This window comes from Eumetopias jubatus, unplaced genomic scaffold (genome assembly GCF_037043125.1).
Source record: "Eumetopias jubatus isolate StellerSeaLion01/CBP00866 unplaced genomic scaffold, mEumJub1_p1.0 scaffold_7, whole genome shotgun sequence".
NCBI classification, from domain to species: Eukaryota; Metazoa; Chordata; class Mammalia; order Carnivora; family Otariidae; genus Eumetopias; species Eumetopias jubatus.
In genome coordinates this window covers 133506315-133794672 of record NW_028274813.1, presented here as the reverse complement: position 1 = coordinate 133794672, position 288358 = coordinate 133506315, and positions in this window count along the sequence as shown.

Sequence of the window (288358 nt, the reverse complement as noted above, 5' to 3'; positions counted from 1 at the left end):
CCGTGACAGAAGGACGAACCAGATAAGAATGTTATACTTGTTACCTGTTGTCAAATTCAAACCCATACATAGTTAGGATTCACGGTGGGTAGGGGGGGTTAAAATATTATTTTTAAAGTTGCTTCTTTGCAATCTGCAAGCATTCCTAAACAGGCAGGCTTCTGCAAACAGCTGTCTCAAAATGTTGTGTGTGTGTGTGTGTGTGCGTGTGCATGTATGTGTGTGTCCATTAATTCAGAATTACTCCAATTACAAGCTTTTGATGCTCTGAAACCCTCTCTCTAACCCAAAAGAGATGGAGAGCCCTCGGACCGTCCAATCAGATCATTTTCCCTGCCGCCTGCAGCAGATGTAAGCAATTTACTTTTTTATTTCTGCATATTCAGTGTGAGCGGAGCTGTTGGGGACCTTTCACCCCAGAGCCTGCAGGATTCTAACCCTATCAAATTAAAGCATTTTGCTCACTTATTCCCAAACGCTTTGCTGGTGCTAAGCAGACATCCCGCTGCATAGCAATGGCGGGTGTTCGTGTCCACTCATAGCCCCAGCCTAATCAGAGATTATTAAGGAAAATATACAGTGCTTTAATTTGATGAGATTGGTTATAGGTAGTGCAGTTAAAGGTCACACTCCTGCGTGTATCTCCCTCAGTCTCTGTAATATTTTCTTCTCGCTCCACAATCCTGAGCTGCAAACAATAGGCCAAGGCGACACATTTATTTGTGACATGCTGTGATGGGCTCAATAGAGATAAAGAGGAATTATTTAAAGATTGCATAAACAAACATCCTGGGCCAGGTTTTGGTGACATCTTTCCCTTTGTGCTCTGTGGATGCTGCGGCCTTAAAAGAACATGTTCAAGAAATGTGCCTCCTTTGGCCAGGGGCAGATTTAGATGGAGGGCCCGGATAGACTGCCGCCAGATGGCTGGGTCGGCTGCCTCGCTCCTGGTGCTGGCTGGGCCGGGAGGGCCCTGGCTCCCAGCTCCCCAGGCCAAGGTGTCTCTGAAGAACCGATTTGCTCTTCTGACCCTGGAAGATTCTCCGCCTGCTATGAGCTAATTGAGCCAGCCTGACCGCACCAATGGTAGTGGTGGGGCCTCTGAAGGCCATAGGGCCTGTTTGCTTGCATCTGGTGCGTCTTCGGGAAGAAGTCAGGGTATGGAGGCGGCCTAGTCGTTCCCCGGCAGGGCAAGAGAATTACCTGACTCCTTCTGCTCATTTGAAGGTTGATTTTCATATCAGGTTTTCTTTCTTTCCCAGAGAGGCTCTTTCTGATCGCGTTGCATCCAAGCCTCAGGGACGTACGGGGCAAAGATGAGCGTCTTGCTCTTGTGGGACTCCTGTGTGCGCAGCTGAGGCACGTTTTCCATCCCTGCTTTTCTAATTCAGACACCGTCAGAGGCGCTGGTGGGGGGGAGGCATCCCAAGAAACAAGGGCAACTTCTAATCTTCTGTCAAACTTAATGGTTTCTGTGTATGTGTCCATGTAATAGACCAACGGCAGGCTGATTTACCTAGAAATTTACATGAAAATTGCTTTATGCAGCTGTATGTAAAAATTCAAGGCGCACAGAGTGACTGTACCATGCAGGTCAAAGCGGAGCCCTGTGGTATTGTAGCCGAAAACAATTTGTTTTCATTCATGGGACCAGAAGGAGGGTGGCAGCAAGGGACACTGAGAGGAGAGGCCTCTTCAGGACAGCACCGTGCTGAAGGGAACGGAGCGGCAGGGGCGGAGGGATGCCGGCCTTCTCCTCCTTTTCCTGGGTGCTCCTGACTCATGTCTGTAGTGCCTTTTTCTCCTCCTTGAACCTTTCACATTTTAAAGGAAAATTGTGCCTGATTTGTTGTCCGGGTCCCCAGCTGTATGACCTAATGCTCATACCAAATTATTTGAAAGACTTCAGTACGTCCACTGGAAGAAAGAAGAGAGAAAGCTCCTTGAGAGATTGTTGCTATGTGCTCCTTCATCTGTGTTTTTATACGCTGTTTTATTTATAATTTTCAGACTTCTGAAATGTGAGAATTTGGAGAGAACCAGTGATGATGATGACGGTGATGATGCAGAGCACTTTGGACCAATTTCTCATTGGGAGTTTAGGTGGGGTGTGTGTGGGTGGCCTCCTGGGTCTGGCTGAGTCCTTGAAGATGCTACCCCCCTGCCTTCCCAAGGAAAAAGCCGGAGTACACCAGAGAGTTCTGCTTTCCTTCCTTTAATGCAGCCTTTAATGCATTTAAATTTGGGTGTGTGGCATGCTTCCCACTGCCCACACTGGGCCTGGCGAAGCTGCTCTTGATCCATGAACTAGAGACCCTGCCACACCCCATTGAGGTGGCCTGGGTGGGAAGAGGGCCTGTCTTCTCTCTAATTCCCAGGCCCACAGCCTGGAAGTGACCTCCTCCTCAGGTTTCTAAGGAGGAACGCTACGAGCTAACAATGTCAGTAGCAGCTTCTTAGTTTTAGTTAATGCTTTATTAATTTGTATATGTGTGTTTATCTGCATCCATCAAAAATTTTATCACCCTTTGATGCCATGAAATGCTCCCATAAAACAATTAATGTGATGGCTCTCATTTTCTGTAGTTACATGGCTAAGTGAATATCTTTATTTAGAACATTTTGTTTTAGCTGGGATCTGGGTGGTTTTGAGAACAACTTGGAATTGGGTGTTGTGGGTGGCTGGGCGAGGGTAGCCTCCCCCATGGGACCCACTCTATCCATGTCTCTCCTTGATGCGCCATTTCAGGCCTTTCCCCCTTATTTCTGTTGCTCCCTGTTGCTTCCCATTGAGAACCTGATCCTTCGGGCCTGTGTCTTGTCTCATTTTTGTCTTAGCTCCACACTAAATTTCCCCCATTACAGGAAAAAAAACAAAACAAAAACCTAAAGAAAACACAACAAAACCAAACAAGGACAACAAAGAATATTTAAAGCCCGCTACCCTTTTTGGCATAACATTCAAAACAATTTAAAAAATTGTTTGTGTTTCAATCTTTTCATTTCAAGACCATAATTCTGCCATGGGTGATACCTCAAATTCCTACCTTTATTCAGATAGTAAACATATAATCGGGGCAGGTTATTCTGCTTCTTTTGAGGAAAATACTGAAGGCAGGCCACAGGTCAGATGAGAATTTGCTCTTTTGGTGAATAAGTAAAGCTTTAACTTGGAAGGCCCCCCCCCCCTTTTCTTATATTGGAGAGCCTTGCAATGCAACCCTGGTTATTTTGGAATCATAGGAGAGATTGAAATATTGGATGATTTTATTCCTATAAGCATTATGGCATCACGAATGGTGTTTTTAGTTGAAAAGTTAGCAGTTATTGGTAGTGAGATGTTAGGAGGCCAAGGGAAAGGATAAAACTGGATTTGTATGTTGTTGAGCTGATTATACAGATTAGGAATAAATGCTTGAGCTACTTCTTCGATTACGCCTCTGTTCTAATTGCATCCAAAACCCTTTCTAAAAAGCAAAAAAATTTTTATTTTCAAATTGTCCTCGGACTGATGTCATCATAGTATCACTATCAGTTTTGCACATGGGATTTTTTATTATTTTTGTCATCGCTCTCGCACAGTTATAAAGACTGCCATTCCTTTTCATGATTTTCCACATAAGATCCACGTAATGAAGCCACGTCAGCTGTCATATGCATTGCTGAATGTGTCATGTTATCAAACATAACCTGGTGATCGGGAAACACCGGACAGAGAAGTTTGCTGAAAATTAGATGAATAATCTAAAAACAAAAACAAAAGAGGTTATTTTGAGAATTTCGAATGCACATATTTGCATTTCTCCTGGGTGTTTTGTTGTCTATGTAAAATATATGGCACATCTAGTCTCAAGTAGATGATTTTACCTCCCTCAGCCCCGTAGGGAAAAACAAGCAAACAATAAAACAAACCGTGTTCTGGAATTTAAATGTTAGAGGGTACTTCAGTCTAATGTAATGTGACAGGCTTAAGTAACTACTGTCCTATTGTAGTGAGATATTTTCCTGATATGTTATTGTGATTCTTTCCATTTAGGAATCAGGTTACATTTGAAATAGTGGAACCTACAAACGTTGATTTTCGTGGAGCACTTCTGCTTGTAATTATGAGAATGGCCACTGGGTGGGAGTGGTGCTTATGAGGGTAGTTGAGGTCGCTTGTGTATTTACGGGACCTCTAGAGATTAGGGGACTTCCACCTGTGATTATGGCTTCCCACAAAATAGAGATGTGTATGAATGCTACAACACAAATATCCTGCTAACCACTACTAACAGTATTTGTATCTGAAACTAAAGAGAAATACAATTTGAGAGGGAGAAAGAGAAATAAAGCCATCATGGTATGCCAAATGCCCAGCCAAACCACTTAGTTGCTAATCATTTAGCCCTGTTAGGCTTACTACAGTACCATTAGGTATAACTGAAAAGCTACTCAATTTCAAATGTTATTACCCTGCTAATAAAAAATATACTTCCTTTTCAGGCCTCTATTGAGAAATTAAAGAGGAGAAAAGAATTATATTCTAAGCCATAAAAAAAAAGAACCCCGTCCCCCAAATTAAAAAAAAAAAAATTACATGGGTGAAAAAAAATTAAATCAACCTATTTAGAAAATTCACTTACTATTTTAAATATCTATCAGGTCAGGAAAGAAATGATAAATACCATTATCTTAAAAACAAAAAAAAATAGACTACTACTCATAACAGTCATTGGATGCTTCCAAAACTGTAGTAAAAAGCAAATTCGTAGCATTATTAAATAAGACAAAATGGAAAGTGAGTTAATAATTTAACTCAAATGAGTAAATAAAACTGTAATTACAAAGATGCAATATTTGTAAAGAGTAGAATCTATAAATAAATGGATGAGTAAATACAAGAGACTATTTTTATGAGGAAAACAATTTCAGACATACCTCTAGAATCCTCCCCAAGATAATGAAATAACGAGTACAAATAAAATTAGAGTTGAGTAATGGTTTAATAGCAAAAGTGGAGATGCGAATTATAAGGTCTCTCTGTATAAATGTATGCTAAACATATCGAAGAGCTCAGTACCACAAATGATTTCCTTTATCAGAAACTATAAAATTCTGGTAGTAACTCCACATGAATAAATAATCTGAGTGTGCTAAGTCATAAAAAAAAGTAGTAATGAATACATGCACATTAACTAAAAAAGCTAGAAGATAAACGAATGGAATCAAATAATTAAAAGAATACAAGGTGGGGATTATCACAGGAGTGCAAAAGAAATAAAATAAATTCCAAATACAATTGTTTTATAAAACTGGAACTACACATTTTAAATGACTAAGATGCATATTCTTGTCAACAACACATCCCACACATTCACAGGACAATCAGAAACAGTACATGGTTATTAATGATGTCCTATATATGACACGGAATGTGTTAAAAAGGAAACAATAAAAAGAAAAGTAAGTCACAAGAAATACAGTTTTAATTTTTGTAGATAATACTTTTTAACCTACAGAACCTGAAGTAATTATTTAGAAAGAATACTAACATTATTTATTTATTTATTTTGATTTTATCTTTTGAGAGAGAGAAAATGAGTCGGGGGAGGGGCAGAGGGAGAAACAGACTCCTTGTGGAGCAGGGAGCCCGACCTGGGGCTCGATCCCAGAACCCTGGGATCATGACCTGAGCTGAAGGCAGCCACTTTACGGACTGAGCCACCCAGGCACCCAGAATACTAACATTAACAAGGGAGTTCTTTTAGGTAACTGAATACCAAAGAAACAATGTGAAACCCCCATACATTTCTTACATATAAGCAGTAAACATTTGGAAATGTAATGGAAACCTCTAATTCAGAAGAAAGAATTATCTGAGGGGCATACCAAGCCCTGAGTAAATGAGGAGCCAATTTCAAAAGGGAGACATGGCTATTGGGGTTCCATGCTGATTTACTTACAGTTTTAGCAAAGTCATCAAAATCCCAGTGGTATTGTTTTGGCACTTCTTTATGTGATTAAGTAGTTCACTGGATGAATGAAGAGCTAGAATAACCCAACATAGTGAGAAAAGGATAATTAAGGAGAACTTGCCATAGCAAATATTATTATGTCTTTTAAACTGGCAGTGATTTAGAAAGGTGCATTGACACAAGAATTAACAGACTAGATCTGTTAATGGCAAAGAAGTGAGCACCTTAACATGGATTCAATACAGATATATTCATTTAGCAAATGTTTAAGGTGGCATCACAAATTAAGACAGAAAAGTTACTTTACAAAAGCTGGAGTTGAGAGAATTGGTGTTGAAAAAGATTACATCAACATAGCATTATCAACAGCCCCAGGGGACGGAGGGTCCTCCTGAAGAAGCATCAAGGCAAGGACACAGAAATTCATGGCCATTGATGTACTCCCCACTGGTGACTGTCTCAGATTTGCCAGAAGTCCAGGCTCCCTGGCCACTGTTACCCTCTGCATTCCCATCCCCCCACACCGTTTTTGTGTCTTCCCTAAATGGAGTCCACCATTCTTCTCCCTTTCTCCCTCCAAATTTTTTTCTCATCGTGCCCTTTTGAGTTCCATATCTGTGATCAGCAAGAACTCCCCAACACCTTCATCCTCTTGTGGAACATTCCCTAGGATTTGACTCTCCAAGAGGAAGCCTGGCTATTACCTGAGGACTCCTCTAACACAGCAGGTCTTCAGTGAAGGCTATTTTTGCTTATAATCTCATATTTCAGGGTCTGGAGATGGAGTATTTTCATTACGCATCACCTAGCTTTCCCTCTTGTTCTTGCTTAAAAATGATAGCCTTTAAAAGCGGTGACAACCTGCTTATTATTCTCATGTTTTAGAAACTCATTTGCTGCAGACTGTAGTTGGTTCATAGTTGTTTGTTTTGTTTTGTTGTTTTTATAGAAGTATAGTTGACTAGTTGACACATTATGTTATGTTAGTTTCAGCTCATAGTTTTACTTTCCATCTTTGATTCTGTTACCGTTTCTGGTGATATCACCATCTTTATGGATGATTTGCCCAGCAAGTGGCCACTTTTTTTCTTGATGTCCTTATGACAGGCAGGTGAATTTTACTTTGGCTCTGCTGCAGCCACCCACTCCTAGGTTAACCCCGTGGACCTGCACCACCTCTGAAATCTTAATCGTTTTTGTACAGTACTCTGACCACACCTCATTTTCTTAGCTCACTTAACTTGGAGCTGCGATTGCCATAATTCCTGATCATATTGAGAAGTATTTTCTCTCTCTCCTTCAGCCCCTCTTATAACTTTTCTTCATTCATTTGCTTTGAAATAGGCCATTATAATTGTGAGATGGCAAACAGACCACATTGCAAACACCCCTCTATTGTGCTCCTCTGGCAAAAATGCAGCCTTGTGTGAACTATTACTCCATCTAATGGTCCACAGCCAATGGTTGAAAATTGCCAGAGAGGGGCACCTGGCTGGCTCAGTGGGTTGAGTAGCCGACTCTTGATTTTGGCTCAGGTCATCATCTCAGGGTCCCGGGATAGAGGCCTGCACTGGGCTCTGTGCTCAGGGGGGAATCTGCTTGAGGATTCTCTCTCTCCCTCTCCTCTGCCCCTCCCCCTGCACGTTCTTTGTCTCTTTCTCTCTCTCTCTCTCTCTCAAATAAAGAAATAAATCTTAAAAAAAAAATTGCCAGGGAAAAATAGCACAGACTAAGCTGATTTCTTTTTAAATTGATTACCTCAAAAGAGCAGTCAGAACTTTCTGGAAATCCTCCTGGTAAGTTCATGTGTCCTATTGGAGAGGACTTTTCCATACCATTTCCCTCCTCTTGCTCAAACCTTCCTCTTGTACCTTCATTCTCATCTGATGGCCTTGCCTCATGATCCCTATCACATCTACAATTCTAGCTGCTTCTTCATCCCTCCTCTTTCTCCGTTCCTCTGATTGGAAAGAAGAAAAACCAACCCTTTGTGCTTTGGATGCCATCTCCTCTTGCCTTCTCAAGGATCATACCTGTTAGCATGCAAATGTGTTGAAATTGCTATCATTAAGGAGAAGTAAAACTTCAACCTCCCTAGCCTCAGACACCTTTCTAGATAGCATCTCATTCCTTCACACCCACTTCCAGCCCAAATTCTCTACAGATTGCTCTACACTCACTGCTTGGCTCTTCTCCCCGACCCACACTTCTGCCTTAAAAAGAGGGTGGGATCTGTCCCCACTGCCTCATTGAAGTGATTTTTGGAGACCCAAATGAGCCCCAAGCTGCCAAATTCTGCAGACGTCTCTGTTTTTACTTTAGAATGTAAACATCACTTGGAATGTTCTCTTCTCTTTTTGTCCTGATATTTCTTCTTTCTTTCTCATTAGCGATTCCTAATTAGCTTCTCTGCCCCCACAGCTTCTCCTCTCCTACACCAGGGCTCAATCTTTTACTTTGTTCTCTGCTCTATCTTTACTTTCTCCTTGTTTCATAGCCAGTTCCATGACTTTAAGTACTGATGGGGTTCAAGACACACTACCCCCAAATATGGCACCTTAGAAAATTGAATATTTTTAAGCTGGAGGACTTTGAGAAATGACACATGTTGGAAGGAGTCCCTGAAGCAAGTCGTAAGGCCTTCAGGTCAGAGGTGGCCTTTCTGTACCCAGAGCAAAGGAACATCTGTATCGTCAAGAAAGGAGGGGCTTGGAGAGGAATGGGAAGGACCAGGCCGTCCTTCTAAGTCTCTGCCAGTTTACCGCACTTAGCTCATATCCTTGTCTTGTCACATTTCCTACAATTTTCTACTCTTCATCACACTGCACGTAAAAACACTTAGGTTTAACCTCTTCTCCTGGCTTCTTTCCTTTGTGAAAGTTCTCATGTCACACAAAACTTATATTAAATCACTTTGTACGCTTTTTATCTTATTAATCAGTCTTTGGTTACAGAGAGCCAGCCAAGAACCTAGAAAGGTCAAAGAAAAAAGATTTTTTTCCTCCCCTGCAGCACTTGCTCGGGGCTGTTGACTCACCAGTCCACACCTCCAGCCCTGACCACTCCCCTGAGCTCCAAACCAAGGTATTCAACTACCTACTTGGCACCGCCAGGAGGATTCTGATAGAGTCTCTGCCACAGCATGACTAGATGGATCTTGTAATCCTCTCTATACTCAATGCAGCCCTCCTCCCCATGTTTCTTCTACACAATCCAACCCATCTCAGTAAGAAGCCGGCATCTACCCTTTACCCACATGGAAAGCCTAGCAGTTGTCCCGAGTTCTTCTTTTCCTGTCATCAGTCCACTTCTCCATTGACACTTTCACCCTCCCCCCAGGTGAGGCCAGCATCATTGTTGCCCAGATGAATTAACTTAACCAGGCTTTCATCTCCCCTCATCTTCCTACCAACCATGCCCACCCAGAGTGAGCAGTTCAAAATCATACACCATACTGGTCCATTATTCCAGTTAAAAACTTCTTCAGAGCTTTCTATAATTCTTGCAATAAAATCAAACCTCTTTATTATGATCCTCAAGCCCCATGATAGAGCTCTCCCCTTCTTCCCCTCAATGCTGAAAACCTTGGAAACATTTTCCTGCTCCAGGTCCTTTGCACATGGTATCCCTTCTGCCCAAAAAGAAGGCTGTTCTCTTGAACTTTTGCATGCCCTGCTCCTTCTCATCATTTAAGTTTCCTGGTCCAGCTGCCTTTTTCAGAGAAGGCTTCCTTCTCTGACCTTTCTATCTAAAGTACACTGTCAAACCCTGTTCTCACCCCACCCCTATGCTCTATTATATTTCCCCATACCATCTGACTCTGATCATAACACTCTTCTGAAATACTCTTCATTTCTTTTTCTGGGAATAGATACTATAGGAATAATCAGAGTGTGGGAGAAGATTTATGTGCAAGGTTGCTTACCTCAGTGTTATTTTATAACAGCAAAAAATTAGAATGAACCAAACATTTGAAAATAAGTATAAAGCTCAGTAAATTATAGTACATCCTGAGGACAAAGCATTTGTACAAAGACATTACAATTGTGTTGTCCAAGATTGCTTATTGACTTTTTCATTGTTTTCGGTTCTCTGCGCCCACATGCAATACTACAACAAGCATTTGTATCTATCTTTTCATATCTGTCTGTCTATCTATATATCTGTCTACCTCCCTGACTACTTACCCAACTCGAGATATATGGATACAATGACTGGTGTGTTTATTTTGTAGGATGGATTCACAAAAGTAGAATTATTATACTACCAATAATAGGGCCTTTAAAATTTTGATGGTTATTATCAGAATAGTTTCTCAAAATATTTTAAATTAAAAATTAAAAAAGTATTTTAACATTTCCTACTGCCTAGTTCTCCATAGTGTTGTCAGCACTGATTGCTTTCAGGTTTTTAATTTTTTTCCAATCTCTTATGCTACAAATGGACTTTTGTTTTTTAATGTGTATTTCCATGACTATTAGTGAATGTCAATGACTTAAAAAAAAAAATCTCTAAAATCCCTTCTTGTTTTTTTTATTTTTTTTAAATTTTTTTCCTGTATCCAGTGGTAAGGTTGGGAAGGAAGAGCAGAGAGGCTTTTAAATTGGACCAATGACAACCTTGCTAACTGAAGTTATTTACTCATCATTATTTTCATAATAGCTAAAATCTGCATGACAATTTTCTGTATATAAAATACTTTAAAATACATCATCAAACTTAATATGAGTTACAAACCATGTGCAAAATGGTCTGTAAAGCACAGAAGTAGCTCATTATGCATAAATATAAAGTGCCATTTACTTCAGTGAAGATTGTCAAGAGAGAACATGTTCTTATTTGCTTTCCTTTGTACTGATTTGGGAGGACCCCATGAGTTGTAAACATCAATTTTTGTATTTGTGGTCCTGTTCCATCCTCAATCTTTCCAAACCTCAAAGAAAGGTGTCATTCTTGATGCAAGTGTGATTTGGGGATGCATTTAAATTCTCTATGTCCCAAAGTTTGCAAAAAGCATAATGTCGCAATGTGGCAATTTCATGCCCACTTCAAGGCTCTGCCTTAACATGTTGCCACCCTGAGGCTGTGGAGAGGGAAGGGCAGCAGCCCAAGCTAAGGATCAGGAGAGCTTTATGCAGCTGGGCTCTCGCTTACTATGGCATGGCCAATGATATCTCATGGAAAAATCGCCATGTGCCCGTCATTCCCACCAAGTTACCAGGGCATAGTTTGGCATGGCAAGAGGCATACACAAGGTCAAATTAAGAGAGGATCACCTCTCAGGGGCTAGCATGAGGAGAAAAGAGCCTTCTGCAGACAAAAGGTGCCTCTGAAAAGCCTCAGCGGGACACCACATCTGAAGGTATTTGCTACCGTCTTGATATTGAAAATCAAATAGCTCTCATTCAGGAGCAGAGCCCATCTTCCCTTTTTAAGTCTTCAGTGCTTATTGACAAAAACAAAGTTGAGAATGGTAGAGAGGAATTGTATTGCTGTGACTTTCATACAGAGGAGGGGCTGGCTGTGCAGACGGGGGGTAATGCTTCTCCCCTCTGGGAAGGGATTGTGGACAGAGCAATAGAACACAGACGCTGAGAGGAGCAAGAAAAATGTCTTTCTCACTCTCACGTCCTCTTTTCCTGTGGGCACTCAGAAGCTATTGAGTTATGGGGATGCTGCCATGAGTTGGAGCCAAGACAAAATATGGCGGCTTCTCCTTCCCCTGCCTGCCCTATCATCTTATATCTTAAGCAGGGGTAACTGTATAAAGGATAGGAAGGACAAGTGGTCTAGAGAGCCACCTGTTCACCAAGTCCAGGAGGTGCTATTTACACAGGACAGAATGCAAGTGAACCCCTGGAATTGTGTAACACCCTACGGCCCTGAGTTCCCAACTGACCTTTTTTTGCATCATATAATGTTAGTCAAAATCATATTGATTATCCTCTTCTACTCCAAAAGCATCCATCAACTCTGGTAAGGATATGCAGAATTCCCCCCATGGTAGGGATGGCACCTGTCTTCCAGAAAAACCAACACATGATGAAAGAGAGACTCTTCATTTCAAACCATTCCACATTTAATTCAGGCTTTATCAGCAATGAGAATTTAATTAGGGAAATTAGATCTCCATAATCTCATCTTGGAATACAAAAAAGCATGAGGATGCTCATAGCACTTTGATGAATTTTGGAATATACAATGGCAGACTTTGGTGTGTCACATGGAAATATTTTACATTTGCATGCCTGCACATTTTATCTTGTGAACTTTATCTTGTCTGCTAAATAAGTTGTTCACTTACTTTAAATAAGTACTGAATTAAAAAAATCTATAAGGTCACCCTGGGTTCAGGCAGTCATTTGCATTGAGGCCACAGAGAGGGGCCATGCTAGGATGAACTAGTTATGAACTAAACTCACAGAGGCTCCCCTAGTAAGAGGATGAGTCAGCCTTATTGTCCTTCGTCCTTGCAAAGTGGAGGTGATTCTGGCTGGTCTGATCTTTTAAAAGATGCTTTTAATGCCTTAGTTTCAATTATCCAAATTGATTAAAAAATTATAGTCATTTTAACTAGGTGGATCTTTCTCATTTATTATTCTTGTTTCAAGATCCATTTCTGATTCTTAAAACTAATAAAATCCCATTCGGATTGTGTTGGGGTCAGGCCAACCTGATTCAGGATGCTAAGTCTGATGTATAACGAGAGTGTAGAACTACAGAGTACTTAATGTCTTTGAACCACATCTGCCACCCCACAAATGTGGGATTGAGGAACTTAACTGAAGGGGTTGCAATTTTGAGATTAAATGTACCATTCCATAGGAGAATACCTACACACCCCCTGGTTCACTGTAGGTGCTCCCTGGGGAGTAATTAAACTTGAGTCTGGCTAATGACTAAAGAAGCAGGAGGAAGACAGTATCTGGTGAGTGCAAAGAGCCTGGAGTCAGGTCCAGTGAATTATTCCATCTTTCGGTTATCTTCAGTGTCCTGCAACCAATGCACCCAACCTCACTCTTCTGGTTAAAATGAGGTCAACCCATTTTAGCTATTAATCTTTTTTCTTCAAGGCTTTCTTTCCATAAATATTTATTAAATACCTACCATGTTCTAGGTGCTCTCACAAGGCAGTTGAAGGTGATAGAGAAAATTTAGAGGTGGATTAGAAATGGACTACGTCCTGAAGAACTCCTGTGAAACGGGCTACATCTGAATGAAAATGTCGTACGTGGTTATAGCACTTATGTCGCTGATGGGGATGACAAAAGAGGGAGAAGAGAGTCTCACTTCCCTCAGGCCACACCCTTCCAGGGAGGAAGCCAAGGTTTTCTTACTCATTTTGTCATTGCTAGCCCCTGGTAGAGAGGTCTACAAATGCGAGCTGAATGCATGCAGTGAATGAATAAAACTCCACCAGGAAATGCCGGGTTTTCCCACAGTGTCGAATTAGCACACTCAAAAATATCTCATTTGAATCAGTTTGAAGAGCTATTTGTTTCCATTCTGTGCTGTAAAGAGGTTCTTTTACAAATGAAAAGCACTACAAAGCAAAAATCGCAATGCAACACATGCTAAAGTGTGACTCATGGCAAAGATCTCAAATCCAACAACTGTGAGAGAAAAGCAAGAGAGGCGATTGAGAAAAGTAGTCAGGAGGCACAGAGAGGCCTCAGGACGGAGCTTTGACACAGCTTTCTGGGCCAGGGGACCCCTTCCAAGAAGTAACAGTCAGACCTACTTCACCTACACTGAAGGAAGCATTCTGAGCTCCACCCAACTCTGAGGATGAGATGGATGTTTTTAACAACATGGTGAAAAATTCTTTCTCACTGCTTCAGTCTCTGATGGCATGCAGGAAGGTTGCTCACTGTCCCTGTCATCCAGCGCCACTGCCAAGAAACACAGTTGAATTTGAATTCCTATCCTGGGAGTGTGGCACCCCAATGTGCTTTTGGGTGAGCATCGTGAGAGAGGGGTAACCCCTGGAAGTCATCAGGATTGTCACCGTGGCCTTTGAACTCCTTACCCCTGAGGACTGTTGCCTCTCTGAGATAGGAAAGAAGACATTCCTGATCAATGACTTCAATTTCACCCAACATACCTCAGATACTGAGTTGTCCATCTCTCACTTAGCAAGCCCTAACTAATTTAGGATCTGCTCCCCACTGCCCTGGGCCTCAGGATGGTCATTGGAGCTCTCCTAAATTTGGAATGCCCCCTGTTTTTGATCATCTGAGACCAGTGAATGATGCTAGCCCCCCGCACCACCGACTACCTTTTCAAGTGTTTTGCTGTTTACATTGTGCTTTCATGGGCATGATTTTACTTGAGTTTCAGTGACATTTTGAGGCAGGGAGGGAGGGAAGATTATGTGTATTTTATTGTTGAAGAAACAGTGGCTCAGAGAGGTCATTCAGTTCATGCAACCAGAATCCCATGTCTAACAGGAATGGAGTTGGGGCAAATCTGACAATGATTTCCATTTGAGCAGTCTCCATTACATGCCAAGTCAGTCCTTGTCCTCCAGGGACTCTGAGCTGGAAGAATTAACCAACATGGAAAATATGAATCTTGAATAGAACATTTTCCAATTATCAACACCAGTGACTGAATACTGATTGGTTTTCCAGCATCTCTCTGTAAAAGTTACCCAGGTATTTACTGACCCTTATTTCCAAAAATACCCCACAGCAAACAGATTAGCCAACCATCATGTTGTTCCATACTGTTAATTATGTTCTCCTGGGGAACATTAAGAAACTAAGCTAGGACGAAGCATTGAGAAGTGGGGGGCTGACCCCCTGCTCTCCTTGGGGCTGCGTGCAGGTTAATGCTTACCATTGGCAGATGGAACAGGGCTCTCGGGGCCCCACAGAGCCTTCTAGCCACATTGGCCTTTGCTCTGTGAACTCAGCCCTCTTGTTTACAATAGGACATTTCTAAAACAAAACCAACATTTATGAAAGGTCAGCCGCCAAGATGAGCAGAGAGTATCAGTGAAAATGACGGGAAGAAGATAAACAAACTGGAAAACATCTCTCTCAAATATTTACCCAGTCTGGCCATTTTGGGATAATGGCCCAAGGGGCAAATAGCTAAGACACTGGAGGGCAAAGCCCCTGCTCTTTCCTCCCTACCCTTAGACATGAAGGGGACTCATAGAGGCTGACTTGCTTACTGACTGTTCTTTTTATGGTTCTGATTATTTATATATATGTTGCTGTCTAGTTTCAACACTTACAAAGGACCATGCTTGGGAAACATATTGAGCAGCTTGTGAATTCTAGTAATAATTCAAGGTGTCACACTGGGGGCAGTGTGAGGGGTCGGGCGGGCAGGGAGAAGAGGGTAGAAAGGAAGCATTGCTTTTCTGAACTGATGGTGTTAGGTTAGTTAGGTTTTTCATTGTCTTTTTATTATTAATTAATTAATTTAATTTAATTTAATTTAATTTAATTATTTAATTTTTAGAGCTGGTCATTCTTGTACCAACAGGAACAGTGTTTCTGGAAAGAACGGCAGCCAGACTGTTTTGAGCTACCAAAGCCCACTCGTTCCATGACCCTGCATGGGTGTCTTCCAATGCAGTTTTGTCTTATTGCAAACATCCTGGCCTTGGGGCAGAGCCCTTCTGAAAGCCATCAAAATGGCCCTGAAAGCACAAATCTCACAAGCCAGAGTTAGATTATCACTCAATCCATCAGTGACAGTTCCAGAGAGCACGGGAACCAGTAGCGTTTTAGGTGGGCCGTTTAGAGGAAATGTGTCCAGGATGCATGAATGCCCAGAGATCCCTGCAGAGGATGTATGTACTTACTGAACCCATCTTGAGCTCCAGTGGAGATGATGATTTACTTGGATATATTAGGTGAATCTTATGGCAGCATCTATCATGAGAGACAAACTTCCTCTAGATTTACCATAAGGTTCTGGACTTCGTCTTTGAAATCAATATCATAAGATATTAATGTTTCTATATAGGTCAATGCCAAAGATTTGTGGTGTAGCACTACTAAAATGTATTAATTTATAATAGCAGTAAGGATAATTCCTGGAAATTTTCGCTCTTGCAAGAATAGCTGAAGGCCCTCCCCTTGTTAAAAAACGTGGCTTATTATAATAGTGATCTGCATATCCTGGGGGCTAAATCATTTTCCTTGAAATGAAGCAACTCTAACAATTAAATCCTGATGAAAAGTTGCCTATAACACTGGTAAGGATTCTGTCTCCTGCACCAACTTAGACAATAAATTATACTTAATAAATGAATTTCTTAGGGTTTTGTGAAAGACCTTAATAATATCATCTGTTATTTCCCTTTGTTTTATATTTTTAACATCTTCTTTCTATGTATTTATACATTTATCCATAAATGAAAATGTAGGTATAAACATGTATCATTTATACACGCACACACACATACACACACCCCTCTCTCTTTCACACCCACACACACAGAGCCTTTCCTCATACAGACTTTTCTTTTTTCTGTCAAATTTTTCTCCTACACTAGCTGAACATTGAGGGGGTCTTAGCATTGATTTCTATCTGTACTTCTCTTACCAATACAATAGGATGTGGTAGAACATGTGTGTTATTATGAAAGTTGTAGAGCTAATAGTTAAGAACATTTGGTTTGGGGTCAGACTAACCTGGTTCAAAACCTGGTTTTGCCACCTATAGGGGCCATGACTTTAAGTACATCATTGAACTTCCCTGAGCCTCTGTTTGCTCATCACTAAATTTGGTGCCATAATACCTACTCTATAGATGTTTTGCACCTGTGTGTATGTGCAAGACTCAGGTGCTCAGAGCCACACCTGGGTCAAAGTGCTCAGGAACAATGGCTATTGTTATTAGCATTATAATTATAACCATAATGGATAAATCATGTTAATGTTTTCTACTTATAATAACTTACCACTAATAATAATTGTTACCAGGAAGGCAAGATAGCATGATGGAGAGGACATGGATCTATGGTTTGAAAATCTGGATTTGTTTTTCTCAAGGAAATGTTTTTATCTTCCAAACAATGGAAAGGGGATTACAGTACTATAATATCCCAAGTTCTCCTTCTTGTCCTGAATCTTCACAATGCTGGGGTGAAGATAATTAGTCAAAGAAATAATACAGGTAAAGGTTCTTTGTGAATTGTAAAATGATCTCCAAATGTTGGTTATTAATCTTGGCTGCATGTCATTATCACTGACATATAAGATACAGCAGATTTACTTTGGATTCTACCAAATGAGTTATCAAACGTGCATATATATATATATATCCAATAGATATATACATTTAGATGGAGTATTTAAAGATCCTCACTATATGCTAGAAGATAATTTTATGGTAATAGTGCCTTAGAGCAATGTTATGATAAAATTTCAGGGTGAACACTTTTGTATTCCACAACAATGAATGTTTTCTGTTGACTGGATGAATTAAGAAAAGTCACGTACATCAGTATCTACTACAGGTAATATCTTTAAAAGGTTCTTTTTGGGGGAGAGGTTGTGGAATTCTCATCAGATGGCTTACATAGTTTGGGCTCTACTTCTTGCTAGCTGATGATCCAAAGCAAACTACCTTACTTTCAAAGTCTTCTGTTCTTCCACTTAAGGGAGTAGGGATGGTGGAGAACACATTAAGTGACCCTTTTTCTAACATCTCTTGCGGTTCTAAAGCCAAATCATTTTGTGAAGACAGAAGTGAGTATGCTTACATACAAGGAAGGTGTGAAGGTGAACATTTTTACCTACTCATTCATATACATACCCAGCAGCTAGAAGGAAGCCTCTCATTTTGAAAGTGGAATTGGAAAAAAAAAAACATGTGAAATACTTTTGAAAAATTAAAATTAAGGTTAGATTATGCCAATTTTCTAGGAAAAAAAAATAACCCTTTGGCTAACATCACCATATCCAGATCTGATTCTTAAAATGCAAAGAGTTGGCTTTAAATCATGGTTCTCTTAATTAGGGTCATTGCTACAAATGAAAGCTGATTTGGGTGCTCATCTAATAAGAAAGTGCCGGTTACGGTATATTATCAACCCCGACTTGCCAGGCATTGAATTTCCTGATATGGTCTGCTGGGAACCTTAAATGAACAAGAGCAATTATAAACCTAAAGTCTGCAGCCATTTGTTGGCATTATCTCAGGATAATTTCCCTGAAACATTCATGATGAAATGCAAAGGTAGATAATTTAAAAATCCATTTAAAATAGCTGTGGTATAATTTAAGCTAAGATCTTTCTCTATAGTGGACATTACAGCAAGGCCATGCATTTTGAAATGAATCCCTTACAAATGATCTTTTGTTAGATATCATTGCCCTGGGAAGCACTTTAAACAAGTTGAAACAATTTTCTTTGGTAGTATGAGTAAAACAAAAACATCAGTACTGTTTGGTTTTTGTTTAAACGAAGAGAAGCATAAAAGTTCATCTGAACAGGAGTCTGCCAAAGGCTCATTGTCACCCTGAGGAGAGAAAACAATCGTGAAAAATTTTACAAGAACATTACTACCTTTTTTCTTTCACGGCTTTCATATGATGCTAAACCTCATGTTCCTTTTAAATTTATGTATCTTTTTGTTGGAGTCTCATTGACATGAAACCCCATATTCTTTAGTTGACTCGAGGAGCAAATTAAAAGGGGGAAGACATGGTTATTTTGTGGACATGTAGGTATGGCATCTGGGTAGAGGGAAAACTGATCTGACTTTACCGTTAATTCCCCTCTCTCAAGTAATAATCCCTCTACCAAATAAGCCCCATGATAAATGGAAGCATAATGAAACAAGTGCGCCTTATAATCAAAACATGGCTGAAATAAATTCATAAATGCAGGCATTATGGTGCCTGCCCATGGGCTTGCTTTCCATTTCTCTCTTTCTCCTCTCTTTAATTTCTCCTCTTACATTCTTGGGCAGGGACTGCATATCAAGATTAAGGTTCCATACTAGCCCAATTTTATTGTTGATCTCTCAACCCAGAAAATATGGCTTTATAATGGAAGCCCTGACACAGGCTGTGCTCTAATAAACTACGAGATGGACCAATAAACTACAGCAAGAACCTATTACAAAGAACCATTACGACTCAGGGAACAGAGCAAAATTTATCATGTTCTGAATCTTGAAGCGATCTCTAGCCTAACACAGGTGACTTTGGGCTTGGCTCCATGTTGAAGAGAAGCCAGCCCATGCTTAGCCCAGAGGGAAGCCCTGGGCTCCTAAAGGAAGGGACCCTTCCCGTAATATCCCACATGTGTCACATCAAAGTGGGAAGTGACTCATTTCTGAAGGACACTGACCTTGGGATACTACAGAAAAGGTCTATGGGTCATACCGACTATTGGTTTTAAAGGGACCCCTTGAGAGATGGCTAACATATTGTTTTGCAGCTTCAGTGGTGCCATGGTGTTCTGTGACCTTTTCTTCATCCTGGAGGCTACTTGGATGGATTCCTTTAGAAGTGGTACACTGGTCACTCCTTCTCTGTCCCTTCTTATTTCTTCAAATTCCACAGTACACGTCATCCATAGTATTCCAATCACTTAGCAATGGCAACTTGTTGAGGATGGTCATTTGATGTTACCCACAGTAGAATGATGACTCAGACTTGAACCTGCTGACCCCCAGACCCCCAGACCCTCGTTGTAACACTTGAACTTGTTCTTCTTCCAAATATCAGGTATTGGTTGAACATAGAGCCATTGCTATTTCCAGTATAAGGCTCATCCTTTCTGGTGCTGAACTCCGGGTCTTGCATTTCTAAGATGGGCTTTCAGCAAGATTAGAGGCAAACAATTTCAGGTTTAAGGACACAATGCCTGGGTGACTACTTCCATCACTGTGAATCGCCCGCCTTCATCAGACAGTAGTGGCTTTGACTCTGATTCATCCTAGGGATTTTGCCTCTTGGTTTTGCCCCAATGAGGATTTAATTTTTCATTTGCTTTCCCAGAATCAGATACTGATCATTTTGTCTGAATCATTCCCTGCCATATGGTTTAGTCTTGGCATCCAAATGCCTACCTGCTCTTGGTTTTACATTAACCTTTTTATTTCTGAACAGCCCTTCCCCTGCCCCCAACAAATGCAAGTCACACCAGCTCCACCTTGGCAAATGGTAGCATTTGGGATGAAGTGGAACTCTGTTTACCAAACTATGTATCTATATTAAAAGCAAACTCACAGACCAAAAGTCTAACACCATCATAAAATAAAACTCAGGTGACTGTTTTATGTGTGCTTGCAAATTATACACCAGAAAAGAACAAACAAACAAACAAAAAAAATCGAGGAGTAGGAAGGCAAGAGTGGTGAGTCAATACATGCTGTACAAAGATCTTTCTTTATGACTTTGTCATCTTTCAGCTTGTTGGTTGTTACAGTGAATAATTAGAGGCAGAGTAATTCTGAGCCATTTTATGTGAACATTGTTAAAGGGAATAAAGGTGAAGGCAGACAAACATAAAAACTACTAAGAAACCATGAACAGAAATGGCTAATTATAGAGCTTCTATTAAAATGCATTTCCCCTTTTTTGAAACAGAAGTTTTGTTTGATAATTAACAGACCTACAGGGCCCATTACATTCTCAGACTCTGAAGGTATTGATCTCTCTGTCTCTTGCTGCCACATTTGTTCTTTCTGGGTCTTCTTCCCTTGAGAGTTTTGCTGATTTTATAATTGAGGGGTGGAGTGAAGACTGGGGTAGTCACCAAAGATGACCCGCTGGGGCTGTAAGAAGGGGGCTCCTTGGTTGCCCATGCAATTTCCCTGTTTTTATTTTATTATTTTATTTTATTTTATTTTAATTTTAGTGATTTTCATAACACTAAGATTCCATATCAGGGTATGGCTTAAAAAACAAAAAGCACTCAGATGCAAAACATGCATAGTTAACCCAAACACGTACTCTATCGCTAGAGATATATTTATCTTTTAAAACAAATGGTTCTATTTAACCCAGGTCCTTTTTCTGTCTTGTCAACTGAAAGACATGGAGAGCAAACAATTTCTACAACCATGAGTCCAATTCATCGCTCAGGAATTCTCGGGTTGGACAATGAGACCTCTCACTCCGTTTCCTAAGGAGGTTTGGCTTTGAGGAGGCTTCACTATAAAGACATCTTCTTGCCTTAACCTTAGGGACCCAGGAAAGAGCCGAGTGGACCCTCAGGACTTTTTTCTAAGCTGTGAATGGCGGCTTAGTGGAGAGGCAGGCTTAGCTTTGAAGGCATCTTAGAAGAAAGCTATGTGTCAATCCATCTCAAAGGAGAAGGGATCTTGTCTAAATGACATTCTGACTGGCAGCAGACTGTTTATTTAGCTCCTGACAACATCCAGTGTTGTTCCCTGGCAAACAGCTCCCCTGAATACTCTGACCAGTGTGCAAACCATGTCATCTCAGACAACCCACACTTACGCAAACCCAAAATCAAGGAAGAGATGTGACAGGAAAAATATAGAACTTGTCTTATTTATTCTAAGAACATCAGAGTTCTTTTTTTAAGATCTTATTTTAATATTAGGAGACTCATTTTAGTAATGAAGGACAGTTCCAGACTGAATATAGAGTGAAATGATTTTTCCTTTCAACTTCTGAAGTGTAGATTTCTTTAATATGGATCTTGTTCATAGTAGGGCTTCAGCAGATTCTTGCTTCAGGATTTTTTTTTTTAAACACACTCTGGGAGTGAAAATAAGAAAAGAAAAAAGAGAAAGGATTCAGTGTTCAATTCCCCTGCCTCATTCCACCGTCCCAAACCTACTGGAGTTGAGACTATGGGTTGGAAAATTAAGGAGGAAGACAGACCCTCATTCCTTCATGTGGTGGGATTAACAAAACAAAACAGGTGGTTGAGGAAGGAGGAAACAAGTGTCTCTTATGGGAGAACAAGGTCCAAACTGTCCCGACAGACTAGCAATGAATAGCATGTTAATCCAGGCAGAGCCATGGAAATGCCATAATCTAATTGAAGGTAGTCCTTGAATGCCAAGACTTCAAACTGGACCTAAGTTCCTGTGTGGGACTCCCCCTTCAGAGATGTCCCTGACCATACTGGTCCATGGAGGGCAGAGTGGACTTCCATGTGGCCTTCTCATGTGCTGCCTGCCAGTGTCACAACTGGAACCTTAACCACTAAGGCGGGAGATTTATTCCTGACATCTGGCACAAGTCATCCAAACAATCTCGCCCAAGGCTAGAAGGCAACAAGTGTGCCCAAAGCTGTTGCTCAGGAGCTGTCTGTGGGCTGGTTCCCTGCACCCTTGACTAGCCAGCCTTCTTAGAATATAATCTCAATGTCCGTATCTATTTGGCCCTTCTTTCTTTCTTCCTCTCTCTCCCTCCCTTCCTTTCTTTTTTTCCTTTCCCCTTTCTTTTTTCCTTCCTTCCTTCCTTCCTTCCTTCCTTCCTTCCTTCCTTCCTTCCTTCCTTCCTTCCTTTTCTTTCTTTCTTCCCCCCAAATCCTGAACAATAATTTGATTCTTTATGTCAGGGAGTGTTGTTTTAATTCCTGAGGTTTAGCTGATTCATAACCTCTGTAATCACAAGACTTGGCATTTTTCTTCCTGAAGAATCTAAGTGAACGGGCAGGAATCCATCTGCATTATGGGCTCCAGTTACCTCTCCTTTCATCCCGCTCTGTCCCACACATACCCTCATTGCTCTGCTACTCACCCACCAAGGCAGGCAGCAAGAGGTCGACATCAAAGCAGGCTCGCAGCCCGCGGCTTGCCTCTAATGCTGGCATTATAGAGGGAAAGGGAGTGTGTGAGAGAGGGGCCAAGAGAGAAAGAGAGTGAGGGAGAAGTACCCGATTGCTTGAATGGCCTCTCACACAGAAAGAGCATGAAGAATAGAACAAAACCTTCAATTCTCCCACTCTTTGTAATAAGCCTGGGCAGAATGGGCATGTGTGGTGCATAGCTGAGTTTGAACTGCATTAGCACTCTTTCAGTTTACAAACAAGAGGCCTAATTTAGAAGAAAAATCTCCTATCTGATTATTTCTTTGTGTTCATCCATGTGGAAAAAATGTCTGTTCAGGGAAGGGGGTGGGGTATTGAAGGTGGCTTATTAACTCTTCAAGCTGAATCATGATTGTGAAGGGCAACTGGGAGATCGTTATTCATCCTTAATTTCCAGACTAAAAAATAAATTGATTAAGGATTGCTAGTTTTGAGCACTATATAAAAATATTAAGCAGATCTTATTGTCACTCTGCCTAACCAGCTTCTTCACAAGCAATGCAGAAATACATGTAGTATTTGATTAAATGCCTCCTTTCTCTTAATTATGTTTTATGGCAATACAAGAGGATGCAATTAGGGTCACTGATAGACAGAAAGCACCAGAGAATTTCTTGAAACCTCTCTGGGTTAACAAAACCATCACAGGTGCTGATTCCCTGGGTCCTAACTGGCTACAGGTTTTCCAGAGGTCATTAGCTCAAATGGGTTGGGAGAACACAATTGGGAGCTCCATGGAAAGGACAGATGATGGTTAAGTTTTAGTGTCCACTAATGCCAAAAATCTCTACTGGGAAGAATTGATTTCTCAATGGTGAAGGAGGAGAAGTGTTAAGACAAAAAAGATTGATTGCATGGTAGACAAAGAATTGTTTTCTCTTAAGATAATATCTGAGTCTGAGTTGTGGTCTGGGGTTGGGTTCCTCACTGGAGTGCATGGGAGTTTTGTGACATAAATATATGAAAAAGTCACCTTTAAATATTAGCCAAAAACAAAATCACTCACTCTGAGGGAGGTCAGCTGTCACATTGTGAGGAGTGGCCCATGTGGTGAGGAATTGAAGCCCCCTGCCAACAGCCATGTGAGTGGGTTTAGAAGTGCATCCTCTAGCCCCCAGTCAAGTCTACAGATGACTGCTGCACAGCTCAAAGGCCCAAAACCAACAGCTAAGCTGCTCTCGGATTCCTGATCTGCAGAAACTGTGCGAGGAGATCAAAGAAAAGAATAGCAACAACTCTCTGAACAGAAGTGACCACTTTCTGGAAGGTAGGACATGTGGAGAAGTGAATCCAGGCGATATTCGGGAGGATAGACAGCGGGGGAGGGGGACTCTGTTGGCTGCTTCTGGCAAGTGCTAGAGCCGCGGAGCACAAAATCAGAACTTTTAGAAGTCGGCTCCTCTGAGGGACGTCGCTCCAGTGGCTAAGCGGGGGGTGGAAACCTCACGGGACAGTGTGGTCTCAGGACCCTCGGGGTCACAGAAAGACCAGGGGTGCCTGAGTGCGCCAGAGCTCCCAGGTATCGGAGCGGGGAAACCAGAGGCAGAGACAGAGCTGAGGAGTGCGCTTTCAGCTCGGGGTTGCCATAAACTGTGATCCATGGCACAGCTGGGCCACTGCTCCTCCAGCAGGGACCCAACGAGCGGCAGATCTGGGGAGACTCCCCTTCCTCCCGCGGGAGGAGTGGTGCAGGAGCGCACCGCAGGGATCTGCTGGGTTAGGAGACTCCACACTGAGTCGGGTGCCAGAGATAGAAAGGCTGGGTCACAGGGCAGGGGAGCACGGAGTGCAGCCGGAGACCAGGGAGACAGGAGTGATTGACTGCTTTTCTCTGGGGTCGCACTGAGGAGCGGGGCCCCGAGTTCTCAGCTCCTCCAGGTGGAGATTGGGAGGCCGCCATTTTCACTCTCGTCCTCCAAAGTGGTACCGATAGCTTGCAGGGAACAAAAGCTCCTGAGAGCAAACCCGAGCAGATTACTTAGCCCGGACCAACAAGGGCGGGGCAATTCCACCTCTGGCAAAGACATTTGGGAACCACAGCAACAGGCCCCTCCCCCAGAAGATCTGCAAGAACAGCCAGCCAAGACCAAGTTTACCCATCAAGGAGAAAAGGAGAACTCCAGCGCTAGGGGAATACTGCACATAAAATTCATGGCTTTTTTTTTTTTTTTTACCATGATTCTTTAGTCTTTCAAAGTTAATTTTTTAAATTTTCTTTTTTTCTTCTGAATTTTTCTTTTTCTGTTTTTCAACCAACATCTTCTCAATCCCTTTGTAAAAAATCTTTTTCATTTTTCATTTTTAGAGTTATAGTCTATCTCTTCATTGTACTTAACCTTATTTTTGGTATATATATAAGTTGTTCTCTCTTTAAAATTTTGGGATACAGTTTCTTCTAACAGACCAAAATATATGCTAAATCTCTAGTGTATGGTTTTGTTCTAGTCTCCTGCCTGATCACATCTCTCCCCTTTTTTTTTTAAATTTCTCTTTCTTTTTTCAACCAACTTCTTATATTATCAATTCCTTTATAAAATCTTTTATAATTTTCATCTTTACAGTGACATTCCATCCCTTCATCATATTTATTTATTTATTTATTTTTTAAGATTTTATTTTATTATTTATTTGAGAGAGAGAGAGAGAATGAGAGATAGAGAGCACGAGAGGGAAGAGGGTCAGAGGGAGAAGCAGACTCCCCGCTGAGCAGGGAGCCCGATGTGGGACTCCATCCCGGGACTTCAGGATCATGACCTGAGCCGAAGGCAGTTGCTTAACCAACTGAGCCACCCAGGTGCCCTCCTTCATCATATTTAAACTTATTTTTGTACATATATAAGTTTTTCTTTCTTTAAAATTTTGGGAGACAGTTTCTTCTAACAGACCAAAATACTCCCCAAATCTAGTGTGTGGCACTGATCAATGCACCAGCCTGATCATATTTGATCATATTCTTTTTTTTTTCTTTCTTTCCTTTTCTTTTCCCCTGATTTTGGGTGTCTTCTGATTTGTTTACTGTATATTTTTCTGGGGTTGTTGTTACCCTGTTAACATTTTGTTCTCTCATTCATCTTTTTTCCTGGGACAAAATGACAAGATGGAAAAATTCACCACAAAAAAAAAAAAAAAAGGACAAGAGGCAGTACTGACTGCCAGGTACCTAATCAATATGGACATTAGTAAAATGTCCGAAATAGAGTTCAGAATGACGATTATAAAGATACTATCTGGGCTTGAAAAAAGCATGGAAGATACTAGAGAAACCCTTTATGGAGAAATAAAAGAAATAAAATCTAACCACGTTGAAATCAAAAAGGTTATTAATCAGGTGCAATAAAAAATGGAGTCTCTAATTGTCAGGATAAATAAGGCAGAAGAGAGAATTAGAGATATAGAAGACCAAATGATGGAAAATAAAGAAGCTGAGAAAAAGAGAGATAAACAACTACTGGATCACAGGGACAGAATTTGAGAGATAAGTGATACAGTAAAATGAAACAACATTAGAATAATTGGGATCCCAGAAGAAGAAGAAAGAGAGAGAGGGGCAGAAGGTATATTGGAGCAAATTATAACAGAGAACTTCCCTAATCTGGAGAAGGAAACAGGCATCAAAATCCAGGAGGCACAGAGAACACCCCCAAAATCAATAAAAATAGGTCAACACCCCAACATCTAATAGTAAAACTTAGAAGTCTCAGAGACACAGAGAAAATCCTGAAAGCAGCTCGGGACTAGAGGTCTGTAACCTACAATTGTAGAAACATTAGATTGGCAACAGACCTATCCACAGAGACTTGGCAGGCCAGAAAGGATTGGCATGATATATTCAGAGCACTAAGTGAGAAAAATATGTAGACAAGAATACTATATCCAGCTAGGCTGTCATTGAAAATAGAAGGAGAGATGAAAAGCTTCCAGGTCAAACAAAAATTAAAAGAATTTGCAAACACGAACCAGCTCTACAAGAATATTGAAAGGGGTCCTCTAAGCAAAGAGAAAGCCTACAAGTAACAAACACCAGAAAGGAACAGAGACAATAATCAGTAACAGTCACCATACAGGCAATACAATGGCACTAAATTCATATCTTTCAATAGTTACTCTAAATGTAAATGAGCTAAATGCCCCATTCAAAAGACCCAGGCTATCAGATTGGATAAAAAATAACACCCATTGATATGCTGTCTGCAAGAGACTAATTTTAGACCCAAAGTGAGGGCATGGAAAAACATTTACCATGCTAATGGACATTAAAAGAAAGCTGGGGTGGCAATCCTTATATCAGAAAAATTAGATTTTAAACAAAAGTCTATAATAAGAGATGAGGAAGGACACTATATCCTACTTAAAGTGTCTATCGAACAAGGAGATCTAACAATATCTATATAAATATCTATAACCCTAACATGGGAGCAGCTAATTATATAAGCCAATTAAAAACAAAATCAAAGAAACACATCGACAACAATACAATAATAGTAGGGGACTTTAACACTCCACTTACAGAAATGGACAGATCATCTAAGCAAAAGATCAACAAGGAAATAAAGACTTTAAATGACACACTGGACCAAATGGACTTCACAGATATATTCAGAACATTCCATCCCAAAGCAACAGAAGACACATTCTTCTCTAGTGCCCATGGAACATTCTCCAGAATAGATCACATCCTAGGTCACAAATCAGGTCTCCACCAGTACCAAAAGCCTGGGATCATTCCCTGCATATTTTCAGACCAAAATGCTTTGAAACTAGAGCTCAGTCATATAAGGAAAGTCAGAAAGAACTCAAATACATGGAGGCTAAAGAGCATCCTACCAAAGAATGAATGGATCAACCAGGAAATTAAAGAAGGATTAAAAAATTTCATGGAAACCAATGAAAATGAAAACACAACTGTTCAAAATATTTGGGATGCAGCAAAGGTGGTCCTAAGAGGAAAGAATATAGCAATACAAGCCTTTCTCAAGAAACAAGAAGGGTCTCAAATATACAACCTAACCCTACACCTAAAGGAGCTGAAGCATGAACAGCAAATAAAGCCTAAACCCAGCAGGAGAAGAGAAATACTAAAGATTAGAGCAGAAATCAATGAAATAGATACCAAAAGAACAGTAGAACAGATCAACGAAACTAGGAGCTGGTCCTTTGAAAGAATCAATAAGATTGCTAAACCCCAGGCCAGACTTATCAAAAAGAAAAGAGAAATGACCCAAATAAATAAAATCATGAATGAAAGAGAGATCACAACCAACACCAAAGAAATACAAACAATTATAAGAACATATTATGAACTATTATATGCCAGGAAATTAGATAATTTGGAAGAAATGGATGCATTCCTATAGATGTATCAACTACCAAAACTGAACCAGGAAGAAATAGAGAACCTGAACAGACCCATAACCACTAAGGAAATTGAAGCAGTCATCAAAAATCTCCCAAGAAACAAGAGCCCAGGGCCAGATGGCTTCCCAGGGGAATTCTACCAAACATTTAAAGAAGAATTAATACCTATTCTTCTGAAACTATTCCAAAAAATAGAAATGGAAGAACTTCCAAACTCATTTTATGAGGCCACCATTACCTTGATCCCAAAACCAGACAAGGACCCCATCAAAAAGGAGAATTACAGACCAATATCCTTGATGAACATGGATGCAAAATTCTCACCAAAATACTAGCCAATAGGATCCAACAGTACATTAAAAGGATTATTCACCACGACCAAGTGGGATTTATTTCTGGGCTGCAAGTTTGGTCCAACATCTGCAAATCAATCAATGTGATAAAATACATTAATAAAAGAAAGAATAAGAACCATATGAGCCTCTCAATAGATGAAGAAAAAGCATTTGACAAAGTACAGCATCCTTTCTTGATTAAAATATTTCAGAATGTAGGGATAGAGGGTACATACCTCAATGTCATAAAAGCCATCTACGATAAACCTACAGCGAATATCATTCTCAATGGGGAAAAACTGAGAGCTTTCCCCCTAAGGTCAGGAACACGGCAGGGATGTCCAGTATCACCACTGCTATTCAGCATAGTATTAGAAGTCCTAGCCACAGCAATCAGACAACAAAAAGAAATATAAGGCATCTGGATCAGCAAAGAAGTCAAATATGATACTTTATGTGGAAATTCCAAAAGACTCCACCCCGAAACTGCTAGAACTAATACAGGAATTCAGTTAAGTGGCAGGATATAAAATCAGTGCACAGAAATCAGTGGCATTCCTAAACACCAACAACAATACAGAAGAAATAGAAATTAAGGAGTCAATCCCATTTACAATTACACCCTAAACTATAAGATACCTAGGAATAAACCTAACCAAAGAGGGGCGCCTGGGTGGCTCAGTTGGTTAAGCGACTGCCTTCGGCTCAGGTCATGATCCTGGAGTCCCAGGATCGAGTCCCACATCGGGCTCCTTGCTCGGCAGGGAGTCTGCTTCTCCCTCTGACCCTCTTCCCTCTTGTGCTCTCTATCTCTCTCATTCTCTCTCTGTCAAATAAATAAATAAAATCTTAAAAAAAAGATTAAAAAAACGTTTAAAAAATAAAAACAAAACAAACAAAAAAAGAAAACCTAACCAAAGAGGCAAAGGATCTGTACTCAGAAACTATAAAACACTCATGAAAGAAATTGAGGAAGACACAAAGAAATGGAAAAACATTCCATGCTCATTGATTGGAAGAACAAATATTGTGAAGATGTCAGTGCTACCTAGAGCAACCTACACATTCAATGCAATCTCTATCAAAATACCATCCACTTTTTCCAAAGAAATGGAACAAATGATACAAAAATTTGTATGGAATCAGAAAAGATCCCCAATAGCCAGAGGAATGTTGAAAAAGAAAAGCAATGTTGGTAGCATCACAATTCCGGACTTCCAGCTCTATTACAAAGCTGTCATCATCAAGACAGTATGGTACTGACACAAAAACAGACACATAGATCAGTGGAGCAGAATAGAGAGCCAGAAATTGATCCTCAACTCTATGGTCAACTAATCTTCGATAAAGCAGGAAAGAAAGTCCAATGGAAAAAAGACAGTCTCTTCAACAATTGGTGCTGGAAAAATTGGACAGCCACATGAAGAATGAAACTCAACCAGTTTCTTCCACCACACACAGAAATAGACTCCAAATGGTTGAAAGACCGAAACGTGAGACAGGAGTCCATCAAAATCCTAAAGGAGAACACAGGCAGCAACCTCTTCGACCTCAGTCTCAGCAACTTCTTCCTAGAAACATCGCCAAAGGCAACGGAAGCAAGGGCAAAAATGAACTATTGGGATTTCATCAAGATAAAAAGCTTTTGCACAGCAAAAGAAACAGTCCATAAAACCAAAAGACAACCGACAGAATGGGAGAAAATATTTGCAAATGACATATCAGATAAAGGGCTAGTATCCAAAATCTATAAAGAACTTATCCAACTCAACACCCAAAGAACAAATAATCCAATCAAGAAATGGGCAGACGACATGAACAGACATTTTTCCAAAGAAGACATCCAAATGGCCAACAGACACATGAAAAAGTGCTCAACATCGCTCGGCATCAGGGAAATCCAAATCCAAACCTCAATGACATACCACATCATACCAGTCAGAATGGCTAAAATTAACAAGTCAGGAAATGACAGATGTTGGCGGGAATGCGGAGAAAGGGGAACCCTCCTACACTGTTGGTGGGAATGCAAGCTGGTGCAACCCCTCTGGAAAATAGTATGGTGGTTCCTCAAACAGTTGAAAATAGAGCTACCATATGATCCAGCCATTACACTACTGGGTATTTACCACAAAGATACAAATGTAGGGATCCGAAGGGGTACGTTCACCCCAGTGTTTATAGCAGCAATGTCCGCAATAGCCAAACTGTGGAAAGAGCCAAGATGTCCATCGACAGATGAATGGATAAAGAGGAGGTGGTATATATACATAATGGAATATTATGCAGCCATCAAAAGGAATGAGATCTTGCCATTTGCAACGACATGGATGGAACTGGAGGGTGTTATGCTGAGTGAAATAAGTCAATCAGAGAAAGACATGTATCATATGACCTCACTGATATGAGGAATTCTTAATCTCAGGAAACTAACTGAGGGTTGCTGGAGTGGTGGGGGGTGGGAGGGATGGGTTGGCTGGATAATAGACATTGGGGAGGGTATGTGCTATGGTGAGCACTGCGAATTGTGCAAGACTGTTGAATCACAGATCTGTACTTCTGAAACAAATAATGCCATATATGTTAAGAAAAAAAAAAGAAGAAGATAGCAGGAGGGGAAGAATGAAGGGGAGTAAGTCAGAGGGGGAGATGAACCAGAAGAGATGATGGATTCTGAAAAACAAACTGGAGGTTCTAGAGCGGAGGGGGTGGGCAAATCGGCCAGCCTGGTGATGGGTATTAAAGAGGGCACATTCTGCGTGGAGCACTGGGTGTTATGCACAAACAATGAATCATGGAACACTACATCAAAAACTAATGATGTAATGTATGGTGATTAACATAACAATAAAAATTCTATAAAAAAAAAGAAATACCTAAATGTGAGACAGGAGTCCATCAAAATCCTAGAGGAGAACATAGGCAGCAACCTCTTCGACCTCAGCTGCAGCTACTTCTTCCTAGAAACATCACCAAAAGCAAGGGAAGCACGGGCAAAAATGAAAAATTGGGACTTCATTAAGATAAAAAGCTTTTGCACAGCAAAGGAAACAGTCCATAAAACCAAAAGACAACTGACAGAATGGGAGAAAATATTTGCAAATGACATATCAGATAAAGGGTTAGTATCCAAAATCTATAAAGAACTTATCCAACTCAACACCCAAAGAACAAATAATCCAATCAAGAAATGGGCAGACAACATGAACAGCCATTTTTCCAAAGAAAACATCCAAATGGCCAACAGACACATGAAAAAGTGCTCAACATCGCTCGGCATCAGGGAAATCCAAATCAAAGCCTCAATGAGATAGCATCTCACACCAGTCAGAATGGCTAAAATTAACAATCAGGTAACTGCAGATATTGGCGAGGATGCGGAGAAAGGGGAACCCTCCTACATTCTTGGTAGGAATGCAAGCTGGTGCAACCACTCTGGAAAACAGTATGGAGGTTCCTCAAAAAGTTGAAAATAGAGCTAACATATTACCCAGCAATTGCCCTACTGGGTATTTACCCCAAAGATACAAATGTAGTGATCCGAAGGGGTACCTGCACCCCAATGTTTATACCAGCAATGTCCACAATAGCCAAACTATGGAAAGAGCCAAGATGTCCATCAACAGATGAATGGATAAAGAAGACCTGGTATATATATACAATGGGATATTACGCAGCCATCAAAAGGAATGAAATCTTGCCATTTGCACTGACATCGATGGAACTAGAGGGTATGATGCTAGGCGAAATAAGTTAATCAGAGAAAGACATGTATCATATTATCTCACTGATTTGAGGAATTCTTAATCTCAGGAAACAAACTAAGTGTTGCTGGAGTGATGGCAATGTGGGAGGGACGGGGTGACTGGGTGACAGGCATTGGGGAGGTTATCTGCTATGATGAGGACTGTGAATTGTGTAAGAGTGATGAATCACAGACCTGTACCTCTGAAACAAATAATACATTATATGTTAAAAAAAAAGAAGAAGAAGACAGTAGGAAGGGAAAAATGAAGGGGGGGAAATTGGAACAGGAGATGAACCATGAGAGACTATGGAGTCTGAGAAACAAACTGAGGGTTCTAGACGGTAGGGGGTTGGGGGGATGGGTTAGACTGGAGATAGGTATTAAACAGGGCATGTATTGAATGGAACACTGGGTGTTATACAAAACAATGAATCATGGAACACTACATCAAAAACTAATGATGTAATGTATGGTGTTAAACATAACAGTATAAAATGAAATTTATAAAAACATAAAAAAAATCTGAGTCTTTCCTAAGTTAAGTGATGTAGAACTATATTATGGCAGAACATCCCTTCTTGCATTTTGAACATTAAATATGTTTTAGGAAAAGATAAAATGAACCCCAGGTACTCATTTTAGAGTGTGCCTGGTCTTTCCCTTTAGACTCTTGTTTGGATCATTTTCATACTGTCATCTTTTCCCTAAATTCTTAGAAGCTTTTCTGAAGTTGAGTACCCTGGGGTCTTACGAATGTGGTTGAAACACTGCACAAAGCCACAACCTTAGGAAGACAACAGGAGGATTTAGCCATTTATAGCTGGAGGCAGCCTCTTGTCTATAGGTAAGAATGAAAACTTGAATAGGGATGCCAAGTTAGGAGAGTATCTTCACTGAAGATCTAAATCTAGGGGCAGTATCGTTGGTCCTCAACAGTTCAGATGTGTTCTCTCTCCAAGGCAGTAGGAATGCAAAGGTATTTCACTTCACATGTGACCACTGTGTGATTGATATTGGTTATTTTTTTTCTTGCATTATTCAAATGGCTAGATCACCCATATAATGTCGAATATAGATTTTGAGAGTAGACATTCTTGTTTTACTCCTGCCCTTAGGAGAATAACATTTAGTCCTTCATACTTAAGTATGTTTTTGTAGATGCCCATTACATCTACATCTACTTGAGGAAGTTTGTTTCTATTCCTAGTTTGCTGAAAATTTTTAATCAGAAATGCATTCTGCTAAATGCTTATTTTTACACGTATTGCAATGATCCTATAGTTAATCATTTTTGGTTAGTTAATATAGTGGATTGCACTGATCGATCTTACATTGTAAAACTGGCCTTGCTTTCCTTTAATAAACCCCACTTGGTCATGATGTATTATCATTTGTATATATTGTTGGGTTTAATCTGCTAAAATGTCTAGAATTTTTGTTTCTTTATCCATGAAGTCTATTTTTATTTATTTTCCCTTCTTGCAATTTGTTTGTCACAATCTGATCGTAGGTAATGCTGACCTCATAAAATACATTGGGAAATATTATTTCCTCTTCAATATTCTAGAACAGCCTGTGAATAATTGGTATTATCTCTTCCTTAAATTTTTGGTAATATTTACTCATGCAGTCATCTAGGTCTTTGCAGAAAACTTTTAAGACTATATTTAATTTTTTCAACAAATACAGGGTCATTCTGATTACCCATGTCTTCTTAAATGAACTTAAATATTTTGTTTTTTTTTCTTTTCCTTCTCTTTTCTTTTCCTTCCCTTTTCTTCCTTTTCTTTTCTCCCTTTCCTTTCCTTTTTTTTTTTTTTTAAATATATTTCCAGGGATGCCGGTGTGGCTTAGTTGGTTAGGTATCCAACTCTTGATGTTGGCTGAGGTCGTGATCTTAGGGCTGTGAGATGAAGCCCTGCATCAGGCTCTGTACTGGGCATGGAGCCTGCTTGAGATTCTCTCTCTCCCTTCCCCCTCCCTCTGCCCCTCCCTCTCCCTGCTTATCTCTCAAAAAATTAATTCCATTGTAGTTAACATACAGTGTTATATTAGTTTCAGTTGTGCAATATAGCGATTCAACAAGTCCATATGTTATTAAAGTGCTCATCAAGGTAAGTGTACTCTTAATCCCCTTCAACTATTTCACCCATGCACCTCCCCTCTGTTAACCATCTGTTCTCTATAGTTAAGTCTATTTTTTGGTTTTTCTCTCTCTCTGACTCTCTTTCTCTCTCTTTCCTCCTTTGTTGGTTTGTTTTGTTTCTTAAATTCCACATAAGTGAAATCATGGTATTTGTCTTTCTCTGACTTATTTTGCTTAGCATTATACCTTCTAGCACCATCCGTGTTGTTGCAAATGGCAAGATTTTATTCTCTTTTATGACTGAATAATATTTCATTGTATATATATACCACTTCTTTTTCCATTCATCTATTGATGGACGCTTGGGCTGCTTCCATAATCTGACTATTGTAAATAATGCTGCAGTACACATAAGAGTGCATGCATCCCTTTGAATTAAGGTTTTCATATCCTTTGGGTAAATACCCAGTAGTGTGATTATGGGATCTTAAAGTAGTTCTATTTTCAATTTTTTGAGGAACATCCATACTGTCTTCCACAGTGGTTGCACCAGTTTGCATTCCCACCAACAGTGCACAAGGGTGCCTTTTTCCCACATCCTTGCCAACACTTGTTGTTTCTTGAGTTTTTTTTATTTTAGCCATTCTAACAGGTGTGAAGTGATATCTCATTGTGGTTTTGATTTGTATTTCCCTGGTGATAATGATGTTGAGCATCTTTTCATGTGTCTTATCTTTCAAGGAATTGACCAATTCCAATTATTGTGTTGAATTTATTGACATAATGTTGTTCATAATATTTCCATATTATCCCTGTAATATCTGTAGAATCTGAAATGATGTCACCCCTCACATTGCTGATATTTATAATTTGTGTCTTCTCTCTTTTTCTTTACTGATAAGCCTAGATAGAAATTTTTTGATTTTATTGATCTTTTCAAATAACGCAGTTTGGTTTCATTGATTTTTCTCCTGTTTTATATTATCTATTTTATTGATTTCCATTCTGATTTTCATTATTTTCTTTCTTCTTCCTATAGTTGTTGTAATTTGCTCTTATTTTCCTACTTTGTGTAAAAGGTGGAAACTGAGATCATTAATTTGATACATTTGTTCTTATTGTAATGTAAGATGTTAATTATTATAAATTTCTCTGTAATTATTGCTTTAGAAGCATCGAACAGATTTTGATATATTGTGTTTTTGTTTTAACCCAATTCAAAATACTTCCTACTTTTCCTTTTGATGGGTTATTTTTATGTATGTTATTCTGTTAATAAATCTTTGGGGATTATGCAAATATCTTTTTGTTAGTGATTTTTTTTTTAATTTCCTTTGTTGTCAGAGAATTTATATGTTTTGGTCTTTAAAATTTCATCCACACTTTTATCCACACATTTTCCTTTTTCATGGCCCAGAATATAGTATATCTTACTAAACATTATGTGTGTACTTGAAATAAATGTTGTTGGGTAGAGTTTTTATAAGTGTCAATTAGATCAAGTGTTTTGACAGTGTTGTCCATCTTCTATATTCTCATTGATTTTCTAATTGTTTTATCACTTGTTAAGGAAGGTTGAATAAATCTCCAGCAATTACTGGAGTTTTGAATATTTCTCCTTGCAGTTCTGTCAGTTTTTGATATTTGTATTTTGAAGCTCTGTTACTGGATACATAAACTCTTAGGATTTTTATGTTCTGTTTAGGAATTAACCCATTTATAATCAGGAAATGTCTCCCTCTATCTGTAGTAATATGTTTTAATGAAGTCTACTTTTTCTAATGAGAAATTAGTCACTCCAGCTTCCTTTTGACTACTTTTAGCAGAGTGTATCTTTCCCAATTCTTTTTCTTTTAGTCTATTTTGTGTCTTTTTATTTCCTGTTGGATCTTGCTATTTTATCCAAAATTATAATTTCTGGTTTTTCATTGGTTCTTAGACTATTTATACTGAACAATTATTAATCTAATTGGATTTACATATACCAGACTTTTGTATTTCTTTATATGTTCCATTTATTTTTTTTGTTCTTGTTCCCTGTTTTCTGCATTCTTTGGGATTAATTTTTTACTTTTAAAATTTTTGTCTTTTGGGGGGATTTTTTTAATGATTTTCTCCATCATCAGTTTATTAGCTATTACTTTTTGAATTGTTTGTTAGTAGTTGCTTTAGGGTTTATCATAGTCTATCTTTAAATAATGTCATACCAGTCAATATGAATCACATTAACCTTACTATGTTATACTCCCACTTCTTCTTTTCCTTTCTGTTATTGTATATTTTGCTTCTACATATGTTACACCTTCCCACAGTATTATTTTTTAAGCCATTATCTTCTTTCTATGTATAAGATTTGATAGTACAATCAAGCTTTTTTTTAAATAAAAGAGAAAAAATTATTTTATATTTCCCCATGTAGTTGTTATTTCTGGTACTTTTTTTTTAAGATTTTATTTATTTATTTGAGAGAGAGAGAGAATGAGAGATAAGAGAGCACGAGAGGGAAGAGGGTCAGAGGGAGAAGCAGACTCCCCGCTGAGCAGGGAGCCCGATGCGGGACTGGATCCTGGGACTCCAGGATCATGACCTGAGCTGAAGGCAGTCGCTTAAGCAACTGAGCCACCCAGGCGCCCTATTTCTGGTACTTTTAATTATTTTGTGTAAGTTCATATTTTGCTATGATATCATTGTTCTTCTTCCCGAATAACTTTTAACATTTATTGTAGCACAAATCTGCTGTTGCTGATTTTGCAGCTTCTGTGTGTCTGAAAACATCATTTCTTTTGCTTTCATTTATGAAAAATATTTTTGCTGGATATATATAATTCTAGTTTGAATTTATTCGCCCTTCAACACAAAGATATTTCTTCACCGTACTCTGGCTTGCATTGTTTTTGACAAATCTTTGCGTCTCTGTAAGTAACATGTCTTTTAGCCTCTAGCTTCTCTTAAGATTTTTTTTTTTAGCGTTTCATAAAGAAATTTCACCATAATGTATTATGGTATGATTTTTGTCTTATTTCTTGTGCCTGGATTTCTTTGAACTTGGATCTGTGGGTTTATCATTTTTATCAAATTTGGAAAATTTTCAGCCATCATTGCTTTAAGTAACTTTTCTGTCCCATCTTTCTTCCATTCTCTCAAGGATTGCAATTACATGGATATTGAATCAAAACTGTTTAGGGGCGCCTGGGTGGCTCAGTTGGTTAAGCGACTGTCTTCGGCTCAGGTCATGATCCTGGAGTCCCAGGATCGAGTGCCGCATCGGGCTCCCTGCTCAGCAGGGACTCTACTTCTCCCCCTGACCCTCCCCCCTCTCATGTGCTCTCTCTCTCTCTCATTCTCCCTCTCTCAAATAAATAAATAAATAAATAAATAAATAAATAAATAAAATCTTTAAAAAAAACTGTTTAGTTTTCCTATACCTCAGTGAAGTTGTGTACTGTATTCAGCCTTTTATTTTTGTGTTTCATCTTGGACTATTTTATGATTTCAAATTCCCTTACCTTTTCTCTTTTGGTATCTAATCTGCTGTTAGCCAAATCCATTGTACTTTTCATCTTCATACAGTGTTTTTCATTTTTAGAAGTCCAAGCGTTCTATTTCTTTTTTATATTTCCATGTCTCTTTTTATCATGATCATTCTTTCCTTTAACTTCTTGAATATATGTAGTACAGTTATAATAACTTTTAATCTATCCTTGCCTACTGATTCTATAGTCTCTGTCATTTCTAGGTCTATTTTTATTGACTTAATTTTCTCCTTATATGGGCCGTATTTTCCTGCTTCTTTGTTACCTGCTAATTTTTCTGAATGTCAGATTCTGTGAATTTTCCTTATTCAGTTCTAGATATTTTTGTATTTCTATTAATATTTTTTTAATTTTGCAGGGCAAACAACTCATTTAATTTACTTAGAACTGTCTCAGTTTTTGAATTAAACATTCTACATCCCAGGAACCTTTCCATTTAGGGAAAACTGGGATCATTAGTGAGGCTAGTCTAGATGAAAAACTAGAGGAACTTTCATGCTTTTGTGGCTTGCTTTTAAGACTTCTTAGGTGGGTACAGAGTACCATTATCGTAGGGCCAAGTTGCCCCACTACTGAGGAAATACCCTTCTGAGTCGTCTGCCTGATTCCCTTTGGATTATGAGTTTTCCATACTGCCAGTGAGGGAAAGAATTGTGTCAGCTCTAGGGGTTGTTCCTTTTGCTGATTTCAGGTGGTTCTTTTCCTTCTTTTTCTTTCCTCACACATGTGTGCTCAGAAGTACCTTGTTGAAGACTTGATCAAGGGTGACCCTTTGCTGATCTCTGGAGCTTACTCTATGTAGCTCTTCCTTTTCTGGTACTCTGCCCTGTGAATTCTCGCTGCCTTGGTCTCCCTAGAATTCTGGTGTCATCTGCTTATCTTAGGGAGACCTAGGCTCACTTTCTCTGACTTGCAGCCTGGAAGGTTTCTCCAGATTGTAAACTGGGGAAATCAAATGACTCATTTCATTGGTTTCTTCTCTCTCAGAGATCAGTTACTCAAAGAACACCAAATATACACATACTAAATCTCACTTGCACAGGTGGGTGATTTACAGATTGCCTAGCATGGCGTTTTTGGAAGAAAATGGGTGTTAGTGTCAGAATACCTGGGTTGAAATCTCACCTTCACTTCATATGACCTGAGACACTTAACTAATGCATTAAGACCCTGAGCTTCTGATTTCTCATCTGTAGAATGAAGATAGTAAGAAAGCCTGAGGAAAACTCTGTATTTTTAAATTCTTCATCAGGTGTAAACTTTATGCAAATATAAATTGGCTCATTGATTATTTAGAGTCTTTCAATAAAAATAAAATTACAGAAGCCTTTTATTCCCATGTGAAAGGAAACATACTAGTATACAGCTTCAGCTTTACCATTTGCAAGATATTTATTTTGTCAGAAATTTCATTTGACCACTGTAGTAATCTATGGTGTAGTCCGTGACACCAAAGTTGGTACATTTAGGAGTTTAAATGATTTTTTTCCATGATTACACAGTTGGTATTTGGCAGTAATATAATTCTCCACTGTAATATACAAGCTTACTTAATACTTTACAGTAATGACTGACAAAACATATAAGGAGAAAATTTGGACATATAACGACTAATTTAATACATCTAATAACATCTAATGATATTCTTTTCCACATACATCTGTAGAGATAATTCTGTAAATGCATAAAGAATGAGGAAATCCAAGGGGCCATGTTTATTTTATTGCAGCTTCTAAATCTGTAAATCACCCACCTGTGCAAGTGAGATTTAGTATGTGTATATTTGGTGTTCTTTGAGTAACTGCATTTTTCAAATGACCATTTTAGGTAGACATCATGGATTGCTTATTCAGCAGCCATCCCACCTTTCCCTTGGTGGCAGATCTATATCTATCTATCTATATATGTCTATATATATAGACATAGATATAGATCTGTTTCTTTTTTATATTTCTTTATACATATATATTATATATAAATAGATATATTTATATTTCTTTTTATATTTCCTTCTATATACATATATATAAAAATAAATATATATATATATTTGGTGGCAAAGCTTTTGTTTAGCTACTCACCTATCTTCCCTTCCCCCAGCTCAGTTGTAGATCCTGATTAAAGTAAATCAGTGATGACCATATATTTATAAAATTAATCCCTGTTGAGGCATGTAGCTATAAATCAATTTTTTCCACCATTGATGTAAGCATTTTACTGTGTGCATATATTAAAATGCTTCAATCTATTTACTTGTAAATGTTAAGTGGTTGTTATTATGATTTTAATATTATTGCTTTAATGGTTATATGTTAATGGTTGTTATTATTATTGCTGTTATGACACTAATGTCATGAACATTCTTATACATGTCCCTTGGAATTATAATTTCTTTCTTTCTTTCTTTCTTTCTTTCTTTCTTTCTTTCTTTCTTTCTTTCTTTCTTTCTTTCTTTCTTTCTTTCTTTCTTCTTCTTTCTCTTTCATTTTTTCTTTCTTTAAATAAAGAATTTTTGGCTTGTTTATCCTCCCTGATATATTTTAATTTTCTCTTTTGTTATTTTTTCTATTTCTATTTTTTCCTACTTTTGAATAAAGGTTTGTCCTGTTTATCTAAAATGTGATTTGTTTTAAGCAGAATCAGACCTATAAATACAGAGAACAAACTAATGGTTGTTGGGTCTGGGGTGGGGGGATGGGCAAAATGGGTAAGGGGAATGGGACATACAGGCTTCCAGTTATGGAATCAATAAGTCATGGGACTAAAAAGCACAGCATAAGAATATAATTAATAATACTGTATAGTGATGTATTGGGACAGATGGTAGCTACACTTGTGATGAACATAACATAATGCATAAACTTGTTGAATCACTATGTTGTACACCTGAAACTAATGTAATATTGTATGTCCACTACCCTCAAAAAATTGATTTTTTTTTTTTAGAGAGCATGAGTGGGGTGGGGGAGGGGCAGCAGGAGAGGGAGAGAGAGAATAGGCTCCATACTCAACACAGAGCCCAAGGCGAGACTCAATCTCACAAATCTAAGATCATGACCTGAGCCAAAGTCAAGAGTCAGATATTTAACCACCTGAGCCACCCAGGTGCCCCCAAAGAATTGATTTGTTTTAAATATTCACATGTTTTCTTGCTAATATGAATTGGACTTTCATGAACGTTTGGCAGTTTCAGCACTTAACTGGCACCTATAAATGCTGTTTCTTTTCTTATTTTTCACTGAGGTATAATTGACATATAGCATATATTAGTTTCAGGTGTACAACATAAAGATTTGATATTTGCATATGTTGTAGAATGACCAAAATAAGTCTCGTTAACACCCATCCCCAACCATAATTACAAAATTTCTTTTTCTTGTGATGAGGACCTTTAAGATCTAATCTTTTAGTGATGTCCAAATATGCACTACAGTATTATTATCTATAGTCACCATGCTGCACATTATATCCCCATGACTAATTTTATAACTGGAAGCGTGTACATTTTGGACCCCTTCACCCATTTTGCCTATTCCCACACTCTGCCTCTGATAACCATCAGTTTGTTCTTTGAGCTCATTTAAAAAATCAAAAATAAAGACATTTATTTATTTATTTTTAGGGGAATTGAGAGAGAGAGAGCGAGAGAGCAGGCGGAAGGGCAGAGGGAGAAGGAGAGAAATAATCTCAAGCAGACTCCATGCTGAGCATGGAGCCCATGTTTTGTTTTGCTTTAGATTACACATATAAGTGGAATCATACACTGTTTGTCTTTCTCAGTCTGACTTATTTCACTTAGCATAATGCCCTTCATGTTCTCACAAATTGCAAGGTTTCTTTCTTTATGGCAGAATAGTATTCCATTGTATATATATGCCACATGTTCTGAATCCATTCATCCCCTGAGGAATACCTGTTTCTATACCTTGGTTACATCTTGGTTATTGTGAATAATGCTGCAATGTACATGGGGGTACAGATACCTTTTCAACTTAGTGTTTTTGTTTCTCACTATTTCTATTCAAGAAAGAGCTGAAGAGGTCATCCAAGGCAATAAAAAATATAAAAGAAGAAAAAATAGGTATTTTTGCAGTGACCATTTTAATTTTATCTTTATATATGTCAGTTATTTTACAAATAACTTATAGAATCAAGTAAAAAAGGATAGTGACAAACAAGGATATTAGAAATTTTAGTAAGAATTAAAAAATGGCAAACTGAAAACATTATTCCAGATTTTCCTGGTTTCCTTGTTTATATGAATAAAGATAAATATGTCTCAAAGAAGAAATGTTTTCAAATGCAACTAACTATTCATCCCTGTAAATACTCATCCAGCTTGAAAATATTGATTTATTTATTATTACTTCAGTTTTTTCTTGTATGTGCCTTCTCAAAATCAATGCTTTTGAAAAATTGGAAGGCTCATCATTTTGTTAAAGAGGATTGCCTATGTTCTTTGCTCCATAATTGCAAAACATTTTTTTTTCAGAATTACAAACACTAATTAAGATAATCAATTCAATAAGCTTTAAAAAACATTTCTATATCATTTATTTACTTCTAATCATCTCTACACCTGCCTTCAGCATGTCTCCATGTGAAAATTATATTTTGGAGGCAAAAACTAGAGATATTTGCTACAAGGATCACTGGAAAAAATGGGAGTGTCAGGCAAACAGCATATATTTGAGAAGGGAGCAGAGAGAGGGCATAATAATAAAAGAGGATATCTCAGACATTTCCTTTCTAATTTATATTTTAAATGTTTTATGACAAGTCCACCATGCTTCATAAAAAAGATGAAATTTTTTAAAATTTAAACTTATTTTCTGATCAAGATAGAGCGAATTTTAGTCCTATGGAAATTAATATTTATCATTCTTTCATTGGGTATATTTAGGTACTTATTTGGTCATCTCAATTATTACTTAAGATTTGACTTTGCACAAGTCAATAAACTTTGTAAGGAAGAAATACTATCTCATCCTGTTTTCATTTAAGGTGATTTTGATGCAAACATGATTCACTAAAGGAGAAGTTTATGACAAGGGATGATGATGGAATCTAGAACTAGTTATAAAAGCATAACAGAGCCAAGCCTCTACCTTTTTCAGCTATCACTGTGATAGTGCTGTGTAACAAAGAGTCCCAGGCTGTGTGGCTTAAAACTACAAGATCTTATTTCTCACTCACAGGCCTGTTGGGCAACTGTCACTGTGCTGGGTGAGTCTAGGCTCCAAGCAACTAGAAGATTCAGGTATTTTCCCCTCACGGATCTCCTTCTCAGGTCTCAGGGTGATCACTACAGCATAAGTGTTCAAGGAGTTAACATAAACATGTCTGTGGCTTCTGCTACCATATGTCTGCTAATATACCACTGGCCAAAGTGATTCCCAAAGGCCACTATCAGAGGGGTGGGAAAGTAGATTCCATCCAAAGTGGGAGGACACTGAAAGTTACATGGCAAAGCATGTGACTATATATTTTTATTATTCTTCACATTACTGGGACACGTAATCCAATCTACCATGGCTTTCATGGAGGGTAATGTGGGATTCAAGGCTATTCTGAGGTCCTTTGTGAAGGATTTTGTAGCCTTAATTTCAGAGAATTACTTAATTCATTTAATCTATATTCTCTCCTCTTCATTATCCCCTTGACAACCAGGATCATTGAGACTCTGGGCAGTGACATGATCCTGTTTCTCATCTATTGTTTGAAAACTCCAAGGAATCCCAAATGGCCATGTGGCAATATCAGCTTTCAATTTAGAGAAATTATTATTTTCTATCATGATGGAAGCATCTCACGCTTAGATTTAAAACTTTTAGATGTTCACAGCTAGAGTCTTTTATCAGAAGAGCCAATAATTTTAGTGTGAGTCATGTGCTGTAATTGTGTATGGTGGCATCTTTGCTCCCATGTTCTTTTATTTTGACTATAAGGGAATCATTCCTACCTATTGGTTATTTACTTGAATCATATGCTATATCATTAGGACAATCTTACAGGATTCATTCATTCATTTTAGATTTGTCTTGGATCAATAGCCAAGTATCAACAAAGCATTCTGATAATTTAATAGATCAACTGCTTATCATAAGTACATGATGTGATCAGTAAATGCCATTTCAATTTTAATTGGTGGCTACAATAAGAGTGAGAATATTTTTAACATGCCTAAAAAACGCTTAGTTTCCTTCAATAATGCCCTTGACATTTCCAAATTAGGTGATTCACTGGAATCTGTTTGGGGCCCAGCCCAGGTATTAGTTGTGTGGATTGATGTCACTTAATTTCTCAATGGAATTCTATTCCCTTATTTGCAAAATGGAAACAAAGAAGTCTAGTTGGCTTTTGTAGATCACACACACATTCATCTGCCAAAATCCAATTAAAAGTCCAGAAAGAAGTTTTCTAAAAAGTAAAACAAGAGAATGGAAGAGAAGAGATCAACTGGGAAATCAAGAAATTTTGTTGCTTTTAATTAAAAATTTTTTAACAAAATTACATATTAGGTGTCCTACATGATGTTTTTATATACATGTATAGAGTTAAATAATTACTGCAGTCAAGCTAATTAATATATCCATTTCCTCACATAATCACCTTTTTTTGGGTTTTTAATTTTTTACTTGTTTTTTCTTTTTTTGTGATGAGGTCACCTGAAATCTACTCTCTTAGAAACTTAAGATGGAAAAGGAGTCAATGAGCAGAAACTGCTCCATAAAATTGGTGAGAAATGAAAGCCAAAAGCAAACCCTTTGAGTTTTAGAAGGCCAGAAAGTCTCTGAAACTAAAGGATCCCAAAACTTTAAAGGATGAGATGGATGAGTCGATGAGAAATAAGAGGAATGGTTGAAAGTCTGTGTGAGGAGTAGCTCTCTCTGTGACCACTTCTCCCTGCTCCTGATCTTCCTTCTTGACTGAGGTGTATGGACAAAACTATCAACCTATGCCCATAGTGTTCCAGCCTGCTTGTGATCTTCCCTTCGCTACAAACTTTGAACTAACTTAGCCAGCCCTAACAGTTGTGTAAGCCAGTTACTTAGATGATTCTCTTTATATATGCATATATGGATGGTTATGTCTATATTTGTCTATATTCCTATCTTCATATCTCCTATTGGCTCTGCTTCTCTGGTTGAACTATGACTTATACAGATCATCAGTATGTTTCTAACTTGGCTTCCAGAATGCCAACTGGAATAACTGGTACTGCCACTTGGGTGAAAGGTTGGGTGTCCCCAACATTCATTCATTCATTCATTCATTCACTTTCCCAAAAACTAAGAATGTGGAAAAGCAGAAGATGTTCAGGATGTCCAGCCAGCTGCCATTTCTCATCCTAACATGGCCTGTCACCAATGGCTCTGTGGCTCACATGGGTTTACTCCTCTCGTCTGTATCAGCCAGGAAAATAAGGGCATAAATATTTAACCTTCAAAAAAGGGACTCATTTACTGGAACTCTGAATGTATGAATGAGGGTTATAAATCTTTCTGAGGTATTTCAATATGCATAAGAGAATGAAACCACATGAATGACGCAGCTAACTTTAACCTTTGATTGCTTAAAAGCATGGTCTTTTCCCCCCTCTCTCTTAAAAAAGGGGCCCTCTGAACATACCCTCTATTGTCAGACATACATGATGAAATTTATCTTTTAAAGTGGCCCCTGTTTCTTTTCTTTCCCCCTGTACACTGAAATTTATATCAAGTCTGTCAAGAAGCTGAAAGGAAATTATATTTCACAGCTGCCTATAGGTTTTGTTATGCTGGAAGAGAATCATTTCACTTCGCTCACAATAGACAGAAAGGCAAATTCTTGTTCTTTGGCAGTCTGTCAATAAGAGAGGACAGAGGGGGGTCTTCAGGACAAAGATAGGCAACAAAATCCTGTAGACCAAGGTCCAGTGTGCTACTTATGTGTTCTTTTGAAGGGTTTATATTTAATTAAAAGAATCTGTTAATCAGCAAATAGGAATTGAATTTCTTCTCTACATACAGTGCCGCCTTAAATGCTAAGACAAAATTTAATCTAAGTAGATGTAGAGATTGTGCAAAAATGCTTATAAGACTCAAACTTGGGAGCGAACGATAGAGCTGAAGCAACAGGATGGGTTCAAGGACTGGAGGGTCTCTCCTGTGTAGTTGGCTTTATGTGATATTTTATTTAACTGTTATGATCTTGTTACAGTCCTTATTCCACACAGGAGAATATTGAAATGTTTTTAAATTCCCCAAAGTCACTCATTTGGGAAGTGGAAAGAACCTTATGAGGCCGGACGTAGGTTTTTTCCACCTCTTGGTTTTTGTTTGGATTTATTTCCATAGATTTTTTTTTTAAGATTTTATTTATTTATTTGACAGAGAGAGAGAGATAGAGAGCACAAGCAAGGGGAGTGGCAGGCAGAGGAAGAGGGAGAAGCAGGTTCCCCGCAGAGCAGGGTGAGCCTGATGTGGGACTCGATCCCAGGACTCTGGGATCATGACCTGAGCCGAAGGCAGTCGTTTAACCAACTGAGCCACCCAGGCACCCTATTTCCATAGATCTTTACTGAACAACTAGTATAGATTAGCCGCTATGACTGACATCAGGATATTTAGAGCATTTTTATTAAAAAAGCTATTTTTATTATCATCTTATCAAATACCTAATTTACAGTACAGGCATATTTCATTTTATTGGCCTTTGCTTTATTGCAGTTGGCAGACATTGTATTATTATTTTTTAAAGATTTATTTATTTATTTGAGAAAAAGAGAGAGAGGGCATGAGCAGGAGGGGTAGAGGGAGAGGGAGAGAGAATCTCAAGCCAACTTTGTAGTGAGTAGGGAGCCCGATGCGGGTGGGGCTTGATCTCATGACCCTGAGATCATGACCTGAGCCAAAACCAAAGGTCAGATGCTTAAATGACTGTGCCACCCAGGCCCCCCAACACTGCATTTTTTTTTTTTTTTTTTTTTTTTTTACACATTGTAGGTTTGTGGCAACTGTGTGTGGAACAAATCCATCAGTGTCACTTTGCTACTAACACTCACTTGATGTCTCTGTGCCACGTTTTGATAATTCTCACAATATTGCAAAACTTTTCATTATCATTATATTGGTTATGGTGATCTGCAATCAGTGATCTTTGATGTTATTCTTGTAATTGTTTTGGGGTGCCATTAACCACTCCCACATGGGGCAACCTTAACTGATAAATGTGTGTGTGTTCTCACTGCTCCACCAACCGGCTGTCCCCGATCTCCCTCCCTCACCTCAGGCCTCCTCACTCCCTGAGACACAACAATATTGAAATTAGGCCAGTTGATAACCCTACAATGGCCTCTAAATCTTCAAGTGAATGGAAGAGCCATGTGTCTTTCACTTTAAATCACTTTTAAAAAAGCTGAAAATGATTGAGCTAGGCCTCTGGTGACAAACAGCCAAGCTGTGAACGCAAAAGAAAAGTTCTCGAAGGAAATTAAAAATGCTTCTCCAGTGAACGCACGAATGATCAGAAAGCGAAACAGCCTTATTGCTGATACGGAGAATGTTTCAGAGGTCTGGATAGAAGACCACACCAGCCACAATATTCCCTTAAGCCAAAGTCTAGTCCAGAGCCAGGCCCTAACTCTCTTCTCTTCTGTCAAGGCTGAGGGAGGTGGGGAAGCTGCAGAAGGAAAATTCGAAGCCAGCAGAGGTGGGTTCATGAGGTTTAAGGAAAGAGGCCGTCTCCGTAACATCAACATGCAAGGTGAAGCAGCAGGTGCTGATGGAAAAGCCGTATAGCAACACGGAGGCAAGACCCTCCACCAGTGAAAAGATTATGACTTGCTGAAAGCTCAGATGGTGGTTGGCAGATTTTAGCAATAAAATACTTTTTATGAGATTTTATTTATTTATTTGAGAGAGAGTGAGCATGAGCGGGGGGAGGGGCAGAGGGAGAAGCAAACTGCCTACTGAGCATGGAGCGAGATGCGGGGCTGGATTCCCAGGACCCTGAAACCAGGACCTGAGCTGAAGGCAGATGCTTAAGTGACTGAGCCACCCAGGTGCTCCAGCAATAAAGTATTTTCAATTAAGTTATGCATATTGTTTTTTAGGCCTAATGCTATTATATGCTTAATAGACTACAGTATAGTATAACCATAACTTTTATATGCACTGGGAAACAAAACACTTATTTGCCTTGTTTTATTGTTACATTCGGCATTCACTTTATTGCCATGGTCTGGAAGCGAACCTGTAACATCTCTGAGGTTTGCTTGTATTATATTTATTGATGGCTAGAATTAACTTCATATTAAATCTGTATAAGCCCCGATTTGAAAGACAGTTTCCATCGGGGAAACACATTTATTTGTTGTTAAAATATTAGGTTTGACTTATTCTCCTTCACCTCCTCTTTCCTTGATATTTCCCATTGGAACACACGATGCCCTTTGCACCCTGATGCTCTAAACAACACTTCAGGTGACATCCCCGAGTCCTCCCTTTCCCTAAACACGATGCCTTCCCAAATTTTATCTGCACTGACAGTACCTTTCAGCCTCTTGCCACTTCCTCTTTGCTTCTGCTGCCTTCTTACTCCTAGATTCTCTGGTGGTACGCTGGCTGCCTCCACTTTTACCCTAACCAATCCATTTTCCTCTTAGAACCTCTGAGAATTTTTTTTTTTTCAAACATAAATGATCCCTGCTCTGAGCTCTTCCGGGTTTCTCATTTTTCTTGGAATAATCTCCAAACCCTGCCACGGGCACCAGGTCTTCATGATCTGGCCCTTTCTGATCTCCGCCCACACCTTGTGTCCCTTGCCCCTTGCCCCTCCCTGAGAAGCTCTATCTGTGCTGCTCTGTCCTGTTCCAGGAGGATGCCAGAGCCTTTCCTGCATCCAGACCTTTACACCTGATGGGTGTGCCCTTCCCTCCTCAGCTCTGCTGAATGACTGGCTTCTTCCTAATCTGCAAGTCCTCATCCAAATGCCACCTTCTCAAGGAGACCTTCATCTCCTGCTTACTGACCACCCCCCACTACTCTATGCCCCACCTTGTCTTGGCAGCACTATGGCACCTGTAATTGACTCCATCACTTAGTTATCATGAAAAGGCCCCGTCTGTTTGTTTTCTGCTATAGGTCCAACATGAGGCATAGTGCTTCACACCAAGGAGTTACAGAATAAATATCTACTACATGGATAGAGTAGGGTACTGAGTAGGTTGCTCTGAATGTTGAAATTGAGGAAGTTAAAGAATCCATGAGCTCTAGGAACCTGAACCTTTTTTTGCCAGTTATTCCTGGGCAGGCTTTGGACCAGCAGGGTTGAGACTAGCTTCTGCTCAAACAGAAAACACAACAATCTTCACAGTGTTCTATCTCAAAGGCAGCGTGTGTCCTTAAGCCCCTGAGTTGGTGCTTGGTGCCTGGTCTGGGAAGAGAGCCTGGGACACAGGCATGAAGGATAGTCTTCCTTTAGGGGAGCATAATAATTAAGGGGGTGAACATGGGGACCAGGGTGCCTGGAGGAAAATAAGAGTACCTACCTCACAGTGTTGTTTGGAAGACTTAATGAGTTTGTATTTGTAACTTTGTATCACCTGGTGTGAAGTACCTGCCAAATAAATGGCAAAAACATAAAAATAAAAAGAAATAAAAATTCTCCCTTCCTTCCAGAAGCTGATAGGTTTTTCGATTGCTTATCCCTGCCTTGGTTTTAAGTTTCATCAAAAACCCTCTTGGCTAAATTCCTGCTCACTTTTCTTGCCCAGTGCCTGGAAGGTCTGTGGCCACTGCGTCTTAAACTGGCTTGGCTTCTGGTTTGCTGATGGTCCTCTCCATTTTTCCTTTTATTTTTTCTCTCTTTTTTTAAATTTATCTATCAGCCTAACAAAGTGTGTATCTTTTCAGAGCAGAAACTGAAATGTTTTGTCCCATGTCTTTGACACATGGCATGGTGCCTCATTCATGATGGATGTGTAGTGAATGAACGAATAAATAATAGTTGAATCTCTGGAAGCTCAATCTGACCCCTGGGCTCTGAACCCGCTGCCTATCCAGACCTTGCTTCCTTAAGTGTCCTTTAATCTTTTAAGACTTTCCTTAGCACTTCTAGCCTCTGTTCCATCTCACCATTGTTTCCACTGAATACAGTATATATATATATTTGGAGGGGGAAAATGGAGGTAAGGGAGGGTAAGGAGAGGCTATAATTCTCTTATTATAAGTTAAACATCTTCCAATATAAAATGGCTTTATTTATTTATTTAAAGGAGGGAGAGGGTCAGAGTGAGAAGGAGAGAGAGAATCTTAAGCAGGCTCCATGCCCAGTGCAGAGCCCCAGGCAGGGCTCGATTCCAGGACCCTGAGATCATGACCTGAGCTGAAATCAGGAGTCAGTCACTTAACCAAGTGAGCCACCCAGGTGCCCCCATACAGTTCTTTTTTTTTTTTTTTAACATCCTTACAGTTCTTCCTTAAAGCTTATTTAGCTAAACTGTTGTTTGAATTTATTTTTCCTTGTGACAAGGAAACTTCTAGCAGCTGAAAAGGTACCATTTGACTCCAACTTTCTTCTGGAATTCGTTGTGGTCCCTCAGTGAACTTAATTGTCATTTTGGTTCCTGAAAGCAGAAACAATATTTGAAAAGTCTCACTTTTTAATCAGTGGAGTTAACATGAACGTTTGACCTCTAAACCAAACCTTGAAACACTCAACTTGGCAATTTATTACTTCTGTAGTTATTGCTATTAGACCAGCCCTAAGAACAAGGAACTCATCTAAAACACATTGTTCGTCTGCTGTTGCTATTAAGACAGGAGCAAAGCTACATGGCATCAAGCAAGTGGTCATTTGGGCAGACAGCAAAATGGGGCGACCTGGAGTCACCATCGACACTCCACAGTGTGACCTCATTGTCCCTTATCAAACTAGCCATAAAAATCACTCTTTTAGTGAAACACATATCTTTTCTTGGAGATGGGAATGGTTATGCACATGAATTCTACCTCTGATTTCTGAGGTAAACTAAACTCATCATTCAATTTGAAGAATCAAAAACAGCCCAAACACTTCAGTAGAAGATCAAATGGAAGAAAAACTTAATTCAAAAAAATGTGCTTTTTTGTTGTTGTTGTTCCATTTATGGGTATATGAGTACTACTTGATTTCTGATTAAACAGACAAAACTGTTTCCTTTTTGGAAATGCACTTAACTAAGCCATAATACTGGTGTGGCTATTCCAGTTCTAAGTGGGACTTCAAAGTTTAACTTAAATGTTGTAAAAGTCTCCATGCCTGAAAGTCCTGATGAGATTCAAATGGTGTAAGCTGCTGACTGTTTCATCTTCATTATTTTTTTGAGTGCATGGAACTGTTAGACTTTTCTCAGAGTGAATGAGGGGCTATAGTTCTCTTATTATAAGCTAAACATCTTCCAATATAAAATGCATTTATTGATTGATTGATTTATCTACTTTTTGAGAGAGAGAGAGAGAAAGTGTGAGCAGGGGGAGGGGCAGAGGGAAAAGGAGAGAGAATCCTCAAGCAGACTCCCAGCTGAGCACGGGGCGGGATGTGGGATTCAATCCCAGGACCCTAAGATCATGACCTGAGCCGAAATCAAGAGTTGGAGGCTTAACCGCCTGAGCCACCCATGCTCAGGAACTGAAATGCCTTTAAAAGAGAAATTTGTACTGGTAGGAACTTGGTGGAGGGAATAGGGGAATAAAAAGTAGAAATGCTTGGACTGTTCTCATTGCAAAGGTTTTCCTGAAATCCTCACAATTCTTTTAATACACAACAAGCTTATCTCCCTGGTTTTGTAATTCACAACATAGTAACAATAAAAATAGAAGTTTGGGGTTACTCCAGGTAGGTAAACCAGCAGCCACATGGATTGTCCACCCATAGCCTGGCAAGAAGAGAGAATTAAGAAAAGAAACAGCAACAACATTTTTACAAAGTAGTAATTAGAGAAAAGGAATTCTTTAGGGCCATTTAGTACAGGGGTAAACTGTCTTCTGAGGACACTCCTATTGCAGCTGAATGCTAAATTTGATATTCATTATAATGATTCCTAGAGGCAATTGCAATTATTTCAATATGTGTTAATAATGGATTTCAGTTAGCAGGGTTCCATTCCAAAATGTTCAAAAATGGGTATGTTTGGCTGCTCAAAGTGTTAAGCTTTAATCACCAGAAAATTTCCTCATTAGAAATATGTTATCCTCCAGTAATGCTATATAAGCATGTCAAAGAAATAATAATTAATAAAAAAATAATTAATAATCAACTTAACCTTGAGAGCTTACTCCCTTCCAGGCTCTGTCTGGAAGACTTTACAGGATTGTCTCGTCTAATTCTTAAAGTAATCCATGAAGTACTACTGTTTTCTTCATGAGCACACTGGAGAACAGAGAGGGTAATAAGCATCTTGCCTCACTGCATCACACAGTAGAGGAGGAATTCAATGCTCATGTTTTAAACTCTAATACCCCATCATCTTTGAGGTTACAGAATGGTCCAGTTCCAAGTTCCAGTCTGAAGGGCTCATACAGAGTTCCAAGGGGGAAAAACATCATTGATATAAAAATATTGGTAATCTGTAATTTTTTAAAGATTTAATTTATTTATTTGAGAGAGAGAGAGAGAGAGGAGGAGCAGGGGGTGGGGGTTGGGACAGAGGGAGAGGGAGAAGCAGGCTCCCTGCTAAGCGGGGAGCCCTACGTGGGGCTCAATCCCAGGACCCTGAGATTATGACCCAAGCCCAAGGCAGACACTTACCTGACTGAGCCACCCAGGCACTCCTGTAATTTTTTTAAAATTAAAAGTCTGAAAATAAGTATATTGCATGGAATTTTAGTGTCAACATGCACTTTATGATATTGTACAGTACCTAATCATATATAACTTTGACATCACACTCAGCTGTCATCAGTGAATACATGATTCCATGAAACAGAATTTTAGGAACTCTAAGTGAATCGAATATTTTATGTAAGAAAAGGAAACGGGAAGCCAAACACTAGGAATCCTGTGGGTACACATTTTACTTCTTCAAAGAGTTAATTTCAAGAAACTACAGTTCAGTACTTTTTGGAACCTACTACAGAGAATGGAAAATTCACTTGTGAGTACTAAGGACTGAAAAGTTTAAGCAATATAAGCTCATGAGGGACATAAAAATGCCCTTGATAATTTATTCATTACAGAACAAAGAATGGAGACTTGTGTAATATGCAAGATTTTCTTCCCCAAAGCATATGTTGAGTAAAGGGAAAGGAGTGCAGACCTTATTCCTATTTCTATTCTTATCAAGTGCAAATTCTCTATCCCGGCCCCCGAGTGCTGTTTGATCTGGCCATATTCACCCTCTCTCTTCCTTTTCCCACCCCGGCTTTCCTTCCTGAAATGCACTGGGCACTTCCTCCCCTCCAGGCCCCTGGGCCCTCCTTCCCTCTGTCCAGGACCCTGTCTAATATACAAACTTCAATTTCAAGTTTCAGATGCTATTTCCCCTGGAAAACCTGCCTTGGGGAAGTTGCCACTGTGTGATCCTTCGGGATAGCGTCGAACAGCACTTGGGGGCCACGGTAGAGAATTTGCACTTGACTGTCACTGCTTGATGGAGCATGCCTCTGGTCCTTCTCTCCTTAGGCTGTAAGCTCTGTGTGCACTGGGATCGTATCTGTCAAGTTTGTCATTGTAGCCCCGGATCATAACATATGAGAGGCAATGAATGTCTTTTGTTTGAACTCATAAACACATGTATAATTTAATTATAACCTCACAGTATTCTACAGAGGGTTCCATTGATGAAGTTTGCTCACCTGTTTACCATCGCAGCAACACCGTGTCCTCTAAGATGGCAGCCAGGTGCCTGGGATTGCCACCCTGTCTTCATCACACGTGACCCAACAGGGTGGGTTTCCCCCTCCCCTGGTTTCTAGGTTCATTAATCTGAGAAGTTTCCTAGGGAAATTTAAAATAAAATTATGTTCAATCAAACATTTGATTAACAACTTTTAATAGAGAGAATAACAGTCTATGGGCTGTGTCTGGAGACCCTGGGAACTATGGCCCCATAGGGACAAAGCTCTCATGTATCAGCAAAGGCAGTGTCTCCCCATCCCCAGGCACCAGCACTAGAAAAGGTTCTACTGTCATTTGAATCCTTTTAACTGACAATCTTCCTTTATGACCTGGTTTTCTGGAAGTTTGACAGATTATTTTGTTGTTGTTGAATTGTATTCCTAAGCTTGGAGTGTGGGTTTCCCTTATTTATCATTCTGTCCTTGGTGTAAGTTTCTCTTCAAGGCCACTTTCGCTTTCCCAACAGTAAGGCTCAAGTATATCTAAATCAAGAAATGCAGACATTAGCGAAGACTATTTATCTCTACTAATTTAAAGGTAAATATCGGTTCTAACAGGTGGGCTCTGGGAATGACTTTGGAACAACAGTTAAAACAGGGGGCACTTCACAATTCAGCACAGTTCTTTTGCATTTTTTCCAGAGATGCAAAAGAAATAAGGACCCAGCTCCTCACCATCGCATTCGAGATCTTTCACCTCTGGTCCCATATCCTTTGGAAGTTTTATCTCTTAGTCCTGTGCACACACAAATACATGTGGGCCAGGCAGATTCCTTTGTCTGCAACTTTGCTCACTTCCTCATTTGCTCACATTCCCCCACCCCTAACAATCTACCTGTTGAAATTACATTAATTCTTTTTTTTTTTTTTTTTTTTTTTGAGAGAGAGAGAAAAGTCCTCACATCAAATTGAGCTTTGGCAAATAGTTCAGAGGCCCTCAGGCCATGACAATATAGAATAATTGTGGTCAGGTAAATGGCAGCTTTTTGTCAATTTGGAGAGTAACAGGCTCTCTCTTTGTTCAGGTCCAGAAGAGCTATTGGAGATCTGAATTCGCGTTGGAGATCTGACTTGTTTTTTACTAGGAGGCTGGCAGCCTTTTGGGCAGTCCCAAATTATTATAATTATTATTATAGTTTGAGAACAAACCCCACTTAGTTTCCCGAGGGCCTCTGTGTCTGGGAAAAACCATGTCACTGATCTCTTTCCCAGCCTCACATAGAACAACAGAATATGCCTTTGTCTTAACAATGTTGTGTGTCCTATATACTTTTGAAGACAGCTGGGAAGGAGAGGCAAACGTACGGGGGATAAGGAACCTTCTGGAAGACAGGAATACATGTTCAGACAGCTTTTCCTTTTGAAGATCAACATCAATAGAGCATCTCTGATGACAGTGTTACCCTATCTGAAATGCCACAGGGACCCCCTTCTCCCAGGAGAAAGTCGAAAATGGGTAACCAAAGTCCAAATACCAAAAACTAAACTGTTTGGGGAGATGGTACTTCTGGACACAGAAGCCACTGGGACTGTACTTTGAGAATTATGGTTACGCATGAAGAATAGAAGACAGAATTTTGCTACAGTTCATTCAGGCTTATGTTGCACTGAACTGAGCCTAACACGAGAAGGGCCTCTATTCTATCCATCTCCACCTGGCGAAGTTCTTGCTGGAGAGAGACTCATGGAGCGGCATAACAATGATACGCAGAGACCTGAGGAAAGAGTGTTCTCAGGTGGGGGAAATAGAACACACTAATACTCTATTACTATGAGGAGGTGAGTTGGATCACAGGAGGACAATAGGGAAGTCATTGGCCCAGGTATTTTCAATATATTTTTGAAGCACGTGATGGCTGACACACAGCCAGTACTCATATTCTGATGGCTTTTTAAATGTGTTATTCTGAAAAAAAATGCAGATTCACATGCAGTCTTAAGAAATAATATAAAGAGATCACAAGTACTCTTCACCCAGTTTTCTCCATGGATAACATCTTGCATTACTACAGGGTAATATCACACCCAGGATGTTGGCAGGGATACAATTCACCACAGATTTCCTTAGTTTTATAAGCACTCTTCTGTGCATCTGTGCACATGTGTGTAGTTCAGTGCAATTTTATTACCTGTGTTGATTAGTGTGACCACCACCTCTATCAAGATTCAGAATAGTTGCATCACACGGATCCCTCCATCTTCCTTTTTACAGCCACCATCACCTTCATGTCACTACCTCCAACCCTGGCAACACGAATCTGTTCTCCAACTCCCTTCAATTTTTTCATTTCAAGAATGTTATATAAATGGAATTATCCACGATGTAACTTCTAGGGATTGCCTGTTTTCACTCAGCATAATTCTCTTGTGATTCATCCACATTTTTGTCCGTACCAATAGTTTGTTTGTTTCTTTCTTTATTTTTTGGCTGCATAGTGTTCCATTGAATGGGTGTACCAAAGTTTGTTTTACCTTTCACTCATTAAAGGATATTTGTTTCTAGTTTTTGGCATTTATGAATAAAATTCATGCATGAGTAGACATCTATGGACAACTATTTGTATAATGTAAGTTTTTATTTCTTTGGCTCAATTGCTAGATTGTATGGTAGGTATGTGTTTAGTTTTGTAGGAAACTACCAAACTCCTATCCAGCGTGACACTGCCATTTTACATTTCCATCAGCAATATGATGTTATTAGTTTTTTTAAATTTTATTTTATCCATTCTGGTAGATGTGTAGTGGTATCTCAGGTTTTAATTTGCACTTCCCTAATGGATAATGATATTAAACATCTTATCATGTGCTTGCTTGCCCTCTGTATATCTTCTTCAGTGAAATGTCCATCCATGTCCTTGGCCTAGTTTCTAATTGGATTGTTTGGTTCTTTTGCTATTGAGTTTCAAGAGTTCTTCATATAGTCTCAGTACAAGTCCTTTGCTGGATATGTGGTTTGCAAATATGTTCTCCTACTCAGTAGCTTATCTTTTCATCCTCTTAGCAGGGTTTTCCATTGAGCAGAAGTTTTTATTTTTAATGAAGTTCAAGTTATCAAATTTTCTTTTCATAGATTGTGTTTTTGGGGTCAAGTCTAATAACTCTTCTATTTTTCTAAATATTTTATGTTTTACCTTTAAGTCTGTGATGCATTTTAAGTTAGCTTTTGTATAGTGGGTGAGATTTAGGTTGATATTTATTTTTTTGCCTGTGGATATCATTTGTTCCTGCCCCATTTGTTGAAAAGCTAACCTTCCTTCATTAAATTGCAATACATTTTAAAAATCTACACACTATCTTACATGATTTATCACATATAAATGTCACTTGGAAACCTGTCACTCTTTCTACTCCCCTCCCTTTATTCCCACTCCTTTGTCTCTTTGCAAAATGTTACATAGACTTGCTGTTCCAGCATAATGTATTTAAGCAAACTTGTGTAAATGTAACCCTGAAAGAATGGTCATATTGTGTTGGTGTTATTAGAGGTTCTACCACTAAGTAGTCCTTTTCTTATCTTCACAGTAAGATCACTGAAGGGCAGTTCTATATGGGTTTCAGGCTAGAAGATATGTGTTCAGAATGCCCGAGACTGAGTCAGTTTTGGAAGGGTGCTCCATTAGTTGCTTTGAGCAACCAACACGTAGAACAAATGCATAGATACCTAGCTACCTAGACACTTAGCCACCAGACAAAGGGCTGGAGGTTAGAGCTAGAATAACTATATGGCTAGTTCAGAAAGAATAAACTCGTTTGGAAGAGGACAACCTTAGAAATACTGTACCTTTGCTTGTTCTTTAAAATAAAACCCACGTGCACACACAGTTTTTCCCTCTGACTGTAATATATAGGAATTAGGTAGCCAACCAGTAGTGATTGTAAATGAGGTCAAATGGACTATGCTAGGACTGTGGAATACTAAGGTATCATACTGGAATGGTAGTACCGATATTGATATATTATAATGAAAGTGTGATGTGGTTGCCATCATATCCTAGACTCCCAATGAAGAGACAACCAAGATCAGAGGCCAAGGTCCCCTGTGCTTCCTGCTGGAATTCCACTGGGAAGGATCACAGAGGAAGAAGGCTGGAGGTCAAATAAAATATACTAGGGAAGAGCATAACAGGCTCCAAAAGAATAGATCTTGTACTGGATGAAGAATGAGTAGGGAAAGGGCATGTGGTAAGGTTCCACTGGAAGGGTTATGAATTGTGCCAGGCACACTCTCTCACCACGTTCAAAGCCATTGACCTCTGAATCCATGACCATACTCTCTTGTTTTCCTTAGCTTCTTCTACTTCTCATCCTCCAGAAATCTGGAGTAGATGGAGGCCTAACTCATTCTCTGGGAAATGCTTTTCGTTAACGTATATTACAAAAGATGCTTAATCTTATTAATAATCTGGATAATGGGAATTTAAATGAAAAATAGAATGCCTTGGAAGAAGTAATCTTGAACTTCTTCCACAGAAGGATGTGGCAGATTTGTTTCTAAATAATGCACCTTTGTTCTTTTTCATATTGTAAGGTAGATTATAATTCTCTGGGCACAGCAGAGATACAAATTATAACTTGGTATTTTTGATACTTAAAAATAGCACTGTACAATGGAGTTTCATTTACTAGAATTCCCTGAGCTGACTGCATGTGGATGGGGGATGCATATGGGTATGCCGTGTCACCTGGATTTGAAAGTGTCACGTCTGGCTTTGGAGATGGAATGCCCTCCACTCCCTGGTGATAGAAACACAAACATTCCAAGGTGTGAGGCATTGACAGTGCCCTCTAAGCTAACCTCTAAATGACTCGCAAATTCTTTACATTTTCTCTGGGAAAGAAAAGCCAAGATTGCTTGAAAAAAATCTTTGGAGAAATTTACTCAGTTCTCTCCGGTTCATTTATGCTTTCATTCTGTTTTTTATTTTTTTTTTCTTTCATTGAAGTAAAACTCACTGCCTTGTAACTTCTTGACAGAAGCTCTATGCTCCAGAGTACACAGAAAAAGTTGAAATCTACGTGCATATGACAGGCTTTTAAAAATGTGAAGGCAGTTCTCCCTAAGTTTTTTCTTTTCTAGATGAAATAACTGCTTCTATTTAGTGAATCTGAGCTGTGCAAGGCTCATGTTTGATGTGTTACCCAAATTGTCTTCTGAATGTTGTCAAGAGCACTGCCTGGTAGAGATCATTATTGACACTTTCAGATGAAGAGATTGAGGTTTTGAGAAGCAATGGCCTCAGGTACCCTCGCTGTGTTAAGCCTGAAACCAGAACCCCAAACTACTCTGCAGAGTTGATGCTTCCCTCACGCAGCTGGACCCCGATGACTAAGTACTCTCGATTCCTTTAAGCTTGCCCTCATATCCCAGATTCTATATTATCCTTCTTCTCCCTGACATCTCCTCCAGTGGACACCTCTTGTTCATTCGGTCCTTCCTCTTGCTTCCATGGCAATGACTGGTCCCTACTTTTCAACCAAAGGGTTACTTAGGAGCTAGCATTTCCATGTGTGACTCCATGACCTTCACCACGTTAGACACAGACAGCAGTGGGATCCTAACCCAAGCCAAATATAGTCTTCCCTGGGATTGTTTTTTGTTTGTTTGTTTTTACTGGAACTCTGAAGAAGAGTGATCCTCTGATGGGAGGAATTGTAAAACATAAAGAGTGGGAACTTCTGGAAGCCACTTTATGGAGAAAGTTTGTCTACAGAGGTAAGAAAAATGGTGATATGTCAGAGGAGAGAGGTGTGTGTGTGTGTTTTGAGGGGAGGGACAGCAAAAGTAATACCACCTGTGTCTCTTCCCATTTGTTCCTAAAATGAAGCTGTGTCCTACTGTTGGTATAGTCAATGTTTGATTTTCATGAGCCAATCTCCCTCATATGGCTATCGTTTTTTTTTTTTTTATTGATAAAAACCGATTCCTGTCTAAGAATGTGACAGACCCTAACATGTGGAAGCAGCTAAGTTCAGGTGGGGTGTGATGCAGTAAGACTCCTTCTGTTTCATGCTGGGAAGTTAGCTTTGTCTTCATTATGCCATAGCTAAGCAGTTGGTTCAACTATTGCCTGCAGTCCCTTGGGACTCAGACCATATGCCCACAAAGTCTGTAGCTTTAGGCAACTTGGTATAAAAATGCGGAGATACTGAGTATGCCAGCTATCCCTGGCCTTTAATAAAGGGCTGCAACGTAGTTGCAGTGAAACTGGCTTATATGAAAGAAAATAGGAAAGAGCAAGAACGGTGTAAGCAGTAAAAGAGCATAATTTTGGAGATTTAAAAACACATAATTTTAATTCAAAGACGCTATGATCATGTATCTAGGTTCTCTCCTTTCAGAGAAACATAAGAAAATGATGCATATATACTTAGTGAAAGGAAAACAAATTCTGGACATAATATCGCTAAGGTAGGTAAACAATGGTGGATATCTGCACAGGAATTATGCTATAATCTTTAGGGTCATCTTTCACTGAACAGAAAGCATTTCATAACTATAAGAGAGAAACTATTTTCATTACTATTGAGCAATCATTTGCATTGCAATTGGACAAAAAAGCACTTATAGTCTATCAGTTTTCTACAAATGAACACTGGTTTTTAAAAGGTGGCAAAATATCTGGGCCCTAAGAAATAGCAAATGGCCCGATGATCCTCATTGAAGCTTGTTACAAAATGACCTAACTTGATAATGAAGATCACTCTATCCCTTTTATTTGTTTGCTTTCTTTGCAAGTATCAGACTTTTTTGTTATCAAAACAGTATTTGCATGAAGTAAAGCCCTTTCTGTGTGTAGTTCGGGTCTTTGTAGAAGATCAGCAAATTTTTGCCTTACCCTAATGCTAGAGCACTGATTTAGAATCCTAGAATCTTTCATTTTGAATAGGGATATTCTGGAAGAACCCGAAGAATCACAAAAAATAAGATTCACAGTGTCTCATACAAGTGCCTAGTCCCATTAACCCCTTGCCTCACAGGAACTCCCGAGGACTCTCATCAGCCTGGATCAGCTCTCTTGGGGTGGTCTGGAGTATTTTTTTCAGTTATAACCCAAAGCAGAGTCTCTCAGTCTGGGACCAAGAAAATAAAATAAAAATGTAAAAATTCAGATTTAAAGGGCATAGCTGAGCCATATATATGTATATACACTGTTGATTATTGGTGAGCTTAGAAAGATCATCATTTTCAAATTGATACACAAATGACTAAGGTTTAATCAGAAGAACTTTACTTGATTAATCCTGATAGTAGTAACACTCAAATTTTACTGCATGTCAGGGATCATGTTAAAAGTCTAATTGTTAAACCCCATAACTAAACATTTGGTTGGTCTGGGATAAGGCCCAATAATCAATTTTTATAATTTTTAACCTTCATGGGTGTAGATGCTGATGATGGTCTGGGGATACCATCTGGCACCATTCCTTAAATCTATCCTAGACATGTGTACTTACTCCAACTGTAAATGCTAAGAGAGCACACTCCTTGAAGGAAGAGTCTTTCCATTCTCCTTTTGGTGTCTGCCTGTGCAAGAATCTAATGAGGATAGTATGACACTGGCCAAAGGATGAGAATACCAGTTCAGCTGAGGAGGGAATTCATTTCATGATTAAGAAAGTGAATCAACTAATGGATACCCATAGGCTTTTTTGAACATATCTTGTCGCTTTACATTCCTGATTGGAAGGAAATGACATACAGTATAACAATGAACACAACTTTCTGTTTCTACTTTTCTCTTTTGCTAAATGAGAGCTTTACTGAAGTTATGTCTGTTTTTCCTTTGCCATTGTATATCAAATGTTCTGGGCTTATGAATTTAAAATATAAGATCATACATTTCAGATGCATAAGAGGCTCTATGTAGATTGACTAAGATTAAACTGTACAAGGAATAGAAATACCTCTGAGAGGAAAGATTGGGCCTATGAAATAGCCTGTGGACAGACTAGCTATTTTGCATTTAGATCATTCCTATTTGGAAGTGCTGGAGATAAATGCATTTGTGGTAGTACATGATATTAAGAAAAATTATCCAATATTTGAAAAAAGGGGGAAATACTCCTGCATATCATGTTGAAGGCAGGCCAGAGCAGCCCACGACATTGTAAAAAATGTCATGTATATGAGAAGAAGAATATGTGTCTAGTGGGGAACCCAAGTGCTGGACTGTACTAGAAACTTTTAACTTAATTTAATTAACTGATTAATTAGTGGATTTATTGATGGTCTCATCTTCCTTGGGTATATTATTCCTTTCCTTCTGGGGACTGCGTGTCCCCCAGTTCTAATGATGTGGTTCTTGGTGTAGATATAAGGGACAGTGCTCTTGGCTACAGTCAACTGAGCCACGGAAAAGCACTCAATTAAAACTGCACAAATAGGTCAGTAAACAGAGTCTTCTTTACGATTTTTTAAAAATAAAATTTGAAAGGAAATGAGGCAGTCTCTTGTAGAGTTGGAAGTTGTCAGATGTTAAACACAGGATATGTTAGTTTTCCAGTATTCATTTGTGACAGAAAAAAAAATTATTAGAGAGACAGATCGTATTCCATTACTTACTCTTTGAAATTGAGACTATGCTTTATTGAGAAAATGACTACTAAAATGCAGTTTAATTATTTGATTCTAAAGTAAGTTAAAAGAGGGAATGTGTGTCATGATAACAAGGTCAGGTTTGGGTCAGAAGAACTGGGTGTGTACCATGCATCATGACCTACTATTTAAGAGAACATGGACAGATCCCTCAGGGCCCTGCCTCAGTGTCCTCATCTATATAATAAGGAAAATCACTTTACTTAGGGTTTGCTCTGAGGTTCAAATAGTGGAAGAGCTTCATGAAATGAAATGCATGCTATAAATATGATGAATGAGAATATGAAATGAATAGAGCAAGGGAAGATATTCTTTGGCATGTTCTGTCCCAGAATAATTCTTTATGACACAGTTATCATTGAATCAGAGCATGTAATGTGACAGGCACCCAACCATCCTTATGTATAATATTCATTTCATTTAATGTCACTCTCACCCTGTACCCCGAATCCTGTTATCCAAAATCTAAAGATAAAAATCGGTGTGTCTGGTATAATTAGCCCCAAATATTTTCAAATAATGCATCAGGGGGAGGTGATGGAGCCAAGTATCCTAAACAGGGAATGGAGGGTCAGGCCACTGGCTCACTGTGTGGCCAGGGTGTATCTCTGGACTCCTCAGAGGCTCAGTTAATTCACCTGTAAAAAGGGAAGATAACAGCTCAGTGTTTCCCAAAGTGATTTCCAGCAAATTTTAGTTCTTTAGAATATTAGTGGGTATTTTTTTTTTTCACTAATAGTGATAAGTTGTCAGATTCGGGCAGCACTGCCTTTAAATAACCCAAACAGGACTTCTCAGAGCCTTTGGTATGCTGGACATTGTGAATCTCTAAGAAGTGAAACATAGTATACATGTACTTATTCATCTGATTGACATTACTGAGCAGGGAGCTTATACCAGGCATTATTCTAGGTACTGGGGACATACTAGTGATGTGAGTTCCTCCATCAAATGTTTTCATTCTAGAGAGGAAACACACATAGACCTTAAAAAAAAAAAAAAAAATTGAAGCCTAAAGAATTTGAGTAATCTGATCAAAGCCACCTCCTAAAATTTGCACCTAGCATTGATACCAAAAGCATGATCCATAACAGATGCTGATAAAATTGGACGCATTGACATTAAAAATTTCTGCTCTATGAAAAGCCCTCTGAAAAGGCTGAAAAGATAAGCTACAGACTGGGAGGAAATACTTTCAAATCACATATGCAACAAAAGACTTACATTGAGATACATGAAAACAGCCTCAAAACTCATCAACAAAGCAATCCAATTAGAAAAATGCACAAAACCAAAAACAAACAAACAAAAACAAAAAATAACCAAACAAACAAAAAGAAAAATGCACAAAAGACGGGAACAGAGAATTCATTGAAGGGGAGATGCAGATGGCAAATAAGCCCAGCAAAGCTACTGAACATCATTAACCATTAGGGAAATGCAAAGTCAAACCACAGTGAGATGATATGATGCACCTATTGGAAAGACTAAAATAAAAAAAAAATAATAACACTAAATGCTGGTGAAAATGTGGACAAATTGCATCCTTCATACACTGCTGGTGGGACTGTAAAATGTTACAGCCATTCTGGAAAAGGGCTTGTCAGTTTCTGAAAAAAGGAAGCGTGTGTTCACCATATGACTCAGCAATTGCACTTTGGGCATTGACCCCAGAGAAGTGAAAATTTATGCCACGTAAAAACCTGTGTGTGAATATTCATAGCAGCTTTCTTCATAATAGCCCAAACCTAGAAACAACTCAAATGTTCTTCAACAGTGAATGGTTAAACAAACTGGCACATCCAGACCGCAGAATGATAAAAATGAACAAATTATTGATACAGGCACCAACATGAGTGAATCACAAGGGAATTATGGAGTGAAAACAGCCAGTCCCAAAAGGTTACTTACTGCATAATTCTGTTTATATAACATTTTTGAAATGAAAAACTTTAGAGATATGAAGAAGAGATTAATGGTTGCTGTTGTCAGGGTTTAGACAACAGGGAGGGAAAACGAGGGGACTCCCTATAAAAGGCAGCATAGACGATGTTGGTGATCGAACGGTTCTCTGTCTTGATTGTGGTCTTATGGTATCCACACATTAGCTAATGTTGCATCAAACTAACACAACAAATGAGTATATGTAAAGCTGGTGCAATCTGAATATCAGTTGGTTTTATTGGTATGTATTTGTTGTATCCGTGTCTTGGCTATGCTATTTTACCATAATGTGTAAGACCTTACCAGTGGGGGAAACTGGGTGGAAGGTACATAGGATCTCTATTATTTCTTCATAACTGCATGCCAAGATCCAAATCTCTGAAAAGGAAAAGTTTTAAAAAATGAGTTTACACTGTGTCCAAATCTGGGATCCCGGTCATTTGGTGAGTGACAGTGGGCATTTTACCTAACCATTCATGACAACAGTTTTGCCATTTGGAAAATGGGAGTAACTCCAGTATGTTGCCCATAGAGTTGTTGATTCAGTAGTGACAATATATGCAAAGCACTGAGTATAGTGCCTAGCATAGAGTCAGCAATCGATAAATGTTATCTATTGTGTGTAATTATTATTAATAATAAAGCACATTCTGAAATTTAAACAGACTTAAATAATACAAAATTTTATTTTATTAAAGTTCAAATGATGGACAAACTGATTATTCTTTCCTCCAATTTCCTTTAAAGAACTCTTAAACAGGGACGCCTGGGTGGCTCAGTTGGTTAAGCATCTGCCTTTGGCTCCGGTCATGATCCCAGGGTCCTGGGATCGAGTCCAGCATCAGGCTCCTTACTCAGTAGGGAGCCTGCTTCTCCCTCTGCCTGCCACTCCCACTGCTTGTGCTCTCTTTCTCTCTCTCTCTGACAAATTAAATAAATAAAACCTTTTAAAAAAAGAGCTCTTAAACATTATCAATATTGAGTGTCTCCCCCCCTCCGAGAGATTCTAATTTAATTGGCCTGGGATGGGACCCCAGAAATAGGCTTTTTTTTTTTTTTAAGTGCTTCCCAGTGATTCTAATGTTCAGCCTTGGATAAGTGGTTAAACACCACTACTGTCCTCATTGGTTACCTTTTGATGCTGTCTGTTTAAAAGTTTCAAGTTGAATTAGTCCAGAGCTTGATGACATTATTTGTCTTGCTATCCCTGCTGTGGCAAGAGGCATTGTTTCTCAGAAGAGTGCTCACCTAAATGATTGCAGCCCCCCTGAAAGCATGCAGCTTTGATGCACGTGGGGTCATTCCTAATCTATTGCTTACCCCACAATCAGATGGAAGTGACATTTTCCCAGGAGAGTGTGGACATGCCTCAAGGAGGAATCAGCCACCAGAGCACTGATAGGGACATGCAGCTCTGCTAACTGAGCAGACAGGAATTGAGAACATTGAGAGGAGAATTTCCTCCTCTAGTCACCTGTGAATGACAATTGCTCTCTTCTAGAGCAAATTATGCTTTTCAATTCAGACCATTCACAGGCAGACAAAAGACATGGGGAATATTCTAATCAATACTGCTTGGCAGTTTTCAGCAGAGAGATTTAAAAAGAAGAAAATCTCTTTTTCAGTTTTTCAATACTTTATGTGTTCTAACAAAATGGGATAATACTATAAATTCAAAGAGGTTTTTTTTTGGTTTGTTTTGCTTTCTTTTTGTAAAAAATTGCCTGAAATTAATATAAGGACAAGCTAACTTATTTACTTATTTCAAATAGGATATCTTCCTTCCCACCTGTAGCGCACCCTCAAGCTGAAGGGGCTTCTGAGCAGCCACCACAATCCACCCCGCACCTCCCCCCGCCCTGTCACCCAACCCCGAGCACCCTCTCTGTAGCTGTAAGCCATAAGCCATCCTTCCCTGAAGAGCTGGAGAGTGTCCTTCTCACGCCTTGAACCTGGACTGGCCCTCAGACTTGCTGTGACCACACGGCTGGTGACAGCCCCTGGCCTAGCACCTGAGGAGTTTAGAAAGATTCTGACTTTGCTGGTCTTGAAATTCAGTTGTCCACAAGGATTGCTGGAGAGAGGCCATGTGGAGAGGACCTAAAGTTGAGGTAACACTTAGAGGGAGAGGCCATACGTGGAGAACCCGGTCTGGCTGATGGTCAGTGCCAAGGCCCAGGTGTGTGCTAGAGGCCTGTTTGGAGACCTTATAGCTCAACCCAGCACCAGCTGAATGCCCCCCCTTCTTTTTTTTTGATTATTTATTTATTTATTTGAGAAAGAGAGAGAGCACATGAGCCGAGGTGGGGAGGGGCAGAGGGAGAGGGAGAAGCAGACTCCTGAGCAGGGAGCCCGCCTTGGGGCTCGATCCCAGGAACCCGAGATCATGACCTGAGCCAAAAGCCGACACTTAACCGACTGAGCCACTCAGGTGCCCCTGAATGCCACCTTCTGAGGGGTCCTTCTGAACAGTGTGGGGAGCAGAACAGTCCAGGAGAATCACAGAAGCATGAGAAATAAGTAGTCATTCTGGGTTTACTGCACCAGGGTTTGAGGTGGTTTGTTATGCGGAAACAGCTAGGTGAAAAACAGGCCATCTTCCTGATTTTAGGAAGAGCTGATATAATTTGGCTGGCACCCACGATCACACATATTTTAGTAGTGCTCATTTGTCGTCAGTCTCCAAGAGTTCTGTTGATTTTTCGCTTAAGAAACATCGTTCTTGATGATTATCAATTTAAACACATAGAAATAAACACCACCACCACTACGAACAATAACAGAAGTCATCTGTTGTGACTTGTTTTGAGCGTCCAGCCTGAGAAAGGATCAGTCATTGTGTTAGAGAATCAAAGGGACAAAGTTCACAGATATGACTTGTGCAGAGAGGCCAGTGTTTAAATTATTTTTTAAACTCCAGTTTGCTGTGCTTGAGATAAGCAGTTCCCAGTCTCTGTGCCCCAGCTAGTCCAGACCAGTTCCGAAACCCAGATTACAGATCTCTTCCTTCAATACAGTTTTTGCTAAATTGTGTTAATGTGTACTTATCAGGAGATCAATTTGAAAAATGCTGAGCTCTATTAATTATGCTGAAGACCTATGGTAAAAAGGTGTTTTTGGAGAGAAGCAGTGTGAAGAAAGGGACCGAACCGTTTCCTTATACAGATTAGATGCCACATAATATAAAGCAGAGAGGAAGCAAATTTATCTTGAGCTCCAAAATGGTTGGGATGTTAACAGTGAAGTTAATACTCCTGTTTCCAATGCCGGCGCTCAAACTGAGCCCGGTGGATTATTCTAGGCCATTAATAACCACAAACTGCTTGGAATAACCATGGCAACAACCAGTAGCTAAGTACAGTACAATCACCCTGATTACCATAGAATTAGCACAAAACAAATGTTTATTCTTTTCCTAAATAGATGTATTATTATGATGATCAGCTTTCTATTTATCCCACGTTTTCTCAGCAACCACTCCTGCTCCAAACAATGGGAAGACACATCTTGCCTGACATTTGTTTCTGATTTCTTTTCCCAAGAACCAAGGAGAGTGTAGGGGGAATGGGTGGTAGTTGACCTTTCCTTTCCCTTCCCTCAATCTGATACACCAGAAAACAGAACACACGCATTGATTCATTGATCACTCTCTGGGTGCCAGGAGGGGGATGCTAACCTTTAAAACTGTGCTTTGAAGCTTCAGATTTAAATGACCAACCTGAATTGCTTATTAATTGAAATCCCGTAGTTTTGATTTCTTTGGTGTCCACGGAGCAGAGTCCCGCATGCCATTTGCTTCTGGCATATATGGTCTCTGAGGAGGGAGACGCACCAAAGCCCAGGACGTGTTACCTGCCTCTCTGCTCTGGCGTGGTATGCACCTGCCAAAGACATGGTCACCCAGCCTGGGTGCAGTGTGGGCCAGCCAGTGGAGACTGAAGTCTAGTTGCAGCCACCCCGGCTTGCTAGCCTTGTGAGCCCTGAGACAGCTAACACTCAGCTGTCCCCCAGCCCCCTTCCCTAGTACCCAGCACCACGCGTCCACAGCGATTGAAGCAATTAGCTGCCGTGTGGCTGATGTACCCCGCAGAGGACTGGTGGCTCATCTGACACATCTGGGCACTGAAAGTAATTGAAACAGCTGCTTCCGCCCATATGGCAGCAAAAGCTGGTCTTGCAGAGTCTGCTGCCTGGGCTGCACCAACCTCGGGCAAATTAGCCGTCATTAATGCCCAGATCTGACCAGCATACTCAGAGCCACTAATCAAGACAGCTGGGTGGGGAGGGGGTAGTGCTGAGGAGGAGAGATTCCCTTTAAGATTTCTAAATGGCATCCCAGGTTTAAAAAAAAAAAAAAATCGAAGGCACGAACTCAAATTACAGTCTTCCTCTTCCCGAGCCCTTTCACGAACCCCCCCCAGCCCCCCACCAGACGTGGACTGTCTGTCTGTTGGTGCTCTCCGTCAGGATATTGCTAAAATAGCTGTGCGACTTTCCGGAAGTGTCACTCTGCTCTATGCAAGCCGGCATCCTGCAGCTATAAATAGCTGGACGCGTGGAGAGCAGGAATGCGGGTATTGTGCAGTCTTGGTGCTCAGGCTCTGAGACAGAGAGAACCAAGGGTGAGCAAGGCCCTGCTCCCAGAAGGTGAGCTGCCCCGATCTAGAAGGAAGAGCCCAGGCAGCCTCCCTTCCCCCATGGAAGGCGCAATGCCGGTTTTTGGGAGGGATCAGGTTTTGTATCTGGACCTCCAAGGGATGGGTCTTCCCCGATATAGAATTTTTAGGTTAGGAGTTAGTTGTTGCAGATGAGCCTCCGTGACAGGTGAGAGGTCAGGTGCCACCTGACAGGTAAAGGGGAGCTCATCCCTGAAGCGGAGATTTATGACAGCAACCGTCTGCGGCTTCAAAGGAGTGTGTTGACTCAACTTCCACAATGTGGGAGAGGGGCAGGCAGCTGTCTCATTTACACCCTACAACTGATGTCATTATTCAGATGGCTTGTCATTATGCCTGACAACACCCCCGCGCGTTAAATAGGTGGTGCGCAGTGCATCTGGGGGCGGAGGGGGGTGGTGGTGAGCCCAGCCGAGCGGATGTGTAATCCCAGAGGTCTAAGAGCAGTATGGGTGTCTGCGTGGGGTGTGTCCCGAACCCCTGAGGCCAGAGAGAACAGTGCAGACGCGGCGATTTCAATTCTATGAGAAGTGGAAATTTCTGTAATGAATAAGGAAACAAAGCGGCTGTTAGATTCATCCTCAGGTACCCTGGTTCCCGATTTCATCTCCAGTTCTGTAGGGAAATACCTTCCCGGTGACAGCCGACTCTAGTCTCTGCTGTACAGATACAGGTCACCCATTTGCCTTCCTGGTGTCAGAATCACCGCCACTCGCTTCATTACAGAACGTTTGCACTTTCTCCCCATTGTTCACCTGTGCTAAACTGGCCTAGGTGATGACTGGCATGAAACAAAGACAAAATGACCCCTGCAATGTGGGGGCGGTGACTTAGTTCATTGCGGAAATGGCCCAAAGGAGTTGACAGAATTATTTTTTGCCCATCTGGATGTCACTGTGATGACCACTGTCTTCTGGGATTTTTTATTTACAGACTAAAGGAGGGAGTAAAATCACCTCTTGTAATGCAGCAAAATAGTTTGTCAGAATAGCTACTTTTAAAAAAGCATGGTTAAAATAACACTAGGAAAACGTTCTCTGATATAGCGTGGAAACTGTCCCAACGTAGTAACTTGCGTGGGGCTAATAGTGTCTTAATGCAGAGATCAATTGTGCAAGGAATAGTCTTCTTCAGCAATGTTTCCTCCCTCAGACGTTCCTTTCAGTGGATTCAGGAGCACAAGGGGTCTGTCCTGTTAGTCCATGTTTTTAGTTTTTGCCCTCACTTCAAATTTATTCCATTCTGACTGAATCACTTTATTGGCCAGTTGAGGAACTTACTACTATTTCACAATAATATTTATAGAAAAATAACTGGTTTTTTGTTATTGACATTGATTAACTTATTTATCTGACAAACACTTATTAAAGGTCTACTATGTGTCAGGCACTCTTGTGCAGCACAGAGCATATTGTCGTGCACAAAACCTGGGCCTCACGGAGCCTGCAATCCGGTGAAGGGAGATAGATGAGCAGTAAAGAAGTAAAATCCACAGTGGGTCCACTGGTGGTGCGTGTTAGGGAGAAAAAGAACAAAGCAAGAAGAAGAAAAAGCAGTTCTGGGCATGTCAGGCAGGGCTCCTTCCGAGGTAGCCATCTTAGCAAAGAGCTGAGGGAACAGAGGGCGGAAGTCATGTGACTGGCGAGGACGCGCCTTCCGGTGGGAAGAGCAGGTACAAAGGCGTGTGCTTAGTAGGTTGGAGATTATTAGCAGGGTGCCCAGGGTGCATGGAGGGCAGCGGATGTCAAAGAAAGTCAGACACTAGCTAAAGTGGTAAGGACAGATTTTAATCAGTGAGATAGTATGGTGATAGGGAAGAAAGTCCACCATGAACTGAACTCAACTTCATTTTGTACTGAGGTCATGGGTGTTTTAAAGGGAGAATAGGGACTAGAAGGGGGTGCGTGGGGCCTCAGATCAGGGAAGTAAAAAATTACAAAAAGCAAGAAGTGAGGTTGGTCCATGTGAAACCTACCTGGGGTTTATTAAACAGGCGCTTATCAAATTTAGGCACCCCCCCCCACCCCCAAGAGGTGCTGAAAGACAGGTGTGCCCTATCCTTGGGTGCTGGCTGGAACACACAGTTCTTTCCCCTGGCAGTCTTGATTTTTCTCAGGTAGGTATGTTAAGGGGACTAGGGCCATCCTCGGAATGAGGCCTTGAGCTGGTAGAAGCTGTTAGCATTTGTTCAAATCTTTATAATAGACCAAGGTTGAGGCCAAGGTGAGGGCTCCCAGGAAGTTGGCTAGGGTTTGGTCAATGATAGAATCTTGCTGAGGGGGGCAGGGTTGGTTGGTGGGGAGAGTTGTAAGAATTGAAACCAGCAGGAAAGGGGTGATGATTGTGGGGGTGTCCTTCATGTCTTTGTAGATGGAAAACCACTGGAGTTTTGAGCAGGAGTGATATGTTCTAGTACTTTAATGGAATGTGGTGATTGCTTTCAGAATTGTCTGAAAGGGACAGGGAAAATGCAGGAGACCAGATAGGAGGTTGTTGCGATGATCCAGGCAAAGGGCGTGCGTCTTGGACCAGGTGGTCATGGTGCAGATGTGAGAAGCTGGATCTGTGTACATCTTGAAAATAGAGCCAAGGTATCAACTGAGGATTCTGAGGTAGGATGTGAAGAGAAGAGTCAGGAATCATTCAAAGATGTTTTGGCCGCATTTTACTGAATCCTTGTTCCTGTGCCAGACTCCATGTGAAGCACTTTGCATGCATTACCTCACTCATGGAATCATCAAACAGTAGCCTGCATTAGGTGTAAAGATCTTTCCTTTGACAGCATTGAAGTAACTTGCCGAGGTCATGTCAGAGAATCAGCCAAGGTGGGAACCTGGGACTGGGTGACTTGAGGGCCTAAGAACTTCATCCCTGCTCTGCTTTGAAGAGCCAAGGAGAGTACAGAACTGAGAACTAATTCTCAGTCTGGCATGACTCCTCAGTCCTTATCTGCCCTTAGCCACCACCTTCCGGGTTTCAATAGCAGCTTCCTGATGAGTGAGAATAGGGATGGGACGATCTTGATGCTACACTTTAGTCTGCAGACCTTTTATTGCAGTGATGTTTCTAAAACAACAGAACATACTTGCTTCAGTGGTTCTTTTTTTTTTTAACAATTTTATTTATTTCGTTGAGAAAGAGAAAGAGACAGAGCACAAGCAGGGGGGAGGGGCAGAGGGAGAAGGATTAGCAGACTCTCCTCTGAGCAGGGAGTCTGACTCAGGGCTTGATCTCCGGACCGCGAGATCATGACGTGAGCCAAAGGCAGATGCTTAACCTACTGAGCCACCCAGGCGCCCCTCAGTGGTTCTTGATTTCTTCATAACAGTGATATCCCAATCCCCCAGTATGTTCTTAAATTCTCTCCATGTCCCCCATTGATTATACCATACTCTTCCATTTCCTTAAATTTTCTTCTTCATGGGATAAAATTCCTGACCTAATCATGATGGCATGTCTTCATCATGGAACAGATGTTTCCCCACATTATCTGGCTAGGCACTGGGAGGACTCAGCTCTCTGAAATTCATTTTCTAGTATATCCCCACGGATCTTAGGTGGTATAGTTTGGAGTTACATTCTAAAATTTCTCAGATGCTTTTAAATGGAGAATTTATCTCCTCAGGTAGTTACCTCATTGCACACTAGTTAAGAGCCCAAGTTCTGGAGTTAAATTGCTTGCAGTTGAATCCTTGCTCGGCACTTCTTGGCTGTGTGCTCTTGGCTAAGTTACTTCACCTCTCTGCTTATGTCTCCTCTTTTATGAAGTGGTGATAAATAATATCAATGTTAGGGAGTCGTTATGAATACTAAATGAATTAACATGGGGAAGGTTTGTAGAACTAGACATTGGTAAATGCTTAATAGATATTAGGCACTTAAAAAATAAATATTAGCCACTTTAAAATAATAATTTATTATACTATAATAATTATAACTATTATCATTATCACCATTGTCATCATATAACACAGTCCTGGCCAGAAAGCCCCTCACCAAGTTGGGGTTGAGTTGAAGACACTCAACTGGAGATCAGTAATATTGAGGTCCTCTGCCTCAATAGTTTAGATGTGCTTTCCATCCAGAAACAGGTAGGACATTTGCATCTATATCTTAGACAATTACTTAAGGAATATGCTTTTCAATTATGGACTTACAAATAATTCAGAGACCATGACTTATTGTGAGTTAATTATTGTCGGTTCTAACCAAGAATTATGAAGCACAGTTCACTCCTAACATTTAATGGGCTTTGGGAAGGAGCACAAGCTGGAGACACACATACCATATATTTAAATATTTAAAGGATATCACACCCTGCACTGTGTAGCCCATCTCAGAGAATGGACACTGCCTCCCGGACTCTGGGTGGCCTATAGGATCCCTGGAATTGCGATTTAAATTTTCTTTCTGCTCTTGCAAGCTAATAGTCTATTTGCCTTCTGTCCCTGAAACCTTGGATGGTGGGTCCATAGAATATGTACCTCATGGAAGGAAAGAAACAGGGTAATGGTTTCAGACAGCTCTTCTGGTAGAAGCCTTTGTATTAACAGGTCCACAAAGCCCAACATCTTATCCTGAGACACAGATCTTGAAAAAGAGAGAGTATGCACACCCCAGAAGAGTCTTATCTATTTGACCTTTCTAGAAATGCACTGCAAATGGTGTTTGGGAAAAATAGCAGAGGGCTCTCATCAAACCACCCACTGGGCCTTATCCTCCCTTTATCTCTAATATTAGGCTCCTGGTATGGCTCTGTTTAAGAACGAGGGCCAGAAAGACATAAAGAGAGGAACACATCATAGTCGGGGAGAAAGACAGACCTGAAAACTCCCCCTCACCCTTCAGAGGTCTGCTGCTTCCTCTGCTCTTCTGCCTACCTCCATCTAAATGATGGGCAACATTCTAACTAAACAATGTGCTTGGGGCGCCTGGGTGGCTCGGTCAGTTAAGCGTCTGCCTTCGGCTCAGGTCATGATCCCAGGGTCTTGGGATAGATCAGGCTCCCTGCTCAATGGGGAGCCTTCTCCCTCTCCTCCCTGCTCCTGCTCTCTCTCCCTATCTCTGTCTCTCTCTCAAATGAATCTTTACACCTAATGCAGGCTACTGTTATGAAATAAAATCCTTTAAAAAATAAAACAAAACAAAACAATGCATTTCCTTGTTCCATCTCCAAGGTAGACTTTTGTTTTCCTCCCATCGCAATTGTTGATTCAGAGTTTTAATTAAGTTATCTTTACAACAGAGGCAGGCACTAACTGTCCCTTCACACAGAACACACTGTAGTGTCCAAGAGCGAAGAAGGACCTAATATTGTATGTGAGAAAGTGACTTGCAATCAGTTACCAAACCCACTGGCAAAGAGCAGCTTCAGTTCACCTGCTCCTTTAAGGTCTTTGTGGATAAAACCTCTTTGCCAGCCAAATTTGGCGGCAGAGAATCACCCTGCGGTGCAACATAATTTTCTGTGTGTGTGTGTGTGTGTGTGTGTGTGTGTGTTGTGTAATGATGGAGCTTCTCTTTCATGACCTTTTCTGGTGGGGTGGAATATGGGGGTGGAGTGAGTTACAAACAATGATATTCTCTCCTTTTTAGTTTAATACTTGAGAAAAATGAATAAGCACCTCAACATTGCTAAAGAGGCCGACAAATTAGTTTTTCTCTCTGTTTTTCTGCTCCTATCTCTGCCTCCTAGTCTTTCATGGCATTGTGATAAGTAGGAGGAGGAAATCAATTCATAGGGTAAAAAGACATAGTCCAGTCATTTCCTCTTCAGTTATATGCCTCTCTCCCTTCTATTGTGGTCCCTATGAAAGTTGCTCTTTCTGGGCACTTAGAAGGGGAGAGTCAGCATCCCAATCACAAAGAACCTGATGTGCAGCCATGAATTCAGTATTATTTTGCAAATCTGCAGCTCTATGAAAGCTGATAAGTAAGCAGTAGAGTTGGAAAAAGAAATCCTCTCTCCTCTTCAGTTGCAAGCTTTGTCTCAGTCGCTGACAAAACATAAGCAGTCTTTTAATTATTCAGAGAGGAAATGCTAATAAAGATCATATGTTTTGGTAAACTTCTTCACTTATTTCCTGGTATATTTTTATAGCCTAACAGGATGAGAGCTTGCAGATATTTTTACTTAACAGAAAATACTAATTTTTTCATTGACTGAAAGATTTTAAACCCACATATAGGAAACAGTGTTAAAAAAAATGCAATGAATAAACCCTGGACTAGAATTCTCTGAAATATGACGTGTACTTCCGTCCTCTGTTTTCTCAGGTGTCAGGTCAGAACTGTACTGCTTCTGTCCAAAGGCTGGTGTGAGACATACAGGGCCGAAGCTAGATCCACTGTCATCTTTTTCTGTTTATATTTTTAGTGACCTATAAATTAATATCATACATATCAGAAATGACTAAATTATTTTTCTGAGTTAATTAAGAGATTATAATTTAGACTGACTATATAAGAGTAATCATTAGACCTTAAAATGTTGTCTGTATTAATTTTTCTTTTCTTTGCTCTCTCTCTCTTTTTATTTTTTTTGAAGTGATCAGTGCTACCTACCCCCAGAGCAGATAGTATATAACTTAGTACGTTTCTTGAGTGAATTCGGACTAGACTAATGCTTCCCTGAGTAATATTATTGGATGTGAGGGAAAGAGACTAATGCAATGCCAGTCATTTGCATATGTCTCTCTGCTTCAACCCTGCCTTCTGTGATATTGAGAGGGAGACTAAAACCACATTTCTGCTTTGCCAGCGCTCACGCTACAGGCTCTGCCAATAGGGGGCGATAGAGAGACATGGCCGGGCTGGAGGAGAAAGGATGGGCAGATTTTGCCTGTTTGCCTCTTGTCCCTTTCAGTGTTGCTCCAGCAATGCAGTTGTTTCTTAGTTTCACGTGCCACAGACAGAATCAGCCTCGTTATGTCCAGTTAAAGGATTGAGCCCCTCAAGCAGTGTTCTCTCAGTCGAGGAGCTCCTCCTCTCGCTCCCAGGTTCTGATATCCACAACCACTTCCTTTTCCTCCCAGTTATTATCTTTAGGTTATTTATTTATTTATTTATTTATTTATTTATTTATTTTTAAGGGTTTTATTTATTTATTTGAGAGAGAGAGAATGAGAGATAGAGAGCACGAGAGGGAGGAGGGTCAGAGGGAGAAGCAGACTCCCCGCTGAGCAGAGAGCCCGATGTGGGGCTTGATCCCAGGACATCTGGATCATTACCTGAGCCAAAGGTAGACGCTTAACCAACTGAGCCACCCAGGTGCCCTATCTTTGGGTTATTTAACCCGCGTTGTCTTTTTGTTCTTTAAGTACCCAGAACCCATATAGCCAACTCCTTATGTGAAATTCTGGACCCTGGAATATAATAAGATTACATATATCTGACAGTGCAGAGGTACTACACGGAAATGCAAAGGGGTTATAATGCTCTCTGAAAAAAGTTCTTCTTGAGAGATTGTATATATACATAGAGTCAATTCTCATTATTGTATTTATTATATATAATAACTATTATTATTAACATTATATATAGTCAATTATATATTATTTATACACACACACACATACTTATGGTTAATTCTCATAGTTCGTGGTAGTTATGTGCTGAATGCAGAACCCTTGTTTCTAGGGGAAATACAGGGTTAGTTTCCTACAAGTCTCTGGTCACAACATTTTTGTGATCCTTACATAACCTCTTTTATGTGTGTCTCTGTTTTAAAAATCTTATTTAATATATATTGTTTATTAGATAACATTGCACTCATGACCAACAGTTATCGTGCCTGAGTGAAGCTTCTCTAGCATACATATTTTCTCCACGAAGCACATCACAGCCTTCTTGCACTTAGGAACACTGCTCAGAACCTCAGCACTATGCTTGAGGGCATTTTAAGCAATGAAACCACCAGCAGAAGGCACATAAATGCAAAAACTAGTGAGATCTATGGTGACAAGGGCACTTGTTAACAGTATGAGAGCTGAAGCTGGAAGACAGAGTATCATTGGTCTACCGTCAGGTCAGGCATCAGGTGACTCAGTTTTTGCCACTTTGCCCCAAATACAAATGACTGCCAAAGCCCCACAAGTATTTATTGTGGGGTTCCAAATCAATTTTAACAAGTAGGAGAGTTGGCAATTAATTGCACAATCTGCAAATAATGAAGATTTGCTATCTATTCACCTATGTATCATCGGTCTATTTGTGTATCTACCTAAGGTCTCCCAATTGATCTCTTGCTTTTGAAGCAAATGTAGATTAATAAGCTTATGTTTTCTGCTCTTGCCCCAATCTGTCCCTGAGGACTTCGGTTGTCTTGCAATGTCACCACATCCCAATCCCCTTATTCGGGGGAGTGACAAAATGGTCTTCTAGGGTACTAATGAAATAGTTTCCTCTACCGTTTATGTTGTAGTCTATGCTTGCAGCATGGTTTGAGGGGGCCATGCCAACTTCATTGAAGGCAGGAGTCACTTTGAGCAAGACAACAGCCATACCCCCTGGTCCTCCCAAACTAATCATATCCTGGATGGGTGCGGGGTTCTCTGCAGAAGAGAAGAAAGGACCACTCTACAAGCCTGCGCCGTTACATATTTAATCATGCGGAAAATACAACCTAAGGAAATTGAAGAACTCAGGAAATTGTTTTTCTACAGACCTGTCTGTGCCAGTCTGGCTGCCTCAAATTTACCAGGAGATCTCTAAAAAATGCAGGTTGTTATGGACATTTTTGGTCACCAATCCAACTGATACTTCCCCACGGCACCTTTTGGTAATAAGGCAGCCAGATATGTCAGATGAGACTGGATCCTGCCCAAATCCAGGATAGAGAGTCTTAATTGGTTACAAATTATGTTAATTCTATTTCTATAACCAGGGGTTATTTAGGAATTGAGTTGTGATGGGATTCTGGCCAAAGGGGAGTCAGAGTAAATCAAATGGGGAAAATAAGGAGCAAGAAACACGGCCTGGTTGTGGTCATGTAATGTAAAGATAGGAGCTGCAGTAACCATTGTGCAACAGGGGAAGGGAGGGGGAGACAGCCTGAGGTAGTGAGGAAAGTGCTGGGGTCTTTTACAATGTTGCTGAACTGCTTTGTTAGTCGATACTGAACTGCTCTCCTGAGTTCCTTGTGTGAGATAATAACCTGTCTTAGTTAAACCGTTTAATTTTGATTTTATTTATTTTTAAAGATTTTTGTTTATTTATTTGAGAGAGAGAGAGGGAGTGCACGTGCCCGAGCACAGGTCGGGGGAGTGGCAGGGGAGGGAGAAGCAGACTCCCTGCTGAGCAGGGAGCCCAGTGACTCAGGGCTCCATCCCAGGACCAGAGATCATGACCTGAACTGAAGGCAGATATACCGACTGAGCCACCCATGCACCCCTTATTTAAACCATTTTAAGATGGGTCGTCTTTCACTTTAATTAATAGTCCCCTAACTGATTCACAGATTTCTTTGTGGAAATCCAGATTCAATAGGTGTGGGGTTTATTGTGGTCTCAGGAACTTGTGGTTTTGGAAAGTTTCTCTGGGTTTCTCCTGGCCAGTTGGGTGCAGTCCCCATGATTAAGTTTTGTTAATTTGGGTGAAATCAAGGCAGAGTGACTTTTGTACCCTTGGCTTGAGGAATCACACTTGAATCACAGATTGAAAAAGGTTCCCTTCTCTTCTGTACCCTAAATCGGTCCCTGGCATTATGGTTAAATTCATGACAGTGTCAGATGTGGGCAGTTTACAAGGGGCTCCAAACAGCCTTAGTCCAACCAAGCGCATGCATAGAGGGTGTCCTTTGTTCTGCTTGTCTCATTCCACCCTACTTCTCTGGGCCTCTTACCAGGTTCTACTTCAGCATTTTGAAGGTTGGACCCTTGAGGACCATGCCCCGTAATCAGAAACTAGGCCTATCTCCTTTTTTGAAATTTGTATATCTTCCTAACAATGCAACTCATTCTTACACAAATACAGATACCCTTATATAAATGGTGCTCTTGAGAACTTAAAAGCAGACTGTACATCCTGATTGAACAGATATAATTATACCATGGATCTCATGGCCTGAGATTCATCCGGGTCACGATTTGTAAATGGGCCTCAACTGCCCATATAAGTCTTTGGTAGAATTATGTAAAAAGTCAGCCATTCTTGAACTGGGCCACCTCCCATGGCATCCTCTTTAATCTGCCTCTCTGCCCTGTTAGTTCCTATTCCTCAAACCTCTGTTCGGCTCCATGTCTTTGTTCTATGTCTATCTCATCAAGTACCTTTGCTTTGGACATCCTACTTCAGCCACTCTGGAATTCTTGTCCCTGATTCTGATATTCAGCAATTGACTTCAGCAGCATATGCCTATCTTTTTTATTGTCGTGTGGAAATTAGGTGATGTTATATATTATTTTTTCTCAGAGGATATATTTAGATGGAGGACAAATTGCAAGAGTTGAAACTCTGTCCTAGAGCTTGGGACAATTCCAAACACATACTGCTTTTAGAATGTTGCATGAGTCCAACAATTCTTAGATAGGTGTTTTTACCTCCTGGATCATTGATAAAAATGTGGGTTATATTTTGAGTTTTTGAGCATTTTTAGGGCAGTTTCAAATTTCACTTTTAGAGAGAGATGGGACATTGCTAACAGCCAGTGGTATTTTTCCCCATTCATCAAAGCATAAGCAGGGTATCAGAGATGGCCTGAGAGTCATCCAAGGTCATACAGCTTGATGAGGGCAGAGTAAGCATGAGAGTTCAAGCATTCTCCTGCAATTCCTCCTGTTACCAGCTCACTTCCGGGGATCGCCAGCATCTAGAAGGCCATACTGAGGCTCCATAGACCACTCATGTGGTACTGAGACACCCCTGAGCAAATCAGGCCAAACAAATGTCAAGTTTCCAAATCTAGTTTGCCTGACAGTTATTTTGGGCATAGCTGCTTTAGGTGGGAGGAAGTGAGATGCAAGTTAGAAGAGAGACAAGAATAATTCAAACTTGAAGAAACTATGCTTAGATTTAATAGTCAAGTGAATCTTAATGCACTTGGGTAGTGTCTTAAGTAAGTTTTCATTTGTAGGTTCATTTTACAGTTTAGCAATTTTCAAAAAATTAATGTAAATTATTCTTTGATACGAATAACATGTTGTCCCCCTTTCTGGTCCCTTGTTAATTTGTTTGCTCAGACCTCACATTTCCCCTTCACTCAATAATTTTGCTTTGTTTTTCTGGCTGTATATTTTGGATCTGATAGTAGACATGCAACTATATCTTGATAGGCCAAATACTGATGTAAATACTATTTTAACATCTTTTTTTTTCCTAAGCTAATATTTTATGTAAAAAACTGTGTAACAACATTCCATAACAAAGGAGGGGGGCTTGCCTATTGAAGTAACTTGTAAACATATTTAACACACATCCTAATAGCCAATTGAGACCAATGCTGTTTTTTTGAATCCATCCATCCATCCATCTCATGCAGGTTTTTTTTTTTGTTTGTTTTTAAGAGAGCTGGGGTTGGGCGCCTGGGTGGCTCAGTCGTTAAGCGTCTGCCTTCAGCTCAGGTTATGATCCCAGAGTCCTGGGATCGAGTCCCACATAGGGCTCCCTGCTCAGCGGGAAGCCTGCTTCTCCCTCTCCCACTCCCCCTGCTAGTGTTCCTGCTCTCGCTGTGTCTCTCTCTGTCAAATAAATAAATAAAATCTTTAAAAAAAAAATAAGAGAGCTGGGGTTTGGGGGGGGCTGGTCGGGAGGGGCAGAGGGAGAAGGAGAGAGAGAATCTTAAACAGGCTCCATGCCCAGCATAGAGCTGGACCCAGTGCTCGATCTCACAACCCTGAGATCATGACCTGAGCCAAAATCAAGAGTTGGAGGCTGACTGAGCCCCCCCAGGTGCCCCCTCACACAGCTCTTTTAAGCCTTTTTTGTCTTTCTGCTCTGCCATTCTTGTCAAGTTGGCTTCCATCTCAGGGTTTACAGCCCAGTGGTTGCAGGAATATTGCTACAACTCTAGGTATTATGTCTGCATTCCAGACATAATAAGATTAAGGCTTTTCCCTCTCCTGCTATCTTCTTCTTTTTCTTTTTTCTTAACATATGTTGCGTTATTTGTTTCAGAAGTACAGATCTGTGATTCAACAGTCTTACACAATTCACAGCGCTCACCGTAGCACATATCTTCTCCAATGTCCATCACCCAGCCACCCCATCCCTCCCACCCCCGACCACTCCAGCAACACTCAGTTTGTTCCTGAGATTAAGAATTCCTCATATCGGTGAGGTCATATGATACATGTCTTTCTCCGATTGACTTATTTCATTCAGCATAACACCCTCCAGTTCCATCCACATCGTTGCAAATGGCAAGATCTCATTCCTTTTGATGGCTGCATAATATTCCATTGTGTATATATACCACATCTTCTTTATCCATTCATCTGTCGATGGACATCTTGGCTCTTTCCACAGTTTGGCTATTGTGGACATTGCTGCTATAAACATTGGGGTGCACGTATAAGTCAGAGGGGGAGACGAACCAGGAGAGATGATGGACTCTGAAAAACAAACCGAGATTTCTGGAGGGGAGGAGGGTGGGGGGATGGGTTAGCCTGGTGATGGGTATTGAGGAGGGCACGTTCTGCATGGAGCACTGGGTGTTATGAACAAACAATGAATCATGGAACAGTACACCAAAACAAATTATGTAATATATGGTGATTAACATAACAATAAAAAATTAAAAAAAAAAGATTAAGGCTTTTCCTTAAGCTTCACTTATGACACTTTACTTGTATCTCATTGATCAGATGTAGGCCCCATGGCTACCACTAGATTCACCGCTGGCCAATGGGAAAGAGATTCTAGTCTAGAATCTAGTCGAGATCACAGTAGGCATTGAATAAGAGATCTACTGTCCTTGACATCAAGAAGTTTCCATGACTAGATGAACAAAATAATTCTCTTCATTTCTTTCTTTCTTTCTTTTCTTTCTTTCTTTCTTTCTTTCTTTCTTTCTTTCTTTCTTTCTTTCTTTCTTTCTTTCTCTCTCTCTCTCTCTCTCTCTCTCTTTCTTTCTTTCTTTCTTTTTCTTTTTCTTTCTTTCTTTTTACAAAGAAGTGGAGGAATAAGTATGGGTTGTGCAAAGGAGTTTAGCCAACTGCAAAGTTACAGGGACCATTCTACACAAAACCACCCTTACTTCTGATCCCAATTACAAGTCTGGGGGCTTCCCCAAACCACTCTCAATTTCACTAATTCACTAAAAAAAGCCATAAAACTTACCAGGAACTGTTATACTCATGGTTATGATTGATTATAAAGGAAAAATACAGATTGAAATTAGCCAAGGAAAGAAGCATATAAGTCAGAGTCCAGGGAAGTACCAGATGTGTAGCTTCCATTGTCTTCTGTCTATGGAGACAGGACATGGGATTGGTGTCTCCTGGGACTGATGTGTGTCAACATGCACAAGTACTGTCAACCAGGGAATCTCACCTGAATCCCGGAGTCCAGAGTTTTTATTGGGAACTACATGATATAGGCATGAATGACTGCCTATGTAGATGATTTCAGTGCCCAGACTCCAGTCCATCTGGGGGTGACCCAAAGCCTCCACTTTAAATCACATTGTTTTGTCTTTCTAGTGCAGTCAGCCCCACCGTAAGTCATATTGTTAGACTATCCTGTATGAAGCAAGGCCCCTAAGAAAACAACTCCCAACAGGCATGACATTCCAGGGGCATAGAGATGACATCTCAGTAGCCAAGGGCAAAAGCCAGACCTTTCTTTGGGCAAGGCTAAATTCTTTACGACACAAGTAGACAAAAGTCAGTATTGGTCACAAACTCTATTTTGGCTAAAACATACAGGAACTCTGGGGGAAATGATGAAACTAAATGAGGAATTTTTTTTCAAAGACATCTGGGTTTTGAAGATTTAGGGATTTAAGGATCATGGGGTTATGTCCATTTTCTGGGCAGAAATTTTTAAAACACTGTCTTACAGAATATACCTTGCTAGGGGTAAAGAGATATAATTTGAAAGAAAATTTAGGGTCAGACATGTTTGGAAAACACTGGGTTCTAACAAAGTTAACGAAGTTTTTATATCACTGGACCCTTCATAGTCTTTAATATGCTAATATAATAGTTCTAAAATGTTTGGTCTTAGGACACCCTACACTCTTAAAAATTATTGACAACTTCAAAGGACTTTCCTTTAAAAGGAAAATTTAAAAAAATTTAAAAAAATTAAACAAGAACAGTCATATTGCTTTACACTTAAAAACTTAGTGTTTGGCCTTAAAAAAGTCGGCCAGATTCTCAGTACTACTTCTGCATTTAATTAGTTGTGATATATGGGTTTCAGTTGAAATATATAAAGAAAATCTGGCCCTATAGCTTTTTGTAGTTAGAAAAGAGTAGACTATTTTAATAGACTTTACACATAATTTTGGATATGGTACTTTGATAATATATGAATGAAATTTTCAAATTCTGCTACATTAACATCCAGTATTCTATCTTGTACTTCAAATGGTTCTTCTACCCATGTGTGATTTTGTAACATCATGCATTGATTATTTGGAAAACACTGGATCACTAAGTTATGCAGATCACCCCAATATTAACACATTTCAGTATACCAATATCAAAAGTTTGTATTTTTTAATATCAACACCAATTTCATTGGAAGTCTTTAAATATTTGGAAGCTGTCAAGATCAAGATACAAGTCTTTCAAACTTCTCAGTTTTTCTAGAAAACCTACATTTTATCACAAGCATTGAAATTTGAAAGAGCACAATAGTAGTATGTAGTCAATAATTATACATTATTGATAGTGATTATCACTGTGGAAGATCAATGGTATTTGTATTAGCAGGTGTAAGTTGTTTCTTTATGAATTGAAGTAGAAGAAATTATTCAGTATTACTTCTTTATGGCTTTTGGGTTTCCCATCAGCAGTGTCCTCAAAGTCCATAATTCTAGACATAGCATGACCAAGGCATTTTAAGCTTTTATGAACCCTCTCCTCAAACCTCACTTTGTGGTTCTCAAACCTATTCCTTATTTTAAGTTTTTCATTATAATAGCATTCCACTTTCACAAACCAAAATCTGTATTGTTTACTTATTGCTGTGTAATAAATCAGATCAAAATTTAGTGTTTAGAACAACAAACATTTCCTCTCTCTTACAGTTTCTGTAAATTGAGGCACAGCTTTGTGAGATCCTGATTCAAGTTCTCTCCTGAAACTTTAGTCAAACTGGTAGGACTGCAGTTAACATCAACCTCTGGGGAGTGGGGAGGATTTACTTCCAAACGCACTCATGTGGTTGTCGGCAGGATTCAGTTGTTAGAAGTCTCTCTCAGTTTCTTGCCATGTGGGGCACATGGAAGGAGAACTCACAGCATGGCACCTGGCTTCCTTCAGAGTGAGTGAGCAAGAGAGAGGGAGTGCCCAAGACAGAAGGCAGGCAGTCTGATTGTAACCTAACCTTAGAAGAGCTATTCCATCATTTTTCCATAATATATTTATTAGAAGGGGATTCCAGAAGAGGAGTTCTAGAAGCCATGCTCACAGGGAGGAGACTACAGAAAGGCATGAATACCAGAAGGTGGGGTCATTGAAGGCCATCTTCAAATTTGCCCATCATAAACATGAATGTAAAATATAAAGCACACTTCTTCTTCTTCTTTTTTTTTTTTTAAAGATTTTATTTATTTGACAGAGAGAGACACAGCGAGAGAGGGAACACTAGCAGGGGGAGTGGGAGAGGGAGAAGCCGGCTTCCCGCCCAGCAGGGAGCCCAATGTGGGCTCGATCCCAGGACCCTGAAATCATGACCTGAGCCGAAGGCAGACACTTAACGACTGAGCCACCCAGGTGCCCCTAAAGCACACTTCTTAATAACACACGAGTTGCAGGAGAAATTGTAATGAAAATCACTGAAGTATTTAGAAATAAGAAACAAGAATAGTTTTATATAACAAAACCTGTAAATGTAGCTATAGGAGTATTCTAGAGTGAAATTTAAATGTAAAATGCTTATTTTAGGAGACAAAAAAGGCTAAAAATGAATGAGCCAACACAAGTCAAGAGTTTCTAACATCAAGAATAGACTTTTTGAAAAAATGGGAGGAGAAAATTAAAACTAATATTAAAAAAATACGATGAAATAAAAAACAAAGAAATAAAAGAATCACTGAAGGCATCAGGCTCAGATGGTTTTATGGGTAAGTTTACCAAAGCTTCAAGGAAAAACAAATTTACAAATCTTTATCTTTGTAATAATTCAGAAACTAAGAAGGAAAGCTGTTTCTGTTCAACCCATTTTAAGAAGCCAACATAATTTTACTATTAAATATAGACAAGGGTAGCATAATTCACTAATAGGTATAGAAGTACAAGTACTATATAAAATATTAACACAACAATTAATTGTTAATTAATATTAATTAATTATATATTAAAAATAATATATCACAAAGCAGTTGAAAGGGTGTTGTGATAGTGGAATATTTATTAATGTGATTACTAAATTGCCAGATTAAGGAAAAACATATTAAAATCTCAATAGATAAAAAATATTAGATAAAATTCAACATCATTTACGATAAAAAAAACTTTTAGTCCACTATACATGTTAAGGCACTTCTTTACTTGGTTAAATGGTTTCTACTGAGCTGAAAGGGGTCAAGATGGTGGTATAGAAAGTTCCTGAACTTACCTCCTCCCACAGACACATCAAATCTACAGCTATGTATGAGTAATTCCCCTCTGAAAAAGGTCTGAGGACTAGATGAACTTCTCTGCACAACAAAGGATAAAAGAAACACATTGAGATGGGCAGGAGAGGCAGAGTCATAGTTTTGAGAAAATCCCCATCTCTAGCGTGGCAACACACAATAGGGAGGGATCTCGGTAAATAGGCACTGCTCCTATGGGAGCACGGGGCTGGTGCCCCACATTCAACACCCTAGGATCTGGACCAGAGAGATGAGCTCCCAGAATGTCTGGCTTGGAAAACACAAGGGGGCTGACATCTGGGGGTCCCAGAGTGTTATAGGACACTGAGATTTCCTGCTTGGAGGACTCACATGTGGTCTTCCTCAGGCCAAAACCCAGTGGAAAAAACAACAACTAGGCTGTATCAGTCGTTGGTGTGGGGGAATTGGCCAGAGGCATGGGGGACAGTTGAGACAATCCCGAGATGGAGGTGCTGGAAGACCCCATGTTGCTCTCTCTGCATAACCTGCTCACACAGACCAGCAAGCTTGGACCAGGCACCCTCCTGCCACCTTGCTGAGATGGGTGGCAACCAGTGGTCATGGCACTTGCTGAGGCCAGTAAGCTGCTGCATTCCCAAGGTCTCTGGCTGGGGCCAGCAAGCATGAGCAATGGCAGACTTCTCCCACTCCCTAGCTAAAGTCTATGAGCACATTCCACCCAGGGGCCACCTCCCTTGATCACTTTGTTCTGGTGGCCAGGAAGGCTAGTTTCCCGAGCTTCATGACAATAACAATCAGAAAGATAGTTCTTGGCAGGCTACCATCCCCAGGGCACTGCAGAGACAAGCAGACTGAAACACAACCTTGCTATTCCTGGAAAAAAGGCCTATTTACTTAGTCTGGACCTTCAGCCTCTGGGAAAGGCTTCAGGTTTTCCACACATCTAAAAGCTAAGGAGGTGCTCCCAGGAAAGAAGCATGATGTTTGTGCATCCCCTTGGCCTTGTGACAGCTCAGCAAGACTTCCCAGAAAGTGGCTTATACACTCCTTTGGAGCCTTGAGTTTTCCAGTTGTCACTCCCAGGGGACACCTCCCATTCTCCTAGTCTGGAGGGTCACACGGGATTATGACTGTGGCCCCACAATCTATATATATTTGCATACTTTGAAAGCTCCTGCCTGAGGATCTGGCTTTCAATCAGCCTGAAATTAGGTGCTAAATGAAATTCCTCCCCTTGGATCACCTTATGCCTGGCAGAATGGCTACTATCAAAAAGACAGGGAATAATAAGTGTCAAAGAGGATGTGGAGAAAAGGGAACTCTTGTGCCCTCTTGGTGGGAATGTAAGCTGGTGCAGCCAGTGTGGAAAACAGCAGGTGATTCCTGAAAAAATTAAAAATAGAGCTACCCTATGATCCAGCAATTCTGTTACTAGGTAACTATTTGAAGAAAAGAAATGTGAATTTGAAATTTGAAAAGATATATGCATCCCCATGTTTATTGTTGAATTACTTACAATAGTCAAGACATGGAAACAACTTAAGTCTCCATCAGTGAATGAGTGGATAAAGAAGTAGTGATGTGTGTGTGTGTGTGTGTGTGTGTGTGTGTGTGTGTGTGTGTGTGATGGAATATTACTCAGCCATAAAAAAGAATGAAATCTTGCCACTTGCAACAATGTGGATGGACCTTAAGGGTATTACGCTAAGATTATGCTAAATGAAATAAGTTAGAGAAGGATAAATGTCACATGATTTCACTTATATGTGGAATCTAATAAACAAAACAAACAAAGCAAAACAACACCCAGACTCATAGACACCAAGAAGAGATCGGTGGTTGCCTGAGGGGAGGAGGGTTAAAATGGGGGGAGGGAGTGAGATAGGTGAAGGGTATTAAGGAGTACAAAATTCTAGCTATAAAATAAATGTCATGGGGCTACATCCCTATGTACAGCATAGGGAATGTAATCAGCAATATTATATTAGTTTTGTAAGATGACAGGATATATTATATAACTGGACTTATTGTCATTACCATTTTCAGCATGTATGCAAATGACAAATTACTATGTTGTACACCTGAAGCTAATATTGTATATCAATTATACCTCAATTTAAAAGAAAAGGATTCCAATAAAAAATAGTTTCTGTTAATACTACAAAATAAGTAAAATATTTAAGACTCATCTAGTTAAGGTCAAGAACAAGACAAGGATATCTGCCATTCATGCTACTATTCAACATATGTTGGGGCTTCTAGATAATACAATAATACCAGAGGACATAAATTTTAATATTAGAAAGGAAGAATCAACATTCATAGACAATACAATTTTTCTTTTTAAAAAAGTTTTTTGAAGATCTTATTTATTTGAGAGAGAGAGAGAGCATGAATGGGGGAAAGGCAGAGAGATGGAGAAGCAGACTCCCCACTGAGCAGGGAGCCCAATGAGCGGTGGGATCCCAGGACCCTGGGATCATGACCTGAGCTGAAGGCAGCTGCTTAACCAACTGAGCCACCCAGGCGCCCTGACAATAAAATTTTCTGTATAAAAATACAAAACAATCTACATAAGCTATTGGTATGAATGAGGAAGTTCAACAAGTTTGTTAGCTGTAAAATCATCATAAAAATAATAACACAAAGCCAAATGTGTGCTATATCCCTAGAAAAACTAGGGATTTACTTAGCACCACATATCTAACAAAAGATAATTCCAAATTAAGAGAAATTATTATGTTCCTCTATGGGATGTATACATATTTGAATTCTATTGAACTAGATATATAGAGTAAATTAGATATTAGCTAAAATCCCCCAATGATATTTTTTGTTGTTAAATTGGACAGATTCTAAAATATTGGAATAAATATACTAACAATAGGTATCCCAGCAGCAGACCCATGAATATATGTGATGAACACGATCTATGACAGAAGTAGCATTGCAAATTAGTGCCAAAATGATGGGCTATGTCATAGATAGCCCTAGGACCACTGGATGTCCACGTGGGAACAGTAACTAGACTTTCAAATGGATTACAGATATAAATTTGAAAAATAAAACTCCCGAGTCTTCAGAAAATATAGAATAATCTGTTCATGGGGCACCTGGGTCGGTTAAGTGTCTGACTCTTGGTTTCCACTCAGGTTGTGATACCAGGATGGTGCGATTGAGCCCCATGTCAGGCTCTGTTTTCAGTGCAGAGTCTGCTTAAGATTCTCTTTCCCTTCTCTCTCTGCCCCTACCCCTCACCCCCGCTCTCTTTGGCTCTAAAATAAATAAATAAAAAATAAAAAAAGAATAATCTGTTCATAGTCTTTGTATAGAAAACATTTTCTTAATTAAGATAAAAAAATTACAAATAATAAGAATTAGGGTATCTAACTCACTGAAATTAAAACTTCAGTATAACAAAAACTAATAAAAGTTGAAAGACAAGCTTCAAGTTGGCCAAAAAACGTTTGCAACATAAAACACTAGTCAATGATTAGTGGTCAGGTTCTATGTGAAATATCTAATATTAAGCAGGAATAAGAACAATAAAAAATAACTAAAGAATATGAACAGATTGATCACAGAAAAAGGAATCTGATTGGCCAATGATGATATGATAAAATGCTCAAACTCCGTGGAAAACAGAGTTGAAAGCTGCATATGCTTCAGGAGTAATACTGCCCATGGCACATGGATAGGATACAAAAATGTCCACAGAGCAGTGTTTATGGTTCTGGAAAATTGTAAGCAACTTGAACATCTCTCTTAATGGATGGAATAATTCATAGCAATCAAAACAAATAAACCATGCATATATGTATGAACATCAGCTTCTTAAAAAAAAACACACACATACAAAATAATACATTAACACCTTAAATGAAACAGTGCGGAAATGTCAAGATGTAGAAGGAAACATACAATGAAGTAAATTTATTTAAATTAAAATACAAAACCAATATTTTTTGTGGACTCAGATGTATTAAGTATGAAAAAATACATGGCCATGATAAATGCCATGTTATCTGGCAGGTAGGGAAGGAGGACTGGGCAGGGGCCTCTGCTGTGTTTTGACTTTGATGGAGGTGATAATGGTGTGGAGCTTGTTGGAATGTCAGTTGGTGTCGGTGGTTGAGCCGGGCATAACTCTGCCCATTGTTCAGTCATCTATCTCAGAGGAGAGAGGGTAGGGAGTCCTAAGTCATCAGCTTCCATGGGAGCACTCCGATGCTGCTGCTGACTTGTTTACTGCCCCCTCCCTGGGACCTTCATCTAGACGTCTCAGTGGGAGTCTTATCTTGAAACAGCTCTTTCTACCCTTGAATACATCATGAATCTAGGGTGAAACAACTCTTGAATTCTCTGAGCCTCCATGGTGAGTCCCTCATTTCTTCTGGATCCTCCGTGACCAGACTTCTTCCCACACCAGTTTTCTATTGCCAAGCTATTGATTGGTGTTTTAAGATTGTTTCCATGGTCAAAAAATATATTTTAAAAGTATTCTTTTAGGGATTTTTTTCTACACCATGCTATTGTTAGCCTTAACAGGAGATTCCAGAAAACCTTTTCTGAGAGATCATCTATATGTTAGAACATGTTTATATCTAGATAAAAATTTAACTTCCACTTAGGTCTGATGGAGACATGAAGATTGAATGGGTGGGTAAGTGGGTTGGAGAGAATTGTTGGCATGCTCTGTCCTTGAGTGTCATTAAGGTGCTGATAGAACAAAACCCCAAGGCTAGCTGGTATAGGGGTTGCCTCCCCATAAGACACTTTTCTGTATCAATAATGTACATGATAAAGAGATATGGCCAACCCCATAAGACTTAGTTTTTCTGTTAGGCTCCTGGTATGCCTCTTCCATTCCAAGGAGAATGTTCAAGATTTAGTGTTAATAGAGGAGAGCATGAGAAGGTGACGGTGTAGGTCAGGCATGGGAAAATTACTTCTTTGCAGGGCCAGATAGTAAATATTTTAGATTTGTGGGCATGCTGTCCCACTTCCAACTAATTTCTGCCATTATTGCATTATTCAGACAGAGACTAGTGAGAAGATGCATCTAAAATCTTATTTCCTTGAGTCCTGAGTTTGGGCCTTCTAATGAAATATAGAAGATGGGAAGAAATGAAGTCAAGCAAGGAACTTCAGGAAGGCAAATTTTTTTGAGTTAGAGAATGTAAAGAGCAAAGGTAGGAATTAGCTTTAATTTAAAAAAAAGAAAAAGAATATTTAAAAAAAAAGAGCCCATCCCCAGCTGGCTCAGGAAGAAAATTTTCTGACAATTTCATTTGGGTACTGTAGAGCAAATGGTTTCTAGAAAGTCTCACTGAACTTTTGCAGGAAGAGAACCATATAGAAATCAATCCTAAATTGTAAATGGAGTGGAGTAAAAGACAAAAATATACTTTTTGGTTATGCAGTGTGGTTGCATCTGAAATGAAGCTCCAAGTCATTCCTTTTCCCACTCAGACCAGGTTCTATTTTCTCATTGTGATCTCTTCAGAGACCAAAATCAATAATATGTCTGTCTCAAAACCTCCGGCTGTGATATGTTCAAGGCCTATCTTGACTTTTAGGAAAACAGCAATAGACGTCCAGATAAATGAGCAGTTCTAAATAAAATGTGAGTATTCTCTTACACTGGCCGAGGGCAATTTCCAAAATGGTAAATTACTTCCGTGGATCAGAGAAGCCATGACTAGTGTCTACTCCAAGATTTGGGTTGCCAAAAAACAACTTGAGCAGAAGAGCCAATTAGTTTTGAAGCACAATTAAAATAAGAATTGCAATGTGCTGGGTTTCGTCTTGTATGTGAATAAGTTCAGCCAATATAGCATTTTAGTCCCAGGGTGATTTCAGAATTGTGAACTATGTAATAATCCCTAAAGGTATTGTGGGAACTTTCTTATGGCTATGTGTAGCAATATGATCCAGAATAAGGCCAAACGGAGGCAAGAAGAAGCAAGCAGAAGGAAAGGTTTTGGGGGGAGGGGGAGAGCGAGGGAGAGAGACGGAGGGAGAAGGAGGGAGAGAGCAGATGACCCTGTCTGAGCTCTGGGATTCAGACATTCTTGAAACCAATTAATCTCTTGGAATTCTAGTTAGATAAACTAATAAAAATTATTGGAGTATAGTTTACATTGCAATATAAAAGAGAGATATTAAGAGTACAGTTTGATACATTTTAGCAAATGTATATATCCTTGTAACCCACTACCCCTTTCAAGATGTAAAACATTTCCATCACCCTATAAAGTTCTTCCGTGACCTCTTCATGTCAGTTCCCATGCTTTACACTAGAAGCAGCCATTGTTCTGATTTCTATCTCTATAGATTAGTTTTGACTGTTCTTGAACTTTGTATAATAGAATCACTGAATGGTTACTCTTTTGTGTTTCTCTTCTTTCATTCAACATGGTTTTGAGGTACATCTATGTCGTTGCACGTAATAGGAGCTCTTTATATTGCTGAGTTTCAGTTTATTGCATGAATATGCTGCAAATTGTTTATCCATTCACTTGTTGATTGACATTGGATTTTAGCTATAGTAAACAAAGCTGATGTGAACATTCTAACATATGCGTACAAATTTTTTTAGTGGACATGTATTTAACATGGGGGGAAGGTAGTATAATCACTAGTAGAATAATTATTGTTTCCTGGGGTAAGTATAGAGTTAGATTTATTAGAAACTAAGTTTTCAAAGGGGTTGTACCATTTTATACTCCTACTAGCAATGCATTTGTGTCCCTATGATCTAAATGCTTGCTAACATTTGGTTTTCCATTTTAATCTTAGCCATTCTGTCTACAAAAGCCCTTTGCACTCCTCCCTCAATTTTGGTATTGTAGTAAAATGCACTGAACATAAAAGTTATCATCTTAACCATTTTTTTTTTAAAGATTTTATTTATTTATTTGAGAGAGAGAATGAGAGAGAGAGAGCACGAGACGGAAGAGGGTCAGAGGGAGAAGCAGACTCCCTGCTGAGCAGGGAGCCCGATGTGGGACTCGATCCCGGGACTCCAGGATCATGACCCGAGCCGAAGGCAGTCGTTTAACCAACTGAGCCACCCAGGCGCCCTCATCTTAACCATTTTAAAGCGTCCACTTCAGAGATATTCATAATATTGTGCAACTATCACCACCATCCATTTCCATAACTCTTTCATCTGGTAAAACTGAAATTCTATACCCATTAAATAGCTACTCCACATTCTCCCCTCCCCCCAGCCCTTGGCAACCACTACCGTGCTTTCTATCTCTATCAATTTTACTATCCTAAGTATCTCATATAAGTGGAATCATACAGTATTTATCATTTTGTGATTTATTTTACTTAAGATAATGCCCTCAGAATTTATCCATGTTGTAGCATATTGCAGAATTTCTTTTCTTTTTAAGCCTAGATAATATTCTGATCAATGTATAAAGCACATTTAGCTTATCCATTCATCTGACAGTAGACATTGTTTTGCTTCCACGTTTTAGCTACTGCAGATAATGCCACTATGAACATGTGTGAAATGCCTTTTCGAGGCTCTGCTTTCAGTTGGGGTATATACCCAGAAGTAGAGTTGCTGGATGGGCTGGTAATTCTATTTTTAATTTTTTGACGTACTGTCGTACTGTTTTCCACAGTGGCTGCACCATTTTGAATTCCCACCAACAATGCACAAGGGTTCCAATTTCTCCACATTCTTGCAATACTTATTACTTTCTGTTTTGTTTGTTTGTTTGTTTGTTTTTATAGTAGCCATCTTAATGGGTATGAGGTGGTATCTCACTGTAGTTTTGATCTGCATTTCCCTAAAGATCACTGATGTTGAACATCTTTTCATGTACTTATTGACCATTTGTATATCTTGTTGGAACAAGTATCTATTAAAGTACTTTGCCCAGTTTTCAATTGGTTGTATGTTTTTTTGTTGTTGTTGTTGAGTTTATTTATTTATTTTTTTTAAGATTTATTTATTTGACAGAGAGACACAGCAAGAGAGGGAACAGAAGCAGGGGGAGTGGGAGAGGGAGAAGCAGGCTTCCCGCCGAGCAGGGAGCCCAATGTGGGCTCGATCCCAGAACCCTGGGATCATGACCTGAGCCGAAGACAAATGCTTAACGACTGAGCCACCCAGGCACCCCAAGTTTACGGGTTTTCTATATATTCTAGATATTAACCCTTTATCAGATATACAATTTGCAAATATTTTCTCCCATTCTCTGGGTTGCCTTTTTGTTCTGTTGATATTGTATTCTGATAAACAAAATTCTTTAATTTTTATGGAGTCTAATTTATCTGTTTTTTATTTTGTTGCCTCTGCCTTTGGTGTCAAATCCAAAAAATCATTGACAAATTCCATGTTGTAAAGCTCATGCCTTATTTATTTCTAAGAGTTTTAGGTTTTACAGTTAAGTCTTTGATTAATTTTGATTTAATTTTGTATACGGTGTTGGGTAAAGATCCCAACTCATTTTTTTTTTTTTTTGTATGTGGATATCTGGTTTTCTCAACATCCTTTGTTGAAAAAACTGTTTTTCTCCTCTCAAAGTTCTTGGCACCCTTGTCAAAAATCATTTGACAATATACGCAAGGGTTTATTTTTGCGATCTCTATTCTATACCATTGATCTATACATCTGTCTTTATGCCAGTACCACACTGTTTTGATTACAGTAGCTTTAAAGTAAGTTTTCAAATGAGGAAGTGTGAGCAAGTGTGAGTCCTCTAGCTTTGCTCTTTTTCAAGATTGTTTTGATTGTCTGGGTTTTTTTGAGATCCCATATGAATTTAGGGTGGGTTTTTCTATATTTGCAAAAATATCATTGGGATTTTGGTAGGGGTTGCATTGAATTTGTAGGTTGCTTTGGTTAGTATTGGCATTTTAACAATATTGAGTCTTTCAATCTATGAATATGGGCTGTGTTCCTATTTATTTATGTATTCTTCCATTTCTTTCAGCAATGGAAGTTGCGGAAGTTTCAGTTTTGTTGTACAAGTTTTTTTGTTGTACAAGTCTTTCACCTCCTTGGTTAAGTTAATTCCTAAGTATTTTATTCTTTCTGTGCTATTGTAAGTTGAATTATTTTTTTAATTTCCTTTTTAGATTGTTCACTGTTAGTGTATCGAAATGCAGCTGATTTTTATGTGTCGACTTTGTATTTCACTACTTTGCTGAAGTCATTTATTAATTATAACAGCTTTTGTGTTGAATCATTAGGGTTTTCTGCATATAAGATCTTTGCCCGTTTTTAAAACTTGGATTGTTTGGGTTTGCAGAAATTCTTTATCTATTCTTGATATGAGCCTTTTGTGAGGCACAAGAGTTGTAAATACTTTCTTCCAATATGTGACTTGACTAATCATTTTTAAAATAACAGCTTTTGATCATTGGAACTTTTTAACTTTGATGATGTCCAATGGTAATAGACCCATTCCCACCTATTATAAATGTTGGCTGCAAAAGTCTTATAAGGAGAGCCTTCTCAGAAGAATTGTCAGCTAGTGGGAGTCATTTTACCTAGAAATAACTGGAGTACCATGCTTTTCTCTGAAATGGCTTATACAAATGATTGGTTGGTATGGTGGTACAAAATGCTTATACCCTGACCTCCATATGGGATTGAACTGAAGTGTCATTTGTGTCCATGTCTCCATGTGGGATCAGGCAGAGCCTGGACTCCAGCTGACCCTGCTTCTTTGCTATGCTTCCTCTTCTGTCCTATCCTGCTTCCCTTACTTTCTTACAGGTGTTTCTTACAGGCATTCACTCAATAAATGACTCACACAAGAGCTCATCTCAGGATCTGCCTTTAGGGAACTCAATCCAAGACACCAATTTATCAATTTTTCTTTTCTGTTTAGTTACTCCTTTGTATCCTAAGAATAAGTTTATGCAAGGAGAAAATAATTCTTGTATCTCTGCCTACCTCATGTGGTGCAAATATTCTTCTATTTTTGTCTTTAGGTGCTTTATAGTTTTAGCATTTGCAATTAGGTGTGTGATCTATTTCATATTGGTTATTGTGAATAATATAATATAGGGGTTGATTTTTGTTTTATTTTTCACAAAAATACCCAGACATTCCAGCACTTTATTCTTGTCCAAATGAGTTGTATTTGCATTATTATAAAAAAATCAATTGACCATATGTTTGCACAACATTTATTTTTAGTTTTGCTTTAAGTAGTTTGTCATGGTTTTCTTTCACCATATATACACAAACTCAAAATGGATTAAAGAACTAAATGTGAGACCTAAAGCCATAAAGATCCTTGAAGAGAACACAGGTTTCTCTCTCTGACATTGGCTGTAGCAACATTTTTTCGAGATATTATCTTTTGAGACAAGGAAAATAAAAGCAAAAATAAACTATTGGGACTACATCAAAACAAAAAGTTTCTGCACAGCAAAGGACACAGTCATCAAAACTAAAACTCAGCGTACTGAATGGGAGAAGGTATTTGCAAATGATATATCTGATAAAGGGCTAGTATTCAAAATATACAAAGAATTGATACAACTCAGTATCCCAAAACCAAATAATTCAATTAAAAAAATGGGCAGAAGATGTGAACAGACATTTCTTGAAAGATGTCCAGATGGTCAACAGATACATGAAAAGATGCTCAACATCACTCACCATTAGGGAAATGCAAATCAAAACTACAATATCACCTCACACCTGTCAGAATGGCTAAAATAAAAAACACAAGAAATGACAAATGTTAGTGAGGATATGGAGAAAAAGGAACCCTCTTGCACTATTGGTGGAAATGCCATTTGGTGCAACCATCATGGAAAACACTCTGGAATTTCCTCAAAAAATTAAAAATAGCACTACGCTATGGTCCTGTAATCACACTACTGGGTATTTATCCCCAAAATACAAAAACACTAATTCAAAGGGATACATGCACCCCTATATTTATTGTATTATTTACGATAGCTGAACAGTGGAAGCAGCCCAACTGTCTCTCGACAGATGAATGGATAAAGAAGTAGTACATATATACAATGGAATGTTATTCAGCCATAAGAAATAATGAAATCTTGCTATTTGCAACAACATGAATACAGTTAGAGGGTCTAATGCTAAGCGAAATAAGTCAGTCAAATACCATAGATCAAATACCATAGATCAAATATCAAGAAAGACAAATACCATATGATATCACTTATATGTGGAATTTAAGAAACAAAACAAATGAGCAAAAAAAAAAAAAAAAAAAGGAAACAGATAGGAAACAGACTCTCAACTACAGAGAACAAACTGATAGTTACCAGAAGTAGGTAGGTGGGGGGGTGGGAGAAATAGGGGATGGAGATTAGAGAGTACGTTATCATGATGAAAAAAAGTAAAATAAAATGACAAAAAATAGAGATGGTTAAAGTGGTGAAAAAGGAAAGAATGTGAGCCTTAGGTAAAAAATCAATTGACCATATATTTGCACATTTATTTTTATTTTTGCTTTAAGTAGTTTGTCATCTTTTTCTACTTCTTAGAACTGAATGATCCTAGCTAATTTAGGGTCTCCCTTTTAGGTGGCCTTCCACCGAGTGTTGCCAGACTTAGCAAATAAAAAATAAAGGATTCAAGTTAAATTTAAATTTCAGATACAGAAGAAATAATTTTTTTAATATAAATATATCCCATGCAATTTTGGGAACCTACATATGTTGAAAAATTTACTAATGTATATCTGAATTTAGAAATTGAATGTCCTGTATTTTATCTGATAACCCTATTTCCACCTGACACCTTGGATTCTGATGCTGTGTATCCCATCACCACCTGTCTGGCCTTCTCCCACCTACCTGCAAGGTGAGGCTTTATGAACCTCCGACTCGGTTGCACTCCATTCTTCCCATCTGGGAGGCTGGAATGGACAGTTCACACTCTTACCACATTCTTCAACTCTCTTGGCTGTCAGCTACGGAAGCAACTTGATTATTTTCTAAATAGTGTTCCACTTCTGAGGTGCAAATTCAATGTTATTGACCTGTCAGAACAGACAGAAAGGTGTTGTGACTTCCTAACTCTTACCACATTGTAGGTATAGGCCAATCAACTCCTATCTTCATACCTGAAACATCATGACTGGGCCTATAGCTGCCACCAGTGCCAAACTGGCTGGATTTGGGGACACCTCATCTGTGATATTAGCAGCATGAGAATCACATTGTGAGGCTGGGGACACACCTTCCCTGCTCTGCAATGGTATAACCATGGAGTGGAAAGGCTGAAGACTTCTCTCCACAGGGACTGTGACAGATACAAAGTGAGGTGGGCAGGCTGGAGTGAAGAATCACGGCCCACAGCCCGTTCCCCAGTAACTTTTTTCCTCACTGGGAGACTGGAATTTCAAAGGTGCAGATGTTGTCTTTCTCATGGAACATTGCCTTGGCATATAAGATGGGCTGAACCAAATGGGGAGCCGTAAAAGGTAACCAGCCAAAGACTTGTAATGGCTTCTCAGTTCCAGAGACAGATTTCCTGCAAGGCTGATGAAGAAAGCTTAAGCTTCGGGGACTCTATGACCAGGTCCCTGTGAGTGCTGGGAGGTGCCAGGAGTGAAGGCCTTTCTGGTGAAGAACAAGCCAACTTGCCATTGGAACTATTGTTCTATAAGAATTTCTAGCAAATTGCCTTAAGCTACCACAGAAAAATGGACCTGAATTTCCAAGTCTCAAAAATGTTGTGATTTCTTTTCTTATTCTAACTAAATATTTCCATTCATAACTAATGTATTTGTAATTTCTTTTTTTGTTGTTTTTTTAAGAGGGTCTCTCAAAATGTATGGGCTTCAAATTCTACAAAGTCTGAACTGTACCTTCTCGTGATTGGGACAAAGACAGGAGATGTGTAGGTTCGGGTTCATGGCTCCAGGACATGGTGGAAAATCTTTCTCACCTGGTTCATCTGTCTGTCCCGCAACCATCAGACCCCCCGTCTAGTAATCCATCTGGGACAACAGCTCCAAGACAGAGATTTATTTAGAATCTTCTTCTATCTCTCTCTGAAGAGATCATTCCAAAAACACCTCTTCCTGCCCCACTATGCACCTTTCATACCCTCTGCCTTACTGACACATTTTTTAACCATCCCAACCACAGTGATTTAATTCGCATGCATGTGACCCAAAATTGCTTTGTTTCTGTAAGGAACATCCAGACATAAGGCGGCATTGGACTAGAGTCTTGTATAAAAAATAGGCAAAATGAAGATTTTTGTCTACTCCCTTTAAATACTTATTGTAAAGGCTAGAATACTCTGAGCCTTTATTAGATAGAGAACAGAGCACCAATCTTTGATATGCAAAAATATGTAAAGTTATATCCTACTTTATGAATATTTAACATATATTCTATACAAACTGTTATGTAAAATCTAAACTAAAAATTCTCTTAAGAAATAAATTATTCTTATTCCAGAATAGTATTTATCAGTCTCTAAATTGAGTTCCCTTAGTTCTTTAAAAAATTTATTTTGATTTATCATAAATCTATTTCTGATCAATTTTTAGTTTTTTTTTTTAAAGATTTTAGTTATTTATTTGACAGAGAGATAGAGAGCACAAGTAGGCAGAACAGCAGGTAGAGGGAGAGGGAGAAGCAGGCTCTCCACTGAGCTGGGAGCCCAACGTGCGCCTCGATCCCAGGAACCTGGGATCATGACCTGAGCCAAAGGCAGCTGCTTAACCGACTGAGCTACCTAAGCGTCCCATTTTTTTTTTTTAAGATTTTATTTAAGAGAACACAAGTGGGCCAAGGGGCAAAGGGAGAGGGAGAAAGAGACTCCCCGCTGACAGGGAGCCAGGCGTGTGGTTCGATCCCAAGACCCTGGGATCATGACCTGAGCTGCAGGCAGACACTTAACTGACTGAGCCACGCAGGTGCCCCTCTGATCAATTTTTAGTAACAATTTTTGAATAAATCATGATATATTTACATTTCATCTCTTCTAAAAAGATTGGTTTATCATCACCAGGATTAGAGAATCATAATTTTTAACTTGTTCTGTCTAGAATTATTAGCTAGTTACAGAAATTTAGCAGCTTAGTTGCAGGAATTTTGCTGAATGTTTTTCTGTGATCCCACTTGTTTCAATTGGGATCAATTGAAAAATCATTCAGTTAATCTTATTATTAAAAATAATGATAATTATTTTAAACTGTGTTTATTACTTAGGAAACAAAATTAAAACATTATGGACTATCATAATTTTCTCCTATGATTCATTTATTTATCTTTATTAATATGGATCCTTTTTATTCTACATTATAAAAATGCACTTACATATGTTTAAGTGCATTTTATAAAATATATTTTTATATTATACACACATTTATATATAAATTATTTATATATGCATATACTATATTTAAATACATTATATTATTTAATTGTCACAACAATATCATGATATAAATAGAGCAGGCAAACTTTTTTTCATACTAGAGGTTAAGTAACTTAAAAGCAGATGAGACAGAATTGATACTTAGATTTCCAAATTCCAGCTTAGAAGTTTTTCTACTGACTTTGGATGTGTCACCTCTTTTCTTTTATTCTTCTCTTCATCCTTCTGACCTCTTGGTATGTAAATATGTAGTATGTACTCAAAATTGTGCTAGAAATGTAATATAGGCATTGCTTTCAATGAACTTGTAGTCTTGTTGGTAGGCAGAATACATGCAAATATATGCTAATACACCCATATACACATACATACACACACAACATTAAAGAATCACACAAACTGGCATTTCAAGAGCTGTCTCAAGTTCTGATTTATATATGAATTTTGAAAAATTACTTGGTGCTAGGCACTGTGTAAGGACCAAATGAAACCAACTGGTAAGAATTCTTGCTGAAATTTAGAAGAGGTGGGGGCATTTGGGCTGGTGAAAGAAAAAAAACCGCACACATTTCATGAATTGGATTTGTAAGCAGAGTGGAACTAAAATAGGCAGAGAAAACTGACAGGTACTCAAGAGGGAGAAGTTTAGAGGCAGAAAAAAACATGTGTGCCTTTGAAAACAGTAAAGCTCTTTGTCTGGAGTGGAGGGATTTGGTAAAACATTATGGATTTGGAAACAGAAATGCGACAGTGTATGAGGATATCATCTTCTAGGCTAACTCCATTTTCTTAAATATTGTTAAAGCTCAGAGTTCCACACTTGATTCTTTTATTTTTTATGCAGGCAGTTCTTTGAGGTTTTTGAGCTCTTTGAGAACTTGTTATATAATGAATTGCCTCCTATTTATGCACATATGAGAATGCATAATTGCACAAGAATTTTAGAGAGCTCAGAGGTCCCTGAAGTCCATCTGAGGACCTCTAGGGTTAAGGACTCTCCTTGGACAATCTAGCTAGAACTTAAAACTCTTTCCTGAACTCCAGATCTACATATTCAATTGCCTAGCGGACACCTACACTTTGATGATAATCTCAACATGCCCCAAATAAGACTCATAGAGCATCCTCAATGACCTCTTTCCTTGGTATTTCAGTAGATGGTAGAATCATTCAGTAAACCTAACATAGTAAATGGTAGATAGCTAGATCATTCATGTGACCATCCAAGCCAGAAATCTGAGACACTCAAGGCACTCATCTCCTCTTTTCTTTCTACTTCCAGTTAATCACTCAGACCATGCTTTCTTGCATCCCAAAGACTCCTTCCCTAGTTAAGTGTCTTATCACTTCTCACATGGTTTCCCACAGCAACCTTCCAACTGGGTTCTCCGCTTCCAACCTGGCTTGCCTGTTCCAATTTGTTCTTTATGTTGCTGGAAGAGTAACTAGTAACACTAATAACAAATCTGATCCCATTAACCAGCTGAGAAGTCATCTATGGTTCTTCCATTGTTTTAAAGAATAAAACTCATTCCTTAGCATGATATGGTTTGGCTCTGTCTTCTTTGCTGCCTTGGTACCATTTACATGCTCCTTGTTAGCCCCACATTTGCCTGTTCTTTTCTCCTCTGTCTGAAATGTCCTAAGACTATGTCTCTATCTGTCCAATATGAAGGCATCCTCAGAGTTCTAGTTCCTGCATCATGCCCTTGGGACTACTTACCTCTGGAATCCCATTTAGATGTTCATCCTCTGCATTCTCATAATGTTTTGATCTGAACTCTAGTAGAGCATTTTTCACATCAGGATATCCTGTTTTCTTGTCTGTTTCTCCCTAAGGTTGTGACTCCCTTAAGGTTGGAGTTTCCTTAGTTTCCAGTGTGAAATCCCAGAGAATGTGCACTGGGTAAATACGTGGATCTAAGAATGAATACGTTCTGTAGGCCAGTGGTTTTCTATCTGTCCCCAGATGCCCCTGAGGACACCTCAATGATGCCATAAAGAATGAAATATCTTCTTTTAAACAATAAGAATGTAAAACACCCAAAGAAACCATTTATTTCCTTTTGTTAATTCCCTTTCTAGGTGGTAATCCCTGTAAGATTTTATTTGCCAAAATGTTACACCCTAAAAAATGTTTTTGTAGACAATTAAGTTGTACTTTTGAACTCAGGACCAAAAAAAAATGATAATACTATTTTTGCAAGAGTCCACTGGTATAGTGAGAAATATGCACTGGAAAAACAAAGATATGATCTGTTCAGAAAGAAAGATGAATACAAGGTGTGTGTGTGTGTGTGTTTTAAGTCCAATACCACATTAAGTTTACCTTTTTAACATTTCGCTTAGGGCTTTGGAATAAGAGGTTTTAATTTCAACAGCAAGCACTGTGTTTGGCTCCCTATCTGGGCAAAGTTCAACATTCTAGAAGTCGACAATGCCACAAATTCAATATTTTCAAATTCACTATAGGATCTGGGAGAAATGAGAAAACCTCTTTTGAATGTGTTCTAAAAATGTAATTTTTCCCTTTAAGAAACCGAACATTCATTGTCTTACCCAATAAATTCTTCAAAAAAGTAGGATGGACTGAGTTTTGAATGAAATGCCATGGACATTTCACAGTCCTTCCTTCTGGAAGTATGCAAAAGCGGAGTGGTCTTCCCCAGAAGGGAGGCTCTCTCTTACATTTCTGTGTTAAAAAATAAACAAAAATTCCCCATTGGATAATCATCTGAAAAGTCCCAGTCTATAGAAAATATATACTCTGACTTTTAAATGTCGACCAGCCTTGGAAATCTATATGACATAAACTTTTGCCAAAAAATCAATCTTGAGTTATGATTTGATTAGCAGAAAATTGCTATCACATTTGTTTCTACATTTGTCTACCTCATGTCCTTTTCATTCATAGGCTGACTGATTCAAACCTTCTTTAAAAACTCCCCAAGAAAGTCTGTGACATTAAAATGTCCTTTGATGCTCTTTCACTAAGCAGTGAATATTAACAGTTATGGTGACCCTGTTCCCTAATGTGTCTCAGCAGGATCAATAGCAGTTAAGTGCCACTGTTTTACAATTAAAAAGGGGATCATTTTAAATTTAAAAGCTCATAGCTAATTTTCTTCTTGGCACTTAATGGTGTAATTCATTTTTGAAAAACCTCATTGGGAGAATGTAGGCTTTTTTTTTTTTTCCTTTTCTTTTTTTTGGTGGCAGCATATGAAGGGGCTAGTTTTAGGACCTCTTGTTGACTCTGAGATGATTTGTGGCAGTCCAAGACATCCATAAAATTTCCTTCAAAATAAGGGACCCTGATGCAGAGCATAGGCAATCATTGCAATTCTCCCTCAAAACTATTCAAGGGCCACTTTCTTTGGAACTTTCTTCCTGAGTACTGCTGTTTTCAGCCCACCTTGCTTTTACATTCACATTTTTCTCCCTGATTTTTGCTTTTCATTTTGGTGACCTCTTCCTGTTCCCTATTACAAATCCTAGGCACATGACAGGTGGATTGGAGCAGGGCATACATTTTTCCAACATCTAATTGGCTAACATTATGCTGGAAATGTCATTCTGATCCTACCTCATTGACATTGCAGAGAGTCTTGGCTCTCTTTCTACACAACGATGGCTTTCTTGGTTCCCAATTACAACAGTAACAGACGCATCGAGTTACATATACAGTATATCCTGGGGGATAAGCACTCTCGATACAGATCCACTCTGGGGTAAGTCTCATGTCTGCTTACAGAATTTACATTATCTTGAGGCAAAGGAGAGATATTGTCTGTCATTTATATTTGCTGCTTGAAGCTTAGAAGAATGTATTTATACATTTGGTACTTTGGGGTTTTTTCTTTTTTTGAATATGCCTAATTAAAAAGTAAAAGCTATCCACCAGTTTCCTCCTAAAAACTCACACTACCTCTAATTTAAAGAGCAAACAACTGAATATTGATTGTACGCAAGGCACTGTGCTCAGCTCTTTGTACATCTTTTCTCTGATCCTCAGCACACTTTACAAGATAGACATTACTTTTCATAATTCACAAGTGAAGTCCTTGAATCTCAGAGAGGTTAAGTTACATGCTCATAGTCACACAGCTTGTAAGTTATTGCAAATGGGACTGCAGATTTGAACTGTCTCACTCTCAAATCCCCTCATCCTTGAATGATATGGTTTTACCATATCCACTGAAAGTGCTTTGGATTTAAATATGTATCTTAGACTTAAATCCCAAAATAAACTCGCTAGAATTTATAGGCTTTTCAAAAACATTTCCAAGATACTAGTTATTAGAAAGCTGAGACCAGCCAATATATATTATGTCAGTTCTCCACGTAAGATTTGATCTTTTAAAAAATTCTTTTGACTTTTGCTAGTTTATTAAAGTATGTCTGTCACAGGTGATGAGCTAATACTAATTAAAGACTACATAAAATATCTCATTTCATTCACTTTCCTTGTGAATCTGATCATTTTTTTCTGTAAATATAAATTTTGGACTGAACACTAATGTTCCAGTAAAGAACCCTGAATAAACAGGGGCACATACATATTAGATTAGGGTTTGGAATAAATGGAATATTAGGTCATCGAGGACTAATGTTCCCTGAAAATATGATTGAATTCTACTAGGAAAGTTTGTCTTTATTTCCCTTGCCCCTGTGTAAAAATAGTAACCATGGAAGAGAGACATTTATGGATATTACCACCTCTTGCAGGAAACTGGCTCTAATTAAAAAATAAAAACTATGGGCACCTGGGTGGCTAAGTGGTTAAACAACTGCCTTCAGCTCAGGTCATGATCCCAGGGTCGTGGAATCGAGCCCCACATCAGGCTCCTTGCTCAGTGGGAAACCCGCTTCTCCCTCTCCCACTCCCCCTGCTTGTGTTCCCTCTCTCACTGTGTCTCTGTCAAATAAATAAATAAAATCTTAAAAAAAAAAAAACAAAAAATTTTCTTGTATACAAAAATCATTCTCTTTTTCTCATTTGTTTTCTTCCTTCACACCCTCCCTTTGTAAAGTTTTATTTAAGTAATCCCTGCACCCCGTGTGGGGCTCGAACCCAGGACCCTCAGATCAAGAGTTGCAGGCTCTTCAGACTGAGGTCCCCAGGTCCTCCTCCCCCTTTTTTTGTCTTTTTCCCTTTTCATCCCTTCCTTCCTCTTCCCTCCCTCCCTCCTCTCCCTCCTTTCTTCTTCTTTTGCTTTTTCCCCCCAGACGTACTAAAATCCAATATACTTCTTGAATTCAAGTTTCCTCTTTTAACCAAGTATCTCAAGTATGTATAATACATTCTTCTAAGCTTCAAGTGTCAGTGGCAGAAAAGGACTCCTGTCCCAGCCCCGCAAAGGTAAGATACAAGCGTGTCATCTGTGCCTGCGTTGATTTAAATGAAACGTGAGACCTCGGAGACGCTGCCGCGGGACAGGTGGGTGCGTCCTGTAATCCAAGCCCAGAGTCCAGGGACCAGGCGCCTGCGAGGCAAGAGAGCCGCTCGGTTCGCACGCAAGCGCGCGGGGTATAACGTGCCACCGAGCAACACAATTAGCCGCGGACACCAGGTGCTGCCTGCTTCCTGCCACGTTACACTTCTAACATTTCATGTAATGGCGTTTGTGAAGTGCTCCCCCTTTTCAATTAGCCAGCCTTGCTCCCTCCGCTCCCCCCATTCATCTGTGCGGCTCCAGGGGACTCGGGGAGCCTGCGGAAGGGCTCGCAAACGGGACGCCACCGAGCGCAGCGTCCGCGCCCGGGAGTGGCAAAGCGGCTTCAAGCCTGTCATTAGGCATAATTTATTCCATATGCTGTTGACCAAGCCAAGCAAGGCTGCGATTTCTCTTTTGTTTATGTTTAAAAAAGAGGGAAAGCCTCTATAAATAAGCTCCAGCAACTTCATCGCTGCGTGTGCCCATTGGCTGCTGGTGCATCCTGGGCACGGGGGGATTTTGGAGTGGCTGAGCCTCGGCTTTTCTGCTTTGAAGTAGCTGCACGCGGCCGCTGGCCTGCTTTGTGCATTCAAAACCCCACTCGTCCTCATCCCTGCGATCAACAATACCTGCTCCATTTTTCCCCCCTGCAGTAATTATCCTTTTATATTTACATAAAGGGGCTGCCCTCCGAGTGGGCATAAATGCTGAGGAAGGTAGAGTTTCTGTGTGCCTGCCTGGATTGCATTAGCTGCTAATTACTGCGGAGTGCCCCCAATGCCTCCGGTCTCAACTAAAGCACGCTGCGTAATTTAAATTTACATTGTGTTATACTACATGGGGGTTATGACACAGCCAAATGTATTTTGACATTATGTTTCAATTATATCCCCCCCCTCCCCAATGGTGTTTACAGGAAGAAGGGTAGCAGTAAGGTGTGGCAAGACCCCTAGGATGTGGATTCGGGTCCTACCAGTCTTATTCTTGATGATGCTGTACACCTTGTTTGTCTCCCTGAGTAATTAGCAGCCCCCTTCTCATCCACCGCGGTAAATGTCGGTTTGTGGTGAGAGTTAACTCGTGCTTGTTCAATGCTAGTTGGGTGATTTAAATTCATTTCTACAGCAACCCTATGAGCTGGTCATGTTATTCTCATTTCACCAAAGGGAAAAGTGGTACGTGGCTTTGTGAAGCAAAACCGCTCAAGATCATCACCTTAAGAGAGTGGGTGTGAGGCCTGAAGGTGAGTCCCTTACACATTTGCGCCCACCTCCCCACCCTAGGATTTGGGAATGCGTTTGCAAAGCAAAGGGTCAATTTGGTGTAGGGTTGCTGGGGGGGGGGGGCGGTTATTCACAAAGCGGTGCAGATGGATCTTCACTAATATCATTTGAATTAACTGATCCTCACAAATATCTCACACAGTGGGTGAGAAACATTCCCACTCTGTCCTAGAGGGTCATTCGGTGGGTTCAGGCAGAGCAGGCCATCTGGACTAGAAACTCCCAACTGGTCTTTTGTCTAAGAAAATGAGTCCGATTTTCAAACGTGTTGTTATTCCGCGAAATTGATTATCCAAGAGCAGTGGTTTGAGCTGGCTATTTTATTGGTCACTCCTGCGTCCTGTGGAACTACGGGACAAGTTCTCAGAGAGGGATGTTCACCGGGATCAAGAGGGTATAGTGCCTTTCCTATGCTCATTGCCTGTTCAGGGGGTAACTTCTGCTCAAAAGCAGAGCTGGGTGTCTGCTGCCCCAAGCAGTCAACCACAGTCAGAAAGCATTTGACAATCATCAGAGCAAAATTTCAGGTTGATTCTCTGAAGTTAACGTGGTCCAATAAAAAGGATGGACTTTTTCATTGTTTTTCTGGATGTTCTGACGAGAAGCTGCCTATCATGAGAAAAACTCATGAGCAGAGGGTTGTAGATGGACAGGCCTGATTTGAAAGCCATCTGCTCTTCACTAGCTCCAGGGGTAAAGGCCAGTTACTCATTTCAGTGAGGTTTAGTTTCCTCTTCTAGAGAGTGGAGATAATAAAAATCTACCTTTTGGAAATGTGAGGACAAAATAAACTAGGCATCTGATCATCTCTGGTACGTGATAGTAACTCAAGGCAGCAGATCAGTCTCTTTTTCTTCTTTTTCATTATCTTTTTCCTTTCTTACCTGTTTTTTTTATCTTAGGTTTTACCACCACATTCCAAAGAAAATAGAAACTCTCTGATTTTCTCCCTTGCTTGCATCCCTGACATTTCACTGGGCACCAACTTCTGTCTAATCTGCCTTTTTAGTGTCACCGATGCCCATGAAGTTGTGTCCATCCCCAGGGCCGACAACATTTCTCATCTCTGTGTCCAGTCTCTTGACCTTCCAGCCGTCTGTCCTAATGCTGCCAGAGTCACCCTTCTGAAATTCAGCCATGCCATGCCAATCCATGTTACATCTTCAATGCTAAGGTAGTTAAATCTTCAAAAAAGTAAGAAGTCTATTTTTTTAAAGATTTTATTTATTTATTTGAGAGAGAGAGAATGAGAGAGCACATGAGGGGGGGAGGGGCAGAGGGAGAAGCAGACTCCCTGCCGAGCAGGGAGCCCGATGTGGGACTCGATCCCGGGACTCCAGGATCATGACCTGAGCCAAAGGCAGTCACTCAACCAACTGAGCCACCCAGGTGCCCCAAGAAGCCTATTTTTAATTGAAGTATAGCTTATTCACAATGTTATATTGGTTTCAGGTATACAGTGCAGTTATTGGACAAATCTATACATCATGGTATGCTCACCACAAGAAGCCAGGTTTGTTTGTTTGTTTGTTTTTAATTTGTTTTTACTAACTGATGCTCAAGTATACTTGACCATGGAACAGCTATGAACATTTCATGGGACACTGTAGTTACAAGTGCAGAAATTTGGGACTCACTCTTTAAAAAGTTCTATAAAGCTTCTCTTGGCTCTGTAGAAGTATTTTTCCATGTTCCATCATTACTTCATTGGTGACAGTAAAGAGAAGCAGATGCCCAGATCATTGTCCACAGGTTCAATCTTAGGCTAACTTTCAGTGAGTTATTCCATGCCAGGCACTATGTTAAACGTTTTGCAGGCACTAACTTACTGAATCCTTCCCAAACCCTACTAGGAAATAATGATTATTTTCTAGGGTGGAAAAGAAATTAGATAGTTCTCCTGAGTTATTTCATTAAAATAGTGGAGCTGGGGTATACACAGAATTTGCGTTGATGCCATTTTTAAGCAGGCAGACCTATTTCGGTGTTTTGTATTTTATTTTTTAAAAATATTTTATTTTTTTATTTACTTGAGAGAGAGAGAGAGAGAGTGCAAGCACAAATGGGGGAGCAGTAGAGGGGGAGGGGAGAAGCAGGCTCCCCGCTGAGCAGGGAGCCTGACATGGGGCTCGATCCCAGGACCCTGAGATCATGACCTGAGCCCAAGGCAGACGGTTAACCGACTGAGCCACCCAGGTGCCCCGGTGTTTTATATTTTAAAAGCTGGGCCCACACCATGGGATTTGCCAATCCAAGTGCCTTCCAAGGTGCACCTGCCCTGCTATCACCAGGGAAGGGCCTCTGACACTCATCATCCAGAATATTTGGGAAACATTTAAGTGAAACACTAAAAGAGATCAATATTTGTCCTCCTAACTCTGTCTTGTTCCATACCTGCTTGTACCTCCAGCCACCCTGTAAATGAAAACAGGTCTTTTTCCTGCTGTCCGAGATCCAGGGCAGAGCTAACATTTTTACCCCTTTTTTCTTAACGAGAGATTTCTGGTCAAAAACAATTGATCTCCTTTAGTTTAATGACAGGGAGCTGGGGGGCGCAGTTCTGAGTTTGCTAAGAAGGGAAATGAAACCACGTGGCCTGCAGGTTGTAGGAGAAGGCCAAATACTCCTACTGGTGTGTGAGGAAAGGTTGTTCAGGACAGTGCGGGGCTCCACGCATCCTGCTGCCTAGTGTTCTGGTTGTCGCATCACTCGGCGTACCCTGAGGGCCTGGCTCCCAGGCACAGAAGTGCTCAACATGAGAATTCTCCTGTTTCTCCCTGCCCAAGCTGAAAGAAGTGAGTTCTGCGATCTCAGACAAGTCACTTTCTTCTAGATCCAGGCCATGGGCTGCTCCAGTGACCCTGGCTTCCTCACTCTAGCCCTGGATCCTCGCTTTCTGCTGCCCCTTCTCTCCTGCTCTAGCCTCTGAACAGCACCGCCGCCCCTTTCTGGGACACAGTTCAAGTGTGGTCTTCCCTGTGAGGCCGCGCCTACCCCAACCAGGCTAATACCACACCCTGCCTTCCTGCCCCCTGACTACCACCACAATGCTCTGCCTCTCATTCCCCACTTCACCCTGTGTTCATTCCAAAGCACTTATTGTTTAGCTTCATTTACTTAAAACACATTATTTTTAAAGCATTTTTTAAGATAAAATCATGCAGTCAATAGAGTTCCCTTATAGCTCCTTTCCCTCCCTCGCTTTCCTTATTAGTAACATCTTGCATTAGTGTGGTATATTTGTTATAATTGATGAGTCAATATTGGTACATTATTATTAACTAATGTTAACCAGTTTACATTAGGGTTGACTGTGTGACAAATGTTTTGACATTTGTTTTGACAAATGTTATGTATGGGTTTTGACAAATGTTACGTATCATAACATGTATCTACCATTGCAGTATCATACAGAAGAGCCTCACTGCCCTAAAAATCCCCTTTGCTCTACTTTTTCCTCTATCCCTCCCTTATGTCAAACTCCTAGCAACTATTGATCTTATTACTGTCTTTTCCCAGAATGCCATATAGCTGGAATTTGTACAGTATGTAGCCTTTTCCGATTGGATTCTTTCACTTAGCAATATGCATTTAAGGTTCCTCCATGTCTTTCCGTGACTTGATAGCTCATTTCTTTTTATCACTGAATAAGATTCCATTGTCTGGATGTATGACTGTTTGTTTATCCCTATACCTACTGAATTATAACTTAATTGCTTCCAAGTTTTGGCAATTATGAATAAGTTTCCATAAACATTCATGGGCAGATTTTCTAATGGACATGAGTTTTCAACTCATTTGAGAAAATACCTAGGAGCATAGGGTGCCTGGGTGACTCAGTCGGTTGAGCATCCGAGTCTTGGTTTTGGCTCAGGTCATGATCTCAGGGTCATGGTCTCAGGGTCGTGAGATTGAGCCCCACATTGGGCTCCACGCTCAGCGGGGAGTCTGCTTGAGGATCCTCTCCCTCTCCTTCTGACCCTCTCCCTGCTCACATATGCTCACTTGCTCTCTCTCAAATAAATAAATCTTTTAAAAAAATTACCTAGGAGCATGATTGCTGAATTGTATGGTAAGCCTATGTATAGCTTTGTAAGAAACGGCCAAACTGTCTTCCAAAAACGACTGTACTAACTTACTTTTTTGACTTATAGAAATGCGTGTTTTGTACAGCCTCCTTAATAAAGCAGGTTGCCAAACTAGGATTTTTGCCAGTCTAATAGGTGAGAAATTATATTTCAGGGTAGTTTTAATTTATATTTCTTATTTTAGGAGTGAGGTTGTATATGTTTTTATATATTTAAGAGTCACTCAGTTTTCTATTTCCGTGAACTGGCAATTCATATCTCAGGCCCATATTTCATTCAGGTTCTTGGTCTTTTTCTTTGGTCTCTATTTCAGTAGGGTTATATATACTAAGGATGTAAATCTTTCATCAATGGTATAAATTGCAAATATTTCCCCAAGTATGATATTTATCTTTTTTACTTTACTCTTGGTGTTTTTCTTTTATTATGTTAAATTTTCTTTATTAGAGTCAATTTGACAGTTCTTTCCCTTATTATGTACTGATTTTGAGTCATAGTTAGAAAAGTTTCCCCTTCTGAGAATATAGAAGAATTCATCCACTTCTTTTTAAAATCTCTGATCCATTTGGAATGTATCATGCTGTAAAGTGTGAAAACAGATCAAATTTTATCATATTCCATATGGTGATCCATGATCCTAACGTCATTTATTAAAAAGTACTTTTTCCCACTGAGTTTTTAGATGTCACTTTTATATATGCCAAATTTCCATTTGGACTCTTTCTGCATTGTATATATTATTCTATTCATCTGTTAATTTATGCATGCACCAAAAACACTGTTTCCTTTACAGATAATTTATAATATTTCAATATGTGGGAAAACATGTTCCCCTTGCAGAAGAATTTTTTTTTCAATTTTTAAGATACAATTTATGTGCAAGAAAATTCATCCGTTTAAACTGACAATGCGCTGCATTTTGACAAAAATATCAAACTGTGAAAACCACTGCTATAATCACGATGCCAATAATTTCCAACACAAGCAGTTTCCTGTTGCACCTTTGCAGTCAATTCCTTCCTCTGTTCCTGGGAGACCAGTGATCTGCTTTTTTGTCAATGTAGATAGTTTGCATTTTTTATAATTTTATGTAAATGGAAACATGCTGTATTTACTCTTTTACATCTCATTTCTTCTACTCAGCATAATCATTTTAAGATGCATAATGTGTGTCAGTGGTTTGTTCTTTTTTATTGTAAGTCAAATTTTATATTATGCATAAGCTGTATTTTCTTTATCCATTCTACCTGTTGATGGATATTTGTGTTACTTCCAGTCTCCTTCGCTCTTCAAAATAAAACTGCTATGGATGTTTCTATGCAAATGTTTGTGTAGACATATGCTTTCATTCTTATTAGATAAATACTTGGGAGTAGAAGTATTTTCTTAGATTAATACTTAGAAATTGGTGTGTGTTGAATTTTTTAAGAAACTGTAAAGAATATTCCAAAATAACTGTACCATTTTACATTCTGCCAGAGTCCCGCTGTTCCATATCTTCATCAGCACTTGGTGTTGGCAGTCTTTTAAATTTGGACTTTTATAATGGATATATATTGCTATTTTTTGGTGATGTATCTACTTTTGTGAAGAGTCTGTTCAAATTTTTTCCTTTTTTAAAAATTGTGTCTTTTAAAAATATTATTGAAACAAATAAGTTCTTTGTATATTTTGGGTACAAGTTCTTCATCAGATATATATATTACAAACATTTTTCTATCATTCTGTGTCTTGTTTATTTCTTCTTTTTTTTTTAAGATTTTTAAAATTTATTTGCCAGAGAGAGGGGGAAGGAAAGAGAGAGAGAGAGATTGAGAGTGCACAAGCAGGGGGAGCGGCAAGCAGAGGGAGAAGCAGTTTCCCCACTGAGCAGGGAGCCCAACGTGGGACATGATCCCAGGACCCCAGGATCATGACCTGAGCCGAAGGCAGCCATTTAACTGACTGAGCCCCCGAGGTGTCCCTTTTTTTAAATTTTATTAAAGAAGCACAAATACTTTTTATTTCAAAATAGCCATATTTATCATTTTTAATGGGTTTTCTATTAAGAGATCTTTGCCTATCCCAAAGTTGCAAAGATTCCCCTCCCTTTTATTCTTTTAGCTTTGACAGTATATCTATGGTCCATTTTTAGTAAATGCAGTGTTGTGTGATGTAAGGGTTAAAGGTCACTTTCTTTCCCCCCATAGAGATGTCCAGTTGTTTCTGTGTGATTTATTGTAAAGAATTCTCATTCCTCATTGTCAGGTATCAATTGTGTGAGCCTTTTTCTAAATTATTTATTCTATTTATCTGATTGTTTTTTCACAAATACCACACAGTCATGAAATGCAGTAGTGTAAATTTTACATCTTGATTCTTCTTTTTAAAATATAACTCTTTTAGTTGGTTTGAGCTTCCATATAAATTTTAGAACCAGCACATCAAAGTTTGAACTTTTTTTCAGAGAAAGGAAAATTTGGTAGAATTGATTAGGATTAGATTGAATATTTAGACCACTTTGGAGGAAAAATTTTTTTTTTAATTAAGGAAAATAATATATCTCTGCATTCATTTAGGTCCTTTTTAATATGCCTCAGCAATATTTTAGTTTTCAGTGTAAATGACCCACAGATCCTTTTAAAATTTTTATAATTATTTATTTTTTTAAGTTCAATTTATTTACACTAAAAAACTCCCCAAAAAACAGTTCACCAATTTATTTCACCCTACTCCCCACCCCTGGTAACCATCAATTTGTTTTCTGTATCTATGAACTTAGGTTTTATATTCCACATATAAGAGAGATCATATGTTAGTTGTCTTTCTCTGTCTGACTTATTTCACTTAGCATACAGCCCTTGAGATTTATACATGTTGTCACAAATGGCAAGATTTAATTCCTTTTTATACCTGTATAATATTCCATTGTGTGGCCCTTCATGAAGATGACCCCAAAAGTAAAGAAGGAAGCCCTTGTCCCTTCCAAAACTGAAGTCAAAACAAAGGCTTTGAAGGCCAAGAAAAAGTGGTGCTGAAAGGCGTCCACAACCACACACAAAATAGATCTGCACATCACCTACCTTCCCATGGCCCAAGACACTGCATCTCCAAAGGCAGCCCAAATATTCTCAAAAGAGCATGCCCCTAGTAGAAACAAGCTTGACCACTGTGCCATCATCAAGGTCTCCCTGACAACTAAGCCATGAAGAAGACAGAAAACAACAACACACTTGTGTTCACTGTGGATGTCAAGGCCAACAAGTATCAAATGGAACAGGCTGTGAAGAAGCTCTATGACATTGATATAGCCAAGGTCAACAACCTGATCAGTCCCGATGGATTGAAGAAGACATATATTTGACTGACTCCTGATGATGATGCTTTGGATGTTGCACAAAATTGGGATCATCAAAACTGAGTCCAGCTGGCTAAATCTAAATATAAAATTTTCACCATAAAAAGTTCCATTGTGTGTATATGTGTATGTTTCTATGTGTATAAATTATACAGGATATACATGTATAAATACCTACATTTATATACACACAAATACACAAGTATATAGACACACACACACACATATAAATGCACACCCACACATACACAAATACAAATACATAAATACACAAATATATATACCACATTTTCTTTATTCATCCAACAGTGGACACTTAGGTTGTGTCCATATCTTGGCTATTGTAAATAATGCTGCAATGGACACAGGAGGACAGATATCTTTTCAAATTAGCGTTTTCATTTTCATTAGATAAATACCCTGTAGTGGAATTGCTGGATCAGATAGTAGTTCTATTTTTAGTTTTTTCTGAGGGAACTCCATGCTGTTTTCCAGAATGGGTGCACCAATTTATATTCCCAGAAGCAGTGCATGAGGTTCCTTTTTCTCCACATCCTTGGCAACACTTGTCATATCTAGTCTTTTTGATAATAGCCATTCTAACAGATGTGAGGTGATAACTCATTGTAAATTTGATTTGCATTTCCATGATTATTAATGAAGTAGAGCATCTTTTCATGTGTCTATTGGCCATCTGTATGCCTTCATTAGAAAAATGTCCATTCAGTTCTTCTGCCCATTTTTTTCATTGGATTTTTTTGCTGTTCAATTGTATGAGGTTTTTATATATTTTGGATATTAGCCCCTTATCAGATATATGATTTGCTAATATTTTCTCTTAATCAGTAGGTTGCCTTTTCATTTTGTTGGTGGTTTTCTTTGTGGTGTCCATAAACTTTTTAGTTTGATGTAGTCTTGTTTTTGGTTTTCTTGCTTTTGTTTTTGCTGTCAGATTAAAAAATCATCAAGACTTATGTCCGTGAATCTAATGCCTATGTGTTCGTCTAGGAGTTTTATGGTTTCAGGTGTTACATTCAAGCCTTTAATCTATTTTGAGTTAATTTTTGTGTATGATATAATATAATGACCCAGTTTCATTTTTTTGCATGCCATTGTCCATTTTTCCGAACACCATTCATTGAAGAGAATGTCATTTCCCCATTTTATATTCTTAGATCCTTTGTCATAAATTAATTGAGCATATATGTGTGGGTGTATTTCTGGGCTTCCTATTATGTTCCATTAATGTATGTGTCTGTTTTTATGCCAATATCATTCTGTTTTAATTACTGTAGCTTTTAATAGAATTTGAAATCAAAGATCATGATGACTTCTGCTTTGTTCTTCTTTCTGAAGAATGTTTTGGTTGTTTCCACACACATTTTAGGATTTTTGTTCAAAATTGCCATTGGAATTTTGACAAGGATTGCATGAAATCTGGATATTGCTTTGGGTAGTATGAACATCTTAACAGTATTAATTCTTCCAATCTATGAACATGGAATATTTTTCCATTTTTGGTGTCTTTTTCAGTTTCTCTCCTTAAAGTCTTATAGTTCTCAATATATGGGTCTGCGTCTTCTCCTTGGTTAAATTAATTCCTAAGTATTTTATTTAATTTTTTGATGCACTGGAAAGGGGATTGTTTTCTTAATTACTCTCTCTGATAATTCATTCTTAGTGTATAGAAATGCAGCAGATTTTTGTGCTTGATTTTGTATCCTACAAGTTTACTAAATTTGTTTATTAGTTCTAACAGTTTTTTTTGATGGGATTTTTAGGGTTTTCTATATATATATAATACAATGTAATCTGCAAATAGTGAGTTTTGCTTCTTCCTTTTTTTAATTTGGATGCCTTTTCTTTTTCTTGCCTAATTGCTGTGGCTAGGTCTTTCAATACTATGTTGAATAAAAGTAGTGAGAGTGGATATCCTTGTCTTTTTCTGATATTAGAGGAAAAGCTTTCAGCTTCTCACCATTATGATGTTAGCTGTCGGCTTTTTATCTATGACTTTTATTATGTTGAGATATGTCCCTTCTATATCCACTTTGTTGAGAGTTCTTATAAATGGATGTTGAATTATTTTCAAATGCTTTTCTGCATCTATTGATACAATCATATGATTTTTATCCTTCATTTTGTTAATGTGGTATATCATGTTAACTGATTTGTGGATGTTGAACCATCCCTGCATTCCTGGAATAAATTTGACTTGATCATGATATATGATTCTTTTTTTTTTTAAGATTTTATTTATTTAGTTGAGAGAGAGAACACACGAGAGCGAGAGCACAAGCAGGGAGGAGGGGCAGAGGGAGATGGAGAAGCAGACTCCCCCCTGAGCAGGGAGTCCAAAGCGGGGCTCAATCCCAGGGCCCTGGGATCATGACCAGAGCTGAAGACAGATGCTTAACCGACTGAGTGACTCAGGCACCCTGAAATTCGACTTTATTTTTTTATAGAGTTTTAGGTTCACAGCAAAACTGAGCAGGTTATACAGTTTCCAAATACCCCTCGCCCCCATGTATATAATGTCTTCCCCTTCAACATCCTGCATTAGGGAGGTACATTTGTTACAATCGTTGTACTTGTCCTTATCAGCCAAAGTCCATCAGTCTCCATTTCATTTTTTTCCTGCTTTAATCTTTGTTATTCTCTTCCTTCTACTAGTTTTATACTTCACTTGTTCTTCTTTTCTTAGTTCGTCGAAGTATAAAGTTAGGTTGTTTATTTGAGACTTTTGTTGTTTCTTGAGGTGGAAATTTATTGCTATGAACGTCCTTCTTAGAACTGCTTTTGCTGCATCCCGTGAATTTTGGTATGTTACATCTCTATTTTCATTTGTCTCCAGGTATTTTTTGATTTCTCTTTTTATTTCTTGTTCAGTGGCATGTTGTTTAATCTCCACATATTTGTGAATTTTCATTTTGTATTTTTTATGCTACTGTAAATGGTCCATTTTAATTTCTAATTGTTTGGTTTTAGTATACAAAAATACATTTGATTTTTGTATATTTACCATGATTCTGAGACCTTTCTAAATTCACTTCTTTAGTTCTAAGAGTTGTTTTGTAAATTTTTTAGGTTTCTTTAATGTAAGCAATCATGCCATCTTTAAATAGAGTTTTGTTTCTCTGTTTCTGGTCTTTATACTTTTTCTCTCCTCAAATAGAGTTTTGTTTCTCCGTTTCTGGTCTTTATACTTTTTCTCTCCTCTTTTTACCTTTTTACAATAGTTAGAACCTTTAGTTTAGGGCTTAATGAAAAGGGCCAGTGTGGGAATGCTTATTTTATTCTTCCCACTACATTAAAACTTAAATATTTCACCTTTAAACATGACATTATTGTAAGTCATTTGTAGGTGATGTTTATTAGATTGAGGAACATGTTTTATATTAAAAATTTATGAACTTGTTAATCGTTAATTTGTGTTGAGTTCTGTGAAATACTTTTTCTTTAATCTTTGAGCCCTTACATTTTCCCCCAACCCAGCTAGGCTCCACTGAAACCTGGTGCAATTTACAAGTCTAATTATTAATAAACAACTTTGGCAGGCCAATAAAGTCTTCTCTGGAACACTGCAGGTACAGATAGTTACAGAACATCATTGATCTTTAATTAATAGATTCCATAGCATTGACTTAGAATCAGTAGCTCTGGAGATAAATCTGTGGTCAGTCCAAACTAACTGAAATTAACCAATGCTATGTTATTTCATTAATTAACTGATTGTGAAAACAATCTTGGATACCTGGATAAATCCTTTTATTATCCATTTTATATATAATTTTGGATTCAGTTGGTAATAGTTTGTTACAGTTTCTGCATCCATGATCATGAGTGATTTTATCCATTTTGATAAAGCATTTGTCAGATTTTGGTGTCAGGGTTATGCTGGCCTCATAAAAAAGTTGGAAAGTATCCCCTCTTCATTTGTTTTCTGAAAGCTTTTGTGTAAGTAATATTGGTTATATGTACCTTGATTGTTTGACAGAATTTACCACTAAAACATATGGGTCAGAAGTTTTCTTGGTGGGGAAGTTTTGATAACAAGTTTATTTTGTTTAATAGGTATTGCACTATTCAGATTTTCAGTTTCATCTTGTGTCATTTTTCCTGCTGTATCTTTCTTTATTTCCTTATATCTTCCAATGAATTTGTTCACTTCATGTAAATTGTAAAGTTTGTTTTGATGATGTGGTCATTATATTAATTTATGCTCTTCTAATGTCTGCTGATTCTGTATGAGTGTATTAATAACATTTCCTTCACTCCTAATATTGGTTATATGTTTTCTTTTTTCCTTGCTCAGTCTAGCTAAGTGTTTATCAGTTTGTTTACCTTTTAAAGAACTAAATTTTGCTTTTGTTAATTTATCAACACAAGGGATTCTATGCTATAGACTTCATGTGAAGTGTATCAACAGAATAACATCCATGCCCCACATGACAAAAAAAATATATATCTTAAGCATTATACTTAATCATTATACTATATGCAATATATATTGCATTAAGGTTATGCATTTTACAGATATGAATAGAAAAATATTAAGTCATTTATATTTATTCAGATATTTACTATTTGTGATTCATATCATTTCTTCTGAAAAAGATCTGAGTTTCACTCTGGTATCATTTCTCTTCAACCTAAAGAAATTTATCTATCTTTTTTTGTAGTAGGGTGTGTTGCTTAGAAGTTCTTTTAATCGTGTTTTATTAAAAAATGTTTTTTAAAGGATATTTTCATTACATATAGAATTCTGGGTCAGGGTTTTGTTTTTATTTTTGTTTTTCCTTTTGGCATCTTATCTGTGGTTTTGTTGTTTTCAAACTCATTATTTCTGGGGAAGAGTACATGTCACTGAAATTACTGTGCACCAGCCATAAAGTGTCATTTTTCTCTGGCTGTTTTCAAGATGTTATCTTTGTTTTTGGTTTTCAGCCATTTGATACTGATGTGCCTTGGTATGCTTTTCACCATATTTGTTATCTTTGGAACTCATTTACTGAGATTCTTGAGTCTGTAAATTTATATCATTCACCAAAGTTGAGTAACTTTGGTGATTATTTCTTTAAATATCATTCTCTATCCCCTTTCTCCCTCATCTTTCTTTCTTCAACTCAAATTGCATGCATTTTAGATAAAATTAACCTTGATCTATATGTGTCTGAGGCTCAGTTTATTACTTTAGAGCTTTCTTCTCTTTCTTCAGATTGTATCATTTCTATTGATTTATCTTTAGGTTGATTGATTTTCTTCTCTGTTATCACCATTCTGCTATTAAGCCCGTTCCATGATTTTTACACTTTAGATATTACATCTTTCTGGCCTCCAATATCAATGTGGATCTTTATATTTTCTATTTCTCTTTCTCCTGAGTTTCCCAACTTTTCATTATTATGAGTGTATTTTCCTTTATCTCATTGAGCATTTTTTTGTTGTCTTCAGGACATTGTGAATATCCTGTTCTGGAGATTTATATATACATATAAAATAATACATACACACACACACACACACACACATTCCTCACAAGAGTTTCATTGCTTTGTTTTAGCATGCAATTAGATTGGTTAGACACAAAGTGCTGATTTTTTCCCTCATCTGCATTTGCCAGCAGTTCAGACCTCAGCTCAATTATTTTAGCCATAGCTGTGTTGTTTGGAGTCTGCCCCACACATTTATTGTTCTGTGGTCCTCCTGAGGTCTGGACAGAATTCACACACACAGGACCTGGGGCTCTCCTTCTCAGCCTTTCCTCTTCCCAGACTCCCCCTTCATCTTATAGCAATTGTGGTGCTGGGGGGTTGGGGGTGTTCTGTCTTTTTCAGGTCAGATATGGAGGGAGGGGCTTTTTCAGAGCTCTGTTGCCCTGCATTGCACTGTGAGAATGGTCTTCATGAAGGCCAAAGCCCTAAAGATGGAAAACTCATCCTGTGCTGTTCCTTCTTCCAATCTTCCTATTTTTTTAAAAAAAAGATTTATTTATTTATTTTAAGAGAGAGAGAGTGAACGGGGGAGGGGAAGAGGAAGAGGAAGAGGGAGAGAGAGAATCCTAGCAGATGCCTCACTGAGCACGGAGCCCAACGTGGGGCTCCACCCCAGGACCCCAAGATCAGAGTGGAACCTGAGCCAAAATCAAGAGTCAATCTCTTAACCAACTGAGCCACCCAGGTGCCCCCCTTTCTTCCAAGTTTTAACTCCCTCCCAAAATATGCCTACTGTTTTTTCACTCTCCAGAATCACCTGGTGACTGCTTTTTTGTGCTTTTGCCAGACTTTATATTTTATCTATAGGAGGGTTGGTGTGCTGGGAATGTATTCTGATATATAATGAAAGCAGGGTCCTCTAGAAGGATTTTTAAAAACACTTTATACCTTATAAAAATAATTTATGTTCATTACATATAAAAAGAGAAAACACAGGATAAAGTAAATATAATTTGTGATTCCAGTATCTCAAAATAACAAAATTTTAGCATCTACTTTACATTTTATCTCTCTCTCTATATATGTGTGTATATAAAATACATAAAAACATATTTTTAAACAAATATAGGATTCAATTATATATTTTCTCAACCTTCTTAAAATGTTTTTACTATTGTTTATAGTCAATAAATATATGCTATCATAATATACATAATAATGGACTGATCTTTGGTATACCCTGTATAGTTTTCCCTATTGCAAATTACATAGGAGTAAACACCTTTATATGGGCAAACTAATGAAGTTTAAAAGTACTTGAAGAGAAACTTTTCCTAACATAAATATGTGATCACGTTTAAATGGGTAAGTAAAAGAACTGGAAAAAATAAACTTCTGCCAATTATATAAAAGGTTAATGCATTTAGTCTTCAAATCACTTAATCAATACGAACATATTTAAAGCCTATTAATTAGCCAAAGAACGTGAACACAGATTAGTAAAGTCATATTGGTAACAAACAGAATAATGAAGTATTCAATCTCAGAATAAAGAAATATGAATAAAAATAGAATTATCGCACCTATTAATTTGGCAATTAAAATAAAAATCTGCGTTTTGAGGAAGTGCAATCAGACAGGCACTCTTGTGCATCAATGATGGGAATGCAAAATTTTTTTGTAAAGACCTAATATATGCATGAAGTTAGCCTCTAGAAATAGGGGTGAGATAAGGATGTTTGTTTCCTCCAGTCTTATTAAACACTCTTCTGGATACTTTAGACACTAAAACAAGAAAAGCAAAAGAAAGATATTTATATACTAAGAAGAGAGAAGAAAAGAATCTTTGCAGATTATCTGACGTCTACTTAGAAAATGGAACCATGTTTAATACAATAACAGAAATAAAAAGATAAACATTCATGTCATTATACATTTGTCCAAACAGAATGTACACCAAGACTAAACCTTAATGTAAATTACAGACTATGGGTAATTATGACATGTCAAAGTAGGTTCAGCAATTGTAACAAATGTACCAGTGTGATGGGGGCTACTGATAGTGGGGGAGGCCATGCATGTTATGAGACATGGGTTGTATGGGAAATCTCTGTACCTTTGTCTCAGTTTTACCGTGAACCTAAAACTGCTCTAAAAATGTAAAGTCTTAAAAAAAATAAGAGAGTTTGGTAGCTCTGTATACAGGAAACACATCGAGAGCTGTTCTATATAGTAGCAATGGCCAGTAAGGAAATGTGAACAATTCTATCCATGTTAATAATACAACAAAGTATCTATAAATAAAAAAACAAATGTTCAAGATCTAGGTGTGAAAATAATGTTAACAATTTACTAAATAGTTAATAAATGGATAAATATTCCATGTATTGGGATAGAAAAACTACTACTACTACTAATAGTAATAATAATAATAATAATAAAACTATTAGGCATTAAGTGCTGATATTAATAACTCATTTTTCCTCATAATATAGATGTCCTAGATGAATATGTCCATATAATTTTTTTTGTAATAGAATTTACAAACAATCTAAAGGGCAATCAATAGCAGAATTCTTTAATAAATAATGACGCATCAGAATCATGGAATTCTCTGTAGTGGTCTAACAGTATTAGGGAGATATGGACATTATAAACCAAAGCATATCTTAAAATAAAATAAAATAAGCATGTTTCAGAGATAAGAGTGTAGTAACATCACATTTCATCAATAACTATAAACTAAACTAACTTTCCATCACCCTCTTAAATATTAATGCTTCTACTGAGGGACATCACTGCAGTGGCCAAGCGGGGGGTGGAACCCTCGCGGGACAGTGTGGTCTCAGGACCCTCGGGGTCACAGAAAGACCGGGGGTGCCTGAGTGCGGCAGAGCTCCCAGGTATCGGAGCGGGGAAGCCGGCTGCAGAGACGGAGCCGAGGTGTGGGCTCTCAGCTCGGGGTGGCCATAAACTGTGATCTGCGGCCCAGTCGGGCCACTGCTCCTCCAGCAGGGACCCAACAAGCGGCAGAGCCGGGGAGACTCCCCTTCCTCCTCGGGGAGGAGCGGCGCGGGAGCGCACCGCAGGGATCTGCTGGGTTTGGAGACTCCACATGGAGTCGGGTGCCAGACATAGAAACACTCGGTCACAGGCCGGGTGAGCACGGAGTGCGGCTGGAGACCAGGGAGACGCGAGTGACTGCTTTTCTCTGGGGGCGCACTGAGGAGTGGGGCCCCGAGTTCTCAGCTCCTCTGGGCAGAGAGTGGTAGGCCACCATTTTCACCCTGGTCCTCCAAAGCTGTACCGAGAGCTTGCAGGGAACAAAAGCTCCTGAGAGCAAACCTGAGCAGCTTGCTTAGCCCGGACCAACAAGGGTGGGGCAATTCAGCCTCCGGCAAAGACATTTGGAAACCACGGCAACAGGCCCCTCCCCAGAAGATCAGCACGAACAGCCAGCCAGCCAAGACCAAGTTTACCGATCAAGGAGAACGGGAGAACTCCAGGGCTAGGGGAATACTGCACATAGAATTCATGGCTTTTTTTTTTTATCATGATTCATTAGTTCATCAAAGTTAATTTTTGTTAACTGTTTTTTTTTATTTTTCTTTTTCCCTTTTTCAACCAACATCTTATCAATCCCTTTTTAAAAAAAAACATTTTTTATTTTTCATTTTTAGAATCATATTTTATCCCTTCATAGTAGTTACCCTTGTTTTTGGCATATATATATATAGGTTGTTCTCTCTTTAAAATTTTGAGATACAGTTTCCTCTAACAGATCAAAATATACCCTAAATCACTAGTGTATGGCTTTGTTCTAGTCTCCTGCCTGATCACATTCTCTACCTTTTTTCTTTTTTTTTCTTAAATCTTCTTCTTTCTTTTTTCAAACAACTTCTTATCTTATCAACTCCTTTTATAAAATCTTTTATAATTTTCATCTTTACAGTCATCTTCCATCCCTTCATTGTATCAACCCTTATTTTGTACATATATGTCTTTCTTCCTTTAAAATTTTAGGAGGCACTTTGTTCTAACAGACCAAAATACGCCCAAAATCTAGTGTGTGGCACTGATCTATGCACTAGCCTGATCATATTTGATCATATTCTCCCTTTTTTGTATTGTTCTGTTTTTGTTTTTATCTTTTTTTCTTTTTTTTCTCTTTCTTTTTTCTTTCTTTCCCTTTCTTTTCCCCTGGTTTCAGGTCTTTTCTGATTTGTATACAGTATATTTGCTGGGGACATTGTAAACCTGTTAGCATTCTGTTCTCTCATTCATCTATTCTCCTCTGGACAAAATGACAAGACGAAAAAAATCACCTCAGCAAAAAGAACAAGAGGTAGTACCGTCAGCCAGGGACCTACTCAATACGGACATTACTACGATGTCGGACCTAGAGTTCAGAATCATGACTTTAAAGATCTAGCTGGGCTTGAAAAAAGCATGGAAGTTATTAGAGAAACCCTTTCTGGAGAAATAAAAGAACTAAAATCTAACCAAGTCAAAATCAAAAAGGTTATTGATGAGGTGCAATCAAATATGGGAACACTAACTGCTAGGATAAATGAGGCAGAAGAGAGAATCAGCAATATAGAAGACTAAATGATGGAACATAAAGAGGCTGAGAAAAAGAGATAAACAACTACAGGATCACGAGGGTAGAATTCGAGACATAAGTGATACGATAAGACGAAACAACATTAGAATAATTGGGATCCCAGAAGAAGAAAGAGAGAGAGGGGCAGAAGGTATATTGGAACAAATAATAGCAGAGAACTTCCCTAATGTGAGGAAGAAAACAGGCATCAAAATCCAGGAGGCACAGAGAACCCCTCTCAAAATCAATAATAATAGGTCAACACCCCGACATCTAATAGTAAAACTTACGAGTTTCAGAGACAAAGAGAAAATCCTGAAAGCAGCTCGGGAGAAGAGATATGTAAACTACAATGGTAAAAATATTAGATTGGCAACAGACCTATCCACAGAGACCTGGCAGGCCAGAAAGGACTGGCAAGATATCTTCAGAGCACTAAACGAGAAAAATATGCAGCCAAGAATACTATATCCAGCTATGCAGTCATTGAAAATAGAAGGAGAGATAAAAAGCTTCCAGAACAAACAAAAGCTAAAGGAATTTGCAAACACGAAACCAGCCCTCCAAGAAATATTGAAAGGTGTCCTTCAAGCAAAGAGAGAGCCTAAAAGCAGCATAGATCAGAAAGGAACACAGACAACATATAGTAACTGTCACCTTACAGGCAATACAATGGCACTAAATTCATACCTTTCAATAGTGACCCTGAATGTAAATGGGCTAAATGCCCCAATCAAAAGACACAGGCTATCAGATTGGATTAAAAACAAGACCCATCGATATGCTGTCTGCAAGAGACTCATTTTAGACACAAAGACACCCCCAGATTGAAAGTGAGGGTGTGGAAAACCGTTTACCATGCTAATGGACACCAAAAGAAAGCTGGGGTGGCAATCCTTATAGCAGACAAATTAGATTTTTAAACAAAGACTGTAATAAGAGATGAAGAAGGACACTATATCCTACTTAAGGGTCTCTCCAACAAGATCTAACAATTGTAAATATCTATGCCCCGAACATGGGAGCAGCCAATTATATAAGGCAATTAATAACAAAAGCAAAGAAACACATTGACCACAATACAATAATAATGGGGGACTTTAACACCCCCCTCACTGAAATGTACAGATCATCTAAGCAAAAGATCAACAAGGAAATAAAGACTTTAAATGACACACTGGACCAAATGGACTTCACAGACATATTCAGAACATTCCATCCCAAAGCAACGGAATACACATTCTTCTCTAGTGCCCATGGAACATTCTCCAGAATCGATCACATCCTAGGTCACAAATCAGGTCTCAACCGCTACCAAAAGATTGGGATCATTCCCTGCATATTTTCAGACCACAATGCTTTGAAACTAGAACTCAATCACAAGAGGAAACTCAGAAAGAACTCAAATACATGGAGGCTAAAGAGCATCCTACTAAAGCATGCATGGGTCAACCAGGAAATTAAAGAAGAATTAAAAAAATTCATGGAAACCAATAAAAATGAAAACACAACTGTTCAAAATCTTTGGGATACAGCAAAGGCAGTCCTGAGAGGAAGGTATATAACAATACAAGCCTTTCACAAGAAACAAGAAAGGTCTCAAATACACAACCTAACCATACACCTAAAGGAGCTGGAGAAAGAACAGTAAAGAAAGCCTAAACCCAGCAGGAGAAGAGAAATCATAAGGATCAGAGCAGAAATCAATGAACTAGAAACCAAAATAACAGTAGAACAGATCAACGAAACTAGGAGCTGGTTCTTTGAAAGAATTCACAAGATGGATAAACCCCTGGCCAGACTGATCAAAAAGAAAAGAAAAATGACCCAAATCAACAAAATCATGAATGAAAGAGGAGAGATCACAACCAACACCAAAGAAATACAAACAATTATAAGAACATATTATGAGCAACTCTATGCCAGCAAATTAGATAACCTGGAAGAAATGGGTGCATTCCTAGAGATGTATCAACTACCAAAATTGAACCAGGAAGAAATAGAAAACCTGAACAGACCTATAACCACTAAGGAAATTGAAGCAGTCATCAAAAATCTCCCAAGAAACAAAAGCCCAGGGCCAGATGGCTTCCCAGGGGAATTCTATCAGACATTTAAAGAAGAATTAACACCTATTCTCCTAAAACTGTTCCAAAAAATAGAAATGGAAGGAAAACTTCCGAACTCATTTTATGAGGCCACCATTACCTTGATCCCAAAAGCAGACAAAGACCCCATCAAAAAGGAGAATTACAGACCAATATCCTTGATGAACATGGATGCAAAAATTCTCACCAAAATACTAGCCAATACGATCCAACAGTACATTCAAAGGATGATTCACCACGACCAAGTGGGATTTATCCCTGGGCCGCAAGGCTGGTTCAACATCCGCAAATCAATCAACGTGATACAATACATTAACAAAAGAAAGAAGAAGAATCATATGATCCTCTCAATAGATGCAGAAAAAGCATTTAACAAAGTACAGCATCCTTTCTTGATCAAAACTCTTCAGAGTATAGGGATAGAGGGTACATACCTGAATCTCATAAAAGCCATCTATGAAAAACCTATAGCAAATATCATTCTCAATGGGGAAAAGCTGAGAGCTTTTCCCCTAAGGTCAGGAACGCGGCAGGGATGTCCACTGTCACCACTGCTCTTCAACATAGTATTAGAAGTCCTAGCCACAGCAATCAGACAACAAAAAGAAATCAAAGGCATCCAACTCGGCAAAGAGGAAGTCAAACTCTCACTCTTTGCAGATGATATGATACTGTATGTGGAAAACCCAAAAGACTCCACCCCAAAACTGCTAGAACTCATACAGGAATTCAGTCAAGTAGCAGGGTATAAAATCAATGCACAGAAATCAGTGGCATTCCTATACACCAACAACAAGACAGAAGAGAGACAAATCAAGGAGTCGATCCCATTTACAAATGCACCCAAAACCATAAGATATCTAGGAATAAATTTAACCAAAGAGGCAAAGGATCTGTACTCAGAAAACTATAAAATACTCATGAAAGAAATTGAAGAAGACACAAAGAAATGGAAAAACGTTCCATGCTCATGGATTGGGAGAACGAACATTGTGAAGATGTCAATGCTACCTAGAGCAATCTACACATTCAATGCAATCCCCATCAAAATACCATCCACTTTTTTCAAAGAAATGGAACAAATAATCCTAAAATTTGTATGGAACCAGAAGAGATCCCGACTAGCCAGAGGAATGTTGAAAATGAAAATCAAAGCTGGCGGCATCACAATTCCGGACTGCCAGCTCTATTACAAAGCTGTCACATCAAGGCAGTATGGTACTGGCACAAAAACAGACACATAGATCAATGGAACAGAATCGAAAGCCCAGAAATGGACCCTCAACTCTATGGTCAACTTATCTTTGACAATGCAGCAAAGAACGTCCAATGGAAAAAAAAACAGTCTCTTCCACAAATGGTGTTGGGAAAATTAGACAGCCACATGCAGAAGAATGAAACTGGACCCTTTCCTTGCACCACAGACAAAAATAGACTCCAAATGGTTGAAAGACCTAAACGTGAGACAGGAGTCCATCACAATCCTAAAGGAGAACACAGGTAGAAAACTCTTCGACCTTAGCCACAGCAACTTCTTCCTAGAAACATCGCCAAAGGCATGGGAAGCCAGGGCAAAAATGAACTATTGGGATTTCATCAAGATAAAAAGCTTTTGCACAGCCAAAGAAACAGTCCACAAGACCAAAAGACAACCGACAGAATGGGAGAAAATATTTGCAAATGACATATCAGATAAAGGGCTAGTATCCAAAATCTATAAATAACTTATTCAACTCAACACTCAAAGAACAAATAATCCAATGAAGAAATGGGCAGACGACATGAACAGACATTTTTCCAAAGAAGACATCCAAATGGCCAACAGGCACATGAAAAAGTGCTCAACATTGCTCGGCATCAGGGAAATCCAAATGAAAACCTCAATGAGATACCACCTCACACCCTTCAGAATGGCTAAAATTAACAAGTCAGGAAATGACAGATGCTGGCGGGGATGTGGAGAAAGGGGAACCCTCCTACACTGTTGGTGGGAATGCAAGCTGGTGCAACCCCTCTGGAAAACAGTGTGGAGTTTCCTCAAACAGTTGAAATTAGAGCTACCATTCGATCCAGCAATTGCACTACTGGGTATTTACCCCAAAGATACAAATGTAGGGATCCGAAGGGGTACGTGCACCCCAATGTTTATAGCAGCAATGTCCACAATAGCCAAACTGTGGAAAGAGCCAAGATGTCCATCGACAGATGAATGGATAAAGAAGCAGTGGTATATATACACAATGGAATATTATGCAGCCATCAAAAGGAATGAGATCTTGCCATTTGCAATGACGTGGATGGAACTGGAGGGTGTTATGCTTGGTGAAATAAGTCAATCAGAGAAAGACATGTATCATATGACCTCACTGATATGAGGAATTCTTAATCTCAGGAAACAAACTGAGTGTTGCTGGAGTGGTTGGGGGTGGGAGGGATGGGGTGGCTGGGTGATAGACATTGGGGAGGGTATGTGCTACGGTGAGCACTGTGAATTGTGCAAGACTGTTGAATCACAGATCTGTACTTCTGAAACAAATAACACAAGACATTTTAAGAAAAAAGAAAAAGAAGAAGATAGCAGGAGAGGAAGAATGAAGGGGAGTAAGTCAGAGGGGGAGACGAACCAGGAGAGATGATGGACTCTGAAAAAGAAACTGAGGGTTCTAGAGGGGAGGGGGGTGGGGGATGGGTTAGCCTGGTGATGGGTATTAAAGAGGGCACATTCTGCATGGAGCACTGGGTGTTATGAACAAACAATGAGTCATGGAACACTACTTCAAAAACTAATGATGTAATATATGGTGATTAACAAAACAATAAAAAATTAAAAAAAATTAATGCTTCTATGTACATACTAAGCTTGTAAATTTGGTTGCAGTTTCTTCCATAGACAGAGTACTCTGGAAGGTTTCCATGTTAACCTTCCTCTGTTGGCCAAGGTACTCAGCTCCGTTTCTAAACTTGCTGACCCCACTCAACAAAACAAACATTTCTGTGGCTAATCAGGTAAAAATGCTAACTAAAAGAAGCAGTGTGGAAAATGTTATATTTATTACAGTTGCAAACATTTCTTTTGCATTATAGAGTTTTCTGATAATTAGAGCAATTTTGCAGAATATGCCACATCTTTATTTCTTTGCTTTGAGAGGATGTCTTTTTTTTTTTTTTTTTGGTTAGCTCTAGCTCTAGGGAGACTATACAGCTGTTTCAACAATTGACTCAGGAGTGGTCGCATATTGTAGTTTCCAGCCTTTTGCCTGATGGATGACCTTCCCTTTCTGAAGACTGACTCATAGTTTAGAAAACCAATTGCTTCAACTTTAAAATGATACATTATTTTGAGGGAAATGCATCTTATTTACAGATACTTATTTTCCTTCTAAAATAGTTTAACATATTAATGAACACTTAAAATAAATGTTTCAGTCTTTTTCTTTGCATACCCAATCATGAGTACTTTCAAATAACTGGTTAAAATTATATTGAAATATATACTGAAGATGTATATTCTGCTTGCATTTTGTTCTTTGAGCTCAAACATACCTAGATCTCAAATGAACTGCCTTAGTGCTTTTGGGCAAGTTACTCAATATCTTGGAACCTCTTTTATCAACTTCTTTTATCCCTTTTGAAAAGTACAAACATTTAATAACACAGCTAACTTCTATCTCAAAAACATAGATTACAAGTGACTAAGTGGAAAATTGTTTATTTTTTAAATGCTTTGTGACATATTAATACAATACAAATGGCACCAATGTTTGCATGCATCTCAGATACTTTATCTGTTATACACAAAAAGATTGTTTAAACCTCATTAACATACAAGAAGAAGTCAAACGCGGGAAATAGGTCTTAAGTGATTACTTGGATACCAATCAGCATTTCAACTTTCTTACATATATCAACTAGGTAATATCATTTATAAAATGTAGAATAATCAACTCCATAGAGTGCTACAGCATCACACACATAGGAATGATTAATTCATTATATTTTATACTTAAAGACAAACTCTTTCTTCAACTCAATGTTCAAATGAGGCATTCTAAAAAGAGCTCCTTGAAAGGAATTGAAAGCTAAAGATACACATGGTTTGAAAGTACAATGCTGGTATATTCCATAGTCTTCATGGTCTTACTGTATGGGTATAATTTATAGAGAGACTAGACCTTCCAATGTAAAGTTTCTGATTATGGGCTGGTGTAGCTTTCAGAGCCAGTAAGCTGAGAGAGAGAGGGCACTTTGCTCCAAAAGTCTAGGATTTTGTTGAATTCCTAATCAATGTATTAAGTGTATTAGCACAGAAAATTGATTATGCATTTATTAAGTGGAGATAGGTAAGGAATGCCAACCACTGCTTGTCACCTAGGACATTTCAATCTAGAGGCTTAGGATATATGTTTCAAAGGGATCACAAGATGAAATAAGAGGACACCATCCAGGTGTTATTAATGATGAATTAATGAATCTTTGTAGATAAATATGTATATATATAATTCAAAACAGAGGTGAGAAAAAAGTTGAAGTGAAAGCTTAACTGAAATTAAGTGGTACCATCACTTTCAGTAAATCTGATTTTACTTCTGTGATCTTTTAAGAGATGGATTCGTCATCACCAGAAAAGAGGAGCAAAGTAAGAGTGAGGCAAAGATCCACAAATGTGCCAGCAAAAAATCCCTTCATAGATCTAAACATAATCAGAATGGGGGTGGTGACAGCAACCAGATCTGAAAACTGGTTGTCCTAGGGGTCTCTCTGTGTGTGAACAAGTACTGATTATTTGAATTAAAATGTCTAACAAATTCTTGAAATCACTTCTGTTGGAAACAATTATTCTTATTTTTTCTGTTTCTCTTGCCTCATGTTGGTGTTTTTGATATGATTTGAACTGGATTTTTGTTGTTTGTTTTGATTTTTTAAAAAGATTTTATTTATTTATTTGAGAGAGAAAGAAAGCATGTGAGAGAGAGAGAGCACAATCAGGGGGAGGGGCAGAGGGAGAAGCAGACTCCCCGCTAAGCAGGGATCCCGATGTGGGGCTTGATCCCAGGACCCTGGGATCACGACCCCAGCAGAAGGCAGATGCTTAACTGACTGAGCCATCCAGGTGCCCCTTGTTTGTTTTGAAATCATGATCTGAATAGTTTTGAAGAAGTGACACTTGTCACTTCTGGATGGTTGAAAAGGGCAGGATTTGTGTAGCAGGAGTGGTATATTCCACTTATGTCTTCACTTAGTGAGTGGTTACAAACTGGGTCCATCTAGTCCCACAATAGTTAGAGATAGGTTTTTTTCCTGCATGGTCTCAGAGGGTCCTCTTCAAGCATTCAGTTGGGTACTGATTAACACCTGCATGTGAAGAATGTACCCAATGTTGGGGAAGAAACAACTGGAAGGATTAGAGTGAATAGTGACCAATACTCCCATAGAGAGATTAGTGATTGCCAGGGGCCAGAGGGTGGAGGGAGAGGCAGTGACTGTTAGTGGGCATGGGGTTTCTTTTTGGTTGATAGAAATGTTCTAAAGTTAGATATGGTGAGGGTTGCACAAGTGTGAGTTAAACCATTGAATTGTACTCTTTAAAATGATAAGTTTTATGGTGTGTGATTGATATCTCAATAAAGCTGTATTTTTAAAAAATGTGCTATGTGATTAAAAATAAAGCTAGAGTGGTTATATTAATATGAGAAAAAGTGGATGCCAGTGTAAAGAATATAAAAAACAGTGATTTCATAAAGATAAAGCTGTCAATTAATAAAGAGGACATAACATTACTAAACAAATCTTTATGTAGTAACAGAGCTTCAAAGTAAGTGAAGAAAAACTCTCAGAACTAGAAAAGTACACAAATTGACAGCTATTGTCATAGATTTTAGACCCTACTTTCAATAACTTGTACAAGTAGATAAAACATTAAAGATCTAAACAGCAAAATCAACTAAATAGAACTAATTAATATTTATGGAGTGCTCTACACAACCAGCAGAATGCACATTTTTTTGAACTATACATGGAACAATTAGCAAGATAGACCATATTCTGGACCATAAAACAAGTCTCAGATTTAAAAGGATTCATATCATAACATGTAGGTTTTCTAAACATAATAGAATTAAATGAGAACTCAAGATAAATAAAAGATAACAGAAAGATAAGTGAAAAAAACCCTCAAATTTTTGGAAGCTAAATAGTACACTTTTAAAGAAGAAATTAAAAAGGAAATTAGAAAAGATTATTATCAGAATGAAAATGAAAACAGCAAATATAAATATTTGCAGGTTGGTGCTAAAGAAATAATTAGAAAAAATGTATAGCCCTAAGCACATTTATTAGAAAAAAAGAGAAAGATCTCAAATCAATAACATCAGCTTATTTAACCTTTAGAAACCAGAAAAATAGGGACACCTGGGTGGCTCAGTCACTTAAGCTTCAGACTTGATTTTGGCTCAGGTCATGATCTCAGGGTCCTGAGATCGAGCCCTGCATTGGGCCCCATGCTGAGCATGGAAACTGCTTTAAATTATCTCTGTCCCTCTGCCCCTTCCCTTCCACCCCCAGCTCACTCTTTCTCTAGAAAAGAAAAGAAAAAGAAAAAGAAAGAAAGAAATTAGAAAAAGATCAAATGAAACACAAAAAAGCAGAAGAAAGAAAATAATATGGATCAAAATAGAAACCAATGAAATAGAGTAAAAATCAAAAGAGAAAAAAATAAGTGTAATCAAAAGCTGGTTCAATTAATCTCTACCTAGATTTATCAGGAAAAGAGCAAGAAGACAAAAACAGCATTATTAGAAATGAGAGAAGTTACAGATACAATGGAGTTTACAGATAAAAAAATGATGAGACTTTTATGAATAACTTCATGTCAATAAACTAAAGACTTGATGAAATGGACCGATTTTTGAAACACACACAAAAAACCCAATGCTTATTCAGACAGAAATGCATAATCTGAATCTCCCAAGATCTGTTAAGTTAATTGAGTTTGTAGTAAAACAAAAAAAGCAAAAATAAAAACAGAAACCCTTCCTCAAAAAAACAACTCCCAGGTGACTTAAAAAATTTGGCAAAGTCTAACAAACTTTTAGAGAATAAATAATAGCAATTCTACACAAATCCCTCTAGAATATGAAAGAGGAGGGAACATTTCCCAATTTGTCTGATGAGATCAGCATATCCTTGATATCAAATCTACACAAAGCCATTATAAATAAATAAGCAAACTAACCAAATAAATAAATAAAACCCAGAATGAGAATAGGGGAAAAATGTCACAGAAACATGGATACAAAGATTCAAAGCACAACATTAACTAATTTTATTTAATTTATGCACATCAAATAAAAAGGATAATATGTTATGATAAGTGGGGTTTATTTCAGGCAAGCAAGTTTGTTTTAACTTTCAAAACTCAATTAATGTAATTCATCATATTAAACTAATATGAAGAAAATCTCAGTTGATGCAGAAAGTATTTAACAAAATCTGACATTTATTGTTGCTAAACTTCTCTGAACAAACTCCAAGTAAGATGAACTCAATTAAGGGCAAAATTTGTAGGTGTAAATTCTTACATTAAAAAACAAGAAAAGATCTCAAATCAACAACCTAACTTTACAATTTAAGGAATTAGAAGAGCAAAATAAACCGAAAGCTAGAATAAGAAAGGAAATAACAAGTATTGAGGCAGAGATACTTGAGATAGAAAATAGAAAAAAAAAAGAGAAAATTAATGAAATCATTAGTTGGTTCTTTGAAAAGATCGACAAAATCGGCAAACTTTAGTATATGTGCTGCTGAAGCGAGCACAAAATCGGCAAAGTTTAACTAGAAAAAGAAAACAAAAAGAGAGAAGATTCAAAGTATAAAATCAGAAATGAAGGTGGCATCATTGCCCTGATTCTATAGAATGAAAAAAAAAATAAAAGAGTACTAAATATAAGTTGTATGCCAACAAATTGAATAGTCTAGATGAGATGGACAAATTCCTAAAAACCACAAAACTGACCAAGATTAAATCATGAAGTAAGAGAAAATGTGATTAGACTCCTCACTAGTAAGGAGACTAAACAGTAATGAAAAATCTCCCAACAACAACAACAACAACAAAATGCCCTGGACCTGATGGTTTCACTAGTGAATTCTACCATATATTTATTTATTTTTATTTTTATTATTTTTTAAAGATTTTATTTATTTATTTGAGAGAGAGGGAGAGCAAGAGAGAGAGAGAACAAGAGCATGTGCTGGGGAGGGGAACAGAAGGAGAGGGAAGGGGACAGAAGGAGAAGCAGACTCCTTGCTGAGATGGGAGCCTGACACAGGGCTTGATCCCAGGACCCCAGGACCATCTGAAGGCAGATGCTTAACTGACTGAGCTACCCAGGCGCCTAACACGAGTCCTTCTCAAAGTTTTCCAAACAATTGAAGAGGAGAGGATGCTTCTTAATTCATTCTATGAGGCCTTAATACCAAAACCAGACACAGATATTATAAGAAAAAGAGAACTATAGCCCAATATCCTTTACGAACCTTGATGTAGAAATCCTCACCAAAATATTAGCAAACAGAACTTAATGGCATATTAAAGAGATTATATACTGTGACCACATGGGATTTATTTCTGGAATGCAAGGATGCCCAATATATAAAAACTGTTTACTAGAATGAAGGGAAAATAAAACATATGATCATCTCAATTGAGGCAGAAAAAGTATTTGGCAAATTTCAACATTCTTTCATGATTAAAAAAAACCTCAACAGGTAATAGTAATATTAGTAATAGAAATAATCAGCCTCAACATAATAAAAGCAATATATGAAAAACCCACAGGAACATCATATTCAATAGCAAAAAAAAAAAATGATAGGTCTTCCTATAAGATCAAGAACAAGGCAAGAATATTTGTTTTCATCCCACCTATCTAACATAATACTGAAAAAAGCAAAAGAAAACAAAATAAAAGGAAATAAGTCATCCAAATTGGAAGGGAAAAAAATAAAATTATTTCTGTTCACAGATGATATGATCTTATATGGAGAACATGCTAAAGATACCCTCCACCCTGTTAGAATTAATAAATAAATTCAGTCAAAGTAACAGGATATAAATTTAACATATAAAATTCAGCTGCATTTCTATGCACTAACGTTGAACAATCTGAAATGGAAATTATGAAAACAATTCCATTTACAGTAGCATTAAAAAGAAAATATTCTGAATTGAATTCTGGATCAGAATAAGGACATTAGTAGAAAAGTTGATAAATTTGAATAAGTGTAGTATAGTTAATTTTATTGTATCAGTGTTATTTTATGAGTTCCCACTTCCACAATTGTACTGTGGTTGTGTAAGTGTCAATATTAGGGGAAGCTAGATATAGGTCATACAAAAACTATTCTTTTGCAATTTTTCTATAGATTTAAACTTTTTTCAAAATAAAAAAGTTGAAAAGACAAAAAATAGAGAATAAAATACTTAGGAATTAACCAAGGTGGTGAAATACTTGTACAGTGAAAACAACAAAACTTTGTTGAAGAAAATTGCAGACAACATCAATGGATGGAAACACATCCCATGTTCATGGATTGGAAAACTTAATGTTGTTAAGATGCCATTGTTATCTGAAGCAATCTACAGATTCAAATCAATCCCTGTCAAAATCTCAGAATTTTTTCAGAAATAGAAAAACAATCTTAAAATTCAAATTGGATATTAATGAACCTAAAATAGTCAATGGAATTTTGAAAAAGAAGAACAAAGCTGGAGGACTAATACTTCCTGATTTCAAAAGTTATTGCAAAGCTACAGTAATTGAAACAGTGTGGTACTAGCCTAAACACAGACATGTAGACCGATGGAACAGAATAGAGAGCCCAGAAATAACCATTTGCATGTATGGTCAGATCATTTTTGAAAAGGGTGCCAAGTCCATGCATGGGGGGAGGGACAGCTTTTTCAACAAATGGTGCTGAGAAAATTGATTATCCCTACACTAAACAACTAAGTTGGGTCTTTAACACTAAACAAAAATTAACTCAAAATGGATCAAAGATCTAAACATAAGACTTAAGTGTATGAAAATCTTAGAAGAAAACATAGGACATAAGCTTCAGGAAAGTGGATTTGGCAATGATTTCTTGGATATGACATCAAAAGTACAGGCAACAAAAGAATAAAACAATAAATTGGACTTTCTGAAAATTAAAAAAAGATTGTGCATTAAAAAACTATCAAAGATGAAAAGATAACTCACAGAATGGAAGAAACTTTGCAAATAATATATCTAATAAAGGGTTAATATTCAGAATATATTAAAAAAACTCCTACAACTCAATAACGAAAAGCATATAGCCCAATTAAAAAACGGGCAAAGGACTTTAATAGACATTTCTCCAAAGAAAATATACAAACAACCAATAAGCACATGAAAAGATATTCAACATTATAAATCATTAGGGAAATGCAAACCAAAATCACATGAAATATCAGCTCACACCCATGAGAATGATTACTATAAAAAAATACCCAGAAAGTAATACTTGTTGCAAGGATATGGAGACATTGAAATCCTTGTGCACCATTGGCGGGTACCGTGAATCCATAGAATTACCATGTGATCTAAATTTTCCACTTCTGGATGTATGCCTATAAGAATTAAAAGCAGGATCTAGACACAGCATTACTCACAATAGCCAAACGTGCAAGCAAAACAATTATCCATTGTTGGATGAATGGATAAACAAATTGTAGGATTTATATATATAATGGAATATTATTCAGTCTTAAGAAGGAAGAAGATTCTGATGTATGCTACATGGATAAATTTTAGGGACACTTTGCTAACTTAAAAACATAAAGACAGAAAATAGAACGGTGGTACCAGGGGCTGGTGGGAGGGGAGAATGGGGAGTCATAGTTTAATAGGTATAGAGTTTCCATTTTATAAGATGAAATGATTTATGGAGATGGATGGTGGTGATGGTTGCATAACATGATAAATATATTAAATACCACTGAACTATATGTATATTTAAATAGTTAAAATGACAAATTTTATGTGTATTTATCAGGATAAAAGAATTGGAAAAAGCTAGGAACAAAATAAAGTTGAGTTGATATATTGAAAAATCCTGGAACTTCTACTAAATACACATATATCTTTTAAGGATTTTATTAGTGCTTTGATGTAGGTAACACTATTTAATTTTATACAGAAGTAATTTGAAGCTTAAAGTACTAAAGTGACTATTGAGAAAAGTAAGTAAAAAGATTCTGCTCTCTTAACCACTATGCTTACTTGTGTTTTATATGGGTGATTTTTTATTTATTAGGGATTTTTATTGGCTTTAACTATAGACTGATACACACACATGCACACACACATATAAAATGAAGTCTTGTACTTACTAATGAAGTTTTAAATCACTTAAAACTAGAAATAATAACATTCATAGCAATGGAACATCAACTCCCATTTTGCAAACATCTGTGTGCATTTGAAATATTAGCTTGGATACTGTTTTTTGTATTTTGGAAAATAACAATGAACTTGTATTTCTCCAATGAGTACAATCATAGTGGTGAATTGACTTGAAAAATATGCCTTATGTGAAAGATAAAAGGTATTTGAGCCCAAATAGAAGAAATGTTAACATGATAATAGTTCAAGATCTCAATGACTGCAATATAGAATGATGTCATATTTCTTCTGGGTAACTTCAGGGATAAGGATTAGGGTTCGGAGAGGAAAACTTAAATAAAAAATGCCTCCTTACTGACACTGTAAAGTGGAAAGATAAGTCCCCTTAAAAGTCATCTCATCTGAATGGTGTTTGCAGTCACTGGATGACCTTGTAGAGGATATCCCAATATTGAGATTATTTTCATCAATAATGTTTAAGATCCCATTTTCACACAATAAGATAAAAACAAAAGAACAAGCTACTTCCTTAATCAAATGTAGATGCATATATAACTATACATGAGGAGGTAGTATTGGGTGACACATGAGATATATGACAATAGCCAAATTTATTGAATGTTTATTGCTTACCAAGGATTCAGGCATCATATCCACCAATCCCTACAGCTACTTTATGAGATAGTTGCTATCATTCTCTTTCTTTCTCAGTGGGGAGAATGAGGCCAAGAAAAGTTGTAAGTTTCTCAAGGATACACAGCTATTAAGTGGTAGTAATATTCTAGAACTTTTCGGTGAGCCCGAAAAGTTCACTAAATGCAGATTTTTCTTGTCTTTAAAGGTGGAGATATAAACTTTGGCTCCTTTTTTGTAGATATCAGTCCATTGGGGCATTTTGAGTAAGATGTAGACATGATAAAAATAAGACTTCAAAATGATGATACATATTATTATTTTTCACATTTTCACACACTGGTGGTATTCAGGAAATACTGCAAGTGGTTTTGCGGATACTGGACATCGGACAAGTCCATGCATGAGGCATTCGGGCCCCAGAGAATCAGATGGCCGTGAGAATAGAAAGGAATGGAAAGAATTCTCAAAAATCAGGAAAGGTAGTAGAAAGAGTAAAAATGCCTCAGATCACAACTCTTGGAGGGCTGTATTTTGCTGATATTTATCTTCAAGAGTCAAGGAATCTTAGGGTTGGAAAATTCCTGATTTACTGCCAAGATTGGGATCATCTTTATAATATTGTCCCACTCAGTTGGGTCATCAAATGGTCACCATTTCTCTAGTCTACCCATTTGTGAAGAAGAGACAGCCAGTTCTCCATAAAATTCATTTCCCCTTCTTCCAGTGAAATACCCTTCTGACCATGCACACAGCTCTTCAGTTAGTTGACCCTTCCAAGCTTCCTCTGTAGTCAATAAAGCCATCAGCCATGCTATTTGTCATGGAAAGTGAGTTGAGGTTCAGAGGGAGTAGCTCCACCTGCTCAACTGGAATGCGCACCTGGGAAGGATATGTGAGACGAAGATAAACTTTCTTAGTGCTCTGCGCTAGTGTCAGCTCTCTTTGATTCATTAACCTGGCTTCAGCCAAATTAAATGCCATCTTCTTTTAATACAGAAACATGGCCTTTCTCCGGGTGGCAAAGGGCATGAAGCTCCCTCAACAAAATAAGGAATATAGGTATGTATATAACTGGTCGACAGGGAGAACGTTATTTGTAACATATTTTATTTAGTTATGTTGCCTCTTTGGAAACATTCTATTTAAATAGCCCTTCCCAGTATTGAGTCAGGTAAGCAAGACCCACTCATAGATGTGATGAGTGTAAACATGTCCTGTGTTCTCTTTGGGAATCTCAGATTCCTTTACTGTGGACTTCTCAGAGTCTATACTGACACACATTGAGAATCCTGAGAAAGAGATATTGTAGGGTGTTGCCCACATTTGTTGATCTTGGCACTAATTCTCTTTTCTCCTGGAGTTTCCTGAGGGAATGATGTTCCATATTCAAGAGTAATGCTTCTAACTACCAGTCACTCAGGTCAGATTCTTACTTCATTCTCTTCCTTCCTCTGCCTTCCTGTAAATAGGGGGACTGTAAATACTGGTTGTCCCAGGAAAAAAATCTCATTTTAATCTGTTTTTCCTGTGGAATTATTAATTTTATTAATTATTAATTATATATAATATATAATAATATTATATATAATATATATAATATATAATAATATATAATATATAATAATAATATATAATAAAGCTCAGTTTGGGATAACAAATTATATGGTCTACTTTACCTCTAGGCAGTTACTATCTCTGCTGACATCTTTCTTTCCTCCCTTTCTTCGTTGTTCCTTACTCTCTTGGTAAATAAGTTAGTTCAAGGGGGTGGCACTCACTAATGCTAGGTCCAATTTACTGGATCTGAAGAAGCAATGTGATACAACGTCCATGTCCAAAGAAGGCCAAAACAATACATCAGTTGAAAACTTTAGTTACAATTCCATCTTGTTCAGTGAGAAAAGTTGAAAATAACCACCCATATTAAATATGGAACCAGACTGGTAATTCAAGGCCTATCAGCAGCCAATAAACATTTCAAATGCCAGATGTCAATGGCCACCAGATGAGGTATGGAAATGAGAAATCAGCCAAGTAGGAGAGTGTTGGAGCAATAGAGTAACAGCTGGGGCCAAGCAGGGGATATTTCTGAAACTTTATAGGGAAGAATGGACTTATTGGAATTCACTAGTGGATTCAACAAGTATGTAGTGGGCATTTATTATATTCCAGGAAGTGTGATAGGAAATGGGGCTTGAAAGCTAACTGAGACATGGCCCTGACTTCAAGAAGCTTATGGTCCAGTGGGACGAGACACATTATTACATGATGTGATAATTGTTTTAATGGAGGCAAGAGGACCTAAAGAGTTCAGGAAAGACTGTGATCAATTAATCTGATAATAAACATCATTACCACTACTGATGTACCAATATTATAACATGCAAACTTTACTTACTATGGGCTAGATTTTGTCTGCATTATTTCAGAGATTTCTTCTGATAATGGCATAATGTATGTATCCAGTATTACCCTATTCATGAATTAGAAAAGTGAGTTTTAGGGCTTTAAAGTTACTTATACCAAAAGTCATAAGTACTAAGTAATTGATTTTGAAGACTTGGTGGGGGTTTGGGTCTGCAGGAAGAGGGAAGTTTGGTTAAACTTGTAATTGTGAGAAGAAAAGAAAATATATTATCCACAGACACTCCTCAAGTCTGTTAGCCCCATTAATGTTAAGATTTAATGTTCTCTTTTAGACTTTTGAGCATTTCAGGGTTATTTTTCTCCTCATTAAACAATGCAAAGCAATTACATTTCTATTTTGGTACTATGGCCAGATTTATGCATATTTCACCATTGTCCCTAGCATGGTGTTATCCAGAGGTCATGTTTATTTCATGGTGCGGGAGGGCAGGGTTGTGCTAGAGGGTGGCCAGGTGAAAGGTAAAATCTTTTCAAAAGGGAATGGCTGAGATTGCTCCTTGCTCTAGGTTCCTTGAGAAGAGAAGCAGGGCCATGAAGCTCTTGCACCTGTCTGGGTCTCTGTTCTTGTCTGGGAGCCCCTGGGAGACCTCTTACAACCCACTTCCCACTTAATTGCATGCATTCAGAGATGCCCACGAATTGTACAAAAAGAATGAAAAATGAAACTGAAGTTTGCATAATTGAAACAATAACTTCATTGCAGCACATTTATTTTTACTTTTTCAGGATTCTGAGAAATGCAAAGTACAAATGAAGAACATCGTACTTAATTGAACTCAACATTTCTTTTTTTTTTTTAAGATTTTATTTATTTGACAGACAGAGACACCAGAGAGAGAGGGAACACAAGCAGAAGTAGTGGGAGAGGGAGAAGCAGGCTTCCCACCAAGCAGGGAGTCTGATGTGGGGTTCGATCCCAGGACCTTGGGATTATGGGCCAAAGGCAGCGGCTTAATGACTGAACCATCTAGGCGTCCCTCAACATTTATTTCAATACCACTGCAGAAAACTTAAGTCACGGCAGGGCTTTGTGTATTCTGCAAAGGTAACCCAACCTCCATTTGCAACTGACTTTGCTGTGAGTGATAGGCAGAGAGGGCTGGCATCCATAGCCTGTCAGATGGGACCAATGTGCTGCTTTGACACCGTGGTTAGCTGAATAATTAATCATACAGGAATCTGAAAAAAAAAAAAAACACAGTTCAGATGGCTAATGCTAACAATTGCAGAGAAACTGTTACCTACAGAGAGAAACTAATGATCGTCTCAATCAAAATAATAACAATACTGATACTAACAAGAGGAGCCCATCCTCTGACATTTAAGAGTGTGTGTCCACTGTGCTGGTTCTCCAGGATGTTGATCATCATGCTACTAACTCAGTAGAATCTGGTATCTCTGCTCGTGGCAGTTGCTGGTCCTAGATCTACATATATCTAATTCTTATTATCTCATTTTATAAACTTTAGGAACTTTCTTGCCTAGAAAGAACAATTGGGCGGATCAAATAATTTGACTTTGTTACAAATGTTAAAAACAAACAAAAGAATTGCCCCCTATTTCTTTTGAGGGGAGGTGATGGATACAACACAAAACTTCTCTCCAGCTTCTATGATTTCAGTCCTAATAAAGCAGCGTGGTACTTCTTGAAGCAACAGCCTCACCCAGAAACCCATCAGATGAGCATGTTCTGGAACCCCACCTTAGGTCTACTTAACCAGAAACTTTAGGGGCATTTCTGCATTGTGATGAGTCCTCCAGGTGATACTCATGGTTGAAAACCAGGACTCTAGCATGATGCCTAATGGAAAAAATCTATGATAGGGCGCCTGGGTGGCTCAGTTGGTTAAGCATCTACCTTTGGCTCAGGTCATGATCCCAGGGTCCTGGGATCGAGTCCCACATCAGACTCCTTGCTCAGCGGGGAGTCTGCTTCTCCCTCTGCCTGCCGCTCCCCCAGCTTGTGCTCTCTCTCACCCTCTCTCTCTCTGACAAATAAATAAATACAATCTTAAAAAAAAAAAACTACCGTAATCTGACACTCACTAAAAAGAATGGATAGCTTTCAAAATATTACATCTATGTAAATAAAATATCTGCTGATCCGCACTTATCCTTCAGAATGAGATGCAACTTTTTATCCTCCTAAAAGAATTGAAAAACAGGGTGAATGCATATGGTATGTGCCCAGATTTGTCCTGAGCCTTTTCATTTCAGTGTCTTTACTCCTTAGCCACAACTATATGAATCGATCAGCATTAATCTTATTTTAAGGACCAGGAAACCGAGTGATTTCAACTTACCAATAAGACAAAGCTAGCTTCTTCCTTTTCTGAGGTCAAAACGTTATGCTTAAAGAAGTCACACGGGTAATATGAATGAATGAAATAAAAGAGTGTAAATGCGAAGTACAAATTTGATGGAAAAGGCAGCTGATCCTCAACATTGATTTAGGGGAAAAACAGAGATTGGGGAAAACAACGTATCTTCTACAGGTAGTTGCTGTTTTCAGCTCTTTCAGTTGTGGTCAAACATATTTTGTACCCAAGGTTGTCCAATAACCTGATTTATTTTTTCTGCTCCCAGGGAAGCCTAAAATTAAGATTTTACATAAAAGCCTCTGATTTTTAATATTAGCCTTTAACTTATGTACACTAAAAAGCACTTTGTGTAAGACTGTTGAATCACAGACCTGGACCTCTGAAACAAATAATACATTATATGTTAAAAAAAAAAAAGAAGAAGAAGAAGATAGCAGGAGGGGAACAATGAAGGGGGGGGAATCGGAGGGGGAGATGAACCATGAGAGACTACGGACTCTGAGAAACAAACTTGAGGGTTCTAGAGGGCAGGGGGTGGGGGGATGGGTTAGCCTGGTGATGGGTATTAAAGAGGGGACATTCTGCGTGGAGCACTGGGTGTTATGCGCAAACAATGAATCATGGAACACTACATCAAAAACTAATGATGTACTGTATGGTGACTAACATAACATAATAATAAAAAAAAAGGGTTTAGGGGGAAAAAAGCACTTTGGATACCAAATTAAACATACTGGCTGCCTGTGTTTGTCCAAGTACCCACCTCTGATACAGTAATGTCAATACCTGTGGGTTTTCCCCAGCCACCTTTCTGACACCCACGCCGTCTGCCAGCATGATAGAAACACTATGGAAACATCCCCCCTGGTATTTAGTTTAACATTTGTTCAGGTCCATGTCTAGTGTTTTATCTCTTGGGGAAAACAGAGTTCTATTTCTAACAAAGTTCCCAATGCTCAGTATACCGGGATGGCGGGGCATCTGTCATGGGGAAGGGCATCTAGCGGGATCCTCTGGACCAACAGGCTGTTTGTACCAAGACGAAGGTCTCCGCGGTGGTGAGCCAGTGCTGTCTCATTGTCGATGGGCAGGAACAGCAATCAATATTTCTGTCATTATCACACTTCCTCTTTGGCATAGCTAAAATCCAGTCTCGTGCGAGCTCGGCCAACAAAGCTTTTCTCCATTCTTCTTTTTATCCTTCTTTACATATTTATTAGACTATTTTGGACTCTTCCATGCAAACTGACTGAAAGTAACCAGCAGAATGAGGCCTACTGTTGCTCGTTGTCCCCAGACGATCAAACCATCAGTGGAGATTGGACAGGTCCTGATGAAATAAATGTTGGCTGCTGACTCGTCCAATTTTGCTGCACTTCTCCGTGTCACTAGTGCAGGCTTGTCCAAGATTGAGATATTTGCAAGCTGTCATCTTTCATAAATATCTGCCTTGAGTGACACTTACTCCCCCCGCCATGCTTCTCTTTGAAATGCACCTGGTGGGCTCCTGGCCTGAGGACTTTCATTGCTTGTGATATGTGATTAGCACAGGGATGCTTCCTCCTCCTGGTGCCTACCCCTTCTCCTCCCCCGCCCCACTCCCTCCCCCCGCCATCCTATCCCTCCTTGACCTTCCCACCTTCTTGCCCTCCTCTCCACCTCCTTTGGGAAAGGCCTGAGTCATACTTCTGAAATGCTAAAGACAGTGAATTTGTCAGAGGTGTTATGATGGCTACTTCAAAAATACTGTTATTCAACTTGCCAAAATTACAGTGAATTACAAACAATCAAAAGTTTGTCAAAGCTTTTCAAATTAATTTAACCTCCTCTTCACATGAAATCTCCTAAAAGCTCCAGGAGGGAATCTCAGAACGTTAATATGCTTACAGGAATGGATATTGTCTTTTTAAATGCCCTTTTGGCTCTAACCTCCAGCAGAAATGGGAACAGCATGTTTTAATGACAAAGTTAGTAGCAATATTTATTACCATTTCCATACCCTGTATTTTTTAGGATTGGTTTAAGAGCCCCCTGCGGCAGCCAACACTGTGACCACACAAAGGAATCAATGTGCTTGCACATAAATGTTGGGATTACTGTAAGCACTGAGATATGAAACTCAAATCTCCAACTGGAAAAGGATCACTACATTAAATGGAATTACCCATTATTAGAAATGAATATGTAGAGATTACAGGATAATCAAACATTTGCAGCTCCTAATGTATCTGATCATATTTCCCATGCATAATTTAGCTGAAAGAGGTTTAATATCTTAATGTAGGATTATTTTTATATATTTGGATTGGAGAAATTTTAATCAGTAGGATTAAGAGAAATTCTAATTTTCAGGGTAATCTTGGTTGATTTTTAATAACCGTAAATAATATAATTTAGCCTACAAAACCTTTAACAACCTTATTTTGCTGCAAATGTTTACAATATTTCAATCTATTATCAGTTGAAAGTTATTTTGAATCTAATGCTTAATGAATAAATTGTCTCTCCAGGTGATATGAGAATAGCAAAGTTACGTTATAAAAACAAAAGTGCAGTTTGGATCAGTGTACCAAACTGTGCTATCTTGCCATTTCTGATTTTCAGTGCAAAGTTGGTCCAAAACAATGTGATTGAAGCAATACAATGTAATGTAATATTATACGTTATATATAACGTATATGTACATAGTACGTACATAGTGTATATACTATTCTATTGTATTATATAATATTATAAAATAATATGAAGCATATTCTGTGCTGGCTTGATTTCCACTAGAATTTTTTCATGGGCTACATAAGAATTTTAGTATTTATATAATATGATTAGCAGGTATTTAATATAAGCTTATATAAGCCTTACAACATGCATTTTAAAATTTATTCTTTTTTAAAACTTTACAATTTTTATTCTATATGATTATATATTTATTTTATGGGCTATGATATATTTTAATTATATTTTGACACATATTAAACAATGATGAATTTAGAGTGAGCAATTAACAGAAACTTAAGGAGTCTTTTATTTGATTTCAGAAATATAATTTAACCATGCTGTGCAGATAAAAATTTTGAACATCAATGGAAAAGAAAAGTTCATAAATATTAATTAATTTTCACATATCTCATTGTTTATAGAGATATTTTAGTATATTGAATTAAAATTTCCATATTAACAGGTAATTTCCTTTCTGCTAATTCTATCCATACTAGATAGCAAAAATGAGATCCCAGCTATTCAGTTATATTCAATTGGTAGATTTTGGCATTTCAATCATGTGTCAGTCATTGAATAATTCTAAGCAATGTCACAAATTTTATCTCATGTATTCTTCACAATCATTCTGCATGGAAAATAAGTGCTACAAGTCTCATTTTTCAGATGTTTAAACTCAATTTCAGAGACTTTGAGAAACTTGCCTCCAAAGACTAATGGCTGGATGGCAGTGGACATGGGACCTGGTTCTCCTGATCACTACCCCATGTCTTTATACTTTTCAACATAGCCCGTTTATCATTTTATTTCAGATACTTGGCCATTATTACTGTGTTAACAATAATCCAGAGCTCCAGCAATTCTAAATCTTACATATTGCATATTTTACTTTGAAACGTGTTGGAGGCTTTCTAAAGCTCATATTTTTTTAAATATTTTATTTTTTAGAGCCGTCTTTGGTTTAGTTTTGGAGAGGACAGTACTGAGATTTCCCATAGGGCCGTCCCCACACACGTGCATAGCCTCCCCAACTATCAGTATCCCCCACCAGAGCGGTAGACTTGTGCAACTGATGAATCTACATTGACACATCATATTCACCCAAAATCCATAGTTTACATTAGGGTTCACTCTTGGGTTTGGACAAACATACGGTGACATGTATTAACCATTATAGTATCATATAAAGTATTTTCACTGTCTTAAAAATTCTCTGTGCTCCACTGTTCATTCATCCTTCCCTTAAACCCTGGCAACCACTGATCATTTTATTGTGTCTATAGTTTTGCCTTTTCTAAAATGTTGTATAGTTGTAATCATATAGTATGTAGACTACTAAGATTAAGACTGTATAATTTTTATCCCTTCAGGATTTTGTTCTTGGGGCTTTGATGGCTCTAGGATACAATTCCTTGCTAAAGCCCTGAGGATGTAGGACATGAACATAATCTTTTTATAATGTTGCTATAGCTGGCCTATTGAAAGTTATTCCTTGTTCTTGGACATATATGATCAAAAGTTATATGACCAGCTATCAGGAATACTAGGGAAGATATTCCCGCCCTGAAAGAGAGGTGACTATTTTAGATTTAGTTAGCTCCTTAGATCCTTCCAGCTCTGAGATTGCAAGTCTATAGAAAGTTCTCATTAATCTATTAATTTTCTTTCTTCCTTCCATTTCTTTCCTTTCTTTCCTTCCTTCCTCCCTCCTTCCCTCTCTTCTCTTTTCTTTCTTTCTTTCTTGCTTTTTTCTTTCTTTTCTTTCTTTCCTTCTTTCTTTCTTCTTTCTCCTTCTTTCCTTCCTTCCTCCCTTCCTTCCTTCCTTCCTTCCTTCCTTCCTTCCTTCCTTCCTTCCTTCTTCCTTTCTTGGCTCCACACTCAACCTGGGGCTTGAACTCATAAGCCTAAGGTAAAGAGTTGCATGCTCTACCTACTGAGCCAGCCAGGTGTCCCTCCTACATCAATCCTTTAATAAAACTTGTATTTGTGTATTTCTTAAACCCTTTTCTGTGGACTCACTCGAGGTTTTTAGGCTACTGACTTGGATTTTCAATAGATGTTTGGACACTGAAAATATTTTGTCTCCATTTACGGGATCCCCCCACTATCTGAAAGTAGAGTGTCCCTATGAAACTTTCCCAAAGCTGAAATGGTGGAAAGCAAAAAAGTAATTGCCATTAGTTTATATGGAAAGAAATTTTGAGCATTCCCACTCCCTAAAACTAACCTCGCTCAGGCTTTTCTGATAGTTTAGGGCTTATCTTGCTAATGAATGCACAAAACAAATCAAGGAAAGATACTCACAGACATAGTTCAAAGCTCTGGTGGCTTGATGTTGAGATGCTGAGTGGAGTTTCTATGGAAAGGAGTGGTGACAGAGTGTCACGGGGCCACTCTCCCTGCCAGGGGGTGCATGCTGTCTCTATAACAGCTTGCTGCAAAGCAAATGCTGAACATTATTTTCACTTTTTGCAAAAATCCTCTTCAGATTTCTTTCAGTTAGAGAAAACAGGTACCAATGCAAAAATGCATAAAAGCAAAGTGGCATAATGCAAACTTTTGGAAAAGTAGGGAATTCCTGTATTGGTCTCAGAAGCACTGAGTCAGCTGAATGAGGGTGGAATAAAGTTCTCTTATGGTAAATCAGTAATAAAGCTATTAAAGAGATATTTTTTTCTGTGTGTCTTTCAATTTAATTTTGAGATTTGCTATTTAATGACTATCTTTGTATCTTGGAAAAGACATATGTCAACTCAGTGACGAATTTCTACCAACAATGATGCAAGTATTAGGTACTCCTTCAATATACCCTTGAGTTATCACCAGGCTAATAATACCTGCTTATCAACTGCCTTCATTAGTGGGTTTTAATTAGTCATTTTGTAATTCTGTTGTTCAGTTTTCTTGGAAGTTAGTTATTCAATCCACTTTCTGAAACTTGGGCATTTTGCTTCAATTTGAAAAGCCAAATAGGGAAACCACCTCTTTCAATTTAAAACAAGGTATTTTCTTGTTCAGAAAGCACTCATTAAAAACCATGAAAAAGTATTAAATATATATATATGTTAAGATGACATTAATGATTGGAGGAAGGATTATAGGCTCTTTAGCAAGTTACTGCACATCAAATATATTGATACTATCACTGAATTTATGGCTCTAAGGTGATTTAAAAGGTTGAGATTATTATGATAATTTTGCCTGGGTTACTAGCTAGCAAACATTGAGAAAGGTCTTTTTTTTTTCTCTTCCAGTGATCTTTTATTTTCTTTTTAATTTTTTATTTAAATTCGAATTTATTAACATATACTGTACTATTAGTTTCAGAGGCAGAATTTAGTGGTTCATCTGTTGCATACAACACCCAGTGCTCATTACTTCAAGTGCCCCCCTTAATGCCCATCACCCAGTTACCCCATCCCATCATCATTCACGAATAATGAGGTAGAAGAAAGAGAAATCAAAGAATGGATCCCATTTACAATTGCACCAAAAACCATCAGATGCTAGGAATAAACCTAACCAAAGAGGTAAGGGATCTGCACTCTGAAAACTATAGAACACTTATGAAAGAAATTGAGGAAGACACAAAGAAATGGAAAAATATTTCATGCTCATGGATTGGAAGAGAAAGGTCTTTTTATCTCCACTCTCTTCTCAGACTCAAGGAGTAAAGTCAGCGTTAATTTGGAAGAAAAAAATAAAACCTCAAGTATATAATGCACATGCATTTTTCCTTTCAAATGCTGTTTACCAACATTGATCAGGTTTACTAAAACCTTTGGCATAATAACTAACTTGTCTATTGAAAAGTAACCTGAGCACTAGAGTCGCTACTATAGGAGAAAATGATTTCCCAGCCTCTCTCACCTAAAAGAACAATGTAAAATGGGTGGAAAAATCACAGTGTAAGTAAGCCTAGCACTTTGGTTGACCCAGAGTGGGTGCTCATTACACATTAATTAAAGAAATAAATTAATGAATGAAAGAATGTATTGGAATTCCTGATTAATTGGGAAATGTCTTCACTACCATTTCATTTTATCTTTCAGGACCATATCAGTTTGACTTCTGATTCATGGCCATGTTTATTTGTAAAATATCTACTACATGAAAGCCTTTTCACTATGTGCCAGAGTGTCTGTAAGAATAAATAAAACGGAGTTCTTGACCTCAAGGAGCTGACAGAATAGCATTTTTTTTTTTCCTTTTGTAGGATGTAGTCAATCTTGAAAAGATTTGAATTCTACTGCAAGAAAACAGCAACTGTAATTGTAAGGTAGAGCTTCTGCACCTATGAGTTTGCAACGTGCTTCTTTTGTGAGTTCACTGCTATCAAACAGAACATTCCATATTTATTTTGCAATGAGAACCTTCAATGCATTGCCTGCATTTGAAAATCTCATTTGCAAATGTGGCTGTCTGGTTTCCTATGGCCAGATGGATCCTGACTACATGCCAAGTAATGTTTAGGGCCCATGAAATTCATTAGGACTATTACCTCTGGCATGATTTAAGAGGAAAAAAATCCTTGCCCAAGAAGAAACTTCATCTCTTGCCTTTTATCTGGCTTTCTGAGCCAGCAGTGTTCAGTTTTAAGTGTTTGATCTGAATAAATAGGGAGACCAGTTGAACTCTAGGGTTCCTTCTTCCTATTTTGAGATATGAATGTCTCCATACTTGTTTATTGTTTAATGTAATATGCTTGCGTAAAACCACATGTATAGAACTTTTTTCTAACTAACCCTCTTCTAATTGTGCCCCCAATATTGGTGTTGGCTTTGGTGTGAATGGGCCACTCTCTCAGGGCTGGACTTGTGTTGTTGTTCAAAAATATACACTCCTGGGGGGCGGAGAAGATGGCGGAGTAGGAGACCTGGATTTTGTCTGGTCTCAGGAATTCAGCTGAATAGGGATCAAAACATTCTGAACACCTATGAACTCAGAAGGAGACCAAAGAAGAGAGTAGCAACAACTCTCTGAAAAGAGAAGCGACTGCTTACTGGAAGGTAGGACGTGCGGAGAAGTGAATCCGAGGCGATATTCAGGAGGATAGACTGCGGGGGAGGGGGCCTCCGTGGGCCAATTCTGGCAAGTGATAGAGCCGTGGAGCACAAAATCGGAACTTTTAGAAGTTGGTACCGCTGAGGCACATCACTACAGTGGCTAAGCGGGAGGTGGAAACCTCGCGGGACAGTGTGGACTCAGGACCCTCGGGGGTCACAGAAAGACCGGGGGTGCCTGAGCGCAGCAGAGCTCCCAGGTATCAGAGCGGGGAAGCTGGCTGCCGAGACGGAGGCGAGGCAGGGGCTCTCAGCTCGGGGTTGCCATAAACTGTGATCCGCGGCCTAGTCGGGCCACTGCTCCTCCAGCAGGGACCCAACAAGCGGCAGATCGGGGAGACTCCCCTTCCTCCCCCGGGGAGGAGCGGTACGGGAGCGCACCACAGGGATCTGCTGGGTTTGGAGACGCCACATGGGGTCAGGTGCCAGAGATAGAAATGATCGGTCACAGGCCAGGTGAGCACGGAGTGCGGCCGGAGACGGGGGAGCGTGAGTGATTGACTGCTTTTCTCTGGGGGCGCACTGAGGAGCAGGGCCCCAAGTTCTTGGCTCCTCCGGGTGGAGATTGGGAGGCCACCATTTTCACCCTTGTCCTCCAAAGCTGTACCAGAGCTTGCAGGGAACAAAAGCTCCTGAGAGCAAACCTGAGCAGCTTGCTTATCCCGGACCAACAAGGGCGGGGCAATTCTGCCTCCGGCAAAGACATTTGGGAACCATGGCAACAGGCCCCTCACCCAGAAGATCAGCGCGAACAGCCAGCAAGCCAAGACCAAGTTTACCCATCAAGGAGAATGGGAGAACTCCAGCGCTAGGGGAATACTGCACATAGAATTCATGGCTTTTTTACCATGATTCATTAGTTTTTCAAAGTTAATTTTTTTAACTGTTTTTTGTTTTTTTTTTTTTTGAATTTTTCTTTTTCCTTTTTTCAACCAACATCTTATCAATCCTTTTTTTAAAAAAACATTTTTTATTTGTCATTTTTAGAGTCATATTTTATCCCTTCATAGTAGTTACACTTAGTTTTGGAATATATATATAAGTTCTTCTCTCTTCAAAATTTTGAGATACAGTTTCTTCTAACAGATCAAAATATACCCTAAATCACTAGTGTATGGCTTTGTTCTAGTCTTCTGCTTGATCACAGTCTCTCCCTTTTTTTTCTTTTTTTTTAAATCTTCTTCTTTCTTCTTTCAAACAACTTCTTATCAATTGCGTTTATAAAACCTTTTATAATTTTCATCTTTACAATCATCTTCCATCCCTTCATTGTATCAACCCTTATTTTGTACATATATAAGTATTTCTTCCTTTAAAATTTTTGGAGGCACTTTCTTCTAAAAGACCAAAATACACCCAAAATCTAGTGTGTGGCACTGATCTATGCAGTAGCCGGATCATATTTGATCATATTCTGTTTTTTTTTGTTTTGTTCTATTTTTCTTTCATTTTATCTTTTTCTTTTTCTTCTTTTTTTCTCTTTCTTTTTTCTTTCTTTCCCTTTCTTTTCCCCTGGTTTCAGGTCTTTTCTGATTTGTATAGAGTATATTTGCTGGGGACGTTGTTAACCTGTTAGCAATTTGTTCTCTCATTCATCTATTCTCCTCTGGACAAAATGACAAGACGAAAAAACTCACCTCAGCAAAAACAACAAGCAATAGTACCATCTGCCAGGGACCTACTCAATACGGACATTAGTACGATGTTGGACCAAGAGTTCAGAATCATGATTTTAAAGATACTAGCTGGGCTTGAAAAAAGCATGGAAGTTATTAGAGACACCCTTTCTGGAGAAATAAAAGAACTAAAATCTAACCAAGTCGAAATCAAAAAGGCTATTAATGAGGTGCAATCAAAAATGGGGAGACTAACTGATAGGATGAATGAGGCAGAAGAGAGAATCAGCGATATAGAAGACCAAATGATAGAAAATAAAGAGGCTGAGAAAAAGAGAGATAAACAACTACAGGATCACGAGGGCAGAATTTGAGAGATAAGCAATACGATAAGATGAAACAACATTAGAAAAATTGGGATCCCAGAAGAAGAAAGAGAGGGGGGGGGCAGAAGGTATAATGGAACAAATTATAGCACAGAACATCCCTAATGTGGGGAAGGAAACAGGCATCAAAATCCAGGAGGCACAGAGAATCCCTCTCAAAATCAATAAAAATAGGTCAACAACCCGACATCTAATAGTAAAACTTACGAGTCTCAGAGACAAAGAGAAAATCCTGAAAGCAGCTCGGGAGAAGAGATATGTAACCTACAAAGGTAGAAACATTAGATTGGCAACAGACCTATCCACAGAGACCTGGCAGGCCAGGAAGGACTGGTATGATATCTTCAGAGCACTAAATGAGAAAAATATGCAGCCAAGAATACTATATCCAGCTAGGCTGTCATTGAAAATAGAAGGAGAGGTAAAAGGTTTCCAGGACAAACAAAAACTAAAGGAATTTGCAAACACAAAACCAACCCTAAATGAAATATTGAAAGGGGTCCTCTAAGCAAAGAGAGAGCCTAAGAGCAGCATAGATCAGAAAGGAACACAGGCAATATACAGTCACAGTCATCTTACAGGCAATACAATGGCACTAAATTCATATATTTCAATAGTTACCCTGAATGTAAATGGGCTCAATGCCCCAATCAAAAGACACAGGCTATCAGATTGGATTAAAAAACAAGACCCATCGATATGCTGTCTGCAAAAGACTCATTTTAGACCCAAAGACACCCCCAGATTCAAAGTGAGGGGTTGAAAAGCCATTTACCATGCTAATGGACACCAAAAGAAAGTTGGGGTGGCAATTCTTATATCAGATAAATTAGATTTTAAAACAAAGACTGTAATAAGAGATGAAGAAGGACACTATATCTTTCTTAAAGGGCCTATCCAACAAGAAGATCTAACAATTGTAAATATCTATGCCCCGAACATGGGAGCAGCCAATTATATAAGGCAATTAATAACAAAAGCAAAGAAACACATTGACAACAATACAATAATAGTGAGGGACTTTAACACCCCCCTCACTGAAATGGACAGATCATTTAAGCAAAAGATCAACAGGAAATAAAGACTTTAAATGACACACTGGACCAAATGGACTTCACAGACATATTCAGAACATTCCATCCCAAAGCAACGGAATACACATTCTTCTCTAGTGCCCATGGAATATTCTCCAGAATCGATCACATCCTAGGTCACAAATCAGGTCTCAACCGCTACCAAAAGATTGGGATCATTCCCTGCATATTTTCAGACCACAATGCTTTGAAATTAGAACTCAATCACAAGAGGAAACTCAGAAAGAACTCAACTACATGGAGGCTAAAGAGCATCCTACTGAAGAATGCATGGATCAACCAGGAAATTAAAAAAGAATTAAAAAAATTCATGGAAACCAATGAAAATGAAAACACAACTGTTCAAAATCTTTGGGATACAGCAAAGGCAGTCCTGAGAGGAAGGTATATAGCAATACAAGCCTTTCACAAGAAACAAGAAAGGTCTCAAATACACAACCTTACCCTACACCTAAAGGAGCTGGAGAAAGAACAGCAAAGAAAGCCTAAACCCAGCAGGAGAAGAGAAATCATAAGGATCAGAGCAGAAATCAATGAACTAGAAACCAAAAGAACAGTAGAACAGATCAACGAAACTAGGAGCTGGTTCTTTGAAAGAATTCACAAGATGGATAAACCCCTGGCCAGACTGATCAAAAAGAAAAGAAAAATGACCCAAATCAACAAAATCATGAATGAAAGAGGAGAGATCACAACCAGCACCAAAGAAATACAAACAATTATGAAAGAACATACTATGAGCAACTCTATGCCAGCAAATTAGATAACCTGGAAGAAATGGGTGCATTCCTAGAGATGTATCAACTACCAAAATTGAACCAGGAAGAAATAGAAAACCTGAACAGACCTATAACCACTAAGGAAATTGAAGCAGTCATCAAAAATCTCCCAAGAAACAAAAGCCCAGGGCCAGATGGCTTCTCAGGGGAATTCTATCAAACATTTAAAGAAGAATTAATACCTATTCTCCTGAAACTGTTCCAAAAAATAGAAATGGAAGGAAAACTTCCGAACTCATTTTATGAGGCTACCATTACCTTGATCCCAAAACCAGACAAAGACCCCATCAAAAAGGAGAATTACAGACCAATATCCTCGATGAACATGGATGCAAAAATTCTCACTAAAATACTAGTCAATAGGATCCAACAGTACATTAAAAGGATTATTCACCATGACCAAGTGGGATTTATCCCTGGGCTGCAAGGTTGGTTCAACATCCGCAAATCAATCAACGTGATACAATACATTAACAAAAGAAAGAACAAGAATCATATGATCCTCTCAATAGATGCACAAAAAGCACTTGACAAAGTACAGCATCCTTTCTTGATCAAAACTCTTCAGAGTATAGGGATAGAGGGTACATACCTGAATATCATAAAAGCCATCTATGAAAAACCTACAACGAAAATCATTCTCAATGGGGAAAAGCTGAGAGCTTTTCGCCTAAGGTCAGGAACGTGGCAGGGATGTCCACTCTCACCACTGCTCTTCAACATAGTATTAGAAGTCCTAGTCACAGCAATCAGACAACAAAAAGAAATCAAAGGCATCCAAATCAGCAAAGAGGAAGTCAAACTCTCACTCTTTGCAGATGATATGATACTGTATGTGGAAAACCCAAAAGACTCCACCCCAAAACTGCTAGAACTCATACAGGAATTCAGTAAAGTGGCAGGATATAAAATCAATGCACAGAAATCAGTGGCATTCCTATACACCAACAACAGGACAGAAGAGAGACAAATCAAGGAGTCAATCCCATTTACAATTGCACCCAGAACGATAAGATACCTAGGAATAAATTTAACCAAAGAGGCAAAGGATCTGTACTCAGAAAACTATAAAATACTCATGAAAGAAATTGAAGAAGACACAAAAAAATGGAAAAACTTTCCATGCTCATGGATTGGAAGAGCAAACATTGTGAAAATGTCAATGCTACCTAGAGCAATCTACACATTCAGTGCAATCCCCATCAAAATGCCATCCACTTTTTTCAAAGAAATGGAACAAATAATCCTAAAATTTGTATGGAACCAGAAGAGACCCCGAATAGCCACAGGAATATTGAAAAAGAAAAGAAAGCTGGCGGCATCACAATTCCGGACTTCCAACTCTATTACAAAGCTGTCATCATCAAGACAGTATGGTACTGGCACAAAAACAGACACATAGATCAATGGAACAGAATCGAGAGCCCAGAAATGGACCTTCAACTCTATGGTCAACTAATCTTTGACAAAGCAGGAAAGAATGTCCAATGGAATAAAGACAGTCTCTTCCACAAATGGTGTTGGGAAAATTAGACAGCCACATGCAGAAGAATGAAACTGGACCCTTTCCTTACACCACACACAAAAATAGACTCCAAATGGTTGAAAGACCTAAACGTGAGACAGGAGTCCATCAAAATCCTAAAGGAGAACACAGGTAGCAACCTCTTCGACCTTAGCCGCAGCAACTTCTTCCTAGAAACATCGCCAAAGGCAAGGGAAGCCAGGGCAAAAATGAACTATTGGGATTTCATCAAGATAAAAAGCTTTTGCACAGCAAAAGAAACAGTTCACAAAACCAAAAGACAACCGACAGAATGGGAGAACATATTTGCAAATGACGTATCAGATAAAGGGCTAGTATCCAAAATCTATAAAGAACTTATCCAACTCAACACTCAAAGAACAAATAATCCAATCAAGAAATGGGCAGAAGACATGAACAGACATTTTTCCAAAGAAGACTTCCAAATGGCTAACAGACACATGAAAAAGTGCTCAACATCACTTGGGATAAGGGAAATCCAAATGAAAACCTCAATGAGATACTGCCTCACACCAGTCAGAACAGCTCGAATTAACAAGTCAGGAAACAACAGATGTTGGTGGGGATGTGGAGAAAGGGGAACCCTCCTACACTATTGGTGGGAATGCAAGCTGGGGCAACCACTCTGGAAATCAGTATGGAGGTTCCTCAAACAGTTGAAAATAGAGCTACCATACGATCCAGCAATTGCACTCCTGGGTATTTACCCCAAAGATACAAATGTAGGGATCTGAAGGGGTACATGCACCCCAATATTTATAGTAGCAATGTCCACAACAGCCAAACTGTGGAAGGAGCCAAGATGTCCATCGACAGATGAATGGATAAAGAAGTGTTATATATACACAATGGAATATTATGTAGCCATCAAAAGGAATGAGATCTTGCCATTTGCAATGACATGGATGCAACTGGAGGGTGTTATGCTGAGTGAAATAAGTCAATCAGAGAAAGACATGTATCATATGACCTTGCTGATATGAGGAATTTTTAACCTCAGGAAACTGAGGTTTGCTGGAGTGGTCGGGGGTGGGAGGGATGGGGTGGCTGGGTGATAGACCTTGGGGAGAGTATGTGCTATGGTGAGCGCTGGGAATTGTGCAAGACAGTTGAATCAGAGATCTGTACCTCTGAAACAATTAATGCAACATATGTTAAGAAAAAAAAAAGAAGAATATAGCAGGAGGGGAAGAATGAAGGGGGAAATCGGAGGAGGAGTTGAACCATGAGAGACGATGGACTCTGAAAAACAAACTGAGGGTTCTAGAGGGGAGGGGGTTTGTGGGATGGGTTAGCCTGGTGATGGGTATTAAAGAGGACATGTTCGACATGGAGCACTGGGTGTTATGCACAAACAATGAATCATAGAATACTACATCAAAAACTAATGATGTAATGTATGGTGATTAACATAACAATAAAAAATAAAAAAAATATACACTCCCAGCTTCACATTAGTTTGATTATGGATCTCATATCTAATTGTCTATATGTAGAGGCACTTTAAAATCTGAACACTGCTTCCACAACATACAAACACAGGCACACACAAAGACCCACTCATATGCCATTTCTCTTCCCAGTTAATCAAATTTAAAGCGTTGACTAGGAACTAAATTCAACACCATGGGAGGAATTTCTGGCCCTGGGAACATGCAAAAAAGACTGCTCATTCACAAGAAAAGTGGAATGAGTCCCCAGAAAATTAAATTGCCAGCAACAGTTCATCCATTACCATTAACATCCATTCATTACCAGTCTTGAATCTTTGTTTCATGTTTCTTTTGTATTTTTTCCTGCGTTATTTTTCTCACTTGTGATGAAAATATACATAAAAACAGGGAATACAGATATAATGTAATATTTTTCTAATGTTTTCAATTAAGCAGCAGCTGCTGTTACCAAGCTGTCATCTCTGTTGCTATGGGGGGTTTTGTGTGCGTGCCAGTGCAGGACTGGTTACTTTCATATACTAATCCTATTTCTAGGGCTGTTGTATGGAATCTCCATTAATAGTGTTAACTTAAGAGTTGAAAACGGGGTGCTATCTTCTCTGTTAAATCTTCTGTATGGTGGAGAGCTCAAGATCTCTTCATCAGAAGCTCATGAAGATCCCCAAGAGACGGAAAAGATTTACCAGACAAGGAGAACCCAAGACTTAAGAATCTTGTTGGTGTTTTGAGAGCCACTGTCTGCAATGCTTCCTTGGTCTCCCCAGTAACTGAGCTCAACCTCGTCCGAAGGTAACTAAAGTCAAGTGAGTGCTCGTCTTTCAGCACATAGTTTGTGACAGCTGGCACTTGGCAGGGCTGCCCCACAGCGAAGAACCTCCCAGAGAGCTCCATAATTCAGGTGATAAACCTCACAGATCCGGCTCTTGGCACAAAGTCTGGTATACCAGAAGTGTTGGAAAAGATTTTTGCTGAATGAACGAAACCATTCAATGAACATTATATTATAACCCAGACTTTCAGCTTCTTTGAAATGTGAGTATAGTAAATCTTCCCCCATGCTGAAGCTCTTGTCCCCTCATCTAGACTTGTAAAGTCCAAAGTAGCAAATTGCTACTTTTGTGAATGGATGGGTTCCTTCCTTTGACTTGGATTTTGTTTTGTTTTGAAATACCCAATTTCTACAGCATCTTTCAAAGTTGCCAGAAGGGTATCTCTTGCCTAACCTGCAGTGAAGTGAGTTCCCCTGGGCTTTAAGGGTGCTACTCAGATATTACAGCTTTAATATTTGGGACCTGGTCTGTTTGTCCTTCAGCTGAACAAACCAACTAACATAAAGTTCTGAATAAATTATTGGGAAATAAGAACATAATAGACTTTATACTTGACATCATATTGTGACGGGGTCGCTATCACTTTGAGAACAGGAATTATGCCTTTTGTCTCTTAAATGCCCCCATGGTGTCCTGCATACAGTAAATGCTCAATAAATGCACTAATTCTGTGAGATTAGAGAAGAGGCTGTACCAGCCCTTCTCACACTGCCTTACATTTATCTGTGGCTAATACTGCTCCAGCCTTCTTATCCTTTAACTTGGCCATTTAAAAATAGCCCCTGTGCTTTTTTTCTGTTTCAAAGCAGTTAAAGACCTAATGTAATCTTATCCTCAGATCAATTCTTGTGCCTATACCTGTTTTATGGACACATGGCTTTCCCAAAACTGGTTATTGATGGAGCCAGGGCTAGGACTTAGGTTTCCTGAATGTATAGTGCACAGGTGAGTAAGAAATCAATCTTTGCTGTGGCCAGGCATATTTCTGGGATTGTTTGTTACTGAAGCATAAACTATAGCTTTTCCTGACTAATACAGCTTTCTTCAACCACACCATTTGTTGTTTATTCATAATGTTTTTGTACATTTCTGTAGTGATTTCTATGTCATTTGTGTGTTTACTTCTATTCTTGCCTGTCAAGTATGTAAACATAAATGATGATTGGTTTAAAATATGTCTGTGCCAAACTAGAGGTAAATAAATGTTATTATCCAAAATTCCTCTATTATTATCTTTTATATCTTTGTATTAAATTCATTTATGAATTTCAATCTGTGCTACTCTCCTACAAAGCACTAGAGTGAATTTGGAGATAACAGAAACAGGAAGTGGAGGTAAGTTGGACTTGATTTAGGTCCAGGTCCACCATTTACTTGTCTATAATAATGAGATAGATCTCCAAGGCTCAAGTTGCTCTTCTGTAAAATGGGAATAATAATATCATTTTCTTATTTTATGGAATTTGGAAAGTGAAAGAAAGAATATATGTAACCATTGTTTGTAGAATGCAAAGCCTTGTATAAATAAAATGTCATACCCCATAATTCCTGCCCTCTCTCCTTCCAGCCTCATAGTGAGAAGTTAGAGGTGGCCATGTAAGTTGCTATGGACAATGAAATGTGTGCCACTGCTGGGCACAAGATTTAAAATCCAATGAGTGATTCTTTAAGTTCTTTTTAATTGCCACGGCCTTCACAATGCTCCAGGTGGTGGTGCTCCATCACCCTAGTATATAAATTTCATCTCAAAATAAGTGATAAGTGCCGGTAGTGCTAAGTTGAATGTTGTGAGATGGCATTCAGAGTCAGCAGGGAGACTGCAGTGATTGATTAGAAAAGTTGGCCATGGATGAGAAAGAGCATACTGAGTGAATATGGATACCGCTGTATTCAACAAGTAGGAGTCCAAATCCTTCTTAAAAATGAGAAGCTGCAAAGATCAGTGGCCCAAAGATCAGTGACTTGATTAAGGTTGCAGAGCTAGACAAGAGTAAAATTATTTATTATTTGTGTTGTCTGCTTCAATGAGAGTTTAGAGGTAATTTAGAAGATGGGGTAAACATACAATCATATTACTCAAACAGAAAAGGAAGGCTTAAAATAATGGAAATTGAAAGGAACAAGTCTTGCCAAATGTGAAGGCAGCATGTGGTTATTGTGACCAAGTAATATACCTAATTCTGAGGTTTCTAGAAGTCAAGATCCTTCTAAATTATTGGTCTGGAGATCTGGCTTCAGCTGTCTTCAGTAGTTCACATTATCACATGCACAAACATAGCTATACAATGAAGGGTTCAACCTACTTTTGCCAGAGAGGATTGTAAAACCAATGGTGTCAAAGCACTGAGGGTGCCTAGGACTCTAGGATGAGTTAGAAATGAATTAGCTGCAAGTTATCAGGTCATTCTAAAGCTGGAGAACATATTCTTTCTGATGAATCATATTTCATCAGTAATTTACAAGTAATTTAACAACTATTTGATGAATCCCTGAGAAAAGCACAGTTATCAACCTAGCAACTGGAAAATGGTTCAGTCATGGGCCCTATGATTCTGCTGCCACCCCAGATATAAGAGGATGTTCAGAACTGGCCAATAGATGACCTTCTCTTTCCCTTTCCATTCTGCTTGCCTACCTCAGGGACTTCAACTACAACAAACCTGCAAACAAGCCTGAACATTTGTGAAATAAATATCAGAATTGGAAACAGGCCCTATCATCAACTCCATGAAATAATTGACTTAATTTATCATTCACTAAATTTAGTATACATTTTAAAAGATAAGCATTCTTTTTTTAAAAAAGTATTTTATTTATTTATTTGAGAGAGAGAGCATGAGATGGGGGAGGGAGGGAGAAGCAGATTTCCCATCAAGTAGGGAACCCAATGCGGGACTCGATCCTGGGACTCCAGGATCATGACCTGAGCCAAAGGCAGTCGCCCAACTGACTGAGCCACCTAGGCACCCAAAGATAAGCATTCTTTAAAAAACTTAAACACAATACTATTGTAACACTTAAGGAAATCAATAATAATTTATTACTATTTAAAAAAATCTATCAGTGTTCATATATCTTTTATTGTATCATAATTTTTAAAGTTGGTTTGTTCAAGTAGTACCCCTCAAAAAGATATATAGCTATATATCTTTCCTTTTTTAAAATGTGGTAAGAACACCTAACATGAGATATACCCCCTTAACAAATTTTAAGCATATAATAAGATATTATTAACTATAGTATACAGCATAACTTATTCATCTTGTATAACTGTGCAACAACATGGATGAAACTTGAGGACATTATGCTAAATGAAATAAACCCATCACAGAAGAGCAAACACTGCATGATACCACTTATATAAAGTTTGTAAAATAGTCAAACACATAGAAGCAAGGCAGAATGCTGGTTGCCAGAGGCTGAGGGGGGAACCAGAAATGGGGAGTTGTACAGTCTTTTGTAATGTATAGATTTCTCTCCACCTATTTTTCCTTTGCAATGTACATTTCTCCAAACCTGAATTTTTTCCCCCCTGTAATATTTCCAATGTTCTGGACTTCGGTAATTTCATCTTTGGTCTCTCGTGTCTGAATTTCCTGTTAAGAGGTTGTTGGATCAGAGGATGCTCGGATTCAGGTTTAGTTATTTGGTGAAAGTATTTCATAGATGGTAGTGTGTATTTCCATTAAGAAACACATAATATCTGGCTATTAGTGTGTGTCTGATGTTTGGATTTACCCATCTAGTTTAAATTACCCATCAGCTCTAAGCTAGAGATAGAATTACCCTTCTGCAGATTAAGGGCCTCTGAGATCTCATAGCTGATCACCCAGCGGCTTTTTCTAACAAAGTGCTTTGCCAAGTGGAGTGATTTTTGTAAAACTAATCATGAAATTTCTCAATGATAGCAAAAATACTCACGCCAATGTATAAATCATGCTGAGTCACTCACTGTAAATACTTTTTTTAAAGATTTTATTTATTTATTTGAGACAGAGAGAGAGAGAGAGAGAGAGAGAGCGTGCACATGAGCAGGGTGGGGAGGGGCAGAGAGAGAGAGAGAGAGAGAGAGAAAGAGAGAGAAGCAGACTCCCTGCTGAGCAGGAAGCCAGACGTGAGGCTCGATCCCAGGACCTGGAGATCATGACCTGAGCTGAAGGCAGACGCTTAACCAACTGAGCCACCCAGGCACCCCACTCCTTTTTTTTTTTTTTTGACCTGAGAATAAGACCGAGCTGAGATCAAGAGTCAGACACTCAGCAAACTGAGCCACCCAGTTGCCCCTCTAAATACTCTTTTGTTATTAAAGACTATAGGTAAAAAATAAACAATAGCAAAACAACAATAATGTTATCAAGTTATCATTTATTAAGGACTCATTATATTCCAGTGATTGTTCTAAACTCTTTATATATATTTACATGTCTTCCCTTTTTAATTCTTATAACGTTGTCCAGCCAGGGTTTCTTCATCTATTTACTGAGCAGCTATTATCAGCTAGACACTGCTCTCTGGGCAGGGGTCACAAAGTTTACATCCTCACTCAAGGTCACAGAGAAGATTCAAATCTTAGGGGACTAATTAAATAGCCTAAGGTATATCCATACAGTAGAATATGGCACCACTGTAACATGAAATGGGAAACATCTTCACAGCCCTATGTGGCTGATCTTCAGCTTCTATTGTTAAGTTAGAAAAAGCAAACTGGAGAACAGTGTTTATTGTATTTATCAAATATTCATCTTAGACATTGTCATATGTGAGGTATATGAATATATATAAAATATATATAAATTCAAGTAAAGGAAGGATAAATCGAAATCAAAAAGAAGAAAAAATAGGGCTGGAGGAGGAATTGAGCAAGGTGAGGATTTAGGAAGGGTAGTTACTCTTCTTTAATCATATTCCTCATTTTGTAAATGTGTAAAAGGAAGGAATCAGCTCTAGAGGGGCATTATCATGGAATAGAAAGAAAGCAAAAGAACTATGAGTAAACAGAGTTATTCAAATGAACAGGACCTCAAAAGAATATCACTGATTATTGTAATTTAGACTAACATAAATATTATTAACTTTATTGTGTTAAGTTAATTGTATTTATATAAATCTGTAGTATATAAATTCACCAATGTTAAATTAATTTCTTAGACAAGAAAAAATAATGATACATCCATAAAAACATCATCCAGATGTTTTAGAAATTTAAATTTTGATTGTCAAAGGTAAAATAAAACACTAAATAGGTATATGGCCAAAGGGCCCAGTTGAAGAGAAATTAATGATCTCAAAGATCATTCTGAGGAGTTTATATGAGAACACAGTATAAAAGAATAAAGAGATGCAAAAAATATGGATGAAAATTTAAGAGACATGGAGAACATACCTAGAAGTCTCTATTTCCTTTAATGACGGGTGCAAAAGTAGAGACAATTGAATGGAGTGAGGTGGTTTTTAAAACAATGAGAGAATATTCCCACACTAAAAGACAGATAGCCTCACCAAGGGACTTATGTAATTCTGGAAAAAAAAATTAACAGGAGGTGGAAGACCCATTCAAATATATCACAATGAAATTTTAGAACTTGGAGGTTAAAGATAGAATTTGCTGAAGAGGAACACACACACACACACACACACACTCACATATTTTCTCACACACAACAGATAATGCACAAAGCAAAAGGAATCCACTGTTTGTGCCTGGCCATTCCTACAAGACAAGATAAGAAAGCAAGTTTTGGTCATTGGGCTCAACATATCACCTGTCAATGGGTGTCAAAGGGGCTCAGTCAATGTTGACTGCAAACAATGGGCATAAAGTCAAAAGGCTGAAGCTCTGAAGACAGCCTCCATTGATTCACAGCTTGCCTTGGGACCAAGGACCTCCTCCCAGATAGATACCATCACAGTGCAGGGGAAGATACCACACAAGGGTTCAGGCAGCCTGGGTGATAGGTTTGGACTTCTCAGCAAAGAGCTGTGTGACTTTGGGCAAATTCCTGAACCTTGCTAAATTCCCAAACAGTTCCTTGTGTAGAAAAGCAGGAGCTGAATTTGCTGGTCTCTGAAGACCATTCTGCCTTTATTAATCCATGTCCAGTGAAGCTCATCTGCTCCTCCAGTGTTACTTTCCGAACATTTTCCTCACTTGTGAAGCTGCTTGATAAGGCTGGCCTCATGCTTTCTTCCAATTTCAAGGAATTTTCTGTTTTCTTACTTTACTGGACAATCCGTGCTGTTCGTGGCTGACTTTTGTTAGATAAGTGTCAAGTTTTTTCCTCAAGATTCTGTGTTGACCAAAAGTCTTTGACTCATGTAACAAGAGGATTTCTCCACTGGCAAGAGATTTGTATTAAAAAAATAAAATGCAGCTTCCAGTATGTGATGCTTTTTGGACACTTATGGAGCAAGGCCATTGATTCCTTTGCTCTCAACTATGCATTAGGGACCCCTTCACCCTTTGGCTACCTTTCCATCTATTTAGGATTCCAGGTGTAGAGTTATAATGGCCTGCTATCTTCTAAGGGCCATATTTCATGTTGATATGATACCACAGGAATAGAAAAAAATGATTGAATTATTGCTTACGGAGCACCTTCTATGGGCCAGACACTTGGATAATGAAAGCCCTTAGCTGTTGTGGGAGGTAGATGTTATTTCTACTTTACGGGTACTGAAATTAAAGGTCAGAATGCTAGACATTTGGCCAACCAAAAGCTCTACTCCATCCTGCCTCTTCAGCGCTACAAAATTGCAGTGTGTCCTCACACTGGTAATTCCCAGTAGTGGGGCCCAACACTTAGGAGTGATGCATTGTGGGAAGAGCGGAGTTTTAGACAACACAAAACAACTTTCTCTTGTATGGTTTCTTACCATGGATGATAGCATATTTTGAATATCTTTTAAAAAGAATTTTTGACCAATATCAAGATGACATTTAACATAACAAGTGCTGCTTTTTTTTTTTCCCCTTAGTGACATCAGTCTAACAAAAACTCCTTCTAACGCAAGGCACAGAGCCAAAAGGGGATCCCTGCAGAAAAACTTAAATCACACATATTCTTACCTGTCGTTTTCTGTTTTTTGAATGATAGTTGATTTGGGGGACCGATCCCCATTCTCTTGTCTTAGGAGCTATTGAAATATGCTTGCATGCTTCTGCTTCAAATTTCTTAAGTGTGGACCATGTTTCTTTAACGTGGTGGATTCTTAATGCTTTTGGTTTTAATATTGGACATCGCCTTTTGACACTTTGATAAGCGATGCCATTTTGTGGCTGATTAATGTGTCCCAGGCATTTAATAAAGGCCAGAAGCAGGTTAGAGAGAGTGCTCAACATCCTCCAAGAAGATAATCTTAAATTTTTGTCAATGTTGGTGAAACAGAAGTGCAAACAGGTCAGGTTAAATTTCTTAGCAGCAGAAAGACATTAAAAGAGGTTTTCTAAGTTACCTCACCTTTAATAAAATGAAGTCATCTTATATATTAATATATTAATATTACAGTTGAATTTAAACTCATGTAGACCAAGCTTTACTTAATAGTTAAATCAAATTGAATCTCAGATTTTATGAGTGATAAAATGACAATAAAATGGGTCTGGTCAGTAAAGATAATAACTCGATTCAGTACTTTGGATGTAAGTGTTTAAGGTTTCCATGATAAAACTGTAATTTTATACCCCAAAGTGTGTTAATAACATTAAGTGAGGTAATAGGCAAAGTGCACTGACAATGTAATACCCATAGGACCACAGTAATAGAAATAATTTATAATGTATCAGCAATAAAATCTTTAATGTTATCTCAATTCAGGCCAGGCACCATATCTGGGGTTTCAGATTACACATGTCCCCATCCCTCCTCCCCCTGTTATGGACACAAGTGTTAACCTAAAATAATTAAGAAAATGGTTTTCAGAGTGCAGAAATCTTTCACAATTATGGGCATAATGACTATCCTATTAACTATTTCCATCCTGATCCATTTCTTTGATTGATGGAATTTGATTCCAAAGTTTGTAAGGTAAGCTAATTCTAAAAATAATTCCAAGAGTCATTTTAATTCACTCTGGGCTTTCTTTAGTCCAAACAGAACCAATCCCTAACTTTTAAAGTATACAAAGGAATTATTTTTCAAAGACAGAAGAGCCGGTTATTTGTATGACCATAAAATTAGTTTGGAAAATCTTAGCTCGAAGTTAATAGGTCTGAAACTAATTTCACAAATTGTATCTTTCTTGAATCATCCCCAAACAAATGTTTTCCTAATGATCAAAAATTAAACAATTTTATTGGGTGACTTTAATTAGTGTAGCTTAAGTCAAAGAGTATTTTTTCTGATAACTTGCTTCATGGTGTGCAGAAAGAAGGGCACCTTTAAGGAGCTAATCAATAAAGCACATATCATTTCATAGGACAATAGTTTTCCACTTAGTTTAAAAGTACATTTTAGGGGCCCCTGTGTGGCTCAGTGTGTTAAGCATCTGCCTCAGCAGGGTCCTGGGATCGAGCCCTGCATTGAGCTCCCTGCTCAGTGGGGAGTCTGCTTCTCTCTCTCCCTATGCTTCTCCCCCTGCTTGTTCTCTCTCTCTTTCTCTCTCTGTCAAATAAATAAATAAAATCTTAAAAAAATAAAAGTACATTTTTAAAAACTATGGGAAAACTTGAGGTCCAATTGCTAGAGTTTCATCCTGTTTTCTTTCTTCTTTCTTTCTTTCTTTCTTTCTTTCTTTCTTTCTTTCTTTCTTTCTTTCTTTCTTTCTTTCTTTCTTTCTTTCTTTCTTCTTTCTTTCTTTCTTCTTTCTCCTTCTTTCCTTCCTTCCTCCCTTCCTTCCTCCCTTCCTCCCTTCCTTCCTTCCTTCCTTCCTTCCCTCCTTTCCTCCTTCCTTTTCTTGAATCTATTCTAAATACTCATCTCATTGATTCTAAAATCCATGGAAAAACTCTGGAAATTCCATGTTTGAGCATTCAAACTAACTATAATAATGATAATGATCATCATAACAGCTTAGGTTTACTGAGTTTACTATGATCCCAACTTGAAATAACATTTAAAACTAATTTAATTTCATAAGAACTCTATCATTATATCCATTTCATCTGTGAGGGAACTTGGAGAAGGAGCAATTAAATTACTCCATCAAGGCTCCTGGGCAATAGGTGGCAGAACCACTTGTGAAGGCATGAAACCATTCTAGAGTTAGTGTTCCTGAACCACCCATCACACTACTATCTCTTTCAGAAGCTTTCCTTAACTTCCCCGTATAAATGTGGGTTTTTTTGACTTTTTTTTTTTTTAGTGTTTTAAATAAAGTTATCTTACCTAGAGGTAACAGAAATAGTTTCCTTGGCAGGAAATTCATAACATCTCTGAGTATTAGTTGGCTTGTTGATTATCTCTAAGGGGCAGAATGTGCTCCAAGGATAGAAAAAGCCTGGGGCAGATCTCCAGAAACAAGTTCTATCAACCTTACTGGCACTTTGTGTCTACAAAATTGTTTTGCTTTCAAAGGACCTTCAACTTCAGGTACAGCCCAAGTGCCGGGGCCACTCATGTCTTCGGGAGGGACATCAGAAATACAAAGTCAATTGTTTAGATGGTTCAGCATTAAATCTACTTCCTGGAAAAAAAAATCTACTTCCTGGAAATCTTACTCTGACCTCAATGGGGACCCATTCTCAACCCACCCCATACCCCAGTCCCAGGAGAGAAGAATCAGACTCCTATATCCCTGAATGCCGAGTTTCTATCCAGAGGGCTTTCCTGGAACTCTATTCATACAAAAGTGTAATTCTCTCTCCTCCAGAGAAATGGGATTCAGCTCCTGGGTCTGGGGTCTAAGAACTTGTTGCCTGTTCCAAGTGTGTCTAGTTGTTTTTTCTGGACTGCTTGCATGAATGTTTGAAAAATGTCCAAAGAGGCAATGGTAATGATAATTGCAAGTCTATTTCTGCTCTGTGTTCCTGGTCCTGTATCCTGCTCTGAATGGACCTTCCCTAGAAGGTGGCTAGATGGGAGGGAAGGAGCTGATCGATTCCAGATCCTGGAGAGAGGGTGAGCTTGGAGTCAAACATACCTGGTTTTGGTCAGATGCATTTAGGCTCAACCCTGAATCTGCCACTTACTTATAGAGGGATCGTGGCCAATTCTGAGCTCTAAGTGACTTTATCCTTAAAACAAAGATAATCGTTCTTACCTCTGAGGCTCTGCTTTGAGGTTGACATGTCTGGTGATTAGCATAGTGTGGGTACACCTAACCTGGTGGTCCCCATTTTTTCCTCCAGTTTTCTCATTCTCCTCGTCTGAACTTAGCTACTGGCAACTGAGCTTCCAGATGCTGCTGTAGAATGTAGCCCCTCACTACAGAGATGAATGATTCTGAGCTAATGGCAGACTAGCCCTGGGATTTTGAATCTAGATGCATGAGATCTAATCATTCATGCCATACAACTTGTCCACAATGCTCATCTGAATGCAACTATCAACATGGAAACCTGCCAGTGAAAGAAACAAGTATTTCACAGATGTTTCCTCTTTTCCATGTGCTGTAGCCTGCACCAAAGCCCAAAGCATTGTGTGGGAAAAACCTGGTGTTGACCATGCAGTGGCCAACTTGCATTGATTCAGGTTTCTAAGAAACCCAAGAGCAAATTTAGAGAGGATGCTCTGTGGTTACGGAACAGAAAATCTCCCACCGCACGCCAGTTGGATGTGATTGTTATCAGTCTTGGTCTAATTTATCTTGCCCACAGGTATATCTACTGAGAAAACTTCACCCATCAGCCAGGGAGTACTTGCCCCAGCTATTGAGCATCTAAATAGGAGCAGGAAGTTTATCAGCAAACTCAGCACCACCATTTTTGGGGTCTCAGGGTGCAAAATGTTGAGTGCCTTGCCAAGGCTGAGCTGAAACATCCATGCAGCAGCTTAACCCTATTCTAGCTTGGAGGTTATTTTTCTTTAGATTCTATTTATTTATTTGAGAGAGAGAAAGAGAGAGCATGAGTGGGTGGGGAGGGGCAGAGGGAGAGGGAGAAGCAGGCTCCCCGCTGAACAGGGAGCCCCACACAGGGCTCAGTCACAGGACCCTGAGATCAGAACCTGAGCTGAAGGCAGACTCTTAACTGACTAAGCCACCCAGGTGCTCCTGGAGGCTACTTTTCAACTAGGCTTTGGTTCAAATTCTCTGAATTTATAGGTTATGTGAATTCCCTAAAGAAATCCTGGAGAATGGGGGATGCAAAAATGCGGCTTTTGCTTGTGGTACCTCCATCCAGAGTCATTGAGTACAGTTGTGTGGATAGATTGTCACTGTACAACACAAGGACATCATGTTCACATAGACTTTTTGTAAATGGTGCTCCCTGGAGTTGGGAGTGCACAACCTGCCCAAGGGTACATGGTGGTCCACTGGATTCTGACCCAGTGTTTGGTATTCAACAGAGGTGGTTGTTTTCAAGGAATTGTTGAATGATACGCCACTTTCTGATCAAGCTTCACATACTGAGTTCCTGATACCAATGGTTTCTTAAACTACCTGAATTTGTCAAACCCTCTGCATATCTTTCATATGCCAACTCTGTTTTCTTATGCTACAGATAGTTTCCTATATCTTCCAGGTCTGTCTTACTGTAATGTTAGCCTGGCTTATTCCTGAGCCTGCTCCTGCCATGAGACCCACACTCCTGAATTTATCTAGTGGATCTGACAATGTGGGTTACCAATGAACAGTTGGTTTTATGTCAACATCAGGACAATAAAAGTAACATTCAAAGCGGTATCCATTCAAAGAAGAGGAGATCTAAGATTTCTGGAACAAACTGGGAGGCAACATTATTTAAGAAGGAACATGTTGCAGAACAGAGTTTTTTATTCAACTCTGACACTAGCAGAGCTTCCTGCAGGAATAGAATCATTCCCGATTGAGAGTCTGTCTCTTTCTTTCTCTTTCTTTCTTTCTTTCTTTCTTTCTTTTTCTTTCTTTCTTTCTTTCTTTCTTTCTTTCTTTCTTTCTTTCTTTCTTTCTTTCTTTCTTTCTTTCTTTCTTTCTTTCTTTCTTTCTTTCATCTTTCTTTCTTCCTTCCTTCCTTCCTTCCTTCCTTCCTTCCTTCCTTCCTTCCTCCCTTTCTTCTTTCTTTCTCTCTGTCTTTCTTTCTTTCTTTTCTTTTGATTGCCTGTTTTGTTCTAACTTTTATGTCCGAAATTCCAACGTATTAAATTTATTTCCTACATACTTAGAAACAAGATCTCTCACAGTTCCTTAAATGCCATCTTCATCCCGATTCTGAAGGTGCATTTAGCATCCTCACAGCTGCTGGCTGGCTGTCTATACTGATAGACAACACAGCTCTTGATCTGTCTCTTCAGGTGGCTCAGACTAGCTAAGAAAAAAATCCTCATCTTATCTTCTCAGAGACCTGGAATATAAAAATAGCCTGGCCATTTATTGCACCAGGTTTTTAGGCCCAGGTATATCAGGAGTGGAGAAAGTGGATTGTCACTTGCTCGGCTGGATATAGCAGCTTCAAAAGAAGCAGAGTCACAGATTAAATGGGGTGTGGCCGCACCCAGCCTTCTCCAAGCAGGCTTAAAGCTCCCTCACACGGGGCCTTATCAGGCTGGAGGAGGGATGCAGAAGATAAACTTTAAAAATAAATGCCGAAAAAAGTCCTGATTATCACCTCTGCCTCCTCCACCATGTCTGGTCAGCAACGTGTTAAGTGAATTGAAACTAGATTGTGGAGAGACAGTCACAAGCTGGTTATCAGTGGCAGTAAATGGAAGATAATAGCCCCACTAGAGAGTTATGAAATGGCTTGTCTTTGAGCTGCCAAAGTGGTTAGTCTCTCTTTTATTATATTCACAGCAGTAATCCGATATGTCCTGACTTCTGTCATCTGTATGTAATGCTTATCAACTCTCTGTCAGTGATTCACCCTCTTGTCAGGGACAATTATTCCTCAAAGTGCCGAGGTTATGACTGAAGCAATATTATGACTGGAAAGAAAATATGAAAGGTGTAGCACATCACAGCAAGCAATCTGGGAGCTGACGTCAACATAAAGGAAAACACTGTCGATAAAAGGAGAACAGAAGGCAAGGTTTGTTCTCTGTGCCGGGAGCTCAGGTTGGCATGGCTGAGGTCAAATGGGCAGAAGACCTTTTCCTGAAGAAACTTTATGAATTCACAACTGCAGGACGTGCAAGCCTCTGCCCTCCCAGAGGCGTCGGCTTTTCTACTTTACATCTCAATTTACAGAGGCCTCGAATTCACCAAGTGGAGGCTTGGTGAAGAGAGTTGAATGGGAACAGGTTGGCACAGAGGTCTGTCTTACAACAGAGATGAAAGCTCACTGCTCTGGAGATGACCTGGGGACCCCCAAGACCTTGACTTATACTTGGAGATGTTTTCCATGGAGCACACCCCCACACCATGCTTGAGAAGGCAGGAGGAACTGGGTGGGCAGGGCTGGGGTTTGGCAAGGAGCTGGGTCAAGATTTAAATCATCGACAAGCTGGTATCTGAGTGACCAAGAAAATGGGAGTCTGAAATATTAAAGCATTAAAAGTTTGGCCGCCAGACCAAATTTGTTTTGACTGTTGCTCCTGAACTTCGGTAGTTGTCTGAGGATGAATGAGCTATGTTTTGTCTTCTGTATAAAGAATAAAGTAGTTCCTGTTAATACCTGTCTCATAGTGTGGTTGGAGAATCAAGAGATGAGGTGTATAAAGAACAGGAGGAGGGATGTCTGGGTGACTCAGTCAGTTAAATGTCTGCTTTCGGTTCAGGTCATGATCCCAGGGTGCTGGGACCGAGTCCCACATCGGGCTCCCTGATCAGCCGGGAGTCTGCTTCTCCCTCTGCCTGCCGCTCCCCCTGCTTGTGCTCTCTCTTTCTCTCTGACAAATAAATAAATAAAATCTTTAAAAAAAAAAAGAACAGGAGTAAATGCTCAATAGGTTTTATATGATAAACAGTAGCCTGTGGCCAGAAATAAGATACTGTGTAATCTTTCAGAGCCTGATTTCTTCATGTGTAACTATTTCAGGGTCCCCTGACATAAGACAAACCAAGATGGGGTAACTTGCACTTTGGTGCTGTAAGTCCCGGGCCCCCGATTGTTCCCATAAACGTAGAACAGGGATGCTGTTGAGGGTGCTGTGGGTCTGTGTGATGAGACTTGGTTGGGACTAAGACTGCAACGATGATTTCTTTTTTCATATCGGGAATACAGTTTCTGCTGAACAATTGGTTTCCATTTTATCTAAAAATCTTGGGCATGCCCCACTTCATGCTATGCAATTGCATGACTGTTGTAGAATTGACAGCCAATTATGTGCCATGTTCATGGACAGGGTTGATATTCAAAATATTTAACAAGCAGTAACGGATGGGGATAGCAGTGTCTGGGCAAGAATCCTAAATTGCTGGTGTAGGCTGGTAGTCTAGAAAAGGGGGCCAGCAGTTTGAGCACTGGTCAGGGGCACTCGAGGGATTGCGAAACAGGCAAGATTATTTTACTATTTTCACAAGCTGTCTGGCTGTGCTGGTGGATAACCAATGACCACCAGCCCTGCCCCTTAGAAGAAAGGGCAAAACTTTTCTATAGGTAACTCCATGGCATACATCTTTATATTAGCTTTTATTTTATATTCTTAACTTTATGTCTTTCTTTAAAATGTATTTATGTTATTATTAAAGTTTGCTTATTATATCATTATAAGAGTAAAACTTGGTCACTTCAACATATTTGGAAAATATAATAATCAAGAGAAAAAAATGAATATCATCTAAAAATCTCACCACTCTGAAATAACCAACTTTTTGGTACATAATTTTTGGTCCTCCCTTCATGTACATACATCTTCAACAGATTCTTGATTTTAATGAGAATGCACTTCATGTATTACCATTAGGCATAATGATTGTGGGTGGTTTCAGAGAGAAATTCTGCAGGATGTTTTGAAATATCTGTGTTTAATGTTGGTAATTAATAGTTTTTCTTTCTCAAATTAGAAAAGAATGGGGAATTTCACAAAATAACTTACTGGCATATGTCAAAATTCCCACATGGGATTTCTTCTTTGATATAATGAATTATTTAATTTAGGTCTCTAATTTGGACTCATCTCCACATTTATCCTAATCAATCCTGGTATACTGATTAGAAGGACTAACCTAGTTTAGAATTTTCAGGTGGAGGACTAATGCTGTCTTTGATATCAGTGTTGTGTTTACTTTGGAAAAAAAAAGAGGGAGATTTTCATTTTCTTATGCTCTGGACAAATTCACAGGAGTAAGACCATGATGTGAAGTCTGAAGCCCTAAAATTTTGAAGGGGAAAAAAAACAACCCACAAAAACCAAACCAAAACAAAACAAAGAATAAGCAAACAACAACAACAAAAACCCAAAAAACTTTATTTGAGCTTTAGAGATGGAGCTTTGACTTTTCGAATTTTTTAAAAAAATGTTATTGGCATATTTATGTTTCATTTTTATTCTTTTTAGTCAAATTTTGACATTTATTTTTCCCCAAATAACTTTTTTTAAAGATTTTTGATTTATTTATTTGACACAGAGAGAGAGAGAGAGAGAGAGCACAAGCAGGGGGAGCAGCAAAAGGAGAGGGAGAAGCAGGCTCCCTGCTGAGCAGGGAACCCAATGTGGGGTTCGATCCCAGGACCCTGGGATCATGACCTGAGCCTAAGGCAGATGCTTAACTGACTGAGCCACCCAGGCACCCCTCCCCACATGACTTTATGATGTTCACATTTCTATATTTTTTAAAATACTTTATTTATTTATTTGAGAGAGAGAGAGAGAGCACAAGCAGGTGGAAGGGCAGAGGGAGAGGGAGAAGCAGACTCCCCGATGAGTAGGGAGCCTGAGTCAGGGCTCGATCCCAAGACCCTGAGATCATGACCTGAGCCAAAGGCAGACGCTTAACCGACTGAGCCATGCTTAACTGACTGAGCCACCCAGGCACCCCAACATTTCCATTTCTTTTAAGAGAGAATTACACATGGTTGTCTCTTACTATAAAATGATCTCAGTACCTGGGATTATTTTCCGTTTCTTATTATTAGTTTTGTACATTATCTCCATTCTTGTACTTTTTCCTGACCAAAATATCTCCTTTGGCTGGTATTTTAAAAGAGAAAACAAACTATTTCCTGAATTTGTCATTTAAAGTGTTTTCTGGAATTTATTTTTTAATATTATTATACATTTCTTCTTGCTTTCTTTAGACACTTTGTTGCTCTCAGTATAGTATTATAACCAAATCATCTATATATTTATCTATTTAATAATGAAAACATTTAGGATATAAAATTCACTCTAAGTGTGGGGAGAACTGCATCTCTCCTTAAAAATCTGTTTATTACTATGCATGTTATCATTATTCCCTAATTGCTAGCTTGAATTCCACTATGATCCAGAAATTATTTTTTTAAAATATACTTTCTGGAGTGCCTGGTTGGCTTAGTCAGTAGAGCGTGTGACTCTTGATCCCGGGGTCATGAGTTCGAACCCCACATTAGATGTGAAGTCTACTTAAAAAATTATAAAGAAAATATTTAAGAAATATATTTAAAAAATACTTCCTAATTTCTAGTGGGTGGGCCTTTTATTTAAAATTTTGATATCAGTTTCTTGTTATCATGTTCAGTGAATGTGACTAGTGCATACTTTCCTTTGGAAAAATTTGTTAAGACTTTATTTTTGGACTATAGCCGTTTTTCTGAACATCCCCTCAGTTCTATGAAAGCAACAATAGAATTAACCACAGAAGCAATGGAAATTCAAGCCCTCCTTTCTACCACACCTACTTGTGTAATTTTGGTATATGTTATGACGTCCTTTAACTAGGAAAGCCAGTTAATTTACCATCCCAATGGGCACACTCAAAAAATTCTTTAATAGGGCTTTTTTTTTTAATTGCAGTAGAGTTTACACACAATGTTACATTAGTTTCAGGTGTACAGCATAATGATCTGACGAGTCTGTATGTTGTACTATGCTCACAAGTGTAGCTACCATTTATCACCATAGAACACTATTATGGTATCATTGATTATATTTCCTATGATGTACTTTTCATCCCTGTGGCTTATTCATTCCATAACTAGAAGCCTGTATCTCCCACGCCCCTTCACCAATTTTGCTGCCCACCTCCCCATACTCTGGCAACCATCAGATTGTTCTCTGTATGTATGGGTGTGTTTCTGCTTTTTGTTTTTATTCTTTTCTTTCTTTTGATTCCACGTATAAGTAGAATCATTTGGTATTTGTCTTTATCTCATTTATTTCACTTAGCATAATACTGTCTAGGTCCATCCATGTTGTTGCAAATTGCAAGATCTCATTTTTTATGGCTAAGTAATATTCCATGGTGTGTGTGTGTGTGTGTGTGTGTGTGTGTGTGTGTGTGTGTACTTCTTCTTTATCCATTTGGTTATCAGTGGACACTTGGGTTACTTCCATATCTTGCCTATTGTAAATAAGGCTGAAATATACATAGGGGTACATATATCTCTTTGAACTAGTGTTTTCATTTTCTTTGCATAAATATTCAGTAGTGGAAATAACTGGAGCACACAGTATTTCTATTTTTAATTTTTTCAAGGAACCTCCATAGTGTTTTCCACAGTGGTTGCACCAATTTGCAGTCTTAATGGGCACACTCTGAGGGTGAAAGGGGGAGTGATCATTACTCTGGACAGCAAGATAAACTGGGATATGCTGTGTGAACCTGGGAAGTAAGATCAACCATACCATAACCCAACTTAAATTCCTTCTGAAATAATGTGAAACATACATAAAACTTGCAGTTATTATTTGTTTTAAGGTTTAAATAATATTGAAATAGTATTTGTCGTCTAACATATGTGGTCTAACTTGTAAATAATCTGTGAGTGCTGAATTAAATCCCTACTTCTCAATTGGCTATTTGGGTCCATTTTGTTTTTTAAATTTTTTAAAGGCTTTTTTTTTTTATTTATTTGACAGAGAGAGACACAGCGAGAGAGGGAACACAAGCAGGGGGAGTGGGAGAGGGAGAAGCAGGTTTCCCGCTGATCAGAGAGACCGATGCAGGGCTCGATCCCAGGACCCTGCTGAAGGGAGACGTTTAACGACTGAGCCCCTCAGGTGCCTCTGGGTCCATTTTATATATCATTGAAAGTAATTTCAAATTCCCCAATTGGAAAAGATCCAATATTAATTCCATATTTGAAGACTTCTAAATCTTCTGTAAGGTTTAACTGATCAAATATACAAAATATTTGGTTCGGCGTCTGGGACATAACAGATACTAATGTTACATTAAATAGCCATGTTTAAAAAATGTGTTTCTTAAAGATTTTATGTATTTATTTGAGAGAGAGAGAGAGAAAGCGAGCATGAGTGGGGGGAGGGGCAGAGGGACAAGCTGAGTGGGGAGCCTGATGCGTGGCTTGATCCCAGGACCCTGAGATCAGATGCTTAACTGACTGAGCCACCCAGGCGCCCCTATATAGTCATTTTTATCTTGATAGGGCTTAGAACTTTAGAAATGGCTGAGTCATGTTTTTAAAAGTATGGAATCTCATTGTATTCCAGCTATGGTTTTAAAAGGTGATAAAACATGCTAAGGAAAAGATTTATATTTTAGTTATGGAAAATTGTATTTAAGTGAGGTTTTCAAGGGTGATTCTCAGGATGCCTGGGTGGCTCAATCTGTTAAGCATCTGCCTGCGGCTTAGGTCATGATTCCGGGGTCCTGGGATTGAGCCTCTGCATTGGGCTGTCTTCTCAGTGGGGAGTCTATTTTTCCCTCTCCCTCTGCCCCTCCCCCGCTCATACTCTCTCTCAAATAAATAAAAAACATCTTACAAAAATAAAGTGTGATTCTCAAATATTTTTAAACTAAGTACAAAATATTGGCCTTTAAAAATAGAAATTTAAAGTAGCCAAGCAAAACAGATGACTGAGTACATAGGAATAAGAATGATTTCTGTGTTCTGGTTCCTTTTTTAATGGCAGTCACAATATATCTTGAGATACAGGCCTCACCCAAAATAAATTGTAAGAATAAATGAAGTTTCTTTTCTTAATCCCATGCACTTCTACCAACTGTATATTAAATTTATAAATGAGTATATTCATTTCACTTAGCACTCACAAATTTGGTTGTGATTTTTTTTTTTCTCTTGGATTTTCCAGGCTAAACTGGAGAAACATTTTAAGGGAGTTCAAACATTAGAAAGACATATGAAAAACTACCTAAATGTCCAATAATTAAATATGAATATATATCTATGTACATATATTATATTGACATATACACTCCATATATAGTGAGGTACATTTGTAATTGTGCAATCATTATACATGTTTTTATATTTGCAATCCATCTTTACATGAAGTCACAGGCAGACATTTATTTTTCTTTTGGGAGGTGGGGACCAATTTAAGTAATTGTTAGTGAAAGTTAAAGAATGGACAAAGGGACCACCTCCAATCATTAAAAAACATCTCAGGTCAGAATTCTCAGAGTAGGTTTCAAATCTGATTAGAAATTTGAAATATTGCCGTGCATATAAATAGGCGAGATAAAGAACACTCTTGAGGAGGTACGAACACACAGGAGGACATCAGGAGCACATTTAGCTGACAGCAGGGAATGCCAGGAGGTACCTGGTCACTGTTTCATTTTGTCCTCTGGTCCTCTCTTAACAGTGCACCAGAAAACAATGTTGAAAACAAAAGTGGCGTCTATACTTTCATAAGCATTTTGTAAACATCGTCAACTCCTCATTTCCTCCATTCCCGACCACCTTATACCATTTAGCTTCACTTTTCGGTTTCTCCCAGCCTTGCAACTCTGCATCTGCAGGAGCGCATACAATGCAGGCTCCCTTCTGCCTGCCTATTGTGATGGAGTCAGGGTTTGGGGACCTGCAGCTGCAGGTTGTTGGGGACCTACTGCAGGTTTCCATGGCAACTGACTAATCCACAAGTAGAAGGTGATGGGGCTCCTCAGATTCCAGAATTCTATTTTGAAAGATCACTATTTTATCACTCTTCTGTTCTGAGGCAGGAATTAATTGTGCAAGATCTGGGTGGGAGAAAAATCATGACAGACTGGTACAGGCATGTATGTACCCTTGGTGAGAGTGTGTTTGATGCTTATAGATACCCAGTGTCTGAGCTGGGGCTTCTAGCAGAGAAATGAACCTGTATATCAGATAGATAGAGATAGATGATAGATAGACAGATACCTATATAAATAGATCAATTGATAGACAGACAGACACATAAATAAATACCAATATAGATAGATGATATATAGATACCGATACAAATAGATCGATCAATAGATAGGTAGATACCAATATAGATAGATAGATAGATGATAGATTGATAGATAGATGGACAGACAGAAAACAGAAAGGCAGAGTAAAACTTTAGTGCAAGGAACTGGAGTATCTGATTGTAGGAGCTGGCTCGGCAAATCTGACACAGTAGAGTAGGCCAGCAAACTAGAAATTCTCAGGCTGGAGCCAATGGCAACAATGCACAGGTTGCTTTTCTTCTTACTTAGGGAAACCCCTGTTTTGCTCTTAAGGCCTTTCAGTTGACTGCATGAGGCCGACCCTGATTTCTGAGAATAATCTCCTTTACTCAAAATTAACTGATTGTGTGGGTGTCTGGGAGGCTCAGTTGGTTAAGCATCCAACTCTTGGTTTCAGCTCAGGTCATGATCTTGCAGTTGTGGGATCGAGCCCTGTGTCGGGTTCTGTACTGAGAGAGGAGTCTGGTTCAGATTCGCTCTCCTTCTCCCTCTGGCTCACTGTCTCTCTAAAATAAATAAATAAAATCTTAAAAAAAATCAACTGATTGTTGATGTTAATCACAACACACCTAGTTTAGTGTTCAATTGCAGAAGTGCGTATTATAACCTAGCCGGGATGACACATGAAACTAACTAGCATACAAACCATAGATATTCTGAGGTCTACTTACCAGAATATTTTGCAGTTGTCATCAAAATGTGTGGCTGTCATGAGCTCAGTTTGATTATGTATCAGAGGTAGAAAGAATTGCCTTTTTTTTTTCCTGAATCTAATTACTTGGGAGGTAGAATACAGCTTCACTGATGAAACCATGGGACTCTATGCAGACTGGTTAGCCATCTTGAGTTTTGGACAGCAAATGCTCGGCAAGCTTCTAGCTGGAGAGATGGGAGAATGCTCTCTGAACTTTGTTATACCCAACAGTCCTGTGCTCCAACTATCAGCAAGAACAATAATTGTTTGCGGTCTTGGGGGAACTGGGCCATCCAAACTTACATCCATACACCCCAGGGACTGAAGCTACCTACCTGTGAGGCAGAAACTCTCCATTAGCCACTGGGCTAAAGTTATTTATGAGAGGACTGGATGAGGAGAAGTGTGGGGACTCACAGCACTTTATTATTTTGTTTTTACCATAACCGACTGAAGCTGTTGTTTATGCAGCTGTGTGGTTAATCCACCGACTCTAGAATCAGTCAGTTTGAGTTAGTTCCCTGACATCATCACTTCACCTGAGATAGTGATCACAACAGAGAAATCTGGAACATGGGGAGCATGAGAGCACCAACTTAAAGGGTAATTGTGAGGATCATGTGAGTAGATACATGTAAGGGTCTTAGAATAGTGTTGGGTGTGTCCCAGGTAAGTGCTCAGTCAAAGGTAGCATTGTTGACAATATTGCTGATGCTTTCCCGGGCACTCACTGCACAGGCATTACCCTCTTAAGGCCTCCCAATACTCTTATGGGATTTTTATAGTTGAAGGGACTGAGTGTCAGAGAGGTAATTAGCTTCCCCAAGGTCACAGAGAGAGGTAGTACGTGTAAGCATTTGAGTAGCAAGCAATTTCAAAGCTGAACACCTGAATCACTACACTATACTGGTTTTCTAATGAAGAATTAAAATAGGAATAAACTGAACATTTTAGATCAACAGAAAGATCTCTACCATGCTAATTTTGAGCCTCTGTCTTTCCAGTATCTATATCCAGTCTTTGTCCATCTTTAGCAATGTGCACACATAGCTCAGGAGGTTTCACATGTTGGGGACAGAACACATGTTCATTATTGCATCTCCAGTGCTATCAGTGTGTCTGGCTCAAATTTAAGGCTTGCTAAAAAATGACTGAATATGGTGTGCATGGCATAAGCCACCTTTTTACAGTAAACCAGCGTACTAATAAAGATATCATAAATATGATCTTTATCTGGTAACACATCACTTGTTTTGCTTCTTTCAACAGGGACACATGAGAAATCCACCATCTTGTAAAGAAGGAAAGATGGGGCACCTTCCTGACGGAAAGTGACAGAGGAAGCAGTCTGACAAATGCAGGTTTTCATGCAGAATTCTTAAAAAAAATGGGGTGACAAAAATCTGACAGAAAAACAATTGTCTGGTTGGCTGAGACTCTAAATGAGCTCAGGAAGAAGAGTAGAAGAGGAGGATAATCAAAACAGACTGTCTCCCTAGATCCCCGGCTTGGTTCCATCCATAGCTAGAAAATGGAGCTACAGCTCACATGGTGATAGCTTCAGTAGGCACAAAGGAGACGCAGCCATTGACAACTTCTGTTTCACACCAGCACTCTCTGTGAAGAGCTTTGGAGTCAACTTGTGTGATGTGAGTGAAGTGGAAGGAGAACAATTTCCTCCTTGAAGGAAAACAACTACTGTGATTCCAGGAGGATGAAAAGAGGAAGTTGTCATGATGTGAAGAGCTTTGAGACATGTTTGAACCGATTCTGTGCTGTGTTGGTCCCTGGTCTTTGAGGAATGGGGGATTGGGAAACAGGAGAGAAGCAAAAGGACCCCTGTTGTTCTTCCCCTGAAAGTAGGGAGGAGAACTTCACAAACAAGAAAACTGCTACTGATAGTGCTGAAGGTTCTGGAACTAGTTGTTGTAGAGTCAATACAAATTTTCTAAGCAGAGTCACAGAGGACCTCTGTTCCCTCTACCCCGAGCTACTGTGGCAGTCATAATATAGACGGGTTTCAGTGAGGTACACATCCTTGCACAAGTCCTTTCTGGAAGTATCTATAAAGAAAGAGAGGAGTATGTATGATGTCCCTGCAGTTAGGAGCCTAAGTATTAGCCTCACAGCTTGCTGGATGGGGAATTGAGGTCCAACTGGAATGTGATCTCCAGTGCTATGTTACAGGGATCTGTCCTCAGCTCTATGCCACTTGACATTGAAGGGGAAATACTGAAAATCTGGGGGACATCAAAACTGCAGAGTTCACAAATTGGGGCAAATTAGAAAACATTTCATAATAGATCCAAAGCCTTAAAGGTCATGGTCAACTAATCAGTAGGCTGAATAAAATTAGACAAAATTTAATCAGAGTCAATGTAGTGACCAAAACTTGGGACCAAAAGGTCGATAGCATATGCCCAGGAGGGAGATGGTGTGATTGTATAGAATCCTACTTAGCTGACCCTAAGTTCACGCATGAGAAGTCAAGACAGTGTTTTGCATGCCAAACTTCTGATTTGGACTTCAGCTCTTTTAAATAAATATAAAATCTATTATAAGTAATAAGAGAGCCATTTAGACATATGAAATATTTCTATTATATCTAGAATTTGGACTTCATTTTTATACCCAACTTTTTAAGTCATAGAATGCATTTATAGACTTGAAGTCTTATGAACTAAGATTTGAGTTCTGACTCTTTACTAATATGTTTTCTTGGGCAAACCACTTAATTTTTCTTTGTCTCCTTATCTGTAAAATGAGAAAAATAAGATACCATCCACAATGTCCTTGTGAGTGTTATAAGTATGTTAATGCATTTGACACACAATAAATAGCCAATAAATGTTAGTGAAGATATGATTCAAGAGTAATAATGTTTCCTTCAAATTTACGTGTTAGCCTGGGGTGGGAGCTCAGACTGGGGCCCCCAGAGAGGTTTCCCAGTCTACCTTGATGTCAACACTAACAGAGTGTGGTCACACTTCATCTTATTCCCTCTCCGTCACACCCACACTCTTACGTGAGTTTATGGGAAGAGAGAGGAAGAAAGAGAAACCAGGCAGTTGATCTGTGTTTGGATGCAAGGCAAGTAGTCAATGGTATGTCACCAGAAATATGACACTGGTACCAGAATTTTGTGGAATCGGAGTCATTTTGCTGGCACTGAAACCGGCTAGCCCCTATGGGTAAGGACTATCGACTGGGTCCCTGGGTGGAGTCCTGATTTGGGTTCGCCAGTACTCACTTTTGCCCGTTCCTTTCTCAAGTTGTTATCCTCTTTACTTATGTCTCTAGGGACACGAGAGGTTAATCTAAAACTTAAAATCATGAAAGGGCTCTTTGGACCTCTAAAAGGAAGTTGTTGTTAAAAGAGCTGTTTCTGGGTGGAATGAACTACCTCATAAGGTAGTGAGTGCCCTGTTGCTAGCGATGTATAAATAAAGGCTGGAAAATTACTTAACTCAGGCATCAGAAGGGAATGTGTATAGGCACAAATAGTTAAAGATTTTCCCAGGATGGAATTCTATGAGTCTTGTTATACGGCTGAGCATTGTGCTATCTATGTCAATTTATCCCTTAGCATTTTAAAATTTGAAGTGATAGAATACTCTTTAACAATATATTCAACACTGGTATATAATCCTCATATATTTTGCAAGTAGCTGTAATATTGTTTTTACTAAACTATTGCACAATATTTATTTATTTATTTATTTATTTATTTATTTATTTATTGAGTGTGAGCAGGGGGCGGGGGTGAGGGGCAGAGAGAGAGGGAGAGAGAGAATCTTAAGCAGGCTCCACACCCAGCACAGAGCCGGACATCGGGCTGGATCTCACAACCCTGAGGTCATGACCTGAGCCCAATTCAAGGGTCAGATGTTTGACCAACTGAGCCACCCAGTGCCCCAACTGTTGTATACTTTCAAACATATTCTTATACTACCTACATGTTGGTAGATCACCAGTTATCATGACTCTTATATAAGACCATTGTTAAATTTTTGATTTACCATAATAAATTTTTAAGCAAATCACAGACCTCATGTGATTTCATCCATACATGTATCAATATGCATCATCTGCTTAAAAAAAGGATATTTTCTTACATAACCATTATGCCATGGTTATAATCTTACAAAATTATCAATAATTCATTGATATCATCTAGCACCCAAGCTAAATTTAAATACCATAGATTTTTCTCAAAAGTATTATTTCAGTTGATATTAATGTACCATATTTATTCAATCAGTGCCTTATAGAAGGATATTTGGATTGTATTGATTCTCTTGCTTTTATTTTTATTTATTTACTTATTTATTTTAAAAAATTACTTTTATAATAATTCAAGCCCCAATGTGGGGCTTGAACTCACAACCCTGAGATCAAGAGCTGAATGCTCCATCAACTGAGCCAGGCAGGTGCTCCAAATCTCTTGTTTTTAAAAACAATGTCACAAAGAATAATCTTGTGTCTAAGTAATTTCTTACTCCTGCCAGTGAAATAAATTTCTAAAATTGAGATTATTCAGTCAAAAAGAAATTGTGTATGCCATTTTGCTAGATACGGCCAATATTTTTCCAAATATGCATCATTTTACATTTCCACCAGCAATGCATGAAAGTGTCAGTTGATCCATTGCTCTTCCAATTGAGTATGGTGTCAATTGGACATGACACGACTTTGGTGAAATGTCAGTCTAGTTTGAATCTGTGTTTTTATAGAGGTACCTGAGTGGCTCAGTCGCTTAAGCACCTCCCTTCAGCTCAGGTCATGATCCCAGAGTCCTGGGATCGAGCCCCGCATCAGGTTCCCTGCTCAGAAGCGGAGAGCCCGCTTCTCCCTCTCCCTCTGTCTCCCTTGTGCTCTCACTCTCTCTCTGTCAAATAAATAAATAAAATCTTTAAGAAAAATAAGTCTCCATTTCTCATCTTATACATGAAATTTAGCATTTATTGTATGTTTATTGGCCATTTATACTTCTACTTTGAAATATCTTTCATATAAACTTTCCAATTTTCTATCAGCTCGTTGATCTTATTTTGGGATTTTTGTGATCTCTGTTTCTATCTCTCTGATATAAGTCACAAATATTTTTTTTTCCTGTGATATTTGTCTTTCAACTTTGCTTTTGTTTGTTTGTTTTCCATGTAAACACTTTTAAAAAAATATAGTTGAATTTATTAGTGTTTTTAATGGCTTCTTGATTTTGAGTAATTCTTAGGAAGTTATTTTTCCTCCACTCACAAAATAGAAATGAATTCACCTATGTTTTCTTCTACTTGTCTGATTTCACATTTTTACACTGAGATCTCTGATTTATTTGGATTTTATACTGGTTTAGTATATGAATGAGACCCCTTATATTTTTATTTATATAGCTACCGTATGACTACCCAGTTGTCCCAACATAATTTGTTAAAAAAAATGTATCTAACTTGAGGTGCTATCTTTATCACATACTAAATGTATTTCTAGATTTTTTATTCTGTTCCCTTGGACTATCTGTCTACACATGTGCCAGTATTCACTGATTTGATTAAATTGGTTTTATACACACATTTCCCTTTTTAAGGGTTAAGCTGGCCAGTTTTGTTTGTTTACTGTTTTCAATTGAACTTTGTAACCAGTGTTTTAACTCCAAGAGGAAGCTATCTATTGATATTTTTATTGAGATTGTATTAAATTTATAAATAATCTTGTGGGGGGGGCATTTATCTTCATGACAGTGAAGACAGTCTTTTTATCCCAATGCATGATATATTTTTCAATTTGTTTTAGTAAACTTTTGTGCCTTTGCATATATTTATTCAAGTTTATCGTGAAGACATTTGTCATTTTTGTTTGTAAATATGGTATTTGATTCCATTATTTTATATAATAATATTTATATTGATTTTTGCAGATATGTAATCAACCCAAATAAAGATTGTTTACCTCTCTCTTTCCAATTATTATTTTTCTAAATGCTTTTACTTATCTAGTTGCATGGGCTATATCCTCCAACATCATTTTTTCTGAAGTCATGCAGATGAACAAAGTCAATTGAAAATATTACTTATAAGTCCATCAGCTGAAGCATTCTTTCTAAATTCTGCCTACTCATTCTTTAGTTTGAAAATTTGGTGGTTTTTCCTTAACATGCCCTGCAAGTATTTGCAGAATAAACTACCAAACAGTACATATTCTAGATTATAGGTTGTTCAACGCTGTAGAGAGAGCTTGGCTTGGATCAGTGATAGGCCTATGGTTGAATCTTGATTCTGCTACTCACTAGATCTTTCACAGTGGGCATAGAACTTATTGGAGCCAGTTTTCACAGGTAGAAAATGGGGTTTCTGCAAAGAAAAAAATGATATGAATAAGTGTGTATAAAATGCCTGGCAAAATATTTACCACACTCACATCAATTAATATTAGTTTCTTTCACCCTTCCATGAGAGCAGGAACAGTTTCTAGCTAATCATAGCATTCTAGTAGAACATCTTGGATGGTGTAGGTTTCAAAATATGTTTCCTAAATTAAATTTTTACAGATGGGAAATGTCTGCTGAACATGATTGCTTTTATGGTTTTTCTAAGACATACTAGACACATAGGTAAGAAGTAGAGGGAAAATAGTATTTTGTGTGTGAAAACTTTCTGAATGTTCTCCCTTTTTATGCATGCAAGAATTATACATATTTTGCAAATGAGATAACTCTGACTCAGACAAATGAAGTTCAACTAGCAAGTGTTAGATCTAGAAATTGAATCCATGTCTTTCTTCTACATGTCACTTAATGACCAGTACAAGCCTGTTATTTAATAAAGCTAGGATTCAAAATCAGTCTGTGACTTATGGGCAGAAGCTTTCAAAGTGCTTAATAAGTGTTGTGTACATTGCACAAATGAGTACTCACATACACTGTACTTGAGAATGAAGATTGATATAAAAGTTCTAAAGGTGAGTTTTGCAATTCTTACCAACGGTTTAAAAATAGGTTAGGTGGGGATGCAAACTGGTGCAGCCACTCTGGAAAACAGTATGGAGGTTCCAATCTGAGGGTTGCTAGAGGAAAAGGGGGTGGAGAGATGGGGTAATGTGGTGACGGACATTAAGGAGGGCATGAGATATAATGAGTACCGGGTACTAAATAAGACTGTTGAATCACTGAACTCTACCTCTGAATCTAATAATACACTGTATTTTAATTGAATTTAAATAAAAAAATAAAATTAAAAAAATCTGAAAAAAAAAACAGTATGGAAGTTCCTCAAAAAGTTAAAGCTAGAACTATCCTAGCACCCAGCAATTGCGCTACTAGGTATTTACTCAAAGGATACAAAAATACTGATTTGAAGGGGCACATGTACCCGATGTTTATAGCAGCATTATCCACAATAGCCAAATTATGAAAGAAGCCAAATATCCATCGACTGATGAATGGATAAAAAAGTTGTGGTATGTACATTATACAATGGAATATTACCAAGCCATCAAAAAAAAATGAACTCTTGCCATTTGTAATGATGTAGATGGAGCGAGAGCATATTATGCTAAGTGAAATAAGTCAGTCAGAGAAAGACAAATACAATATGATTTCACTGATATGTGGAATTTAAGAAACAAAACAGATGAACATAGGGGAAGGAAGGAAAAAAATAGAAAGGAGGCAAACCATAAGAGACTCTTAACTATAGAGAACAAACCGAGAGTTGATGGAGGGAGGTTGGTGGGGGATAGACTAAATGGGTGATGGGGATTAAGGAGGGCACTTTTTGTTTTGTTTTGTTTCGTTTTTGTTTTTGTTTTAGGGTACTTGTTATGATGAATACTGGATATTGTATATAAGTGATGAATCACTAAATTCTACTCCTGAGACAATATATTGCACTATATGTCAACTAGCAAGAGTTTAAATAAAAACTTGAAACAAAAAAAAATAAAATAAAAATCGTTTAAACCTAATGAGCAGGTATTATCATATCTAGGAATTTGCCCTAAAGAAATAATGAGAAATGTACATGTTGACTGTTCTCTAGTGAGAACTCCACATCTTTGATTTTACCTCTGGTATCTGAGCTCCTTAGGGATCTGCTTTGCACTCTTGCTTTCTCTTCCCCCTCAGCCCAAGTGAACTCAGCTTTTTCTTTTTTCTTTCTTTCTTTCTTTTTAAAAGATTTTATTTACTTATTTGACAGAGAGAGACACAGTGTGAGAGGGAACACAAGCAGGGGGGAGTGGGAGAGGAAGATGCAGGCTTCCCGCAGAGCAGGGAGCCCAATGCAGGGCTTGATCCCAGGACCCTGGGATCACCACCCGAGCTGAAGGCAGACGCTTAATGACTGAGCCACCCAGGTGCCCCTTTTTTCTTTCTTTTTATGACTTCAAATACCAACCACAGGATGGCACCTCTCCAGACAGAATTTCTCCACATCTCCCCTGAAATGAAGATCTGTATTTTCGAATGCTTCATGGACATCTCTATTTGCCATAAAAGCCATGAAACACAAAACTGAAATCATAAACTCTATAATATTCTATATCCCATAGCCAAATGTGTTCCTCTCTTGAGGGTCACAATCAGTGAATGGCATCACCTTCCACCCAATTGCTCAAACAAAACCCTGGATATTGCATTTGACCACTGCTGTTCTTTATTCATCCACCATGCTTCCACATCTGTCCTATTGACTTTGTCTTCTAGATATCAGTGAAATCCTTCCACTTCTTTTTGCTCCATCCCTTTGCCACTTCTTTGTCCCAAGCTAATGTCCTGTCTTCCTCAGCATCCTGTAGGATCCCTTTGCTTGTTTCCCCTCCAGCTTTCAGCATCACTTTCTCTTTCTTCTTGCCACTCAGTGAAGTTTGGGGCTGGAGAGGGGTTCTTTCTAAAACACAAAATACAATTATGTCAAATCGCTTCATAAAACTTGTCCATAGATTCCCCTTAGGATGTGTTTAAACAAACCAGGCATCCTGTCACCTGCCACTCTTGCCTGCTACGAGCTCAATGCACCATGTTTCTTGTTCATGGGAACCACTGTCAGCTCCAGAACAGCCCATACACTCTTGTTCCTCCAGGCCTTCTCACGTGATGTTTTCTTTGCTAGGAATACCACAAGCTCTTCCATCGCACCCTATGTCCATTTGAGAGATTCCTACTCATCCTCTGTGTTTCCATTTAGACGTTACTCCCTCCCAGAAGACCTTTTGACTCCCAATTCTGAATAAGTGGTCCTGTCATATCTTCTTCATATGCTATCACATTATGCTTTATCCAGACTGTTTACTTAACTTCCTTTAATGCTATATGTGTAGTGATTATATCTGCATCATTTATTCCAGTGCCTTGTGCCTCACTCCATGAACGATAAACATTCCACCAACATAGACTGAGTAGAAGTCCAACAGTACAGTGGTATTTGAAATAGTAAAACATTGAAAATAGTGTACTTTCTCAAAGATCTAAACATGGTTACACATAGTACAGCTCACCCATATGATGAAATCCCATACGATGATTAAAATTAAGCATCCTGTTTTGAAGTATGTTTAAGGACAAGCGATTTTGTGGAAAGATAGAAGTTAAAAAGCAATTTACAATGCGTTCCCAATTTTATACTGAAAATAGCTAATATTTGAGAGATTACATTTGTAAACACTGTGCTAAATCTTTAATCAATTAACTGGCTTAATTATTATAAGTACAGGATAAAATGGGTACTATTATTTTCTTCATTATGGAATTGGCAGTCACCCAGGTAGAGAGTGATTGAATAAAAGTAACTTTCTTTATTCATGGATTCAAAACCAGGTTTTGCCTGACTTTTATGTACACACTTTGAAACTCTAGGAAGAGACAGATGGATAGGGAGAGCTTTGTGTGCACACACACACGTCAAATATAATATCTTCCTATTGTCCGTATTAGTTTATGGGGACATAATCTTTTCACAGGTCTCATCTCAGGAGGAGAGGAATGAATATAGGTGACTAATTTTAAAAATAGTTTCCTCCCCTACTTTTCCCACGGTGACCATGCATTATCACATGATGCTTCTCTATCTCATTTGTAGCTCGAGGAGGAGCTGCTTGGGAAAGAAAGATGAGACTCCATTTCCTCTTGCATATCCTGGTTTATGGACACATGTGTCAGCCAGTCTTGCATATGTGAGGTACAGTTAGCTAAATCATCTGTACGATAGACACCTGTCACAGACAGATGGAATATAGTCATAAGCACATTGTTACTCTAGGGACTGCATTTAGGTTTCATTCAAATGGCCAGACCCAAATACATAATTCTAAGAGTAGAAATTGAGACTCTTTTATTCATTCGCAATCACTTGACTGAATTTTTTTAATACTTCATATGCCAAAAACCATGTAAAGAGCGGGGGAATATGGAGATGAGAGACGCAAATTTCTGCCCCAGAAAGAAGGAATTCATAATAGGGCTGGGCGGAAAGAAATATTAGTAGAGGTGAAGGGGTGCAGTGATTGGTCTGAAGGACACATGAGCATTGGGACAGGGAGTATAGCTCAAACTTTGGTGTTGGCTCTGGTGGGCCTGGTAGAGACTGAAGTCTCTGTCCTATATGTAACACCAGTCCTTTCAGAGCTCCTTCAGTAAGGTTCAGATTTTATTTCAGATGGTACGTTCAACATATGGCCCAATTAACATTGGTGTGGATGGCTGCCTTCTCCTCTTCTGGAAATATGCAAATTGACAGCACATTCTTTGCCCTCACTGGTTTGTGTCAGAGTTGGTGTAGAGGTCAGTTTTTACCTGTTCCTCTTTCTTGCCCCTGGCCCTCTGGACTTTGTGCAGACTTAATTGTGTCCAGCTGGGTGTACTTTGCCCTTTCCCTGAATAGGACAAAGGAATACTTACCCTCACCCATTTTCAAAGACTTTCCCTTTCCCTTTGGATTTGTGGTTCAACAAACCACATCTTCCTCGACTCAGCTCCCAAATTACCTTAATAGCCTATGGCATCTAAAGGGTGACCTCCATCCTGTCCTGGATTCTCTGGTGCCTTTCAGTCACACCTGCAGTCATTTAAAATGGTGTCACCAAGCTGTGGTCAATTCCTGGCAACAGCTGCTAAGCAGCATTCAAATCTTTTATTCCTTACTGGACAGAGTCATGATTTATAATTAAAAGAGTTCTTTGTCTTCCACTCTCAAATATTAAAAATAAATTACATCTAAATTCTCTTCTCTCTTTTTTCTCTCTCTCTCTCTCTCCCTCTCCCCCTCAACCCCCCCATCTCTCTTTTTCTTTCCCTTCCTACCAGCAACATCATGGCATCATAGTCCAACGTAAGAGCATCCATTGACTTCAAAACCTTGGGTTTCAGCCCCACACCTGATAGTCCCAATTGTCGTATCAAAGCTTCAGTTTCTTCACCTGTAAAATAAAGAACAGTTTGTGCTTGAGGGAAGAAATGGTGAGATAATGTTAAGAGTACTAAACACCCTAAATCAAAATAAAGGTAAGGGAATAGAGAGTATGGATGATTAGTTTTAGATCTAAGGATGAAGAAAGGCTCTCTGAGGATGTGACACTTGAACAGGAGGCCAAAAAGAGTGACTGAGCAAACCATGAAATTATCTGGGGAAAGAACATTCCAGGCACAAAGGAGAACAGATGCATCCAACTTGGTTATGGGGAGCTGGCATGGTAAGCTCAAAGGACAGTGAACCAACAGGTATGGCTCAAAGTCTGTGAGTGAGGGGGGAGGTGATCCAAAATCATGTCCTACATGGGCTTAGAGCCAAGAGGAAAGTTTTGGATTGGGGTATTAAAAGCCATTAGAGGGTTTTTAGCAGAGGGTGAGGGTGACATGATAACATTTTCATATTAGGACGAACAGGGCACTGCATGGAAAATAGATTGCTAGGAGACAGAAATAGAAGCAGGGAGACAAGGTTGAAGCTTCTGCAGCCTACCAGAGGAGTGATGACAGGGGCTCAGACTGGGGGTTCATCATGACATCCTGGAACAATTACATTCAGGATAAGGTTGTGAGAGAGATGAGTAATCAGAACTAAGGCTTTTGTCTGGAGCAATTGGGTGAAAGAAGTCACCATTTACTGGAAAAGATAGGTTTGTGGAAATGGAAATCAAGAGGTTGGTATCAGATGAAGTTTGAGATGATTAACAGATGTCCAAGTGGAGATTTGGAGGAGAAAGCTAGATATGCAAGTTCGATTTAAAGATGGGGCTGGAGAACAAAATTTGGAGTCATTAGTATATATACCAAATGCTATAAGGCCATTTGGTAAGGCAGGGGCTTAGCACTTGGAGTTCACCACGTGGGGTTGTTGGTAACAGACAGGTGTTTGAACTGAAGAGATGGGCACAAGCCCCACAGGCTTGTGTTCTTGAGAAAATCTGGAGTAGAAACAGCTAGTATAGACAATTAAATTGAGGACTTTTGAGACAAAAGGGGAGCCAGGAAATGATGCCCATCATAAAATGGAAATTTTCTATGCTAAAAATAGGTGGTTAGAAATAGAACGTAATATTACAATAAGTAGAAAATCTGACCACATTTTTTCAGTTGTTCCGATCTGATCACAATTCAATGAAAATATGCAAAGAAAAAAAATCCTGGAAGAAAATACTTCCTAAGCAGTGGTGTTTTTTAAGTTTATGGTGGGATTAGGGATGTTGTAAAAAAATTATTTATTTTTTCCTTTGTTTTTGTACATATACCTTATCATGCATATACACTGCTTTCAATTTTTATTAAAATACACACTTCTCCCATTTATTTATTTAAAAATTTTAAAGATTTTTATCTATATGAGAGTGAGAGTGAGAGAGATCACAGAGGGAGAGGGAGAGCGAAAGCAGACTCACCACTGAGCAGGGAGACCAATGCAGGGCTCAATGCCCGGACCCTGAGATCATGACCTGAGCCAGAGGCAGATCTTGACAGGCTGAGCCACCCAGGCGCCCCTCTATCTCCCTTTTAATAATTTAAGCATTATAATTAAATTTAATGTGATCAATATTGCCAATCCTGCCTCAAAGTATATTCCAGGCTCCTTCTTATAACTCGTAGTGTGGGTTTGTAAAGTAATCTCCCTAACTTTTTCCTTATATTGCATAACTATTTAGGTACATTTAGTATCTTAAACATAATTTTCAGTCCAGAATTTATCACTACGTGTATCTTTCTTTTTCAGTATGTATATCTTATATCTGAGTAAACTTGTCTTCTCTTTGCTCACCCCATTCTTTCATATGCACATGACCTTAGATTAATATTGTGGAATAAACTTACCAAATTCATAAAAATTTGACAGGGTTTTATATGTTTGTTTAAAATAAATCCTGAATAACCCTCATTTCCATTTTGAACTTTAGGTAAATTCTCTTATGATTCTTTTAGGAAGGTTCTGTAATTATAGAGTTTCTATTTCTGAAAAAAGTCTTTATTGTCTTCTTCCATCTTAAATTATAGTTGGTTAGTTGAGCTTAGGATAACATGCTAGGCTTAAAATCTTATTTCTCAGAACTGTGATGATGCTACTCGGCGTTCTTCTATTCACCACTGCTGATGAGAAATCTGGTGTCAATCTGATTTCCATTCCCTTATAAATAATCACTCTTTTCTACTGCATCTTTTAGGGATATTTTTTTTTTCCAGTATTGATATTATGAAATTTCATTTCTTGTTTCTCAATGTGACTTTTTGGTTTGTTTTTGATTAAATTTATCCAGCTCTGTGTACTCATTTAATTTGAAGCCAAATGTCATTTATGCATGCACATACATATGCATGTATTTATTATTTAGGTAACAGTTCTGGGATATTTCTTGCCATAATTTTTCAAATAGTTCTCCTTCATCCTCTCTTTACTCTTTATATAAATGTTTTCAGATGGTTGGTAGAAGTTTTGGTTCTATCTTTAAAGTATTTAGATTTTTAGTTCAACTTTTGTTTCTATTTTTCTCTTTGTTTTGTGATCTATGAATGTTTCTTAACATAACTTTCTATCTTTTCAATTTGCCTTTCAATACTATGTAACTTGCTCCTCAGTATGCATAATTATTTATATAAGTTATTTTATTCAAGTGTAATAATCATTACAGGACATATTTTTCTTTGCAAAATCTCTATTTTGTTCTTTTTCTTATTACCTGTATTTGTTTCACCACACACATTTTTTTCTTTCTTTCTCCTAATGACTATCATCCCACCAGGTATTACCTTCTATTTTAAGGTGTTTTTTGTTTGTTTGTTTGGTTGGTTGGTTTTTGTTCATGTACTTGCTCTATTACTTTCACTATCCTGGGTGTAACATTTTCTTCACTTTGGACTTATTTCTTTTTCATCTTGCTATTTCTTTTTCATGTAAATGGCCTGTCTCAAATGTTTGGTGAATCCTGGTTCTGTACTCATCGTCTAGATAGATGCTTCACCGACTGAGCCACCCAAGCACCCCTATTTAATTTAATTTTAAATTCCAGTGTAGTTAACATACAGTGTTATATTAGTTTCAGGTGTACAATATAGTGATTTGACAACAACTTTATGCATCACTCAGTGCTCATCATGACAAAGGCACTCCTTAATTCCCATCTTCTATTTTACCCATCCTCTCTTGTGTTCACTGTGAGTTCATCGTTTTTCAAATGTACATATCATTATTTTTTATACAATTATAATTATATTTTATACATTGTATATACTATACTATATTTTATACGATATCATTAAATTTTATACTACACTAAAATGTAGTTTATTAGTTAATTTATATATCTTGTTCATATCTTCTTTATTTATTTCACAAATCAGCTCTTCTTATCTTAAAACCATAAAAAGCTAGACATACTCTTGGTGGTAGGTAATTCCACTATTGATCCATTATCCGCAGAGTTTATGTGTTTCTGGGAATCTCATGGCCTTTTTCTCATGGTGCCAACATGGCTGCCAAGGTCTAGTTATTCCATCTTTCCACCAATATCCTATTAGGTAAGTCTGAAGTGGAACAAACAGAGTTTTCCTTCACAGAAATCTTCTCCCACACTTTCTTTCATACTTCACTGGCCAGAAATGGCAAGGTATACACTCCTTCAAGAGAAAGTGAAAAATGAACATTATCTGCCGAAAGAGAATGAGATTTTCATGACTGGGTCACATCAACCTCATCTGTTGGGCCTGGGCAATTACAATCCCAAAGTATATTACCAAGGTTTTCTTATGAAAAAGGGCAGTATGTGGATTTTGGATAAATAAATAAATCATCTGCCATATTGTACAGTTTATCTAGTTTTTTGAAATCCTTGATTTAGAAAATCAAAATGGCTTCACTTTATGATCATAAATATTAACAGAAAAATCTATTTATAAGACTCATTTTGGATCTGTCATTGTGACTTTAAAAAACTTTCTTATTGGGGGCGCCTGGGTGGCTCAGATGGTTAAGCATCTGCCTTTGGCTCAGGTCCTGATCCCAGAGTCCTGGGATCGAGTCCCGCATTGGGCTCCCTGCTCCTTGGCAGCCTGCTTCTCCCTCTGCTTCTCTCTCTCTCTCTCCCTCTGTCTCTCATGAATAAATAAATAAAATCTTTAGAAAAAAAAGTTTCTTATCGGAGGGGGAGACGAACCATGAGAGACTATGGACTCTGAGAAACAAACCGAGGGTTCTAGAGGGGAGGGGGGTGGCGGGATGGGTTAGCCTGGTGATGGGTATTAAAGAGGGCATGTACTGCATGGAGCGCTGGGTGTTATACGAAAACAATGAATCATGGAACACTACATCAAAAACTAATAATGTAATGTATGGTGATTAACATAACATAATAAAAAATAATAAAATAGATAAATAAATAAGTAATAAATAAGTTTCTTAGCTTTATATAACAATAATAATGACAGGAAAAACTTGAACTTCTAGGGGAGTGTGGGTTATAATACAGACTTTAAAAATAAAGAAAACCAACTCTAGCCTTAAATCTGCCTCCTTTTCCAATCAGGAGATACCATGTGCCTCAAAACTCTTCCAGAGAAGAAGAGTTGTGTTTGGGTCAGCTAGGATCAAACTTCAATACCTGGTTTATATGATTCTTTCAGTGAGCATCTGTTTGGGTCAGCTAGGATCAAACTTCAATACCTGGTTTATATGATTCTTTCAATGAGCATCTGTTGACTGAATGAAGTTAGGGGAGAACTTTATGTATGGATAGTGTAGGCTTTGTTTCAGCTCCAACAACAATAATAATAGCATTGCTTTCCAATGGGAGAGGTCCAAAGTAAAAGTGCTACCGTTTTGACAAAATGAGGAGAAAAATGTTCTCTGCAGTGGGAAGTAACATAAAGCAAAAAATTAAGAAAAAATCTGGTAGAGAATATTTTGTGCAAATATTTAAAAGTTTATAGTCAATATTTCCAGACACCATACAAATCCTTAGAAATGAATGAGTAAGTAAATGGGAAAGAGAATAAGGAGACTAATCAAAGGAGAAGAATAGAGATAACTAAAATAAAAATGAGATTCACAACTTGCTAAAGATGCATAACAAAACAATGGCAGCATTTATTTTCAAGCACTGAAATATGCAATGCGGACAAGGGTATGCTGACAGAGATACACTCACATGTTGATTATGTTATAAATTTGTGCAACTTTTAAGAAATGAGTTGGAATTATGAATCACAAGACTTGATTAGTGCTTATATATTTTGACCCAATGATGTCCTTCTTGTGTACCTTTCATTAGAAAATTTGAAATCCAGATAAAGTTTTATGCATAAACCTCAAATTACAAAACAAGAGGCATCTATACACTGGAATAATATGTGCCTGTATGTTTATGGAGACATTTTAAAGGCACAGAAAAATCCTTTTGATAAGCGGTAAGCAAAAAATCCAGATATCTAATTATTTCCAAAGTATCACATTATTATGTAAAAGATAATTCAGAGGCTTAATCCAAAAATTTACATGGCTTCCCTCTAGGGATTTCTATTTGCTTACTTGTATTTTTCTGCTGGTTCCAACATTCCTAACTTAAGGAGAGTTTGCTTTGACAAACTATGAAATCCAAATGTTAACAAGAGCAACAAAATATCTGTGGTTCACCTTTGTGAAAATACTATAGGCTTTAAAATCTTTCTCCATTGATTTGGTTCTCTCGATTCTGTAAATACAAAAAAGGAAGTATTGCTTGATCCAACCTGAATTAGGAACATGAGGTTCAACTGAGTCAGTAACTTTGAGGTCATCCAGCTAGTATGTGGTAGGACCTCAATTCTTATTTCTTGGTTTTTAATTCAATGTTCAGTCCACTCATCAAGATGTTTCTTTCCTTTGTATGAAGTGTGTAATTCACTGCTTGAAGACTTCATTGTAAATTTTTTGGGCAGGGTTTGGTGGAATCTGAATCCCCCTTCTGGGTTTCAGTTAAACGTTTCTGAATAATCACAGGAGTCTTTTTAGTAGCACGGTTGGGACAGGATTTTCTGTGACAAAATAACAGAGAATATAGAATCTGTCTACAGGACTAGGTCTGTATATAAACACAGAGGACTGCTCTGGATTGGTGCCACAATGGAATCCATTGAGAAACCATTTTGGCAGTCTGGAGAAAAGTAACACAGTGCAGGTCAGGAACACTTTCTTTCTATCACCATGACCTAAACATCTGTGCACTCTATTCTCTCTAAAATTGAGGAAAACTTTTCTTCATCTGGCATTCTGGGTTGGCATGAGTATTAATCATTCTTTTTACCTAAATTTCCTCTTCAAAACAAAAACACCTGTGCATGCAATTAAGTATAAACTTATGAAAGCAATTATTCCCACTTAGTCTTTATGGTCTAATGAGTACTGTATTAGTATATGTCCTCTGGGTCTATTAACCCTTGTGTAATATATTAATTCAAGAAAATCTAACAATAATAAATATTGTTATATGGTCATAAAGTTACAGAAAAATGCCCTGAAGAATCATGATTCAAAGAAGTTTCTGTCATATTATATAAAATAAGATATAAATAGCCAGAAATAATTTTTAAAAAATCAAAACAAGTTAACAAACAACAAGGACAACAAAGAGAGAAACAGACTTGTAGATGGAGAGAACAAACTGGTGGGTGCCAAAGGGGAGGTGGGGGGGGATGGGTGAAATGGGTGAAGGGGATTAAGAGGTACAAACGAGTTATAAAATAAATAATTTGTGGGGATGAAAATTACAGCATAGGGAATATAGTCAATAATGTAATACATTTATTGCGGTGAGCATTTCATAATGTATACAGTTGTTAAGTCCCTATGTTGTACACCTGAAACTAGTTGAACGTTATGTGTCAACTATATTTCAATTAAAACAATTAATGTCTCATCCCCACTTCTTTTGAGCCACTGAGAAGAAAAGCCCTTTTGCAGTAGGGCTAGTGGCATAAAACTTCACTTATCTAGCCCTACCAGACAGCTTTCCAACCCCAAGAAAAAACATATATTTCATTGCCCTAGGAACTTGCCTTTGCTCTTGTCCAGAATGCCCATCTTCCTCTTGCCCACATGAGATCCTCCTAATACCTGCTTTGTTCTAGCACAAGGATGATTCCTCACTGAAACTTTTAACCACTCCTTGATCATACCTCATAGTACTTAATAAACAGCTAATATTGTGCAGTTATCTCAAAGAATTATAGATATTTGTACATAAAACTAGTTTTCCCATCGGCTGCAAATTCTTTGATTGTATGGACACTGTTCAGACATCCTTATTAAAAGGAATATAATAAGTACTCAAAAATGTTTATTTGATAAAAGTTTCTTATAATCTGGTGTGCTCCTCAACAGGTTTTCTCTCCTATAGTATTGGACTATACTGAATAAAAATATTTTAAAATATGGACATGAATATGATCAAATTTTCTTTCTGTATTTAAAGGAGACTTGAAGTGGAAATTGACTCAGAATGTACACTTCAAGGTAAAAAGAACTTCTTCAATGTTTGATAGTGAGTGGAAAACTATAATTTTTGGTTTTCAAAATGTCTAAACACAACAATAAAGAGCATCAAAATGTATGTTTACATAGCATTATTCTGTGTATCTAAATGTGTATGACCTAACAGTGGTACTCAGCGTAGGCTGACATGGGAATCACCTGGGAGCTGGATAAAAATACCAGTTGGTTCTCACCCAGTTGTTTCTAAAGTATGGTGGGCTAATACACAGCTGAGGTTGATAACTTCTGCTTTAAAATAAAAGAGCTTCCAGGGGCGCCTGGGTGGCTCAGATGGTTAAGCGTCTGCCTTCGGCTCAGGTCATGATCCCAGGGTCCTGGGATCGAGCCCCGCATCGGGCTCCCTGCTCCGCAGGGAGCCTGCTTCTCCCTCTCCCTCTACTGCTCCCCCTGCTTGTGCTCTCTCACTCTCTATCAAATAAATAAATAAAACTTAAAAAAAAGGAAAGAAAGGATAGGTTAAATTCACTGTTGGGGCGCCTGGGTGGCTCAGTTGGTTAAGCGACTGCCTTTGGCTCAGGTCATGATCCTGGAGTCCTGGGATCGAGTCCCACATCGGGCTCCCTGCTCAGCAGGGAGTCTGCTTCTCCCTCTGACCCTCTTTCCCCTCATGCTCTCTATCTCTCATTCTCTTTCTTTCAAATAAAGAAATAAAATCTTTAAACAACAAAAAAAGAGCTTTCAAATGTCATATGTGCAAACCTGGAAACAAGATGGACCTTGGTGAAATATTAGCTCTTAGCTTCTGGTGAATCCTTAAGTCTTTTCATGAGTCATGGAATTGAAACTGAGATTATCTGCCTCTGAATTAAAACCACAAAAGCAAAAAAGCAACCCTATATAAAATAAACCCTTTTCTTATTCTCTACATAGGGTCATTGGCACACCGGTGGACCTAAAGCACAGAGTTGGAGATCCAACATGGAATCCTCATGCTAATGATTACAGAAGTATGAGAGGCTGTGGTAGCTTACCCCTTTGCATAATTTCTTTATGAAAGACCTTCTATATTCTTTATGGATGAACTGTAGATGATTATCTGGAAATTCAAACATTAATAATTTCCTATACAGTGATTGAAAAAAAAATCCATTTGAGAAACAGCTTCCTCTCTGCCTGGAGGCAAATATCCAATAGATACTGTAATGAAAAGAAAGCAGAGACATATCCAGTAAGGATTTAACCAGCAGTGAGTGACCTGTATTTTATTATAGTATGCAGCTGTTTTTATTACACACACACACACACACACACACACACACACACACACACCACAATTAAACGACTTTGGGAACAAAGAATTTCAATCAGAACACAATTAGCTTTTCCCACAAAATCCAAATATGGGTTTGGCTTATATTTGCAACAAGCTGTGATTCCCACGTGAAAGGTATCACTCTATTTCCTTTTCCTGTCAATCACTTATGCCATGCAGGGTGCTGGTATGTTGGGTCATGACCTTCATCTTGGACATAAGCCAAAAGCCACCAGTAATTTGGCTGGTGTAATTATTTAGACTGTTTCTAATAAGCCTAAAAATGTGATGTTAACATTTTTCACATGTTTGTAAGCTTCAAGTTATCCTCAGCATACCATTGTCACTTTTCTGTAGTTATATTGGAAGAAAATAAAATTTTTCAATAGCTGAGATTTGACCATTGCTTTTTTTGGAAACTACTTTGCCTACAGGACCATAAAATATTATTTCTTTAAAGCTTCGGTATTTTACCATGACAGGCCAGACTTTTGACAATAACCAAAAAAATCAATTCAACATGAATTTACTGAGCATTTACTGGGTGCTAGGTACTGGGGATTAAAAAAAAAAATAAGGCCAAATCCAGGACACTCAAGTAGATTTACTGGCAAAAATTAAATTGACATTTAACGTGATCAGTAGAGACACACGGTTTGAACCCCAGCTCTACGGATTAGTGAGTATATGACTTTTGGATGTAAATGTTATTATTGAACAGACAGGGAAATGGGGCACAAGGTCACACAGCTAAAATGAAGCAGAACTGATATCTCTCTACACCTAGGAAATTTGACCCTAGAGGCTGTATTCCTAACCATTATGCCATTCTGGATCTGAAGTCTGAGTTGGTTGCTTGGTTTAAACAGAGAAAAATGTCAAATGTCACTTTGAAGAAATGGGAACATCGAACATGTGTGGAGATAGATACACACACACACACACACACACACACACACACACACACACACACATATAAGATAGAATTTAGCAGTATACAAAAAGCCCTATAGCCTTAACCTAAGCCAATGAATTCTTTTCACTTTAGAGAGTGTTATCCTCACAATTAATTTTCACATAGCAAAGGAAAAATAAAATAAACAGGTGCTTGTGAATTGTTTCTGCTAGAGCCGGGTCCCCATCATGAACATTCTTTAGGACTGGTCTTCCTGATTGACCTGGAGACCTGTTCCTGGTAATCATATGAGTAGACGTCTTTAGCCAATAACAAGGGGCATACAACAGAGTCCAAATGTTATTCAGATTCATTATTTGCAGTTTAAGGAATTGGATTCACTTAGCTTCAAAAATATTTACTGAGTAGAAACTATAAAAATAGCAGTCTGGAAAAAAAATGGCAATCTGGGTGTGATGGTTAATTTTGTGGGTCAAGTTGAGTGAGCCACAGGGTGTCCAGATGAAATTATTTCTGGGTGTGTCTATGAAGATTTTTGTAGCTGAGATTAGCGTTTGAATCAGTGGAATTCAGTAAAGCAAATCACTATCCTCAGTGTGGATGGGCTTCACCAAATCCGTTGAAGGCCTGAGTAGAACAAAAAGTGGAGGAAGGAGGAATTTGCCCCTTCTCCTGCCTCACTGCTTGGATGGGACATTTCATTTCATCTTCTCCTGCCCTCAGACTGAAATTTACATCATTGGCTCACCTGCTTCTCAGGCCTTTGAACATGGACTTGAAGTACACCACGGCTTTCATGGGTCCCCACCTTGGAGATGGTGGATTGTGGGACTTCTCATCCTCCACAATTTCATGAGCCGATTCCTCATAATAAATGTCCTTCAATATCATACTGGTTCTGTTTCTCTGGAGAACCCTGACTAATAGACTGGGCATACAAGAGCAAATCTAAAAGGACCCCAGCCCTTTAGCTGTCTCCCTGGGTAGAAGAGGTAAAGGTATGTGCAGTTGATATGGCTAAGGTGGAATGCTCAGCAAAGGGAGGCTCCGGGGCTAAGCCCCCTGATAGGGATATGATGCCAAAAGTCGATTTTCTCATTCCATTCATTTAACAGAATGGACATCCTGTTGAAAAACAAAGTAGAACATGGCAGAATGAGTTATTATCCTCTTTATCTTCTTTTGTAAAATCCTCTAAAAGAATAAAATGGCCAGTTAAGAAATACATATGTATATAATTTCAGGATGAATGTATTTCTTAGTTTATATCCTGGCTCATCCACTTTCTAGCCATGTTATCTTGAGTGCGTAGATTACTTAACATCTCTGTGGGTATTTTTCCTTTCAGGAGTGGAGTTATTGATGGTATTAATGATGATATCTAACTCATGGGTATATTATGGGGGATAAAGTAGGAAAAAAATACAAAGCCTTTAAACTATAGTGCCTAACAAACAGTGAAAGCTCAATAACTTTTATTTATTGTGCTGTGATGATTATTATTGCAACCAAATGGAAATGCCTTTTGAGAACCTAAACACAAAAATGGAAAATAGCCCTGAGCAGACTGAGAAGGACAAGGGATTTCTGCATTCTGGTTCCAAAACTTCAAGGAAAAAAAAAAAAAAGATTCGTGTACAAACCTAATGTTTCAAAAGGTAGTCATCTTTGGCCTCTAACGTGTACCTTGTCCGCCTTATTTATTTCATCCACCGCAAACTCTCAGATAAGATTTCTGTAGGTGACAGTCCGACAGTCTAAGTTCAGAAAAGGATCTTTGGGCCTGAACCAAAAATGCAAAATAGCAGAAGGTTGGGACTTCTTCTTCCAGCAACTAATGCAGGAACTGAAAACACATTTGACTTAATATTTCAGGTTGGACTTAAAGCAGGTACCAGAGGCAATTAAGTTTCCTTGCCTCTTGAGTTGGAATATCCCAAATTTATCTGCAAAAATGAGCGAGGTGACCTAATTGAACCTCTGCCTTTCACATGAATTTACCTTCTTGAGTGACAGAACATTGCTTTTTTAGGCAGGGGACTTCTGTTTAATAATGCAGTAATTAGATACACCACTGTCAGCTGTGAAATTCCTAACAGCTTTTCAATGACAGCATACTGCCAGCTTTTGCGGTCCTCTAAGGTCCCTCTCAGATGTCTGTAGCAGGAAGGACAGAGGGATGTGAGAGCCTCACTCAGGTGTGTGCAAATCCAGGTGCAGAGGCGGCTGTGGGTTGACGGCCAATGCCTCTCATTTCCTCTCCTTCAGATCACATTATCTGGGAGAGCCTAGGCATGGCTTGAGAAAGTGGGAGAGAAGTAAAATTAAAATGCCTCATCCTTCATGCATTCAGATTCCACCCGAGACTTTAGCCTAGGGGTCATTCAATGAGCATCACGTCGCTGGAGACTAAGGAAGACAGCTTCCACAAAGGTATGAGTTTTGTTTTGAGACTCAAAAATTTTTTTGCAAGTATTTTATTTTATTTTTTTTCCCCAGAAAAAACCTCCGAAAGAAACAAAGAAAGGTGAAGGCGCTAAAAGCAGCATGATAATTAGCAACTACACCCTAGCCACTTTGCATTAGCCAACTTAGGCACAGTATGTTTTATGTCTTTGTTCATTGGCAAAGACTTCCAGCAGGCTAATAATTCACTCTCAGACCAGCTTTATCAAGAAGACACTGTGTTTCAGAAACTATAAAAGATCATTTAGGGCAGTAACAAATTACTGCTTTTAATAAAATGCTTTCTTTTTTCACTCAATAGAATACCGTAAAAAAAATAGTCTGTGGAGAAGTATCTATAGAAAAGGAACATTTCTGTCTTTGAGAAAATAATACTGGGAGAATGATAATGTAGTAGTAGTGACTCAAGGTACAAAAGGGGGAGAAAAAGGTTCATTGTCTGGCATCTCTCTCTGTTGCTTCCCCGTCAACCTGCCTGATTGCTCCTTTATAGACTCTTTCCCAGGTTCCTCTTTCTCCAGGCCCCCTCCTTCGTGCTGGGTTCCCCAAAGATCAGTGCTTTGCTGCTTACTGATCTCACTTTCCACACCATCCCCCTGGTTGTCCGATCTAGTGGTTTCAAAAATGAGACACACCCCAGAATAATTGCTCATGCAGATTCCTGGCCACCATCCCTGACCTGCAGAGGGAAAATCGCTAGGGCCTGGGCCCAGGAATCTGGGCTTTCACGACCTTTTTCAGGTGATGCTAGATCTGGGAGTCTAGGTTACAACAGCCCTGAAGCTGGCATCCAGAAGCTACCCATAGACTGGAACGATCTGTATCTGTTGCCTCCATGGCTCCCTTCAGCCTGAGGCGAGGCTATCTAACTTCCTGATAGATGTTTATATCTGGATGTCACTGGGACTTTTCACAGGCAACATGCCCCAGAGCAGTTTTTCCCTTGCATTCATTGGATGACTGTTGTACCCAACCTGGCCGAGGAGCAACCTAGGCTCCTAACTCTCCTTCAACATCTACATATAGACATCAAAACCTAAGACGTGCCTCTTCGCTCCATTTTCCTCATCTTGTTCTAGTTTAGGGTCACCTAAAGCTTCTCTTGGACTAGAAGGACAATGACTAGATCTGAAGCTCCAAACAGGAAGTGAATTACCTGCCACTTCTGGTTTTGGTTGCCTCATCATCATACGGGGACTTTTTATTTTCTTGCCTTCATAGACTCTGGACCCAAAACCTGGGACAGGGGATTCCTGTTCCCCAAAAGGAATCAAATAACATCTAAGCCTTAGACTTGTGCCTTCTTAATTACTCCAAGTTCCTCCCTGCCCAGAAGCCTATCCCTTTCCATTTATCAGGGACTTCCTCTAGGTTTTGAGGGCTTACAGTAAAATTCTGTGATCAGACCCCCAAGCTCTGCTAGGGATATGTAGAGGGAATGTTTTTGGAATTTAGAAATCTTTTATTTGTTCAACAAAGCTAGGCTTTTAAGACCACGGACTTAAGAAAAAAAGTTAGTGTGAAATTCAAGCTGAGCAATGACTTCTTTGTCCTAGATGGCATTTGCTGCCCCCCCACCCCCAAACAATTAATGCCATTGATCCAAAGGGTGAGAAACTTCAGGGCAATGTGATTGACAGGGAAGGAAAAATACATTGTTTTCAATATCACCCGCCCCTTCTTCTCCCCCAGCCCCCCCCCCCCCCCCCGCCCCGCCCCGCCACTTTCTCCCCAGGCCAGACCTTTGCACCTTTGAAAAGCACATTTGTTTCAGGCAAGTTCTCCCCACCCCTCCTCCCAGGAAGGCGGGTGTCAGTTTTCTGTGTGAAGGAAAGCTCCTCCACTCTCTGAGATTGTGGTGAATCCAACGTAAGCAGAACGGACTCCATCTTTAATGATGCGGGGCAAAAATAAATGCCCTGAAATGAACGTGGGTCCCTGTTACCCTGAGGAGGCAGAAGTAGCCTGTTGGGGAAAGTCCTACTGCCCATGCTCAAGAGACATTGGACACGCATCCTGTATGTCTTGCCTTTACTCATAAGGATTTCACTCCCTACGTCCCTTCCTGTTGGCTAGGAGTAGAGGAGGAAGGTGAGAATTGCACACACAGAAAGGAAGCAGCAGAAAAGTAGCTGGCTGAGGTAAAGCTGGATGTTTTTGTTTTGTTCTTTCAAAGAAGTCTTAGGAAAAATAACATTAAGGGGAAAAACTTGGATTTTAATATTATTATTTGTTAAGAAGGGAGCTGAGAGAAAGAAGGCTATCACGGGTGGATGCAAAGTACATCACTGTGAAATTATGAGTAGAATTGAGTCCATATAATCTGAGATGCTGAGCTATTTCTTGTTTCTAAGACCAAAATCTCTCTCTCTCACACTGTCTCTCTCTTCTCTCTCTCATGCACACACACACACACACATACAAATTTTGGGGAAACATAACTCAGCAATTATGTTGTGCATATCTGGTACAATAGGGCAAAACAATTTATAAGCATTTTGTTAAAAATAAATGAAGTCAGATCCTGTAAATATTTCAAGCAAGTAATGACGATAAAAGGATATTATTTGGTGTAACTTTATTTGTTTAAAGAGCTTTATAAAATATAACAAATAGGAGATATTGTAGACCATCCCAGTACTTTTTTTTTTGAGTTATATCTTCTATGTATTCATAGATCTGTATATTCAATTTCAGAGCACAAGTGTCATGCGCAAGAGGCAAAGCTTAACAGCCCAACCTAATGAAAAATAAACTATCTTATTCACAGAGGAGCCACATATGAAATATTTAGAAATCGTGTTTAAAATCCCCTTTCCTCAACTATACCTATGCCTTAGACTTCAGAGTTACACTAGCACAAAATTTTTTTCCTTCTCTTTTCACCTTTTCCTATCCAACATAATTCCCTTTCTCTATATTCCTTGTTCCTACAGCTCTCATTATGCTGTGGCTTACAGTCCTACGTGCTTTCCTCACCTTTCCCTTGTGATTTTGGTTCTTTGCCTTCTTAGGTCTTTGGATTCTACATTATAAAAATTTAAAGAGCAGAACCCTGACAATAACATTCTGTGTCTCATCAAGCTTTCTATAGATCCCCCGTGCATACCACAGTGCTATGGACAAAATGGACTTTGACAATGGGGCCAGGAGGCAAGAGGGAGAGACAGAAAGCCTGGAACAAGTGAAAAGAAAAGCTGTGTTAGTTTATGAATTTTTTCAAATATTCTTTGCATGGAAATTTTACAAGAGAAATCTTACACATGACTAGTTTCTGCCTTTTGGATTATTATACACAGTAGCATAACATTAACATGGACTGAAGTATTTTTAAGTTCATCATGTGGTTAAATGGATGGTCAAACATAGCTGATTACCAAATAACAGAGAATTGTTAGAAGGTCCATTAAATGCCAGAAAGTTTTATTTTTATCTGGGATCTTTGGCACTTGGTTCAACCGGAGTCTCATAGGTTAGAACTAAGCAGTTCACTCACGGGGCTGGAATGATGATGATGGAGAATAAAGTCACTACATGGTGAACACTTTGGATTTGATCATGGATAGGAAGTTAGAAATGACTCAGGTAGGGAATGGGTAATGATAAGTTGTCACAAAGACTGGATTCAAGTAGAAGGTAACTGAAGGTTTACTGAACAAAGAAAACTCATGGTCATAGGAAAATAAGGAGCAAACTCATTTGAGATAAGAAGTTTGATCCCCAGGGGCTCACCTCCCTGTACCCTTTAATTTTTGTTTCAGATATGACACAGCTAGTTTTGCTTTTCCCAACTACTATTACAAATGCAACAAATAAAAACATTTCTTATTTCTCTAAATTTTCAGATAGTCTGGTTTTACATTGTTTGTTCTTCTGAGAATTTTTAGAGTGAGTGTGCTGATGGGTATTATAATCTTACAAGTTTAAGATTATGTGCAATGGAGAGTTGATGGTGTAAATGAGAGTTTCTTAACATACCGAGGTGACAGGGAAACACACAGGTGTTAAAATCTTCCATGGATTTGAAAATCTTCCAGTAGATATACATGCTTTGTCATAAACTCTTATTGGTTCCCTGTATCCATCCCTAAGTGTGTACGTGTGTGTGTCCTTTTATTGTCATCTCAATGGCTTCCTTTCATGCACATTATTTTCTGTCATCACTGCATTTACATAGTATGGACATGTGACAAGAATATACACACCCTAGCCTCTGTCGAGGTGACGAAAACTCCCAAAGGTCTATACATGAGTGCCATCTTGTGCCTTTTCATATATGGCCTTATTTCCAGTATGTGAGACCCCAGGGCATAAGACCCTCTTATGACACTAATTGAAAATTCCCATGTGACGGGAAGGCAGGAGAATGGAATGCAACTTAGGGTCCTAAGCAGTACCAAGGATAAATCTATGAGTTCACAAGCCAACTTCTGGAGAACCTTGCTACGAGAGCAATGTTACATCAGAGTTGCAAAATTATTCCACACGAAGTCAAGTAACCCAGATTTGTTATCCTCACTTCATTTCATTCCTTTGAATATACTGCTCCCTCTGTTAGAAGTCCTTTGTCATGCCTTCTTTACCTTAGTAGCTTCATTCTTAGACTTATTTCACATGCGATCCTTGTGCATGTTCTTCCTTGTGTTCAACAACCGCTAGTTGAATCCTCGGCTCTACCTCTGTGGGGTAGGCAGGATAATGCTCCCCCACCCCAAAAGATGTCCACCTCCCTACTCTGTGGAACTTGTGCCTATGTTATGTTACATTGCAAGAGGAAATTAAGGCAGTAGATAGAATTACCATTGCTAATTGGCTGACCTTAAAATATTATCCTGGATTTTCCAGGTGGGCCCAATGTAATCAGAAGGGCACCTAAATGGGAAAGCAGGAGGCCAAAGAGTATGAGAAAAATTTGATGGGCAATTCTGGATTTGGGGATTCTAGGGAACCATAAGCAAGAAATGAGGGCAGCTTCTAGAAGCTGGAAAGGCAAAGAAACAGATTCTCCCCTATAATCCACCAACATGGATTTGGGCCAGTGAGATCTATTCTAGACTTCTGAGCTCCAGAACTCTAAGATAATACATTTGTGCTGCTTGAAGCTATGAAACTTGTAATAATTTGTCACAGCAGTGATAGGAAACTGATGCACTGGGTAAGGAAAAACACCATCCAAAAGTGTTTCCTAGTATGCTTCCTCTACTAGACTGTCAGCTCCCTAAAGCCAGAAGGTAGGTATCTTTCTTCTGTGTTTTAAAAGATTTTATTTATTTGTCAGAGAGAGATGGAGAGAGACAGAGAGCACAGCAAGGGGAGCGGCAGGTAGAAGGAGAAGGAGGCTCCCTGCTGAGCAAGGGGCCTGACGCGGGACTTGATCCCGGGACCGCGGGATCATGACCTGAGCCAAAGGCAGCCGCTTAACTGACTGAGCCACCCAGGCGTCCCCAGAAGGTAGGTATCTTTCACTCCTGCAGCCCCAGGATCTAACACACTACATAATAAAGTCTGATTCAGAAGAGATAAAGAAGAGAGAGAATAAAGTGGAAATTCTGACTGTATGTTTAAATCTGTGTGTTAATAAATATTCTCCTTACAGGTAGACTACCTGAGAGTATGGGCTGTGTTTCAAATATGGGTGTCAAAAGACTAAATAACAATTTTCTCATTAGTGGTTTTGATGCTCTGGTCTATGTGAGCCCAAGTAATTCATTTTCAAAACTGTTATTAAGAAGATAAGGCCTCAACCAACTGCATACCTAAAAAGACTTGGCAAAATACAATTACGGGGCATGACCAAAGCCATACTTGAGGATAATATTGTAATAATACATTAAACAGGAATAATGCTTATTATTTAGAAAGAGACAAAATAAAACCTTTGTTATTAGAAAATAATATAATAATACACCTAGTAATTCTATGGAAATCAACTGAAATACAGAACTAATAGCATTTTGTAAAAGTGGCTGGATAGCTAAGTACAGAAAAATCAATAGCTTTTCTCTAAGTTATCAGTAAGAATCCAGAACATACTAAAAAAGAAAAGAATGAGTCCACAGCTATTCAAAACATATAAAATTCTTAGAAATAGCCTAAGTAGAAAAACTGTAAACTTATAATTAAACAACAGAACCTTACAAAGATTAAAGAAGCTTTCAATAAATTATATATAAAATATATAAATATATATGCATATATGAATATTCCTCTATCCCCTTGTTCCTAGAATGGCTATAGTGACTGGACACAACAACAAATGCATTTATATAATTAATGCAATTTCCAATGAAGTGCCATACAACTTGTCACAAAATCATTCTAAAGTTAATCTAGAAGAATAGATGAGAATAGGTAAGACATATTTGAAAAAGTATAGTAATAGAGGCATACTCACTATATAATATATTAAAACATATAGCTATAATAATTAAATTATTAGATACTAGGGAATATACTTACAGAATTATTAAAAAAATGTTTATGCCCCTAAAATAGATGTCCTTCTGTGTGTGTGTTTCAACCTACAATATAATAGTGAAAACACTTGAAAGATGTGGAAAATGATCAATCATTCAATAAATCAGCATGCAAAAATTGGCTATTTTTTCAAAAGTAAGTCAAATATTTGTGTTACAGCCATACATTAAACAATTTTATTAAACTGAGAACAATTATGAACAATTATGTTACTTAATTTCAGGGTGGAAAAGGAATCAGTAAGGTGTTAAAGTAAAGGGAGAAGTACACATAGTAATATATAAAACTTTTATATTATATAACTTCTGAGGAAGATAAAAATGACAAAAATGGGAAACATATTCATGACAAATTAAAAAGACCAATAACTAATATCATTTATACTTAGGGAACTACTAAAAACCAATGAAGAAATTATTCAACATTTCAATGGAATTTCCAAAAGACATTAACAGAAAATTCACATATAAAGAGCCATAAATCTCCAATAAGCAAATATTAAATAAAGATATTTCCAACCTAACTGTAAATTAGAAAGAAAACAAGTTAAAAGAATACCACAATATGGTTTTGCTTTTCTAACAACTGGGCAATATACACAAAGCCTTTCGATACTATATGCCCAGGTTTGATTGTGATAAATTCTGTCATTCTTTATAGGTAAAAACAGAAATTATCAAAAATATCTTGAAAGCAATTTGTCAGACTATTGTCATGAGTCAGGAATATATATGAATTGTGATTTAGTAATTCCATTTCTATAAATTTACCTTCCACAGATAAGCAGCATGCTTATAAACTTTGTACATAGGATGTTTATTATGGTGTCATTCTTAAAATAACAAAATATTGTTAGTAGTTTATATGTACAAAAGTGCAACAAGTGTTATACAGCAAATAAAATGCATGTTTTGTGGAACATTTTCTGACATGGGAAATTCTCTTCATACAATTTTAAATAAAAAAGCATCGTGATCTCTATTTTATGTATAATTTTATGTATTATATAACATATAAAATACATTATATATGCTTTGAAAATTAAGAGGTAGGTTAACCCATTAAAAATAACTATCTGGAACACTACATCAAAAACTAATGATGTAGGGGCACCTGGGTAGCTCAGTTGTTAAGCGTCTGCCTTCGGCTCAGGTCATGATCCCAGGGTCCTGGGATCGAGCCCCACATCGGGCTCCCTGCTCCGCGGGAAGCCTGCTTCTCCCTCTCCCACTCGCCCTGCTTATGTTCCTGCTCTCGCTGTGTCTCTCTCTGTCAAATAAATAAATAAAATCTTAAAAAACAAAAACAAAAACAAAAAACTAATGATGTAATGTATGGTGACTAACATAACATAATAAAATAAAATTAAAAAAAACTATCTGTGGTTTATGAAAGAAAAAATTATTCTTTATCTTTCTCTATTTTCTAAATATAATGTAGTGTTTTTTCCATTAATTTTATAAGTAAAGCACACACACATTTTTTAAAAGGAAATACTGAAAAAATTTATTTATTATTAATGTTGCCTCAGATAATGAATCAAAAATTTAAAATTTTATTTTGGCACACACTCCAAAAAAAAAACTGAAGCATCCAAAATAGATGCCAAAAATAGAATTAAATAGCATAGTAAAGGGATTTATAAAATGAATCTTGCACTATTAATTTATGGTTCTAGTAAACTTTTCACTTGTTTATAGGCCTCTGCAACCAATGCAGCTTTTAAGAATGTAGGGGGACACCAATTGCATAAAGAAACCTTGGATCTCAGTTGACCATACCTAAAAAGCACCTTGATATTTGGGTCAAAAAGCACACCTGTGAATTGTCACGCTGGTTGTGTGTCTAAAACTCTTCCTAGAGGAAATCATGGAGGAAAAAGGCATTGTACTGTGGAAACTTGACAAATTTTTGAATATAATGCTTTAATGAGAAAAACAAAGAAAAATAAAAAGAACTTCTTATACTTGGAATTATTTGTTGAACCTGTTATTTTATAAGAAGCAACAAATCAGGGGCACCTGGGTGGCTCAGTTGTTAAGCGTCTGCCTTCAGCTCAGGTCATGGTCCCAGGGTCCTGGGATTGAGCCCCGCATCAGGCTCCCTGCTCAGGGGGAAGCCTGCTTCTCCCTCTCCCACTCCCCCTGCTTATGTTCCCTCTCTCGCTGTGTCTCTCTCTGTCAAATAAATAAAATCTCTCTCTAAAAAAAAGAAGCAACAAATCATTTTGAGCTTTGACCAGAATATTGCCCAGTTCTTTTTTAGTTAGTGCTCAATTAAACTCAGCTGAGGTGTCAGAAAATGAATTATACTATTCATTTAAGAAATAAACAAGAATGAAAATAAATAAGACAAAATAAGAAATGTTTTAAAATAAGAAAAAAGGTCTTTAAATTTAAAAAGAATGAAGAAAAATTCAAATTAAAATTACATCCTAGATATTAGAAAATATGGCATGTTAGCCTCAAATAGTTTTGTAGCATTTTTTTTCATTGTATTTTAAATTTCCCAATGGGTGTTGGACTCTTCAAATGATAGTAAGGATAGAGGGAAAATATAGATAATTGGCAATTTGGGGAGAAAACAGAATTTTAGATTTATGCTTGTTAGCTTCTTTCTTATTAATTAAGTAAGCTGTTAATGTTTAAAGGAGACAGTATTCTGTCTCTGGAATTTAGAAATCACCCACAGAAACTCTACTGAAGAAAAATAATGTTGGAAACTTTTCACTCCATTGGAGTATTCAAGAGATTAGGGGCTGTGTACTTTGCTTTTCTCCAAGTTAGCAGGATAATAAAGATGATTTTGCTTTTGCAGATGTTTAAAGATATAATGCCAAAGACAAATTTTTCAACTGGAACCCTCAAGAAATGTCACTTCTGTGTCTTGCCAAGAGAGATCCAGCATTCTCTCTACATAAACATCTGCTGGAAAAATTTTAAAGGGAGATATTTTAAATAATGATGTTTGTAGCTTCATGCCTTTAATAAGCTAGGAAAATAATAAAAATGAATTTGTGATACATTCCCTCCCAAAGCAACTTTTCTTCACTGATGTGAAAACATGAACATTGTGTTGGGTGGAAATGGTTAAAACAATTCTGTGAACTATCAATCATACCTGAGAGACACTCATAAATCACAGGTTCCTTTAACTCCAGAAGCTCCACCAGTTCATTGTTATGCTCACTTGTTTGTGGCAATTATGCTGTGTTTATATTTACATAATAATTGGATTTTCTATTAAATTAAACCAAAAAACCCTCAAAAGCGAGAGTCAGGGAACCATAAGTTAGCTATACAACCTGAGCAATGCAAATTCATTTGTAGTTAGAATGGAAACTTCATCTTGTTCAAACCAATGTAGATGTTTGGGGATAATTCTTTGTAGGAAATGCAAGATATATAGCCAGGCTCTTTAAGGTTCCAAGAAAGAGACACACATGGATTGCCTTTGGTAATAGGTGTTTATTGCAAGGATATACTAGAATGCAATTTAATAAGAAATGCTGTCTTGTAGCTCCTCTGGGTTTCACTGCTACAAAGAATCAGAGGTACTGCAGGCATCAGGAAGTCGGAAGACAATTTAGTGTAAAAATAGTTTAGTGTCTTTTGGATTAAAAACTAAACTCAAATGATCTGCCTTCTCTCCCATTATGCAACATTTTTACTTCCCCCAAATAACTGATTTGCTTGATAGCTTTGCCACAACCCAAAAAGGAGTGTTCCTATCATTAAGACTTTCAGATCACTTCAGCTCAAGATACTCATGTACCAGTCTCTAGATGGAAGGTTTGGATTCTCTTGACACTTAGAGTTCAAGAAATTAGTGACTGATTCAGTGAAGTAATGGTTTCGGCTTTTTTTAGAAGGTAACCATAGCTATAGTTGAAACAGTTTTCCCAGAGTCTTCTTGCAGCATATTCAATAAATTAAAAATGGATTAAAATGCATAAAGCAAGGATTCAGTGCACATACCTTCAAATGGAGATCATGAGTGTCACCTGCAGCTAGCTTCAGAGACCCATGCTATACTAAAAAACAGTATTGGTAATTAGTACTTCCCGAATGGTGGCGTGAAAGCTCACTGGACCCTCTCCCCAGCAGAACAGTAATTAAATTGGGGAAAATTATGAGGAAATAATTGTTTGTAGTTTATGGAAAGTGTCCTAAGGGCTTATGGCAAATGGATAAATATTCATTCAAGAAAATCAACTAATTCTGTAAGAAAAGTGAGAGTCTATGGTTCTGGAGCCTCCACCTGTTCCCTTCATGCTGCTTTCATATTAGAAAAGGTCCATATTAGAGAAGGTCTACCCCCAAGGGCTCTACTCTGGATCAGTGCAGAAGATGAGGGAGTCCTTGAAAGCATTCCTCAGACCACCTACAGAATCATCACTAACATTAAAAGCTTAAGTACAACTTTTGAGCAAACTGCCTCTATGGTAACTTATTCTGACCTGAGGCTAGCTCCTAGGAATCTAGACACAAAACTTCCTGGTAATCTGGAACACTGTGTGCATGCTCAAGGTCATGCCCTTTTAGAAGAAATCAGAGAGGGTAACTCCAAGCTACCAGCCACTGGCTAAACATAGGTTAAGTAAGTAAGTAAGTAAACAAGTAAACAATCTGAACTGTGATAGCAGCCTCCAAGTGACACAAATATCCAAAGGTAAAAGGTAAAATTCATTTGACTAAGTGGGTGTAGTGGTTGTAAATATAGTCTTTGATGAATAAGTTGTTTATGCAGACCCAGGAACAAAGCCAGATGGCAAGACAAAAACGGTTAAGATCTGAGTGGGGATATCAGAAACTTCATACTGTAGGGGAAATAGATTTGGCAAAATTAGTTCAGCAAAGTCACTAAACAAATAAGCAAACAACCAAGCAAAAAACAATGTATGGGTAACGGGAATCAGTATATAGAGTTGTTAGAATATATAATTTAATTTTTTTTGTTTTCGACAATAACAAAAACAACAACAAAAATGAAACCTACAAAGATATAAGACAGTGTCAATCACAAAGAAAAAAAAAACAGGTAATAGAAAATGCTATTGAAGAGGTCCATTTGATGGACTTAGAAAAATATTTCAAGGCAATTATTATAAATATATTCAAAGACTAAAGGAAACCATTCTCCAATAATTAAAGGATGGTATAATGACAATATATTATCAAAGAGCATATATCAGTAAAGATATAGAAATGTTTTAAAATAATCAAATGGAGATTCTACTGCTAAAATTGTAATAACCAAAATAAAAATTTACTAGCAGGGCTCAATGGTAGATATGAGCAGGCAAAAAAAAAAAAAGAATCAGCAAACTTGAAGACAGATTCAAAAGACATCATACAATCTTTTTTCTTTCTTTCCCTTTCTTTCCCCCTGATTTCAGGTCTTTTCTGATTTGTCTAGAGTATATTTTTCTGGGATTGTTGTTACCCTGTTAACACTTTGTTCTCTCATTCATCTATTGTCCTCTGGACAAAATGACAGGATGGAAAAAATCACCTCAAAAAAAAGAACAAGAGTCAGTACCGACTGCCAGGGACCTAATCAATATGGACATTAGTAAGATGTCAGAACTAGAGTTCAGAATGACGATTTTAAAGATACTAGCTGGGCTTGAAAAAAGCATGGAAGATATTAGAGACACCCATTCTGGAGAAATAAAAGAACTAAAATCTAACCAAGTTGAAATCAAAAAGGCTATTAATGAGGTGCAATCAAAAATGGAGGCTCTAACTGCTAGGATAAATGAGGCAGAAGAGAGAATTAGAGATATAGAAGGCCAAATGATGGAAAATAAAGAAGCTGAGAAAAAGAGACATAAACAAATACTGGATCATGAGGGCAGAATTCCAGAGATAAGTGATACCATAAGATGAACCAATATTAGAATAATTGGGATCCCAGAAGAAGAAGAAAGAGAGAGAGGGGCAGAAGGTATATTGGAGCAAATCATAGCAGAGAACATCCCTAATGTGGGGAAGGAAACAGGTATCAAAATCCAGCAGGCACAGAGAACCCCTCTCAAAATCAATAAAAACAGGTCAACACCCCGACATCTAATAGTAAAACTTAGGGTACCCAGAAACAAAGAGAAAATCCTGAAAGCAGCTCGGGAGAAGAGATCTGTAAACTACAAGGGTAGAAACATTAGATTGGCAACAAACCTATCCACAGAGACCGGGCAGGCCAGAAAAGATTGGCATGATATCTTCAGAGTACTAAACGAGAAAAATATGCAGCAAAGATTACTATATCCAGCTAGGCTGTCATTGAAAATAGAAGGAGAGATAAAGAGCTTCCAGGACAAACAAAAACTAAAGGAATTTGCAAACAGCCCTACAAGAAATATTGAAAGGGGTCCTCTAAGCAAAGAGAGAGCCTAAAAGCAGCATAGATCAGAAAGGAACAGACAATATACAGTAACAGTCACCTTACAGGCAATACAATGGCACTAAATTCATATCTTTCAATAGTTACCCTGAATGTAAATGGGCTAAATGCCCCAATCAAAAGACACAGGCTATCAGATTGGATAAAAAAACCAGACTCATCGATATGCTGTCTGCAAGACATGCATTTTAGACCCAAAGACACCTCCAAATTGAAAGTGAGGGGGTGGAAAACCATTTACCACGCTAATGGACACCAAAAGAAAGCTGGGGCAGCAATCCTTATATCAAACAAATTAGATTTTAAACCAAAGACTATAGTAAGAGAGGAGGAAGGACACTACATCCTACTTAAAGGTTGTATCCAACAAGAAGATCTAACAATTGTAAATATCTACGCCCCTAACATGGGAGCAGCCAATTATATAAGGCAATTAATAACAAAAGCAAAGAAACACATCAACAATAATACAATAATAGTGGGGGACTTTAACACCCCCCTCACTGAAATGGACAAATCATCCAAGCAAAAGATCAACAAAGAAATAAAGACTTTAAATGACACACTGGACCCAATGGACTTCACAGACATATTCAGAACATTCCATCCCAAAGCAACGGAATCCACGTTCTTCTCTAGTGCCCATGGAACATTCTCCAGAATAGATCACATCCTAGGTCACACATCAGGTCTCAACTGGTACCAAAAGATTGGGATCATTCCCTGCATATTTTCAGACCACAATGCTTTGAAACTAGAACTCAATCACAAGAAGAAAGTTGGAAAGAACTCAAATACATGGAGGCTAAAGAGCATCCTACTAAAGCATGAATGGGTCAACCAGGAAATTAAAGAAGAATTAAAAAATTCATGGAAACCAATGAAAATGAAAACACAACTGTTCAAAATCTTTGGGATCCAGCAAAAGCAGTCCTAAGAGGAAAGTATATGGCAATACAAGCCTTTCTCAAGAAACAAGAAAGGTCTCAAATACACAACCTAACCCTACACCTAAGGGAGCTGGAGCGAGAACAGCAAATAAAGCCTAAACCCAGCAGGAGAACAGAAATAATAATCAGAGCAGAAATCAATGAAATAGAAACCAAAAGAACAATAGAACAGATCAATGAAACTAGGAGCTTGTTCTTTGAAAGAATTATTAAGATTGATATACCCCTGGCCAGACTTATCAAAAAGAAAAGAGAAATGATCCAAATAAATAAAATCATGAATGAAAGAGGAGAGATCACAACCAGCACCAAAGAAATACAAACAATTATAAGAACATATTATGAGCAACTATATGCCAGCAAATTAGATAATCTGGGAGAAATGGATGCATTCCTAGAGATGTAAAACTACCAAAATTGAACCAGGAAGAAATAGAAAACCTGAACAGACCTATAACTACTAAGGAAATTGAAGCAGTAATCAAAAATCTCCCACAAAAGCCCAGGGCCAGATGGCTTCCCAGGGGAATTCTATCAAACATTTCAAGAAGAATTAATACCTATTCTTCTGAAACTCTTCCAAAAAGTAGAAATGGAAGGAAAGCTTCCAAACTCGTTTTATGAGGCCACCATTACCTTGATCCCCAAACAAGACGAAGAGCCCATCAAAAAGGAGAATTAAAGACCAATATCCTTGATGAACATGGGTGCAAAAATTCTCACTAAAATACTAGCCAATAGGATCCAACGGTACATTAATAGGATTATTTACCACGACCAAGTGGGATTTATCCCTGGGCTGCAAGGTTGGTTCAACATCCACAAATCAATTAATGTGATATAATACATGAGTAAAAAAAAGAACAATAACCATATGATCCTCTCAATAGATGCAGAAAAAGCATTTGACAAAGTACAGCATCCTTTCTTGATTAAAACTCTTTAGAGTACAGGGATAGAGGGTACATACCTCAATCTCATAAAAGCCATCTATGAAAAACCTACAGCTAATATCATTCTCAATGGGCAAAAACTGAGGGCTTTCCCCCTAAGGTCAGGAACACGGCAGGGATGTCCACTATCACCACTGCTATTCAACATAGTATTTGAAGTCTTAGCCACAGCAATCAGACAACAAAAAGAAATCAAAGGCATCTGAATCAACAAAGAAGATGTCAAACTCCCACTCTTTGCAGATGATATGATACTTTATGTGGAAAACCCAAAAGATACCACTCCAGAACTGCTAGAACTCATACAGGAATTCAGTAAAGTGGCAGGATATAAAACCAATGCACAGAAATCAGTGGCATTCCTATATACCAACAACAAGACAGAAGAGAGAGAAATTAAGGAGTCGATCTCATTTACAACTGCACCCAAAACCATAAGATACCTAGGAATAAATCTAACCAAAGAGGCAAAGGATCTGTACTCAGAAAACTATAAAATACTCATGAAAGAAATTGAGGAAGACACAAAGAAATGGAAAAACGTTCCATGCTCACGGATTGGAAGAACAAATATTGTGAAGATGTCAATGCTACCTAGAACAATCTACACATTCAATGCAATCCCCATCAAAATACCATCCACTTTTTTCAAAGAAATGGAACAAATAATCCTAAAATTTGTATGGAACCAGAAAAGACCCTGAATAGCCAGAGGAATGTTGAAAAAGAAAAGCAGAACTGGTTGTATCTCAATTCCCGACTTAAGCTCTATTACAAAGCTGTCATCATCAAGACAGTATGGTACTGGCACAGAAACAGACACATAGATCAATGGAACAGAATCGAGAGCCCAGAAATGGACCCTCAACTCTATGGTCAACTCATCTTCGACAAAGCAGGAAATAATATATATCCAATAGAAAAAAGACAGTCTCTTCAACAAATGGTGTTGAGAAGATTAGAGACACATTTTAGATTCAAAGATGCAAACAATATGAAACAACCTGCAATCTATAACCACAAAAGAACTGGAATGGCTATGCTAATATCAGAAAAGATGGGTATCAAACACAAAATGTTACTAGAGATAAAGATAGATATTTTACAATAATAAAAGGGTAAATCCATCAGAAGGCTATAACAAATATAAACATGTATGAACCTAGTAACAGAGCCCCCAAATACTGGAAGTTATACTGACAAAATTAAAGGAAAATATAGCCAATTCAAAAATATTACTTGGAGACTTCAATCCTCACTTTCAAAAATGGATACAGCAGTTAAAGTAGGATATCAACAGGAAAATAAAATGGTTGAACAACAGTAGAAATCAACCAGAGTTCACAGAGACCTACACCCAACAAGAGCAATGTATACATTCTTTTCAAATGTCCATGGAACGTTCTCCAGGATATACCAAATGTTAGGCCATAAAGTAAGCCTTGGTTTAAAAAAAAAAAAAAAACAAAACTAAATTAATGCAAAAAGTATTTGTTCAGCTCACAATAAAAGGAAAGTAGAAATTAATAATAGAAGGATATTTGGGAAATTAATGAATATATGGAAATTAAAAACAAAGCTAATTAACCAATAAGTCAGAGAAAAAAATCACAAGGAAATATAGCAAATTCTATCATATAAACTGGAAACAACACATACCAAAATGAGTAGGATGTAACTAAAACAGTGTTAAGAGGGAAATTTATAGGGGTGTCCGGGTGGCTCAGTCGGCTAAGCATCTGCCTTCAGCTCAGGTCATGATTCCAGGGTCCTGGGATTGAGTCCTGCATCAGGCTCCCCACTCAGCGGGGAGTCTGCTTCTCCCTCTCTCTCTGCCCCTCTCCGCCTTATGCTCCTGTGCATGCTCTCTCTCTCTCTTTCAAGTAAATAAGTAAAATCTTTAAAAAAAAAAAAAGAGGGAAATTTATAGCTATCGATGCCCTTAAGAAAGAAAAAGAAGAGGGGCACCTGGGTGGCTCAGTCATTAAGGGTCTGCCTTCGGCTCAGGTCATGATCTCAGGGTCCTGGGATCAAGCCCTGCATTGGGCTCCCTGCTCAGCGGGAAGCCTGCTTCTCCCTCTCCCACTCCCCCTGCTTGTGTTCCCTCTCTCACTGTCTCTCTCTCTGTCAAATAAATAAATAAAATCTTGAAAAGAAAAAAAGAAAGATCTCAAATGAATAATCTAAACTCCTACCTAAAGAAAATAGAAAAAGGACAAACTAAACACATAGCAAATAGAAGGCAGAAAATAAAGATAAAAAAAATAAATGGAACAATAGAAAAAAAATAAAAATAATGAATGTAACCAAATATTAATTCTTGCAAAAGATCAATAACATTGACAAATGTTAGCTGGAGTGACAAAGAGAAAAACAGAGTCAGACTGCTAAAACCAGACATGGTAGAGGGGTTCTTATTGATGATTTGGCAAATATAAAAATGATTCAAAGAGAATGGTATAAATGATTGTAGGATGACAAATCAGATATATAGATGAAATGGGCAAATGCCTAGAAAGATACTACTTACTTAAATTGACTCAAAAATAAATAGGGAACATAAATACATTACATTGTGTAAATATTTGGATTTGTAACCAAAAGATCCCCCCAAACCGACACAAAACCCAGGCCCAGATAAATTCACTGGTGAATCCCACCAAACATTTAAACAAGCATTAACACCAATACTTACAAACTTTTCATGAAATTAGGAGGAGAGAGCACTTCACAAGTAATTCTAGGAGGCCAGTGTTACTCTGATACCAAAATCAAACAAAGACATCAGAAGAAAAGAATTTATAGGTCAATATTTTTTTACAAATATAGATATAAAATCCTTAATAAAACACTAGCAAACTAAATCCAGAAACATATGAAAGTGATCATAAATCACTCAATATAGTGTATATACCAGATTAGTAGAACAAAAGACAAAAGCTCACAGTTATCTAAACAGATGCAGAAAAAAACATTTAGCAAGATCCAACAGACTTTCATAATAAAAAGGCTCTATGAATAGGAAGAGAATGGAACTTCCTCACGCTGATAAAGGACATCTATGAGGAGCCTGATTAACGTGAAAATTAATGATGAAAGACAGAGTGCTTGCCCCCTGAGATCAGGAACAAAACAAGGACAACCACTCTCACCTTTTCCATTCAGTATGTACTGGAGATTCTAGCCAGGGCATCAGGTGAGGAAAAAAAGAAAAAGAAAAGAAAGTAAAAAAAGTCATCCATATTAGAAAGGAAGAAGTGAAACTCTATTAGCTGATGACATGATCTTGTATATTGAAAAATGTAAGAAATTCGCAAAAATAATATTAGAACTAATAAAATAGTCCAGCAAATTTGCAGGAGACATGATTCATATATAAAAATTATTTGTATTTCTATACAGTTGCACTGAACACTGAAAATAAAATTAAGATACAGTGACTTGTACAGAATAGGTTTATTAGAAAACTATCAACATACTAATGAAAGTTATGGGTAAATGGTTACCTGGTCTTACATTATGAGAAACTCAAGTTTAGGCAGAGTGTAGCTATTCCAGTATCTCTGAAAAAATTTGTATATAAATTTGGAAGTTTAGAACCCAAGTCGAGGGGCACCTGGGTGGCTCAGTAGGTTAAGCATCTGCCTTCGGCTCAGGTCAGGATCCCGGCATCCTGGGATCAAGCCCCACATCAGGCTCCCTGCTCAGTGGGGAGCCTGCTTCTCTCTCTCCCTCTGCCTGCTGGTCCCCCTGCCTGTGTGCTTGCTCTCTCTCTCAAATAAATAAATAAAATCTTAAAAAAAAAGAACCCAAGTCGATCCATAAATCTTTTGGGTTAGGCTCTAATTTAGGCTAGGAATTAGGAGACTATCTTGTATTCCATTCCCCAGATATTTAACAGAACCATGTTTTAAAAGACAACTCCTGCATATTTAGAATAGTCTCAGAGTTGGTAAAAAGAACGGATTTGATTACCACGTGGGAATAGAATGGTGGGATGGTCATTCTTTTAATGTATAGGAGAATTCTTCATCAGGGTGACTGGTGTTTATGGCAGAGAGCAGTTTTTTTTTTTTTTTTAAAGATTTATTTATTTATTTTGAGAGAGTGAGAATGAGAGAGAGAGAGAGAATACATGAGATGGGGGAGGGTTAGAGGGAGAAGCAGGCTCCTCGCTGAGCAGGGAGCCCGATGCGGGACTCGATCCCAGGACTCCAGGATCATGAGCTGAGCCGAAGGCAGATGCTTAACCTACTGAGCCACCCAGGTGCCCCTGCAGAGAACAATTTTTAAGAAATGCAAATCAAGTCACACTCCTCCTCTGCTTCCAAACATCCAATGGCTTCTCATCACATATCAGTTAAAGGTGAAACTCCTAAAGGCACATACAACCCGACCCCTGCTTCCACTGGAGATTCAGGTTTTCTTTCTTTTCTGGATCAGTGTGTTCAGCCATACTGGTCTTCTCCCAGTTGCTAGTACTCACCAAGCTCGTTCTTTCCTTGGGGTTCTGCACTTGCTCTTCCCACTGCCTGGAGTGGTCCTTGTAAAGACCCTCCCGTGGTTCTCTCACTTCTTCGAGGCCCCTGCTTAGACATGGCTGTCCTCACTAGTTGACCTGAAGTAACCCCCACTTCAACTCACTTGGCATGTCCTCCACCTGATTTCCTTTCCTTTAGTGGACTTACCACTCCCTAAAATTATATGACACATAGGCTAGTGTATTTAGTTATTTGATTACTCGTTTCCTCTGTCCCCCACTAGAATGCCATCTCCTTGAGGGTGTGGATTTTTCTATTTTGTTTACTACTCAGACCTAGTGGAGTCCCAGGTACAAAACAGATACCCAATAAATATTCAATGAATGGATTAAATTGGGATTGTCTTGTGTAGTCTATTGCATTTGAGTGAAGAATTTGAGAGGTTAACTATTCTTTTTTCGATTTGACCACTTAATATTTTTAATGAATGGCATGAAAACCTGGAATCAGTGAGCTGTAAAATGAGAAAATATCTCAAGAATTAAAACAGCCTTGACTGTTGGGGTAAGAAAGTCCCAGAGAAAAGATTCTGGTAGAGATACAAAAGGTTTCATGGTATGAGTAGTATTCTATTTGTTGTGAAATCAGATCCATTTCACTACTGTGTTTATCCTCAAGAAATACAGAAACCAAAAAAACCTAAACTTAAAAATACTACAGAAAGACCCTCAAAAAGTGCTTTATTAGATTACATGTGTGCATATATGTACACACATATATTTATAGCTACACAAACACACACATACACATACATACACACATACACAGACACAGTGAAGACATGCTTAGCCCCCACAATGGAAGCAGATACATCTGGTCCAAACCTGGGCCCTGCGATTCCCTAACTGTTTAAACAGGTTATTTGACTTCAGTAAGACTGAATTGGCTCCTCTTTAAAATAGGGATCAAGCCTAATTCACAGGAATGGTGTGAAGGATAAATGCAATAGTGAATGTTAAGTGCTGGGCACAGTGCCTTGGACAATGGATGCATTCAATAAATAAGAATTCATCATTTTTCCTGCAAAACCTTCTGGGCTTCGATTCTTCTCTCTAAATCTTTCTCAGCTTTATAAAACACATGGTCATTGAATCTGAACCTTCCAGAGTCCTGTTTCTTCTTGCAGATTTCTCCCAAGTACTACAAATTTACCTGGGATGTGACAGGTACATAAATTTGGCAAGTTGGCCCCTCCAAACAAAATAAATAAAAAGAAATGGAATAAATTACAGAAATCCTCACGCGATCTATTTCTGGTAGAAATATTTTATTAGGTTTTCGAACAGAATCTAAAAACAATATCAAGTGGAGGAGTGTGTGCTTCTCAGGTAAGTAACTGGAGGAGCATGTGCTGCAATATATTGAGTTTTGTCCAGACGGAAATGCCTTTAGGATGCTGTAGTGATGTAAAACTTCCAAGTGGACAGAGAAGGGGCAGAGGTTCTGACAGAGCATGAATTGTGGCCTGCTAGCCAGGATCCAGATGCTAGCCAGGATACAACTTTAGCCCATAGTCTACGGGGGAAAAAAAATCAGGAAATTCTTTAAATTTAATATTTATCCTATCTTACTGTTTCATTCTGGTTTACTTACTGGAAGCCTCAAATGTGTTTAGCCTAACACTTTCAATAGTATAGACAAAAATTCATATGATCTGTCATTTCCCTCTTTTCTATAACAAATGGGAAGGAAGGATTTTCAGCCCCTTCCTGGGTCTAAAACATCTCCACAAAGGAAAGACAAGATAGTAATTCATCCAGGCTTCAAATATGCTGGTGCATCTAGAATACATTCTAAAGGTCTTCTGGAGCAGGATTAAAAAAAAAAAAAAAGTCATCAACAGAAACACTGCACAGGCTTTATCTTGGACCATGATCTTCTTCAAAAGACTTACCCAGCTGAGACAATGACTATATAGAAAAGTTGACTTGTCAGTTTCACAGTTTCCTGTCATTCTAAGAAGTTTTTGTAAATCACGTCTTTGTTTTCTCGTTTTTTTCTGATTTCTCTATGAATCTGTACATCTCTGTGTCCCTTCTCTGCTTTTTCCCATGCTACCTCGGCAGACCAAAAAAAAAAAAAATTTAGAAAAGTGGGCTGGAAGCATTTAGCAAATTGCTAAAATGCACTGCTTTAGAAGCTTACTAGCACCACAGATGATCCACCCCTGTTCTTTGACTTCAGGTAACTGTCACCCTAATCCCAAAGATGAATCTTCTCCGAGGGAAGGAGCTGTTTGATTTCTACAATGATGCTTGCCCCAGAGATTGAGGGTACCAAATTCAGTGAAGTGTCCCTGAACTGTGCCCTCTCCCCTGCAGGGATTGAGAGACGTACCCTAAAGGGTAATTTTATTAGGGCCTAAAGAGCAGTATTTCAGTATCATGGGCTGAAGCCTTAACTTTCGCTCTTCTTTGCCCGTGTCTGTGTGCAGATATGTTTATTTGTTTGGATAAATTTTTTTGACTTCAGATTGAGATAATGCCTTTCTGGGAGAAATGTCTATAGATTTAATATGTAATCTTTTGTGGGCCTTTTATAAATAATCCCAAACCCATTAAAAAAAAACACACAGTACTTTTTTTTTAAAAGATTTTGTTTATTTTTATTTTATTTGAGAGAGAGAGAATGAGAGATAGAGAGCACATGAGAGGGAAGAGGATCAGAGGGAGAAGCAGACTCCCTGCTGAGCAGGGAGCCCAATGCGGGACTCGATCCCAGGACTCCAGGATCATGACCTGAGCCGAAGGCAGTTGCTTAACAAACTGAGCCACCCAGGCGCCCCCCCCAAAAAAAAACCACACAGTACTTAAAATCATGTTTTGCATGTTTTATAGCCTATAGGAAGCCAAATACCCAGAAGTAACATCAACATCATTATTTCCCTGTGGAAATAAGGTGAGCACTATAAATTCCTGCTGAACTGAAAACATATCAGTAACTACACATTCTTTTTTTTTTTTTTTTAATTGAGTTTGGGGTGCCTGGGTGGCTCAGTTGGTTAAACGTCTGACTCTTGATTTCAGCTCAGGTCATGATCTCACTGTGGTGAGATCAAGCCCTGCATTGAGCCCCCCATCAGCTCAACCCTGGCTATGAAGTCTGCTTGAGATTCTCTCTCCCTCTCCCTCTGCTTCTCTGCCCTCCCCCTCTCCCACTTTAAAACAAGCAAAAATATATGTATATATATATATATATATTTGTTATACATATTTGTTAGTAGAGTTAGTGTTTTGTAAATATAGCTTTAATATTAGTCCCCAAATTAGTTTTAATATTAGTCCTCAGATCTGAAATCCCTACCCTTATCACTCATTTAAGATGCATTGTACCAAACAGATTTCCATATCATCATGGAATTACCTAAATTTTCTAGTTTACAATAAATTATACATCATCAATGATATGTGTTACAACAAAAAACAATTTACTATAAGGTATTAGAAAGTTATCTTAGAGACTCTATACTATATATTTTATATAGGTTATTTTTAAATTGTGGGGTGTGGGAGGGAGGGAGGAGAAAAATGAAAAAAATGAAAATATTTTCATTTCCTTTCCTTTTGCTCTTTCTTCAAATTGAGGAGAAAAATGTTGAGAAGAAAAACAGCTTTTTCAGAAAGTTTTAGTACAGTGATCTATAAACAGTGAGATGATCTTTTCAACTTGGTGGTCCCTTGAATGGTGGGCCCTGCACTCAATAATAGAGCCACAACATCTTATACATTAATATTTTCTAATAAGCAGACTAAAAAAGAAATCAAGGGAGAAACTACAACATGAAAGTTACCAAGGGAGAAAAAAATCATGTCCCAATCTCTCCAAACGTATTGATATTCTTCGGACTGATAATAATAAAGAAAGCATTACATGCTTAGTTCCAGAAATTCTCCATTTCCATTATTGCTGGAAAAGCCATCTAAAAAGCACTTGAAGTTGATGATGTATGTTGTTTACTCTCTTGAAAAAACATCCTCTCCAAACAGGGGGAAAGGTTAGAAATGATTGTACTGCATTGATCAATTTATCCAAGTTGTCTTTCGACAGATTGTATTAATGGAACTTCATTTTCTTTTATTCAGTTGACGGCCAATTTTTTGTTGTCTCTTAAAAAGATCAATGAACATGTCTCGCCATCTTTTCACAAAACAAGATGATTTTCCCCTTAAACTTTAAAAAAGACTTTATTATTTTGTTGTAATAGATTTTTGTCTCCCTCTTTTGCTTTCAACCCCCTGCAGTGAGTTTTCTAATGCCTACCTTTTCTTTTATACTTCTTTGTAGTTTTGACTTCAATACCTTGAATTTCACTTCTTTTTCCCATCATTCTGGGTGCCACAGATATCTTCAGGGACAGAAGCTTCTCCATGCTTTGAGCTGCACTGGGAGGACAGGCTGATGGCTGCTCACCATGCAATGTAAAAACATAATGAAAATGAGCTCCTGCAAGAACAAGACTGCATTTTGATTGGAGCATGATGCGCCACATCTTTCATATTCTTTAAAAATGAAAATTTGCTGCTTTTACCAAGGCCAGGTGGGAATAGCTGATTATCTTTCTGTGCAAGGAGGGTAGGGGGCCTAGTACCCCTCATTTGCCATTTCTTGACATTTAGAGTATGTTTCTATGAATGTAAATGCATCTTTCTGGCTGATGGAAACATTCTTTTTTTGTTTGTTTTGCTTTTATTGCAAGGGAGAATACAAAAAGTCAAAATACAGTAAAACTCAATTTATCTACCTGGCTCTTCCCAGTAGATGTCAATCCTTGGTTCCTTCTACTCCTTTCTGCCCTCTTATAATTACGCCCACAAACCCATCTTGGGCTAACACATCACCAGCCACCTGCCATTTGTAAATAGTAGCCATGCCTGGAGAGAATTGGCACATTCAGAATTTTTTTTTTTTTTTTTTTTTTTGCAGATCTTGAATAGCTGAGGAAGCCATGTGATATATACTAACTTCTCCCAACCACCCTCCAAAAAATTAAAAAGCACAGGATGAGTGACCTTAACCCTTTTTCAATACACATATTAAACGCAGGGAGTATAAATGTCTACATCTTGAATACAGTATTTCACTGCTTCATTTTTATAGACTCAAAAACTTCCTTCAAACTGATTTCACGGAGGAAAGAGAAGAAAAACAGTATCGGGACTCTCATGCACGGATTTCTTTAAAAATCATTACAGCAAAAACAGAGTAAAATCCTGATTCCTTAAACTGAGGATCTGTTACCGAACCATCGCTTACAGGGGAAGAAGCCAGTCAGGGTTAGGATCGATCATAAATCATCCCTCGCGTTCTGAATGCCATGACCTTTAGAGGAGGACAAGTGGGTATCTAGACTAACCGATGGGGAGGGAGAAGGGCAGAGAGTTGTTTTTGTTTGTTTGTTTTGTTCACTTTTGTGTTTTTGTTGTTGTTGATGATTATCATCATTATCACTCAAGCAGGACATCTGGGCGTAATGCTACATTCCCCTTTCTTATTTAAGCCACATGTAATATTGATCACCAAATCTCCTGGCTTCTCTTCCCTAAACATTTCATATCCATTACCTCTGCTCTTCCTTTTGCCATTTTCCCAGTTCAGGCTTGCTTCATTCCTCACCTGGATGACTGGGCTAACCTCCCAACTTGTCTCATTTCCTCCAGCATGGCCCTGGGAGTGATCCCACATACTTGGCCAAAATAAGCTTTCTGAACTGCAAATCTGATCCTGCCCTTGCATTCCTGAAACTGCTGGACAGCCCCTGTTAGTTGCAAGATGAAGCTTACAAGGTGACCATTTCTGCTCGGGGCCTCTCTGGCCCCCTCTCCAGTGCCTCTCACACGTGTAGAGACTGTCTGCAGCTCCTTCGTTCATCCCGACATTTTACTCCTCTGAACTTTAACATGTGCTGTTCCCCTGCCCAAAAATATCCTTTCTCTCTTTCTCATCGAGCAATTTCCTACTAATTCTCAAAAGTAAAACAACATAAGCAAAAATGATGGAGCCATCGAGCACAAAACACAATCTCTAATAAAATACTGTTTTCTTAGAGGTCCCAGCTAGACTCCTGAGTGCAATGAAGGGCTCCCTTCTAGGCTTTAAGAACAGCCTCGACTAGGTCTTCACAGAATTGGCCACAGTTCTCTGATGATTGATTTAGTTGATACTGGAAGCTCCCCAGTGTTGCTCTAGCTTTGATTCCCTAGTGAGAATAGGTGCATAGAAGACGCTCAATATTTTTGAATATTAAAGGAGGGATTTTCACTGCACATCTGCCCTTAACAGGCTTTTCTGGTTGGAAATCACAAAAACAACCCAAAACTAATGTAGTACTAAAGGGGAATTACCTATGAGAAAATCTGGTCATCATGGAACCCAAAGGCATGGATTAACTACTCTATGAAGGCCAGTGCCAGGGAGCATAGGGAAAATCAAGTCTCTTTTCTCCATCTCTCTGGGATTACATGCTCTCTTGTCTCTGCTTCTCTTTGCCTGTTTCACTCTTCTCTACCTGGTTTAAACATGCTCAAGCACGTCCTAGCCACAGCTTTACAGAGCATTCTAATGCAGACCCTTACTAGACAGACACTGCTCAAAGCATTGAAACATCATGCCAAAGTCCTGGTTAAGAGAAACTGATTTCTCCTCTGGACCTTGAGTAGTGTTTGCCCTTGGTCCAGGAGGTATTGCATCTGGCAACAAAGACATGGATTCATCATCTATTACTATGGACAGGGGCAGGTGAAAGGGGGCAGTTGTTTTAGAGGATGGGTGTGGGTCTACAGGCATCAAAACAGTGGACGGACAATTCTCAGCCCTATTTCCCAGTTTATTACAATAGCTTCATAAGGTCCTAGACTAGCAAGCCATCTGGTCGTTCTGCTTAAAAACGTGCTTTTTTGAAGGCCACTTAGTATTTTACAAAGAGTTGATCCATGAAGTCCTTTTCCAGTTGTAATATTTGGTGATGTTTTGCAACTATAGAGCCCACATTCCTAGAGGCAAAGCTGATGGTCAGAAGGAAGAGAAACCTATTAAACCAGATTCACTGTTAATGATTCAATATAAATAGTGACAAGAATAATGCAATCCTAAACAAATATGGGTGATTTACACTGTTGTTAAATGGGAATAATGCTAAAGACCTAGTTGAGGATGTCCATTGCTTAGGTGTTGTGTGTTCACTTAAAAACAAGTTCAACAACTCTTTTAGGAAGCACAGTGTTATGAGTTGACTTGTACCCCCCTCAAAAAAATTCATATAATGTAGTCTTTACCTCTATTCCCTCAGACTGAGACCTTATTTGGAAATAGGATCATTGCAGATGTAATTAATTAAGATGAGGTCATATCAGAGAAGGATGGGCTAATCCGACATGACTGATACCCGTATAAAAGGGGAAAATTTGGACACAGACATGCACACAGGGAGAAGACCATGTGAGGATGAAGGCAGAGATCAAGGTGATGCATCTACAAGCCAAGGAACTCCAAAGATGGCCAGCAAACCACCAGAAGCTAGGAGAGAAGTGTGGAACATGTTCTTCCTCACAACCCTCGGAGGGAACCAATCCTGCCTACTCCATGATTTTGGATTTCTGGCCTCTAGAGCTGTAAGAGAATACATGCTACGTTTTAGTCACTCAGTTTGTGATACTTTGCTATGGCAGCTCTAGCAAACTAATACAGACAAAAAGATGAAATTGGAGTTTCTAAGCTTGATAATCATACAAATACCATGAGAAATTTGGTAATTGAACAACTGTTCCAGAAAAAAAGAGGTGTATGTTGAAGATATGCATGCAAAATGTTCAGTTCACTAATTGAAGGGTAGAGTTTGGAAACTCTATACCTCTGTGAATATTTCTTGGAAGGTTTGGCTTTCTTCTTCCCCCTCATTGAATTTAACTCAACTTTAGGTCTCACAAAATTACCACTCCAAGAAATCTCCCACATTGATATCAAGACATCCTTTCCAACCTCGGTTTCCTCATCTATAAACTAAACACATACCAGAAAATATGTCTTTTTAAAGTTTATGTGAGGACTGAGTGAGAAAAGGCACGTAAAATCTGTAGTCTGGTGCCTGGCACAGAATAAGTGCACAATAGAATTTATCTATTTTTTCTTCAAAGTCAGAAAATATTTGTACCCCCTCAATTTGCAATTTGATACCCATTGTCTGAGATGGTTTCCTTGCTTTCTTTGTTGGTTAAACTCCATCTTTCTAAATAGGTCATATTTCAAATAGATCTGTTTTCCAAATAGATCACTTTGGGAATGAGAGGATCATGGATTTGTATTGTGTTTCTTCTCCTTTCTTCCCAAAGTCCAGCATAATTATAAGCACACAGTATATAATGCTTTTTGTACAAATATATGATGAATGAGGAGACTAATGGATAAGGTAGATTTGACCCCGCCCCCAAAAATCTAACCATTCCAGATGGTTTAAGTCACTTTGGCAACTGGCCCTATATCAATGTTCTTAATTTTGAAAGTTCCAGATGAATAGAAAAAACAAACAAACATGGACTTTGTAGTCAGTCAGTTTCAAATCCTATTTGTACCACTAATTTGCTCTAGGGACTTGGAAGTGATTTAGCCTTCCTGAACTTCAACAAGCTTCTCTGTAACATGGTGGTTCTGTTGTGAAGATGGAGAAGATACACTTAAAAAACTTTGTAGAGTTCCTGACATTTAGTAGGTGCTCAGCAATATATACTTTATGCTGGAACCCCAAGGAAATTAGATAGGTGGATAGACAGATTTTCACAAAATTGGTTTATGTGATTGTAGGTTGGGGTGCAGGATAAACATGTCTGAAATTTGTGGGGCAGGTAATCAGTAGGAGAAGATAATGAATAGGCTGGAAATGTGGACATGGGACAAAGTTGCTAGCCTCCCTGTAGTGTTTAGTCAAGTTGACCTATTAAACACCCTCACTCACACATAGAAAAAAGCAACTTTTTGGGGCACCTCAGCGGCTCGGTCTGTTAAGCCTCTGACTCTTGATTTTGGTTCAGGTCATGATCTCAGGGTCATGATAATGAGCCCCACGTCAGGCCCATGCTCTCATGCTCAGCACAGAGTCTGAGATTCCTTCTCCCTCTCCCTCTGTCCCTGCCCTTGCTCGTACTCTCTCTCTTTCTCTGTCTCTAAATAAATAAATAAATAAATAAATAAATAAATAAATAAATGAAATATTTTTTGAAAAAGGAAAAGCCACTTTTGAATACAAGAAACCACTTCTCCTCCTTACCCTCTGTCATGGTAGCGATCAACTCAGACTGAATGAAATAGATGCTCGATGCCAGTGTTGCATCTGTTTCCAAATGTCTCATCCTATATGCAGAGTGTTTGCTGCTCTCACTACACATCTGAGCTTTTCTTTTTAACCAAGGTAATGCATGCTCACAGTTAAAAAAATAAAATTTTCCAAAAAATTATCATGCAAAGCAACTGAAGAAGAAGGAATGAGGGAAAAAGTAAAGAAGATATATAGTAGAGGTACACAAAGCATGTAGGTATAAAGTACAGAGCGTTACTTCTCACTTTCCCATCAGGGGCTACATAATGGAACAGTGTAGAGACTTTCTGTTTCCATTTTGAAGAGACCAAGGAGTCTAACCCAAACTAAATATTTGGCTGCCATGTTCCCTGGTGGGTCAATACAGATTTGTGACTTGATTATGAATTTCCAGGAAAAAAAATCCAGATTTTGATATTAAGTCTAGAAATAGGAAGGTTTTGCAAAGAATCAATGGCACTATTAATGTAGGGAGAAGTTTAAGACTTAAAAGAGTGAAGAGAAACAAAAGGGGCAGGGGAGAAGTCAGGGGAGGAAGATCTGAATCCCAGCTCAATGTGGTGGATTGGACAAACAGAAGTCCATTGACAGTGAAGAGAGGGAGCATGAGGAGAATTTACTGCAGGTAAGAGATTGTAACAGATTTCTGGAAGATGGAAAGCAGATGGCATATGCGGAGGGATGAGAGCTGCAGAGATATCTAAGACTGAGAATTTGTGTAGAAGGTCCTGCAGCTGAGCAAGGAAGCTGTCCTTTCAGCCAAACCTAGGGAGAACGACTGACCTCAGGGTTGAGGGATACCTTATATAGGGATTAGCGGTTGGTCTAAAAACAGAAATTAAAAGCCGACCACACAAGAGCTGGGCCAGGCATGCGGCAATTCACCTTTTGCACATACCCTGCACTAATAAGCCACAGACCTTTAGACATTTGCCACTCAGGGGGTTTACCTGAACAATTTAAATGAGCCATCTTGGGAGAATTTGGACTTCCAATGAGATCTTTGATGCCTCAGAGTTAACCCAAGTCTTTCCCCTCCTGGATTTGGGAGAGCTCCCAGGCTAACCAATTAATAGTTGCTTTTCCACTCTCTAACCTGGAAGGGAAGGGAAGTTTGGGACTATCTCTGTGCATCAAACTACCAGCCAGCCTTCCATCTAGGGAGCAAGGTGTTAGAATAGGATACTCATGGGCATTTTCTTAGACCATCAACCAAGTAATTGATTCACAAACATGCCATTCCCATCGTTACAGCATCTAAAGCATCTCCAGGTTAGGGACGACTTTGCTCACATCTGTTTATCCCCAGTATCTAGCACAGGCTAGGTGAAGACAAAAACATGAATCTTCACTTTTTCCTATGAAGGCCAGATGCTTCCCACAGAGTGCCAATTCCACCATTGAGTCTTTCTGTTGTCTTTTCAAAAACATGGTTGTTGTTCATCTATCCGTTCGTGTTTATTGATTACTTAAGACTGCCAAGCACTTTCTGCAGACAGTGACCAGAACTTCCATTTTAATATTAATCTATTGTGAAAGCATTTGGGGAATGACAAAAGAAAGTCTCATGATTTGAAATAAAAGATGTCCTTATTTTCACTTGAAGTTGTTTATATCTAATGGGGAAGAATATGATGATGGTGGCTATTACTCTTTAAGATGAGCCAAGCATTTATTTCCATCTTCTGGTTTTCAATCTCTTGCATTTCATCTGAGGATTATTCTTTATGTTTAAGAGAGAATGCATGTAAAAATACAGTCTTTGACATCAAAGATGCAATGATATTTGCAAATAACATAAAAACCCCACAAAAATGCTGAGATGAACCATGGATCCCTGCTTTCCTCACTCCTTACTTAGTGATTTTAGAAAGTTGTGCCACATTTTCTTCCTACCTTAGTGCTTAAGGCCTCCAAGTCAATTGTTATTCAAAAAGTGAGAACAGGTGGTCAGATATTTCTGATAGCTCATCTTGCAACTCAACAATAAAATGTAGGAGGAAAAACAAATCAAAGGAACAACAAAACATAAGTGGTTGAATAAAGAGTTCTCACAGTCACTGAGATCCATTTCCAATAGTGACCTTAGCAACACAGACACATAAAGCATCCTTGGCTTTGCAAAGCCAGTGCCTCAGAAATAAAGGTTAGGAACAGGGGGAGGGACAGGGAACAGAGAGATAAGCCTGGGTCTTCAAAGTGGTAGGTAGCCCCTGTCTGCTTGCACTCTGTGCCTGAGTGGCAACAGGAAAACTGTCTCCTGTGAGTGTTTTAGTTTTTAAGACTTTATTTGAGATAGAGAGTGAGAGAGAACGCGAGAGATATAGAGAGAGCACTAGCGGGGTGGGGGTGGGAGGAGGGGCAGAGGCAGAGGGAGAAGTAGGCTCTTCACTGAGCAGGGAGCCCAACATGGGGCTCCATCCCAGGACCTGGAGATCATAACCTGAGCCAACGGCAGACGCCCAACTGACTGAGCCACCCAGCACCCCTCCTGTGAGTATTTGTCAACACAAATTTGCAAGCATGTGCCTTTAAGACAGAACTCAGTTTATCTCTGATTGTATTCAAGCCAAATTGGAGATTTGTTTTGAATACAGTGGATCCATACTGGTAGTGTTCTAAATGCCTGGAAAGAAAAATGTAAATCCTTTCTGTGTTAATAAACATTGTTTTGCCTTTCAAAAATGAAGATCTGATTGGCATATAAGAAATAGCTCATATTTAATACACTCAAATTTGGTAAGTTTTGCCATATGAATGCACTTGTGAAGCCAGGACTGCAATGAACATATGCATCCTTACCCCAAATTTCCTTGTGTCCTTTGTAATTCTTCTGACCTGTCCCTTCCCATCCCCTCTACTCTCTGGATCCAGACAACCAATGATCTATTTTCTGCCACTATAGATAAGTTTGCATTTTTCTTATTTTCCTGTATTTTACACACATGGAGTAATACCGTACTTGCCGGGTTTTTATTTTTATTTTTTGTCTGTCTTCTTTCACTCTGTGTAATTCTTTTGAGATTCATCCATGTTGTTGTAACAGTAGTTCATTTTTTTCCAAATTAAAAAGTGGAGAATGAAACTGTCTTTATTCACAGAAGACATTATAACTTATGTGTACAATCCAGTGGAACCTACTAGAATGACAAATGAGTTTAGAAAGATTGTAGAATTTACAGAAATCAAGTGTATTTTTATATACTAATAAGAAAAATCAGAAGTCAAAATAACGAAAATACCATTTGTAATAGCATAAAAATACAAAATACTTAGCTATAAATCTGACAAAAGATGTGCAAAATCTATATAATAAAGATGAAAACACATGGCTGAGATAAATTAATGAAGACATAAGTAAATGGAGAGATATATTGTGAGTGTGTTGAGAAGCTCAGTATTTTTAAGGTGTTAGGATTCTCCAAATTAATCTATAGATTCAGTATCATCCCACCCCCTCATTTTAAAGGATTTTTGTAGAACTTGTCAAGATGATTCTAAAATTCATATAGAAATTCAAAGTGTGTGGAAGATTCAAAAACAATTCAAAGAAGAACAAAAGTGGAGAACTACTAGTACCTGATTTCAAAATTTATAGTCACAGTAACCAACAGTATAGTATTGCTAAAAACATATGCAAATAAGTTAATGGACTGGAATACAGAAAGACTCCCCCCAAAATATAGACAACTGATTTTTTTACAAGGTCATTTAGTGTAGAAAGAATAGCTTTTAAAAAATCGTCCTAGGGGCACCTGGGTGGCTCAGTCAATTAAGTGTCTGTCTTTGGCTCAGATCAAGATCTCAGGGTCCTGGGATCAGGCCCGCGTTGGGCTCCTCTCTCAGCGGGAAGTCTGCTTGTCCCTTTGCCCCACCCCCCCCACTTATACTCTCTCTCAAATAAATAAATAAAATCTTAAAAAAAATAAAAATAAATGGTACTAGAATATTTGAATATCCATAAGCAAAAATTGAAGGCCTCTCCATACCTCACACTATATAAAAAATTAACTCAAGATGGATCATAGACTTAATTGTACAACCTAACACTATGAAATTCCCAGAATATAGGAGAAATCTTTGTGAACTTGAGTTAGGCAAAGATATCTTGGCTATGGCATCAAAATCATGATATACAAAAAACTAAATTGATAAATTAAACTTCATCAAATTTCAAAGCTTCTGCTTTTTCAAAAGACTACACATACTTTATCCTGGAGATGAGGTGGAGCAACTGGAATTCTCTATGCTGTCAATGGGAATGTAAAATATTATAAATACTTTGAAAGTCACATTGGAACTTTTAAAAAAAAGTAAAACACCATATATTTTACCATATGATTCAACCACTCTTCTCTTGGTATAACCAAAGAGTAATGAAGGCATCCATCCACTCCAACACTTTTACATCAATGTTCATAGCAGCATTATTTGTAATACCCAATAACTGGAAACAACTCAAAAGTCCATTAGTAGTGCATGTACTTAAAAAGGTGGCATATCCAAACAATGGAATACTACACAGCAATAGAAAGGAATGGGCTATATGGATACAGGCAATGGCATGGAAGAATCTTCAAAATAATTTTGCTGAATGAATGAAACCAGACAAGAAGGCCTCTTGTATCATTTAATTTATATAAAACTCTAGAAAGGGCAAACCAACCTATAGTGACAGAACTAAGATCAGAGGTCACCTGGATAGGCAAGGGACAGAAAGGAACTCTTGGCTGGTGACTATGTTCTTTGTCTTGGTTGTGGTGATCATTTCACAGGTGATGGTTTTATCATTTCACAGATGTATATATATATATATATATATAACAACACTTATAAATTGGTACACTTCCAATATGTGCAATTTGTTGTGTTAATTATGCCTCTCAATGAAGCTATTAAAAAATCAAAACCAGGAATGATAACAATCGTAAAATAAACAACAAACACAGCATTGAGTTAGCCAGGCACACAGAAGCACACTCTCTGTGATTTCCTTTACAGGAATTCCTGAGGAGACAAGACTAAATCCAAAGGGATAGCACTCAGCATAGTAGTGCCTCCTTCTGGTGGTGGGAGGGATGACTGGGGAGGGACAGGGGGGAAAATTTTCAGGGCAGAATGTTGTATGTCCTGATCTGTTCCATATTTATATGAAAAAAAATTGTTACAATGTTTAAACGGCATTTGAGAAAAGGAGAACTTTTAGCAGCCTGAAGATACAATACAATGGAAAGGAACACGAAGAATTGGACTTTGCAAACTATTTTCTGTGAAACATTGATGCTTCCTGTCGTTCTCTTCCCTGGAGATTTTGAGGCAATTAGCATTTCAGAGGCTCTGAGGGTTTTGCAACCTAGGAACTTGCTTAACTTTGCTTTAAACCAGCTTTTCTAAGACTTGCTGGACCACTGAAACAATTTTTTTTTTTTATTTAACACTTTTAAACATCTGATGGAACAAGTGTTCCAAAGGGATATATTTTAGGCAACGCTAAACAAGCCAATTAAAAACATGCTGTTTAGAATCTCTGGAGGTTTGGAGAGGTTAATAGTTTTTGTCAGAGCTCACACTGCCAGCAAAGGACAGAGGCGGGATTGGAAACACAAGGCTGTCTGACTCAAAGGCCAATCCTTATTCCTCCCAGTCCTCGCCTACACGCCCTGAGCCTCGGTTTTCTCATCTAGAGAATGAGAACATGAGCCCACATAAAGTGCGAGGTAACAATCACACCCCACTTTCTTCATTTATGTTTAATCAAACTTTCTGAACTTCGGATTCTGTAAAACGAGAATAATTTCACCCTGACTGAAATGAGTATTAAACAAAAGAACTTCAGTAAAACACCAGATGCTTCTTGTCTCATTTTTTTTATTTTTATTTTTAATTTTTTTAAAGATTTTATTTATTTATTTGACAGACAGAGAGAGAGAGAGCACAAGCAGGGGGAGCGGCAGGCAGAGGGAGAGGGAGAAGCAGGCTCCCCGCTGAGCAGGGAGCCCGATGAGGGGCTCCATCCCAGGACCCTGGGATCATGACCTGAGCCGAAGGCAAGACGTTTGACCCACTGAGCCACCCAGGCACTCCTCTTCTCATTTTTTTAATAAAAAATGACCAGACAAAATAAAAGCGGTTTTCACAACATGTATGGCTTGCATTTCTGCTGCTGTTCAACCATTTTGCATGTGAAAGATTGGCAGTTACTCTCCTGCTTTGGGTTTCTGTCAATGAATACTAGGCTTGGCCTGCAGGTATAGTCATTAACTGTTCTACTTCACCCATCCAGCTTTAAAAAAACAGGAACAATTTTATTTTCAATATTTGATGTATTTATCAATAAGGGGAACAGGCATCATTTATGATATAATACGCCTGATATTATGCTACTAACTCATTGCTATATTATTTCATTTGATCACACACAATCCTAAGGAGAAATTATCATCCCCATTTGTGCATTGGAAAAATAAATTTCAGAGTATTTAATCAAAGACTGAAGGAGGTATTTGGAGGTTTTAAGAAGGGAAGTTTATAGCCAATCCCTCTGCCTCTTTGGTCTCTCTGGTCCCCTCTAGGTCACTACTGGTTTGAGTGTTTCATTTTTTTTTTTTTAGTTAGTTTTTTGTTGTTGTTTTTTAAAAATTTTATTTATTTATTTGTCAGAGAGAGAGAGAGCGCGCGCGTGTGTGCTCGCACAAGCAAGGGGAACAGAAGAGGGAGGTGGAGAAGCAGACTCCCTGCTGAGCAGAGAGCCCAAGTCTGGGCTCCATCCCAGGACCCTGGGATCCTGACCTGAGCTGAAGGCAGACGTTTAACTGACTGAGCCGCCCAGGTGTCCTTTGAAAAATACTCACGGACCAGGGATCTGTGTAGGGCTTGCTGTCTTATTTTCTATCTCACAGAGAAGAACAGAATTCATCTAGGGTGCCTCTGAAGGTTCGGAAAATACAGTGTTTTTCATTATAATCACCATTTATCAAGTTCTTAGGCTCTTTCCAGATTCCTCTTTGAGCAAAATAGGAATAACATCAGTTATTTCAATATGGAGATAACAGAAATGGAACAAAAACACAGAAAATGTCTCCCACTTTGCCTCCCAATAAAATCCCCCAAAACAAGGTGATCTTTTCCTTTACAGTCATGGAAAATGACATTATTGTAACATGTCCTTCCAAATCATCAAGAAATAAAGGTGTGCTTATAACATTCTTTTTTTTTTAAGATTTTATTTATTTATTTGACACACAGAGAGAGATAGTGAGAGAGAGAGCACAATCAGGGTGAGCAGCAGGCAGAGGGAGAGGGAGAAGCAGACTCTCCGCTGAGCAGGGAGCCCGACATGATCCCGATCCCAGGACCCTGGGATCACGACCTGAGCTGAAGGCAGACCCTTAACCGACTGAGCCACCCAGGTGTCCCAGCTTATAATATTCTAATTTATTTTGCAAAACACATTAATTATGAGAGAGTAACCTGGGACATGCAAATAATCCTAACTGTGTAAATAACCAGATGTTATCGATTGGATTATTTTTAAACATTGCTCTGCAAACACCAACTTTTTATACAAATTAGCCAATAATATTTACTAGCCATTTATTCATAAATAAACTCATGTTTTCTGAGTATCTACTATATTTCTTGTCTTGAGGTGTATGGGACATAGAAAGATAAAGTGATGCTTAATTCACCCTTATGTAATATACAGATATTTTAAAGGACGTTAAAAGAAAAATGGAAAAAGCCGCAGTCTAAAAAGAAACAAGTGAACTAAAATAACAAAATGTCAATAAATTCAAGGGGTCATGATGCAAAGTTCTGTACCATCCGGTCCCTGTGGACTTGTCTAGTCTCCCCCAGTATTATATCCCCTGACTGTCTATTCATGCTAAAATTGTGTGAGCATTGTGCCATTTCTTACCCACTTCTGATTCCCTTTAATATATTCATGTTATATGATTTTAAGTATCTCTACTTTTTTGTTTCTATAGCTTTTTCTTTTGTTATGATTAGTCGTGTATACTGTTAATAACACTGGACAAAAAATATAGGCCTTGACCTAAGAATTCACTGACCTAAGCACTTCTTCCCTAAATATTTACTCAAAATCTACTAGGTGCAGGCAACAAATTAGGTGCTAGATTAAGGAGATGTCTCTTTATTTGGGTAAATCTGAAACTTCTTTCCAAAGATCAGCCATGCCCACCAGTTCCCTTCAAGAATACACCAGGTAAATTGATGAAATGCCCCAATTTTTAAATATCACAAACCATACAGTATCTCAAGTCATGCCTAGGTCTTCTGTGCAACCATTTTATTTGGCATAGAGTGCATAATATTAGTAGCTTGCTTATTGTTGGAATGATTAATATACTCAAATATATAACTGTCTCATTTGATCTTATTCAAGTGTTAGCTTTTCACAGCATACTCTCTTGAAAATGTTTCTTTCTTTTTTTTTAAGATATATTTATTTATTTGAGAGAGAGAGAAAGAGCAAGTGGGATAGAGGAAGAGGGAGAGAATTCCAAGCAGACTTAGTGCTGAGCACACAGCCTGATGTTGGGCTCGATCTCACGACCCTGAGATCGTGACCTAAGCTGAAACCAAGAGCCTGATGCTCAGCCAACTGAGCCACCCAGGTGCCCCTCAAAAGGGTTTCTTCCTTCTTTTTTTCTTCTTTTTCTTCTCTCCCTTCCTCCTTCTTTTCTTTCTTTCATCACTATCTAGATCTTACATGCTAAGCAAGTAGTTTATGATCCAGAGAAGTAAACAAGCAAGAACGACATCAATGTGGTTGAATGCTACTACTCCAGAATTACAGGAAGTTAAGAAAATATGAGATAAGCATAAGGATTCGGAAAAAGTCACTCTAATCAAAGCTATATCCTTGAGATTTGGTAGGCTTGTTTTTATATGAGGACTGTAGGCAATAGTTGGTTGGCTACCATATTTTAACATTTAACAGTCCATGGGTCCTGATAAGAAACAAAGTTTCTAAAAGAGTAAAGGTCTTTTCTAACAGAATGGAGGAAATGATGATCTGACCTAAGATCTCTAGCTTTCCAGGCAGAACTGACTGGTCGGTGGGCTGGGTTATGCTAAGCAATCTATTGATCCAAAGTTCTGATTTCTCAAGCCTCTTACAAAGAGCATGACCAGGACACGATAAAGTGCTAAAGCTGAAGGAAGACTTGCTGATGAGAAACAAATGGTTCTGCCATTAGCATTGATTGTTAATTGATGAAAAAGAGAGTAAGTGCAGACCTACACAATCAGTTCAGACAAGAGACACATTGACTGATGGTGGCAAAATGTCTGCTTTAATCTTGTTCTACATGATGCTTCTCAGGAAGGGCTATTCTGGCCAGGAGACATGAACCCTCTAGTGTAGAGAGACTCATGTAAGGAATGTAGACATGAGAAATACAGGATAGCATTGTTTTTAAGATTTTTATTTATTTATTTGAGAGAGAAAGAGAGAGAACACGGGGGCGGGGTGGTGAGAAGCAGACTCCCCACTGAGTAGGGAGTCCTATGTGGGACTCGATCCTAGGACCCTGGGATCATGAACTGAGCCAAAGGCAGACCCTTAACTGACTGAGCCACCCAGGCACCCCAGAATAGCATTTGTTATAGACGTAGAGCTAAGCATTCTTCATTGTAGAACTATATTAATTATTAGATCCATGCCAAGCTATTTAGGTAATTAGCTGTTTCTGAAAATTTCATTATGGCCATGAACCAAATCCCTAATATGTTTTGGAAACTGAGGAATCTGTTTTGACAGTGCCATATAGAGCTAAAGAATGTAATATTTGCTTCTTCAGGTTCAGTGAGCTCAGCAATGGATGGAGACTGGGAAGGCAGGACTTGGCATATGCAGTATCATCTCGTTCTGAAGAAGGAGACAGAGACAAAGCGAACGCTTGTGTCATGAGAAAACTATGAGTTAATGTTCTCAGTGGCTTTCAGATGAATAAAAGGACAGAGCTTCTTCCTCCTGCCCTGGAACCCACTGCACTTAGTTGTGAAAGACCAACTAAAAACAAGAGGCACCAGCTTCTAGAAGAGCATGTTATTTTTTAAAAGAGGGGGAGAAGGGTAACCTAAAGGCCCATCAATAAAGGAATAGTTAGATTATGTTAAAGAGACAAAGTGAAATGCATATCAAGAATGAGATATTTATATTCTTACTGATATGGGAATGTGTTCAGTACAATCACTAATGGACAAGGACAACATAATTCCCCTCTATTAAAATAGACACAAACACACGCATATCATCTATAGGTATATAGAGTTGTCTCTAAGTACATGTGAACGAGTCAGGAGCGCCAAATCTATTAGGTTAAGGGATGGCTCTAGTGGACAGGAAATTGCTCATTATGGTTTTCCTGTGTGTGTGTGTGTGTGTGTCTGTTTTCAGAAAGCCACTAGAGTCAGTCATCTTTCAATTAATTGTATAATAGAATATTTTTAAATTTGGGTGTTTTGATATGAAATCACAAGTGAAAATTAACTGCTATGGACTCTAAACTCATTTTTGATTTAAGGGAAACTATCTCCTGGTAATGAGTAACATGAGACCCAGAAGTGTTTTGAATCAACTCTAATGACTGTAGGATTTCTTCTGGCTATTGCTCTCTTGGTAAATTCATGTGTAAGGTTCTTTCTGTATCAAGACATTCTCAAACATTTGCAATTTTAAATCAACTTGGACAAAGTGATTTGAAATCAGCTTAGAAATGGAGTCTAAATTCATATCTTTTTAGATTGAAGGCAAGGAGAGTCCCTGATAATATGTGTTATCTGGGTGTGATTGAGATCATAATATTTTATCCCTTGTTCTTTGTATCTGTGCAGCATCTGACCCTGGATAGCATGCCCACGGTGTAGGACTTTGAACAGTATTTGAATAAATCAATATGTGATATTGATTTGCTCCCTCATCCCAAAACAGCTGTCCATTTTCCAACCATCTTTGCTCCAGTGTCTCCTGAAATTTAATCACTTAACTCCATCCCTAACTTTAGCTCTTCCTGTCTGCTTCCCCCATCCTCTAGCTAATGCATCTTGCATTAGCCCTGATAGAACCAGCATGAATGATGCATCACAGTGGATTCTCAAGGCGGAGTGGGACTGGGTATAGAGCTGTGATGGTTTTCCATGGGTCAACCTAGCACAGCTGGAAATCAGATTCTCAGAATTGCCTTCCAGCGATGGTTTGCTTTCGGGGTGGCCACAGAGCAATTTGTCAGGATTGGGAAGGTTACGTGAACAGTAGTCATCATGCTCAGAAACTTGGGGCAGGGCTCAGGACACCACCATGGTTTGTGCGTACTGTCACTGCCCTGCTGGCTCACCTCACCGGCTCGAGACAGCAGCAGGGTCCCATCCACTCCAGCGTCCACTGTCCTTCTTCCTTCAGGTTCTTCAAGTCTTAGGTCAAAGTCATGTAATGATACATGGCCAAGGGTGTCAGCTCCTTCTGCAGATCACTTGTGCTCTATAGGCTGCAGTCAGTGAGACTGAAACAGAATTGGTTTGTCCTCATGGGGACCCCTTTGTCCTCTTGGATTCCAGTTTGTCCTCATCAGTTTCAACTTGCCCTTGCTCTCCCCTCCTTTATGATCAGCTTTTCTGCCCAACTGCTGGCTCTGCTGACCTACTTCAAACTCCATGCTCATCACTAGGTCCCACAATTCTGTAAGGTCCAATCCCCGTGATATTTTCTTACCCTAACTTGCTCATCATGGTTCTGATTCCTTTACTAAACCCTACAGAATGCAATAGCAAGGCAATATTTAGTAAATCAGGAAGGTCCAAGCACCTCACAGGAGGGGCTATGGGACTAGTGCTGCTCCATTACCTATTGAAGTGATTCTCACCGTGTATATGAGCATTTGACCCAACCATTGGAGCAATTCAGAGAATTCCTTGTTGGAAATCATTCAGAACACTCACAACCCAGCTTTGGACTCCAAGCAAAATTTTCTTTCTTTCTTTTTTTTTATTTTAAGATTTTATTTACTTATTTGTGTGAGAGAGACAGAACAAGCAGGGGGAGGGGCAGAGGGAGAGGGAGAAGCAGCCTCCCCACTGAGCCAGGAGCCAGATGCAGGACTCGATGCCAGGACCCCGAGATTATGACCTGAGCTGAAGGCAGATGCTTAACCACCCAGGTTTCCCTCCAGACAAATTTTTTTTTCAGCGCATTCTTATGGGAAGGAAAAGTTTTGTGTCCGCCTTCCCTCCCTTCTTGGATGGAAAAATATTCGCAACACAGAAGTGTGTATAATATTCTGCTTGTGTTACTGAAGTTCTAACGGTGTTTACCTGAAACGTTTCTATCATTCCCAAACTTTCAGGTTTCTGTTGGTGATTGGCGAGGAACAGATTGCACTTTCCTGAACTGAAATCTAATGATTGCCACAAAGTGAAAATAAACCAGAGACACTTGAAAAAAAGAAGAAAAAAAAAAGAAAAAGAAAACTCACTTCAAGAAATCTAAGCTTTTTTTGTCCTCCCCCCTCTTCACTTGCAGCCAACTAAGCTCCCCCACATTCTGATCGTCTCCCCGCACTGTGTCTGTGGTGGTGACAACTGATTCATGTGCTCATTTGCATATCCCCCGGTGCCAGCAGCGGAATACAGAACGGGCCTCCTGCTCTGGCAGCCGACACAGCCCTGGCAAATCAGGGGGCTGTCAGAAACAGCTGTCCATTAACGGAGTTTGTGGAAACAACCAGGAGCTGTTTGAAAATGCTAGGTGGTAGAATTTAATTGGAGTAGCAACTGTTCAAAATTAAGATTAAAAGGACCCAGTCAGTCAATGTGGACTGCGTGACACCTTAAAAATAACATTTCAGGTTTGATTAATGCTGCATCGAGTTTGCACGGTTCTCTTCTTTGCCCATAGGGTCGATTTGCTTGCTGGTGGGTGATGCAGTGCAGATACCTAGCCGTGGGAGCTCAAGGGTTTCCAAGGTTGGATATCCGAGTCCTGATGCTGAGACCTTGTTGCTTTCAGAAAACAGGATTTTAATAGGAATCACTCGCACAGTGAATAGGACAGAGCCTAGTGATCTTGGAGGAAGCAAGCTTGCAGTTCTGGAGACAGGCATGCTTCTCCTTTGTCCATATTGTGAGTGCAACTCAGCCATGAGATGCCCCGCCCCAGACCCTAGGCTCCCTTCAGCAGACAGAGAAATATACAAAGCACCATTCGCTTCTAGGCCCTGAAAGGGGGAGAGAATATGGTCTCCATGGCCCATTGGCTCCTCTCCTGATTACGCCAAAAAGGGTATCAGGTGTTGGTGACACTGAAGTGGTGGTGATGGGCTGCAGGTGGGGCTTATGATGACTAGCAGTGGTTTCATGAAAGCATGTTTTTGTCTCCTGAAAAATCTCAACTTCAACATTTCCTTAAGAAGAGAAAAGAATTCTAACATGCCAGAAATAGCTACTTATAATTTGGAACAGAATTCATTACTCCAAACCCCGATTTTTAACTACTTTAAATTCATGATTGAACTCTTGGGTACTCATCAATATTCTTAGTTCCATATTGACGATGCCTATTGTCATCGGCTGGACTACAAATTCAAACCGGATGTTCAGTTTAATTCTCGACTTTGGCTGTTGAGTAGATTGCATATCGCAGCATTCCCTTACAAATGTCCATTTTAAAGTCAGCTTCAAAGGGAGCATATTGAGTTTAATTGTCAACGAAAGCAAATATACAATATGGTTAAATAGGAATCTTTTTTGGTAGACCTTTAAAAAAAAAGACATCAGGGAAGATATACAAAAAGGAAGGACAATAAGAGCGAGACAACACTTCCATATAGGTAGTGCATGGTAGCCAGAAGAGGAAGTGACAGCTGGTGGCTTAGTAAACAGATTTCAGTTTAGTAGTTTCTGAACATTTTAATATGCTTCTCCACTGTAGCTTTTGTTCCCAGTTCAATAACAAAGCCATTTTCTATTTGTTGCCTTGAAATATCAGATCAGTTAGAAAACAGATATAGAAAAGATAAAATCAGGTGGCATTGAAACAAAACATTTTTAAATATCTGATGCGATGTTTTAGTGATGGGGAAGGGGGAAATGAGGGAAGGGAAGTTATCCGAAAATAGAGTGCGGGAGAATGTTTGCAAATGGCATGACACAGACAGCCTCTCTTTCCTCCCAGGCTTTTTCCACAAATGATATTCTCTCTTCCCAAACATCGCGTATCCCCCAACCTCTACCAAACTAATCAAGAGATCCAGCTGACTGGCTGTGGCTGGAAGGAAAACAAAAAAATGGCGAAGAGTGAAACTGACAATGGCATGGAAGGCATTACTCCTATTAACAGTCTCGCTCACTTCAAAGCCGTGAGATGTTGAAGGGGACAGTTATATTGAGACCCATGTTATGTGTGGCATGCATTGCCTATCCCGAGGCAAAGCACCAATTTGCGTGTGTTGTAAAGCTCTGTAAATACTGTCTTATGGCAGCTAGTTTTTAATTGTTGCCAGCCTCTGTGGAAAATGTGATTAGGTCCTCTGTGCTCCTCACATGGTATGTGGGAGATGTAATAAGGTGAGTGGAGCTGTTCTTTGAGTGGAAATGTTCCCCTCCAGCTTCAAAGAGAGGGAGAGAAACGCTTCAGAATCCAGCTTTTTCCCTTTCTAGTTTTAGTGAAATTAGGTTCCTTTCAAATGATAGTATTGGTGAACGGACCCATGAGAAGACCAAAGTCAACCGCTGTATTTTCTGTAACTTAGAGAGCCTCTAAGTGAAGTGGTTGTTGGGAAATCTTCGTTTGGAGGAAAAGGATAATTGAAATCAAGGATTAAGGATTAAGGAATGAAGCATCACTTGGGAAGGTAGCATTTCACTTCACGGCATTCTAACCGAGAGGATCGCACAAGGGATTCATTTTTCAATAGGACCCTGGTCTCCGTTTTCTCAATTCTAGTTTGCATATGAAGGAAGAGTGCAGATTGCACTAAAAGATTTATGAAATTTACAAAATAGACCTATTTATAAATGACAGTCCATTTATGGAATACATTTATTATTTTTTCTGTCAAATTTCTCTCCTCCTGTAACTATGCAGCTTGGCACAGTGCTTTGTTCAGCACCTACTCAGGTCTTTTGGCTTAGCTGGTCACCGGAAATCCTCCTCCTCGTCTTCCTACACATGCAGCTCCACCCACTTCCCAGGTCCCTTGCAGGGAAGGCTGGTCACATGACTCGTCCCCACCAATGGCATCTGAAGAGAAGCAACAGCTTCTTCAGTTCAAGCCCGGGCTTTTGAGAAACATAGGTCCCGCATGTACATTCCCTTTCTCCCTGAGGGATGGCAGAGCCATAAGGTCCTAGGGGACAGAAAAACTACACAGGGGAAGGATCGTGGGTCCCAGAACTATAGCTTGAGGGAAGCCATTACTGACCAGAAGCATCTAACGTAACATGGACTGTCACATGAGTGAAAATAAGCTTCACTTGTGTTTGAGGCATTGAAAATTTTCTCAGTTACTGCTTCCTGTCCATAGTGAACTAACAGACATGATCCTGAGCCCCCTAACATCGTTTCTCTTCCTGCCGCCTGCCATGAATTCCTCCAGCGCCATCTGTTCCCCACGCCCATCTGTCCAATGGGCCCATGGTTTTGCTTCAGGTGATAGGTTCTGACCAGCCGATGCATCAGCTTGGTCTGATCCGCTCTGGACATTGTGGGCTGTCCCACCCTGCTGGCCTCACCTGCGGGACGTTAATATAAGGGCCACCAGGTAAGAGAATGAAGTTGCAGCAGGGACAGTAGGAAACACTGCACTTCCACCCCTGTGATGAGCTTCCAGCCGAAAGCAGGCTTTCTGAAATCAGTTCTTCAGAGCTCGAAAGTGTACAAAAGGAGTCAATGTTACAACTGCAACCTCCCGCCAGGACTTCTACCTTTTCCAGGTGGATTCAGAGTTAAAGTGGCATGCACCCGAATTGTAAATGGAGCATTACTGCTGTCATCCTCAATTTCTGCCCTTCTTAAAGAATGACCCTTCTTCCTCTAAAGAAGATAGTCTTGGGGCGCCTAGGTGGCTCCCTCGGTTAAGCATTTGCCTTCCGCTCAGGTCATGATCCCAGGGTCCGGGGACTGAGCCACTCATTGGCTTTGAAATCAGCAGGGAGTCTACTTTTCCCTCTGCCCCTCACCTCTGCTCATGCTTACTCTCTCTCTCTGAAATAAATAAATATAATCTTAAAAAAAAAAAAGAAAGAAGCTCTTTGTTCTGTCCTTCAGGAGTTCCCAGTGAGGAAGGGGGCATCAGGAGCCAAGCTCCACATTGGGTGCTGGAGGTAGAAAGCTGGGTGGTACAAACCATGGATTCTGTTCAGAATTCTTTACATAAGACAGATACCCACAGGGTGAGTCTGCTCTACAACTGTGCAAAATGCTATGGAGTCATGTGGGGAGGGAGCACTCAGAGCCAACAATCAAGATGGGTTATTCCAGTTTATTTGATCTCACAACTGAGAGGACAGACGGATGCAGGCTGATGAGCGTCTCTTTTAAACGTTATGGGGCAGGGGGCTGGCACGTGGGAACCAGACATGCTATATTTACAATGATAACTGGTATTTCAAGTTTGGTTTTGTTTTTGTTTTTACAAAAAACGGCATGAATAGTGCATTCCACCCAATAAGAGAGTATCTTTCAAATTGATAACTGTTTTTCTTCCATAAATGGCCTCTTCTATTAGAATCCTTGACTTCCTGATTAAATATGCAAATTAATTTTTATGTACTTTTAAAAAAAATATAATCTTAACTTTGTTTAATATACAAAATAGTATCTTTGAAGGGGAAGTAAAAGAATGAAATTTATTATGATCAAAATGAGAACCAAAGCTGTAGGTTTATATCACTTTCTAAACACTTTCAAAGTTATCTTAGGACAATTTTCTCATTTTATTCTATTAGTTCTTAGAGCTTCCCTAAGACCCAGCAATAGCACTAGTAGGTATTTGCCCCAAAGATACAGATGTGGTGAAAAGAAGGGCCACATGCACCCCAGTGTTCATAGCAGCAATCTCCACAATAGCCAAACTGTGGAAGGAGCCATGACGTCCCTCAACAGATAAATGGATAAAGAAGATGTCGTTCATATATACAATGGACTATTACTCAACCATCAGAAAGGATGAATACCCACCATTTGCGTCGACATGGATGGAGCTGGAGGGGATTATGCTAAGTGAAATAAGTCAAGCAGAGAAAGACAGTTATCATATGGTTTCACTCAGATGTGGAACATAAGGAATAGTGCAGAGGACGATACGGGAAGGGAGGGAAAACTGAATGGGAAGAAATCAGAGAGGAAGACAAACCATGAGAGACTCTGGACTCTGAAAACCAAACTAAGGGTTACAGAAGGGAGGGAGGTGGAAGGATGGGTATTAAGGAGGGCATGTGTGGTGATGAGCACTGGGTGTTATATGCAACTAATGAATCGTTGAATACTACGTCAAAAACTAATGATGTGCTATATGCTGCCTAACTGAACATAATAATACAAAAATTAAATTTAAAAAAAAATATGTATTTTTAACGTGAGTACAGTCCTAAGACAACTTCAGTTGAAGTACCTCTGCTGAAATGCAAGGAACATGCTGGGCCTTTCTCTAATATGAATAGGTTGGAACTCACAGATCAAGGAACCCTAACCCCCATTCCTGAGCTTATTTAAGGGACCCAATAGGGTGCTGGTCCTGGCACCATTGAAAGGGTTTTGACTTGTCACTATTGTGGCTCCTGGTGCCACTTCCTTATGTCACGTGTCAGCAATTGCTTGGGATCGTGATATATTATAATTCATTCATTCCTAGATCCCAGTATACTGCAGGTAGAATCAACTATTTTGAGATTCAACCACATAATGGAATGAGCTGACATAACTGACTTTATCTAGAGGATGAGAGTAAAAATTGCAGATAGTCATACAATGACAGGGAGTGGTTTTTATGCAGCTTGTCTAATGTATGTAACACACTTCCTGGAGAGAGGTAGAAATGGGACAGCTTGGGTAGTGGCGTCATCACTCATCAGCTGGGTTTTGGAGTTCTTGACTGAATGCCTCTGTGTTTATTAAGACTCTTCTGACCATAACTAGAACACAAAATGAGCTAAGAAATTTATCGACGCAGGAGCATAGACAAATGAGACCAGGAGTATTCTCCATTTGTGCTGATTGTGACTACACCGCCTGACAACTCGGCAGAGCATCATGAAAGGGATGATTTTGTGCCACAACCAAAAAGGAATTTCTAAGTCTGTATTTTTCACCAGAATGTAAGCACCCAAAGATGATTTGTAGACCAGGATGATGTGATTTTTTCCAAACTTCTTTGGCTCAGTCATGTTTTTTTTGTTTCTGATGGGCGTTTGTTTTTCTCAGCTGTATATGAATGAAATCTTCTATAGGTTCATCCATGGAACCTCCCCATTTATTTTGTGCTTAAGTACTTGAGCCATTTCTGTGATATTTTCATAGTTAGGCATACAATGGTGTCTCAGAAAATGTGAAGGCCATGGGAAAATTGATATGGTCTCGCGCAAGTACACAATAGAGGAGAGCCATAACACAGGAGGTGACCTATTGTCTAAATTCATGCTATGCTGAGCCCTCTTTTTAAATGGTGTTTTGCTTTATCCTTATACTAATAATGTCAACTAGAGAACAATGGGAACATAAAGAAGAGAGGAATATTAGAAGGAGCAAAATAGTGTGGTGTTGGAGAGCTCAGGCTCAGGAATCAGGAATCAATCCTTGCTAGCACCATAATCATGCTGTTGGACAATATTATGAACCTCTTCTCTGAGCATCAGTTGACTCCTTGGTAAAATATGAAAAGTATTTTTTGTTTGAAGAAATAGATAAATTGCTGCATGTTACGTGCTGCAGATGAACCCTGGTGGATAAGAGTGGTCAACTTATTTTAGCAGCTGTCTTATTGTTCAGGGGCTCTACTATTGTTTTCTGCATCACAATCTCCCACAACCCAGGCCTCAAGACATGGAGGTTTACTTCTTTTCTATCCTTTATTCTATGCTTCTTTTTCTTACATATTTTGATCCGATTTTATACCAGTACCCCTTTGGGTGAAGCATTTTAAAATCTAATTTTTTAATTTTAATTTTAATTAATTAATTTATTTGTTTTTAAAGATTTTATTTATTTATTTGACAGAGAGAGAGCGAAAGAGCACAAGCAGGGGGAACAGCAGAGGGAGAGGGAGAGAAGCAGGGAGCCCGATTTGGGCCTCAATCCCTGGACCCTGGGATCATGACCTGAGCTGAAGGCAGATTCTTAACCAACTGAGCCACCCAGGCGCCCTTAAAATCTAACAATACTGCCTTTTTAAAAGAAAAGTTTCCAGTTCTTATTAAAATGGTGGCAATTCGATTGCAGAATACAGTAAGGAAAATGTAATACTGTACAACATTATTGTAACACATAGTCTTGTGTAATAAGGCATTGTCCTCTAACACTGACAAATTATGTCCTGATACATAATTGTTACATCATAGTAATTGCCACATAACGTGGTTGCTCCATATGAAAGGTACCATCCTTAGCCTCCAGTATTGGGGTTATAAAAAGGTATGCTGAATTTTTTCAGTCAATATTTATATTCTTCCAGCAAATCGTTTCCAAATTTGTACATTCTGGTCTTAACGTTTTGATGACCGGCTTGTCATCACACGTATGTGTTAATAGATATACACGCACCTTATGCTAGACAGTTACACGAATGCACGAATACACAACTTTTAAAAAAATGAGCCCTTCACATCCATGCTCACCAAACTTTAGGGAAGTTCTTATAACTGAGCCAAGCCTCCAGATCAAAAAGTCAATAAATAAATGAAAACGCCATGGACACATAAAACAACCCGGGTTGCATTGCCTATCCTCACAACAAAGATCCTAGCAAGAGCTAAGATGACAATAAATAGAAATGCAAATTTAAAAAGGAAAAGGGTAAAAAAGAAAAGGAAGAAGAAGAACCATTAGGAGACCAGGCAGGCTGGGGAGAAAGGGGCTGTCGCTTAACTGGGAAGCTGCTAAGGGGTCACATCGCCCACTCGTCTGTGTGTGTGCTCCGTGATTCTCATTCAGTTTGGCAAGATTCTCAAACAAAGTCCAGTGTCCTAAAAATATTTGGAACTATTACAAAGCATAAATTATAAATGTGTCAGGAAAATGGAAAAAGGTGTCTTGGGCCTACTTAAAGCACAAAATGATCTCAGCCATTATTCAACAATGATATGAACATCTTTTATTTCATTTCTCCTTAACAGTTCCTTCTGTTTGCTATCATTTCCTGCTCAGCACCATGTCAATAATTACTAAATTAGTGGGACGCCTGTACAATTTCAGCTCAAGTGTTATTACTGACAAGTCAAACAATGGGGCTGATAGAAAAGATGGGACTCCATCTCCTTATTTAAATGGACCGTGTTCAGAAGGAAAGATTGAAACCCCCTTTTTCTTCAAAAGAGAGAGGGAGGGAATGGTTTACATTTTGTGCAGCTCAAGGACACGGAGTCAGAGGAAATGCCTTTTTAATGTAAACCTCTTTTCATTTCCAGGGGACAAAAATGAAGGTTATTGAAAAGAATCATGCTTGGTGGAAGAAGTAATTACATTTTTTTTTTCAAATCTCGGAGGAATAATGCTTTTATATTTCCTGAGATGACCCAATTTGCACTGCGATATGCTCCCTTAAATGTAAGTGTGCGGATGTCCTCGCCCTGCATTGTTGTTCCCCGCCCTCGCCCCCGTAGGATGCCCCTGTTGCACCTCTGATTAATTTGAGTCCTGATCTCCCAGTGTGCAAAGTCGACTGTACCAGTTTCCCCCCCTTACAATGATGAGTTAAAAATGCAAGATTCCTCAGCTGGTTGTCCCCTACCTCTCTCCCACCAAAACAAAACAAAACAAAACAAAATCCCAAAACCCCAGTCAGCTAGTCAAGTAACTGCAGCTGCAGACCATCTCCTCAAACTGTACAAGGCAGGGCCGCCACCCTTGGAGCAGGGAGGGCAGTTGCCTGACCCATTATTTCCTGGAAGAGGAATTTGAACTTCTGGGGTCAGCAGCCAGTGGCTGGCGGGATGTGCAAGCAAGACCTCTTTACGATAGCTCATTCATCTCCAACCTTATGTATGTATGTGTATATTTCAAGGACCCTGCTATCTATAGCTAGATAGGACCAACCCAACATTCCAGAATATCTTTTCTTTGTAATTGGAAGTAGCGTTTCTTCAACTTTCTCAAATATTTGTTAAAATGTGTGTACCTAACAATATCATTGCTAATGAAGACTCCAAAATAGCATCTCCACACCTTTGGAATATTTTGATGATTTCAGTGAAAAGGCTTTACACACTTTCTGGAAATTGATTTGCTTTTGATACAGATGGGACCTCCATGGGCATAAAACTAAGCTTATTTTTGAAATGTCAAGTGAACCTTCTATGACCTCTGGCTTGTGGTGAGGTAAACATTTATTTACAAAACACATATAATGCCTGTTCTGATTTATTCACCAACAAACTCCTGATCTCTGGGAAAGTGATCATTCATGTTGACGTTGAACATATTGAAAGGCCCTAATCTGAACTCTTTTCACCTCCGAAAGAAATAGATGGTCATCTCGATCATGTTAATGAAGTTACTACCATTCTTAAAGTAAGTTTTAGCTCTTTATCTCTCTTCACTCATCTTCTCACACCAGCCAGAAAGATTAAGATGTGGATAATATGGGGTGATTTGTTTTGAGAACTGACAGGGAAGTGGGGTTCCTAACACCTGAAATAACTCAGGGAGGACAACACAAGAAGCACTAGGGGTCATCAGAAACTCAATAAATCTCGTGCAGTGTGAGATTCAGAAAAAGAGAAATGGCTTACATCTCACAAACATGAACTGCCAACATCTTATCTAAACTCTCATAAAGTTGGTGTTTAGTTGTTCTTAAGCACCATTTGATTAACTATGCTCAGTAACAAAACTGACTTGGGAAATTTTAATAATGAGTCTTAAGGTAAGAATAAACCCACAATATTGCTATTTTTCCAATGTCAGAAATTTATTGGTGATCTCAGAGAGCTGGCTACTGATTGAGGGGGTGAAGAAAAGGGAAGAAAATAACAACAACAACAACAACAAAAAGAAAATGAAAAGTTGACTAAATTCCCTGACTTTTTTCACTTATACTGACTCTCTTGAATGGTTCAGTATGTTTTGCTGAACAGGATACGTGGAAACATTTTTTTGAACTATCAGCTATTTGAGTTAGGTTTTTACCATTAGGATTGGTTTCTTCATTTGTTTAATATTAATATTTTTGAAAGAAGTTTCTGAATTTTGAGGTGCTGCCTAGTAATTTGTGTAGACTTGTAGATGGCGCTTTAGTAGAAATATCACAGATAGATGAATATAATAGGTATTCCTTTATTGCATTAATAGGGCTTAGTGGTATTGTAAAATGTGAATGAGCAGATCCTACAAAGCAATACTTTTCAGTGGTAGAGGTGGGGAGCAGTGGTTAAATTCTGGATATCATTGCATATAGGTCCAAAAGAATTGGCTGATGTCTGAGAGAAAGGCCTCAAGGAAGACTTCTGCCTGAACGACTGGATGAATGGAGTTGACATTGACCAATATCAGTTCTCCATATTAGATGTCATAAAGGCAGTTGCAGGTAGGGTGGGGATATTATAAGCCTGGGACCCAGGAAGGAGATCTGAGCAGAAGCTAGAACAATGCAGGTCATTGTCATACACAAAGTATTTGAAACCTTGACATTGAATGAGACAATCAAGGCAGTGAGAACAGATAGAGAAGAGTATAAGAGTAAGATGAAGTCTGAGACTCCATGACTGGATCCAGCAATGTGGGGAGTCATCAGTAACTTAGCTGAGAGCAGTTCTGCCGGAGAAGTGGAAGGGCAAGAAAGATTAAGAGGAGGAAAAGAGAATAATTTGAAGGCACTACGTATAGACAACGCTTTAAGTTTCTATTGTCAAAAGGAGCAAAGAAATGAAGCTAATATCTGAAGGAGGAAGTGAGGATGCATGTGTGTGTGTGTGTGTGTGTGTGTGTGTGTGTGTGTGTGTGTTTATGTGTAATCTTCCAAATGAGAGAAATAACAGATTGAATATGATGGGAAAATCCAATAGCTTAAAGCAAAAAGTTCGTGTATGACAGAGGGGAGAATTGTGGGGATGATGTCTCTGAGATGGTGAGAAAGGTTGGTATCTAATCCACAAGTGCAAGGATTGGCTTAGCTAAAAGGGAGGTGGTAGAAAAAGCAAAGTGTTTGGGGACTAATGGTGGCAGGTGGTAGACGTGATAGTGGAAAGACTGAAATTCTCTTGATTGCTTCAATCTTCCCAGTGAAACACAAAGCAAGGTAATCAATTGAGAGCAAAGAGAGAGGGAGAAAATGCACTGGGGAGAAAAAGGAGAGAAGGTGTACAATCGCGTTTAGGATAGTGGCGCAAGTGTGCATACAGCGTGGACTGTGGGTCGGCAGAGCCCGTGATGAAGTAAGCACAATCTTGAGAACAACTAGTCTTACAGTTTTATAGCAAATTCATGTTGTCTCAACAGCCAAGCCCATAATCCATGTCAGCAAATATAGTCCTTTGATGGTGCGGCCGTGATGCCAGACAAAACATTATTGAGGTGTTAGCTAGATTACGGAGCTTGCATGGGAAACTAAATCAGCACACTGCTTCCTTCATTGAGAATGTTTTGCTGTGAAAAAATAAATGTGATCTGAAATAAACAATGACTTAGTGACATTGTAAAAATTGTGAGTTACACAATCATTAAATTTAAATATACTCATTATTATGTGATGATATGGTAGCTGATTATGAGCAACTGTATTGTGTGCTGAGGTATGATGGTTATGGAGAGAAAAAAATGATGTGTTGCAAAAGCTTGAACTATAGAATAAATGCTTAGAATTTCTGCAAGAGAAATAACCAGTTTGGTCCCAACTTTGTAAAGATGTGAAACAAACAACCAGATTTGCTTATTTCTCCCATGTCTTTGCTATTATAACTTAAGCATAATATTTTCATGTGGGTGGGAGGTAGGATCAAATAGAAAAAGCAAAAGTTAAGAAATTGTAAGAACAGAGTTTTACAGATTGTTTTATTGTGTTTCATATTTAACAATGATTTTGGCAAAGACGGATGGTCTTGTTGCTACACACCTATGCAAGGTTATGAGAGAACAGCTTTCAAGGTGGTAGAAGGTTTTAAATTTTTCACTTTCCATCAAAAGTGACTGATATTTTGAAATTCACAGATCTAGAATTCACCTTTTTTTTGTCAGTATATCATTTAAATTTATCTATGACATGCCAGGATAAATTATTAGAAATTGTTACTGGCGAAGAACTTGAAAATTACCTTTGAAAATACAAAATTGTTTGCTTTGTTTTGAATAAAAGAAAAAAATGAATATTCTGAGCTTGCTGAAATTGCTTGAAAATCAAAAATCTCTTCTTCTGTTCCCATCAACACACCTATGAGTCCTGAGAATTCTACATACTCTTATGAGTACTGTTAAAACAAAACTCTTAAGTGCTATTTATACATTATCCCCTGCAGGTAGGGTTGCTATCAGTGTAACCTAGATGAGATGAATTAACAAGAAAGGAGCAAGCTCATTTTTCACATTAACTACTTCAGATATTGACATACATCAGTATTAGTTCAAAGCATACTTACACACTTTATCTATAGGGACCTGCATCTTCCTTTACTATTTTATTTCTGACTGCAGAACAACAGAAAGTTATGAGTGTAATGACGATTTTCTCTCTAGATTTTCCATACTTATATATATTTTCAATGGCCAAATGGTACAGTTTTTGAAATTTCTCACTTCTCCTATTTCATTCTGATTATATTAACCCAAATGTAGTTTTATATCCACTCAACCTAATAATAAACACTGGGTTTATATTTTGTAGGTTCTTGGTTTTTTTTCATTTCTTTTAAATTATGTTTTAAAAAATATTAATCTGGAAAAAATTGGATAAAAACTAGTGCTTTACTACAAATAGTTTGAGAAGCACTATCTGGCTCTGGAGAACTACATTAAGATTCTCAAGTCAAGGAGACCTGTGGTTAGAAATATACTTTGATAGGATAGAACAGGACAGATTGATGGAAGGGCTAATTGTCTGAAAAGCCGTACAATAGAAACTAAATGAGTTAGAGGTAAAGGCCAGCCAGCTTGGAGTTGCAAAATGCAAATATTGCCAAAGGGATATTTCAAGTGATATTATGATACTATGGGAGAGGAATCTAAGATTTTGGACACTGAGAAATTTCCAAAGCAATGGGAGAAGGAGTCATGGTTTATCATGATGTTTTGAAATTTGCCAGCTGAATGGTAGATAGTGGCAAGAAATGACAAGAGGAATAGATTGGTGAAAGGAGAAAAAGACTTAGTTGTTCAATATTCACTCAATAAATATTTTTGTACCCATGGAGTACCAACACACTGTTCTAGGCACTAATAGAATAGAAGTGAATCCAAAAGTCAAAGTCCTTGGGGCGCCTGGGTGGCTCAGTCGGTTAAGTGTCTGCCTTTGTCTCAGGTCATGATCCCAGGGCCCTGGGATTGAACCCCACATTGAGGTCCTTGCTCAGCAGGGAGCCTGCTTCTCCTTCTCCCCCTCCTCCTTCTTATGCTCTCTCCGTCGAATAAATAAATAAAATCTTAAAAAAAAAAGTCCAAGTCCTTTCCTTCGCCAAACTTATATATTCTATTTGGGGAAATATAGACAATAGGAAGAAATTAAGTTGCTAAATATACACAAGCTAGTGATAAGGGCAAAGTATAAAAGAAAGCACAGTGAGAGAGATGGCAGTGATTCGGTGAAAATGGAGCGGTTAGTAGTGTTTTTATAGGATGCTCAGGGTAGGCCCCACTAATATTTCTCTTGGTCAGAGGCATGAAGCCACTTGATGGTAAAGTGCAGAATACCCAAGGCAGAAGGGGGCTTGATATGTTTGAGAAATAGCAAGGAATCTAGCTTCAGGGCAGTGAGCGAGAGTGGAGCATGGGGTGACATTGGTAGGAGACGGATTCAGAGAAGAAGCAGCACCCAAGGTCCACCAGGACCTTGAAGGACAATATAAAGATTTTGGTCTTTGGTCTATGTGAGAGGGAGAATATTGGAAAAGTATCAAGAAAATGAATGACATGAGTTTGGTGATGTTTTGAGAGGATCACTACAATGCTGAACAGCTTACAACTGGGAGTAAGGCAAGGTTGAAAGAAGGCAGATCAATTGTGAATTACTGCAGTAATTCAAGCTAGAAATCGAGCTTGGTCCTGATAGTAGGAATGGTGATAATACAAAGTGGCTAGATTCTACATATTTTTTGAAGCTACAGATGTTGGGTAATGAGCATTGAGGGAAAAGTGAAGGTTGGAAATATAAACTTCAGAGTGAAAAAAAAAATAGTTGGTGTTTAAAGAAAGTAAAGAGTGATTCTGGGGCATGTCAACATTTAGAATTTGGGGAGAAGAGAAAGATTTAGCAAAAGAAGTAGAGAGGGAGTCATCAGTGACAGTGAATAATAAAGTCAGCAGCATGGAGATTATCGCTCATCTTGATAACAGGTGCTTCCCTAGATTTCTGGAGAAGAAAGCCTGAAAGAAATAGAAAAAAAAATAGGAGATTATAACACGAAAGCAGTGATCAGAAGCAGGTCTTTCAAGGAGTTTCGCTCTAAAGCAGGGTTTGGCAATCTATGGCCTATGACCTGTTTTTATAAATAAAGTTTTATTGGAAGATGCCTATATTCATTCCTTTATAGATTGTCTATGGCTTCTTTTGTGCTGCTATGACAGACTTGAGCAGTTGCAACAGAGACTATCTGGCCAGCAAATACTAAAATATTTGCTACTTGCCCTTTATAGAAAAGTTTGCTGTCTGCTCTAAACTGGGAAGAGAAATGGGGTGGTATCTTGAGGGAGATGTGGCAGCAAGAAAGACTTATTGTTAAGATGGAAGAAATTACAGCATATTTGCAGGCTAGTTGGAATTATCTGGGAGGAATGAATAACGAAACTGCCAGGGAGTGAAGGGACAATCACGAGAGCCACACTTTTGGAATTGCCCTTGAAATGGAATAGAATCCAGAGGAAATCAGAGGGATGGTTCATCCAGTAAAGGAAGGCAGATGAGCAAAATATACATATACCTACATGTGTATGTATATGTATATGTGTGAGTAGGTGGTAAATGTGGGTCATAGTTATGGAAATTCTGATTGTTTTCATTTCTTCATTGATATAGGAAACAAAATCATTGGTTGACAGTGAGGGAGAGGGTTGGAAAGATTGGGCTGGAGGTTTGTGCAAACAAGAGTATAGATGAAATAGTCATGAGGCAAGTTGGAAGATCACTGCATCAGGAAAATCTAGTAGCTGGGCAGGACCAAGAGCTCACAAAAGGTGATGAATGCCAAATGCAAATACTCATCATGGTTTGTGATTCTTCCGGTCATGGGGAACAGCTCTAGAGTAACTCAGAGTTGGATTTAATGTGGTATGAGATTTTCCTGGTGAATATGATACAGGGAAGAGGAGCATGGAATTAAGTATATATTCGGAAGTGATTGTGTTAGACCAATGATCCCCAAACTTAAATGTACATAAGAATCACCTGGAGAGCTTGTTAAAACACAGTATTCTGGCACACTCCATGGAGATTCTGAATCAATAGGTGATGATAAGGCCCATGATTTTCATTTTTTCTAAACTCACAGGTGATATTAATGCTGCCAGTCAAAGGACCACACTTTGAGAACCACTGTTTTGGACTGCACAGTCTAGGCTAGATAAGTAAAGAAGTGAGGAATGAGCTGGGGTGTACAGTAGAAGGTGGCAAGTTTGATGCATTTGTAAGAGCCTCTGGATTTAGAAGTGAGAAGGAAGAATCAGAGGCATTGGATAGAGATTACAGAGATGGTATAAAATGTTGCTAATAACAAGTTCTAGGGTATAACTTCTTGAGTGGGAGACTGAGATATATGATGTAAAACAAAATCCTTGGAGATGAACTGCTCAAGGAACTGTGAGGCTAAGATATGATGACATAGTATATAGACACTGACATTACCAAGAATTTTGGCAGTAGTAGTAGTAGAGTGGGTGAGAAAATGACAGTGAACCAGGTAAGAACAGAGAGTCTACCTATGCCTCCTACAGTCAAAGGGTTAAGAGGGAGACAGTAGTGAAAGTGGAAAACATTGGAAAGGGTCAATGGAATGGGAAAAAGTATTCTCAAGGGCCCATCAGGCTTCAGTCAGAATGGGAAAGTGAAGGAAACATTCACATATGCGTAGATCAGAAGAGTTTTGCTAATGATGGATAATATATTTCCAAAAGTCTCAGAGGAAGGGTTTGAATGTTAAGGGTAGGTAGATGCTTGAATAAGATGAGATTATGTCTATTCTCTTTATGAATTAGAGTTTGGCATTCATGGGTCACCTAGGAGTTTTGGCTTCTTAACGAATAACAGAGCAGAAGTAGAAGGCATGATAGGTGTTCATGGTAAATTGTCCCATGTTGGGAAGAAAGACATGAGGTCTATCCAATTCTATCAGGGTTCTTGAGTGCCTCTAATCCTTTGCTTTCACTTGTAATAACCCACAGGTTCCTACAATACATCAATCTTACCACCTTTCCCTGTCCATTGTACTACATTCTTAGTACCAGGCATTGTTCTGGAGACAGGGAACAAGGCCAGAAACCAAATGGATGTGTTCTTGTCACATAGAACTTGCATAGAGTGATGAAGAATGAAAAATAAGTAAGGAAATAAGTATATAATCTCATCAATAAAATAATTTCAAAGAATGATAAATCCTATGATGAAAATTATATTTAGTCATGACTTAGAAATTTTGGTGGGTTTGGTTCAGACCAACAGAGTACACTGAATATCTCAATAAAGCTAGTCGAAGGAATTTTTTTGTTTGTTTCCTAGGGCATATAAAAACTATGTCTATACTACATTTTATTCTACTGAGCGTGCAGTAGCATTACATATAGCAAAACAATGTACACACCTTAATTTAAAACTGCCTTCTTGCTAAAAAGTGCTAACCATCATCTGAACTTTCAGTGAATAGTAATGTTTTTGCTGGTGGAGGGTCTTGCTTCAATGTTGATGGCCGCTGACTGATCAGGGTGGTGGTTGCTGAAGGGTGGGGTGGCTGTGGCAACTTCTTAAAAGAAGAAAACAATGAAGTTTGCTGCATCGATTGACTATTCCTTTCAGAAACCATTTCTCTGTAGCACGTAATGCTATTTGATGGCATTTTCCTCATAGCAGAACTTCTTTAAAAATTGGAGTCGATCTCAAATTTTGCTGCTGCTTTACCAAGTTCATGTAATATTGAAAACTCTTTGTTGTTATTTCAATGATCTCCACAGTATCTTTGATTCCATCTCAAGAATCCACTTTCTTTGCTCAAACATAAGAAGCAACAACTCCTCCATTTAAGTTTGATCATGATATTGCAGCAATTCAGTTCCATCTTCAGGCTCCACTTCTTTTTTTTTAAATTTTTTATTGTTATGTTAATCACCATATATTACATCATTTGTTTTTGATGTAGTGTTCCATGATTCATTGTTTGTTCATAACACCCAGTGCTCCATGCAGAATGCGCCCTCTTTAATACCCATCACCAGGCTAACCCATCCCCCTACCCTCCTCCCCTCTAGAACCCTCAGTTTGTTTTTCAGAGTCCATCATCGCTCATGGTTCGTCTCCCCCTCTGACTTACTCCCCTTCATTCTTCCCCTCCTGCTATCTTCTTCTTTTTCTTTTTTCTTAAAATATGTTGCGTTATTTGTTTCAGAAGTACAGATCTGTGATTCAACAGTCTTGCACAATTCCCAGCACTCACCATAGCACATACCCTCCCCAATGTCTATCACCCAGCCACCCCATCCCTCCCACCCCCAACCACTCCAGTAACACTCAGTTTGTTCCTGAGATTAAGAATTCCTCATATCAGTGAGGTCATATGATACATGTCTTTCTCCGATTGACTTATTTCACTCAGCATAACACCCTCCAGTTCCATCCACGTCGTTGCAAATGGCAAGAGCTCATTCCTTTTGATGGCTGCATAATATTCCATTGTATATATATACCACATCTTCTTTATCCATTCATCTGTCGATGAACATCTTGGCTCTTTCCACAGTTTGGCTATTGTGGACATTGCTGCTATAAACATTGGGGTGCACGTACCCCTTCGGGTCCCTACATTTGTATCTTTGGGGTAAATACCCAGTAGTGCAATTGCTGGATCGAATGGTAGCTCTAATTTCAACTGTTTGAGGAACCTCCATACTGTTTTCCAGAGTGGTTGCACCAGCTTGCATTCCCACCAACAGTGTAGGAGGGTTCCCCTTTCTCCACATCCCTGCCAACATCTGTCGTTCCCTGATTTGTTAATTTTAGTCAGGCTCCACTTCTAATTTTAGTTCTCTTGCTGTTTCCGCCACATCTGCAGTTACTCCACTGAAATCTTAAACCCCTCAAAGTCATCTATGAGGGTTAGAATCAACTACTTTCTTTTTTTTTTTTTAAGATTTTATTTATTTGACAGAGACAGAGACAGCGAGAGCAGGAACACAAGCAGGGGGCATGGGAGAGAGAGAAGCAGGCTTCCCGCTGAGCAGCGAGCCCGATGTGGGACTCGACCCCAGGACCCTGGGATCATGACCTGAGCCGAAGTCAGCCGCTTAACAACTGAGCCACCCAGACGCCCAGAATCAACTACTTTCAAACTCCTGTCCATGTTGATATTTTGATCTTTTCCCATGAATCACTTTTTTTTTAATGGCATGTAGGATGGTGCATTCTTTCCAGAACGTTTTCAATTCGTTTGGCTCAGATCCATCAGAGGAATCACTATCTATGGCAGCTATAGCCTTACAAAATGTATTTCTCAAATAATAAGACCTGAAAGTCTAAATTACTCCTTGATCCGTGGCTGCAGAATGGATGTTGTGTTAGCAGGCACTGATCACAGGTGACCATAAGAAATATAATCATAACAAAGAAGTTTAAAAGATTGCATGAATAACCAAAATGTGACAGAGACATGAGTGAGCAAATGCTATTGAAAAAATGGTGCTTCTAGATTTCCTAGACACTAGGTTGCCACAAACCTTTGATTTGCAAAAAAAGGAATATTGGAAGTGCAATAAGGCAGAGTTCAATAAAATGAAGTATCTATAGAGTCAATTGAAATATTAGCTGGAGAATATTTTTGATAGAATGGTTAAAAGAGTTCTCACTGGAGAGTTGATATGTAACGCAACACTGAGATACAAAAAGAGAAAAGAAAGGGAGAAGGTGGCAGATTATTCCTGACAGAGGAAATATTGAATGGACAGGCTCTGGAATGGGGCAAGCTTGGTTTGTTGCAGACCAGAAAGAAGGCCAGTGAGCTAGAATGTCGTGCACAGGGGGAATTAGAGATATGAGGTCAGAGAAGGCAGGGCCAGATCAGGCCAAGTTTAGAATGTGTTCCATGTATGATGGGAAGCATTGGAGGATTGTAAGCAGAAGAGTGGAATATATTTATTTGTGTTTTAAATGAACTTTCTGGGTACTATGCAGAATTAACTGTGGGGGCAGAAGACAAAGTAAAGGTGGCTTTTGTTTTCAGATGTGTTGAAGTTCGAGCAGATTGAGATTTCCAGTGATGTGTAGCAGATGTTTCAAATGTGGAGGTCAGTCATGTTAAAACCAGTTTGTAGCATGATATACCAACAGCAGCTATGAGTCACTTTGTCATTTCACATCTAGATCATAAGATCATGACTCACCGATGTCGCAATTTCTCCTCTCTAGTATAGATTCCTTCTGTAATTAGATTTTATATCTGTCTGTTCTGTTGCTGATAAGAGCATCTTTCATTGCTGCCTTAGAGATAGTGTTTGTGTTGGCAGAAAACAGTCATTTCTGTTGTTGATTTTTATGTCCATTATATGGAATTTCAGCAACTCATAACACCCCTAATAGAAGAAAAATCATGGCCAATTTTTCATAAGTAAATAACTTAATCTGTTTGTTGCCTCTAGGTCAGATGATTTAATTTAACAAGTAAGAGAGAATGCACTACTTATATTGGAGATACAAACTTTTAAATTAGTTTCCAGCACTCTATTCAGAATCATGGAGGCTCACAGAGCACAAGAGGACCCCACAGTAGAGTGAACAAGGGCCAACCTTCAATTCACATCCACAGTTTTCATGTTTTAGTTTGGTTCTGACTTAAATGTCGAAGAAGACAAAGAATTTAGTTGTGAGCAATGACTTCACTGGTTTTTAGAATGATAAACTAAGAAGGCCCCCAAGGACTCTGAGGATCAGAAAAGTTAGATAGTTATTTACCTTTCTCACCTTACTAATTGAATTTCTTGGACAATTTAATGATCCTCTCTGTGTTTTGGTATTATCTTATATAAAATAGAGAAAATAAAATTGTCTTTAAAATGTTACTGAAAAATTAAATATATTTTAGAGTAAATGCTTTATTAACAGAGCACCCTAGGAATATAACATAATTGTTTTTCAAGTACTACTGCTTATGACTCTAAAAAGAACTCCAAATTTTATATTTTGTGTTTGCCTCTAAGAAAACACAGACCCTTTATTCAAGGAAGTATAGCTATCATTCATACTGAGACCATAGAATATGTTCATTTGTGTATCCTTCTGAAAAGGATTCTATAGTATAATAAATAGTGTCTTTCACAAGATCATCAAAGCAAGCAAAGAGCAACCTTTATAAGGCTGATCTTTGTCAAGTTCTTTAATGTTAGAAAATGTCTTAAGAAGAAAAACCTTTAACAGAAATCAAATCAATGTCATTGCACAGCCTATGAAGAAACCTTATCACAGCCCTTTGGACTCTTAGGGCATTGTGGGCAAAATGCATTACTAGACTAATGATACTTTGGGGGAATATGTCATGCATTTCAAAAGTGTTTCTTATAAGCTTTAAAAGAATATGTGAGAAAGAATAGTTTTCATGCATTATAATATTTGTGGTATGTCTCAAGTCCTAGGATTTCCTTCTGATAAAAATAAATAAATAAATAAATTCAATAACTTTGGTCCCAAGGTATCCTTTTTTGACTCCTCCCATCACCCAGTCCATATTATCCATGGACAAGCTGAATGAGTTATTCATAATGCAACAGCTCTTTGAATTGATATTGCCTAGTTTAAAAAAAAGTTCTTCTTATAAAGACACATATAAAATACATAAAAATATGTATATAGGGGAGCCTGGGTGGCTCAGTCGGTTAAGCCTCTGACTCTTGGTTTTGGCTGAGGTCCTTATCTCATGGGTTAACCTGGGATGGAGCCCTGCATGGGGCTCTGTGCTCAGCAGGAAGTCTGCTTGAAGATTCTGTCCCTCTGCCCTTTCCTACACTTGTGCATGCTCTTTCTCTCTCTCAAATAAATAAATAAATCTTTAAAATTTTATTTTATTTATTTTAGAGAGAGGGAACAAGAATGAAAGAGTACACACGTGAGTGGGGGGAGGGGTGGGGGGAGAGGGAGAGAATTCCAAGCAGACTCTGCACTGAGTGTGGAGCCTAATGCAGGGCTCAATTACACAACCCTGAGATCACAACCTGAGCCAAAACCAAGGGTCAGATGCTTATCCAACTGAGCCCCTAGGTGCCCCTAAAAGTATATATATTTTTAAGAGGAGGATGCCTTTTCCAGAATTAAGGTGTATAAAACAATGAGTATCAATGAACCAACACTCTTTTTATTATATTTTTTTTGAGAACCAGTTGACCTGGGATTGATTTGGGGGGACCATCATTTTTTCACTTCTAAGTCTTACAGATTTTTTTTCCCAAGCCTCACATCAGAATTCTAAGAAGCAAAATGCAGATTTTCTGAACATTCAATCAGAGGGGATTTCTGTTGGGTTTATTTTGGAATGAGAAAATGGCAGTTCATTGGTATTTGCCAAGGCTTCAAGTGTCTTGTTTTATAGATCATTATTGAGGGCTTACTATGAATCAGACCCTGTACTAGGCATTAAGAGATTAAAAAAAAAAAAAAAACTGAGTGACTAATTTATGAATTGTTTGAGAGCAGTGCTTGGTGGTGGACACACACACATGAACATATTCAATTTACTTTCTGGAGAGCTCAGGTAAATGGTCCAGGAGTAAATTTCATTTTTTGTACTCTGTAATCTGCAGATTGAGTTATTATGGTAACAAAAATAATAAAAACATTTATTAAGTGGTAACAATGGCTAAATATCTACTCTGTTATTTCTAATACCCAGAATAATTCTAGGGGGCAGGTGTTATTACACAATTTTATAGTTTTGAAAACTTAGATTTAGTAACTACCTCAAGGTTGTATGAATATTAAGTTTGTGAGTCAGCACTTACACCCAAATCTATCTTCAAAGGCTATTTATTTTCTTGGCTAGTTCTATAAATATCATACTATCTATCACTATGAAATATCTTTTAGGAGTTGGGTAGTTTGGGTGGATCTTACATGCTGCAGAAATTAATACAAGACAATTAATGAAGAAAAATATTTTCCTTCATATGTTCAACTTAGTTTTCATTTTATTTCCAAAAAACATCTTATTTTACTTTCCACACTAGAAACAGAACCATTGTACTGTTCCTAATATATCAAACAAGAAGGTAAGAACTAATGGGATGAGATGTCTTAATTAAGATCATACAACTAGGAGTGCCTGGGTGTCTCAGTCAGAAGAGCACACAGCTTTTGATCTCCGGATCATGACTTCAAGCCTCACATTAGGTGTAGCGATTAACTAAAAAAAATAAAAACAAAACCAAAAAATAACATAAGATCTTATAACTAGAATTTTATACACCCAGGAATGATATCTGCTTTTTTTTTTCTCACTCCTTCTCTTGAACGTGTAATGTTAGATCATGTTATCCTCTATTTGATTAGGGTGGAAACACATATCCCAGGATTACTTTCCTTCTATGGTTCTGAGCTAGAGTAGACCAAAGGAGGAGCTTGAAGAGCTCTAGAAGGCAGAAGTGAGGCAAAGGTTATTACAATCAGATATGGTGATAAAGAAACAAAGGTTAGTTGTTGGGACTGGGCAGGGAGCTTTCTCCCTGCGACTTTACACGCACAGGCAGCTCCTCTTAACTACTGGCTTTGAAGTTCAGTAGCAATCCTCAGCCTATCACCAGATAGTTGACTGGAGATCCACAAAGACAGTAACCACACAGAGGCAATAGCTTCCCTATAACCTTTTTGGGATCTCCTCCTGCATGGTTCCATGTTTGGCATTTCATATTTCCCTTCAAACTCCAATTTTTCACCCATACAGCATTCCAGGCAAACCGATTTTTGACCCTCTGACCTCTAACTATCCCTTTTGGACATTCTTTTCCCCATTCCTCCCTCATCTGTGTAAGTTCAGTTCTTACAATCAATCCCAATTCCTCTAACACTCACAGTGGCTTTACTGCCCTGAGTGAACTCTGACTGGTAGAGTTACTATTCCTAGAAGTGATTCTACAGTTACTGAACCTTAAAGATTAAATTAGTTCTTTCTTTGACTAGATGCAAAAGGTTTAAGACTTTGATGTCACCAATAAATGAGACAGGAGTGGTTCATGGCATGCAGTGGCCAAACATTACTTAGATTATTATCTACCATCCTCTGGAGTCAAGTGCCCCTAGACAACAAGGCTTTGGGCAAGTGGCTGAAACAAAGAATGTTTTAATAAAAATAATGAGCGTAATGACACTTGGACTTGGCTGAAAAAGAGAACCTGAGTAAAGAAAATGATAAGTTCAAGGTTTAAAATTCTCAGCTTATGATCTGGATAAGGAAACTGAAAGCTTTTATGACTACCCTAAAATAAACCCTTGTCTCTGATAGCCACAAGGTCAAGATTTCTGAAAACAAAAAAACAAAAAAACAATAAAGCTAGTCCTGAAGGGGACCGAATAACAATAAAAATTGAATTCACAAATTCAGAGTCTCTTAAGATTAGGACCGTTGTTGGGAAGAATGGGGGCGGGTGCTCAAAATTAGGATCGGAGACATATGGGCAAATACTAATGAAGCTGAATGCCTACAACTTAAAATTCTGCTAAGCCTCTTTGCTAGCTGAGATAGCCATTCTTCCTCTATCCAGAAAGATAACCTTTCCCTTTCTTGAATAACCTGTCATAGTCATTGTCTTTCAGGGTACTGCTGATCCTCTTCAGGTTTTACCCCACTGTCTCTCATTGATTGTAGATTAATAACCACCCAACTCATGCAGACCTCAGGGGTATAAAGTCCAGACACCAACAGATTTATAAGATGTTGTCAATTTATACTGACAGAAACCTGGGAATAAAGTATGGTATTGGGCCATAAAAGTGTTGGATTAGGCTGGAAGGAAAAAAAAAAGTTGAATTAGAGAAAATTTATTAGTAGAGATATACTAAGTAGAGATTCTGGATTCTGGTACCTGGAAAGGAGGCTGGCAATGACTGTTACCAGTTTTCACAATTATTTGATTGAAACCTGAACTAAATAGTGGCCTACGCTAAATGAAGCAAAGAATTCAGGACTTCCTTTGTCTACAGAAGCATAAGGATCCTGAAGGCTTAGGATGATAGGAGTGTTTTAAGGTATGCTTATATATGATTTCCTCACTTATCATCATTTATCACTAACTGTATTGCTATGTTGCCCTAGGAGGGTCAGGAGGACACCACCTTTACCATTCTCTCAAAGTATTGAGAGATATATTGGTAAGGGGAGCATTGTCACCCCCGAAGAGTTCTATGGTAGCTCTTCTCCTTAGGCCATGATTATGAGTGAGAAATGCTATCATAGAACTAGGCCCTTGTGGATGGGTTCTTGAGTGACAAGGGGCCAAGTGGGGGCAGTTAACTACCAGAGACAAGAAGGGAGTGGTAACTCTAATAGGCAATAGAGTCAGAACAGTGATCAGAATGGTTTGACCCTCAGACATCCTTGGTTTGGGCTTTTTTTTTTTTTTTTTTTTAACTAGTATCATCAAGTTTACATTTTTTTAATTTTTTAGAAAAAATTTTTATTGTTATGTTAATCACCATACATTACATCATTAGCTTTTGGTGTAGTGTTCCATGATTCACTGTTTGTGCATAACAACCAGTGCTCCACGCAGAATGTGCCCTCTTTAATACCCATCACCAAGCTAACCCATCCCCCCACCCCCTCCCCTCTAGAACCCTCAGTTTGTTTTTCAGAGTCCATTGTCTCTCATGGTTCCTCTCCCCCTCCAACTTACTCCCCTTCATTCTTCCCCTCCTGCTATTTTCTTCTTCTTTTTTTTTTCCTGACATATATTGCATTATTTGTTTCAGAAGTACAGATCTGTGATTCAACAGTCTTGCACAATTCACAGTGCTCACCATAGCACATACCCTCCCCAATGTCTATCACCCAGCCAACCCCTCCCTCCCACCCCCACCACTCCAGCAACCCTCAGTTTGTTTCCTGAGATTAAGAATTCCTCATATCAGTGAGGTCATATGATACATGTCTTTCTCTGATTGACTTATTTCACTCAGCATAACACCCTCAAGTTCCATCCACGTCGTTGCAAATGGCAAGATCTCATTCCTTTTGATGGCTGCATAATATTCCATTGTGTATATATACCACTTCTTCTTTATCCATTCATCTGTCGATGGACATCTTGGCTCTTTCCACAGTTTGGTTATTGTGGACATTGCTGCTATAAACATTGGGATGCACGTACCCCTTTGGATCCCTACATTTGTATCTTTGGGTAAATACCCAGTAGTGCAATTGCTAGATCGTATGGTAGCTCTATTTTCAAATGTTTGAGGAACCTCCATACTGTTTTCCAGAGTGGCTGCACCAACTTGCATTCCCACCAACGGTGTAGGAGTCTTCCCCTTTCTCCACATCTCCGCCAACATCTGTCGTTTTCTGACTTGTTAATTTTAGCCATTCTGACTGGTGTGAGGTGGTATCTCATTGACGTTTTGATTTGGATTTCCCTCATGCCGAGCGATGTTGAGCACTTTTTCATGTGTCTGTTGGCCATTTGGATGTCTTCTTTGGAAAAATGTCTGTTCATGTCGTCTGCCCATTTCTTGATTGGATTATTTGTTCTTTGGGTGTTGAGTTGGATAAGTTCTTTATAGATTTTGGATACTAGCCCTTTATCTGATATGTCATTTGCAAATATTTTCTCCCATTCTATCAGTTGTCTTTTGGTTTTGTGGACTGTTTCTTTTGCTGTACAAAAGCTTTTTATCTTGATGAAATCCCAATAGTTCATTTTTGCCCTTGCTTCCGTTGCCTTTGGCGAAGTTTCTAGGAAGAAGTTGCTGTGGCTGAGGTCGAAGAGGTTGCTGCCTGTGTTCTCCATTAGGATATTGATGGACTCCTGTCTCACGTTTAGGTCTTTCAACCATTTGAAGTCTATTTTTGTGTGTGGTGTAAGGAAATGGTCCAGTTTCATTCTTCTGCATGTGGCTGTCCAATTTTCCCAACACCATTTGTTGAAGAGACTGTCTTTATTCCATTGGACATGCTTTCCTGCTTTGTAAAAGTTTAGTTGACCGTAGAGTTGAGGGTCCATTTCTGGGCTCTCTATTCTGTTCCATTGATCTGTGTCTGTTTTTGTGCCAGTACCATACTGTCCTGATGATGACAGCTTTGTAATAGAGCTGGAAGTCCCAAATTGTGATGCCACCAGTATTGCTTTTCTTTTTCAATATTCATCTGGCTATTCGGGGTCTCCTCTGTTCCATACAAATTTTAGGATTATTTGTTCCATTTCTTTGTGTCTTCTTCAATTCCTTTCATGAGTATTTTATAGTTTCCGGAGTACAGATCCCTTGCCACCTTGGTTAAACTTATTCCTAGCTATCTTATGGTTTTGGGTGCAATTGTAAATAGGATCGACTCCTTGATTTGTCTCTCTTCTGTCTTCTTGTTGGTGTATAGGAATGCCACTGATTTCTGTGCACTGATTTTATATCCTGCTACTTTACTGAATTCCTGTATGAGTTCTAGCAGTTTTGGGGTGGAGTCTTTTGGGTTCTCCACATACAGTATCATATCATCTGCAAAGAGTGAGAGTTTGACTTCCTCTTTGCCGATTTGGATGCCTTTGATTTTTTTTTTTGTTGTCTGATTGCTGTGGCTAGGACTTCTAATATTATGTTGAATAGCAGTGGTGAGAGTGGACATCCTTGCCGCGTTCCTGACCTTAGGGGAAAAGCTCTCAGCTTTTCCCCATTGAGAATGATATTCGCTGTAGGTTTTTCATAGATGGCTTTTATGATATTGAGGTATGTACCCTCTATCCCTATACTCTGAAGAGTTTTGATCAAGAACGGATGCTGTACTTTGTCAAATGCTTTTTCTGCATCTAGTGAGAGGATCATATAACTCTTGTTCTTTCTTTCGTTAATGTATTGTATCATGTTGATTGATTTGCAGATGTTGAACCAACCTTGCAGCCCAGGGATAAATCCCATTTGGTCATGGTGAATAACCCTTTGAATGTACTGTTGGATCCTATTGGCTAATATTTTGGTGAGAATTTTTGCATCCATGTTCATCAAGCATATTGGTCTGTAATTCTCCTTTTGGATGGGGTCTTTATCTGGTTTTGGGATCAAGGTAATGGTGGCCTCATAAAATGTGTTTGGAAGTTTTCCTTCCATTTCTATTTTGAGAACAGTTTCAGGAGAATAGGTATTAATTCTTCTTTAAATGTTTGGTAGAATTCCCCTGGAAAGCCATCTGGCCCCAGGCTTTTGTTTCTTGGGAGATTTTGATGACTGCTTCAATTTCCTTAGTGGTTATAGGTCTGTTCAGGTTTTCTATTTCTTCCTGGTTCAATTTTGGTAGTTGATACATTTGTAGGAATGCATCCATTTCTTCTAGGTTATCTAATTTGCTGGCATAGAGTTGCTCATAATATGTTCTTATAATTGTTTGTATTTCTTTGGTGTTGGTTGTGATCTCCCCTCTTTCATTCATGATTTTGTTGATTTGGGTCATTTCTCTTTTCTTTTTGATCAGTCTGGCCAGGGGTTTATCAATCTTGTTAATTCTTCAAAGAACCAGCTCCTAGTTTCGTTGATCTGTTCTACTGTTCTTTTGATTTCTATTTCATTGATTTCTGCTCTGATCTTTATGATTTCTCTTCTCCTGCTGGGTTTAGGCTTTATTTGCTGTTTTTTCTCTAGCTCCTTTAGGTGTAGGGTTAGATTGTATATTTGAGACCTTTCTTGTTTCTTCAGAAAGGCTTCTATTGCTATATATTTTCCTCTTAGGACTGCCTTTGGTATATCCCAAAGATTTTGAACAGTTGTGTTTTCATTTTCATTGGTTTCCATGAATTTTTTTATTCTTCTTTAATTTCCTGGTTGACCCATTCATTCTTTAGTAGGATGCTCTTTAGCCTCCATGTATTTGAGTTCTTTCTGACTTTCCTCTTGTGATTGAGTTCTAGTTTCAAAGCATTGTGGTCTGAAAATATGCAGGGAATAATCCCCATCTTTTGGTAGCAGTTGAGACCTGATTTGTGACCTAGGATGTGATCAATTCTGGAGAATGTTCCATGGGCACTAGAGAAGAATGTGTATTCCGTTGCTCTGGGATGGAATGTTCTGAATACGTCTGTGAAGTCCATTTGGTCCAGTGCATCATTTAAAGTCTTTATTTCCTTGTTGATCTTTTGCTTTGATGATCTGTCCATTTCAGTCAGGGGGGGTGTTAAAGTCCCCCACTCTTATTGTATTGTTGTCAATGTGTTTCTTTGATTTTGTTATTAATTGCCTTATATGATTGGCTGCTCCCATGTTTGGGGCATAGATATTTACAATTGTTAGATCTTCTTCTTGGGTAGACCCTTTAAGTAGGATATAATGTCCTTCTTCATCTCTTATTACAGTCTTTGTTTTAAAATCTATTTTGTCTGTTTTAAGGATTGCCACCCCAGCTTTCTTTTGGTGTCCATTAGCATGGTAAATTGTTTTCCACACCCTCACTTTCAATCTGGGGATGTCTTTGGGTCTAAAATGAGTCTCTTGCAGACAGCATATGGATGGGTCTTGTTTTTTAATCCAATCTGATAGCCTGTGTCTTTTGATTGGGGCATTGAGCCCATTTACATTCAGGGTAACTATTGAAAGATATGAATTTAGTGCCATTGTATTGCCTGTAAGGTGACTGTTACTGTATATTGTCGGTGTTCCTTTTTGATCTATGCTGCTTTTAGGCTCTCTTTTTGCTTAGAGGACCCCTTTCAATATTTCTTGGAGGGCTGGTTTTGTGTTTGCAAATTCCTTTAGTTTTTGTTTGTCCTCAAGCTTTTTACCTCTCCTTCTATTTTCAATGACAGCCTAGCTGGATATATTATTCTTGGCTGCATATTTTTCTCATTTAGTGCTCTGAAGATATCATGCCAGTCCTTTCTGGCCTGCCAGGTCTCTGTGGCTATGTCTGTTGCCAATCTAATGTTTCTACCATTGTAGCATACATATCTCTTCTCCTGAGCTGCTTTCAGGATTTTCTCTTTGTCTCTGAGACTCGTAAGTTTTAGTATTAGATGTCGGGGTGTTGACCTATTTTTATTGATTTTGAGAGGGGTTCTCTGTGCCTCCTGGATTTTGATGCCTGTTTCCTTCCCCAAATTAGGGAAGTTCTCTGCTATAATTTGCTCCAATATACCTTCTGGCCCTCTCTCTCTTTCTTCTTCTTCTGGGATCCCAATTATTCTAATGTTGTTTCATCTTATCATATCGCTTATCTCTCAAATTCTGCCCTCGTGATCCTGTAGTTGTTTCTCTCTCTTTTTCTCAGCCTCTTTATTTTCCATCATTTGGTCTTCTATATCGCTGATTCTCTCTTCTTCCTCATTTATCCTAGCAGTTAGTGCCCCCATTTTTGATTGCACCTCATTAATAGCTTTTTGTTTTCGACTTGGTTAGATTTTAGTTCTTTTATTTCTCCAGAAAGGGTTTCTCCAATAACTTCCACGCTTTTTTCAAGCCCAGCTAGTATCTTTAAAATCATGATTCTGAACTCTAGGTCCGACATCGTACTAATATCCGTATTGAGTAGGTCCCTGGCAGTCGGTACTACCTCTTGTTCTTTTTGCTGAGGTGATTTTTTTCATCTTGTCATTTTGTCCAGAGGCGAATAGATGAGTGAGAGAACAAAATGCTAACAGGTTAACAATGTGCCCCGCAAATATACTGTATACAAATCAGAAAAGACCTGAAACCAGGGGAAAAGAAAGGGAAAGAAAGAAAAAACAGAGTGGAGAAAAAAAAATAAAAAGAAAAAGATAAAAACAAACAAAAACATAGCAAAACAAAAAAAAACAGAATATGATCAAATATGATCAGGCTAGTGCATAGATCAGTGGCACGCACTGGATTTTGGGCATATTTTGGTTTGTTAGAAGAAAGTGCCTCCTAAAATTTTAAAGGAAGAAAGACTTATATATGTACAAAATAAGGGTTTATACAATGAAGGGATGGAAGATGACTGTAAAGATGAAAATTATAAAAGATTTTATAAAGGAATTGATAAGATAAGAAGTTGTCTGAAAAAAGAAAGAAGATTTAAAAAAAAAAGGAGAGAATGTGATCAGTCAGGAGACTAGAACAAAGCCATACACCAGTGATTTAGGGTATGCTTTGATCTCTTAGAAGAAACTGTCTCAAAATTTTAAAGAGAGAACAACTTATATATATATGCCAAAAATAAGGGTAACTACTATGAAGGGATAAAATATGACTCTAAAAAAGAAAAATAAAAAAAAATTTTTTTAAAAAAGGGATTGATAAGATGTTGGTTGAGAAAGGGAAAAAGAAAAATCCAAAAAAAAAAAAAAACAGTTAAAAAAATTATCTTTGAAAAACTAATGAATCATTGTAAAAAAGCCATGAATTCTATAGGCAGTAGTCCCCTAGCGCTGGAGTTCTCCCGTTCTCCTTGATCGGTAAACTTGGTCTTGGCTGGCTGGCTGTTGCTGCTTATCTTCTGGGGGAGGGGCCTGTTGCCGTGGCTCCCAAATGTCTTTGCCAGAGACGGAATTGCCCCACCCTTGCTGGTCCGGGCTAAGCAAGCTGCTCGGGTTTGCTCTCGGGAGCTTTTGTTCCCTGCAAGCTCTCCGTACAGCTTTGGAGGACCAGAGTGAAAATTGTGGCCTCCCAATCTCCACCCGGAGGAGCTGAGAACTTGGGGCCCCGCTCCTCAGTGCGCCCCCAGAGAAAAGCAGTCACTCCCGTGTCCCCGGTCTCCGGCCGCACTCCGTGCTCACCCGGCCTGTGACTGAGTGTTTCTATGTCTGGCACCCAACCCTGTGTGGAGTCTCCAAACCCAGCAGATCCCTGTGGTGCGCTCCCATGCCGCTCCTCCCAGGGGAGGAAGGGGAGTCTCTCCGGATCTGCTGCTTGTCGCGTCCCTGATGGAGGAGCAGTGGCCCGACTGGGCCGCGGATCACAGTTTATGGCCACCCCAGCTGAGAGCCTGCGCCTCGGCTCCGTCTCTGCAGCCAGCTTCCCTGCTCCAATACCTGGGAGCTCTGCTGCACTCAGGCACCCCCGGTCTTTCTTGACCCCGAGGGTCCTGAGACCACACTGTCCCGCGAGGGTTCCACACCCCGCTTAGCCACTGGAGCGACGTCCCTCAGCGGAGCTGACTTCTAAACGTTCCAATTTTGGGCTCAGTGGGTCTATCACTTGCCAGAAGCGGCCGATGGAGGCCCCTCCCCCGCCGTCTCTCCTCCCAAATATTGCCTCAGATTCACTCCTCCGCACGTCCTACCTCCCAGTAAGTGGTGACTTCTCTGTTCAGAGATTTGTTGCTACTCTCTTCTTCGGTCTCCTCTTGAGTTCCTAGGTGTTCAGAATGGTTTGATCCCTATTCAGCTGAATTCCTGAGACCAGACGAAATCCAGGTCTCCTACTCCTCTGCCATCTTGCTCCGCCCCCCCTGGTTTGGGCTTATTAATTGTGGTATCTCTCGAAGTGAAATAAAAGTCTTCAATAGTCTCACTTCTTTGTGTGAACAGCAAAGCTTTGGGTTTGTTAACAGAGGTATGACTCAAATCACTTCATGTAGAGAGTCACGGTTGCTCACTTAGTGTCCTTTAAATGGATAAGAAATCCATCCCCAATGGGGATGAAACCAGCAACTCTGCCAACAATATATACTATAATATTCTGCCTTGTGTCCACTCAAGGGCCCTGTGGTCATTGAACAGATTAACTATACATAACGATAGAAATTATTCAGACTTTTCAGAGATTACTGGATACTACTTCTGACTGACATTAATTCTGGAGTCCCCAGACACTACAGTTGTCAACCAGTCATAGTCAGGACTTACAGCAGCCAGGAAATTAATTAATGGAATTTTGATTCAGGTTGATTTCACAATGAGCTAAATTGATCCTTTCATCTGGCCTGTGATTATATTCTCAGTTCCAGAATGAATAGTAGGAATAGATATATTTAATAACTCTCAGAATCTTTACATGATTTCTATGATCTTTATAATGAGGACTATTATGAAAGCCCCCAATATTGCTCCTATCCACCCAAATAGTAATTTAAGAACTGTAGTGCATTTATAGAAGAATTTCAGAAATTAGTGCCACTATCAAGGACTTGAAGAATGTAAAGGTGATTTCTATCATATTCCCTTTCGACTTGCCCATTTGGTCTGTGAATAAGAAATATAGATCTTGGAGAATGATAGGTTATCATGTGCTTAATCTAGTGGCGATTCAAATTTCAGCTACTGTTCTACCAGCATCTAGCATCTAGTAGGCAGTTACTGATCTGTGGAATGGCTTTTCTCTATACCTGTTAAAAGAGACTGTCCGAACAGCTTGCTTTCATCTGGCAGGACCAGCAATATACTGTTACTGTCTGCTTCAATTCTCCAGCCCTCTATAGAGTTGTCCAAGAGTCAACAAGGAAAGGGCCAAACAGTCAATATTTTACATTTCTAGGGAGTATATAGTCTATATTCTACATCGTTATTTGTGTTTCTTAAAAACCTTTTAAAAATGTAAAAATCATTTCTAGCTCACGGTTCATGTAAAAACAGGGCATGGGCAGATTTAACCCATGATTCATAGTTTGTTGACCCCTCATCTAAGGCACAAGTGTATTAGAAGGTGGGAGATAAATCCCACAAAAATTTAGTCCTGCTTCTCTGGTGATTTATAGGGATCTATTGGTCTTAGCATATTAACATAACCTTTCCAAGGTAAAGGAAAACTGCTGCATTTGGGTCCTCTTTCCTGTAAGAGTTTCCTTGCACTTTGGAGGTAACATGTACCTCATTTTGGCATGCTAATACAACACATTTATCAGATAACACATAAGATTGCCATTTTGAGTGGGGCCCAAAGTTACAGATAATTCTCTGATCTCAAAATGCTCTGGATCTTGGATCATATGACCAGAGCAAATCCTATGGTGCTTTGCAGAGTCATTGGCAAAAGGCATGTTGTATATAGCCTTTGATGGGCTTTCATAGGTGAATCACAGGGTAGTTCATTAAGATTTTGAAGCAAAAAATTTTCATATCTATTTATTTTCCTTTTGAAAAACAGCTCTTGGTTTGCTACTAGGTACTAGTAGAAACAAAACACTTGATTACGGACCACAGTGTGCTTCCAAGATGTGTGACCTGACCTACTGCTTATTAACTGGGTATTTTCTGATCCACACAGCCATAAAATTGGCCATGCGCAGAAATACTCCATCATCAAACAGAAGTGATATATATGACTCAACTTGAGTATGTCCTGAGGCTTCTTTTCCTGGTACATTTACTTCTCTCTCTCTCCCTCCTATGGCAATATGAGGAGTTCCTCCTGACTGAGGGGAGAAAAATAAGGCCTGATTACAGAGAGTTCTGCACAAAATGCTGGAACCACCTGAAAATCAAAAACTGCAGCACTATAACCCTATAGGCTCTGAAGGGCAGTGCTAAAGGGACAATTTTTCAGTGACAGCATTGAGCAGTACACCTCTTAGCTCATTTTCTGTGCAAGAAAAAATGACTAGAGACACAGATCCATACTTAATCACTGCAAGTGGCTAAAGGTGTGGCTATCTGGTCAGGGAGTGAAAAGGAACCGATGGGAAAACAGGTGACAAGGAGGCCTGGGAAGAGCTGGGCATCATATATGAAGATATTTGGGTTTCCTGTGAATGCTCATGAAAAGCCACCCACTGCAGAGGAGCTTTCAATAAACTGATGGTCTAACCAAAACGACAACATTGGAGACCCCAGCCTCTGTCCCCCAACAAAGATCAACAATTAGCCAACAATCCATGAATAAAAACAACTGTGAGGGCGCTCTAGAGACCACATAAGTAACCCCATAGAACAGAAAACTTGATAATAACTGCCCAACAATAGAAGAGGAGAGCTTCCTTTTACCTGCATCCTCCCATCCCCCAAGCTGGTTTTGCAGCAAGAGGAAACATCCCACCTGGAAAGAGTTCTCCTCACTAGGAAAAGAAGAACAGGGTGAGCAATCAGTTTCCCCAGCCCTTTGGGGCACTGCATGGAGGTCCCACTTTGATTGCACCCCACCAGGAGCAGCAAGATTGAGGGCTATAAATGAGCTGAAAACAAGGAAGAAAAGGAAGGGCTATCCATAGCAGACATACAATGGGAGTGATTGCAGCTCACAGTGACCTGGCCCACAGAGAGTGGAAATAAGCACTTATTTATTCCTCTACTTCCTGACTGAGTCTAAGACATCTTTTGCACAGCACATTCTTCAAATGCTAATGACTGGATATAATCAATCTGCATCTCGTAACCCTTCAGAGGTTTGGAAAATTGATTTACCTTAAATAATCATAAGTATTTTGAACTCATTAAAATTGAAGTGATTTTTTTAGTAGAAAGAGTGGTGGAATCTAATCCTTATCCAAGACTTTATACAGCCATAGCAAATAGTTTTCCTACACAGCAATACAAATAGTGCTCCATCAAATGTTTAGAAGTGCTCCATCAAAACCCCATGGTTTTGGCTAATATTCTATAGAGAACAGAAAATAAGCAAAACTAGCTGATTTAAAGCTCTCTAGTGTCTAGAGACTGTCTTGCAAACCCTCAGGTATAATATTTATTCCCCTTGCCCATCATGATTTACTCTATAATTTATAATCACACTTGAACTGTCAGTTCTAAATCAAAGAGCATTTTTGAGATGGTAACACAATCCTGTAGAAAACTACTAAATCTCTCCCTTAAGCACACTTGAACTTTCCAATACTCCTTGGGGAAGACTCAAGATGCAGCACCATGGTATGCAAGCTACTTATGTGAAAACATTATGATTTTTGCTAATTGGACCATTAAAATATAGGTTTCGATAAAATTTGAACTATTCTTTGAATAGGCTCAAGTCTGATAACCAGAATTGAATGCTTTTTCACACCATACTCTGTAGAGCTAAACACATCAGCGTATTCAGCCAGGCAATAAATTTGTGTTGGCTGGTCAGAGATGATTGATTTGTCAGGTCAAGCCAAATCTGCTATGAACTATCTAAATACCAACTAACTGGACAGAGGATAAAATTAAAAAATATTATTGACATTTCTGGACAAAGTCAGTGGCATTGAAGAGGTAAAAGGAAATTAGAATTCTGTTTCTCTGATGAAGCCAATAGGATGCCATGTTAGATGGGTGTGGAATAGCAGGGAGAGGAAGGAACTGGGGATAACATCACTGCTTTCGTCATTCTCCATGCACCTGTAGCACCTCTGCTGTGCTTCCATGGCAAACTTTCTTTCTGGTCAGATTGACTTGCCTGATCAGAATTGAAGCTAGTGTAATTTGTGGAAGAAGAAGGAAAGGAGTCAAACATCTATAAGCCTGAGCTTATTCTTTTCAACATCAGCTGCTTTTGAAACGTAGGACAGCCATGGTCAGGGTTGAAAAGCAAAGGCGCTGACAACTATATCTAAATTGAAAATAATTGGATGCTTGTGTGTCAAAGCCCTCAGGCAGATAAAGCCAAATATCTGAACATCAATGGTAAGGCAGTGGGTCAGAAGATAACCCATATCTCCTGTGTCCCTCTATATTTCTACCTTCTAAAGGCTCGTTTTGGATTCATGGTGTTCCTTCATAACCCAATGAAGCCAAAGCCTTTTATTATAGTATGTTAATAGCACTGGACAATTCAGCTAAGTCCCCTGGAATTGAAAGGAGTCATCTTTAAAGGCTTGAGAGAATGTGAGAATCTAAAATAACCCTTGGCAAATCCCTCGCTAAAAAGAAAATATTTGAAAATATTCCTAAGCCAAGTATCTGAGTATAAGGAACTTTTCTAAGTTAACAAGAAGGTGAAGATAATAATTGGAAAAGCACAAATCAGTCACTTTGATGTGGTAATTAGATTACAAATTTGTGCATGTAATTCTCACAGAAGAAGAATTAAAAAAAAAAAAAAGACTGCTAAATCTCGCTCAAGGTTTATCCCCAAAAGATACTGAAATAAGAGACACACATCATTTCTTGACATGGAATTTAGTTATTTTTAAATTAACATTCTATATATTTTGACTGCAGTTTAGTATTCAGACTTAAGAAATCCCTCAAGGGATGAATATATTTTATATTAAGAGTTTTCAATTTCATTCCAGCCTTTTGATGACACTAAAGTCTGATACAAAACATTACAGATCCTGGGCACTAAAAAATGATTCTACACTCCACCTTAGAAATAACCAACTTTTTTTTTTTAAGATTTTATTTATTTATTTGAGAGAGAGAGAATGAGAGACAGCACAAGAGGGAAGAGGGTCAGAGGGAGAAGCAGACTCCCTGCTGAGTAGGGAGCCCGATGTGGGACTCCATCCCAGGACTCCAGGATCATGACCTGAGCCAAAGGCAGTCGCTTAACCAACTGAGCCACCGAGGCGCCCTGGAAATAACCAACTTCTAATAAAGTTCTGGGAGGCAGTGTTATAGCATCTAGAGCATGGTCTGTAATCAGTGACCTTGGTCAAAATCTAGCTTGTTCACATACTAGTTTTCTGAATTCAGGAAAGATATTTAACCTTTCTGAGTGTCAGTCTCCTACTTCCTAAAATGGGGATCACAATAGCTGTTATATGATTTGCTGTGGTTATCAATCCCAATAACCTATTTAAAGCAATAGCAAATGCTCAGTATGCATTCATGTAGTTTTCTTTTTATTAAAAAGATTTTTTTAAAGATTTTATTTACTTATTTATTTGAGAGAGAGAGAATGAGAGATAGAGAGCACGAGAGGGAAGAAGGTCAGAGGGAGAAGCACACTCCCTGCCGAGCAGGGAGCCCGATGTGGGACTCGATCCTGGGACTCCGGGATGATGACCTGAGCCGAAGGCAGTCGCTTAACTAACTGAGCCACCCAGGCGCCTCTTCATGTAGTTTTCTATCCTACCATTCTTCTCTTTTTTCCATCATAAAAGAATTAAGATTAGATTCAATGACAAGTGACTGAAAACCCAAAATAACAGTAGCTTGAAGACAGAAGTTTATTTTCCTCTTCTGAAAATGTAGGCAAACAAGAGCTACCACAATGGTTCTGTGATCACCAGTTCATGGTTCAGTAGAGCTCTCCAGTTTATCACAGAAATATCAGAGGGGAAAAGGGTGGGAGGTGACTGCATGTCTTCACCTCGGGGTAACTTCTTAGAATTCAGACTCAGTACACCTGGTGCCAGGTGAACTGGGGAGACCCCGAGCCCTGAGGTCTCAGCCCAGCTTGTCTCAAAGATGTTGCAGAAGGCTCTTGGTTTCCTCACGAGAAAGAATTCAAGGACAGACGCGGCACAATGGGCAAGCCATAGGAGTGGGAAAGTTTATTAAAGTGAAAATACACTCCAGAGATATGAGAGTGGGTGAGCTCAAGAAAGAGTGCTGTGTCCTAGGGGTTCAGGTTTCTACCTGTTATGGATAGTTGTTTACAAAGGGGTGAAATATTCATTACTTGGGGAGGGGACTTTCTGGAAGCAGAATTTCATGTGTTGCCCTTCCTTCCTTCCCTCCCTCCCTCCCTCCCTCCCTCCCTCCTTCCTTCCTTCCTTCCTTCCTTCTTTCTTTTCCTTAAATATTTTATTTATTTATTTGAAGGATAGAGAGAGAGAGTGAGGGCGGGAGAAGGAGAAGCAGATTCCATTAAGAATGCAGAGCCCGAAAAAGGGCTCAATCTTATGACCCTGAGATCATGACCTGAGCCAAAACCAAGAGTTGGTGCTTAACTGACTGCGCCACCTAGGTACCCCATCATGCCTTTTCTTTCTTATTTGGTCAGGGGTTTCCAGGATATTCTGTCAGCCATCTTGGGCCTGTCTGGTTTGACCTGGCTTCTTGGAGCTTTGTGTTGGAGTGCTGCTGGGACATGCCTCTGACTTTGCTGATAGCTGGCCATGACTTCCTCTTTGCTTAGCCTCCAGAGCCCCTATTAGAACCTCACTAACTGCCTCTAACACACCTATTTTAATCCTGTTGGATAGGACAGTTAGTGACAAGACTGCAGTGATGCCTAATTTTAGGGGTCAACTTGATGTGGTCATGAGGCGTCCAGATATTTGATTAAACATTATTTCTGGTGTGTTTTGAAGGTGTTTTGCAATAATATTAGCATTTGAATGGGTAGACTGAAGATTGCCCTCCCAGTGTGGGTGGGCCTCATTCAAACCCCTGAGGGCCTGAATACCACAGAATGCTAGAGGAAGGAAGAATTTCTCTCTCTGTCTGACTGCCAAGCTGGGATATAGGTGTTTTTCTGCCCTTAGACTGGGACTTAGGCCCTTAGCTCCCCAGTTCTCAGGCCTTCGGACTCAGGCTCTAACTCCACCACCAGCTGGGTCTAGCAGATTGTGAGGCTTCTCAGCCTCCCTAATTGTGTGATCCAAATCCTTATAATAAACCTCTTTATATACGTATATATCTCCTCTTTATACATAAATATGTCAAAAGCTGGGAAATGTAGTTTTTATCCATGTGGTCATATGCGGTTAGAAACAGGTTTTTTTTGTTCTTTTTAAGTTTTATTTTGATCGCTATGGAAGAATGGAGAGTAGATAAGATGGAAAACCCTAAGCCACTAATATACTTCTATTCCATCTCTGCTACCACAACCTGATTGGAGTAAAAAATTTCAGCGGAATTATAACAAATGGTCATTGCAAAGAGAAGTATAGCTTTATCTCTACAAAACCAAATTACTCTTTGATCAATGGACTGATTTAACTGAAAGATTGAATCATCCGTTGATTTGTCATTGTATAGGATGAGTCCAAATGGAATTATATAACTTTATTAAGAATCCACATAGTACATGGCTTTATTTACATCTTTATTAGCCCCAACAGCAGAGAAATTTAGAAAATAGTGAAGAAAAATCAGTATAATTTCATAGCTAGAGACATCAACTTTGTAGTAATAATAAAAAGCTTTATTTTTAGGAGAATGAGTTGAGATGTTAAATTGAAAAATTACTTTCTCACATATTTCCTCCAAATAAAAAAGAAAAAAAAAGAAAAAAAAGTAAGATGTGTCTTTGCACTAAGAATCCAATTAACAGATGAAAACCACCAGCTAAATCAGTTTTCTGCTTTCATATGGGGAGAATTGGCTGGATAATCAATTTAATTGTACATAAATGGGCCTGTAGGGAAGTAAAAATAAATTTGGCAGAAATATATTTTACTCCGGGGTTTGGGAATGTGAGTTAGAGGAACAATGTCGGTTTGAAGTGAAATTGCACATACTTATGTCTAAGGATGTAACAGGTTTCCATTTAGCTGGAACCTGAAATTTCATCTTCTTTGGTCATGCGATACCTGGCCTTTTATTCTCTGACTTGGGCCTGATCAAGCCTGGAGACAGGAGGGGGTTCTAGGCCAGATCTTCCCCCAACCAATTTGGCCTTCAAGACTTCGCTGTGAAATGATGAGAGAGTGAATGATTTCCATAAAGCTCTTTCTAGCTCTAGGATTCTCTGCCCCTGTGACTTCATGACTTGAATTTTCTGACAATTTACTCAGTGCTTGGTACAGGATAGAAGCATCTTGTCCAAGGTGACACGAAGTTGCTGTGGCATCTCTGCTTGGTGCGATCCTTCTAACATTGGAAAATCTCTGCCTGTTGCTAGTGCAGTGTTACTTTAAATTTGCACGATTTCCCACTGCTGCCATTTAAATGATAACAGTAGGTTCAAGTGATTTGCAAACTGTCAGAAAAGTGACCTCAGACACCCCCATCGTTTTCAGTGACTGTAGTATACCCTTAGGCTAAAGTCCCAGCAGAATTTTAAATAAAGCAGGATAAATCCAAGCTAACTTCCTCAATCTGACACTTCCAACGGTCAAGTCAGCATCTGCCTCATTGCAGTCCCTGTTCTGTTAGAAACGCCACATTACCTGCAGAGGCTCACTCAAGCACTGTCATGTTCGAAGGAGAAAAATATAACATCTACTTTAAATTTCCATTATTAATATCCTATTGTAACAATGGGAAGGGTCCTTTCCTTCTCCTAGTCCTGTATGTATTGACGATACATTTAATACATTTACAATAATTGATTATTTTCATAGTTTCTTTTTTTTAAGATTTTATTTATTTATTTGAGAGAGAGAGAATGAGAGATAGAGAGCACGAGAGGGAAGAGGTTCAGAGGGAGAAGCAGACTCCCTGCTGAGCAGGGAGCCCGATGTGGGACTCGATCCCGGGACTCCAGGATCATGACCTGAGCCAAAGGCAGTCGCTTAACCAACTGAGCCACGCAGGCACCCAGTTTCTTTCTTTTTAAAATACAACTTTTCTACCAGAATTTTATCTCTTGAAGGGCAGGGGGCAAGCCTACCTTACTTGACATTGTTTTCCCTGGTGCCTAAAACAGTGTCTGGCCCATAATTGGTGCTCAATAAATATAAGCTGAATGTATGAATTAATCAATAAATAAATCCAAATTCGAAGGGAAGGTCTTATGTGGCAAGTAAAGAAAGTAGCATGGTTGGGGGTTAATAATTAACCTATTTAATAGGTACCACTGCATTATTCTGACATAGCCATGACCTTCTACCAAGTTGGGCAAATTTCCACCCACCATTAAATTCTCTTGTTTAATTTGGTTTCAGGGCACATCATTTTTCTCTCTGTGGTAATAAATTTTTTACTGTGCTATATAGATTTTCTAGATGTATGTAAATTACCCAAGATGGCTCATTTTATTATCAATTTCCCCAACTGCTGGCTCTCTAATCATTAACTAATTGTCTCTGTGCTCTATTTACAACTTCGCCACCTTCTTGCTAATTTTTGCTGACACAGTGGAGGCTCCTAAGAACTGGACTAACCTCTGGCTGTTCACTCAAGAGCCACAGGTGGGAAGAAGATCGATTGAGTTGGCCTTTGTGTTCACGAAAACCTCATCAGTGTTCTGAGTGATTTGTCTAATGAGGCATCATTAATTGACAATGGGCAGGTGGATGAAGAAGTTCCTCTACTATGACCATGATTTTCCTAAAATGGACCAGAGCTTGGAAAAACAGAAGCATGTGTGAGAGTGGAATGAATGATGGACTAAAGATGAATTTGGGGGCTAAGGTAAGAAACTGAGGCAGCTTCCTCAAATTTCTGGTCATGTGTGAAGTTTGTATAAGATGGAAATACACATTTAGGGGTGCCTGGGTGGCTCAGTCGGTTAAGCGTCTGATTGATTCTTGGTTTCAGCTCAGGTCATGATCTCAGGGTCCTGAGATCAAGCCCCACGTCAGGATGTGCACTTAGCACAGAGTCTACTTGTCCCTCTCCCTCTGTCCACCCCCCCCTTTCTCATAAATAAATAGAATCTTTTTAAAAAAATGGAAATGCACATTTTAAGGAACAACCTAGTTCCTTACAGGCCGCATGGAAGCTCCAAGAAGTCACAGAAATTAACCGAGCTGGAAAACAAGCATGACAGGCAGAGGGAACAGAAACGTGAGGAGCTGATCTGGGAGTGGGCTAGGGGCATTGGAGGAAGCTAGCGGGAGCAGTGCTGCTGGGGTGGAGGGGCCAAGGGAGAGCGCCGAAAAGAGGATGAGCTCAGCAAGGTGGGCATGGCCAGCGGGGAAGGACTAGAGCAGGTCAGAATCTTTGGGGGATCCTAACAACTTTGGTGTTTGGTGGTAGAGAGGGGACAAATCATGACACAGAATTTCAATCTAGTTGATACATTGATCCAAGAAGAGCAGGAATAACTCCCGTGCTATGTTGGGAGTAGAGGACATACATACATATGCATATTTTTTTAATTATTAAAAGAGTCGGTGAATTAGATGTGCATTTCGTATTTACTGATATTCACTCCATTGGAATTCTTGGGATTCCTCGACTTGTTTTCTGGGAGGTTGGTGTGGAAAGGTTTTGGTTGGTTTTCAAGGGAGCTCATTGTGTTTCTCAAGGGAACATGTCAAGGAAAAGGTTAGGGGGAGGAACCCACATGGAAAGATAAACTAAAATGGAGCAGAATTGGGATCTGGTGTGAAAACACCATGGATTAGTGGGGGCCATCGGAAAATGAGTGCCCCATTTTAGCGGAGCTGATACAGTTACCTGTTGCCAAAAACAAATATATCATCTGGCATCGAATAGCCAAACAAGAAATAAATTTGGTGTACAAATGAATCTAACAAAATTTCTTGGTCTTTAGCTGCCTGGCCTACTGAGGGACTGAGGTGGAATAGTAATGTAATCACACTCCTTGGGATTCCACAAAGCTGTTTCTCATTTTGCAGACTCAGAAAATACAGAGAAGAATCAGGAAGTATAAAAAACACATGATTTTTGCTACCCAGCAAAAAACCTTTACTAATGTCTTTCATGATTTCTTCCAGATTTTTTTTTTTTTAATAGTTGATCCTATGGTCTTCTTTGGAACTGAGGTCACAAGTGCCTTGAACATAATATGTGTTCAGGGACTGTTAGTTCAATGCATATGTCATGTCATATTTTATGTCTTGATGCCCCAGCATGCTCCCGTCAGGTCATTGCAGACCTTCTATAAACTTCACTTTAATTAACTACATATACTTTTCTATCATATGAGAGGCAGTACTGGGTATTGGTAAGAACAGAGAGTCTGCAATAATATGAGTCTGATTTGAATCCTGAATCAACCACATAGTTCCTGGGTGTCTTGGGAAAAGTTCCATTATTTCTCTGAGGACTGTTTCTTCCTCTGGAAAATGGGGGAAGTGACATCTACCGCATAGAGTTTTTAGGAGCGTTGAAATCATATAAGTAAACCGTGTGGCACATTCCCAGAGACCTAACAATGATTTGATAAATAAGTGACAGCTATTATTAATTCATTAACCTACGGTAATACTTATTGCCTACTATTTTTTTCTGGTTTTTCACTATGAAAATAATTCTACATGAACATCTTTGTAGTAAAATTTGCTCTCATGTATAAATATTTTTATGAGGGGTGCCTGGGTGGTTCAGTCGTTAAACATCTGCCTTCGGCTCAGGTCGTGATCCCAGGGTCCTGGGATCAAGCCCCACATCAGGCTCCCTACTCAGTGGGAAGCCTGTTTCTCCCTCTCCCACTCCCCCTGCTTGTGATCTCTCTCTCGCTGTCTTTCTCTCTGTCAAAAAAATAAATAAAATCTTTAAATATATATATATATATTTTATGAGGAATAATCTTTAAAAATGGAATTAGTGGATGACAGAATATATGAATTTAAGAAATTATAATACATCAGGGGCATCTGGGTGGCTCGGTCAGTTAAGCCTCTGCCTTCGGCTCAGTTCATGATCCCAGGGTCCTGGGTTGGAGCTCTGGGTCTGGCTCCTTGTTCAGTGGGGAGTCTGCTTCTCTCTCTCCCTCTGCTTCCCAGTTATGCTCTTTCTCTGTTAAATAAATAAATAAAATCTTTAAAAATAAAAAAGAAAGTAATTGTAATACATCAAAGCAAATTACTTTTTAAAAAGGTGTACCTGTTTAATTGTATCCCATCATCCTGAAACATTTGCTAATAAGCAAAACAAACAACAAATAAATGATCTGATTGTTGCTTTATTTTTTTTCCTTCATTAATGATAACAAGCAATTTCTGTTTTTAGCCATTTTTGTGGGTTGTCTTTTCATGTTCTTGGCTTTTTATTTTATGGTGGGGGGATGGGGAGAGCAATCATTTTTTTTTTCCTTTCTATTGATTTGTATGAGCTTTTTATATGAAAATGGAATTTGGGATTACTGTTGAACAGAACATTTCAAAACATGAATTTTAGATTTAAGGCATTTTATGGCAGATAATTTTACTTTCTACTATATTAAATGAGGGTGA